The 288,358-nt window shown below is 44.6% G+C and overlaps 1 protein-coding gene across 1 annotated transcript; it reads left to right on the top strand.

The window, feature by feature from the left end:
* Positions 1-89,247: 89,247 nt before the first annotated feature.
* LOC144504805 (potassium channel subfamily K member 2-like) lies at positions 89,248-257,522 on the top strand. The gene is made up of 7 exons (XM_078230550.1): positions 89,248-89,269; positions 90,550-90,860; positions 204,305-204,422; positions 209,626-209,786; positions 231,289-231,475; positions 243,550-243,692; positions 257,208-257,522. The coding sequence occupies exons 2-7, from the start codon at positions 90,672-90,674 to the stop codon at positions 257,520-257,522; spliced, it is 1,113 nt and encodes a 370-aa protein (XP_078086676.1). The 5' UTR covers positions 89,248-89,269; positions 90,550-90,671.
* Positions 257,523-288,358: the final 30,836 nt, after the last annotated feature.

The raw sequence follows: 288,358 nt of genomic DNA, 5'->3' as shown, positions 1-288,358 counted from the left end.
TTTGTTCTTTGTTCTTTGACAGAGTATCTTACCCAGGCCCTCTTGCTGTAACCCTACACATTTACCATAGCTAATCCCCCTAACCTACATATCGTGGGACACTAAGGGGCAACTTAACATGACCAATCCACCTAACCTGTACGTTTTTGGACTGTGGGAGGAAGCTGGAGGATCCGGAGGAAACACACGCAGATGCAGGGAGAACGTGTAAACTCCACATGGACAGTCACCCAAGGCCTGAATTGGACCTGGTTCCCTGGAGCTGTGAGGCAGCAGTGCTAACCACTGTACGACTGTGCCATCCATCTGAAGCCTAATTAGACCCCAACAATTTTTCTATTTTGGCAAGAAAATCAAGAAAACACCCCAAAGGTCCTCTTCTGTGGTAAACAAAAGCTCATTATGCTTTCTGCAAATAAACACTGACATGGCTAAAAGGAGTGATTATCCTGCTTTCCAGCATCTGCTGTTTTTCTTCCAGGCAAACTGACATAATTCCAATATAACTAACTCAGAGAGGTTTGGAAGCATGTTAGAAGTGGAAAGTGCCTAGCAACTACGCAGGGCATTCCCACAATTGTTAAACTAAGCGTGGCTAATCTCAGAAGCAAACTGCATTTTACAATTCCACTCAGAATTCCACAAATTATAGATCGAGCTAAAGCTGACCAAGCACTTTAAAAAAAAGACGCGGTCTCCAAAATGCTGAAAACTCAAGAACAGGCCTGACATTTGAAAACAAACAGTTATACCCCTTTTCACTAGTTGGGATATCTTTACTTGAATCAGAGGAAACAAAAGCATAAATACATGAAAGTCTGAGGTTTAATCCAAACGTAGGACCACAAGGTGCATTTCTGTAGATGGGTTGGGTGGGAGTGTGCAAAGAGGTAGGGGAGGGTATCCTACTCCACAAAATGGTTTACATTAGAATGACACATTCTGGTGAATATTGAGAATTTTATAATTCATAATTAATATATTTTTAATTTAAAAAAGGAAAACAAAGTGCCATTTGAATTTTCAACAGGCACGTGAAAATAGACCATTTAGCCCCCTGGGCCTGTTCCACTTTAAGAACTCAATTGGCCTAGGGGTGGGAAGGCCTGACTCAGCCAGGGGGAAGGGAAAGTTGGGAAAGTTATAGGCTCCCCACCAACCCCCCACCATACGCCTTCCCACCTGAATTACTGCCCCTACCTGGCTCCCAACCCACTCCTAAGGGGAGTGGGTAGAGTATTAAATTCCACCCAGTATTTCTAAACTTTCACCAATTGGAGGATGTCCTGTTTTGTCCTTTACCCTTCATTCAATCTACCAATATCTCTTTGTAACTTGCTGCTCAGCTTATAATGCTGCCTAAATTGGTGTATTGAGCAAATTTGAGTAATGGATTTTAATTTAAAGTTTCTGCAGAAGGAGGGCTAAAACCTATAGTTAAATTCATGCTGGATAAAGGTGTTTGTATATGTAGGGGTCGGTTCCAATTCCAACAGTGGTTCAGTTGTGCTGACAGAGAGGGCTGCAGCATGAAGAGTAAATAATAGCTGAGAGAAGGATACGTTGTTGCTTAGCAACAGGAGGGAACTTTCCAGAGGGAAGGGATTTCCTTTGTTCTTAGTTTAACTGGAAGCCACAGCAGTTGGAGACAGGACATCAGAGATTGAACATCTCTCCACTCTGTTAGGAGAAGCTGGATAGGACAACAAGCTTCGAAGTGGCAGGCTTCCCAACAAACCAGTTAGAGTCCAGATTACCAGTCTTAAAATGACAGAAATTAAAAGAGACCCAATGTATTGTTCAGAGAATTCAAAGAAGAGTAAATAAAGTGTTCTGAGCTAAAGAGACAATTGTAGTAAACAGATTTAAAGTGGAAAACAGACTTTAGAGGTAAATCAAAAGTTTGATGCCATTTCAATAGAGTCTGGGAATCGAGAGATAAAGTAATTGTGAACAGTTTACCCAGCAGTCAAGAAAAACTAATCCTAAAGGGGGAGGTGTAAATCCTGGATATTGGATTTGTTGTTACAAGTGGAGCAGAAGCTTTGTTTTAAAAGAGTCACTTGGAAAACGTGGACTCGGCTGGCTCTTGGAATTCAGACCACTAATGGAAAGCATTATTGTGAAAGAAGATTTTAAAGCATGTTTTTGGGAGTGGAGCTTGGAAACTCTCATGTGACAATTACCTGGTGGGATTCTGAGAAGAGATCCACAGATACTAACTTGGGTTCAAAGTAGAGTGTGCATATTTGATCACAGCCTATCTGTGTGCTTAAAGGGACTTTGGGGTTACTGAGACCATTATAGCATGAGATATATCTGTAATTCAATTTTAATTTGAATGTTAATCTTCAAATCTGTGTGCATTTATTAAGCTAAGGGGGGAACAAAGGAGTATTGCATCATAATCCAATTTTTCATGTTTAATAAATGTTTTCTTCCTGTTGCTAAAGCTAATTAGTGGTCCTGTAACTTTGTTCCTTCACGTTTTCTAAAAAAAAAGTAAAAGTTACACTCTGAGCTAGGATTCCACTCTGGAATCTTCCAGTTCAGTTATAACATCAACTGGGATCATAACCAGACCCTGAGCCTGTGCCTGTCAGCAGTAAGGCCAAAGGAACTATTTTCTTGGAGGTGGACTCCTAGTTCATCACCTTGGTGCTTGACATCTTATTAAGGATGGCAGAGACGCTACCAATGTTATTGACCAGAGGGCCAGCACATCTAAAGCCTCAGCAGCCTCACTCAGAGAGATGGGCACTGCTGAGGCAGGGGGGAAAATGGAGGGTCCCTTGGAGGCATAAATTTGAAGTAAAAATTTGGAAGGGTCAAAATGAAAAGCTGCCTGTATCAGTCCAATTGGGGCCTTAATTATTGAAATTAGCTGCCAGCTTCTTTGTTGCATGTAGATGAACAGCATTCATGGGAAAGCACCCTGGTGGCAGCAATGCTTTGAGAAGCCATCTTGACTTTACTCCCCATTATTTCTGCTCCCTCCCCAACTTTCTGCACCAGGCTCTACATCTGCCACCATGAGGCTGGGAAAATTCTATCCAAATGGTCACATCCTGCCAGACAGATAATCATTTACCCACAATTAACCTCAAGAACCATATTTCCACTATCCCCCACATTTAACATAGAGTCATAGAAACCCTACAGTACAGAAGGAGGCCATTTGGCCCATCGAGTCTGCAACAATGACAATCCCACTCAGGCCTATCCCCATAACCCCTCATTTTCACCCGGCTAATCCCTCTAAATTAAGCATCCTGGGACACTAAGGGGCAATTTAGCATGGCCAATCAACCTAACCTACACACCTTTGGACTGTGGGAGGAAACCGGGGCACCCAGAGGAAACCCACTCAGACACGGGAAGAATGTGCAAACTCCACACATACAGTGATCCAAGCCGGGAATCGAACCCACGTCCCTGGAGCTGTGAGACAGCAGTGCTACCCACTGTGCCACTGCGTTGCCCATTGTGCCACTGTACCACCCATTATTTAAAGACTTTGTTCAAAATGGCTCTCTGCCAACTCAGCCCAGTTTACGGAGGCGTTGCACTCCACAAACCCACCCACCTTTTCACAAAGACTCTGCATTCTCCCCTCATGGTCTCTCCCTCATCAAGTTAGATTGACACCATTATTCCCATCCACCTAGTAACTTGGTACATCTTATTCGCTCTCTTGTTCAAACTAGAGGTCTTGTCTCCTATTGGGAGTTGGCATTCACTCTCTCACTCCCTCTTGGTTAATGTTGGCATTGTCTAACCTCCCTGCACCAAAGCTGCTCACAGCTTCTCCCATCATTCCCTGCAAAGCAGCACACCCTACCTTTCCCTCTCACATCAATTACCACCCATTTCTCCCTTCTCTGTGTTCCATCTCCTCCTCTTGAAACATGTGATCTCTTGTTCCATTCTTCCCTTTACCTTTCTCTTGCACTGTCCATTTCTTCACTCCCCTTGCCGTGCATTCTGACCTCTACCCCATCTGCTTGTACTTGAACTTGATGGACTGCTCCCACAACTCTTTGTATCCTGATTGCCATCGGTGGGAAATCCTCTTGTTGTGAAAAACAAGCTGCAAATTAGGAGAGGTAAGTAGCAAGAGAGTGAAACAAATCAAATGAAGCATGAAATTTGAATGAATGGTGATACTTCTCTGTGGGAAAATAGGACAAAAACCAAAATGGTGGTTGGACCTGAGCTGCGGCTTCACTAGTATTTGGAAGCCGACAAGAGTGCTGAAAGTTCAAAGCATTTTCAGTAACCTGTTATTGGGCAATGTCCCATGTTTGTGATAAGCTTTAAGTTAGAAATCATATTGGGTTGCCACCTACTGGTGTCACAGTGAAACATAACTCGTAATCTGAAACATTAAAGCTGTGACCATTTTAACATAAGAGTCTCCATTATCATGTTGACATAGCATTTACTCAATGGGAATCTTGAACCATGTTCCAATTTTAATGTTACGTTGACACATGATTATTGTCAACCTGTTACGGAAAGCAGCTCGACGTCATCAACAGCTTGCATTTATATTGTGCCTTTAACTTTAAAAGTCACAAATGTCCCTCCTGAAAAGTTTATCTGGTGCTCTAAGTCAATAAAGCAGAACTTCAGAATATCAAAATCACCAAAAAATACAGGGCATTCATCTCAGTGCCGCTACTTCCAACGGAATCACTTCATTATACACTTCTGTCCACACCATGAAGAAAGAAGCTGAAACAAAGTGAACAGATGAATAACCTTTTGTGTCCCATGCTTGTATGATGGCCAGGAAGGGTGTGGAGGATCATCAATAGATCTCCCCGTGAGTTTTGTGGAGTATGAACTACCTTACTGAGCGAGCAGAGGCTGGCCCGATGGGAAGTAAACAGCGGGGGTTAAAACCTATGGCTCCAACCCGGACAGTCATTGTAGATCCCTGGGTAGTGTCTTGTTTGCTGTCAGCCGGGGGTGTGGCTCTTCCTTTGGTTATCAATAAAGGGTTTCTTGGTGATGGAAGGCTGGCCAGATGGAATTATTACATTGGCGACGAGGAGTAAGAACAATTTCTTTCTTTCTCCAGAAAACCTCTGTAAATCGAGAATAAGCAACTGTTCTCCAATAAGGAAAAGCAATTATGCCTCTTTTCGGGAAACCTGAACCCTATGATAGCAACAGGGAAGACATATACAGAGTGAAAGGGTTACTTTTTCCATGCTAACAACATTGAAGGAGATGAAAAACAAAAAGTAATTTTGTTAACAGCATGCAGGGCCCCGACATTCAGCGTGATTAAAAATCTGATCTATTCAGACGCCCTGACTCAAAAACAGTTACAACTAATGAGCCCTCGGTTATACTCCAGAGATATTACTTCATCATAGCTGGGAGAGCCCCTCATGAACTGGTTCCTGAAAATGGGGAGCTACAGTAATCACCGCTGGAGTGAAACACTCTGGCGGGAGGGGAGATGCTAGCGGGTCCGGAGCGTTCAGTCTGGGGCCTGCTAATCATATTTGAATTACATTGAAATCCCCCCTGCATATTTAATGCAGCTCTGTGCCTATTTCCTATCAGCGCAGCAGGAAGGGAGAATCACCCCCCCCTTGCATTTCACATTCTTTAATTTAGAAACCCATTGCCTACGAAAAAGAATAGCTCTGATAACGGTTATAAAAGCAGAAAGGATAATTGTTACAAAAATAATAACATTTCCCATAACATGTAAATTGTATTCTTGTCTGTTCTTATTTCCATATTTATATTTATTTAATATTAAATCACATCCCCGGGTGAATTTTAAGACCTGGCATTTCACTTGCAGAAATTGGATATATTTTCTCTTATTTACTATTGGGACCGAATTTGTAGCCTAGATGTGACTGCAAATGGGGATCAGAATAGTTTCCAGCCTTTCCAAAGGCTGCAGGACTTTCTTGCCAATTACTGTCTCGGATAAAAAGTAGCGAGTGGGAAAAAACAGCAGCTGATGAAACAAAGGTGGGTCTGGGGAAGAGACAGAGAGACACAGCAGTCAAATCCCCTTTACAAGCTGGCAAAGTAGAGGGACTGAATATAAGCTGTTCAACAGGTTAGCTGCACAGTAGGCCTTGTTAGAGGTGAAGGATGGACATATTTAATGCAGAAGAAATTAAGGAAGCAGTATCGGCAAGAATTCTCAACAACAGCATTTATTAGGCAGAAACATGCAAACTGACTGCATTTCACACTGGTGATAAGCATTTTAGGGATTTGGTCAATGCACCGGTATCTGCTGTCAAAAAATCAACCTGGTCCCGAAACCTCACCTGCCAGTTCCGCCTTACAAAATTCTTCTATCGACCAGCCCCTCACTAGCCCTGCAGCTAATCAACTGGAGCAGATCTCTATCCACACAGCATCAATTAAAGAGAGGCCTGTTGCAAGTGCAAGGAATCTTCAGACTCTGCACACTGCAATTGGAAAATCGTGTTCGCAGAGGAATATGACTGAAGAGAAAACAGCCGGAATATTGTAATTATTTTCAGCATTTTCCACACCAGGCTGCTTTTCTGCAAATTGCTGATGGAGTGGTACTGACAAGTGCCAAGAACGCAGCCATTAAAATGGATCAAAGTCACTGGTGCCATCTCGTCACTCTGTCAATTTTTCTGATTTGGCACAATATCCCTTCGGAGGAGGCCGAAACTCAGATATTCAGCAACGCAGAGCATGTTTCAAAACATTAAGAATTTAACACATCATAAAGTTACCAGTTTTGTTCCCCGTTCTTGAAAATTGCAGCAAAATGGTATTCATTACAGACCAAAACGTCCCTGTTTTTGCATAATTAGCTGGAAAACTTTGGTGTGGACTTTAAAAAAAAAATAAATTCTGTTCTAACGTGTGTTTACTGATAAGACACATATGTGAAACAAACAAGGCACTGGTGAGTTTTATATGTGTAATTTATTCATGTAATGGTGCTATTTGCTGCAATCAAACATTTCCCATTTCAATAATTTAAATTATTTAAAACCTTCCGTGAAATAATAGATTTCTGCCAAAGAACAAGTGAATATAATATATCTTGTGTGGTTTCTCTGACTTGCTGTCAGAGTTGACAGCTTGGTTTGTTTTATAAAGATGAAAATGGCAACTGCATATATGCTGATCTCCATAGCAAACATGACTCACTTTTAAATGTTTGAAAGTTTACATTAACTGCGATAACGTAAAGTGTAATGTGCTATCTCTTAATATATATCCACATAGAAATGTTACTGTCCGTTCAAGTAGGAACATTGGAAAATAGGAATTAGGGGAAGAAGGAGACAAATTCAGCCCTTCGAGCCTGCTCCGCCATTCAATCAGATCATGGCTGATCTCTCCCTGGCCTCAAATCCACCTCCCCACCTGTTCCCCATATCCTCTTATCCCTTTTTCTTTTAGAAATATATTTATCTCCTTCTTGAAACCATTCAATGATTCAGACTCCACCGTGCTATGGGGCAGTGAGTTCCATAAATTCACCAACCTCTGTGAGAAGTAGTTCCTCTTCACCTCAGTTTTAAATCTACCGCCTCTCAGCCTATGCCTGTGACCTCTTGTTCTAGATTGCCCCATAAGAGGAAACATTTGGTCCATATTTACTTTATCAATCCCTTTTAAAATGTTATATACTTTGATCAGCTGCCCTCTCATCCTTATAAACTCCAGCGAGTATAAGCCCAAACTGTTTACTCTCTCCTCACACGTCAACCTTTTTATCCCCAGAATCAATCTGGTGAACCTCCTCTGAACTGCTTCCAATGCCACCACATCCTTCCTCAAATAAGGAGACCGAAACTGGACACAGTACTCCAGATGTGGTCTCACCATCACCCTATACAATTGCAACAGCACTTCTCTATTTTTATACTCCAGTCCCTTTGCAAGAAATGCCAATATCCCATTTGCCTTTTTTATTACGTGCTGCATCTGAAAACCGATTCTCTGCGATTCATGAACATAGACACCCAGATCCCTCTGCCTGGACGCATTTTGAATCTGCTTTCCATTCAGGTGATAATTTGCCTTTCTATTTTTTCTGCCAAAATGTATAACCTCACACTTATCCACATTAAACTCCATCTGCCAAATTTTGGCCTATTCTCCTAGCCTATGTATATCCGTTTGTAAAATCTTTATATCCTCTTCACAATCTGCTTTCCCACCTATTTTAGTATCATCCGCAAATTTTGCTATGTTACACTCTGTCCCTGCTTGCTGATCATTTATATAGATTGTAGACAGTTGAGGTCCAAGGACTGACTCCTCTGGGACCCTGCTAGTTACATTTCACCAGCCAGAGAATGACCCATTTATCCCGAACCTCCGCTTTTTGTTAGTCGGCCAATCCTCAATCCAATCTAGTACTCTACACCCAATCCCCCGCGATCTCACCTTCTGGATCAGTCTTTTATGTGGCACCTTGTCAAACGCCTTCTGAAAGTCCAGATATATACCACATCCACATGTTCTCCACAATGTCTTTATGACATTGATAATTTTGTCATCTTGACTTTATCTCTAAGTACATGTAGATTCATACAGTCACAGAGTCATAGACATATCCAGTACAGACAAAGACCCTTCATCCCATTTTGTCTGCACTGGTCAAAGACAAACCACCCAACTATTCTAATCCCATTTTTACCACTTAGTCCATAGCCTTGTATGCCTTGGCTTTTTAAGTGCACATCTAAATACTTCTTAAATGGTATGAGGGTCCCAGCCTCCATCACCCTTTCAGGCAGTGAGTTCCAGACCTCCTGCCTCTTACCTTAAATCTATGATCCCAGTCATTGTTCCCTCCACCAACGAGAAAAGTTGCTTGCTCTCTACCCTATCAACGCCCCTCATAATTTTATACATCTGAATTATGTCCCTCCTCAGTCACCTCTGCTCCAGAGAAAACAACGCCAGTCTATCCAATCTCTCTTCATAACTAACACTCTCCAGCCCAGGCAACATCCTGGTAAATTGCCTCTGCGCCCTTTCCTGTGCTATCACATCCCTCCCATAATGTGGATTCCAGAACTGCACGCAATACTCTAGCTGTGGCCTAACCAATGTTTTATATAGTTCCAGCATAGCCTCCCTGCTCTTACACTCTATGCCTCGTAGGTAAGTATACATTACGCCTTCCTAAACATTTTATCCACTTATCCTACTGATGCACCATCAATCGAGCAAAGACTAGTTTGTATGCAAGAACAAATAGGCTTTTACTAGCCCATGCTGATGAACTAGTCCAGACTGAGGCAGGGGGGTGGGGAGCAGTCGCCATTATACCTGGACCAGAGGGGGGGGAGGAGTCTCGGGTAGGGCTGTCAGGGATGTGTCCAGGCATGTCACATATACAGGTAATAAGCTAACAGTGGTTTACCACACCTACTGCCTTAAGGGATTGGTGTATATGCACACCAAGGTCCCTCTGACCCTTGGTGCTTCCCAGAGTCCTGCCGTTCATCATGTATTCCCTTGTCTTGTTTGTCCTGCCCAAGTGCATCACCTGTCATTTATCCGGATGGAATTCCATTTGTATATTCTGTATCACTCAGAACACATGTATTAATAATGTAATATTTACATTTGTAGTATGGGTAATTTAAAGCTTAATTTAGTTGGGTTTCTTTAATTCCTGGGATATGAATGTTGCTGGCAAGGCCAGTATTTACTACCTATTCCTAATTGCCCTTTAGAAGGTGGTAATAAGCCGCCTTCTTGAATTCCTACAGTCCATGTGGTGTAGCTCTGTGACGGAGGGATTTCAGGATTTTGACAAAAAATTTGAAAGAATAGTGATATAGTACAAGTCGGAATGGTGTATGACTTGGAGGGGAACCTGCAGGTGGTGATGTTCACATGAACTACTATCATTGTACTTCTAGGTCGTAAAGGGTAGATATTTGGAAGGTGCTCTCAAACAAGCCTTGGCGAGTTGATGTAGTGCATCTTATAGATGGTATACACTGTTGCCATTGTGTGCTAGGAGCGAATGTTTAAGGTAGTGAATGAGGTATGAGTTAGGTGGGCTGCTTTGTCGTGGATGATATCAACCTCTTGAGTGTTGTCAGAGCTCTATTCATGCACACAAGTGGAGAGTGTTCCATCGCACTTCTGATTCATTCCTTGTGAATGGTGGACAGGCCTTAGGGAGTGAGGAAGTGATATGTTCGCTTCAGAATTCCCCTCTTTTGACTTCGGACACAATATTCCGGCCTTGCTGTGCTTGGCGCAGACCGTGCCAATCCTGGAAAATTGTGAGCCGGCCAAAAAAATGGGTTTTGCAGCTGGCACCAAATGGTTTGCAATCTTTCCTGTCCTTTTCTGCTGGCACAAACCAGATCTCGCCAAGAAAGGGCATGAGGCTGATCAGTATGAGATTGACTTGATTTCAATCTTATTAACGAGTTTAGCGCGTGATCACTCCCCTCCCAGAATGTTCCCACCTCCCCAGCGGGAAGTCACACGGGCGCAAATCACTACTTGCCCCTTGAAGAGTGGCCCAGGCACCATGGATTTTAAGGGTGAGCGAGGAGGTGAATAGCATTTAGCACTAACCACCAGGGTGCAAAAGGGCAAGTCAGATGCTGCCATGGTGTGGGGTGAGGGGCCTTCAAGGGTGCAGGGGCTTGGGGGGTGCTCGGGCTGGGCCGTAGATCCTTAGGTTGGGGATCGCTGCTGGGCTGGGGTTCATATGGTGAGTATTCTTCTGCCTGCCAAAAGACCCTTGAGGGATTTCATATGAGGCCAAGTTCAAATCTCACTAATGTCACACTAGTTACTCCGTTCTCCATCTGTTTGAGAAATCTGCAATTTATTTTTGACATTCCATCTGAGGCCCCCCTAGCAGTTACAGATACAGGTATGATGGCAATGCTGGGGGTGCTCAGAGGCCATTGAAGCCCCTGGTTGTTGGGGACATGGTTGGGCATTGGCCACCTGGCCAGGTGGCACCCTGGCATTGCCAGGTGGGCACTACTATATGGGCAATGTCAGATGGGCACAGTCAGTGTATTAGTGGCAGTATCAAGGAGGTAAGGCCTGAGTGAGGTAGGGCCTGAGTTGGGTGTGTGACATTAGGGTACCTTTCAGAATATTTTTTTAAAAATCATGTTCTCTGCAGCTATAAGCTGTTTTGGTTTCATTGCTGCCGGGCTGCCTGTGGGAAGTATTTTTATTGCTCCTTCAATGGTTTAAGTGAGGTTATTTAATTTTACTCTGGGATCTTTTATGAACCTGTATTGTTAGGAGGAAGGTCATGTGTTTTTTTCTTCCTAGTGAATGTAACGTTTCATTTTCTGTTTTGGCTGGCTGCAGTTATTAGTTTTAGAGGGGACATCAAGATGAAAAGACATGTTTCTCTCCCTGGTTTTGGAAATTCTGCTGGTTCACTGAAAGCAAGGCTACTTGTCTTCCTGGAATAGAACATCTGCTGTTGGTGGCTTGACCAGACTCTCTCCCTGGTGTTCTGGTAAGCTGTTCTACCTTCATTTGACTTCAAACTGTTCTGGGCGTGTCCAGAAAGCTGCTAGAAGTTACAAGGCTGGGAAGTCAGGATTTTCAATTCTCCAACCTAAGGACTCAATTCCAGTATCACATGAGCATTAGTCTTTGCTGTGTTAAACCTGCGAAAGGGCTTTTGTCAACGGGAAGCTTTTGTTTGATTGGAACATCTTAGATATATTTGATAAGGGTTATACATTGTCATGATTGTTTTGTTTTTGTTTGTAACTGATAAAAGCTATTGCTAATTTTCTTACTATACATGTTAATTATATTCTTAAATAAGCTTTGTTTGACGAAAGCTCCCTAGTGGGTCCTTTGAACCATAACTGAAGTGAAACATATCATGCTTATCCTAGCCAAATTCAAAGTGCAAAACTTATGATTCAGGTGAGCTTCGTGAAACACTTTGGAGTTTCTGACCTTGAATTATAACAGATGGGGCCTGAGTAGGATGGGGCATGAGTGGGAGTCATGAAGCGGGGGTGGGGTGGGGGGGTGCATGATGGGGGCATCTTGGGCATCATAAAGGGAGACCCATTGGGAGGGTCCCAAAGCTGGCGATCCATGTCAGGGAGGGGGTGGGGAAATATGCCGCCGCTGATGAATAGGATTCCGATGTCCATGAGGGGGAGGGGAGGTCTTCCAGTGCACTGTGAAATTGGGGCGCTCTTTTAAAATGGCGCCTGATCGTTTTGTAGCCGGGCTCACCGGCATGTTTAGGCCCCACCCCTCCCAGAACCGGCACGGAACTCACATCTCTCCCAAAAAGTGACAAAGTGTGGGTTGATTGTGGTCTTGTCTGCATCAGACAGACTGACGTGGATCATTCCAATTTTCTCACCCTAATGACACTTATTTCAGACAAATTTGATGGGTGGAATTTTCCTAAAAAATGACTAAGTTCCAGAACCTTATCATCACTAACTTATAATTCTTAGTCCAGATAAGAGGTTATAAATTTGAATATCTATTAATGTATTAAGGTACAGCTGTATTCTGGTGTCTATATATTTTTCAAGGTTTCCCTTGTTATTTTTGCGAGCCATGCTCCAGCTGATTGAGAAAAAAACATTAGCTGGTGCCTTCCTCAGTTGATATTCTATGTGGTATATTAATAAGACCTCACACTGCACTGATCTTTCATATTAGCTGCTCTTTGATGTTTGTGGTTTACAATTAAGAATTAAATTGAAACAGTCTTGCTTAAAACAGAGGGAGGACATTTTCTCTGAGGATGTTTTATATAATTGTACTGTGTAAACATTGAGCTTTAAATTAGCCAGCGAACTTTATTTAATGAAAGATTAAACATCCCACTGAGTTGAAAATTATGAGTGTAGCGGAAGCATTGCTGTCAAAATCTATACACTTTAGTTAATAACAACATTTAATGAAAATGAGCTCTTTTATTCTAGTTAGTTGAGAGTAAATTATTTGTTAAAAAATTACAAGGCTGGTGTTGCAACTAGTTCTATGTGGCAACCGTATTATTTTTGCATGTTTGGAGTATTATTTCTTTGAGATCGCTTATTGTTAAATCAGTCTAACTTTAACTTAAATATTTTAGCTACTGACTTTATCATGTAATCCACATATGGGCTGCCAGAGGCAGTACTTTGTTATTCAAAATGTTACATCTAATTGATGCTAAATCGCTGTCAAAAATAACCACCTGAAAGTACAAAGCCCAGATGCTGGTTCTAAATATACAGCAATGAAATGTTTTCCAAATTCTAAAATTAGAATTAACTTCAGCAGAACTGTTTGTTTTCTTGAGTCTGATCATCTGTTTCAGATTGTTGAAGAACATTCGCCTAAGGTAAGTAAATTATTGTGAAATGCTTAACTTGTGTTAGGTCAAGCCATTCTGCTGCACAGCATCTCACTAAAGCCCTGTTAACATGATGATGAACAATTACTTCCGGGCATCAGGCATTTAATATTACAGGACAGGTTTTGCTCTCAGAAAACTGTGGTCCTAATGGCGTCGTTGTTAATTAAACACAAATAGCACTGCAACTTCAGGTGAGGATCAAATGTACAGTTAAAAGTGAATATTCACAATTTACTATCTGAATTGCACCACTCCTCTGTTAGCTTTAGAAAAATGATCTCTCTATCTGGCTCAACATTGATCTGCATCAAATGTCATGAAGTTACTGTAGTTACACAATCTATATGAAGTCAACTCATTACAGAAAGATACGCATTGTCATTTCAAGTCTAACTACTCTCTTAACAATGTGCTAATTGTTAATTACCACCAACCAACATCTCTGGCACTGAAAATGAACCATAAGTATACAGTTTCATGAACTGTTACAAGTATGCAATTCCTTCGGGTTGTAATAGTTGAAGATTAAACCAACAGTAACATTTTAAATTAAATTTTTTTTTACTTTTCCTTTCTGTCTTTTCTTCTGTCCATCTTAATCCAATTTTTTTCTTTCCCTCTCTTTATTTCTCTTTTTGATTTGACATTGAATTGACTCAATCTATTTTACCCTTTTTCTGAGTGCTTGCTCTGTTAATTTCCAACTCTTTCAATCTGGTTGGTTAAGAAGATACTCAATTGCTTGCACAATTGAGGCAAGGTGGCACAGTGGCTAGCACTGCTGCCTCACAGTGCCAGGAACTCGGGTTCAATACCACCCTTGGGTAACTAACTGTGTGGAGTTTGCACATTCTCCCTGTGTCTGTGTGGGGTGCTCCAGTTTCCTCCCACAATCCAGAGATGTGCGGGTTAGATTGATTGGCCATTCTCAATTGCTGCTTAGTGTCAGGGAGATTAGCAGGGTAAATACGCGTGGCTACGGGATAGGGCCTGGGTGGGATTGTAGTCAGTGGAGACTCAGTGGGCCAAATGGGCTCTTTCTGCACTGTAGGGATTCTATGATTCAATAAATCTCAGGTGACCATTTCTCTCACTGTGATGTTATCCGTTCACATATCCAACAACTTGCCAGACAGAAAATGTAAAACTCTAAGATGCAAGGGCAAGGCTAATTAATGACAGACACCATTAGCTATCCTATGTCAGCAACATCTGAACGATGGCTTTGCTGATTATTAGTATAAACATTGCTTCAACATTCTAACTGCGAGCATTTATTTAAAATGCAGCTCAGCTGTGGTAGATAGGACAATGCCATGCATTAGCTTACAATTTAGGAGTTTTGTGCAGTAATCCAGAGAGGCAAGAGGGTGGGGGGAAGATACTGAACAGAAGATACAAGAGCCAATCAGATATGTGCTTTCAAAAGCAGACAACTTGTCAATTTAGATAAAGGATCTAAAAGGTAGGAAGAGTCTACAATGCATACACTGTTGACCAGGATTGGGTTGATAATTTTGATTATTTCACTGAAAGACTTTCCTGAATCCTTGAGTTGCTTGATATCTTCAGTTTAAAATTTATTTATTAGGGTTACAAGTAGGCTTACATTAACACTGCAATGAAGTTACTGTGAAAATCCCCTAGTCACCACACTCTGCCTGCCTGTTCGGCTACACTGAGGGAGAATTTAGTGCGGCAAATGCACTTAATCTGCACGTCTTTCAGACTGTGGGAGGCAACTGGAGCACCCGGAGGAAACCCATGCAGACATGGGGAGAACGTGCAGACTCCGCACAGACAGTGACCCAAGCCGGGAATCGAGTCCGGCTCCCTGGCGTTGTGAAGCAGCAGTGCTAACCACTGTGCCACTGAAGGACAACATGGAAAAGCTGCAATGTTTGTTTTTGTAATTTTAATTATTTATACATTTTCTAATGGAATTTTTACTGATCCAGGTGAAGGATGGCAAAATTAAGGAAATTGAACATTTTCTTCTATTGCACCTATCTTGTATATCTTTATAATTCTAAGTTCCTCCATCCTTCACATTGCTCTCTATGTTCCTCTTTCCTCCATGTTACCCACCTCCATCCTCTCCTCTTATTCCTCAGTCCCATCACCTCTGTGCTCTCTTGTTCCCATTTGTTTTCTCTTCCCCTTTCTGATCATCTCTGTATATCACCATCTCCTTTCTTCTAGTGTTCTGGAGGCCCAAGCAATGAGAAAGGCCTAATATTTGGGGATAGGCAACTGGGACCTGAGGGAAAAAGTAAACCAAGCAAAGGTTGGATCATAGGGGAGGGTGTAGATGCTCATGAAGCCCCAGAAGAAGAGAAACAATATAATGACTTGCTGTTACCCAGTGTCTTTCACAACATGAAGACATCTTAATGCAAATTACAGCCAATTAAGAACTTTTGATGAGTGGTCAGTATTGTAATGTAGGAGACAGATAATCAGTTGTGCAATGTAATAATGATCTGATAATCAGATATTACATAATGTTGGCTGAGGGATACATATTGTTCAGGATATTGGAGAGAACTTCCTTGCATTACTTTGAATAGTGACATGGGATCTGTTAGGTTCACCTAACTGGGTAGACAGTGCTTCAGGTTTACATGAGATGGTGGGCACAATCTTATGAAAAGAATTCTAAGTGCCGATCACCCCCTGTACCGGTCTACACCTCCACCCCCAGCCGACCATCCCCCCCCTGCAGAGTACCCTTCCTCCCCGAACACCATCCCACCAGAGTACAGAGTTCCCTCTTTCTCTAATCAGCCCCCCTGCGGAGTTTCACTTCCCTCCTGGATTGCCCCCTGCAGACTTCCCCTATTCTCTCCCTCCCCAATCTCCACCCCTGCAGAGTTCCCTTCCCTCCCCAATTACCATCCCTGCAGAGCTCCCCCCTTCTGCCCACTGATTACAACCCCTGCATGATCCTGCCCCGTGCAATTGCCACCCCTGCAGACTTCCATCCCTCCCTGATCACCACCCTGCAGAGTTCCCATGCCCTCCCCATCCATCATAGCTCCACTCCCACAGGCTTTGCCCCCACTCAGGTCCCACCTCCTTGGCACTGTCTTCGGAACAGTTATGGTGCCCAGTGGGCAGTGCCAGTATGCCCATTAAGCACTGCCAGGATGCTAGGTGGGCAGTGCTAGGTGGCTTGAATGGCTGGGGTTTGAGTGGCATTCAATCCCACCGGCGAGGCCAACACGTCTCCCCTTGGTGGAGACCATTGTGGTTCTTGCTGGTGAGAAGATGAACCAGCGAGCAGGTAAGTTCAAGTGAGCCGGGGTGATAGCCTCCGGGACTCACTAATGACATTTAAATCATGTCATTAATATTGAAATTGGCTTTGTGCCCTTCTGGGCACGAAGCTAACTTCGCTGGCAAAACAGGGCCGATATGATCGGGGGAGGCGAGGAAACGGGTACATTTTTTGTTTTTTGCCTTTCACCCGATTGTACAACGTTGCTTCACCGAAAGTCAGGCGGGACGAGGCCTGATTTTGCAAACCCTGTAGTCCTCCCTCGGTACTGCAGTGGATTGTCAGTCTGGATTAAGTGCTCAAGTCTTTAGACCAGAACCTGACAGCAGTAGTTGGAACTGCTTTTTGGGTCTTGAAAACCAGTCATGGGGAACAATAGGGGTGGGTGTTGCGGGGGGGGGGGGGGGGGGAAGGGGGGGGGGGGGTGATGTTGGTGGGTAAAACTCTAAGATCTAGTAGCCAGGATCAGTGATTCCATTAACATTAAAGGATTAATTCTATGTTAAAATTTTGCAAACAATAAATTATAAAAATAATCATCAACATTTAACAATGTTTTCAATATTCCCAGCAAACCACAAAAGACGCAAACTAGTCCTCACAGCTCAATGCAGCGCTCGGTGCTACATTCAGATTGGGAGGAATACCTGTTGGGGACAGGCTGGCGGTGAGCAAACAACATTAAAGGGAGCAGAAGTCTCTTGCTGATTGAAGTCGCATTTTGTGAAAATGGCTCTGCATGAGCACAGTCAGAGGCGGCAGTTGTAGGAAGACAGAAAACAGGTGGTCAAAACCCAATGTAGGGTTTTTAGTTTAACCTGCCATTTGTGCTGTACTGTTCAGTGTGCTCTGTCTTACAGTGGACCAGTGATCCCGCACAGGATGACACAACAACCAACCAGCTCCTACGAAGGGTCATCCAGAATGGAAACGTTGGCTCTATTCTATCTCCAAAGACACCATCACACATGAGAACACCATCCACCAGGTACACGGTACATACTCATGCGACTCAGCCAACATTGTCTACCTGATACGCTACAGGAAAGGATGTCCCAAGGCGTGGTACATCAGCGAGACCATGCAGACACTATGACGACGGATGAACAGACACCACACAACAATCACCAGGCAGGAGTGTTCCCTTCCAGTTGGGGAACACTTCAGCAGTCAAGAGCATTCAGCCTCAGATCTTCGGGTAAGCGTTCTTCAAGGCAGCCTTCAAGACACATGACAACGCAGAATCACCGAGCAGAAACTGATAGCCAAGTTCCACACGCATGAGGACAGCCTCAACCGGGATCTTAGGTTCATGTCACACTATTTGTAACCCCCACCATTTGGCCTGGGCTTGCAAAATCCTATTAACTGTCCTGGCTTGAGACAATTCATACCTCCTCAACCTGTGATTATCCCTCTCTCCACTCGCATTGTCTGTACCTGTAAAGAGTTGATTACCTGAAAAGATTTGCATTCCAACCATTATCTTGCAATTGTGTCTTTGTCTATATATGTCGTGTTTGTGAACCCAACTGTCCACTCACCTGGTGAAGGAGCAGCGCTCCGAAAGCTCGTGATTCTAAATAAACCTGTTGGCCTAAAGTTGTGAGACTTCTTACTGTGTCCAAAGATACTGTCAGACCTGCTGAGATTTTCCAACATTTTCTGTTTCTGACCAGTTTTCCTAGCCCTACTCTTTTGTTGTCATCATAAAGAGACGGAGCAGTCAAGGATTGATGGTTGATATCACTGCTAGGTAGGGGATAGTGAAGGGGTTGGGGGAAGGGGGGAATTTGGTAGGCTTTGTTTAAGCAATGGGGATTTGATGGCAGACCATTTCCCCCATCCACTGCCACCATATAGCTCAAATTTGAGTTGGAACGATGTGTCAAATCCAACCCGTGATCGTCCTGTGGAATTGATGCATCTGCTGTACCAAATCAGTGCAAGAGCGAAAATCCACAAAGATGGTAATTACTATTAAATACACTTGGAACAACCTGCATTCTGTAGCAATATAAGTTGTAACAAGGTCATGTACTTTAATATATAGAGGTACTCTGCCATCAAATTTCCATCTAACTTGCCACATAATACCTGAAGCTATGCCATCTAAATAATTTCAAAATGCTTAGAACAATTACTTGCAAGCTGCAAATGTTTTTCAATCTCATGCGTAAGTCTTCCACTTGGCAGAGTAACTCTATTCTGATTTTGCACACTACAAGACCAGTATAAAATTGAAATCCTGAGGACAAGTAGAATTTTAATTACTTCCCAACATATAACAAGCCTTTTTTATTGTTTATCTTGACTCTTGCAGGTTTTACAATAGGTTGTGTAGCTCCGAAGTTAATTATTTTTCAATTCTATTTTGTTATTACAGCTGAAGGTCTCAGCAACACTGCGATTTCTTGCTAGCCATGTTTTTTTTTACAATTCTGCAGCTGGTTCCAAAAGCCAAGAATTCATGGAGGAACATCAAGTCAAATTTATTGATTAAATACATTCCAATCTCTGCAAGATACCAGCTCTGTTCTATAACACAATTTTATGTTTATGAGCCTGAAATACTTCTCCTCTGAGCTTATGTGTAAGATAAATCCCTTTTCAAAAATTGTATAATCGATCATTATTACTGTTACAGTGTGTTCCTTTATTATCGAGAGTAAGGAGAATAATTTTTCATTCATCTGACTCAAATAACTTCTTTATCCATTTTCATTTGATAATAGCTACTAATCCCTCCCTCATTCACCTGTCTTTTTTTATACAGTCCTTGCGAAATGTAATATTAACTTTTTCCCTCATCAACGATTTCCATTAACCTCTCCTCACAGAATCAGATTGGCCTTCACAATAGAGTTGAAGTGGTAGATTGGTGCTATTGATTGTTCTTTTGCTTTCATTCAATCTTCACTGAACGTCCTTTCCATCTTTTACATTGGGAAGAGTCTTGTTTTGTTACAAATATGAGATTTCTAATGTCTCATGTTTTGGGAATGTGTCTGTAATTTAGAATAAAAATGAAGGGGTCTTGTGACCCGTTCTGAATTCTGCTAGAGAAGCAATAAGGGGGGAGAAGATGAAATATGAGTGTAAGCTAGCTCGTAATATAAAAGAAAATAGGAAGAGTTCTTTTCAATATATAAAAGGTAAGAGAGAGGCAAAAATAGACAAAGGATCACTGGAAATTGAGGGCGAGAGAAGTAATAATGGGAAACAAAGAAATGGCAGAGGAACTGAATAGTTACTTTGCATCAGTCTTCACTGTGGAAGACACCAGTGGGATGCCAGAGCTCCAGGAGAATCAGGGGGCACAGGTGAGTGTAGTGGCTATCACTAAGGAGAAGGTTCTGAGGAAACTGAAAGGTCTGAAGGTGGATAAATGACCTGGACTGGATGGACTACACCCCAGGGTTCTAAAAGAGATAGCTGAGGAAATTGTGGAGGCATTAGTGGTGATTTTTCAGGAATCACTGGAGGCAGGGAAAACCCCAGTGGACTGGAAAGTAGCTAATGTAACACCGCTGTTTAAGAAGTGAGGGAGGTAACAAATGGGAAATTATAGGCCAGTTAGCCTGACTTCGGTCATTGGCAAGATTTTAGAGTCCATTATTGAAGTTGAGATCGTGGAGTACTTGAAAGTGCATGATAAAGTAGGACTGAGTCAGCACGGCTTTGTCAAGGGGAGGTCATATCTGACAAATCTGTTAGAGTTCTTTGAGGAAGTAACAAGGGAGTTAGATAAAGGAGAACCAGGGGATATGATTTATTTAGATTTCCAGGAGGCCTTCGACAAGATGCCACATAGGAGACTGTTAAATAAGTTAAGAGCCCATGGTGTTAAGGGTAAGATCCTGGCATGGATAGGGGATTGGCTGACTGGCAGAAGGCAGAGAATGGGGATTAAGGGGTCCTTTTCAGGATGGCAGCCGGTGACTAGTGGTGTGCCTCAGGGGTCAGTGCTGGGACCACAACTTTTCACAATATACATTAACGATTTGGAAGAAGGAACTGAAGGCACTGTTGCTAAGTTTGCAGATGATACAAAGATATGTAGAGGGACAGGTAGTATTGAGGAAGCAGGGGGGCTGCAGAAGGACTTGAACAATTTAGGAGAATGGACAAAGAAGTGGCAGATGGAATACAATGTGGAAAAGTGAGAGGTTATGCACTTCGGAAGGAGGAATGGAGGCATAGACTATTTTCTAAATGGGAAATGCTTAGGAAATCAGAAGCACAAAGGGACTTGGGAGTCATTGTTCAAGATTCTCTTCAGTTAACGTGCAGGTTCGGTCGGCAGTTGTATCTTTTCCTTTCCTTACCTGGTAACTTTTAAGTTCATAATTGCCATTCACGGTGAGGGTTTTTCTTGTATTCTTGCCCTCTCGACATGAATGCTAACATTGCATTTGCCTTCCTAGGAAGGCAAATGCAATGTTAGCATTCATGTCGAGAGGGCAAGAATACAAGAGCAGGGATGTACTTCTGAGGCTGTATAAGGCTCTGGTCAGACCCCATTTGGAGTATTGTGAGCAATATTGGGCTCCGTACCTACGGAAGGATGTGCTGGCCTTGGAAAGGGTCCAGAGGAGGTTCACAAGAATGATCCCTGGAATGAAGAGCTTGTTGTATGAGGAACAGTTGAGGACTCTGGGTCTGTACTCATTGGAGTTTAGAAGAATGAGGGGGGGGATCTTATTGAAACTTACAGGATACTGCGAGGCCTGGACAGAGTGGACGTGGAGAGGATGTTTCCATTAGTAGGAAAAACTAGAAACAGAGGGCACGACCTCAGACTAAAGGGACGATCCTTTAAAACAGAAATGAGGAAGAATTTCTTCAGCCAGAGAGTGGTGAATCTGTGGAACTATTCGCTGCAGAAGGCTGTGGAGGCCAAGTCATTGAGTATCTTTAAGACAGAGATAGATAGGTTCTTGATTAATAAGGGGATCAGGGGTTATGGGGAAAAGGTAGGTGAATGGGGATGAGAAAAATATCAGCCATGATTGATTAGCGGAGCAGACACGATGGGCTGAGTGGCCTAATTCTGCTCCTAGGTCTTATGGTCTAAGCCTGGATGACATGGCTGCTAAAGAGCAAAGGGAGACCTTGATTTTTTGCTGGTAAAAAGATATAAGGTGTTCATATTTGGAGAAATGCATTAGTGATTTGATTGCTAGTTTCCAAAGTCCCAGGAAGCTGTTGACAATATCAGGTTATAAACTGTCATACTTTAAGCAGTCTATTTACCTGCAAGATAGAATAGATTTTTGAATCTAAAGAATAGCTAATCGACATTTCTATCTGGATACAAAGCCTATGTGATTCATGTTGTCATGGAGAATGTCTTTGAAAGGAGAAAGATACCCCTGGAACTCATCCACTCAGATAGTCTGCCAGGATCTGGGACAGAGGGAGCAGCTAGAGGCTGGGTGTCTCTATCGTTCACTGATGCAGGAATGTGGGTGGGAGCTCACACTTGGATTGAAAATTTGTGAGATTGTAAGATTTGCCGAGCTTGCATTAGACGGAGAATCACCAGGAAAAACCCTCACCGTGAATGGCAATTATGAACTTAAAAGTTACCAGGTAAGGAAAGGAAAAGAACAGAAGTAAACCCAAAGGAGCTGAGTATCACTTTGGACTGGTGCCAGGAGAATTGAATGTCTACTAAGGGACAGTGTAAAGTATACACATGTGAAGTCGGTTTTTGGTTGTGTTAAAAGAGAAAGGGGAAAATTATGTTAAGCAGTTTAAAGTATAAGTTGCTTACAAAATTAGTGTTTAGTAAATTGTGCTTTAAGTCTGGCTGTTAAAGTAAAAGGCTTAAACTGTTATGTCATTTTTTCAGCTATTAAAAAAGTTTGAATTCCTTATTAAAAGTTGTTGTTCTCCACAGGGATCATAACACTATTAGCATGTAACTTAGAAGATCAATGTTCCCAGGTGGAAAAGAAATTCAGCATCCTGATGAATGTTGCCAAGATCAATGTGTCTTGTTATTTATCTCCCAGCTATGTTCTGCAACGGGATACCTGCAGTGTAAGGGCATGACCTTACGACCTCATCCGCCTGTCATTCGGTGAGGCGAGGTGGTAAGATTGCGTGGAAAGCAAAAATTCAAAAACTCACCCAGCTTCATGCTGGTTCCGATCTTACCATCCACGTTTCCTGGGCATGAGCAGCTTCGCACCCAACATTGGTGGGACATCTATTTGCATGTATTTGAATGCATTTCAATATAATTAGTGAGTGGGGCATGCAATTGTCCCCCCCTCACTTATGTTAACCACCTCATCGGTCAGGCGTCACACCAGTGAGAATTACAGCTGCTCTATCTAAGTCATGATGTGGAGATGCTGGCATTGGACTGGGGTGGGCACAGTAAGAAGTCTCACAACACCAGGTTAAAGTCCAGTAGGTCTATTTGGAATCACGAGCTTTCGGAGCGCTGTTTCTTCATCAGGTGAGTGATGATGAAGGAGCAGCACCTGATGAAGGAGCAGCGCTCCGAAAGCTCGTGATTCCAAATAAACGTGTTGGACTTTAACCTGGTGTTGTGAGACGTCTTACGATATAAGTCAGTTTCGAAGTAGCAGTGACGGAGGTAAGCAAGGAGGTGAGTAGCACTGAGCCCCAATCTTTGGACTGCGGGGGGTCTCAGCTGCAGCCATGGTGTGGGATGGGCAGCTTGCATGGGCACAGTGGTTTGGGGGCCCCATGCCTGTCTGGGATCTGTGGTCTAGGGTCACCACTGGCTTGGGACTTGTGTGGGTGCATTCCCCCCTGCCCACTGAAGGAGTTTGTCCTCAATCAAGTCCATACTTATATGAGATTTGTTTTGTCTTTTGCTTTTTCTAACATTAGCACTGACAATCTGTTTTTAAGCATCTTGCTTTCTTACTTTTTGCTGCTGGCTGGTGGGGTCATTAAAGGTTTTCCCAATATTTGCAATCTATATTGTTCTCTGAAGCAGTGGCCAAATATAGTTGTCAGGCCACATACAACAGTAAGCACTTCATCATCTTCAAGTGACTGGATAGCAAACGGAGCCTACAATAACAGGAAGCAGTTGGAACCTATAAAGGACACATTGACTGTCAACCTGATAACTCTGGATATGCACATAATCCATAAAATCCCTACAGTGCAGAAGGAGGCCATTCAGCCCATTGAGTCTGCACTGACTCTTCGAAAGAGTATCCCTCCTACGTCCACACCTCCACGTTATCCCTGCGCATTTACCATGGCTAATCCACTTAGCTTACACATCTTGGGTCACGAAGGGGGGAGTTTTACCATTTTGAGTCTAAGTGCCGGATCTGGGCGTCAAATAGATCCGTGCCCGGAATCCTCTTTGCAGCGCGCCCATACGCGTTTTGCCGGCTCTGGTCCGATCCGCCCTGTGGGCGGGGCTTAGCGCTGGCGGACCGATCGGAGCTCTGAACTGCGCATGCGCAGTTCGAAAAAAATCTGACAGCGCGCCCGGGCGCGAAAAAAAAGCAGAAAGCGGAGAGAGCGGCTCTCTGACGTTCATCCTCTGGTCGGGGGGCAGGGGGGTGTGGGGGTGGGAGGGGAAGGGGTGTGACCGATCATCCCCTGGGGGAGGATGGAGAGGGGGTGTGACATCTCATCCTCTGCGGGGGGGGGGGGGGGGGGGGTGTGTGGAGGGGTGTGTGGAGGGGAGGGGGTGTGACCGATCATCCCCTGGGGGGGAGGAGGAGAGGGGGTGTGATGTATCATCCCCTGGAGTGGGGGGAGGAGAGGGGGTGTGACGTATCATCCCTTGGGGTGGGGGGAGGAGAGGGGGTGTGACATCTCATCCTCTGGTCAGGGGGGATCCGCTGCCTTTGTGTGGCCGATCCCTCCTGGCACCATCACCAGTACACAACCAGCCACAGCCATCTCTCCCGCTCTCTCACACCTGCAGGGAAGAGTAATCTGTGGCTGGTAGTGTCCCAGTGATGGTGTCAGGAGGGATCGGCCGCAGACAGGCAGCAGAACCCCCCCCCCCCCCGAACAGAGGATGATACGTCACACCCCCTCTCCTCACCCCATCAGGGGATGAGATGTCACACCCCCTCTCCTCCCCCCCACAGGGGATGAGACGTCACACCCCTTCCTCTCCCACCCCCCCCCCCCCCACCCCCCCAGGGGATGAGATGTCACACCCCCTCTCCTCCTCCCACCCCCCTCCCGCCCCGACCAGAGGATGACCTGGGTCAGAGAGCCGTTGCAGTCTCTGACCCCGCTCTTCGGAGGCTGCAGCGGCGACTTCAGACTTTTATTTTGCAGGTCGGTAACAGCGCGGACGCGGATCGGGCCAGAAGACGATAAAGTGGGATTTGGCGGTAGAGTTGGGCGCGCGGTTCATTAAGTCGATTTAAATGCATGCAAATGCATTTCGCTGTCTCCCTGAAGGTAAGGGGGGGGGGGGGTGGGGGAGGGATTCCCAAAGGAATGCTCTGGTACTGACCGGGTGCTGTTGCCTATGAAAAAGAAACATTCTTGCTTTTAGAGGGAGGAAAAATTGGAACTACTACCCCGTCACCAAAATACAGATCCAGTCCCAAATAAACAATAAATCAACAAAAGTGAATTGCGAAACAACACTCCATTTCCCCCAATAAATAGCCTTCATAAATGGAGCAAAAAGTCAATATTTTTGTGGATGTGTGTCTGAAGATTGGGTATTACTCCAACGTGTTAGGATGCACAGCAATGGTCTCACTCTGGAGATTCAACACATTAAAATTACCAGGGCAGCAAGAAAGCAACCCAACACATCTCCAAATCACAGACTAGCAGGACTTCTGAACTTGACTAAATTAGAAACATAGTCAGGTAGTGGTGGTTACGTGAACAGGAATCAACATCAAAGGCACACATACTGATGCGCGACAATCAAGCACGAGGTACAAGGCTTCAGCTATTGAAGGCTTTTATTAGCAAACAATGGAACTAACTAACACGAGTACACCAATTCAGACTGGAGGGGTCCCGCCTGAGCAGAGGGTCTTATACCTCTCCCCAGGAGGCGGGGCCCGACAACATCTACCACAGGTAAACACCCTAACCCAACAACATTATAACAACCCCCACAGTGGCAACACCCTAACCCAACTGTAACATTGGAATAACCCCACAGTGGTAACCAACGATGGTTCACCACATTCACCCCTCCTTTAAAAACAAAGGCCGGCGGGGTGCGAAAACAGGTCACATATATACAAAATTCACAAGTCCAGACGGTCTGGAGGACCGCACCGTCGCTGTGATCTCCTCAACACCGGTTGCGACACCGGAGCAGGTGCTTGCGGTGGCGTTCTCTCCAAAACAGCGTCCGGCTGTCCCCTCGGGGACTCCCGGGCCGGTTGACCCTGGTGAGGCGATGGTGCAGGGGATCCTGAAACCTTCTGTGGTGGCGCCGATCTCCGAGTCTCAGGCAAGCTGTACATGGGAGTATAACTGTTATGCACTGGTCCCGGTGCTGACCGCGCCACGTCTGGGGAAGAAATAAGTGATAGGGGATTCGTGACAGGGGTTATGGGAGCGACAGGAGTTGCTACGTCCCCTGCGGGCGCCAGGTCTCGAATCGAGACTGTGTCCTCTCGCCCGTCAGGATATGCCACATAGGCATACTGAGGGTTGGCGTGGAGGAGTTGAACCGGTTCGACCAAGGGGTCGGACTTGCGGGCCCTCACATGTCGCCGCAGAAGGACGGGTCCTGGGTACGTCAACCAGGCTGGTAAGGAGATCCCCGAGGACGACTTCCGAGGGAATGAGAACATCCTCTCGTGGGGAGTAGCATTGGTTGCCGTACACAGGAGGGAGCGAATGGAATGAAGCGCATTTGGAAGGACCTCCTGCCAACGGGAGACTGGAAGGCCCCTGGATTTCAGTGCCAGTAGGACAGCCTTCCAGACTGTAGCATTCTCCCTCTCCACCTGTCCGTTACCCCTAGGGTTGTAGCTCGTGGTTCTACTAGAGGCAATCCCGTATGAGAGCAGGAATTGCCTCAAGTCGTTACTCATGAACGACGAGCCCCTGTCGCTATGTATGTAGCAGGGGTACCCGAACAGGGTAAAAAGATCACTGAACGCCTTAATCACTGTGGCAGTCGACGTGTCCGCACAGGGGACAACAAATGGGAACCGGGAGTATTCATCTATTATATTGAGAAAATAGACATTCCGGTCCGTTGAGGGAAGGGGGCCCTTAAAATCCACACTCAGCCTCTCGAAGGGGCGAGTGGCCTTGACCAATTGTGCCCGGTCCGGTCGATAAAAGTGTGGTTTGCATTCCGCGCAAATCCGACAGCTTCTTGTTACTGACCTGACATCCTCCACCGAGTAGGGCAGGTTGCGGACTTTTACGAAGTGGTAGAGTCGGGTGACTCCAGGATGGCACAGGTCATTGTGGAGGGCCTTCAAGCGGTCCTCCTGCATGATGGCGCATGTTCCGCGCGAGAGGGCATCCGAGAGCTCATTGAGCTTCCCTGGACGATACATAATATCGTAATTATAGGTGGAGAGCTCAATTCTCCACCGCAAGATCTTATCATTCTTGATCTTGCCCCTCTGCGTATTACTGAACATAAACGCCACGGATCGTTGATCCGTGATCAGGGTGAACCGCTTCCCCGCCAGGTAATGGCGCCAGTGTCTGATGGCCTCCACAATGGCCTGAGCCTCCTTCTCCACCGCTGAGTGCCGAATTTCGGGACCTTGAAGGGTGCGGGAAAAAAACGCGACGGGCCTGCCTGCCTGGTTTAGTGTGGCGGCCAGGGCGAAATCCGATGCATCACTTTCCACCTGAAAAGGGATGGATTCATCCACCGCGTGCATCGTGGCTTTCGCAATGTCGCTTTTCAAAGCCTTGAAGGCCAATTGGGCCTCCGGCGTGAGTGGGAAGGTCGTGGACTTGATGAGCGGAGGGGCTTTGTCCGCGTAGTTGGGGACCCACTGCGCATAATACGAAAAGAAGCCGAGGCACCTCCTCAGTGCTTTTGTGCTAGCGGGCAAGGGAAGTTCAGTAAGGGGGCGCATACGGTCTGGATCAGGGCCGATGACCCCGTTTTCCACCACGTATCCAAGGATAGCTAACCTGCGCGTACGGAATACGCACTTCTCCCTGTTATAGGTCAGATTCAGGCGAGATGCAGTGCGCAGAAAGTTTTGGAGATTCGTGTCATGGTCCTGCTGGTCATGGCCGCAGATGGTGACGTTATCCAGGTACGGAAAGGTAGCCCGCAACCCGTTCTGGTCCACCATTCGGTCCATAGCACGCTGGAAGACCGAGACCCCATTGGTGACACCAAATGGAACCCTAAGAAACTGGTATAGACGACCATCCGCCTCAAAAGCCGTGTATTGTCGGTCCTCTGGGCGGATGGGGAGTTGATGGTAGGCGGACTTAAGGTCTATGGTGGAGAACACCCGGTACTGCGCAATCTGATTGACCATATCAGATATACGCGGGAGAGGATACGCATCCAGCTGCGTATAACGGTTAATGGTCTGACTGTAGTCGATGACCATCCGAGGTTTGTTCCCGCTTTTAACCACCACGACCTGCGCTCTCCACGGACTAGCACTGGCCTGTATGATCCCTTCTTTGAGGAGCCGCTGAACCTCAGATCTGATAAAGATCCGGTCTTCAGCGCTGTAACGCCTACTCTTAGTAGCGATGGGCTTGCAGCCTGGTACCAGATTCTTAAATAAAGAAGGTGTGGTGATCTTTAGTGTGGAAAGCTTGCATGCGGGGCGCTTTGGGCAATTTGGAGGCTGCGGCTGATTCCTTACTGCCAGTGAAGGGAGTGGCCCACCGTACTGTAGGATCACACTCTTCATGTGGACCATAAAGTTTAGTCCGAGGAGAATTGGCGCACAAAGGTGCGGTAACACAAGGAGCCTGTATCGCTCGTAAATTGTGCCCTGCACCTCTAGGGTTACCATACAACGTCCTTGGATCGGTACAGACCGGGACCGTGATGCCATGGAAATTGTCTGTTTGGCAGGTAGAACCCGGAGTCCACACCTTTTTGCAGTGTCAGGGTGAATAAAACTCTCGGTGCTCCCACTGTCAAACAGACAATACACAGTACGACCATTTACCTTGATGTTCATCATGGAACTGTCAAGCCTGTGATGCTTTGTCTGGTCCAGAGAGATCGACGCCACCGTTGGCCCCTGGGCGTCACTGCATGCAGCCGAGGTTGATACTGAGGACCCCTGCTGGTCGCTCCTGGTCGTCGTCGACCATGATGGCCGCCCCCATGAATCGCACGTGGGTGAGGGCGCCAAGCGTAGCGACTCCTGGTGGTCTTCCTCCTCCTCCGTCAGCCACGATGGCGCCATCCTGGATTCGCACGTGGTCGGGCCTCGCGGGTACCGCGACGTCGAAGGAGATTGTCTCCGCTCTGGAGGGTCACAGGCTGCACTGCCGTTCTTGGGCTTCGACCTGCAAACTTTAGCATAGTGCCCCTTTTTACCACACTGACTGCAGATCGCCGTTTTTGCAGGACACTGTTGCCGTGGATGCTTGGCTCCGCCGCAAAAATAGCATCGCTGGCCGCCTGGAGCTGCCGCCGTCGTCGGATCGATATGGGAGCGCGAGCCTGTGGGGCGAGGAGGGATTTGTGCTTGCTCCTGCCACGTTGTCTCCACGTGGTCTTCGGGGTACAGAGCCAAGCTTTTCGACGCTGCCTCCAGCATCTCAGCCATCTCCATCGCTTGGGTCAAGTTGAGGTTCCCTTTCTCTAATAGCTTAAGCCGGATGTACGAGGACCCTACCCCTGCTACGAACGCATCTCGGGCGAGGTCGTACATATATTGCTCTGCCGACACATCTTTGCAGTCGCAGCCCCTGGCAAGCTGCAAGAGCTCATTGGCGTAGTCCTCCATGGTTTCGCCCGACTGCCGACGTCGTGTAGCGAGGAGGTAACGAGCGTGGATCTCGTTGGGTGGTCTCGTGTATCGTTTCTTCAAGAGCTCGATGGCCCTCGGGTAAGTGGTGGCCGCACGAATCGCAAGATAGACCGTGTCGCTTACCCTCGCGTGGAGGACCTGGAGTTTGTCGTCGTCCATAGTAGCAGCTGCAGAGGCTGCCAGGTAGTCCTCGAAACACTTCCACCAGTGGTCGAAGGTGTTAGCGGCACCGACCGCACGCGGGTCCAGCGTCAGACGCTCTGGTTTTAGTATTTGTTCCATACTCCCTTTACTGTCGAGAGTTTTATGTTTGCTAATAAAATTGATGCGCGACAATCAAGCACGAGGTACAAGGCTTCAGCTATTGAAGGCTTTTATTAGCAAACAAGGGAACTAACTAACACGAGTACACCAATTCAGACTGGAGGGGTCCCGCCTGAGCAGAGGGTCTTATACCTCTCCCCAGGAGGCGGGGCCCGACCGGGATGTGCCATAACAACATCTACCACAGGTAAACACCCTAACCCAACAACATTATAACAACCCCCACAGTGGCAACACCCTAACCCAACAGTAACATGGAATAACCCCACAGTGGTAACCAACGATGGTTCACCACACATACGCTAAAAATAGGTTCGGGAATTTTACTTGGAAACTGAAAGAAAAAGCGAGGCAAAATTATCTGATGATTTTGGGAAAAGTAATGAATCCCGAGTAGGATTTTTGGGAATAAATGACTGGGTAGCTAGTCGCTGGCCATCACAAATGATTGAGTTTATAGCTAACTGAAATAGTTGAGGGTAAACCAGGGCGCAACAAGAATAATGAATGTCAACACAGAAGCAGGTAGGTCAGCTGCCACGATAGAAAATGACTGGAACTAAATACCGCAGGAAATTAAAACTAACCCTTTCTGAGACAAATTTCTCCTGAGTTTCCTCATTGTAAGGCTGCAGAGTTTGGTGCGACAGGTGCCATTTTGGAACCAGTGTGGTGCCGTCGTGGCCCATGCACACTGAATATCATCTTGGTGAGGCCATTATGAGTGTGCAACAGAAGAATGCAGATTAGGCAGATAATGACGTCCGTCAGTGTGTAACACTGAATGGATGTCAGCGCTGCAATGTTGGACCTGGCCTCTCAAGTAAATGCCCTTTCTTAAACATGCACAGATGAATATGTGAGACCAGTGCTATTTGAAGGGATCATCATCAGCTTGCAGCTTGGATGTTTATTACTTGCTACTCGCTCTGTTTGAGTTAATGGAAGTGCTCAGTTGGTTAAGGAGTTGGTTACAGTTGATGAGGCTTGCAGGTGGTGGTGCTGCACATGGGTACACCACATAATACCAGTCATGGGAGCTATTGTAACAGCCGCCCTTTGGCTACAGCATGGAAAGAAATTGATGCAGAAGCAGTGAAAAAGCTGCTTGCGGATGGAGGCAGAGGAGGTGGAAGAAGGGCTGTCGGCAGGAGGCCTTATCGATTGTGGATCTTCCAGAAGCATTTGTTTTACCTCCATCAAAGCCAGGAGTGATGTGTGCATCATTTACAATTCACAAAGAAGGTGCCCACAGAACTCTCCCGTCTCTTGCAGAAACACTTGCAGTAATAGTGTAAGATGTGAGGTCTTGTAGCGCTGTGGTACCATCCCAACCCTTTGGTTCAAATCCCACTTCAGGTCATGGGAGGTGCTTTCATAACACAGCCAAGCAGCTGATTATCAGTCTGTAAATCCTTCCAGTACAGCCGATGGCAGATGTTAAGGGTGGGAGTGTTTCTTAGTCAGCCGTACTGCAGAAGGCAATAGCAAACCACTGTAGTACGTTGCCAAGCATAATCATGGACAACTCCATTGGAAGTCCATGGTCAGCAATGCCCTCTTAGGTCAGGGTACTTGAGGGAGGAATAGTGCAGGGTGAGGATGGCCCTGAATTTCTTTATACCGGGATTCTTCCAGACTTGAACACATCTGGATTACACATCCTTCAATTTGGTGTCCATTGCTGCATCGGAGAGTTGAAGGTGATTTTTTATGCCGGGGATGGGATTTCATTTTGTTTTCTCTGAACAGAGAAAAGCAGGCAGTTTTACCAGGATAGCCAGCTTCCCTTGGCTGCGTGCATGTGTCTTTGCGGACGTGGTATCTCTATGCTGACATTTATCACAAAGATTAACACTTGCTTAATGTGCAGTTGGTGTGAGACCACACACAGTCCATCATTTCGGTGAGGGTACTCTCTCTTGCCAGCAGGCATGATGCATTCATTCTGCACTAACAATCTGTGTTCCATCAACCTTTCTGGTTAGGAAGTGGTACCAGAGGAGGCACATGATTTACAAGACCTATCCGTTCTATGCCTTGTTCACGACTGCCCTGCACAACGCAACCACACACAGCTAGCACACATATAATTAAAGCTTCACTTTCTTGACTGCTCTGGAGAAGCCCTCCAGCATGCATGGTGGTTTACTGCATCCTCCACAACCTGTCCATCATGATGGCACAGTGTTTGCCACCAGGGATTCGGTGACCTCCACAGGAGGAGGAGGAAGAGAAGCAGGAGGAAGAGGAGGAGAAAAAAAGAGGAGGCAGACAACATATCCAGGTTCTAGATGGGCTGTTGCCCTCCTTTGACTCCAGTTCCTGTGAATACAACCTGAAACTCCCATAGCTTAACAGTCCCACACCTTGACACCCCTCTGTTGGAGCATCTCAGTGTCCCCATGGCCACAATGCTGAAATAAAACCCTCCACAAAGCAACCATCTCACACTAACTTTATCCAACAAGATAACCAATACCCTATACAGAATTCAAGTAATCATTTTTGTGCATTTGCCAACTGCCTGCTTTGTAGGAGTCTTTGTTTTGCTCCAGCGCTCCTATCGAGTCATATCCCAGTGGCTGAAGCATGGCTGATGGAAGCTGCTGACTTTCAGACAGGGGGACAGCAGATGGCCTTGGAGGATGAACAGCTCTGGGCCTTGAGGGCCCGATTTTGGAGTGCACCACCTCGGCACGGGTGGCAGCAAATCTGGGCTGTCTGTCTGATTGGTACTGGTGGAGTGGCAGCAGGAGGAGCACAAATGCTGTTGTACCAAGGTAGAATGGCAGGTTTGTTCCCTATGGAGCCACTGCCTCTTCCCACTGCAGCACAGATTGCTGGATTGCCATGAATTCCTGCGTGGCCCTTTCAACACCAGCATGAGGCCCTGATGGCGGCAGTCTGCGTCCGCGTGACACCAAGCTGAGATCTCATGACCTCAGTCTGAACTTTCGCTGCAGCATTCAGATGTTGGGTGGCTTCTGCTTGAAATGCAATGGAAGCTGAGACATTGGCTATTAGATGTTGCAACATAATCAGGTCCTTAAGTATTCTCATAGATTTGACCACTAATTCCGTGCTGGAAATGATGGGCTCCATGTTCTGCATGGAGCCATGTACCAAGTTGCAGCTGATTTCTCTGCTCCTTGGCAGTGATGGTAGGCTTCCAAATGGATCAATGCAGCAAGCATTTCTGTGCTCCAACATCAACCCTGTCCTCCAGAGAACTGGCTTTCCCCTTGTCTGGTTCCAGCCCACTGGTGTCCAATAAATCACCGTGCGCTGTGATGATTTGACAAAGCTTTGTCAAAGGGTCATCTGGACTCGAAACGTCAGCTCTTTTCTCTCCATACAGATTCTGCCAGATCTGCTGAGATTTTCCAGCATTTTCTCTTTTGGTGGCAGGAAAGTGGAGTTGAGGTCGATATGGGATCAGGCATATCGTATTAAATGGCGAAGCAGGTTCGAGGAGCTAAATTATCTACTCCTGCTCCTATTTCTTATGATCCTTATGAGTGATGATGTTTATTCTTCATAAGTCTTTTCTTCCCCTTGGACCACAACTCTGTTAACTTTAGGATAGTAATGGACAAGGATGAGTGCTGTCCTACGGGCAGGGTGCTAAATTGGGGGAAGGCTGACTATAGCCGGATTAGGCAGGAATTGGTGGATGTTGATTGGGAGAGGATGTTCGAGGGTAAGTCCGCGTCTGGCATGTGGGAGTCTTTTAAGGAACTTTTGATAAGGCTGCAGGATAGGCATGTGCCTGTAAAAAGGAAAGATAGGAAAGGTAGGATTCGAGAGCCGTGGATAACCAGGGAAATTGAGGATCTGATTAAAATGAAAAGGGAGGCGTACATTAAGTCCAGGCAACTGAAAACAGATGGAGCTCTGGAGGAATACAGAGAGAGTAGGAAAGAACTCAAACGGGGAGTTAGAAGGGCAAAAAGAGGTCACGAGATGTTCTTGGCAGGCAGGATTAAGGAGAATCCTAAGGCATTCTATTCATACGTTAGGAACAAAAGAGTTGTCAGGGAGAAAATCGGACCTCTCAGGGACAAAGGAGGGGAATTATGCTTAGAACCCAAGGGAATAGGGGAGATCCTAAATGAATACTTTGCATCGGTATTCACGAAGGAGAGGGGCGTGTTAACCGGGAGTGTCTCGGAGGGAGGTGTTGACCCGTTAGAGGAAATCTCCATTACAAGAGAGGAAGTGTTAGGTTTTTTAGGGAACATTAAAACTGACAAAGCCCCAGGGCCTGATGGCATCTATCCTCGACTGCTCAGGGAGACGAGAGATGAAATTGCTGGGCCTCTGACGGAAATCTTTGTCGCTTCTTTGGACACGGGTGAGGTCCCTGAGGATTGGAGGATAGCGAATGTGGTCCCGTTGTTTAAGAAGGGTAGCAGGTATAACCCAGGAAATTATAGGCCGGTGAGCTTGATGTCCGTGGTAGGGAAGTTGTTGGAGAGGATTCTTAGAGACAGGATGTATGTGCATTTAGAACGGAACAATCTCATTAGTGACAGACAGCATGGTTTTGTAAGAGGGAGGTCGTGCCTTACAAATTTGGTGGAGTTTTTTGAGGAAGTGACAAAAACGGTTGATGAAGGAAGGGCCGTGGATGTCGTCTATATGGATTTCAGTAAGGCATTTGACAAAGTCCCACATGGCAGGTTGGTTAAGAAGGTTAAGGCTCATGGGATACAAGGAGAAGTGGCTAGATGGGTGGAGAACTGGCTTGGCCATAGGAGACAGAGAGTAGTGGTCGAAGGGTCTTTTTCCGGCTGGAGGTCTGTGACCAGTGGTGTTCCGCAGGGCTCTGTACTGGGACCTCTGCTATTTGTGATATATATAAATGATTTGGAAGAAGGTGTAACTGGTGTAATCAGCAAGTTTGTTGATGACACGAAGATGGCTGGAATTGCAGATAGCGAAGAGCATTGTCGGGCAATACAGCAGGATATAGATAGGCTGGAAAATTGGGCGGAGAGGTGGCAGATGGAGTTTAATCCGGATAAATGCGAAGTGATGCATTTTGGAAGAAATAATGTAGGGAGGAGTTATACAATAAATGGCAGAGTCATCAGGAGTATAGAAACACATAGGGACCTAGGTGTGCAAGTCCACAAATCCTTGAAGGTGGCAACACAGGTGGAGAAGGTGGTGAAGAAGGCATATGGTATGCTTGCCTTTATAGGACGGGGTATAGAGTATAAAAGCTGGAGTCTGATGATGCAGCTGTATAGAACGCTGGTTAGGCCACATTTGGAGTACTGCGTCCAGTTCTGGTCGCCGCACTACCAGAAGGCCGTGGAGGCGTTAGAGAGAGTGCAGAGAAGGTTTACCAGGATGTTGCCTGGTATGGAGGGTCTTAGCTATGAGGAGAGATTGGGTAGACTGGGGTTGTTCTCCTTGGAAAGACGGAGAATGAGGGGAGATCTAATAGAGGTGTACAAGATTATGAAGGGTATAGATAGGGTGAACAGTGGGAAGCTTTTTCCCAGGTCGGAGGTGACGATCACGAGGGGTCACGGGCTCAAGCTGAGAGGGGCGAAGTATAACTCAGACATCAGAGGGACGTTTTTTACACAGAGGGTGGTGGGGGCCTGGAATGCGCTGCCAAGTAGGGTGGTGGAGGCAGGCACGCTGACATCGTTTAAGACTTACCTGGATAGTCACATGAGCAGCCTGGGAATGGAGGGATACAAACGATTGGTCTAGTTGGACCAAGGAGCGGCACAGGCTTGGAGGGCCGAAGGGCCTGTTTCCTGTGCTGTACTGTTCTTTGTTCTTTGTTCTTTATCCCCTAACACTTCCTAATCAGACGGCAGCCCTTGGGCATCTGAAAGGAGAGGAGCATAAGGGTAAGGCTGGGGTGAGGGGACAGGTGGGAAAGCCAGGGATCTATACAGCTTACTGAAGACGTGAGAAAGTGATAGGAGCATACCGCCATCTTCAATGGTTTCAGCTCCTTCGCTAGGCACTGTTTCGGTGTGGCTGTGCAAATGCGTGCTAGGAACATCTCCTCCAAGGGGCTAAGGATATGCATCTATGCTTGGCTCACTGCTAGTTAGCTGCTGCTGCCTCCAATTGTGGATCACCTTGTCCTGCAAGAGAAGATGATGTGCGTCAGTGAGTGTGGTGCAATATGTTTGGGTGATGTGTCATCACAGCTATATCACTGGCTGTGTGGACAAGCTGTGCGATGTGAGTGTACAGCTAGCTTGCAGCAGTTTGTGAAGGCAAGGTAAGGCTCTGAATCTGAGGGGTGAGTCTTTATTGGTAGAGATTGCTGGTAGTTGAGTGAAGGAAGATGTAAATTGAGCAATATTTGAATAGTGCAATTGATAGGATATGACATTTAAAGATATATTAATTGACGCCGACCACTTATGTGAAGTCACAAAACCTATTGCAACCCTGCACTCAAGTCATCAAGGCTAAACTGTTGGCAATAACTGTGACAACTAACTGTTCCCACTGCCATCTTGCCATCTGACTGGAGGGCCTCCTGGGCACCTGAGGGACTGGGAGCTATTTCCTCCTGCGCCTCCAGCATTGCATCAGAGCACACTCTCTCACCTGTTGCACCATGTTTCAATGCTTTCTTGCTCTTTAATTCCTCTTTCAAAACTTCCAGTTCCTGCTGCAATCAGAATACATCTCACTTTTTACTGCAAGCTTAAGTGTACAAGCCTTGCATGAACTTGGCCCCCCTGCTGAGGTGTGCTGCCACTCAACAGTGCTTTCGTTGCGAGGCTACATGCCACTATGATAATAACTAGCCGGCAGCACAAAGTTTGCCTTCTACCAACATTGTTTTGAATGGATATTGATCACCCGTGCATCATTTTTCCTGTGGCTAATTTTTCCCCCAAAGGGTTTTCAGTGGAAGAAGTTTGGGTCATCAAAATTCAGTCTTAGAGTGGATTTAAGCCAAAGGCTCAAAACTAATCCAGATACAATATCAATTGGCAATTTCATCTGGAGTAAATGGAATAGTGGTGGAATAGTGTTGGGGATCAGGCATGTTGCTGAGGCAAAGTATCAGCGGAATCTTTACTGTGCATCTGGTTGCACCATACTCAGATTGGAAGTGCTGGACACTGGATGACTGAGTGGAAAGAGTTCCATTCCCCGGAACTGATATCCTTCACCTTGCTGAACATCAAAATCTGATCATCCATGGTAGTCATCGTAATAATAACCTTTATTGGATTTCTGGATGATTATCTTATATTGACAGCCTCTATAGTTAAGCTATTTCACACAAGAGGAAACATTCTATCCGTATCCTTTCTATCAACATTATTCATCATTTTAAAGGTCACCCTTTAGCCTTCTTTTTTCAGTAGAAAAGAAACAGATCCTATCCATCCTTTCCTGATACGTATAGCCACACATTTCTGGTACCATCCTTGGAAATCTTATCTGCACCCTCTCCAGTGCCTCTATGTCCTTTTTATAATATGGTGACCAGAACTGTATGCACCATAGCGTGGTCTAAACAAGGTTCAATTGAGGTCTAGCAAACTTTTCCCACTTATCAATTTTATCTCCCTAGAAATCTAGAGCTTGGTTTACTTTCTTTATCCCCTTCTTAACCTGTGTTGTAACTTTTAGTGATGGATGTATTTGCATTCCGAGATCCCTTTGCCTCGTTATCCCACCTAATCTTTCACCTTCCGAGTAATAAGTGACCTTCCTATTCTTCCTGCCAAAATGTACTATTTCACATTTGTCTGTGTTGGACTTTGTTTTCCAATTATTTTCCCATTCTGCAAGTCAATTAATGTCCTCCTGTAATTTGATATATTCTTCCTCAGTATTGACTAACCCCCACTACATTAAGTTAGTGTTACTGCAAATTTGAAAATTGTGTCTTCGATTCTGAAGTCCAGATCATTAATGTGAATTGTGAAGAACAGTGAGTCCAGCACTGACCCTTGTGGAACATTACTTCCCACCTCCTGTCACTCTGAACAACTATCCTTCATTCCCATTCTCTGTGTTCCATCTTCAAGCCAGCTAGCCGGCCATTTTGTCACTTGTCCCCTGACTCCACATTCTCTAACATTATTCTGTGGTCTATTATGGGGCACTTATTATGGGGCCCTTTGAAAATCTGACTAAATAACCTACCAATGTATTCAGTCATCAGCAGGAAGGTATCATCTGGCTGGTGACATAATGGTGGGTGCACTTAGTCTGTTTTTGAAACCAGCTAAACCTTTTAGTATGTAATTCTTTCACCTTATAACACGTGAACCAGGGAATACTGTATTCAGGCTGTTGGCAAATAATTTTTTATTTATATTGAAGTGAAATAATGCTGACTATCTGTGGAGAGCTTCGTGAGCTGCTTAGTATTTGATGTATTTTCTATTTTATTCCATTAATATTGTATTGACTTACCACACCGGACGAGACTTTGCAACTCGTAATTGCTATCATTCTCTCCGCTGCAGTGTAAAGAATCTCTTCATATGCTGCTTCCTCTTTCCTGTCTCCCTGTTTGGTTGAGTTGTCCAAGTGCACCAATTGCAATTGACTTCAGGTAATTTTATAAATAAGATGAGTGTAATTGCCTCCCTTATTATGAAGGCAAAGAAGGAACTACAAACTGCAGAAGAAAGCTCAGAAAAATTGAAAACAAAATGTAAAAATAAACATTGCAAGACATGGTCTTGTGTGATTTAGGTGAGTGTCAGACTTGGCTCAGTGATAATAGTTTCGTCTCATGGTAAGAAGACAATGGGTGGGATTTTCCGGCTTCCCTGTGGCGTGTTTTCCAGTGGTGGAAGCGGATCACCATTGGCCACCAGTGGGATCTTCCTGTCCCGCCAATATCTACGGCACTTTGTGTGGCTCGCCTATCCTGCCACCAGGGAACCTGCTGGGGATGGGTCTCTTCGGTGGGACTAGATAATCTCACTGGTGGGAAGGGCTGGAAATTCCCATTCATTGAGGCTAACATTAAGGATCTGAGCACAAGGCCCAGGCGAGCACTTCAGTGGGAAGTGCTGCACCTTAGGTGGTGCTATTTTTTCAGTTGAAGCATTGACCCTAGGTCCTCCCTGCCCTATAAGGTGGATGTGAAAGATTCCATGGCGTCCTCTGAAGAAAAGCAGAGGAGATCAATCCCTGCCCTGTTTCAACCCACAGTCCTAATCCAGATTAACTGGTCATCTATCTCATTATCTCACTGTATGTAAATAGCTGCTGCATTTTCTTAAACCACAACATTAACCACAGTTCAAAATATTTCATTGGCTGTGAAGCATTTTTGGGGTTACTGAGTATATAGATTCCTACAATGCAGAAAGAAGTCATTTGGCCCATAGGCCTAATTTTACTGTCCCGCTCGCCACAGGAATTGGAGCGGGTGGGAGGGACGGACCATGGAAAGGTCTGTTGACCTCAGGTGGAATTTTACAGTTTCGGGACGAGCGAGGCCATAAAATCCCGTCCTTTGAGTCTGTACCACTCTCCGACAGAGCATCCCACTCAGGCCCTCTCCACGTAACCCCACACATCCCCCTAACCTATACATCATGGGACACTGAAAGGTAATTTTAAAGTTAAAGCTTATTTATTAGTATCACAAGTAGACTTACATTAACACTGCAATGAAGTTACTGTGAAAATCCCCTAGTTGCCACGCTCCGTCGCCTGTTCGGAGACATTGAGGGAGAATTTAGCATGGCCAACGCACCTAACCGGCGTGTCTTTCAGACTGTGGGCGGAAACTGGAGCACCTGGAGGAAGTCCCCACAGACACGGGGAGAATGTGCAGACTCTACACAGACAGTGACCCAAACTGGGAATTGAACATGTGTCCCTGGCACTGTGAGGCAGCAGTGCTAACCACTGTGCCACCGTGCCACCCACTAGCCACTGATACCACTACCATTATGAAAGGCATATATAAACGCTAAGGGCATTGAGCATGGCACTTATCTTTACATCTGCTCCAGATGAGTGAGCATCCAACCCGGTAATAAATGTATGGGATTTTGCTCATAGACATTTAAGCATGTTAACATATGTGGCCATTAAGGTCTAAGGTGTGAACAGCTAACTAGAAGGTTGTGTACAATGTGAATCAAGTTGATCTGGTGAAATTGATTCCCTGTAATTATACCAATCCTTACATGCCTGATACACCAGAGAGGAACCAATCTGCCCATACAGAAATTTCATAATCTTAGCCAACATCACACACAGAATGATAAGTGGCAAGTAGCATTCGCATCACACAAGTGCCAGGTGATGAAACTTCACCACCTTAGCCAACATTACACACAGAATCATAGAAAGAATCATAGAAACCCTACAGTGCAGAAAGAGGCCATTTAGCCCATCGAGTCTGCATCGACCACAAACCCACCCAGGCCCTACCCCCATATCCCTACATATGTTACCCACTAATCCCTCTAACCTAGGCATCTCAGGACTCTGGGGCAATTTTTAGCATGGCCAATCAACCTAACCTGCACACCTTTGGACTGTGGGAGGAAACCGGAGCATGATAAGTGGCAACCAATATTCGCATCACACAAGTGCCAGGTGATGCTCATATCCCAGCAAGAGAGAATCTAAACATCTCCCCTTGATATCCAAAGGCACTACCATCACAGAAACCCCACCATCAACATTTTTGGGATTACCACCGACTCGAAACTGAACTGGACCGGCCACATAAATACTGCGGCTACAAGAGCAGGTCAGGAGTTAGGAATTCTGCAGCAGGCGACTCACACCCTGACTTCCCAAATCTGTCCATCATCTACAAGACACAATCAGGAGTGTGATGGAATACTCTCCACTTACCTGGATGAATGTGGCTCCAACAACAATCAGGGCATCTAGGACAAAGCAGGGAGCTTGACTGGCATCCGACACTTTGAACATTCAATCCCTCCACCACCAGTGCACAGTTGTGGCAGAGTCCATCATCTACACAATGAGAGACAGCAACTCGCCAAGGCTCCTCTAATTGATCTCCATACCCCGCAACCTCTACCACCTTGAGGGACAAGGGCACCAGATGCATTGGAACACCACCACTTGCAAGTTCCCCCCAATGCATTTTTGTAAAGTAGAAAATTCTGTAAAAAGGCCAGAAAGTTAATCATGGAGTATTTTAATTCATAAAAAAGGGGAAAAAAAATTAAGCTTTGAAATTATGTCATGCCTTATGAATGTACAAATACTTAATACATTCATCTGTAAGTATTATTACTTTTTAATGAATGGTTTAATTACTCTTTTGAAATAGGAGTGTAGTAATTGCAGATTACTGTCCACTTTAATGAATATCCCAGACCATCATTCCAGGCTAAGAATTCCAATTTTTTTCCATACTCGGTTTGTAGAACTCAGTTTGTAGGTTTTAAGCAGCAACTCTCTTATACCTAATCGTAAATAATGATACTGGTTAGTTACATAAGGTTGGTAAGAATCTGAGGGCTGAATTTTGGCCAAAAGGTGATGGGATGAGAGGTGGAAGAGGTGCCAAAATAGTGGGAGGAGGCATCGGGAGGGTATTCTGATGTCTTCCTGCTGGCTTGCCATTATTCCAGCAATGAGGAAGTTGGTGGCAGCCAATTGTTCTATTTAAATGACCAATTGAGAGTCACTTTCCACCTCTGCAGGCATTTTGCAGGCACTCAAAGGCCCACCGCTCTATGATGTGACTATTACTTTGTGGACACCACATGGCCCAGGAAGGGCCTCTTGGTGGCAATTGCTGACCTTGTAGCAATGCCATCATCAGTGCTCCATTACCCATCAGCTACGCCCCCTAATCCCAAGACTTGCCTACTTCATCCAAGATTCCCAAACCTACTTCATCTCTTTGAGGGCACCCATCACTGAGGTGCCCTCTCCCTGAAGCTCCAGTCTCAGCAGCGGTCTCCATTAGTGGTGGCATTGGTGAGGCTGCTAAGGTGTTAGGCCTCTGATTGTGCAGCAGCTTTAGTGGTGGTGGGCTACCATTCTCATTCAGATGAAGGCCCCGACAGTGGCCTCTTAATTGGCAATATACCACCCCCCGGGTTCTGCCACCAGCTGCTGGGATTGGCTCCTACTTCCAGCTCTGGTGATGGGACTTCACCATCAATCACAAAGCAGCCCTTACATTCATTGAATGAGAATATAATTAGGACTAGTGTGCTTGTGAAGTTATAGGGTGGAATCTTCTCCACTTTAAAAAGTTTCAGATATCAGGTGGATTTTCTGGTCAACTCCCACTTGTGTGGGAGGTGCATCCAGCAGCACATCCTGACAGGAGGCAGTCAATTGGTTGGCTGCCTGACCGTTTGTTGTCCAATTAAGGATGGGTATCACGTGGGTGCAGGAGGTCTGATGGGTGGGGCCACAGGACTGGATGGCTGATTTACTTCCAATGGTTTGCAATTCCCAGTACAGAGTATTCACCCTGAGTGCCGGTGACCCGGACACTGCACTTTACATGTCTCTGTAGAGCTCCCTGATAGGGCAGTCTTAACAGGCCTCAACTAGGGACCCTCTTTTAGTGTACAACAGGCCTCAATTAGGTCCAACTCATGGACCTCATTGAAGTCATTACAACCCCAATGGGAGAGATGTGAGGGCATTTCAAGCTGGAAACACTGCTGGGAGGCTGCAGAGAGCAGTTCAAAGTGAAAGCCTAGATGCTTGGGTCATCCACAGGGTTGCTTTAGACCACAATTGGGGTCCACTTCAGCCTTGTAGCATTGATAGCGACAGAGACAGCAGCCCTCTAATGTTCCTCTAACCTCATGCCATGAGGCTGCCTCTGTTGCATAGCTGGGCTCCTGACACAGCGAGGGTTCCATGTACAAAGAACAAAGAAAATTACAGCACAGGAACAGGCCCTTCGGCCCTCCAAGCCTGCACTGACCATGCTGCCTGTTTGAACTAAAACCCCTTACCCTTCCGGGGACCATATCCCTCTATTCCCATCCTATTCACGTATTTGTCAAGATGCCCCTTAAAAATCACTATCATATCTGCTTCCACTGCCACCCCTGGCAGCGAGTTCCAGGCATCCACTACCCTCTGTGTAAAAAACTTGTCTTGTACATCGCCTTTAAATATTGCCCCCCGCACCTTAAAGCTATGCCCCCTAGTAATTGACTCTTCCACCCTGGGAAAAAGCTTCTGACTATCCACTCTGTCCATGACCCTCATAATCTTGTAGACTTCTATCACGTTGCCCCTCAACCCCTGTCGTTCCAGTGAGAACAAACCAAGTTTCTCCAACCTCTCCTCCTAGCTAATGCCCTCCATACCAGGCATCATCCTGGTAAATTTTTTCTGCACCCTCTCCAAAGCCTCTATATCCTTCTGGTAGTGTGGCGACCAGAATTGAACACTATATTCCAAATGCGGCCTCACTAAGGTTCTATAAAGCTGCAACATGACTTGCCAATTTTTAAACTCAGTGCACCTTCTGTGGGATTGCATTGCTGTACGCAATTAAAGGTTATTTGCTGCTTTACATATTGGCTAGCCATTGCAGACAGATGGGCAGCCATTGCCCCAGGGAGCCCGTCTCTGGAAAAATCTCCACCCATAGGGAGTTCAAGAGTGCAAACTTTGAAGAAATGTGAAAATGGGTGAAAAAAAGAGTTTATTATAACACAATTCTGGTTGCAAGGTCTGTAATTGAAAAGTAGGATTTATTAAAAAAAATGTTTCTAATGCTGCAATAGAAATTCTATTCAGCCAAATCAAAAGGATTAATCAGCAAGAGAGGCTGCTGCACTTAAGGAGGGATAGAAAGTGTATTATACACATCCAAACATATAAGAAATGCAGTAAGCAAGAGGACTGAATACATTGTAAACACAAGTAAAACAGGATGGCAAAAGAAAAGCCAAGATAAACAGTGAATTGTCTCAAGTTACAGTAAAGGAATCTTCAGATACGAACACACAGAGCACAGAATGGAGGATAGTTAAAAAGAAATCTGGAACATGTGGGTAGAAAAAAAAAAGTTTTAAATAATTAATTAATCAATCAATATATCTTTATGTAGGAAGAGAGGATGAAGTAGCATAAATCAGACACCATTTTCTAAGAACAACAGAAGAACAGCTAGAGAGTCTGGGGCTTGTTGTGAGATGTGTTCTTTTATGTCAGACACAAGGGCCAAAATTTTACCGTCCCGCCCGCCACGGGAATCTGAGCAAGCGAGGGGCGGACCAGGAAAGGTCCATCAACCTCGGGTGGCCGTAAAATGCCGCCCGATGTGTCGGACTCTGTTCGAAGACAGACTGTGGAGATACTCTGGTATCTGCTTAACATTTTTAATGCTATATGTAAATAGTTTAGACTCGAAAGAGGGTGCAAGATATGACTGATTAATGTCAGTGATATATCGTTATCTACTTCAAACATCAATATATCCCAACCCTTTATTCTATACCTCCCCCCAAATATACTATCTTGCAACATGCAAGGGAGCACTCAGTACTGCAACAGATTCTTCCTCATCACCCTTTAGGATGAACCAATCCAGAACCAGCAGGTCTTCATGGCGATGGCCATCATTAGCTGCAGTGCTTTCTGCATCCTCCGCCTCTGGCCTAACTTCAAGATTATCTGAGAGATTCATAGCTTCCACGTCTGCCCTGGGTCTAGTGGGTGGTGTCTCCATGGAAGAAAATAACTTACAGCTGAGCATATATAAACTTCCTCACCTTCTAAATTTCCACTGCTTCGAATATAAGGCAGCGGGTCATCTGAATGGTAGACATCCGTTGCTTTATCTATTATTCCTACAAGTGTGACAGCCTCACCACTTAACAGGCATGTACGCTGAGTAGGTCGGTAGTATGTACAGGGTAGGTAGGTAGCTCATTGGCAAGATTCCAACTTCTCTCTCTCTCTCTAGAGAGAGAGAAGCAGAGTCTAACACATGCCTGACTGGTCTTAGTGGTACATCATCATCTATGTCATACATTAGCATATCCCATCCATTAACTCTTTATACTCATAGAACATAGAACAGTACAGCACCGAACAGGCCCTTCGGCCCACGATGTTGTGCCGAGCTTTATCTGAAACCAAGATCAAGCTATCCCACTCCCTATCATCCTGGTGTGCTCCATGTGCCTATCCAATAGCCGCTTAAATGTTCCTAAAGTGTCTGACTCCACTATCACTGCAGGCAGTCCATTCCACACCCCAACCACTCTCTGCGTAAAGAACCTACCTCTGATATCCTTCCTGTATCTCCCACCATGAACTCCAAGGCTAATTTTACCTTTTGCTGCAGTGCTGATGGATATTTGATGGAACAGTACTTCTACCATCCCTTATTTGCGCCCCTAATCCTATCGTTAGAAACCCCGCCAATGTTAGGTGAGAGAGTGTTCCAACCTGAAACACTAGTAGTGGATGGTGTATTGTATTTTTTGAATTATTAGTGAGAGACATTTGCAGAAACAGTGAGAATTCAGACCTCTCTTTCTTTAAACATCAATAAAAGTATTAATGAAAGTAGAAGAAAGATAATGAAACACTATAAAGAACAATCTTATACTTCAGAAAATTAACAGTGAGCACTTAGTCCCAATAGATTATAAACCAAAAAACATCAATTTCCTCTGTAATTCTGAACTCTACTGAGACCCAACCATTTCCAAACAACACCTATAAATCTATTGGTCAACCCTTGCCGGTGACGACCACACCACACAGCATAAGTGACCAGGACTTGGGAATGGTTCAACAAAGAAAACAATCTTTTTCACAAGCTGGCTTTTGCCTTCAATAATGTGGGGGGGACTTTCCGGCCACGTTCGCCCCAAGACTGGAAAATCCCGCCTGAGGTCAACGGACCTTTGCATGGTCCTGTCCTGCCTGCTACGATTCCCGTGGTGGGCGGGACAGGAAAATTCCGCCCTTCATCTTTAGCTGAGCTGTTTCCTGAGATGGCTGCCTCTCTCTGTCTTCCTCTCTTGCTGTTGCTTCTTCAGCACCTCATCTGCATCTGTCTACTCCTTCCTAAACACAGCGCTCTGACTCATATACCAATTGCAGAGAAAACCCTATTCCCTTAGTTCCTGTTCAGACATGTATTTTAAAAAATACACGGCAGTTTGATTTTACTTTTGCACAAAACAATAATTCATTTTGATAGCATCCTAACATTTCAAGACACATTTTACAGAATCAGGTTTATGTTAAGGGCAGGTACCAGGCCATTTACCACAGGAAGCTGGAGTGGCTCAGTGGGCAGCTCTCCTACCTCTGAGCCTGAAGATCCTGTGTTCAAGTCCTATTCCAGGGCTTGCCAGCTTTGAAAGAATCCAGCCACTGGAGGAGGAAGGCCAGTATGTGTAGGTGCTGACCCACAGCCTGGATAAATGAGGAGTGTTAGCTGCAAGAAGAACATCTGGTTGCAAAACCAACCACCAAATTTAAAAATGGCGGTCGATATGAGGGTGAGTGGCCAGTATTGTGGTGACCCGACGTAAAGCCGCAACTATTCACAGCGCAGAGGAAATTTGCTGTGATGCTTTGATGCTGCCTAAAGTAAATGAAGGTTACAAAGAAAATCCATTTTGAAAATTTGTGTTTTGCGATTGATTGGACAGTTAAATTAAATCCACCCATGTATACCAATCATGATGTCAGGGCTGCAATCATGCTCCTTACATCCAACATTGTTCGGACATAAATGAGGAAGAATACATCTATAATGTCATCCAATAACCTGCATCTGATTTTATTATGCCCACCCATATTTTGGCAAACATGTCGTCAATTCCAGTAGAAGATTTCACAAGTGGTATCAGTGGCAGGAATTGGCAGAACAGTTTTCTGCAAACTCATGTTATTCTGCATCAGGGAGCACCAGACTTGCCTTCTTAATAGATACCAAACTTTCATTTCAAGTCAACCCACCATGGCACCAATGTTTGACCCATAAGAAAATTAGCTCCTGGCAAATAAAAGTTAAACACTAAAGACCTGACATATGACAGTTCTGTACTCGCCAAGGATTACAACTTAATACCTATATAATGATGAAGTTAAAGTTCATTTATTAAAGTTTATTTATTAGCCACAAGTAAGGCTTACATTGACACTGCAATGAAGTTACTGTGAAAATCCTCTAGTCGCCACTCTTCGGCACATGTTTGGGTACAAAGAACAAAGAATATTACAGCACAGGAACAGGCCCTTCAGCCCTCCAAGACTGCATCGACTATGCTGCCCAACTGAACTAAAACCCCTTACCTTTCTGGGGACTATATCCCTCCATTCCCATACTATTCATGTATTTGTCAAGATGCCCCTTAAAAGTCACTATCGTATCTGCTTCCACTATCTTCCCTGGCAGCGAGTTCCAGGCACCCACCACCCTCTGTGTAAAACATTTGCCTCGTACATCTCCTTTAAACCTTGCCCCTTGCACCTTAAACCTCTGCCCCCTAGTAATTGACTCTTTCACCCTGACTATCCACTCTGTCCATGCCCCTCATAACCTTGTAGACTTCTATCAGGTTTCCCCTCAACCTCCGTCATTCCAGTGAGAACAAACCAAGTTTCTCCAACCTCTCTTCATAGCTAATGCCCTCCATACCAGGCAACATCCTGGTAAATCTTTTCTGTACCCTCTCCAAAGCCTCCACATACTTCTGGTAGTGTGGCGACCAAAACTGAACACTATATTCCAAGTGCGGCCTAACTAAAGTTCTATAAAGCTGCAACATGACTTGCCAATTTTTAAACTCAATGCATGATGAAGGCAAGCATGCCGTATGCCCTCTTGACTCCTTTCTCCACCTGCATTGCCACTTTCAGTGACCTGTGTAAATGTACACCCAGATCCCTCTGCCTATCAATACTGTTAAGGGTTCTGCCATTTACTGTATATTTCCTATCTGTATTAGACCTTCCAAAATACATTACCTCACATTTGTACACTGAAGGAGAATTTAGCACGGTCAATGCACCTAACCAGCATGTCTTTCGGACTGTGGGAGGAAACCAGCGCACTAGAGGAAACCCACGCAGACACGGGGAGAAGGTGCAGACTCCACACAGATAGTGACCCAAGCCGAGAATCGAATCCAGGTCCCTGACACTGTGAGCCAACAGTGCTAACCACTGTGCCACTGGGCTGAAATAATCATATGGAGCGATCTGACAAAAAAAAATTCGAGGTGCTGAACAAGCGTGAAAACAGATGAGTTTCAGATTCATTTGTTTGGTGAGTTAAAAAATGAAAATCTTACGACACTGGCAAAAAAGGGGGTGGAGCCTAATCAGACTGGGAAGCTGGTTGTTGAGCTCAAGGAGCACCATTGCGAAGTGCCCCGATTTCCCAGTACACTGTGTACTCCCTGCCACCTCCTGCCACCCCATCTACTCCCACCATGGACATCAGGAACCCCAACCCCCATCTTTCTGTGCCGGTCCTCCCTGAACCCCCACCCCTTGCTGATCACCACCCCTGCAGTTCCCTTTCCTCCCTGGTCATTAATATTTAGGTAATGTGCAATAACAGTCCATATCCTGAATGTCAATGCAGGTTAGCCAGGAAATTGCCATGATACTTTCATCATATGACCATCCACCACCACTCCATGCCTCATAATTCACAGCCATATATTTAAATGGTGACCAGAAATGATGAAGCCAGTTAAACATGTGTAGGCAGAAGGAGACAATAGATAAAGCAAAGTCAATGCCACTAGAAGATGCACAATGGAGCAAACTAGCGGAATTTTGCAATCCAGTTTTTTGATACAGCCCAATGAAAGTCTCACGAATCAGTGTAACATACTATAGCCCCATAATATTGCAACAAGGAAAGGCTCATTGCTGTCAGAAGCTGAATATAATATAGGAATATAGGAACATAAAAAATGGATTGGCTATTTTGCCACTCAGATCTATTCCACCATTCCATGGCCACTTTGCATTCTAACTCAATCTATTCCTCTTTGGCCAATTCGCTTTGCACCTTTGGTTAACAAAAAACTATCGATCTCCGTTTTAAGTTTAACAATTAATCTCATATCAATCTGCAAAAGAGTGCATAACATCTACCACTCTTTTCATAAAGAAGTGTTTACTAATTTCACTCTTGAAAGTTCTGGCACTAATTTAGACTATGTTCCCTAATTGTAGATTTTCCCATCGGAGCAAATAGTTCCTCTCTATTTACCCCATCTGTTCCCCTTAATAACTTGGAAACTTCAATCAAATCACTCCTTAACCTTCAAAGTTCCAGAGAATATAACCCTTGTTCGTGTCATCTCTTGTTACTATTTAATCCTTACAATGTATGTATCATTCTGGTAAATCTACACTACACTCCTTCCAAATATCCTTCTAAGTGTGGTACCCAGAACTGCTCACAATATGAGCATGATTTCTATCCCCTTGTACCAAATACTTTCTGGAAGTTCATACCAATAACAGCTATTCCCTGTCTAATAATTTAGTTTGCTCTTCAAATAAGTTCAGATACATCAAGTAGAACCTGTCCTTTTCAAATCCATGCTAGTGCCCTCCCATCAGCTGAAAATATTCAAGGTTTTCAGTCACCCTATCCTTAGTTATTGACAGACGGTGCACGAGCTGGTCTAATATTGGCAGGTTTCCCTTTCTCACCTTTCTTTGGTGGAGTGACATGTGCATCTTTTCAACCTAAAGGAGTGATCCCTGAAACAAAAGAACTTTGAAAGATTATAGTTAGGGCATCTACAAAGTTCTCACCTACTTTCTTTAAAACCCTGCGATGGAAACCATGTAGTCCTGAGGAATCGTCACTCTTTAGTTTCATTATTTTCTTTATTATTGTTATTTCGGTGATGTTGATTTGGGTGAACTGTTGACCCAAATTCAATAATAGTTTCTTTGGAATGTCTGATTTGCTGACTTCTTCCTCTATGGTAAATACCGATACAAAGTAATGCTCACAATTCACTTCAGTGGGCAGCATGATGGCACAGTAGTTAGCACTGCTGCCTCACAGTGCCAAGGACCTGAGTTTGATTCCCAGCTTGGGTCACTGTCTGTGTGGAGTTTGCACATTCTCCCTGTGTCTGCGTGGGTTTCCTCCGGGTGCTCTGGTTTCCTCCCATAGCCCGAAAAACGTGCTGGTTAGGTGCATTGGCCGTGCTAAATTTTCCCTCAGTCTACCCAAACAGGCGCCGGAGTGTGGCGACTAGGGGATTTTCACAGTAACTTCATTGCAGTGTTAATGTAAGCCTACTTGTGACACCAATACTTAAACTTTCCTTATGTTCATTGACAATAAACACCATTGTCAGTTTTCAAGGTGGCTGCATTGCTCCAGACAGCCCTTTTTTCCTCATGTAGTTGTGCAAAAAACTTTTGTGTTGATTTTGAAAACCCCTGCCAATTTCTTTTCATGTTCCCTTTCAGTAGCTCTGATTATGTTTTGTCACCTTTGCTGTTCCTGGTATCTTTTCTATTTGCCAGTTTCTGTACTAGTTCTTGCATTTTTGTGTATTTTTTTCTTTTAGTTTCATGTTGTCTCTTAACTCTTTAGTTGTCTTTTTTGACAAGTAGAGTTCTTTGCCTTTTTGGGTATAAAGTGATTCTGTATCACATTAAATCATTTTTTGAACCTTTCCCACTGTTCTCTAATTTTACTCACTTTCCATTTTACTGTGGACAGGCTCTGTTTCATCCCATTGAAGTCAATCCCACCTAAAGCTAGATCTCAGTCTATGTTTCAACATTACATTGATCATATTATGATTCATATTTCACACACCATTAAACTGTTAACTTAACATGAGTCATTCTTAAATCAAATATGAATACGCACCCTTGTTAGCTTTGAGATTTTAGTTGCAGGAATCCCAAACTCATTCAAGAAATTCACTATATTTCTGACATGGGCTTGTCTGCTTATCCCAATCTATGAGCTGGATTTTACCAGATACTATTGCTTATGCCCCCTCACCCCACTCATTAGAAAGAGGCCATTCACCCCACCTTCCCCAAAATGCCCCTACCCGTCCTCATTCCACAATAGGTGTGTTACCAGCAATCCCCATTGCAAATGTAACATCCCAGCCCAGAAGGAAATGAAAATTCCCCCATTAAGACCATATGATTTTGCTACAAGCTTGCCCAATCTCTGCATTCTGAGCAGTTCGTGTGTGGTCAGATACTGCTTATGTAATAAATTGAGGATGACTCGATGAGGCGAAAGAACAAAAGGCTTTATTGCCAATGAACAAATAACTGTATTCACAACAGTCAAACAGAATAGCTATGTGAGTGTACACTACGCCTTCCTGGTTCCAACTGTAGATCCTCCCCAGCTCGGGATACGCATCCTCGCACTCGATTGGCTCAGCTTCTTGCCTCAACACTCCATCGGGTCTGACCCGATCACACTACCACAGCTTACATTACATCGTGCTGATGGTGAAACAGGCTTTCACTCACCACGGTGTCACCAGAAAGCAGAGGGCTGGCAGAGGACAGCCGAAGAAAGGAAGGTACAATCAATAGTCTAACGGCTTCAATAAATAAAGATTGATACGGAAATAAAGATATTTCACACTTCATCTGACAAAGTCCTCCAGTGTTAAAGTCTTCTGTAAAGTTCCTTAATTGAACAAACAATTACAATTTTCCCGGCTTCAAAATGCAGAAATAACTCAGAAATCTCGATGCACAACCATGTTCAGGGGAATTTTCCCGTCTTGCCCGCCACAGGAATCGTAGTGGGTGGCAATGGGAGCAGACCATGCAAAGGTCCATTGACTTCCGGTGGGATTTTCTGGTTTTGGGACGAGCACGGCTGGAAAATCCCACCCGTTAACTTGACCGAACATTATATTCTGCAATAAATCTAAATACCCCATCAGCAAACTATTTTTTTTAACAAACTGTCTACTTTCTCTTCCAGCTATTTTATTTACCTAGTCTCCAAATCTATTTCTCCATGAGATGAGGTTGACCATTAGGTTGGTGCGATGTTCATTTTGGAGCTTTAAAAGTGGAAGGTGACTCAAATCTCAGGGAAGCCATTGTGAAGGGACTAATTTCCAGCAGCCTTTCTTTTTTGCAGTGGCAAAGGGTTCTGGGCTCATATCTGAATTTAGCTCATATGGAAGAGACCTTTGACAGTAAGCTCAATGCCATTCTCTGGAAAGATAGTGACATTTGTATCCTCTGCTTGCAAGCCACTGGTGCAGGACATAGTCTCAGAGGTGCTAGTCATCTGAACATGAGAACATAGGGCAGTATTTTCTGGCCCTTCCTGCTAACGGGATGTTCCGGTCCCACCACTGATGATTCCCACGGCGGGATCCCTGGCAGTAAGACGGACGAGCCACGCAAAATACCATAGACATTGGTGGCACCAGAAGATCCCGTTGGCAGCCAATGGCAAACTGCCCATAATGTCAGCCATGGCACTTTTGCCTCTTAAGTCCCAGGGTGCTGGGTTCAAGCCCCACCACATGGTTTGACTGCAAAGGCAAAAGCTGACACTACAGTATGTTATTGAGGGAGGACTTACGACCTACTGCTGCTTCTATTTCCTGTGTTAAAAAGACTTGCATTTATATCGCACTTTTCAGGATGAATGAAGTACTTTTAAAGTGTAGTCATTGTTATAATGTGATGTAATGTAATGCTGCTCTGTCTAAGGTACCATTTTCAGATTGACCTTAAACTGAGGCCCCATCTGCTTGCTTGAGAGGAATGAAAGATCCCATGGCAGTATTTTGAAGATGAGTAAGGGAATTGTCCCCAGTATCCTGGCCAATTCTTGTCCCTCAATCAACATCACAAAAGTAGATTAGTGATCAATATTATATTGCTGGCAGTGAGAGCTTGCTAAGTGTAAATTGGTTGCTGGGTGTCCTACATTATAGCAATGACAACACTTTAAAAGTACTTCATTGGCTGTAATGAAACATCTATTGGTCATGAAAAGTGCTATATAAATGCAAGTCTTTTTAACACAGGAAATAGAAGCAGCAATAGGCCGTAAGTCCTCTTACCTGGGAGTTGGAGAGTAACAACAGTTAGCTGTTTGGATTTGCATGCAATGTTTGAAGGAAGCACAAAAAAAAAGCGACATTACAGCAAAGTCGTAAATTGATTTGTCGGTAAGTATCTATTGTAAGATTCTGTGTGCAAATCGTTAGATTCATTCATTACTTTACAAAGAACAAAACAAAGAACAAAGAACAGTACAGCACAGGAAACAGGCCCTTCGGCCCTCCAAGCCTGTGCCGCTCCTTGGTCCAACTAGACCAATCGTTTGTATCCCTCCATTTCCAGGCTGTTCATGTGACTATCCAGGTAAGTCTTAAACGATGTCAGTGTGTCTGCCTCCACCACCCTTCTTGGCAGCGCATTCCAGACCCCCACCACCCTCTGTGTAAAAAATATCCCTCTAATATCTGAGTTATACATCGCCCCTCTCACCTTAAGCCCGTGACCCCTCGTGATCGCCACTTCTGATCTGGGGAAAAGCTTCCCACCGTTCACCCTATCTATCCCCTTCATAATCTTGTACACCTCTATTAGATCTCCCCTCATTCTCCGTCTTTCCAGGGAGAACAACCCCAGTTTAACCAATCTCTCCTGATAGCTAAGACCCTCCACACCAGGCAACATCCTGGTAAACCTTCTCTGCACTCTCTCTAACGCCTCCACGTCCTTCTGATAGTGCGGCCACCAGAACTGGACGCAGTACTCCAAATGTGGCCTAACCAGCGTTCTATACAGCTGCATCATCAGACTCCAGTTTTTATACTCTATATCCCGTCCTATAAAGGCAAGTATACCATATGCCTTCTTCACCACCTTCTCCACCTGTGTTGCCACCTTCAGGGATTTGTGGACTTGCACACCTAGGTCCCTCTGTGTTTCTATACTCTTGATGGCTCTGCCATTTATTGTATAACTCCTGCCTACATTATTTCTTCCAAAATGTATCACTTCGCATTTATCCAGATTAAATCCATCTGCCACCTCTCCGCCCAATTTTCCAGCCTATCTATATCCTGCTGTATTGCCCGACAATGCTCATAGCTATCCGCAAGTCCAGCCATCTTTGTGTCATCCGCAAACTTGCTGATAACACCAGTTACACCTTCTTCCAAGTCATTTATATATAGCACAAATAGCAGAGGTCCCAGTACAGAGCCCTGCGGAACACCACTGGTCACAGACCTCCAGCCAGAAAAAGACCCTTCGACCGCTACCCTCTGTCTCCTATGGCCAAGCCAGTTCTGCACCCATCTAGCCACTTCTCCTTGTATCCCATGAGCCTTAACCTTCTTAACCAACCTGCCATGTGGGACTTTGTCAAATGCCTTACTGAAATCCATATAGACGACATCCACGGCCTTTCCTTCGTCAACCGTTTTTGTCACTTCCTCAAAAAACTCCACCAAATTTGTAAGGTACGACCTCCCTCTTACAAAACCATGCTGTCTGTCACTAATGAGATTGTTCCGTTCTAAATGCTCATACATCCTGTCTCTAAGAATCCTCTCCAACAACTTCCCTACCACGGGCGTCACGCTCACCGGCCTATAATTTCTCAGGTTATCCCTGCTACCTTTCTTAAACAACGGGACCACATTCATTATCCTCCAATCCTCAGGGACCTCACCTGTGTCCAAAGAAGCGACAAAGTTTTCCGTCAGAGGCCCAGCAATTTCATCTCTCGTCTCCCTGAGCAGTCTAGGACAGATGCCATCAGGCCCTGGGGCTTTGTCAGTTTTAATGTTCCCTAAAAAACCTAACACTTCCTCCCTTGTAATGGAGATTTTCTCTAACGGGTCAACACCTCCCTCCGAGACACTCCTGATTAACACGTCCCTCTCCTTTGTGAATACCGATGCAAAGTATTCATTTAGGATTTCCCCTATTCCCTTGGGTTCTAAGCATAATTCCCCTCCTTTGTCCCTGAGAGGTCCGATTTTCTGCCTGACAACTCTTTTGTTCCTAACGTATGAATAGAATGCCTTAGGATTCTCCTTAATCCTGCCTGTCAAGAACATCTCATGACCTCTTTTTGCCCTTCTAACTCCCCGTTTGAGTTCTTTCCTACTCTCTCTGTATTCCTCCAGAGCTCCATCTGTTTTCAGTTGCCTGGACTTAACGTACGCCTCCCTTTTCATTTTAATCAGATCCTCAATTTCCCTGGTTATCCACGGCTCTCGAATCCTACCTTTCCTATCTTTCCTTTTTACAGGCACATGCCTATCCTGCAGCCTTATCAATTGTTCGTTATAAGACTCCCGCATGCCAGACGCGGACTTACCCTCGAACATCCTCTCTCAATCAACGTCCACCAATTCCTGCCTAATCCGGCTACAGTTAGCCTTCCCCCACCTTTAAGGAAAGGTGAGTAGATAGCTGGATTATAGAAAATTGTACAAATTTCACATGACCCTTAAGTATCTACCTCATAAATGACGGAACTGATTGGTGAGTAATTCTACTTTCTGATCTCCAGAATAGTCCAAAAGTAAGTTTAAGGTATGTCTCGCTCACTAAATGGTTTTCCATTTTGGATACACCAGTCATCTGCTTGGTTTGATGGTTCCTTAGAGGATTGTAGCAACAGTCAAGTTCATGGCAACAAGGGTGACTCAACTGCACAGGTGAGGAGGAAGAAGAGTGGAAGAGCAATGGTGGTAGAAGATTTGATAGATAAACAGACAGGTGTTTCTGCGGCTATTGACGTGACTCCAGGATGATATATTGCCTTCCTAGTGCCAAGTAACGAATGTTACTAAGTGACTGCAGGACCTTCTTTGGAAAATTGTGAGCAGCCAGAAGTTGTGGTCTATGTTGGTACCAATGACATAGGTAGCATGAGGGATAAGGTACTGAAAGCAGATTTTAGGGAGTTAGGAAAGAGATTGAAAAGCAGAATCTCAAAGACAATAATCTCAAGATTACTCTCAGAACCATGTGCTAGTGAGTATAGAAATAGGAGGCAAAAATAGAAAATGTTGGAAAATTTAGCAGGCCTGACAGCATCTGTGGAGAGAGAATAGAGCCAACGTTTCAAGTCTAGATGACCCTTCATCAGAGCTGGGAGGAAATAGGAATACGAGGATTGAATCAATGAACACATGGCTGAAGAAATGGTTTAAGGGAGGGGGTGGGGGGAGGGGGCTTTCGATTTCTGGGCATTAGGATTGGTTTTGAGGCAGGTGGGACAGCTACAGTGAGGACATTAGCAGGACCAGGACTCTCCTTGCAGGGAGATTTGCTACTGCTGTTGGGGAGAGTTTGAACTAGCTTGTCAGGGGGATGGGAACCCAAGAATGAATTCAGATAGGAGACAAACAAAGCTGCTAATGGGAGGTCGAAATCTAGTAAACAAAGATGGAAGGCAGCAGAAAAAAACGCTTGTACTAAAATAACCTCAAAATAAGAAATACGTGTTACGAAGTTACAATTAAAGACACTCAATCTGAATGCTCACAACATTCACAACAAGGCGAGTGAATTGATAGCACAAATAGAAGTAAACATAATTGCCATTACAGAGATGTGGCTGCAGGGTCACCAAGGCTGGGAACTGAATATTCAAGGTCATTTGATATTTAGGAAGGACAGGCAAAAAGAGATGAGGTAGCATTGATGGGATGGGATAATACATCAGTGAGAGAGGCTCTTAGATCACAAGAACAAGATGTAGAATCCGTTTGGATGTGGAGTTAAAAAACAGCAAGGGGCGGAAAACACTAATAGCAGCAATTTCTAGGTCACCAAACTGTAGTGGTAATGTAGGGCCTAATATACATCAGGAAAGTAAAGATGCATGTAACAAGGGTAATGCAGTAATCGTGGGTGACTTCGATCTATACATAGACTGAATAAGTCTAATGAGCATTTATGTGGAAGTTGAATTCCTGGATTGTCTACGAGATAGTTTTCTAGAGTAGTATTAATAATAGAGAAAAAAAAAGTTTTTGATATACAATTTATTTTCATGTCTTATTGATCTATGGGAAGAGTTTTAACAACACCAGGTTAAAGTCCAACAGGTTTATTTGGTAGCAAATGCCATTAGCTTTCAGAGCGCTGCTCCTTCGTCAGATGGAGTGGAATTTCCACTCCATCTGACGAAGGAGCAGCGCTCCGAAAGCTAATGGCATTTGCTACCAAATAAACCTGTTGGACTTTAACCTGGTGTTGTTAAAACTCTTACTGTATTTACCCCAATCCAATGCCGGCATCTCCACATCATGACTATTATTGATCTATCACAGGGTATGCACTCGTGCCTTCGAGAAAGCTACTGACTCAGTCTGTACGGTTGTTTAAACTTTTCACAATCCTCTATGGCATCATCAGCTTCCCAATCCATCACGGGCTGCTGTGTTTATTGCTGTGGGGATCTTTTTTTTTGCATGATTCACTCAGTATTTCTCTCGCTGGCATTAATTCTGGTTGATTTTTCAATCTAATTCAGCATTAAGTGTGTTTAAAATGTTTGGCTATAGAGATGCTGGGAAGAAATTTCCCTGGCCGAAGAAAATAATCATGTTGATGAGTTGCATTCATGCCCTGCCACGAATCCACCAACAGGGGGGAGAAATTGGGCCACGTATAATTGGATTAACTTTTGTGCATTGCTGCTATCCTGGAAAAATCAGAGCGGTACATTAGGAATTACCGTGCCTGGGAGATGAATTTCCACTGGGTCCCTTCTGTATTATAACAACAGTCGATAGACTCAAATGGTTATGGATAACATAGCAAGCCTGATTGCAAATCAGGCCTTAAAGGATATTTAAAGGGGCATGGTGTAACCAGAGCCCCATGAAAGAAGCAACAGTGCAACACAAGTGAACGATGAAAGAGCAAATTAAATTAAATATCATGAAGAGTGAAGTGGTTCCTTTGAGTTAAAGGGAAAAAAGAACCCACTTACTTCAGAAGGTGAGAAATTAAATGGATTAGATGAAGGAAGGCATGATGATAACAGTAGATTGAAATTTCTAAGGACACTCACCTTTACTTCTTTCTGAAGATTCTTACTCATTTCGTCTTGAAAGGAAAATGAACAATGATGTGCATCAATGGTTCTGAGGATTTGGCCAGTAAGAAACACAATGTAATGAACCGTTACAAAACATTACAGAATCTTTGAACTGCTCTTTAAGTGACAGGTGTTACTGTGAAAATGATAGGAACAACACGATCTTCAGAAATGATTAACATTGGCACAATTATGCATAATTCGGATGTATTTCATTGTCACTGAAACAATTTGTGTTTCAGTGAAAGACTTACATCAAAAAATTAATTTAATTTTCTCTTTTCTCATTTTCAGACGCTGCATATCTTAATATTTACCTGTCACCCAATCCGAAAGAGATATATTGAGCCTATTGTTTTCTCAACCTTTTCACTTTACGGGATGTGGGCATCGCTAGTTGAGTCAGCGTTTATTACTCATTCCTAATTGCCCTCCAATTCAGGGGGCAGTTGAGAGTCAACCACATTGCTGTGAGCCTGGAGTCACTGGTGGAGTTTTTTGAAGAAGTGACCAGAATGGTTGACGAGGGAAGGGCCGTGGATGTCATCTATATGGACTTTAGTAAAGTGTTTGACAAAGTCCCTCATGGTAGGCTGGTGAAAAAGGTTGGATCTCATTGGATAAAGGGGGAGGTGGCTAGATGGGTGGAGAACTGGCTTGGTCACAGAAGACAGAGGGTGGTAGTGGAAGGGTCTTTTTCCGGCTGGAGGCCTGTGACTAGTGGTGTTCCGCAGGGCTCTGTATTGGGACCTCTGCTGTTTGTGATTTATATAAACGGTCTGAAAGAAGGTGTAACTGGGGTGATCAGTAAGTTTGCGGACGACACAAAATTGGCAGGACTTGAGATAGTGAGGAACATTGTCAGAAGCTACAGAAGGATATAGATAGGCTGGAAATTTGGGCAAAGAAATGGCAGATGGAGTTCAATCCTGATAAATGCGAAGTGATGCATTTTGGTAGAAATAATGTAGGGAGGAGCTATACGATAAATGGCAGAACCATAAAGGGTGTAGATACGCAGAGGGACCTGGGTGTGCAAGTCCACAGATCCTTGAAGGTGACGTCATAGGTGGAGAAGGTGGTGAAGAAGGCATATGGCATGCTTGCCTTTATAGGACGGGGCATAGAGTATAAAAGTTGGGGTCTGATGTTGCAGATATATAGAACGTTGGTTCGGCCGCATTTGGAATACTGCGTCCAGTTCTGGTCGCCACACTACCAGAAGGACGTAGAGGCTTTGGAGAGAGTGCAGAGGAGGTTTACCAGGATGTTGCCTGGTATGGAGGGGCTTAGTTATGAGGAGAGATTGGGTAAACTGGGGTTGTTCTCCCTGGAAAGACGGAGGATGAGGGGAGACTTAATAGAGGTATATAAAATGATGAAAGGCATAGATAGGGTGAACGGTGGGAAGCTTTTCCCCAGGTCAGTGGTGACGTTCACGAGGGGTCATAGGTTCAAGGTGAGGGGGGGGGAGGTTTAACACAGATATCAGAAGGACATATTTTACACAGAGGGTGGTGGGGGCCTGGAATGCGCTGCCAGGCAAGGTGATGGAGGCGGACACACTGGGAACGTTTAAGACTTATCTAGATAGCCATATGAACGGAGTGGGAATGGAGGGATACAAAAGAATGGTCTAGTTTGGACCAGGGAGCGGCACGGGCTTGGAGGGCCGAAGAGTCTGTTCCTGTGCTGTACTGTTCTTTGTTCTTTGTTTGTTCTTTGTACTTGTAGGCCAGGCCAGATAAGGATGGCAGATTTCTTTTTCTAAATTACATCAGTGAACCAGATGGGATTTTCAACAATCGACAATGGTTTCCTGATCATCACTAGACTTTTAATTCTAATTTTTTATTGAATTCAAAGTTCACCGTCTGCCGTGGTGGGATTCGAACCCGGGTCCCCAGAGCATTACCCTGGGCCTCTGGATTAGTAGTTCAGTGACAATACCACTACGCCACCACCTCCCCCACCTCCCTAATCTGCTGCTAATAAAAAATGTTATACTTTATGTTTAATAAAATTTTCATTTTGTAATTTTTCTTACAAAGTGTACAAATGTATATTAGTAGGTGAGCATCTCTTTATCCTCGCGTTAAGAAAAATACTGCAATGCGCTTCAAGTATTCACCAAATTCTGCCAGCTAATGTTGAAATGGCATTAAAATTTTTAATATTACTTATGAGCTTACTGTTCTACTAGGTAATGTAACGATTATTTATTAGTCAGAAGTAGGTTTACATTAACACCACAATGAAGTTACTGTGAAAATCCCCTAGTCACCACACCCCGGCATCTGTTCGGGTACACTGAGGCAGAATTTAGCATGGCTAACGCACCTAACCAGCACTTCTTTCAGACTGGAGGAGTCAGGAGGTGAGTTAGTCACCGCAGACTTCTCACCTTCTGATCTGCTGTTGTAACCACATTATTGATGTGGCTGGTCTGGTTAAGGTTTACTCAGTGGTGACCCTCAGGATGTTGATGGTGGGGATTTATCAATGATAACGCTATTGAATGTCAAGGGGAGATTCTCTCTTGTTGGAGATGGTGTTAAAATTCTAGACTAGACCCCCAGATTTGGTCATGACCCAGGATGACCCAACTTTTTGTTTGAAGAAGACAAAATTTGAAATCCCAGTTATATACTAAGAGAATAAAGTCGCACGATTCAAGGTTTCAAAACAAAGAAGAAAATCCACAGAGTCAACAGCTGTCATTACTATCTATCTTATACTCTAAAGTACAGAATTTATATGTGGTAAACATAAATTAACAGGCAAACTGTGGGTGAACACATCACAAACTGCAATTTCAATGGCTGACACAACCAAGCCAGATCCCATAAATATCTTAGCAACCCACTCGGATGTCAGCGATTCATAAAATCCTTCAAAAACACTAGGTGGGATTTTCCAGCCGCGCTTGTCCCGAAACTGGAAAATTCCACCCAAGGTCAATGGACCTTGTCCACCCCTCACCCGCTACGATTCCCGTGGCAGGCGGAACGGGAAAATTCACCCCTCTGTTTTCCTCACAATGGACTGCAGCTTCTCTGATTCCCCTGAAGAGCCACTCCAACTCAGTCTGCCCTCACAACTGCTCACGTCCCAATTACTGAATCTGGATTCCGAGGCTGCACCCCAGTATCTAGTTACTGGCACGATTCTAGTTCTCCAGTTGCTCCGAACATCACTGCTCCTGGACTTTCCTTTGCCCCGACAGCCAGCTTCACTGACCTGTCACAGCCGCTGGGTTTCTCTGCAGCTCCGTAGCTGAATAAATACCATGAACCCCAATTCTTAGCAGCACAGAGCTGCCAATGCCTCACAGGATTTTTAAAAGTCCCTGTCAAGTGGCCTACACAGTAAGAAGTTTAACAACACCAGGTTAAAGTCCAACAGGTTTATTTGGTAGCAAAAGCCACACAAGCTTTCGGAGCTCTAAGTGGCCTACACACAGAAAATCCCCTTGCGTAGCAGCATTGTTTGTGTCAAGGGTTTTCTTATGAGGTAACCAACCAGAAACTCATTAGGATGGAACCCCACCGTGAAGGAAACACCCTCTGGACTCTGACATTAGACTCTGGAACTCATGTGAGCTAATATTCATTTTTTGTGGTCTTTTTACTGTAAAACGCCATTTCTCCATCCCCCCCCACTCCACTTTTACTGTGTGAATATGTGGAATGGGAAATAGCAAACGTTCCCATTTTCCTGGTTTTGAATTGTAAATTAAATTAACCTTTGGAGTTAATCTAAACTCGAGTTTGTTTTGGATTATTAATAAAATTGTATCACAAATTCAAGGGATTGAGAAAACACAACAGTGTCTATTATTTTAAAAACTAATTCAAAACACCTCTTTATGGACAGGTGGTAAGAGGTAATTTGAACTCTCCCTCTCCTGTTTGTAACATTATGGACTATTAGAGTTGATTTGTGAGGCGTTGTGAATAGAATTGAAAACCGTGCAATCATCAGCCAACATCACTACTCCTGACTTTATGATGAAAGGAAGATCATCAATAAGGAACTGTTGGTAGTTGGGCCTAGGGCACTAACCCAAGAAACTCCCACAGCCATGTCCTGAGGCGGAGGTGATCGTCCTATAACAAACACAATCATCTTCTTTGATGCTTGTTATCATCAATGTGCTGGCTACACAAAGAAGGTGCTTTTAAACTAATATGAGTATCTGACCCGGCGAAAAAAAATTAAAGGGGTCATGCACTTGTGCAAATTGTCTGCAAATTATACTGGTCTTCCTTGAAGCTATATCTAATCAAATGTGGCTTTGATGTCATGGGCAATCACTCTCACTTCACCACTGGAATTCAGTTCTTTTGTGCTTGTTCGGACAAAAATTGTAATGAGGTCAAGGGCGATAAGAACATCAGAGATAGGAGCAGGAGTAGACCATTTTGCCCCGAGAGTCTACTCCATCATGCAATATGACTCACTTGTCGATCAAAAGTATGTTAAACTGAGCCTTGAATATATTCAATGACCCAGCCTCCATTGTTCTCCGGGGGAGGGAATTCCAAAGATTAACAGCCCTTTGAGAGAAAAAAAATCCTCATCCTCTCCATTTTAAATAGGAGATTCCTGATTTTTAAACTGTGTCCCTTGGTTCTAGATTCCTAGATGAGGGAAACATCATCACAGCTTCTATCCTGTCAAAGCCCCTCCTAAACCTATGGGGACAAATTTACCAAAGAAAGTCTAAGTGCTGAATAAGCATGAAAATCGGAGTTTCAAACCAGTTTCTTTGAAAAAGTTTCACTGATTCAATTTTTTTTAAGCCCACCCCACACCCCCCCTGATTGCAGCCCCCCCCCCCGCTATCGAACATCCTCCATTCACCCCCTCCCACCACACCCCTTGGCTGATCGTTCTGCCCCCCCCATTTACCCCACCCACTCCCAGTCGATCACCGCCCCTATTCATTCCCTCACTTTGTCGATCGCTACCCAGGCGATCCCCCATTGCAGAATGCGCAGCTCCCCATGCACTGCCTCCCCTTAAGACCCACCCCTCCCCTTAGGCCCCACCCTCCACCCTTCCCTTTAGGCCGCACCCTTTGGCACTGTCCAGTGCCCGGTGGACAGTGCCAGGATGACGAGCTGCTAAGATTGCCACCCATATGTTTCAGTAAGATTACCTCTCCCTTTTCTAAACTCCAATGAATATAGGCCCAACTTGCTCAACCTTTCCTCATAAGACAACTCTTTCATCCCAGGAATCAGTATTCTCTGACCTGCTTCCAGAGCAAGTATATACCTCCTTAAGTACAGAGACCAAACTCTACACAGCACCGCACACAATATAGTCTCACCAATGCCGAGTTCTAACACGACGTCCCTACTTTCAAAATCAATCACCTTTGCAATAAAGGGCAACTTTCCCTTTGCCTCCTAATTACTTACTGTATCTGTATGCTAACTATTTATGATTTGAGTATGGGTACAGCAATTCCTCTGTATCATAACATTTAAATAATATTCTGCTTGTGCATTCTTTCCGCCAAAGTGGCAACTTCATATTTTCCTACATTACGCCCCATTGGCTAAATTCACTTAACCTATCTATATTCCTTTGCAGATTCTTTGGACTGGATCAGGCAGTTCACCCATCCTTGAGCCTATGGACGCCCTTAAATTAATTAGTCAGTTAAGAGCCTCATTCCTCCTCTGCTGCTATTTTAGGTGCTGCAGGGCAAGGTGGAGGCATGCTGGGCAGCCCGGCAGCTTTCATTGCTCAAGTTGCTGCCAGGCTGGAAGGGGTGAATACCTCCTTCCGGGGAGAGGGGACCTACACAGCACACACAAGGTATTATAAATACAATAGGGGTTGTGACGAGTGATATAACTTTAGCAATTTTATTCCATCTTAGAATGTGGGCAACACTATCAAGGCCTGAATTGAATTTTAATTCCACCAGCTACCATGGTGGGATTTGAACCCCTGTGCCCAGAGCTTTAGCCTGGGCCTTTGGATTACTAAACTACTGCCACTACGCCAACAGTTCCCCAGTTGATATGTGCTCTATACATAAATTGTGTTAACATGGCCACCATATAAAGATTTCACTTTGTGTCATGGCCTGTATTTCATAGGTACTGGGCATGGGAATGGCTTGAGGGCAGATGGAAAGGGCTGCAAACTTTCATTCAGAGGCTGTTACTTCATATAAAGGATACAGGATGGCCTCGGGACATCTTTTCCTGCAGCATCTCAGGTAGACAATTTTGACCGAGTCGCAAGAGTATGTACCTGTGGTGGACCTCAGTTGTGCCTTTGTCCTATATGGACCACCGTTGTGTGTGTTTGTCATACCTGGACACATCCCCTTCCAGTTTGGTTCCTCCCCTCAGCACCTAGTATGAAGGTGGCTGTCTCCTCCCCCTTGTTCAGTCCAGGTCGGTTAATTGTTGGGATCTGCTCCTGATTCTGTTGTGAATAAAAGCCTACACTTATATTGGCATATCGGTAGTCTTTCGCCTTATTGATAGCGCATCAATTTTATTCACAACAGTTACTAGTATGGAGCAGTTTCTAAAACCCGACAAGTTAGCATTAGACCCTCAAGAGGTTGGAGCCTCTGATAAATTTGATCATTGGTTGGACTGCTTCGAAGCATTCGTCGACACCGCTACGGCCATCGACACCGACGCTGCTAAACTCCACGTGCTCCGCGCCCGGGTAAGCGAAACTGTCTATGGAATCTTCCGGGACGCTGCTACTTACGCGGACGCTATCGAACTCCTAAAAAGGCAGTTCCGAAAGAGCCCTAACGTGGTTTACGCCAGACACCTCCTATCTACCCGCAAACAGCAGCCAGGAGAATCGTGCGCCCAATTTCTGCGCGCCCTGCGAGTCCTCGCCCGAGCATGCGACTGTAAGGCTGTTACAGCAGCTCAGAACACGGAGGATCTGATCCGCGACGCCTACGTTGCGGGCATTGAGTCTACATACATCCGGCAGCGTCTGCTGGAACAAGATGACCTAGACCTCCGGAAAACGGCCACGATGGCTGAAACGTTAGAAGCAGCCTCCCATAATCTCGGGTCTTACCTTGGATCCCGTTCCACCGACGGCTCCACTGCGACGGCTGCTCCAGCAGGGCCCAAATGTTACTTTTGTGGCCTCCCTAAGCACCCTCGGCGTCACTGCCCGGCAAAGGACGCGATTTGCTCCGGATGCGGTAAGCTAGGCCACTTTGTTAAAGTCTGCAGAGCAAAGCCGCTTCTGAAGACTCGTGGAGCCATGTGTGCTCCGAGGGCGCGGCCATCTTTGATGCAGGCGGCGGCTGCGCGCGAATCGCCATCTTGGATGCGGTCACCGGAAGTGCGGGAATTGCCATCTTGGATGCGGTCACCGGAAGTGCGGGAGTCGCCATCTTTGAGACTGGCATCAAGGCAAGCTGAGCAGGAAGCTTCATCCGTGACGTCATCAGACGGCGACGAAGATGGATTCTTCTTTAATTCAACAGTGGCATCGATTTGCCTGGACCAGTCGCAGCCACATCAACTCTCCAAGTCCATAATGGAGATCAAGGTAAATGGTTATGCAGAAAACTGCCTGTTTGACTGTGGGAGCACGGAAAGTTTTATACACCCTCGCACAGTGCGTCAATATGTCCTTCCCGTGCGACCCTGGAGCCAGACCATCTCCATGGCCTCGAATTCCCACTCGGTGGAGGTCCTCGGGTGCTGCTTGGTGACGCTGACGGTACAGGGCACAGTCTACGAGCGTTTTCGGCTCCTCGTGCTGCCGCGACTCTGCGCAGCTGTACTGCTGGGGTTAGATTTCCTCAGCCATCATAGGAGCGTCATCCTGCAGTACGATGGCCCTTATCCCCCGCTCTCCGTCTGCCAGGCGCCATCACGGCAGCGCCCCTCGCGCACCACCTGCAGTCTCTCGACCCTCAAGATCACCCCCCCCCCCCCCCCGTTATTTGATAACCTCACCCCGGATTGTAGGCCTATAGCCACCAAGAGTAGGCGCTATAGTGCGGATGACCGGGCCTTCATTCGGTCCGAGGTACAACGTTTGCTCCATGCTAATCCCCAATATGCTTATGTAGCGTACCCTGATGGGCGGGAGGACACGGTTTCTGTCCGTGACTTGGCACCCGCGGGTGCCCCGGAGGTCACCACGTCCTTCCGCCCCACGGTCCCTGGTGTCGTCCATTCGGAGACTGCTACGCCTCTTCCTCCCTCAGTCCCTGTCCCCAATGTAGTGTGCCCAGAGCCTGTTGCGGCCCCCCACCCCCCAGCTCCGGTTCCCACTGTTCCCCATACACCACCAGGGCCACTGCTCATTCCTCTCGCCCCTATGTACAGCTCGCTTGAGTCGCCGGAGCCGTCGCCACGCAGTACCCGACGACTGGACGGGACGACGGATCGGTCCGCTTCACACCACCCAGCGCCTTCTCTCGACGCTCACTGTACGGAGCCTGGGCCGACATCGCTCCCTGCTCGGACGACTCTGCGACCTGCACTACGACGATCGCGACGACGGATCAAGCCACCGGTTCGTCTGGACTTGTGATATTGTTTCCGCTTCACCCCCGTGTTGTTTTTTTAAAAGGAAGGGGTGAATGTGGTGGACCTCAGTTGTGCCTTTGTCCTATATGGACCACCGTTGTGTGTGTTTGTCATACCTGGACACATCCCCTTCCAGTTTGGTTCCTCCCCTCAGCACCTAGTATGAAGGTGGCTGTCTCCTCCCCCTTGTTCAGTCCAGGTCGGTTAATTGTTGGGATCTGCTCCTGATTCTGTTGTGAATAAAAGCCTACACTTATATTGGCATATCGGTAGTCTTTCGCCTTATTGATAGCGCATCAGTACCGTGTACCTGGTGGATGGTGTTCTCACATGAGATGATGGCATCCATGTCGATGATCTGGCACGTCTTGCAGAGGTTGGTGTGGCAGGGTTGCATGGTGTTGTGGTCACTGTTCTCCTGAAGGCTGGGTACGTTGGTTGTGTGGTGTCGTGATCACTGTTCTCCTGAAGGCATGGTACATTGGCAAGACCATGCAGACGCTATGACAACGGATGAATGAACACCGCTCGACAATCGCCAGGCAGAAGTGTTCTCTTCCTGTTGGGGAACACTTCAGCAGTCACGGGCATTCAGCCTCTGATCTTCGGGTAAGCATTCTCCAAGGCGGCCTTCACGACACACGACAACAACGCAGAATCGCCGAGCAAAAGCTGATAGCCAAGTTCCGCACACATGAGGACGGCCTCAACTGGAATCTTGGGTTCATGTCACACTATCTGTAACCCCCATGACTTGCTTGGGCTTGCAAAATCTCACTAACTGTCCTGGCTGGAGACAATTCACACCTCTTTAACCTGTGCTTAACCTTCTCTCCACTCATATTGTCTGTACCTTTAAAACTTCATTATCTGTAAAACTCGCAATCTAACCATTATCTTGTAAATTGAGTCTGTGTCTATGTATGCCCTGTTTGTGAACACAACTCTTCACTCATCTGAAGAAGGATCAACACTCCGAAAGCTTGTGCTCCCAAATAAACCTGTTGGACTTTAACCTGGTGTTGTGAGACTTCTTACTCTAAATATAAAACAGTAAGACTTTCAGTAAGTAGTGGCTTTTAAGCCCTTTTCTTGTGTATTCATGGAAGGGAAAAGAAATAAACATGTCTTTCGCCCAGAAACTGCTTTCTTTCAACTCACATGTCCACAATTTGGGAAATAACGCACAGGAAATTGTTTCCACTGAGATGGTAATCAGTCTCCATTATTTCCACAACCACAGGAGATTACAGTTCTGTTTTTGCATTGCATCTCTTCCTTTGAAATATCTCTGTCTGAAGTGGTGTGACATTCTGTTCCCTTTGGACTAGTTGGTCAAGTGTAATCCACATAGGAATTCTAACAAGTGCTTACTTTAGTCTCAGCCAGTTTTTGCTTGTACATCCTTCTATTAAAAAACATCTTACTTAAAAGTTCAACATGTCTGTCAGTAATTCGGGACTATGATCTATTGTCATGACAGGGAGGGAGCTGCAACATCCTCCATTGTCACTTATTGTCATTGTGCGCTGTGCTCAGCACAATCTGACTATCTCGAGAAGGGGCAATGATGCTGCTCCATAGGCGATAGAAGTCAATTCAGGTGATGGCTTTGAGGAGGAGCCGGAGGAAGCTCAGGTTGAGGAGGTGGGTGAATAAGTGAGAAACATTCTGGAAGGCAGGGAGACGCGGGAAACCTTGATTCTCCATTCTTTCAAATAGGCATCCAAGTGAAAGGTATCCAAGGCTTGAAAGTGAGCACAAGGGTGATGCCACTTTACTGAACATTCCTGGTGAGGCCTTCCTGTATCCTTTATATGAAGTGACAGCCTTTGAATGAAAGTTTGCAGCCCTTTCCATCTGCCCTCAAGCCATTCCCATGCCCAGTGCTGAGGAAATACAAACCTAGACACAGACTCAATTTACAAGATAGTGGTTGGAATGCGAGTTTTACAGATAATCAAGTCTTTACAGGTACAGACAATGTGAGTGGAGAGAGGGTTAAGCACAGGTTAAAGAGGTGTGAATTGTCTCCAGCCAGGACAGTTAGTGAGATTTTGCAAGCCCAAGCAAGTCATGGGGTTACAGATAGTGTGACATGAACCCAAGATCCTGGCTAAGGCCGTCCTCATGTATGCGGAACTTGGCTATCAGTTTTTGCTTGGCGATTCTGCGTTGTCGTATGTCGTGAAGGCCACCTTGGAGAACGCTTATCCGAAGATCAGAGGCTGAATGCCCGTGACTGCTGAAGTGTTCCCCAACAGGAAGAGAATACTCCTGCCTGGTGATTGTCAAGCGGTGTTCATAGAACATAGAACATAGAACATTACAGCACAGAACAGGCCCTTCGGCCCACGATGTTGTGCCGACCTTCATCTGAAACCAAGATCAAGCTATCCCACTCCCTACCATCCTGGTGTGCTCCATGTGCCTATCCAATAACCGCTTAAATGTTCCTAAAGTGTCTGACTCCACTATCACTGCAGGCAGTCCATTCCACACCCCAACCACTCTCTGCGTGAAGAACCTACCTCTGATATCCTTCCTATATCTCCCACCATGAACCCTATAGTTATGCCCCCTTGTAATAGCTCCATCCACCCGAGGAAATAGTCTTTGAACGTTCACTCGATCTATTCATTCATCCATTGTCGTAGCGTCTGCATGATCTCGCCTGGGTGGGCTTCCCATGGGGTGGCACGGTGGCACAGTGGTTAGCACTGCTGCCTCACAGTGCAAGGGACCTGGGTTCAATTCCCGGCTTGGGTCACCGTCCGTGTGGAGTTTGCACGTTCTCCCTGTGTCTGTGTGGGTTTCCTCTGGGTGCTCCGGTTTCCTCCCACAGTCCAAAGATGTACAGGTTAGGTGAATTGGCCATGCTCAATTCTCCTTCAGTGTACCCGAACAGGCACCAGAATGTGGCGACTAGGGGATTTTCACAGTAACTTCATTGCAGTGTGAATGTAAGCAACTTGTGACTAATAAATAAATAAACTTTAAAAAAAGGTCCTGTGCGCCCTACCGTGAAGTTATGTCTGGGTCGGGCAGGCGGCATCCCAGAGGAAATCTTGTCCATAGAATTCTATGCTCATACCTCCCCTTCCCCTGCCTCGTGACCCACTTGAGGGGGAGCGTACAATTCTGGCCATGGAATACAACTGTTCAATTTGATTCAGAAAATTATCTATACTGCAGTAATAAGCAACAATGGGTGATGGTAAGGTTATTGAACATTATTTCACAAATTAGGCTTTGCATTTGGCATTCTCCATCCAAGGCAGTCGTGTTTTTCTTTAAATCTTCAGTGAAGAGTGCTGTCAATGACTTGAACTGGTTTTCATCTGCACACAAACTGTATGCAGTAGATACAGAGTATAATTAATTATCTAAATTTAATTAACAAGTGTCTTTGCCTATATAACTTCTATTTTGTGGCACTGATAAATACCACATTACAGTGCTTAATGCCAATTTCAATGTGTCGAAAAACGGTAAGATATGGCAGACATCCATTCTTCTACTGGGTCTTTGGATGCAATATAAAGGAAACTGCTGAGTACAGTACTAATCTCTGTGTAGAGTGATGTGACGTTATATTTAAAATTCATTTTGGCTTGCTTTAATATTGAATCATAACTTGTTTGAATTGAAATTTCTTATGGTCTTCGGTCAGGAGAGACATTTTATGGGTTGCATCTATAAATTAATAGAAGTACCATGGAGAGGATAAGAATGTTTAACAACAATAATTACAAAGACTTGTATTGATGCAATGCATTTAACCTAGTAAAACATCTCACGGAGCTTCACGGAAGGATTATCAAATGAACTTTGACAGTGAGATGAAATTAGGGAAGATGATGAAAAGCTTGGTGAAAGAGGTGGATTTAAATGAAAAATCTTAAAGACAGAAAGAGAGGAAGAGAGATGGAAAGGTTTAGAGAGAGAATTCCAGAGCATAGGGTTATGGCAAATGAAGACTCGGCCATCAATGATGGAGTGAATAAAGTTGGGAATACTCAAGATTCCAAAATCAGAGGAATGCAGAGATCTTGGCAGGCTGCAGTGCTTGGGAGATGGGGCGGTAAGGACATGCAGGGATTTTATTGAGGTGGATCCTGACCCTACCATGAGTATGACCTGTCTTCCTGGAGGTCACTTAGTAAAGACAGACTAGGTTTCCAATGTGATATCTGCCAGTTGCAGGGAGCTTGGTTCTTTAGTCAATGGTTTGAAACCCGTGCCTGGATAACCTCCGGACACTGCATACATCTGCTTAAGAGGTGTTGGAATTCAGAGTTGACTTCTGGGAACATGACTTTCAAATCATGCCTCCAATCTTCCCAATCCCAAAAGCGATTGGAAATCTGGCCCAAGGAGTCTGCTTTTACAAGTGAGTGATGCTGTGGCAGATGCCTCTTGAGACTGGAAGAGTCCACTGTCAGGCTCTCTCTCTCCAATAGGGCCATCAGCTGGTTTCATGCGGTTACATTGTGCACTATCATACTTCTTTTGCCAATGTGTGAAGTGGTCAGTACTTAAGCAGGGAGGTAGGAAATTACCTTGTATCGTGAGTCCAGTTGCCCACTGATATTTATATGTGGCAAAGCCATTGAAAGTCAGACAGTTAAGTTCTTCACCTCTCTTCTCACATCCAGAGATACATGAAGAAGCTGAAACAGAAACTTACATCTGTTTCTGCATGCCATTTTCCTGGAGCAGGTTATCAGCCAGAAGCCAGGGGCTGTAGCTTGAGGGGCTTCACTCCAGTTCAAGTATAGCTGACCAGTAAACTCTCCTGTTCTTACTGCCTGCCAAAAGTGTATTCAAAGGATTTGCAGGTGATGCGCATCAATTGGACACGAGGCTCAAAGCTTCGGTAAAAGAAGGCTTTTATTAACTAACAATGGAACTATCAGAACTTTAACACACTATCCCAGACTGAAGGGGTCCCGTCTGAGCAGGGGGTCTTATACCTCTCCCAGGAGGCGGAGCCCGACTGGGATGTGCCACAACAGTAACAATCACAGGTGTATCAATCCCACCCTAGCCCAACAACAACATTAGTACAATCCCACAGTAACCTATATACATTCCCATAGTGCTGGCCAGCCCTGGCTCAGTACTATCCAGTGGGAACCAACGATGGTTCACCACAGCAGGTTGATAGCCAAACTTTCTGGCTGCCTTATGAAGTTACCTTTTGTGACTATCATGTCCTGGGGTGGGACTTGAACTCCATATGTTTGCATGCCAGTGTAATGTACTCAGCAGAGCAAGGGTCGACATGGGATTAGGGAATAGCACCCCCCATAATATGATTATAGAATCATAGAATTCCTACAGTGCAGAAGAGGCCATTCAGCCAATTGAGTCTGCACCAAGTTTCTGACAGTTTCTTATCCAGGCCCTCTCCCCACGCCTATCCCTGTAACCCCACACATTTCCCATGGCTAATCCATCTAACCTACACATTTTGGGACACTAAGGGACAAGTTATTATGGCCAATCTACCTAACCTGCACATCTTTGGACTGCAGGAGGAAACGGGAGCACTTGGAGGAAGCCCACGCAGACTCAGGGAGAACGTACAAATGCCACACAGACTCCCAAGGCCGGAATTGAATCAGGATCCCTGGCGCTATGAGGCAGCAGTGCTATCCTCTGCACCACCGTGCCACCCACATGATGCATAGAGTCACATGGTAGTAGCAGCCCCATGCACGGCAATATCTGGGATCTGTAAATAGTTCAAGATTAACAGTAAACAGTTCATGTTTAAACATACAACTCTCAAGGTCCCATTGTTGAGACATTTAAAGAATCCATGATACAACGTGGTTGGTCCTGACAATATAAGACAACATGGTGATCAGCAATCATATGAAAGGTGGTATTTTAAATGATTTACCCAGAATAGTATCCCAAGGTATGACACACTAAAAGCAGCTGATGCTGGACCAGAGAGATGTGCACCTAAGACAAAAACTTGAAGAAACAACTGAAGAAGATTTGCTAGGGATCTAGAAATTGAGAAGTCCACCAGAGTGAGTGGAAGCACATTGCAAGACCCCCATGTGATGCACTGTGAAGAATATTGGTCAGTGCATGAGACAGTGAGCAAAACAGGATGCTGCCTGGGATGGAACATTTAAGTTATAAGGAGAGGTTGGATAGGCTTGGGTTGTTTTCCCTGGAGCAGAGAAGCCTGAGAGGCGACCTGATTGAGGTGTTCAAGATTATGAGGGGCATGGACAGGGTGGATAGGGAGCAGCTGTTCCCTTTAGTTGAAGGGTCAGTTACGAGGGGATACAAGTTAAAAGTGAGGGGTGGGAGGTTTAGGAGGGATTTAAGGAAAAACGTTTTTACTCAGAGGGTGGTGACGGTCTAGAATGCAGTGCCTGGGAGTGTGGTGGAGGCGGGATGCCTCACATCCTTTAAAAAGCACTTGGATGAGCACGCCATAACATTCAAGGCTATGGGCCAAGTGCTGGCAAGTGGGGTTAGGTGGGCAAGTCAGGGCCTTTCATGTGTCAGTGTAGATTTGATGGGCCGAAGGGTCTCTTCTGCACCGTGGGATTCTGTGATTCTGTGAAAACTACAAAAATTGTAAGTCCCTGGATAATGCAGAGTCAAGAACCTGGTCAGTAACAAGACAGCGAGCAAAATTACAAGAAGCAAGATGTACTTACACTGTAGACTAGGTGACGGTCTCGGAGCCCAGCAGGCTGCAGTCATGCTGGCTATGCTGCACTTAAAAAAAGTTAAAAAGAGAAGTTAAATAAAAGTTGGCTGGCAGACTCAAAGATAAAGAAGGAAAGCTGAGGGTAAAGAGAAAGGCCTATTTGGAAGAGAGAGAATTATTTTCAGTCAGGCCCTAGGCTTCTTATTAATGAAAAAAGTTTCTGCAGAGTTAACAGCTCATAATTTAAAAAAAAGCAGCCACCTGCTGAAACTTCTAAAGCCATGGGACATTCAAAGAAGAGGAGCTGCAGGGGTAAAAAAAAAGGAAAGAATAACAGGGAAAAGAAATGGTCCTCCTTTGAATGTTCAGAAGGTAAAACAAAAGAAAGACCCTTGATTACCAAATTCATAAATGGATGGGAATCTCACCACAAAGAAAATCAGCAGCTGCAGACAACCTGAGAGATAAAAGTAGTTACTGCACTGACAGTCTTAAAGAGGCAAAGACATTTAAAACAGTAATTACAAAATAAAACAACCAGGAAAGAAAATTAGAAGAGAACCTAAAGAGAGGGCAACTCTCAATAAAGTGTCAAGGACATCAAGAGATGGCAGAGAGAGGGTGACTTCCAATAAAGCACCAAAGGCAACAAGAAACCCCAGAGAGCGGGCAACAAGGATGCCAAAAGACTCCAGATTGAAGGAGGCAGAAGACCCCAGTGTGAGGGAAACATTATTAAAGTAAACCACAAGTTAGTTGCTAACCATATCAGTGCAATGAAGTGAATGAGCTGAAGAGTTTAGTCCAGAAGAAAGAGGTGGCTGAAAGGCTCAAAATTAATTTCTCAAAAATGCTGACACAGTACGCAAACTGCAACAGCAGATGGCAGTGCAGAATTGCCAGATGGCTGTGAATGAAGGAAAGCTATCTGAGGTAACTCAAAAGAAACACAACATGTGAAAATTTAAATGTAACTGTTCTACTGGAAAATGTTCACCTCAGAGCTCAACTGGAAGATTTGAAGCGCAAGATTCGAGCTGAGTCAACGAGACTGCACTGAAACCCAGAATGAACTGGTGAGACGTCAATAAGAAATAAACAGTTGAAAGAAGATTGCCCTTCAAGATCAAATCCATGAGGAATGCATAACCATTCAGCAGCTTGAAGAAGTGAAGGCTGCCTTTAGCAGCAAAATGGAAGAACAAGAACAAAGAACAAAGAACAGTACAGCACAGGAAACAGGCCCTCGGCCCTCCAAGCCTGTGCCGCTCCTTGGTCCAACTAGACCAATCGTTTGTATCCCTCCATTCCCAGACTGCTCATGTGACTATCCAGGTAAGTCTTAAACGATGTCAGCGTGCCTGCCTCCACCACCCTACTTGGCAGCGCATTCCAGGCCCCCACCACCCTCTGTGTAAAAAACGTCCCTCTGATGTCTGAGTTATACTTTGCCCCTCTCAGCTTGAGCCCGTGACCCCTCGTGATCGTCACCTCCGACCTGGGAAAAAGCTTCCCACTGTTCACCCTATCTATACCCTTCATAATCTTGTATACCTCTATTAGATCTCCCCTCATTCTCCGTCTTTCCAAGGAGAACAACCCCAGTCTACCCAATCTCTCCTCATAGCTAAGACCCTCCATACCAGGCAACATCCTGGTAAACCTTCTCTGCACTCTCTCCAATGCCTCCACGTCCTTCTGGTAGTGCGGCGACCAGAACTGGACGCAGTACTCCAAATGTGGCCTAACCAGCGTTCTATACAGCTGCATCATCAGACTCCAGCTTTTATACTCTATACCCCGTCCTATAAAGGCAAGCATACCATATGCCTTCTTCACCACCTTCTCCACCTGTGTTGCCACCTTCAAGGATTTGTGGACTTGCACACCTAGGTCCCTCTGTGTTTCTATACTCCTGATGACTCTGCCATTTATTGTATAACTCCTCCCTACATTATTTCTTCCAAAATGCATCACTTCGCATTTATCCGGATTAAATTCCATCTGCCACCTCTCCGCCCAATTTTCCAGCCTATCTATATCCTGCTGTATTGCCCGACAATGCTCTTCGCTATCCGCAATTCCAGCCATCTTCGTGTCATCCGCAAACTTGCTGATTACACCAGTTACACCTTCTTCCAAATCATTTATATATATCACAAATAGCAGAGGTCCCAGTACAGAGCCCTGCGGAACACCACTGGTCACAGACCTCCAGCCGGAAAAAGACCCTTCGACCACTACCCTCTGTCTCCTATGGCCAAGCCAGTTCTCCACCCATCGAGCCACTTCTCCTTGTATCCCATGAGCCTTAACCTTCTTAACCAACCTGCACAGCAGAGAGGACTCACGGAGACTCTACTGAACCATAGGAAAACTAAGATGAAGGAAGTGAGCTTTGCAAAGAAAAGGAAAACCTGTTGAAAGACCTTCACACACGATAGGGATTCCTTAGGTCAAAATTTATTCCTCTGGAAGAGTTTAAATCATTCTGAACAAATAGAGAAGACACAGCAATGCTCCATATTCCAAGAAGAAGCTCAACGTTACAGGAAACAGACAGAAGACCTGAAGAAACAGCCGAATGAAAACAAGGAGGCACTGGAAGTAAAATCCATTGAACTTGCCCTGTCACCGACAGTGAAAGAACAGACAGAAATGAGAATGTAAAATGTAAATCTGACCCTGAAGCACAAGGAACTAGCAAAAGAAAATGCACTGATTGTCTCAGTCATGCTGAGAACAATTGAGCTGAATCAAAAGATTCTTAAATTTACAAAACCAGCTGGAGAATAAAACAGCAAACAAATGTTTGGCTGCAAATGTGAAACGAGTGGAGATTAAGGTTCAATTTGCAAAATGTGTAAGTCCAACAAGAACATGGCAGGCATCACAGAAAGAAAATTCCAGTTCACTTTCGGAACACATGGAGTGCACCATCCCCTCAGAATGAACGTGACAAACCCACAATGTCCGAAAAAAGCAGGTAAGTGATGAACAAAGAGAAATGCAACTCAAAAGAGCGCAAAAAGTGAATCAAATGGAGGTGGCCAAGTAGCAGAAACATAGAGTTCCACAACCATTCCTCCAAGTGTGACAGACCAAGATATGGAAGATCTGTAAATGGTCTAAGATTAATAAATTGTCCCATTGGTAAGACGCAGCATGGGTTCATGAAGGGCAGGTCATGTTTGACTAATTTGGTGGAATTCTTTGAGAACATTACATGTGCAGTGGACAATGGGGAACTTGTGGATTTGGTGTATCTGGATTTCCAGAAGGCGTTTGACAAGCTGCCGCACCAAACACTGCTACATAAGATAAAGGTGCCCGGTGTTATGGGTAATGTATTAGCATGGATAGAGGATTGGTTAACTAGCTGAAAGCAAAGAGTGGAGGTAAATGGGTGTATTTCTGGTTGGCGATCAGTGACTAGTTGTGTGCCTCAGGGATCAGTGTTGGGACTGCAATTGTTTACGATTTACATAGATGATTTGGAGTTGGGGACCAAGTGTAGTGTGTCAAAATTCGCAGATGACACTAAAATGGGTGGAAGAGCAAAGTGTGCAGAGGACACTGAAAGTCTGCAAACGGATATAGATCGTCTAAGTGGGTGGGCGAGGGTCTGGCAGATGGAGTACAATGTTGGTAAATGTGAGGTCATCCATTTTGGTAGGAATAACAGCAAAATGGACTATTATTTAAATGTAAAAAATTGTAGCTTGCTGCTATGCAGAAATACCTTGTGCAGGAATCTCAAGGAGGTGGTTTGCAAGTGCAGCAGGTAATTAAGAAGGCAAATGGAATTTTGTCCTTCATTGCTAGAGGGATGGAGTTTAAAAACAGTGAGGTTATGTTGCAGCTGTATAACGTGCTGGTGAGGCCACACCTGGAGTACTGTGTATAGTTTTGGTCTCCTTACTTGAGAAAAGATATACTGGCACTGGAGGGGTGCAGAGGAGATTCACTAGGTTGATTCCGGAGTTGAGAGGGTTGGCTTATGAGGAGAGACTGAGTAGACTGGGGCTATACTCATTGGAATTCAGAGGAATGAGGGGAGATCTTATAGAAACATATAAGATTATGAAGGGAATAGATAAGATAGAAGCAGGGAAGTTGTTTCCACTGGCGGGTGAAACTAGAACTAGGGGGCATAGCCTCAAAATAAGGGGAAGCAGATTTAGGACTGAGTTGAGGAGGAACTTCTTCACACAAAGGGTTGTGAATCTGTGGAATTCCCTGCCCAGTGAAGCAGTTGAGGCTACCTCATTGAATGTTTTTAAGGCAAGGATAGATAGATTTTTGAACAGTAAAGGAATTAAGGGTTATGGTGAGCAGGTGGGTAAGTGGAGCTGAGTCCATGAAAAGATCAGCCATGATCTTATTGAATGGCAGGACAGGTTCGATGGGCCAGATGGCCTACTCCTGCTCCTAGTTCTTATGTTCTTATGTTCTAACAATAAATGGTTCATGTGTAAACGTAGCACAGTAGCACAGTGGTTAGCACTGCTGCCTCACAGCGCCAGGGACCCAGGTTCAATTCCAGCCTCGGGTCACTGTCTGTGTGGTACTTGCACATTCTCCCCGTGTCTGTGTGGGTTTCCTCCGGGTGCTCCGGTTTCCTCCCACACCCCAAAGATGTGTGTGTCAGGTTGATTGACACCCCTTAGTGTCAGGAGGATTAGCATGGTAATACATGGGGTTAAGGGGATAAGGCCTGGGTGGGATTGTGTTCGGTGCAGGCTTGATGGGCCAAATGGCCTCCTTCTGCACTGTAGGGATTCTGTGATCATTCTATGATATAAGCCTCAAGATTGCGATGTCTAAAGAACCCATAATACAACACCACAAAACGTCTCCTACCAGCTGAATTCACTGAAAAAGAAAATATTCAGAGGTATGTTTGAGGCTGTGATTCAATGGTAGGTCCCCCCGTCTCACTTTTTCCTGCTTGTATATCACTCAATGTTGACTGACAGAGGAAAATCTGGTCCTTACTCTGAGATAGCCTTTTCCCTAATCTTTGACTATTCTACTTTGTCATTATCATCCCCAATCTCTTATTTTCTAGAAGGACCTTTAATGCTCTCCTGAATCCTGCTTTAACGGACAAACCTACTAAATTATTTCAAAATTGATCTTAACCTTTGCGGTAAAATATTCCATCTAACCTCCATTCTTATTCCTCATGTTGGATTCTGCTGCATTAGCAACACACCCGGACTGCCAACTACTCACAAGACACTATGCCACTCTGCTGAAATTTCTTCTAAGACCCTCTTTTACTGTACAGGGTACGCTTGGTGAGGCAATATTGTTGCTGACCTCCTAAAGGTAACCAAGATAAGTCAAGGCACTCTTTTCAATCTGCATATTTTATCATTCATACAGCCTGTATGTGCACTTCCTCATCATATTCTTTCTGTTAGTGCCTGGGAGTTAAAGAAAGTAGCTCATGCAAAGAGCATCCTTGCAAAGCACTAAATTATTTAAAATCATTTTGCCAGATCACATCCTGTGTCCCATCAGACTCTGTTTGTCTTCAAGCACGCTTCGTTAAAGACACAATACATCTCCATTAATCATCATGGAATGTGTGCCTTCATATGGACAAGTGTGTGGCTTAGAGCCATGTAGTCATGCAGTACAGAAGAGGCCTTTTGGCCCATCAAGTCTGCACCGACTACACTAATTCCACTTTCCAGCACTTGGCCCAAGGCCTTGAATGTTATGACATTTCATCCATATAATTTTTAACGGTTGTGCAGTTTTCTGCTTCTACTACCCTCCCAGGCAATGCATTCCAAACTCCCACTACTCTCTGGGTGAAAAAATCTTTCTTCTAAATCTTCTGCCACTCACCTTAAAATTGTGCTTCCTTCAACTAAGGGAACGGCTATTGCCTATCCACCCTGTCCATACTCTTCATAACCTTATACACCTCAATCAGGTCCCCCCTCAGCTTTCTCTGCTCTTAAGAAAACAGCCCAAGCCTATCCAGCCTTTCACAGCTCAAATGCTCCATCTTAGTCAACAGCCTGGTGAATCACCTCTGTGCCCTCTCCAGTACAATCATATCCTTCCTATAGTGAGGAGACCAGAACTGCACACAGTACTCTAGCTGAGACCTAACCAAACTTTTGTACAGCTCCAACATAACCTCCCTGCTCTTGTTGTTACTCATGTACTAGAACATCCAGATCCCTCTACACCTCAGAATTCTACAGCTGATCTCCATGAAAGTAATACTCTGCTTTTCTTATTCTTCCTGCCAAAGTGAACAACTTTACATTTGCCTACATTATCCTCCATCTGTCAGATTGTTGCCCACTCACTCAACCTATTTATATCCTTCTGCAACCTCCTTATGTCCACTTCACAACTTACTTTCCTACCTACCTTTGTTTCATTAGCTAATATACCTTCATTCCCCTCATCTAAGCCACTGATATAAATTGCAAGACGCTGAGACCCCAGCATGGACCCCTGTGGGACTCCACTTGTCACATCCTGCCAATCAGAAAAAAATACCCATTTATGCTTACTCTCTCTTTTTTGCCAATCAGCCAATATTCTATCCATGCTCATGTGTTATCCACTACACCATGAGCTTTTATTTTCCACAATAACCTTTGATGGAACACCTTTATCAAAAGCCTCTGGAAGCCAAAGTACAGTACACCTACTGATTCCCCTTTATGCACAGCGCATGTTACTCCTTCAAAGAACTCCAACAAATTGGTTAAACATGATTTCCCTTTCACAAAACCACACTGACTCTTCTCGATTACCTTGAATTACTCTAAGTGCCCATTTATAACCACCTCCTTAATGAGCAATTGTGGAACTTTCCCTCACAGAGAGCTAGCTCAGTTAATAATTCTAAACCTGAACTTGATAGATTTTTGCTAGCAGAAGGTATTAAAGGGTATAGAACCAAAATGGGTAAATGGAGTTAGGATACAAATCAGCCACCATTTCACTGAATGGCAGAAAATGTTTGAGAGCTGATGAACCTACCTCTGTTCCTTTAGGTTTGCAATAAGGCTTCCATATATTTAAACGTATTTTGACATGACAAAATATTTTGCAGGATGTAAAGCATAAATGTGTTTAAGCTGTTAAAAATTCCTGTAAGTTTATTATAATCTGCAATGAGGATACAATGGAGCAGGGAGGGATCTGTCATTAATTTCTTGTAGGAATAGAGGGATACAATTATAGTTATAGAGGTCTAAAGTATATATTGAAACTCTCTCATAAATGCTTGTTAAATCTATTTACAAAGTTCTATTCACTATGCTAAAATATGACAATGTGAAACACATTGCATTGTGCATAAGATGAAGAAAAAATAAATCCATTACAGAATGAACTTTAATGTAAAACAGAACAAAAACCTTCATTGAGTCTAGTGCAGAACTAATTCATTGGAAGACCATTTCTGAAAGGAAACTTTGGTGCTGGTCCACTAATAGCCTGAGTGATGGCAGATAAATGAAATACTTCACGGTGTCAAAAGCAATTACTTATTTATTTGTACCTATAAACACCAATTATATGATCATAGAATGGCTACTGCACAGAGGAAGGCCATTTGGCCTGTTGTGTCCATGCTGGCTCCCTGCACAAGCAACTCAATTAGTCCCATTTATCTACCCTTTCCCCACAGCCTTGGAAATCTTTTCTCTTCATGTAACTATCCCATTGCCCTTTGAAAGCCAGGATTGAATCTGCCTCCACCATACGCTTCAGCAGTGCATTCCAGTTCCTCACCACACACTCCGTAAAAGAGATTTTCCTTTGAGCTTTTGTTTCTTTTTGTCATCCAACTTAAAGCTGTGTCCACTGGTTCTCCACCATTCTGCTAATAGAAACAGTTTCTCTCTATATATTCTGTCCCTCACGGCTATGAGGACTTCTAGCAAATCTGCTGCCAACCCTTTCTTCTCTAAGGAGAACAGCCTCAGCTTCTCTAACCTACTCTTCATCCCCAGAACCATTCTCGTGAAACATTTCTGCGTTCTTCCAAATGTCATCATATCCTTCCAAGCGTGTGGTGTCAGGGATTGGGCGCAGTATTCCCATTGAGGCTGGACCAGTGTTTTATAAAGGTTCATTATAATTTCCTTGGTTTTGTACACTATACCTCTATTTATAAAGCACAAGAACTCGTAAACTTTATTCAACACTTTCTTCAGTCTGCACTGCCACCTTCAATGATCTCTGCACATATATCCTGAGGTCCATCCTCTCCTGTACCCCTTTAGAATTGTACATTTTATATTGATTCTCCTTGTTCTCCATACAAAAATATATGTAAGTCTCATCTGCCGAATGTCTGCCCATTCCACTAGTCTATACCCTTTTGAAGTACTTGAAGTACTTAACTTGAAGATTCCTCTTGAAGTTCAGCAATATCCGCCCCACAATTCACAACACTATAAAGTTTTGTTTCATCTGCAAAGTTTGAAATTGTGCCCTTCAAATCCAAGCCTAGGCTATTCAAATAAATCAGGAAAAGGAATGGTCTTAATACCACCTGGGAAATTCCATTGTACACTCTCTCCAATCTGAAAAATACCCGCTCACCAGGACTCTCTGCCTCCTATCATTCAGCCAACTTATGTCCACGCTGCTACTGTCCTTTTATTCCATGAGCTTTAACTTTATTGGCAAAGCCTGTTATGTGGCACTTTATCAAATGTCTTTTGGAAGTCCATATGTAACACTACAATGTCAATACCCTCATCAACACTCTCTTAGGTTAGGTGGGCAGAGGTGCCACCATATTTGATCTGGAAAAGGGACTGGAGAGTACTGCACAGGTAAGTTGTGATACTATGCACATCACTACGAGCATGGCTGCTGCCGAACAATTTTTTAAAAATTCATTCATGGGATGTGGGCGTCACTGTCTGGGCCAGTATTTATTGCCTATCTCTGAGGGCATTAAGAGTCGACCACATTTCTGTGGATCTGGAGTCACATGTAAGCCAGACCAGCTAGGAATGACAGATTTCCTCCCTTAAAGGACATTAGTGAAGCAGTTGGATTTTTACAACAATCGACAATGGTTTCACGGTCATCATTAGACTTTTAATTTCAGATTCTTATTGAATTCAAGTAGCACCATCTGCCATGGTGAAATTTGAACCTAGGCCCCCAGAGCATTATCCTGGGTCTCTGGATTACTAATCCAGTGACAAGACCACTACATCACTGCCTCCCCACTAACTGTGCAAGCTTTGGGTAAAAGAAATCTAAGGGTCCAGATCAGATGCCTTGGAGTGTCCTTAAGAAAATTAAGAGAGAGGTTCACAGGAACCTAATTTTCCAACTGAACACAGGACAGGCAATTAAGGAGAGCAGAAAATCAATACTTGTGCACGAAGGAGAAGCACTGGTACTCTATTGGATTATTATGAGTGATTACACAAATTGAGCACATACCTGCTGGTAATGAGATGCAATATGATTACTAATTTTATGATTCCAAAAGGACTCGATGATACACACAATGACAAGCTGTGTTATTTTGTCCAGGTTAATGGAATCAGAAACACAGAAGTCAGAAACAAATCTTGACGGGTAGTAAATTAGAAATTAATTTGAGGAAACACCATTTCAGTGACTGATTTGTGAATCTGTTGAAAAGGTTCCCAAGGAAGACAATAAAAGCCAATCATATTGATTCATTTAAATACAAATTAGATGGACTTATTTTGGAAAATACTATTTTGGGAAACAATGCATGAATAATCTGAGACACTACTTGAGGAAAATGTAACATGTTTGGGGGCAGCAGATTACTTTGGACCCATTGTTCCCAAAGCTGTCCAGCACTGATGGATTTTTCCTCACCCCACGGCTGGGATTCCCTCAGGCCGATGGGGATTTCACCCATTAGGAGGAAAATGAGGAGGGAGCTCTCACCAGTTCCATGAGGGAGGCCTGGTGGAAGCAAGTAGACTTCAGGCAGTTAAGGGGCCACCGTCGAGCCTTCCCCATGATTGGAAGTCCAACCCACCAAGACCTGCTGACCACTCAGAGGCTGGCAATTTCTCATTACCACCACTACCAGTGTGAGCCGTGGCAGCTGGTGGAAATGCACCCAAGAGCGGTCCAGGATCATTGTAGGACCCCATACCAAAGGTGAATGAAGGTGGGGTGGAGATTGTGGAGTAGGGACTTTGGGAGAGGCAGACAGGGGTTAGATTTCAAAGTCCCCCACTCCTCCTTCCCAATACCAGGTTCTCTCGATCAGGCATAGAGTGCCTGTGTAACACAAACTCTCCGCACCCCATCCCATCACTGACAGAATTAGCTGAATTGTCTTCCATTAATGCAGGCAGTCCCTTTAATCCCTGAGCCACCATTAAATTGCAGTGGATCCAGGGCTAATGGGTGTTCATTGACTCATTGACATCCTGCCCCTGGTGGCTAGGAATAATGCATCAACCCCATCCACCCATCCTCTGACTTAATTTAAGAAGATGTTAAGACGAGAGTGTATATGTTTAGAATGTGCATGATCATGTGTCACACAAAATAACTGAACCCATGTTATATTGGAGTGAATGCAGCAAAGCAGATAGAAGAAATGTTGGGCCAGCAAGTAGAAATTAATGGATGCTTTTTGTTGGCCGATGCAGATAATGGTGCCCCCGGGACCCTTCCGGGGCCTCTTTTGTTTTCCATTCATATAAATGATTTGCACATAGCTTTAAGTGGAGGTTTGATGAGACAAAATTTGTGCTTCTGGAAATCTGTGAGGGAAAGTTCACAAGACATCGACAGGCTAATGGGGCAGAAAGATAGGTCACAGATGCAGTTCAGTCATGATGTTGTGCATTACAGAAAGAAGAGCTGGGAATTACATACAACCTAAACAGCAAGATTATTAACTGTGTGGAGAAATGGAGCCAACCAAGAATGCCAATACATCTATTTTAAAGTTGAAAATGCAAGCAAAAAAGGCCATAAAAGGCGAATGTATATTAACAGTCTCATAGAGGGGACATTGAATATAAAAGCAGGAAAGTGGTGATGAATCTGTATAAGACCTTCCACTGGACATAGTTGGAGTATTGGGCATGCACTTCAGCACATTCAGGTACAGAAACAAAATTGGAGTCATGGTGAGGGTATGGTTAGGGCAGCACGGTGGCACAATGGTTAGCACTGCTGCCTCACAGCACCAGGGACCCGGGTTCAATTCCGGCCTCAAGTGGCTGTCCGTGTGGAGTTTGCACATTCTCCCCATGTCTGTGTGGATTTCCTCCGGGTACTCCGGTTTCTTCCAATAGTCCAAAAGATGTGCGGGTCAGGTTGATTGGCCATGCTAAGTTGCCTCTTAGTGTCAGGGGTAAATACATGGGGTTACAAGGATAGAGTCTGGGTGGGATTGTTGTCAGTGCTGGATTGATGGGCTGAATGGCCTCTTTCTGCACTGCAGGAGTTCTATAATTCTATGAGAGTACAGTGAAGATTCTTAAAATGATACTAAGACAGTTATAGTAATGAAGAAATGCTTAAAGAAGTCACAGTGGTTCACAGCGAAAGATAAAGAAAGAATCTGTTGATGGTTTTGAGAATTCTGAAAAATTTTGCAAATTAATAGGGAAAAAATGTTTCCACTGATTGTCAAATCAGTAACAGTGACATAGATCTACAGTTATTGCAAAAAGGAATAAAGGGGAAAGTTAGAAACTTTAGGGATGCATTATCATTTCTATGATTCCAAAACTGAGGCTGATATTAAAATCCAACCAATTTGATCATCATTGGGAGGAAAAACCTTTTCAAAAATCAGAAAATTACCAAATACCTAATCTTCCAATATCCACCCCATTTCTCAGCTAGCATTATCATAAGAATCATAAGAGGTAGGAGCAGGAGTAGGCAATTTAGCCCGTCGAGCCTGCTCCATCCTTTAATACGATTATGGCTGATCTCATCTCAGCCTCACCTCCACTTTTCTGCCTGTTTATGATAGTCCTTCAAACTCTTACTAATTAAAAAGCTTCCCTAAATTTCCTCAAAGTCCTGGCATCCACCACACTTGGGGTAGTGAATTCCACACACTCACAACCCTTTGAGAGAAGTAAAAATACTCATCATCTTTGTTTTAAATCTGCCACCTCTTACCCTAAAACTATGACCTCTTCTTCTCAATTGCCCAACAAGAGGAAACATTCTCTCCTTGTCTACTTTACCAATTCCTCTTATCATAGAATAGAATCATAGAATCCCTACAGTGCAGAAGGAGGCCATTTGGCTCTTTGAGTCTGCATCCTCATCTTTGGAATCAATCTACTGAACCTCCTCTGAGCCGTCTCCAATGCAACTGCATCCCTCCTCAAGTAAGGGGACCAAAACTGTACACAATATTCTAAGTGCAGTCTCAATAATGCTTTGTACAGTAGAAGCAACATTTCACTACTTTTATATTCTATTCCTTTAGCAATAAATGCCAAGATTCCATTTGCCTTCCTTATTACCAACTGTACCTGCATACTATTTTTCTCTGATTCATGCACAAGGACACCCAGATCCCTCTGCACTGAAGCACTCTGAAGCTTCTCTCCATTTAGATAATAATTTGCCTTTGTATTTTTCCTATCAAAATGGATATTATGAGATAACCTATTCTTATATTAGTTTATTATTGATCTCATCAGATGAGAGATGTTACAACTAACGTCATGCCATATTCCCAACATTTAAGGTACAGCCTTTATTTAATGTTAACTCTTGGAAATTGACTTTTTCCTTAAAATGTGAATAAAATGTTTCAAAGATGGCCACCGAAGCTTAAATGACCTTGATTGTGTATTCAAAAACGAACTCACTGTCTAACAGAGATAAAAGGGCACAGATGAAAAAATGTCCACTACGCATATCTTGAGACCATCAAAGGACATTCTGGATTGAATGGGTCTGTATTGAAACAAATAAAGCAATTGTTTTAACCCCTCAAGATGAATGTCTTCAAACAATAAACCAGGATGCGGCTAATCAACCTAAGACCATCATGACATTTGGAAAATAAACTGAAATTGTGAGGAATCACAAGGTAAGGCAATCTTATTTAACCCTATGTATTCTTTAAGTGCTATCTGCAAAAGGATACAGCAGCAGAAGAAGGGCAGTAACACACATGTCTTAAAGGAGCTAGAAGCTGTACCATCACAAGGTCTCTGAGCTTGGTCATTTTTCAATCCAGCAATTCAGCAAACTGACCACCTGGTAATGAGACTACAAGCGACAAACTTTGTGACCTGCCAAAAGTCTATCCCTTCGAGGGAACATAAGAAATAGGAGCAGGGTTAGGCCATTCAGCCCTGCAAGCCTGCTCTGCCATTCAATAGGATCATAATTGATCGTCTACTTCAACACCATGTTTCTGCACTATCCCCATAATCTTTTGATGTTTTGAATATGTAGAAATCTATTGATTTGAATCTTGAATATATCAACAACTGAGCCTCTACATTCCCCTGGCACTGAGAATTCCAAAGATTCACTACCCTCATTCTTCTCCATTTCAGCCCTATATGGCCTGCCCCTTATTCTCACACTGTGTCCCTTGGCTCAACATGTTCCAGCCAGGAAAAATATCCTTCCTGCACCTAAACTGTTAAGCCTGGTAAGAATTCCCTGGTGAAATCCTGAAATGATTTTGACTTCACGACTTTGGTTGTTGAATTCATCTAAACCACTTTTCAGGAGTGAAGGCATCTTCTTCATCAGACCTGTAACATGTGTTTCCCAGAATAAGGTAATCACGTGAATCATGAACTATTCTTTTTGCTTATAACATGTAAAAGTGCACTATTCTCTTCAACTGTACTTTCCTTGAGTGCATTTGTATGTGTTTGATTGCATATGTGGGTGCGGTAGATTTTGGGATAAGCACATAAAGAAATAATCCTCTTCATGTAAACTCATGAAAAGATTACTACTGGTTATTCAGATCAACCGTACTCTCAGGGTTAGGAGAGTCATAAGTCTTCTCACATCTTCCCATCGAGGTTTACTTGCTATGGACAGTGGGAAGGGAACTGGGATTTCAGCAATCCTCTCTCACCGGGGTGGTACAGTGGAACAGTGGTTAGCACAGCTGCCTCACAGCGCCAGGGACCTGACTTCGATTCCTGGCTTGGGTCACTGTATGTGCGGAGTCTACACGTTCTCCTCATGATCTGCGGACGTTTCCTCCAGGTGATCCGGTTTCCTCCCACAGTCCGAAAGATGTGCTGGTGAGGTGCATTGGCCATGCTAAAATTCTCCCTCAGTGTATCCGAACAGGTGCCGGAGTGTGGTGACGAGGTGATTTTCACAGTAACTTCATTGCAGTGTTAATGTAAGCCTTATTACAGTAATGTAAGCCTTATTACAGTACTTGTTACAGTAATAACTAAACTTAACCCTGTCAGCACAGAATCCTTATCCACCAAGTGCATTTTTTGGTTGATGATAGGTTAACTGTAAAATGCTCCCAAACACAAGAGGGCACAGGTTTAAGGTGAGAGGTGGTAAGTTTACGGGAGATATGGAAGAAAGCTTTTTACACAAAGTGTGGTGGGTGCTTGGAATGCACTGCCAGTGGAGGTGGTAGAAACAGGCACAAAGGCAACATTCAAGGTGTATCTTCATAGACACATGATTGGGGGGCGAACAGAGGGATAGAAACCACATATTGGTGCAGGCTTGATGGGCCAAAGGGCCTGTTCCTGTGCTGGATTGTTCTTTGTTCTTTGATCAACACTTTCTCTGAAACTCTTATTTTCAGAAACCAGCTACCTGTAAACTTTACAGATCTCTGGAGTTCTTTTCCCACTCATAGTTCTCTGTAATTAGTTTGTAAAACATGTTTAAACCACTGTTGAGACGGAAATATCAAGTTTTGAGAAATTAGGAGTGTGGAAGTTTATTTCTCTTTATTTTCTGTTCCTGATCAACCACAGCTATTGACTGTTTATGACCCTGACAGATTCTTTGAGCAAATGCTCCATGTTGCATGCAATGGATCCTAATTGAGCAGAACAGTGACCACCCAGAGACACAACGTCCAGATGTAACTTCTCCTCATGTATAGTGGTGAGGCACAAAGGGATTCTAAAAATAAGTTGCATGTTTATTTTTCAGAACTGGATTCCGTGTGAAGTTATCAATTAGAATCATGGAATCCCTACAGTGCAGAAGGAGGCCATTTGGCCCATCGAGCCTACACCGACAACAATCCCACCCAGGCCCTATCCCCATAACCCCACATATTTACCCTCCTAGTCCCCCTTACACTAAGGGACAATCTTCCATGGTCAATCAACCTCATCTGCTGTGGGAGGAAACTTGGAGAATCCGGAGGAAACCCACGCAGACATGGGGAGAATGTGCAAACTCCAGACAGACAGTGACCCGAGCTGGAATTGAACGCGGTCCCTAATGCTGTGAGGCAGCAGTGCTAACTACTGTGCCACTGTGCTGCCCATAACCACTGTGCCACCCATTTTGCTTAAATTCTTAGTGAACCCTTCTCATGATAATTTGGAAACTGCTGTTGATTATTCAATTGCCTTCATTTTATCGAGAGATTTGTGCTTGCACTTCACACCACACATTTAGGACAAGTTAATATTTAGAGCTATCCCCAATTAACATCAATGCTCTAATGGTCAGTTACACATATACCTTGAAAGTGTTGGGTGAACACCAACACGCGAATGAAAGATACAGGACAGCGGCATGGTGGCACAGTGGTTAGCACTGCTGCCTCACAGCGCCAGGGACGCGGGTTCAATTCCTGGCTTGGGTCACTATCTGTGCGGAGTCTGCACGTTCTCCCCATGTCTGTGTGGGTTTCCTCCGGGTGCTCCGGTTTCTCTCCACAGCCTGAAAGGTGTGCTGGTTGGGTGCATTAGTGATGCTAAGTTCTCCCTTGGTGTACCCTGTACCCGAACAGGTGCCGGAGTGTGGCAACTAGGGGATTTTCATAGTAACTTCATTGCAGTGTTAACGTAAGCCTACTTGTGACAATAATAAACAATACAAACGTGTTGGTAGGTGTATTATGAAAGATGAATAAGAATTAAAATAATGCTGACTGTTGTTTTAGCAATAGGTTTCTATCTGCTGGAAAACCTAACACTAATCACGTTTATTCAACGTGGCTAATTGTTTTCTTCCCGTGTGTATCCCATTCCAATAATAATCAGTGTTGCATAATTTACTTTTGGAATAATCGCGCTGTGGAAAGCAGGGGCGGTCTTTTGGATATGGGAGAATGACTTTCATGGCTGTGGATCATTTAAATGAAGCGAGGTGTGAGTGTGTTGTGAGTGTGTGTGTGTGTGAGTCCTTCAGAGAGAGAGAGAGGGAGCCTCATACGTTTGGTTTAGGATGAACACACATGAGCCATGTGGCAACAGCATCCACTCCTAAATGCCTGACTCTCCTGCTGAATGTGAACAAAAAAGGATTGCTGATCTCAAAATAAAATAGGGTGAATTATTCGCACAAGAAGTAAGTACCGACCGCCTCTGTGGGAATCACTTCAATTTGTTAAATGCATTTTAAAAGCGTCCGTTGCTATTGTCTTACTGGAATTAATGCTGAGCTAGGTATTGTAGAGACGCATATTTCATTAGGCTACACTTAGGTCGGCTTTAACCGAAAATCTATTATCTAGATGTGAAATAATTATTTCAGAATAGACAGCGTGTTGTATAGGATAATGTAAATTAAGACTATGTAGTCGAGATTCGGAGAATAAAGCTCAATGTAATTTATTCCGAATTCCTGATAAAGATGCATATTTGCATTAATCTCTCACCAAACGTACAGCACCGTGCATTTTGCCAATTGCAATGCTTAATAACCATTTAGTGGGCGCGTTAAAACATTTTAATTCAAATACATCTTTTTTTTAACCCTAGGACAGGAACTTGTAAAATCTTGCGCGAACCCGATGTTGTGAATACCAGCAAATAAAAATTAGGCTTATTTTAAAACCACTCTTAAAAAAATTGTTGAGACAAAGTGCTTCATTGCTGAGGATGTAGTGATTCCATTCATATAGCTCGCAGTCCTGAGCTGCTCAGTGTGTTCCCAGCTAATTTACTGACTGTCAAATGATTGTGGTGCCCGTCCTTTGATTGCATTGCAAATATTTTGTACATATTTAAAAACTTATCAACCCCCCCACCCCTTCCCACACGTAGATTGATTTTATTGTCTGGTTAACAGTGAGCCAGTAAACCATTTTTTTTTCAAAATATGTGGTTGACAGTGAAAAGAATGGCATGCATCCCTTTATGTGCTTGTTATTTTCTTTACCCAGTGGCAGCTCCTGACCTATTAGACCCCAAAGCAGCAACTCAGAATGCGAAACCCAGGCTGTCCTTCTCTACAAAACCCACCGTATTAACTCCAGCAGATGACAGCGACCTGAGCCCAACTGTGATGAAATGGAAGACCGCCTCGGCTAATTTCCTGGTGGTGGTGCTTTACTTGATTGTCGGCGCCACTGTCTTTCAAGCCCTCGAACAGCCTGCCGAAAGCTCCCAGAAGACTGCGATCACCATCCAGAAACTGGAGTTTCTGGAAAAGCACATGTGTGTCAGTTCCTTGGAACTAGAACTGTTGATTCAGGTAAAACCAAATGAGGTGCTTGCTTACACGCTGACTCTGAGTGAATGATTTGTTTGACAGGTTATGTAATGCGACCTCTCTGCATAAAACGTGCAATGATTGTTGTCTCCTATTGTGCACTTTGTTTCATGCCATTGCAGCCACGACTTGCATTTATATAGCGCCATTCAGAGAATGAGCTGCTCCAAGGCACTTGATTGGAGTGTTGTCAACCCAAATATGCCACGGAGCCATAGAAGGTGATGCTAGGACAGGTGACTTGGTCCCAGAAAAAGGTTCTAAGGAGCATCTTTAAAGAAGTGGATGGCATGCTGGCATAGTGGTTAGCACTGCTGCCTCACAGCACTAGGGACCCGGGTTCGATTCCCAGCTTGGGTCACTGTGCGGAGTTTGCACATTCTCCCCGTGTCTGCGTGGGTTTCCTTCAGTTTCCTCCCATGGTCTGAAAAACATGCTGGTTAGGTGCATTGGCCATGATAAATTCTCCCTCAGTGTACCCGAACAGGCGCCGGTGTGTGGCGACGGGGGATTTTCACAGTAACTTCATTGCAGTGTTAATGTAAGCCTACTTGTGACACTAATAAATAAACTTAAGCAAGTGGTTAAGGTATTGAGTTGGAGAGGAGTGGTGAGATAAAGCGACAGGGAGGCACAGGGAGGTAATTCTATGATCTTAGTTGCAGACAGCAACGGGCATGGCTGCTGATGGTGCAGGGGGCACGCGCGTGAGATCAGAATTGGAGGAGCAGAGAATTCTTGGAGTGTTGTAGAGCATGAGGAAAATACAGGGGAAGAAGCAAAGGCAATACAGAGATCTGAAAACGTGGCTTTAACATCACTTGGCTGTTGAAGCTGAGTGAACCCCAGGGTGATGATTGAAAGGAACATAATATGAGTCAGGATCCAGGCAAGAAGAATGGAAGATGGCCAGAAGAGCATTGCAATAGTCAAGTTTTGAGGTAATGAAGGCAGGGACAAGGCTTTTAACAGCAGATGAGCTGAGGCAGCCATGGAGAGAGGGGATGTTGCAGAGATGGAAGTGGGTGGTCTTTGTCATATGTAATCAGAAGCACGTATTTGGTTCAAATAGATTGTGAAAAGTCTGGTTCAGGCAGTGAGCAGCGAGAGGGACAGACTTGATAGCTAAGTAACAGCATGTGGTGGGGACTGACAGTGGGTTTATGTCAAATACTCTCTGATAGCACATATAGTTCGGTAAACTGTGACAAAATGGCATTGTCTATTGTCTCCCTCTGGTTGCAAGTTGCATTGAAATGATTATGCCAAAATAATTACAAAGTAGTTTTGTAATGCCATGAAAGATGCAGTATAACTTTGAGTTGGAGCACAATCGAGCTTCAGATAGAGGTGCTGGGAGGCTCTACTTCTCCAGCATTCTTACACTGTTTAGGTTTAACACTACATGTTAAGTAGTGCGAAACCAGGTTAAAGAAAAGTGTTTAGAGAGTCCCATTGATCTTCTGGTCACTTTCTAATCATGGTTGGATTTAATTTAACTGCATAGATGTCCACGGTGTGTTCTCTAAACTCCTGTGGTGAGCAGGGCATGCATACTAATTAGCAACCAGAAATGCACTGCCCACCACATAGGATGGACTGATCCATAAAGCACCATTCAGAACTACTTAAACCAATGAATAAAATGTTCAATTAAGACCCTAGACCAGTTGCATGGCTCTTTTCTGATATTTGTCCTCCCCAACACATTTGACACATTAAACGTGATCAACAACTCCCAACAGGCTAGCCTCTGCTGCAGAGTTTTTACAAGTTAGATGTTAGATGCGGTCCAGGGACTCAGGAACTTTGCTTCGGGTCCCACCATCCCACAGCCTTAATTCTGGAATTGCACCTTTCCGTAGTTTTTCTCTCATCTCCCCTCATGCTCTCTCCAAGCTCATTTTATTTCTGAGAGCCACCACCTACTCCATCATAACTATTTCCAACAAACAGCTAAACAAAGTTCCCCCGTTCCCTACTCCCAAGTTTGTTCACATTGTTAATTGTTCCCTCATATCAGGTATTGTCCAACTCTCCCCCTTTTAAATCCAACTCTTCCCCCTTTCAAATCTAATTCTCCCCCCTTTCAAATCCACCTCTCCCCCTTTCAAATCCAACTGTCCCCCTTGCAAATCTGACTCTCCACCTTTCAAATCCAACTCTTCCCCCTTTCAAATCTAATTCTCCCCCCTTTCAAATCCATCTCTTCCCCCTTTCAAATCCAACTCTTCCCCCTTTCAAATCCAACCCTCCCCCTTTCAAATCCAACTCTCTCCCCCTTCAAAATAAGTCAATTTCACATGGAGAAGGAAATCATCTGTATACTATAGAAACTCTTTGTGAAAACTATGAAGCAAAGACCAAAAAAAATGCATCTTGCCAAAGGTTTGCGGTCTGCATCTGAGGGCAGGATTTTCTAGCCCTGCTGACTGCTAGGATTGTCCATTAATGCCAAAAGGCAATGGAGTTTTGGCTGAGTTGCCGAATCTCCCAGGGAGTGTCGTGGCACGACGGGACTGTCCCCCTTGCAAATCTGACTCTCCCCCTTTCAAATTCAACTTGCCCCCTCTCAAATCTAACTCTCCCCCTTTGAAATCCAACTATCACTCTTTCAAATCTAACTCTCCCCCTTTGAAATCCAACTCTCCCCCTTTCATATCCAACACTCCCCCTTTCAAATCCAACTCTCCCCCTTTCAAATCCAACTCCCCCGCTTTCAAACCAAACACTCTCCCCTTTCAACCCAACTCTCTCCCTTTCAAATCCGACTCTCCCTCTTTCAAAGCCAACTCTCCCCCCTTTAAGATCCAACTTTCCCCTTTTCAAATCCAACTCTCCCCCTTTCAAATTCAACGCTCTCCATTTCAAATCCAACTCTCCCCCTTTCAAATTCAATGCTCTCCCTTTCAAATCCAACTCCCCCCCTTTCTAATCCAAGTCTACCCCTTTCAAAACCAACTCTGCCCCTTTCAAATCCAACTCTGCCCCTTTAAAATCCAACTCTCTCTCCCACTTTCAAATCCAACTCTCCCCCCTTTCAAACTCAACTTTCCCCCCTTTCAAATCCAGCTCTCCCCCTTTCAAATCCATCTCCCCCCTTTCAAATCCAACTCTCCCCCTTTCAAACCCAACTCTCCCCCTTTCCAATCCAACTCTCTCCCTTTCAAATCCAATGCTCCCCCCTTTCAAACCCAATTCTCCTGCTTTCAAATCCAACTCTCCCCCTTTCAAATTCAACGCTCTCCCTTTCTGATCCAACTTTACCCCTTTCAAATCCAGCTCTCCCCCTTTCAAATCCAATTCTCCCCCTTTCAAATCCAATTCCCCCTCTTTCAAATCCAACGCTCCCCCCTTTAAGATCCAACTTTCCCCTTTTCAAATCCAACTCTCCGCCTTTTAAATTCAACGCTCTCCCTTTCAAATCCAACTTCCCTCCTTTCCAATCCAACTCTCCCCCTTTCAAATCCAACTCCCCCTTTCCAATCCAACTCTCCCCCTTTCAACTCCAATTCTACCCCTTTCAAATCCAACTTTCCCTCTTTCAAATCCAGATGCCTCACTTTCAACTCCAACTCTCCTCTTTCAATCCCAACACCCCGACCTTTAAAATCCAACTCTCCCTCTTTCAAATCCAACTCTCCCCCTTTCAAACCCGAATCTCCCCCATTGAAATCCAACTCTCCCCCCTTTCAAATCGAACTCTCACCCCCCTTTCAAATACTACTCTCTGCCTTTCAAGTCCAACCCTCCCCATTCAAATCCAACTCCCCCCCTTTCAAATCCAACACACCCCCTTTCAAATCCAACTCACCCCCTTTCAAATCCAACTCTCCCCCTTTCAAATCCATCTCTCGCCCCTTTCAAATTCAACTCTCCCCGTTTCAAATGCAACTCTCCCCAATTCAAATACAACTCTCCCCGTTTCAAACCCACCCATCCCCCTTTAAATCCAACTCTCCCCACCTTTCAAATCCAACTTACCCCCTTTCAAATCCAACTCTCCCTCTTTCAAATCCAACTCTCCACCTTTCAAATTCAACTCTCCCAGTTTCAAATCCAACTCTTCCCCCTTTCAAATCCAACTCTTCCCCCTTTCAGATCCAACTCTCCCCACTTTCAAATCCAACTCTCCCCCTTTCAAACCCGAATCTCCCCCATTGAAATCCAACTCTCCCCCCTTTCAAATCGAACTCTCACCCCCCTTTCAAATACTACTCTCTGCCTTTCAAGTCCAACTCTCCCCCATTCAAATCCAACTCCCCCCCTTTCAAATCCAACACACCCCCTTTCAAATCCAACTCACCCCCTTTCAAATCCAACTCTCCCCCTTTCAAATCCATCTCTCGCCCCTTTCAAATTCAACTCTCCCCGTTTCAAATGCAACTCTCCCCAATTCAAATACAACTCTCCCCGTTTCAAACCCACCCATCCCCCTTTAAATCCAACTCTCCCCACCTTTCAAATCCAACTTACCCCCTTTCAAATCCAACTCTCCCTCTTTCAAATCCAACTCTCCACCTTTCAAATTCAACTCTCCCAGTTTCAAATCCAACTCTTCCCCCTTTCAAATCCAACTCTCCCCACTTTCAAATCCAACTTTTCCCCTTTCAAATCCAACTGTCCCCCTTGCAAATCTGACTCTCCACCTTTCAAATCCAACTCTTCCCCCTTTCAAATCTAATTCTCCCCCCTTTCAAATCCACCTCTTCCCCCTTTCAAATCCAACTCTTCTCCCTTTCAAATCCAACCCTCCCCCTTTCAAATCCAACTCTCTCCCCCTTCAAAATAAGTCAATTTCACATGGAGAAGGAAATCATCTGTATACTATAGAAACTCTTTGTGAAAACTATGAAGCAAAGACAAAAAAAATGCATCTTGCCAAAGGTTTGCAGTCTGCATCTGAGGGCAGGATTTTCTAGCCCTGCTGACTGCTAGGATTGTCCAGTAATGCCAAAAGGCAATGGAGTTTTGGCTGAGTTGCCGAATCTCCCAGGGAGTGTCGTGGCACGACGGGACTGTCCCCCTTGCAAATCTGACTCTCCCCCTTTCAAATCCAACTTGCCCCCTCTCAAATCTAACTCTCCCCCTTTGAAATCCAACTATCCCTCTTTCAAATCTAACTCTCCCCCTTTCAAATCCAACTTGCCCCCTCTCAAATCCAACTCTCCCCCTTTGAAATCCAATTCTCCCGCTTTCAAATCCAACTCTCTTCCTTTCAAATCCAACTCCCCCGCTTTCAAACCAAACACTCTCCCTTTTCAACCCAACTCTCTCCCTTTCAAATCCGACTCTCCCCCCTTTAAGATCCAACTTTCCCCTTTTCAATTCCAACTCTCCCCCCTTTAAGATCCAACTTTCCCTTTTTCAAATCCAACTCTCCCCCTTTCAAATTCAACGCTCTCCCTTTCAAATCCAACTCCCCCCCTTTCTAATCCAAGTCTACCCCTTTCAAACTCAACTTTCCCCCTTTCAAATCCATCTCCCCCCTTTCAAATCCATCTCCCCCCTTTCAAATCCAACTCTCCCCCTTTCAAACCCAACTCTCCCCCTTTCAAATCCAACTCTCTCCCTTTCAAATCCAATGCTCCCCCCCTTTCAAACCCAATTCTCCCCCTTTCAAATTCAACGCTCTCTCTTTCTAATCCAACTCTACCCCTTTCAAATCCAGCTCTCCCCCTTTCAAATCCAATTCTCCCCCTTTCAAATCCAATTCCCCCTCTTTCAAATCCAACGCTCCCCCCTTTAAGATCCAACTTTCCCCTTTTCAAATCCAACTCTCCGCCTTTTAAATTCAACGCTCTCCCTTTCAAATCCAATCTCCCCCTTTCAACTCCAATGCTTCCCCCTTTCAAACCCAACTCTCCCCCTTTCAAACCCAACTTTCCCCTTTTCAAATCCAACTCTCTCCCTTTCCAATACAACTCTACCTGTTTCAAATCCAACTTTCCCTCTTTCAAATCTAGATGCCCCACTTTCAAAACAAACTCTCCCCCTTTCAAATCGCACCCTCCCCCTTTCAAACCAACTCTCCCCCTTTCAGATCCAACTCTCCCCTTTTCAAATACACCTCTCCCCCTTTCGAGCCCAACTCTCCCCCTTTCGAACCCAACTCTCCACCTTTGAAATCCAACTTTCCCCCTTTCAAACCAACTTTCCACCTTTCAAGTCCAACTCTCCCACTTTCAAATCCAACTCTCATCCTTTCAAATCTAGATGCTCCACTTTCAAATCCAACTCTCCCACTTTCAAATCCAACTCTCCTTTCAAATCCAACTCTCCCCCTTTCAAATCCAACTCTCCCCCTTTCAAATCCAACTCTCCCCCTTTCAAATCCAACTCTCCCCCTTTCAAATCCAACTCTCCCCCTTTCAAATCCAACTCTCCCCCTTTCAAATCCAACTCTCCCCCCTTTCAAATCCAACTCTCCCACTTTCAAATCCAAATCTCCCTCTTTCAAATCCAAATCTCCCGTTTTCAAATCCAACTATCCCCTTTTTAAAGCCAAGTCTCCCCCTTTCAGATTGAACTCTCTCCCCATTTCAAATCCAACTCTCCCCCTTTCAAACTCAACTCTCCCCCTTTCAAATCCAACTCTCCCACTTTCAAATCCAACTCCCCTCCTTTCAAATCCAACTCTTCCCCTTTCAAATCCAACTCTCCCCCTTTCAAACCCAAATCTCCCCCCATTGAAATCCAACTAACCCCCTTTGAAATCCAACTCTCCCCCTTTCAAATCCAACTCTCCCCCTTTCAAATCCAACTCTCCCCCTTTCAAACCCAAATCTCCCCCCATTGAAATCAAACTCTCCCCCCTTTCAAATCCAACTCTCCCCCCTTTCAAATCCAACTCTCACCCCTATTCAAATGCAACTCTCAGCCTTTCAAATTCAACTCTCTCCCTTTCAAACCCAAATCTCCCCCCATTGAAATCCAACTCCCCCCTTTCAAATCCAACTCACCCCCTTTGAAATCCAACTCTCCCCCTTTCAAATCCAACTCTCCCACTTTCAAATCCAACTCTTCCCCCTTTCAAATCTAATTCTCCCCCCTTTCAATTCCACCTCTTCCCCTTTCAAATCCAACTCTTCCCCCTTTCAGATCCAACTCTCTCCCCCTTCAAAATAAGTCATTTTCACATGGAGAAGGAAATCATCCATATACTATAGAAACTCTTTGTGAAAACTATGAAGCAAAGACAAAAAAAAAATGCATCTTGCCAAAGGTTTGCGGTCTGCATCTGAGGGCAGGATTTTCTAGCCCTGCTGAATGCTAGGATTGTCCAGTAATGCCAAAAGTCAATGGAGTTTTGGCTGGGTTGCCGAATCTCCCTGGGTGTGTCATGGCACGACGGGACTGGAAGTTCCTAGCCAAAAATGCCAGAAAGTTAGAATCATAGAATCCGACAGTGCAGAAGGAGGCCATTCAGCCCATCGAGTCAGCACTGACCACAATCTCAACCAGGTCCTATTCCCTTAAGCCAATGCATTTAAGTGAGCAAGTCCCCTTGACGCTAAGGGGGAATTTAGCATGGCCAATCCGTCTAACCCACACATCTTTGGACTGTGGGAGGAAATCGGAGCACCGGAAGGAAATCCATGCAGACTCTCCATCCTTTCATATCCAACTTTCCCCCTTTCAAACCCAACCCTCCTCATTTCAAATCCAACTCTCCACCTTTCAAACACAACTCCCCCTCTTTCAAATCAACTCTTCCCCTTTCAAACACAACCCTCCCCCCTTTCAAATCCACCTCTCCCCCTTTCAATCCACCTCTCCCCCTTCTAAAATCCAACTCTCCCCCTTTCAAATCCAATTCTCCCCCTTTCAAACTAAACTCTCCCCCTTTCATTCCAACTCTCCCCCTTTCAAACCTAACTCTCCCCCTTTCAAATCCAACTCTCCCCCTTTCAAATCCAACTCCTCCCCGCTTTCAAATTCAACTCTCCCCCTTTCGAATTCAAATCTCCTCCTTTCAAATCCAACTCCCCCCCCCTTTCAAATCCAACTCACCCCCTCTCAAATCCAAATGTCCCCCTTTCAAATCCAACTATCCGTCTTTCAAATCCAACTCTCCCCCTTTGAAATCCAACTCTCCCCCTTTCATATCCAACACTTCCCCTTTCAAATCCAACTCTCCCCCTTTCAAACCCAAATCTCCCCCCATTGAAACCCAACTCTCCCCCCTTTCAAATCCAACTCTCACCCCCATTCAAATACAACTCTCTGCCTTTCAAATCCAACTCTCCCCGTTTCAAATCCAACTCTCTCCTTTTCAAACCCAAATCTCCCCCCATTGAAATCCAACTCTCCCCCCTTTCAAATCCAACTCGCCCCCTCTCAAATCCAAGTCTCCCCCTTTCAAATCCAACTCGCCCCCTCTCAAATCCAAATCTCCCCCTTTCAAATCCAACTATCCCTCTTTTAAATCCAACTCTCCCCCTTTGAAATCCAACTCTCCCCCTTTCATATCCAACACTTCCCCTTTGAAATCCAACTCTCCCCCTTTCAAATCCTACTCTCCCCGTTCCAAATGCAACTCTCCCCTTTTCAAATGCAACTCTCCCCCTTTCAAATCCAACTCTCTCCCTTTCAAACCCAAATCTCCCCCCATTGAAATCCAACTCTCCCCCTTTCAAATCCAACTCTCCCCCTTTCAAATCTAATTCTCCCCCCTTTCAATTCCCCCTCTTCACCTTTCAAATCCAACTCACCCCCTCTCAAATCCAAATGTCCCCCTTTCAAATCCAACTATCCCTCTTTCAAATCCAACTCTCCCCCTTTGAAATCCAACTCTCCCCCTTTCATATCCAACACTTCCCCTTTCAAATCCAACTCTCCCCCTTTCAAACCCAAATCTCCCCCCATTGAAACCCAACTCTCCCCCCTTTCAAATCCAACTCTCACCCCCATTCAAATACAACTCTCTGCCTTTCAAATCCAACTCTCCCCGTTTCAAATCCAACTCTCTCCTTTTCAAACCCAAATCTCCCCCCATTGAAATCCAACTCTCCCCCCTTTCAAATCCAACTCGCCCCCTCTCAAATCCAAGTCTCCCCCTTTCAAATCCAACTCGCCCCCTCTCAAATCCAAATCTCTCCCTTTCAAATCCAACTATCCCTCTTTTAAATCCAACTCTCCCCCTTTGAAATCCAACTCTCCCCCTTTCATATCCAACACTTCCCCTTTGAAATCCAACTCTCCCCCTTTCAAATCCTACTCTCCCCGTTCCAAATGCAACTCTCCCCTTTTCAAATGCAACTCTCCCCCTTTCAAATCCAACTCTCTCCCTTTCAAACCCAAATCTCCCCCCATTGAAATCCAACTCTCCCCCTTTCAAATCCAACTCTCCCCCTTTCAAATCTAATTCTCCCCCCTTTCAATTCCCCCTCTTCACCTTTCAAATCCAACTCTTCCCCCTTTCAAATCCAACCCTCCCCCTTTCAAATCCAACTCTCTCCCCCTTCAAAACAAGTCATTTTCACATGGAGAAGGAAATCATCCGTATACTATAGAAACTCTTTGTGAAAACTATGAAGAAAAGACAAAAAAAAATGCATCCTGCCAAAGGTTTGCGGTCTGCATCTGAGGGCAGGTTTTTCTAGCCCTGCTGACTGCTAGGATTGTCCATTAATGCCAAAAGTCAATGGAGTTTTGGCTGGGTTGCTGAATCTCCCAGGGAGTGTCATGGCACGACGGGACTGGAAGTTCCTAGCCAAATATGCCAGAAGTTAGAATCATAGAATCCGACAGTGCAGAAGGAGGCCATTCAGCCCATCACGTCAGCACTGACCACAATCTCAACCAGGTCCTATTCCCTTAAGCCAATGCATTTAACTGAGCGAGTCCCCTTGACGTTAAGGGGGAATTTAGCATGGCCAATCCGTCTAACCCGCACATCTTTGGACTGTGGGAGGAAATCGGAGCACCGGAAGGAAATCCATGCAGACTCTCTATCCTTTCATATCCAACTTTCCCCCTTTCAAACCCAACCTTCCTCCTTTGAAATCCAACTCTCCTCCTTTCAAATGCAACTCCCCCTCTTTCAAATCAACTCTCCCCCTTTCAAACACAACCCTCCCGCCTTTCAAATCCAACTTTCCCCCCTTTCAAACCCAACTCTCCCCCTTTCAAATCCACTTCTCCCCCTTTCAATCCACCTCTCCCCCTTCTAAAATCCAACTCTCCCCCTTTCAAATCCAATTCTCCCCCTTTCAAATTAAACTCTCCCCCTTTCATTCCAACTCTCCCCCTTTCAAACCTAACACTCCCCCTTTCAAATCCAACTCTCCCCCTTTCAAATCCAACTCTCCCCCTTTCAAATCCAACTCCCCCCGCTTTCAAATCCAACTCTCACCCTTTCGAATTCAAATCTCCTTTCAAATCCAACTCTCCCCCATTGAAATCCAACACTCCCCCCTTTCAAATCGAACTTTTCCGCTTTCAAATCCAACTGTCCCCCTTGCAAATCTGACTCCCCCCTTTCAAAACCAACTCTCCTCCTTCCAAATCCAAATCTCCTACTTTCAAATCCAACACTTCCCCTTTCAAATCCAACTCTCCCCCTTTGAAATACAACACTCCCCCTTTCAAAACCAACTCTCCCCCTTTTAACTCCAACTCTCCCCCTTTGAAATACAACACTCCCCCTTTCAAATCCAACTCTCCCCCTTTCAAATCAACTCTTCCCCTTTCAAACCCAACCCTCCCCCCTTTCAAATCCAACTCTCCCCCTTTCAAATCCAATTCTCCCCCTTTCAAATTAAACTCTCCCCCTTTCATTCCATCTCTCCCCCTTTCAAATCCAACTCTCCCCCTTTCAAAACCAACTCTCCCACCTTTCAAATCCAACTCTCCACCTTTCAAATCTAACTATCCCTCTTTCAAATCCAACTCTCCTCCCTTCAAATCCAACTCTCCTCCTTCCAAATTCAAATCTCCTACTTTCAAATCCAACTCTCCACCTTTCAAATCTAACTATCCCTCTTTCAAATCGAACTCTCCCCCTTTCAAATCCAACTCTCCCCCATTCAAATCAAACTCTCTCCCCTTTCAAATCCAACTCTCCCCCATTCAAATCAAACTCTCTCCCCTTTCAAATCCAACTCTCCCCCTCTCAAATCCAACTTTCCCCCTTTCAAAACCAACTCTGCCCCTTTCAAGTCCAACTTTCCCCCTTTGAAATCCAACTCTCCCCCTTTCATATCCAACACTCCCCCTTTCAAATCCAAATCTCCCCCTTTCAAATCCAACTCTCCCCCGCTTTCAAATCCAACTCTCCCCCTTTGATACACAACACTCCATCTTTCAAATCCAACTCTGTTCCTTTCAAATCCAACTCCCCCCCCGCTTTCAAATCCAACTCTCACCCTTTCAACTCCAACTCTCTCCTTTTCAATCCCAAATCTCCCCCATTGAAATCCAACTCTCCCCCCTTTCAAATCCAACTTTTCCCCTTTCAAATCGAACTGTCCCCCTTGCAAATCTGACTCCCCCCTTTCAAATCCAACTCTCTCCTTTTCAATCCCAAATCTCCCCCATTGAAATCCAACTCTCCCCCCTTTCAAATCCAACTTTTCCCCTTTCAAATCCAACTGTCCCCCTTGCAAATCTGACTCTCCCCCTTTCAAATCCAACTCACCCCCTCTCAAATCCAACTCTCCCCCTTTCAAATCCAACTATCCCTCTTTCAAATCCAACTCTCCACCTTTGAAATTCAACTATCCCCCTTTCATATCCAACACTCCCCCTTTCAAATCGAGTCTCCCCCTTTGAAATCCAACTCTCCCCCTTTCGAACCCAACTCTCCACCTTTCAAATCCAACTTTCCCCCTTTCAAATCCAACTCTCCCCCTTTTGAACCCAACTCTCCCCCTTTCAAATCCAACTCTCCTCCCTTCAAATCCAACTCTCCCCCTTTCAAATTAAACTCTCCCCCTTTCATTCCAACTCTCCCCCTTTCAAACCTAACACTCCCCCTTTCAAATCCAACTCTCCCCCTTTCAAATCCAACTCTCCCCCTTTCAAATCCAACTCCCCCCGCTTTCAAATCCAACTCTCACCCTTTCGAATTCAAATCTCCTTTCAAATCCAACTCTCCCCCATTGAAATCCAACACTCCCCCCTTTCAAATCGAACTTTTCCGCTTTCAAATCCAACTGTCCCCCTTGCAAATCTGACTCCCCCCTTTCAAAACCAACTCTCCTCCTTCCAAATCCAAATCTCCTACTTTCAAATCCAACACTTCCCCTTTCAAATCCAACTCTCCCCCTTTGAAATACAACACTCCCCCTTTCAAAACCAACTCTCCCCCTTTTAACTCCAACTCTCCCCCTTTGAAATACAACACTCCCCCTTTCAAATCCAACTCTCCCCCTTTCAAATCAACTCTTCCCCTTTCAAACCCAACCCTCCCCCCTTTCAAATCCAACTCTCCCCCTTTCAAATCCAATTCTCCCCCTTTCAAATTAAACTCTCCCCCTTTCATTCCACCTCTCCCCCTTTCAAATCCAACTCTCCCCCTTTCAAAACCAACTCTCCCCCTTTCAAATCCAACTCACCCCCGCTTTCAAATCCAACTCTCCGCCTTTCGAATTCAAATCTCCTCCTTTCAAATCTAACTCACCCTTTCAAATCCAACTCTCTCCCTTTCAAACCCAAATCTCCCCATTGAAATCCAACTCTCCCCCCTTTCAAATCCAACTCTCCACCTTTCAAATCTAACTATCCCTCTTTCAAATCCAACTCTCCTCCCTTCAAATCCAACTCTCCTCCTTCCAAATTCAAATCTCCTACTTTCAAATCCAACTCTCCACCTTTCAAATCTAACTATCCCTCTTTCAAATCGAACTCTCCCCCTTTCAAATCCAACTCTCCCCCATTCAAATCAAACTCTCTCCCCTTTCAAATCCAACTCTCCCCCTCTCAAATCCAACTTTCCCCCTTTCAAAACCAACTCTGCCCCTTTCAAGTCCAACTTTCCCCCTTTGAAATCCAACTCTCCCCCTTTCATATCCAACACTCCCCCTTTCAAATCCAAATCTCCCCCTTTCAAATCCAACTCTCCCCCGCTTTCAAATCCAACTCTCCCCCTTTGATACACAACACTCCATCTTTCAAATCCAACTCTGTTCCTTTCAAATCCAACTCCCCCCCCGCTTTCAAATCCAACTCTCACCCTTTCAACTCCAACTCTCTCCTTTTCAATCCCAAATCTCCCCCATTGAAATCCAACTCTCCCCCCTTTCAAATCCAACTTTTCCCCTTTCAAATCGAACTGTCCCCCTTGCAAATCTGACTCCCCCCTTTCAAATCCAACTCTCTCCTTTTCAATCCCAAATCTCCCCCATTGAAATCCAACTCTCCCCCCTTTCAAATCCAACTTTTCCCCTTTCAAATCCAACTGTCCCCCTTGCAAATCTGACTCTCCCCCTTTCAAATCCAACTCACCCCCTCTCAAATCCAACTCTCCCCCTTTCAAATCCAACTATCCCTCTTTCAAATCCAACTCTCCACCTTTGAAATTCAACTATCCCCCTTTCATATCCAACACTCCCCCTTTCAAATCGAGTCTCCCCCTTTGAAATCCAACTCTCCCCCTTTCGAACCCAACTCTCCACCTTTCAAATCCAACTTTCCCCCTTTCAAATCCAACTCTCCCCCTTTTGAACCCAACTCTCCCCCTTTCAAATCCAACTCTCCTCCCTTCAAATCCAACTCTCCCCCTTTCAAATCCAACTCTCCCCCTTTTGAACCCAACTCTCCCACCTTCAAATCCAACTCTCCCCCTTTCAAATCCAATTCTCACTCTTTCAAATCCAACTCTCCACCTTTCAAATCCGACTCTCCCCCTTTACAAGTCCAGATGCCCCATTTTCAAATCCAACTCTGCCTCGTTCAAATCTAAATGCCACACTTTCAAATCCAACTCCCCCTTTTCAGATCCAACTCTCTCCCGTTTCAAATCCAACTCTCCTCCTTTCAAATCCAGCTGCCCCCCTTTCAAATCCAACTCTTCCCCGTTCAAATCGAACTCTCCCCTTTTGAAATACAACACTCCACCTTTCAATTCCAACTCTCCACCTTTCAAATGCAACACACCCCCTTTCAAATCCATCTCTCCCCCTTTCAAATCCAACTCTCTCCCCTTTCAAATCCACCTCTCCCCCTCTCAAATCCTACTTTCCCTCTTTCAACTCCAACTCTCCCCCTTTGAAATCCAACTCTCCCCCTTTCATATCCAACACTCCCCCTTTCAAATCCAACTTTTCCCCTTTCAAATCCAACTCGCCCCCTCTCAAATCCAAATCTCGCCCTTTCAAATCCAACTCTTCCCCATTTGAAATCCAACTCTCCCCCTTTCATATCCAACACTCCCCCTTTCAAATCAAAAGCTCCCCCTTTCAAATCCAACTCTCCCCCTTTCGAACCCAACTCTCCACCTTTCAAATCCAACTCTCCCCCTTTCAAATCCAATGCTCCCCCTTTCAAATACAAACCTTTCCCTTTCAAATCCAACTCTCCCCCTTTCAACTACAAACCATTCCCTTTCAAATCCAACTCTCCCCCTTTTGAACCCAACTCTCCACCTTTCAAATCCAACTCTCCCCCTTTACAAGTCCAGATGCCCAATTTTCAAATCCAACCCTGCCTCGTTCAAATCTAAATGCCACACTTTCAGATCCAACTCCCCCTTTTCAGATCCAACTCTCTCCCGTTTCAAATCCAACTCTCTCCCCTTTCAAATCCAACTCTCTCCCCTTTCAAATCCAACTCTACCCCCATTCAAATCCAACTCTCCCCCTTTCAAATCCAACTCTCCCCCCTTTCAAATCGGACTCTCCCCCCTTTCAAATCGGACTTTCCCCCCATTCAAATCCAACTCTCCCCTCTTTAAAATCAGTCATTTTCACATGCAGAAGGAATTCATCCGTAAACTATAAAAATTCTTTGCGGAATTTGTGAAGCAAAGACAAAAAAAATGAAATCTTGCGAAAGATTTGCGGTCTGCATCTGAAGGCAGGATTGTCTAGCCCTGCCGTCTGCAAGGATTGTCCAGTAATGCCAAAAGTCAACGGATATTTGTCTGGGCTGCGGAATCTCCCAGGGACTGTCGCAGCACGACGGGATTGGAAGTTCCTGGCCTGAGTCGCCAGAAAGTTAGAATCATAGAATCCTGCAGTGCAGAAGGAGGCCATTCAGCCCATCGACTCTGCACTGACCACAATCCCACACAGGCCCTATCCCCTTAACCCCACGCATTTACCCTAGTTAGTCTCCCTGACACTAGGGGGAAATTTAGCATGGCCAATCTACCTAACCCGCATATCTTTGGACTGTGGGCAGAAAACGGAACACGTGGCGGAAACCCGTACGGACTCCCTCCTTTCAACTCCAACTCTCCCCCCCTTTCAAATCCAGCTCTCCTCCTTTCAAACCTAACTCTCCCCCTTTCAAATCCAACTCTCCCCCTTTCAAATCCAACTCTACCCTTTCAAATTCAACTCTCCCCCTTTCAAATCCAACTCTCCCCCTCTCAAATCCGACTCTCCCCCTTTCAAATCCAGCTCTCCCCCCTTTCAAATTCAACTCTCCCCCTTTCAAATCCAACTCTCCCCCTCTCAAATCCGACTCTCCCCCTTTCAAATCCAACTCTCCCCCCTTTCAAATCCAACTCTACCCCTTTTGAAATCCAACTCCCCCACTTTCAAATCCAACTCTCCCCCCTTTCAGATCCAACTCTCTCCCCTTTCAGATCCAGCTGTCAGCTTTCAAATCCAACTCTTCCCCCTTTCAAATCTAACTCTCCCCCGTTTCAATCCGACTCTCCCCCCTTTCAAATCCAAGCCTCCCCCTTTCAAATCTAACGCTCCCACTTTCAAATTCAACTCTCCCCCTTACAAACCCAACTCTCCCCCTTTCAAACCCAACTCTACCCTCTTTCAAATCCATCTCTCCCCTCTCAAATCCAACTCACCCCCTTTCAATCCCAAGTCTCCCCCTTTAAAATCCAACTCCCCCCTTCCAAATCCAACTTTCCCCCTTTCAAATCCAACTCTCCCCCTTTAAAATTTAACTCTCCTTTCAAATCCAACTCTCCCCCTTTCAAATCCAACTTTCCCCCTTCCAAATCCAACTTTCCCTCTATCAAATCCAACTCTCCCCCTTTCAAATACAACCCTCCCCCTTTCAAATGCAACTCTCCCCCCTTTCAAATCCAATTCTCACCCTTTCAAATCCAACTCTCCCCTTTTCAAAGCCATGTCTCTCCCTTTCAGATTGAACTCTCCCCGCATTTCAAATCCAACACTTCCCCTTTCAAATCCAACTCTCCCCTTTCAAATCCAACTCTCCCGCTTTCAAATCCAACTCTCCCCCTATCAATTCCAACTTTCCCCTTTCAAATCCAACTCTCCCCCTATCAATTCCAACTCTCCCCTTTAAAATCCAACTCTCCCCTTTCAAATCCAACTCTCACCCTTTCAAATCTAGATGCCCCACTTTCAAATCCAACTCACCCCTTTCAATTCCCGCTCTCCCCCTTTCATATTTAACTCTCCTTTCAAATCCAATGCTCCCCGTTTCAAACCCAACTCTCCCCCTTTCAAATCCAACTCTCCCCCCTTTCAAATCCAACTCCCCACCTATCAAATCCAACTCTCCCCATTTCAAATCCAGCTGTCCCTCCTTTGGAATCCAACTCTCTCCCTTCCAAATCCAAATCTCCCCCTTTCAACTCCAACTCTCACCCTTTCAAATCCAACTCTCCCCCTTTCAAATCCAACTCTCCCCCTTTCAAATCCAACTCTCATGCTTTCAAATCCCAACTCTCCCCTTTCAAATCCAGACGCCCCACTTTCAAATCCAACTCTCCCTCTTTCAAATCTAGATGCCCCACTTTCAAATCCAACTCTCCTCCTTTTAATTCCCACTCTCCCCCTTTCAAATTTAGTTCTCCCCCCTTTCAAATCCAACTTTCCCCCTTTCAAATGCAACTTTCCCTCTATCAGGTCCAACTCTCCCCCCCTTTCAAATCCAATTCTCACTCTTTCAAATCCAACTCTCCACCTTTCAAATCCCACTCCCCCACTTACAAGTCCAGATGCCCCATTTTCAAATCCAACTCTCCCTCGTTCAAATCCAACTCCCCCCTTTCAGATCCAACTCTCACCCGTTTCAAATCCAACTCTCCCCCCTTTCAAATCCAACTCCCCCCTTCCAGATCCAACTCTCCCCCATTTCAAATCCAACTCTCCCCCCTTTCAAATCCAACTCTTCCCCTTTCAGATCCAACTCTCCCCCGTTTCAAATCCAACTCTCCCCCCTTTCAAATCCAACTCCCCCCTTTCAGATCCAACTCTCCCCCATTTCAAATCCAACTCTCCCCCCTTTCAAATCCAACTCTTCCCCTTTCAGATCCAACTCTCCCCCTTTCAAATCCAACTCTCTCCCCTTTCAAATCCAACTCTCCCCCTTTCAAATCCAACTCTCTCCCCTTTCAAATCCAACTCTCCCCCTTTCAAATCCAACTCTCTCCCCTTTCAAATCCAACTCTCCCCCTTTCAAATCCAACTCTCCCCCCTTTCAAATCCGACTTCCCCCCCCCATTCAAATCCAACTCTCCCCTCTTTAAAATAAGTCATTTTCACATGCAGAAGGAATTCATCCGTAAACTATAAAAATTCTTTGCAAAATTTGTGAAGCAAAGACAAAAAAAATGAAATCTTGCGAAAGATTTGCGGTCTGCATCTGAGGGCAGGATTGTCTAGCCCTGCCGTCTGCAAGGATTGTCCAGTAATGCCAAAAGTCAATGGATATTTGTCTGGGCTGCGGAATCTCCCAGGGACTGTCGCGGCACGACGGGATTGGAAGTTCCTGGCCTGAGTTGCCAGAAAGTTAGAATCATAGAATCCTGCAGTGCAGAAGGAGGCCATTCAGCCCATCGACTCTGCACTGACCACAATCCCACACAGGCCCTATCCCCTTAACCCCACGCATTTACCCTAGTTAGTCTCCCTGACACTAGGGGGAAATTTAACATGGCCAATCCACCTAACCCGCATATCTTTGGACTGTGGGCAGAAACCGGAGCATGCGGCGGAAACCCGTACAGATTCCCTCCTTTCAAATCCAACTCTCCATCTTTGAAATGCAACTCTCCTCCCTTTCAAATCCGACTCTCCCCCTTTCAAATCCAGCTCCCCCCCTTTCAGATCCAGCTGCTCCCTTTCAAATGCAACTCTTCCCCTTTTGAAATCCAACTCCCCCACTTTCAAATCCAACTCTCCCCCATTTCAGATCCAACTCTCTCCCCTTTCAGATCCAACTCTCCCCCCTTTCAGATCCAACTCTCTCCCCTTTCAGATCCAGCTGTCAGCTTTCAAATCCAACTCTTCCCCCTTTCAAATCAAACTCTCCTCCTTTCAAATCCAACTCTCTCCCCTTTCAAGTCCAACTCTCCCCCGTTTCAATCCGACTCTCCCCCCTTTCAAATCCAAGCCTCCCCCTTTCAAACACAACTCTCCCCCTTTCAAATCCAAGCCTCCCCCTTTCAAATCCATCTCTCCCCCCTTTCAAGTTCAACTCTCCCCCTTTCAAATCTAACACTCCCCCTTCCAAATCCAACTCTCCCCCCGTTTCAATTCCAACCCTCCTCCCTTTCAAACCCAACTCTCCCCCTTTCAAATCCAACTCTCCCCCGTTTCAAATCCAACTCTCCTCTCTTCAAATCCAATTCTCCCCCTTTCAAATCCAACTCTCCCTCTTTCTAATCCAAATCTCCCGCTTTCAAATCCAACTCACCCCTTTTTTAAAGCCAAGTCTCCCCCTTTCACAGATTGAACTCTCCCCACGTTTAAAATCCAACGCTCCCCCTTTCAAATTCAACTCTCCCCCTTACAAACCCAACTCTCCCCCTTTCAAACCCAACTCTACCCTCTTTCAAATCCATCTCTCCCCTCTCAAATCCAACTCACCCCCCTTTCAATCCCAAGTCTCCCCCTTTAAAATCCAACTCGCCCCTTCTAAATCCAACTTTCCCCCTTTCAAATCCAGCTCTCCTCCTTTCAAATCCAACTCTCCCACTTTCAAATCCAACTCTCTCCCCTTCCAAATCCAACTTTCCCCCTTTCAAATCCAGCTCTCCTCCTTTCAAATCCAAATCTCCCCCTTTCAAATCCAACTCTCCCCCTTTCAAATCCAGATGCCCCCCTTTCAAATCCAACTCTCCTCCTTTGAAATCCAACTCACCCCCTTTCAAATGCAATTCTCCCCCTTTCAAATAAAACTCTCCCCCTTTCAAATCAACTCTCCCCATTTCAAACCCAACTCTCCCCACCTTTCAAATCCAACTCCCCCCTTCCAAATCCAACTTTCCCCCTTTCAAATCCAACTCTCCCCTCTTTAAAATCAGTCATTTTCACATGCAGAAGGAATTCATCCGTAAACTATAAAAATTCTTTGCAAAATATGTGAAGCAAAGGCAAAAAAAATGCAATCTTGCGAAAGGTTTGCGGTCTGCATCTGAGGGCAGGATTTTCTAGCCCTGCCATCTGCAAGGATTGTCCAGTAATGCCAAAAGTCAATGGATATTTGTCTGGGCTGCGGAATCTCCCAGGGACTGTCGCGGCACGACGGGATTGGAAGATCCTGGTCTGAGTTGCCAGAAAGTTAGAATCATAGAATCCTGCAGTGCAGAAGGAGGCCATTCAGCCCATCGACTCTGCACTGATCACAATCCCACACAGGTGCTATCCCCTTAACCACATGCATTTACCCTAGTTAGTCTCCCTGACACTAGGGGGAAATTTAGCATGGCCAATCCACTTAACCCGCATATCTTTGGACTGTGGGCAGAAACCGGAGCACGCGGCGGAAACCTGTATAGACTCCCTACTTTCAACTCCAACTCTCCCCCCTTTCAAATCCAGCTCTCCTCCTTTCAAACCCAACTCTCACCCTTTCAATTCTAACTCTCCCCCTTCCAAATCCAACCCTCACCCCGTTTCAATTCCACCTCTCCTCCCTTTCAAACCCAACTCTCCCCCTTTCAAATCCAACTCTCCCCCTTCCAAATTCAACTCTCCCCCTTACAAACCCAACTCTCCCCCTTTCAAACCCAACTCTCCCTTCTTTCAAATCCAACTCTCCCCTCTCAAATCCAACTCACCCCCCTTTCAATCCCAAATCTCCCCCTTTCAAATCCAACTCTCCCCCTTTCAAATCCAACTCGCCTCCCTTTCAATCCCAACTCTCCCCCTTTCAATTCCAACTCTCCCCCTTGCAAATCCAACCCCCCCTTTCAGATACAACTCTCCCCCTTTCAGATCCATTTCTCCCCCCTTCAAACCTAACTCTCCCCCATTCAAATTCTCTTCCCCCACCTTTCAAATCCAACCCTCGCCCCGTTTCAAACCCAGCTTTCCCCCATTCCCATCCAGCTCTCCCCACTTCCAAATCCAATTCTTCCTCTGCTTTCAATCCAAAATCAAAAATTCCTTCTAAAAAAAGAAATATTTTGATTTGTCCATCTTTTCAAACGATTATTCCAGGCTCTGTCCTCTACAATGTTGCTAAATCTGCTGCCATCTCCAAATCTGCCCCCAGTATGCTTGTAACTCCCATGTCCCCATGTAAACAGATGTCCAGCCATGCAACAGCAGTTAAATGCCTTTGGATGGATTTGTGATTTTGATAATGTGTGTGGGGGGAATTTTACCATTTTGAGTCTAAGTGCCGGATCTGGGCGTCAAATAGATCCACGCCTGGAATCCTCTTTGCAGCGCGCCCATACCCGTTTTGCCGGCTCCGACCCGATCCGTACTGTGTGCGGGGCTTAGCGCTGGCAGACCGATCGGAGCTCTGAACTACGCATGCGATTCAGATAGCCCTTCTGCTATCATGACACTATCTTCTCCGGAAATCTGGGACACTAGCCATCTGGACCAGGTGCCCTAAGTACAGCCAGCTTTTCCAGTACCACTGCCTCTCAATTTTCACCTTGTCCGTTGTTTCGACTATCTTCGCTCCTATTGATATTTTGTCAAATTCCTCTTTCACAATAAACACTGGTACAAAGCACTCATTAACTATTCTAGCCTTGCCCTGCATCCTTAAGCACAGATCACCTTTTGTTGTGCCCTCTCCTTACCCTTTGCTCTAACATTTATCCCAGTCGATATTTGGGTAAGTCTCCCAGTATAACCACTCTATAGTTCTTGCACATCTATATGATTTTCCTGCAGATTTTCTCCTCTTGCCTCTCTCACTCTTTGGAGGCCTATAGAATACCCTCACCAAGCTCAGTTCATCCATCTATTCTGCGTTCGCTAACCACCATTGGCTCCCCGTCTGGCTCTGCCTTAATTTTAAAAAAAATTCTCACTATTTGTTTATCAAATCCCTTCGTAGCTGTAATGACTTCAATCAGGCTATTGAGGTTGGCATATTGGAATATTAACTCCCTGATTAAGGAGTCAATTGATGGGCCAACCAGGGAGTTTTTTCCTTGTATTTAACTAGGAGTGTCAGTTCCTCTGGCACTCCTGAAGGTAGATAGTTGATTGATAGCACTCTGTGTACTGCTGTTGGAATTGTAAATAAAGAGATTTTGGTGAAGGGACTTCTGCCTGTGAAGACTTATTACAGTTGCCTTGCCTCATTTGTTTGTAACCTCCTGCAGTCCTACAACATGCTGCAGGGTCTCTGTCACTCCTCTAATTCTAAGCTGTTGCAACTCTGACTTCAATTGCCTCACCCATTGTTGGACATGCCTTTCTGCTTCCTGGTCCTGGAATTCATCCTTTCAGCCTCTTTGCCTGTCTTTTCTCCTTTTTAGATAACCCCTCACATTTTGAACAAGCTTTTGGTCACCTGTCCCACTATTGCCTTATGGCAATCTGTCAAATTTTACGTGGTAATTCTCCTTTGCACATTTTACTGTGTTTAAAGATGGTGCTTAAATGCAGGTTGTTGTTGATGGCTTGTCATTTGAGGCAGCTAATTGGGCATGTTTTCTGACTGTGCAACTGACAGCTGAGAAGAAAATCTTGCTGGTACTGAACTGTTTCTGGCTGCTTTCAAAACAGCCGTGCCGCAGTAATGGAAGATAGACCTGCCTTTGAGGCTGGAGGGGGGATTGTAAGTATGAAGGAAGACAGGAAAGATCAGGAGCTCTTCACAGAAAAGGAGGGCACTGTGCAGGAAGCCATGCACAGAGTGGATCTTCAGGGAATATTTCCACATTAGCTTTTCAGAGGATTGGGCACTTTCACCGCAAAGGCGGTAGTCACTGATCATTGTCACTTGCTGCAGCCACAGCCCGTGGTTATCAAGGTCACCGTGGCTCTCAACATTTACGCCATCCCTTCGGGCTTCAGCAGGTGACGCCACTGACATATCTCCCAGTTTGCATTCCAGTTTGCAAACTGGGAGATGTGTCAGTGGCATCACCTGCTGTATATGACGGGTCACCAAAGTTCTCCACGCTGGGTGGAATAACTGCATCTCATGCTCCATGGACAGAGAAAAGTGAAACCTAATTAATTTGTGGATTTAATATTTGTTATTCATTTAATGCAACAAATCACAATTTTTGTTGTGACATCTGTCAATATTTGAACCATATACCCTGCCATTAACCTTAAAGAAATTCATACTTAAATTTAATAAGGTGGCACACTGATATTTTTGCTGTTACATCATTTTCGTTTTTTAATGAGTCTTGAGAGTCGCTAAATTTCTGCAGAATTGACCATAATTTGATACGTGATGAGTATAGAACCTAGTCTCAATGCAGTCAGTAATGGGTGAGTCAATGAATCATCAGGGTACTGATAATTTATATCACTCTTTTCACATCCGGCTGTTCACATTCCAGCTGTTCAAATGTTTGATAGTCAACAAAACCCATGAAACAAATTCCCAGTGTGGATCCTTTACATATTGCAGGTGATTAAGCATTGCCTCTGTATATATCATGTGTGTCTGGGAACGATAAAGCTAGTTGTCATCAACAGTGGGAAACAGAATTACTTTTGGATTACTCTTTTGGTTCATCAAGACGATTAAACACTAAATTTTTCAAAAGTAAAAGTTTTGAAGTTAAGAAATGTATATTTTGCAAACCCTTCTCCTTTTCTTGCATGAACAATGTATATTGATCTAATAATTGAAAGTGTTGGGCTGAATGTTGCTCATCCCCCTACCCCACTGACTTTAGAAAAGGCTGCCTTGCAGCATTGCTGTGGTGTGGGTGGTCTAAACCAGCTGAGGACTGGGCTTCTGTCCATTAGTGGAAGGGAGTCCCACCATTGAAAGTTGCTGGCCAATCTAACTGGCACGCCTTATAGACTGTTCGGTCAGAAATGATCCTGTCCTTGAACGTGACATCCATACTCACTGCGAAAGAACCTCTTCTCAGAACTCTTAACGGGTCCCATGGTAGTTCATGTTGCCATCATGGAAGCTCACTCTTGTGCTCTATTCTCACACAGACATGTTAAAGCTCAGTGCCATGAGAGTGGTGTTGGCTCCATGGGAGATACATCTCATGGCCTCTTGTAGGACAATGCCATGCTTCCTTACCCATCACCCACTCTAACAGTGCTTGTGTTGCAAATTGTTGGATCAGTCTGCATTCTGTAGGATCAAGGCCCAGAGCTGCTTGAAGTCACTCATGGCCATTTGAAGCATCCTAAGTGGAAGTTGAAGAGCCTTTCACCTTCAGAGCTTTAGCCATCAGGGTTATATATAATAAGAACACTAGATTTTGAGGCACTGGTCTCACTTAGATTTGGAGATGAACTGAGGCCTCAAGATAGGGCTCACTAGGCGGATTGGTCAGAGATTGGTATTGTAGAGAGTAGGTAAGTAATTTGGCTGCAGTGGCCTAAATTATTTTTTGTGTCCTCAACTTCTCTGGGATCCACAAAGGTAAGCTGACAACCACTTCTTGGTGAATCTGTTTGGATTCTGCCAGCTCTCACCAAGAGGTAGGAGCCTATTGGCCTCAGGTCACAGTCTGTGTGGAGTTTGCACATTCTCCCCATCTCTGCGTGGGCATCCTCCAGGTGCTCCAGATTCCTCCCACAGTTCAAAGGTGTGTGGGTAATGATGATTGGCCATGCTAAATTGCTCATTAGTCATGATGTGGGGATGCCGGCATTGGACTAGGATAGGCACAGTAAGAAGTCTCACAACACCAGGTTAAAGTCCAACAGGTTTATTTGGTAGCACGAGCTTTCGGAGCGTTGCTCCTTCATCAGGTGAATGAAGAGTTGGGTTCACAAACAGGGCATACCACCATCCACTAGGTACATGGTACATACTCTTGCAACTCGGCAAAGTTGTCTGCCTGATACGCTGCAGGAAAGGATGTCCTGAGGCAGGGTACATTGGCGAGACCATGCAGATGCTACGACAACAGATGAATGGACACCGCTCGACAATCACCAGGCAGGAGTGTTCCCTTCCTGTCGGGGAACACTTCAGCAGTCAAGGGCATTCAGCCTCTGATCTTCGGGTAAGCATTCTCCAAGGTGGCCTTCACGACACATGACAATGCAGAATCGCTGAGCAGAAACTGATAGCCAAGTTCCGCATGAGGATGGCCTCAAACACGATCTTGGATTCATGTCACACTACCTGTAACCCCCACGACTTGCCTGGGCTTGCAAAATCTCACTAACTGTCTTGGCTTGAGACAATTCACACCTCTTTAACCTGTGCTTAACCCTCTCTCCACTCGCATTGTCTGTACCTGTAAAGACTTGATTACCTGTTAAGGCTCGCATTTCAACCATTATCTTGTAATTGAATCTGTCAAAAATGCCCTGTTTGTGAACCCAACTCTTCACTCATCTGGTGAAGGAGCAACGCTCTGAAAGCTTGTGCTACCAAATAAATCTGTTGGACTTTAACCTGGTGTTGTGAGACTTCTTATTATTGTTCATTAGTGCCAGGGGATTTTCAAATTGGTTGTCTACATGAGCAAGTAACACTTGTTATAAAGTTTATTTATTAGTGACATAACTAGGCTTACATTGACACTGCAATGAAGCTACTGTGAAAATCCCCTAGTCGTCACACTCCTGCACCTGTTCAGGTACACGGAGGGAGAATTTAGCATGGCCAATGCACCTAACCAGCACGTCTTTCGACTGTGTGAGGAAACCGGAGCACCTGGAGGAAACCCATGCAGCCACAGGGAGAATGTGCAGACTCCAGACAGACAGTGACCCAAACCGGGAATCGAACCCGGCTCCCTGGCACTGTGATTTTGATTTGATTTGATTTATTATTGTCGCATGTGTTAGAATACAGTGAAAAGTATTGTTTCTTAAACTGGTGAACTGGTAGTCAATGCAGTTATGCTGATGGACCTGAATCAGTGCCAGAAGTCACTGTTACTGCAATTAGTGAGTTTGTTGCGTTTAGGAATCACTGGCATTAGTGCAGATCTGCATGATGCTGATGATTGCTGACTGGCAAGAATTTATATTGCTCCATGCTAGAAGGTAGTGCTGGCACCAGTTGATCTGTGTAAACATAGAACAGTGGACACCTATGAACTTTCAGGGTCCTTTTTAATTATTTTTCAAGTGAGGCTGAGGCTAACCAGGTTAATTTTTGGAGTTTATATCCTAAAATCTCCATTAGCATTGGGAGCATTTAGGTGAAATACTCTGGCATTCTCTGTAGCCTGCGTAATTCAGGCCAAAAGTAGATTTAGTTTAGATTTAGTGGTTTAGTTATTTGATGACAACCCTTTATTTGTTCATGGGATGTGGGCATCACTGTGCTTATTGCTCATCCCTAAATTGCCTTGAGACTTAAACCACTCCGTGTGGCGTAGTTAAACAAACAGTACTGTTAGGAAGGTAGTACCAGGATTTTTACCCAGTGACAGTGAAGCAGCAGCAATTATATTTCCAAGTCAGGATTGTGACAATACTGTACCTATAAGAAATGTGTTTTAGTCATGTTTCTGCACAGGATGTTTCTAGCAGTCCCTTCCATTTTATTGGAGCCATTGTGTCTACCGGCATTCTGTATTGTTGCAGCAGCTCAATTGTTTCTAATGGCTAGAATGTTGGTTTTAATCTGAACTAATGCTGGTCTGCTGTTTTCCCCTGGGGTTTTGCAGAGTGGGACTTGATTGGCAGGTGTGGTCATGTGACGGGAAGCTGGGCTTACAGAGAATATTCAAGTTTGGAGACTGCTTTTGAGTCAAGGGACAGCTGTGTCTTTCTTTTTCCCTTTCAGAAGTTGGAGGAGATTTTTTTCTTGGAGATTCCACTATACGAGAGTGGCCCTTTCTCTGAGAGTTGCTGCTTTGGAAGTGCAGAGAGAGAAGTGTCCCTTTCTGTCTCTGGGGTCTGGAGGCTAGGTTTGCTTTTCTGAGATTTGGTAGTTTTGAGAATATATCCTTCTCTGAAAACTGCTGTTGGGATCTCTGTCTGGAAATGTCAAAAAGCTGAAAATCTAGCTTTACGTGAGCATACTTGTTTTTGTGCTGACTAATTCTGAAGAAGGGGGTATGTCTGTGGAGCATTGCTTTAAATTGGAACAACAGAGATAGCTAGCTGTTAAGGATTATATTTAGCCATGTCTAAGTATTTTAATTGGTAAAATTTATGCTAATTCTTTTAGTTACATTCCAACTGTGTTCTTAAAATAAAGTTTGTTTTGATAAAAACTTCCAGTGGATCACTTGAATCATACCTGGAGTGAAACACCTTGGGCATGATTGTCACGTTGGCTGATTTGCGGGATTCGCACACGTGTCGGCACCCTGCTAGCGTCTCCCAGTGCCGGATTTCCGGTGGTGTTGGATTCGCACCGGAAATCAGCGGGGAGACACAAAGATAATTTAAATGGTCATTTTAATACAATTTCAATATCATTAGCAGACCTGGGACTGAAGTCTCTGGGCCTGCTAGCATCTCCTCCCCCTCCCCTCCCCCTCAGCTATAGTGGTTCAGCGATGTTTAAAGTACTCCCCACTAACGGGGAACTAGCGGCCTGACCCGACTGGAGTGAAGGGGGGCAATTGGGGCCGCCCAGAAGGTCAGGCAGCAGCGGGGGTGGTGTCCTCTGGGCATTGGCACCATGATGTGGAGATGCCGGCGTTGGACTGGGGTAAACACAGTAAGAAGTCTCACAACACCAGGTTAAAGTCCAACAGGTTTATTTGGTAGCACAAGCCACTAGCTTTCAGAGTGCTGCTCCTTCATCAGATTATATGGCCAGTTCAGTTTCTGGCCGATGGTAAGCCCTTAGGATATTGATAGTGGGGTTTCAGCTATGATAGTGACATTGAATGTCAAGGGGAGATGATTAGATCCTCTCTTGTTGGAGATGATTGTTGCCTGGTACGTGTGTGGCGTGAATGTTACTTGCCACCTAGCAGCCCAAGCCTGAATATTTTCCAGGTCTTGCTGTATAGAGGCACAGACTGCTTCAGTATCTGAGGAGTTGTGAATGGCGCTGAACATTATCTGCAAACATCCCCACGGCTGATCTTATGAAGGACAGGAGGTCAGTGTTGAAACAGCTGGAGATGGCTGGGCTGACTAACCTGTGGAACTTCTGAAGCAATGACCTGGGACTGAGATAATTGATGTCTAACAATCACATACATCTTCCTTTATTCTAGGTATGACTCTGGAGAGTTTTCCCCCTGATTCCCATTGACTTCAGTTTTGCCAGGACTCCTTAATGCCACACTTGGTAAAATGCTGCCTTGATGTTAAGGGGCAGTCATTCACCTCACCTCTTGCTTTCCGTTCTTTTGTCCATGTTTGAACCAAAACTGTAATGAGGTTGGGAGCTGTTGGCTTTGGCAGAACCCAAATCGAGGGTCAGTGTGCATGTTATTGCTGAGTAAGTGCCTCGTGATAGCATTGTTGACAACTCCTTCCATCATTTTGCTGATGATTGACAGTATACTGATGGAGCAGCAATTGGCCAGGTCGGATCTGTCCTGCTTTTTATGGACAGGACATACCTGGGCAATTTTCCACATCTTGGTAGATGCCAATGTTGCAGCTGTACTGGAACAGCTTGGTTAGGGGCACGGCCAGTTCAGGAGCACAAGTCCTCAGTATTATTGTTGCAATGTTGTCAGAGCCTATAGCTTTTCAGTACTTTATTCAGGAGTGAATCAAATTAGCTGAAGACCGGCATCTGTGATACTAGGGACCTCAGGAGGAGGCTGAAATGGATCATCCACTCGGCACTTCTGGCTAATAAATGCTTCAGTCTTTCCTTTTGCACTGATGTGCTGGGCTCCCCTTTCACTGAGGATGGGGATATTTCTGAAGCCTCCTCCTCCAGTTGTTTAATTGCCCACCATAATTCATGATTGGATGTGACAGACTGCAGAGCTTGGATCTGATCCGTTGGTCGTGCAGTTGCTTAGCTCTGCCTATTACATGCTTTTTGGCACTCAAGTATTCCTGTGTTGTAGCTTCACCAGATTGACACTTTATTGTTATGCCTGGTGTCGCTCCTGGCACGCCCTCCTGCACTCTTCATTGAACCAGGGCTGATCCCCCAGCTTGATGGCAATGGTATAGTTGGGAATATGGCGGACCATGAGGTTACAGACTGTGGTTAAGTACAATTCTGCTGCTGCTGATGGCCCACAACACTTTGTGAATGCCCGGTTTTGAAATGCTAGATTTGTTCACAATCTATTCCATTTAGAATAGAGCTAGTGCCACTGGGATCCTCAAAAGATGGGACTTCATCTTCACAAGGTCTGTGCCATGGTCACCACTACCAATACTGTCATAGAGAGATGCATCTGCAACAAGTAGAATGGTGAGGATGAGGTCAAGTAGGTTTTTTCCTTTGTGCTTCCCTCACCACTTGCTGAATACTCAGTTGAGCAGCTATGTTCTTTACACTACGCCATCACATCCCCTGACCAGGGCATCAGTTATGCAGCGAAGATTGTGTCTATCTGGCTGCTGGACCTTGCTAAATTGTTGAAATTAAGGTGATAAATGATCTGAAATGTGTGCTTTCTTTTATTCGTTCAGGGATATGGGTGTTGCTGGCTGAGCCAACATTTATGTCCATCCCCAATTGCCCTTGCACTAAATGGTTTGCTAGGCAATTTCAGTGGGTTTTTAAGAGTCAACCAGGTTGCTGTGGTCTGGAGTCACATGTAGGCCAGACTAGGTTTCCTTCCTTAAAGAACATTAGTGAGCCAGATGGGTTTTTAATGACAATGATTTCATGGTCATCATTAGGTTCTTAATTCCAGATTTTCATTGAATTCAAACTTCACCACTGCCATGGTGGGATTCAAACCCGGCTCCCCAGAGCATTACCCTGGGTCTCTGGATTACCAGTCCATTGACAATATCACTACACCATCCCCTCCCCTAAACATCTATAACATTCTGTAACGTCTATAAAAATAGCCCCACGAATGATCTATATTTATGTAAGTCAGGGGTACTGGGTGTAGGATCTATGTCCTATGTTACGAAGGGGAAGGTGATCTCCTCTCTGAGAACTAACACTCAACCACTCAAAACCCTTCATTGTCTGTTAAAGTGTGTGTGAGAAGGGGTATTATCGGCAGTTCAGCAAGTTAAATCAAAATAACTACCCTGAGACTCTCTCTGTAAAAGACAACAAGTAACACTTTATTTATCTAACTAACAGTGAACAAGTTAACTAAACTATTAACAAACTGATCAAAACTCTTATTTTAATGGAATGCTGTGTAGATGAATCTAATTCCCACTTATTAACAAAAAAAAAGAATTTTTAGTCACGCATAAATGCAATCAGGTGTTACCTTCCGGAATCATCTTTCTTCTTTATCTTCTGTCTTCACTATCTTCTGTTGGTAACTTTACGATTGAGATGAGGCTTTCTTTTAAGACATAAATGTGGCTGTTACGCTGTTCGAGACATGTCTGTTTTTCTCTCTCTTGAGCTGTGATCTGTGGTAGTTGCTGGCAGGTGGTCTTCTGGCTCTCTGGAGCAGGGAGCTGTGGCTTTTATAGCCCTGATGACATACCAAAAATCCCCTCAATAGGATTGGTTTACATATTATCAAAACATCAAATTCAAATCTGGTAGGCTGCTGCCAATCAAATGCCTTGTTTAAACTGATTGGTCAAAATTCAAAAACAACCTGTTGGCTTGGCAGCAGTTACTGCCTAGGCTCGCGATACAATGTTTCAGTCTGTGTACAGCATGCACCTGCTTCACTTCAGTACAGAAAAAAACAACTGTTTCTAACAGAACCATGAAATTTTACAACTCTTAGCATTTTTTAATTTTTTATACTTTTACAAACACTAACTTCACAACACCTATAACAGCTATCCCCTCATCAGTCATCATAGTTCCTATCTCAGCATACCATGCTCCCTCAACAACAATATCATGTGAGACTTCCATGATTTTGGAATTTGCTCTGCTGTCTGGTGCAAGTGGGAATGTAGTGAAAGATGGTGTCAAAATAAGTTTTTGGCAATAGCTATTCATCTACTGGATACTGGAAAGAAAATGGTTGGTGCACTCAGACTGTGTGAACGCACTTAGCTACCCAGCTGCTGCATTGTCACTGAGTGCCCAATTGCGCTGCTGGGAACAATTGTTGTGTGTGATGTTTTAGCATGTGTGCTGGTCTATGGACGTGTTAATGTAATCTCCACACTTACTAAAATTTCCCTTCCAAAACAAATCAACTATTATTTCCTCTTACGGAATGATTTGCTCAATGTGTGGGCTTGCCCACCTGTTTTCTGCTGTGCCCTTCTGTTGTTTGTTCGTTTTGCCTTTAAACATAAAAGCAGTAGAAATTGCAAACATTACAAACCAAAGATTAAAAAGTCATAAAACTGGGGATCCAAGGAGGTCTGCTAATATCTCAAGACTCACAACTGGCTAAAGTTTGAAATCAGGACCTTTAAGTGGAAGCTTGCCAAGTGCCTTAGATATATTTGAAAAAAAAATGTATGGGATATGAGAAAAGATAGTAAGAAGTCTAACAACACCAGGTTAAAGTCCAACAGGTTTATTTGGTAGCAAAAGACACTAGCTTTTGGAGCGCTGCTCCTTCGTCAGGTAAGTGGGAGTTCTGTTCACAAACAGGGCATATAAAGACACAAACTCAATTTACAAAATACATATGAGGAAAGAGCAGGGGAGTGCACAGTGGCACAGTGGTTAGCACTTTTGCCTCACAATGCCAGGGATCCGGGTTCAATTCCGGCCTTGGGTGACTCTCTGTCTGTGTGGAGTTTGCACGTTCACCTGGGGCTGTGTGTGTTTCCTCCGGGTGCTCCGGTTTCCTCCCACAGTTAGGTAGATTGGCCATGCTAAATTATCTCTTACTGTCCCAAAATGTGTAGGTTAGGGGGATTAGTGGGGTAAATATGTGGGGTTATGGGGATGGATCGGGGTAAGGTGGAAAGTCTGTGCAGATTTGATGGGCTGTATATCCGCCTTCTGCACTGTAAGGATTCTATGAATCTATGCGTGTGATTTATTGGTTAGCTCTTTCAAAGAGCTGGCACATGCCTGGTGAGCCAAATGGCCTCCTTCTGTGCTGCAAAATTCTGTGATCAGATAGAACTACCCAAAACATAGGAGAGAGCAAAACAAGAAAGAAATGTTGCTTATAAAATATAGCAACCAATACAAAGGTGCAGTTAATATGCTTGAAAGACCAAGAAATGTTGGGCAATGATCAAATGTTAGAGATAGATGGCAAATATGAATTATAAAAAGGAAGGAAACAAAGTGGATGGGAGTAAAAGAATGAGGGGGGAGCTGAAATTCAGATCAGATGGTTACAAACTGCTCTTTACGAAAGCATTACACTCTTCCTGAAGTTCAGTTTGGGTTTCTTTGAAGCCCCATTGGCAGCAAAGCTGGGGGGATGGGAGGAATGCCAGAAAACATTTACAGATTTGATTTGATTTATTACTGCCACATGTACTGGTATGCAGTGAAAAGTATTGTTTTTTGCGCTATACAGACAAAGCATACTGTTCATACAGTACATAGGGGAGAAGGAAAGGAGAGGGTGCAGAATATAGTGTTAAACTCATAGCTAGGGTGTAGAGAGAGATAGTTTAATATAAGGTATAAGAATCTTAGAATGTAACAGCCACAGAAATACTCCAATTGGTTCCACACATCTGCATGGATGATTTTTTCTACATATAGTTTAATACTATTTTGCTGAATTCTACCCATGCAAAAACTCTAAGGAGAGCGATGTAACAAAAAATATTCTCGGTAGCGAATGAGCGTGAAAACAGGGGATTTTCAGAACTGTTTCCTTGGTGAGGCCACAAATGAAATATTATGGCACTTAATGCAAAAAATAATGCACAATCTGATTCCCACCAGTAAAGGGAGTGGACAGAGTCTATTCTCGCCGGAAAGCCGGCTGCTCACAGTGGAGGACATTATAACGTGTGTGCTATGCAACAGAACAGAAAGAGATCTGTCAGTACCCACCCCACTCCTCCCATCCCCCCAGATATCACCTGCCACCTTAACCCCCCCCTCACGATCGCTGGCCTCCCCTGCCGAACACCCTCCTCCCACCTCCACCCCCCCCCGCCCCCCCCCCCCCCCCCCCCCCCCCACCCCCGCCGGTTGCAGAGTGTGCAGCTCTTCTCCCGGTTGATCCCTGATTGCAGGGTACGCAGCTCCCTCTGCCCATAGGCACTGCCCAGTGCCCGATGGGCAGTGCCAGACCACTGCCAGGGTCCCAGGCTGGCAGTGCCAGGGCACTGCCCCCCACCCTGACCACCTGGGGGCCTCAATGGCCTCCGTTCCTACCGGTGAGGCTATCACATCAAGTTCTCATTGATGGGGACCATATGTGATCCTCACAGGTGAGGACCTGCACCGGCAAGGCTGTTAAGGCAGGTGAACCTGGATAATTGCGTCCTGCGCTCAGTAATTATGTTTAAATTGAAATTTAAATATTGATATCAGGCTCATGCCCTTCCCGGGTGTGAGGCTGATCACGCCCGAAATCCAGTGCCGGTAAGATGATGAGAGGCCAGAAACCGGGTGATGTGGCCATCATGGTTGAATAGCTGCCAGCACTGTCGGTTGAAGCTGTGAGGCTTGCAACAGTGCTGAGTGCATCAATGTGAGGCACAACATTGAGCTTTTGGCTTCAGCACTGTTTTCAAGAGATTGTTGGTGAGTCTGCAGATAATTGAACAGCGGATGAGGCTTGTGGCTATGTCATATGGATATGTCATTTGAAGATTGAACTTACTCACCTTGACAACTTGTGTGAGACCATTAAACTTCTTCCTACATAGCATCCATGTTCTTGGAACTACACTCCTGGCATTGACCCCTGCCATTACTTGCTCCCACTGCCTCCCGAGCATACATCTGGAGAACCTCCCTCCCCCTCCTTAACCACCTCTTCCACCACAAAATTGAAAAAAACTTAGTGCTCACTCTTTCACATATTGAGCCATTGCATAGCCCTGAATGCTTTCTGTAAAACCTCCCACCAGTTCTTGCAGCTGCAATGTACTTTCCCTTTGTGCAGTCTGTCTTCAAGTAGCATTAGCCACTTTGTGATATCGGGACTCCTGCCGATGAGCAATGTCTGCTGCAGAGACTGTGTTGGCCGCATGCAGCATCATGTATAGCAACAGACAGCACAGATCAATGCGCTGTCTGCAACCCAATGAATAGGCAATGGATCAATCACGTGCCAAGACCTTCATGTCTTTTTTGGAGGGTTTACCAATTTCTCCGCTGTCACTTCTTGAGAAGTGAAATAATGACCATGTTATCAGCAGCCTTATCTTATGATTACCACAAACAAAAAAAACACATGTTCAGAAATTGTATATCACAGTCTGGAGGTTGGAGTTAACTTTGGGGTTGCAAAAGCATAATGGAGTGAGTTTTGAGTTCTGTTGCCTGAGTGACACTTGCCCTCGTCATTGAATTAAAGAAGCTTAGCACTCCTATTGAGACTGTAACACTCCATTGATAACATGCACCGTATTCACTTCAGTCCAAGAAGGATAAAGGCTTTGTGCAACTTCAGTTAAAATTATAATTGAATTCTGGTTGTCAGGCTAAACAAAGGGCTTTCCAGATAGAATTGTTATTGCTGCAGCTAAAATCCAACAAGAAGATCAGTTTAACATCTGGTCATTTCACTGACAGTTAGCCATTTAAAATGAACGTGTTCCCAATGTTGTTCTGATCAGTAAACCTTAGTCAATATGATACTCATATTTGTGTATGGGACTCAATACTGGAAAGTTTCTATTTACAATGTGAGCCATGAAAAATGTATTACAGTGAGCACAGTGCAGACAAAGAATAGCACAGTAACAGGAAAATACATTGAAAATTGTCAGACGAAAATGACAATTGTACAATGAAGTTTTAAAAAAATTTACAGTGTAAAATCCTTTCTTGTGGCTCTTCAGAATGGATCCCAAAATGCTACAAGATATCTTTTGTTATCTTTATTCTGTTATGTGACTCAGATGTAAGAGTTCTTAATGTTGCTTAACAATTCCAATAAAAGCTTTAAGTCTGTTAGATGGAGGCAGTTTGAGGGTATTTCCTCAAGCACCATTCACTATTGTTCGACGGTTCTGCATTTACTTTCCAAATAAGAATGGACTAGAGTTTTGGATATATTATTTGATCGTAAAGTCTACCTAATTACTCCTTGTGTAATATGCTGATCTTTTCATAAGCCAACAGCTGCTTCATTGGATGTTGACCAGTTAAATTGGTAAAACTTATTTCTACAAGGAGGACATTTTCTCTCTAAACTATGCCTTGATTGACACTGTTTGTAGACAATAGTTCATAGATAGTGTAAAGCAACAAATATCACAGTAGCATGCCATTTGTATGGTTACATATTATGGCCGGAATTCTTGCAAAATAATTCTAAGTATTAAATTTGTGGGAAAACTGGAGTAATTCACGCTGTTTTTTTCAGTGGGAGTTCACACTAGAATCTCACACTCTGTGCAATGCAGAGGCCATCAGGGGTGAATATCATTAGATTTCAGGGGGCGGGGCATATCCCCACCCGGGAGGCTGAAACCAGCAGCCCTCTGCGCATGCGCAGTGGCATTGAAACTATCAGCCTCTCGTTTGCATGCCAGCTCAATCGCTGGCCAGAGCGGGACCCCTGCAGATCTGACCCCCCAACCTCCCCCCCCCACGGTTTGATCGCGGCCCTCCTGACCATTCCCGGGCCAGCCTCAACCCACCCTCCCGTCCCGACTGCCCTGACCTTCAACGCCCGCCCCCCCCGCAGTGCAGACACCCCCACAGGCAGACCCCCCATGCCCCAGCAGACCCCCACCCTCCCAGCCTACCCCGATCGTTGGTCTCTCCCCTGCCCCCATCGATCCCAAAGGCAGAGTGGCAGCGGGACCCCACCAGCCCGACTGATCGCCTCCTAGGCCCCGCTCCATCAGACCCCACCCCAATAGGCCCCGCCCCTGCACTACCTGATGCCCTATTTAAATGCTGACCCCACCTCCCAGCTGATTTCTAGTGTGGCGCAGACACCACCGGTAACCTGGCCCTGGGAGGCAAGGGATGAGATTGCAGAGCCTTTGGCTTTGATCTTTGGGTCTTCACTGTCCACGGGGATGGTGCCAGAGGACTGGAGAGTGGTGAATGTTGGTCCTCTGTTTAAGAAAGGGAATAGAAATGACCCTGGTAATTATAGACCGGTTAGTCTTACTTCGGTGGTTGGTAAATTGATGGAAAAGGTCCTTAGGGATGGGATTTACGACCATTTAGAAAGATGCGGATTAATCCGGGATAGTCAGCACGGATTCGTGAAGGGCAAGTCGTGCCTCACAAATTTGATTGAATTTTTTGAGGAGGTAACTAAGTGTGTTGATGAAGGTAGGGCAGTTGATGTCATATACATGGATTTTAGTAAGGCGTTTGATAAGGTCCCCCATGGTCGGCTTATGATGAAAGTAAGGAGGTGTGGGATAGAGGGAAAGTTGGCCGATTGGATAGGTAACTGGCTGTCTGATCGAAGACAGAGGGTGGTGGTCGATGGAAAATTTTCGGATTGGAGGCAGGTTGCTAGCGGAGTGCCATAGGGATCAGTGCTTGGTCCTCTGCTCTTTGTGATTTTTATTAATGACTTAGAGGAGGGGGCTGAAGGGTGGATCAGTAAATTTGCTGATGACACCAAGATTGGTGGAGTAGTGGATGAGGTGGAGGGCTGTTGTAGGCTGCAAAGAGACATGGATAGGATGCAAAGCTGGGCTGAAAAATGGCAAATGGAGTTTAACCCTGATAAATGTGAGGTGATTCATTTTGGTAGGACTAATTTAAATGTGGATTACAGGGTCAAAGGTAGGGTTCTGAAGACTGTGGAGGAACAGAGAGATCTTGGGGTCCATATCCACAGATCTCTAAAGGTTGCCACTCAAGTGGATAGAGCTGTGAAGAAGGCCTATAGTGTGTTAGCTTTTATTAACAGGGGGTTGGAGTTTAAGAGCCGTGGGGTTATGCTGCAACTGTACAGGACCTTGGTGAGACCACATTTGGAATATTGTGTGCAGTTCTGGTCACCTCACTATAAGAAGGATGTGGAAGCGCTGGAAAGAGTGCAGAGGAGATTTACCAGGATGCTGCCTGGTTTGGAGGGTAGGTCTTATGAGGAAAGGTTGAGGGAGCTAGGGCTGTTCTCTCTGGAGCGGAGGAGGCTGAGGGGAGACTTAATAGAGGTTTATAAAATGATGAAGGGGATAGATAGAGTGAACGTTCAAAGACTATTTCCTCGGGTGGATGGAGCTATTACAAGGGGGCATAACTATAGGGTTCATGGTGGGAGATATAGGAAGGATATCAGAGGTAGGTTCTTTACGCAGAGAGTGGTTGGGGTGTGGAATGGACTGCCTGCAGTGATAGTGGAGTCAGACACTTTAGGAACATTTAAGCGGTTATTGGATAGGCACATGGAGCACACCAGGATGATAGGGAGTGGGATAGCTTGATCTTGGTTTCAGATAAAGCTCGGCACAACATCGTGGGCCGAAGGGCCTGTTCTGTGCTGTACTATTCTATGTTCTATGTTCTAAAAGCTCGCGTGAACCCCATGAATCGGCCATTGTGCGATTCTCTACGGAGATGGGAGAATTGCGGCCTATGTTTTTTGTATTTTTATGTGTGCATGGGGAGTTTGTCCAATTCCCTTTCTCAAAGGATCATACAATAGACGCAATAATGTCGCCGAATTTGGTATAAGTTTACTGTAATGATTCACTAGACCCAAAAAGGATCTGAGCTCAGATGTTCTGAGGGGTGGCATATTTTTATGGCTGTTACCTTCTCTTGATAGGAAATAACCCATGCCTTTCTACCCCGTGACCCAACTACTGTAAAGAGTTTAGAAGCATTTCACATTTATATGCCTTTGCCCAGCCTCCATAGTTTTCCAAATATTGGATCACCTCATCTTGGCTGTCTGTCTGTTTGAAGATGAAGTAAGTTATATTCAGATGACACACTATTCTCTGAGTTACTTGCAGCCTATGAAGTCGAAATAGACCCATGTGTGTATTGATAGTAAAGAATTACTTCAGCTTATCATCTAACTCAAGTTGTGGACATGCAATATGTCAGATCTAACTTTGAAAAAATCTGGGCCCCTGGTAGCATTATGAACAGATCCTCCACATTTGGCAAAGTATCAGGTGGATTACATTTCAGTGTTTGATTTACAGTTTCCTTTTACCACATATTTTTACATTACCATCTGATTTTGGTACTACCATTGTGGGAGTAGCCCAATTACTCTGTTCTACTTTGGAGCTAACGTTCTCAGTCTCCAAGTCATTTCAGTTCTTTCTCCACCTTCTCCATTAGAGCATAGGGAACTAGATGCGGCTGCAATGAACTGGCCTTGCATTCTGCTGAGCATGTACATTAACCTTGCACCCTTGAATTAGTTTGCCAGTTCCACTAAACATCTTAAGATATGTGTCGATGACGTGAATTTTGGTTCAACACAAGAAACTCACTCTAACTTAAGCATGGCTACCCAGTTTCTTCCTGGCAAGACTGGTTTTCATCTTTTACCATAATTGACGGCACGGTGGCACAGTGGTTAGCACTGCTGCCTTACAGCTGCAGGGACCCGGGTTTGATTCCCAGCTTGGGTCACTGGCCGCAATTTTACTGGCTCGCCTGCCACGGGAATCAGAGCAGGCGAGGGGCGGAGCATGGGAAGGTCCGTCGATCTCGGGTGAGATTTTACAGTTTCGGGATGAACGAGGGTGTAAAATCCTGCCCAGTGCCTGTGCAGAGTCTGCACGCTCTCCTTGTGCAACCAACTTCCAGTTACGGTAATTTTTTCTCCTCCACAACTGCATAATACTATTCACAACTTTTTCAGCTAGTATTGACTGAACTTTTCACAATGGAATGAATTCAGGAACCATGTTAACTAGTGCCCCAGAGTACCATTTGATGCTACTTGGACCATCATGTCCTGTGAATTTCCACAAGACCATCTTGTTCTTCTAATCATATGGAATTCAAGCAACCTCTCATTGACCTGCTTCTGTTTGACAACCACACACTGATTTTACCATTTTGAGTCTAAGTGCCAAATCTGGGCGTCAAATGGATTCGAGCCTGGAATCCTCTTGCCAGCGCGCCGATACGTGTTTTGCCGGCTCTGGTCCGATTCGCGCTGTGGGCGGGGATTTGCGCTGGCGGACTGATCGGAGCTCTGAACTGCGCATGCGCAGTTCGAAAAAAATCTGACAGAGCGCGCCCGGGCTTGAAGAAAAAGCAGAAAGCGGAGAGAGTGGCTCTCTGACGGTCATCCTCTGGTAAGGTGGGGGGGGGGGAGATCCAGTTCATCTTCTGGTCGGAGGGGGGGTGGTCCGCTGCCAGTCTGCGGCCGATCGGTGGGGAGGGAGGGGGCAGGGGCGGGTCCACAGCCACTCTGTGGGCGACCCCTCCTCCCCAGCGGAGGAACGAATCCCTCCTGCCGGAGTGGACGTGCACCAATGCCATCCCACAAAACCTTCAGGATGAAGCGATTCCTCGCTAAGAAGATGAAGCAGAACCGGCCGATTCCACAGTGGATCCGCATGAAAACCGACTACAAGATCAGTACAAGTCCAAGAGGAGACACTGGAGAAGGACCAAGCTGGGCCTGTAAAGGGATACACCATCACTGGGACACTACCAGCCACAGCCATTTCTCCCGCTCTCTCGCACCTGCAGGGAAGAGTAATCTGTGGTTGGTAGTGTACCAGTGATGGTGTATCCCTTTACAGGCCCAGCTTGGTCCTTCTCCAGTGTCTCCTCTTGGACTTGTACTGATCTTGTAGTCGGTTTTCATGCGGATCCACTGTGGAATCGGCCGGTTCTGCTTCATCTTCTTAGCGAGGAATCGCTTCATCCTGAAGGTTTTGTGGGATGGCATGGCTGCACGTCCACTCCGGCAGGAGGGATTCATTCCTCCAGTGGGGAGGAGGGATCGCCCGCAGAGTGGCGGCGGACCCCCTTGCCCCCTCCCTCCCCACCGATCGGCCGCAGGCTGGCAGCGGACCCCCCCCCCTCCCCACCCCGACCAGAGGATGATCTGGGTCCCGCCCCTCCCCCCCTCATCCCACCCCCAACCCACCCCTGTTCCCTCTCCCCCCCTCCCGCCCCCCCAACCAGAGGATGACCTGGGTCAGAGAGCCTTTGGAGGCTCTGACCCCGCTCTTCGGAAGCTGCAGCGACGACTTCAGACTTTTATTTACGAGGTCGTTAAAAGCGCGGATCTGGATCGGGCCAGAAGACGGTAAAGTGGGATTTGGCGGTAGGGTTGGGCGCATGGTTCATTAAGTCGATTTAAATGCATGCTAATACATTTAAATCGTCGGGCCGCCCGATTTGGGCGTGGGCCGGACTCGCGCCCGGATCAGATGTCGGTAAAGCCGCGATCTGCTTGGAATCGGGTGCAGATCGCGGTATCGGCCCGATGCCCAACATTACCATGATTTCGGGTGCGAAGGTTTGGTAAAATCAGGCCCTGTGACTGCTGTTTCTTCCAGCTATCATTCTCTCAGTTTACTGCGACTTGCCTTAGCAAGCTGACCCTTTCTGCAGCTTGACAAGTGGATAGTTCTGTGTCCCATGTTGGCATCAATAAGAGGACATTGTTGTATTATTGTTACTTCTAACTGCCATCAATGGGGTCTTCTGCTGACTCACCCACAGCTTATTTACTTCAGTGGACACCTGAAGGCTGTTAACTCTAACTTCTCTCAAGTCAGATATTGTCATGTCCATGGGCAATGTTTGGCCAGCTATTTCATAAGTTCGCTTAGACAATGTCATCAACCTACTGCAAATGTAATCACTTTTTAAACTGCAAACAAATCTGTCCCACAACTGTCTCACTTGACATTTTCCAAAATTACATTGAATGGACCATTTATTTCAAGGCCATGTTCCCAATGGCATTATTGGCAACAGATCCCTTGTTCTGAAATTATGGGAATATTCTCCGGGAACGTTCACGCCAGCCAGATTCTCCTGTCCCACTACTGCGAACGGAGATTTGGCTGAGTGCCAAATTCTCCGTCCTCTCTGGCAGAGACTGTCGGGCGTGAACAGCCGGATAATTCCGACCGATATCTTTCTGCATTCTCCAATGGTTTGGGGTTGTAGTACGCCTCAAACTTAATCAAAATGTTATACAGCAGCATGTCATTTGACAAGAAAGTTTTTTGAGTGTTTCATACACTTCTGGGCCTGCTCTATTCAAAAATATCACCCTTTTCCTCCCCCACAAAGCCTAGTTGACAGCTGCATTAATAGAAGTTTTGAGGATATTGTTAGCAGTAAAACACATCTGTAGGTGCTCTACATGTGACCCAAATGATTCAGTTATGACAGTACTCCCCCAGTCGCCAATAATTCTTATAGGCACACCCATCTTCTAAGGTCAGTCCACCCACATGGACAACATATTTTTCTCTTGACTGGATTTTTAAGCCTTTGACAAAGAAACAAAGAACACTCTCAAGTTCCTCAGTCGATGAGTTGGAATCTTCCCTGACCCAACATTTTTCAACTAGGGAATCTGTAAGTCTATGAGAGAATAGGGCCAACATTTCGAGTCTGGATGACCCTTCATCAGAGCTCTGCCGAAGAGTCATCCAGATTCGAAATGTTGGCTCTACTCTCCACTGATGCTGAGATTTTCCAGCGTTTTCTGTTTTTGTTTCAGATTCCAGCATTCGCAGTATTTTGCTTTTATCTGTTCAGTCCATGCCTGTCGTCAGATTTACGAACTAAATCACTCGTGGGGACAACATGGCCACCAGTGTGATTTTGCCTTATATACATATGCAGTCACAAGAGGGGGGTGTGTCAGGGCGAGGTCAAGGTGAAAAATGAAATAAAAGTAACCAACATCATTCTAAAAAATGACATATATCGCATTGGCCTGCATGCTTGCATCAGAAAAGTCTTTTATGAGGAAACTGTAATTTTGATAATCGATTATTTTTTTCATAAGTGAAAGAGTGTCAGTAAGTCATCATTGATAATGCAACATTCTATTCCATGGATGATTCTCTGTTATCTTATTGAACAGATTTTGAAATTGAACTGTTAACTGAACGTTCATTGGAGTGAGTGATCATGTCACAAAGCAATGGTATCATCTCTCATACTGACTAGATAAAAAAGCCATCTTTTGTTAGGGGGAATTGAGTCGAATTATTTCTGACTGCTGTTGTTGAAGACAAAGCACTCCTTTATATGGTCCAATAATGGTTATTTATGTTCTTCATTGGGGTAGTTAATCAGGTATCTGTTATTGATGATGCTTTACTGTTCAACTGACAGCGCACTGCTGCATGTTTCTTATTTATTAAATTTAAATTTATTAAAATGTCTTGGTTTATGGAACCATGTTGTACTGTAATGATTAAAATAGCAATTTAAAGAAAAACTGCCAACAATGATTATATAGATTATAAAATATAATTAAAGGTTTTCCTGATCTTAATTGTTCCTGTAAAATGTTGGAACGAGTTTTATACTCCATGTTGCCGTTTTAATGCCTTGTTACTCAATTTCCTTTTACGTCTGGTGCCACATTCAATTTGTATATTATCATAGGTGTCCTGTACTGGTTATATAAGTGCACTTGTTTTGTAGAACTGTCCAATTGGAGAAACAGTGCTCAACATGAAGGTTGTTTAAAGCAACGTTGTAGAGAAAAGTGTGAAATTGCATAGAGCATTGGTACCAAAGTTGTGTTAGGGCCTTCGAATTAAATCATAGAAGTGGCAGGCACTATAAGAAATGCTACAGCAAAAGGTAGCCATTTTATAGTACAATAGGATTGGAAGTGAAAGATTGGAAATCAGGAGAGTAATAACAGAAGAGTTAGAACAATCAGCAGAGTAGGAGCAATATAAATAATTTTAAGCAGTGTTAAAATCAAAAATAAAGAGAAAATCAGAGCAAAGAGAGAGCTGCTGGAGAGGAACCCGACGAGACGTTGTAGATGAAACTGAAGAGAGAATGTTTTGATGGAAATCATAGAATCCCTAGAATGCAGAAGGAGGACATCCGGCCCATTGATTCTGCACCGACTCTCGTCACAGCAGCTTAAAGTAAAGTAAAAAGTTTATTTATTATGTCACAAGTAGATTTACGTCAGCACCGCAACAAAGCCACTGTGAAAATCCCCTAGTCGCTACACTCCGGCGCCTGTTTTGGGTACACTGAGGGAGAATCTAGCATGCCCAATGCATCTATCCAGCACCTCTTTCGGACTGTGGGAGGAAACCGGAGCACCCAGAGGAAACCCACGCAGACATGGGGAGAATGTGCAGACTCCACACAGACAGTGACCCAGGCCCACACCCCTAGCCTTATCTCCATAACCTTGTGCATTTACCCGACTAATCCACCCAACCTGCACATCTTTGGACTGCGGGAGGAAACTGGAGCAACCGGAGGAAACCCACGCAGACACGGGGAGAATGTGCAAACTCCACACAGGCAGTCACCCAATGCTGGAATTGAACCCGTGTCCCTGGCGTTGTGAAGCAGCAGTGTTAACCACTGTGCCACCGTGTCACCTATGGGTAAGGATTTAGATTTGTTTTCTGCATTTTGATTTGCAATACCCAATAATTCGACACAAATCATCAGAATTACAAAGATGTAGGTGGTGCTTTTACTGCCATGAACCAGTGGGAATCAGGGAGTTAAAACTTGCCCCTCCAAGCCACTCACCATCTTGACTTGGAAATATATTGCCGTTCCTTTGCAGTCGCTGGATCAAAATCCTGGAATTCCCTCCTTAACAGCAACATGGGTGTACCTACACCACAGGGACTGCAGCTGTTCAAGATGGCAGCCAAGCACCACCTTCTGAAGGGCAATGAGGGATGGGGAATAAATGCTGGCCTAGCCAGTGATGCCCACATCCGGTAAATGAATTTTTAAAAAAACTAACAGTTCCAGATTTTTAACTTGCTGGGCAGCAAGGTTAAGTGTCCAAAGCTAATTGGGTGCCTTTTAAAATCTGCATGTTGGCTCTCAATGACTTAATGAGGATACGGATGCAATGTTAATTCACTGGCTTGAATAGCAAAGGCAGTGAACTTCCTGCGCCCAGGCCAATGTGCTGTGAAAGTGGATCGCAGTCAGAAGACACTCGGAAAGGTATTTTCTCGTTACTTTCCTTTTGGTATGGGATGTTAGACCTCCCCACCTACAGACATCTTTGTTAAAGTCAGAACTGTTCACAAGATAATAGATGATGATTCCTCATCAGGTTATGAAGAGAAATACAACTGTATCTACAGGAAGGAGCTGATAATAGCAGAGAGTAGAACCAGCAAAACAGCACTCTGTGGATTACTAGCAGTGCTACAGAATGTGGGCAGAGCCGAGACATCATCGGAAAAGAAAAATCAGATTTATCTGGTCGGCAATAAATCATGGGATTGTAATAGATGTGGTAAATTGGACAGGGGAAAGGAAGTGTTCAATGTACAGCCAAACGTGTACACAGTGCAAAAGAATCAAAGAAGCATTTGCTCAAGAGAGCAAGGTTAAACATTCTTGTCGGACAGGCACAGAATAAGAAAAGTGGAAAAGCAGTCTGAGAATGATTTCTTTTGTAACGGATGTGATTCAAACAGAATTTGATGTTGAAATAGCAACCAACCTCCAGCTGAATGATAGAGCTCCTTGTATTAAACAACTCAATGTAATTTCATGTGCAGGCAGTTTGCAAGAAGCAAAGTACAAAAATTGAGCAGATAAAATGCAAAGTTGGTGGTATATTTTATTTGATTTATTCTTGTCACATGTATTGGGATAGAGTGAAAAGTATTGTTTCTTGTGCGCTATACAGACAAAGCATGCCATTCACAGAGAACTTAGGGGAGAAGGAAGGGAGGATGTCTAAAATGTAGTGTTACAATCATAGTTAGGGTATAGAGAAAGATTAACGTAATATAAGGTAAGTCCATTCAAGAGTCTGGTGGCAGCAGGGAAGGTTGGTAGGTGATCTCAGACTTTTGTATCATTTTCCCGATGGAAGATGGTGGAAGAGAGAGCGTCCGGGGTGCGTGGGGTCCTTGATTATGCTGGCTGCTTTTCCGAGGCCGCCGGAAGTGTAAACAGAGTCAATGGATGGGAAGCTGGGTTGCCTGATGGACTGAGCTACGTTCACCACCCTTTGTAATTTCTTGCAGTCTTGGTCAGAGCAGGAGCCATACCAAGCTGTGATACATCCAGAAAGGTCAAGTACAACATCAAGTCATTGGAAAAACATAAACTGGCATATGTGAGACAAATAAGACCAGTACCGAAATCTAGAATTTAGAATTCTGAAACAGTGACTACAATAAATGATGGCTTTGGAGACGCCAGCACTTAGAATTGGTTGAAACATTTGGTGGCTCCTAACAATAAATATCTAAAATTAGCAAAAATGTTGCATATTTCAAGATTTTGGAAGCATCGTAGTAAGTAATTGATCAAAGCCTTAAGTGTAATCAGTTATACATTCTTGAAGGAATTTGCCAGTCCTAGTTGGTGATGAAATGGACACAAGTCCTGCACCACTGGTCTTGTCTTGCATGCCACTTTTGGACAAGAGAAAATTGGATTTGGGTACTTCAGATGCACAAGCTGCTCCATGTTGAGCTGTCAGGTTGGAGCTTTGTCTTTGGTATTGCAACAACTCAGGCAGCCCGACTGGAAAGGAATGGTATTTATTGTTAAACACACAATCAAGCCAGTACTCTCTGCTGTGCATGCACAAGTCCCAACCGGGACAAGACCCTTCCTGGTGTCTGTCTTATAAAGGCCTCAGGTGATGAGTTCTACCTAGGTAGGCCATTATCTGTTACCAAGGGAACTGGTATTCAAAGAGCCCCACAGGGAGATCAATTAGAGATTCCCCATGGAACTCAGTTATCACAGATACTTTGCAGGTCACATGTGTTTAGCTGAAAGAAATGGCAACACACCCGAGATCTATAAAATAATGAGGGGCATAGATAAGGTAGGTAGTCAATATCTTTTCCCAAAGGTAGGGGAGTCTAAAACGAGAGGGCATAGGTTTAAGGTGGGAGGGGAGAGATACAAAATGGTCCAGAGGGGCAGTTTTTTCACTCAGAGGGCGATGAGTGTCTGGAACGAGCTGCCTGAGGCAGTAGTAGAGGCGGGTACAATTTTGTCTTTTAAAAAGCATTTAGACAGTTACATGGGTAAGATGTGTATAGAGGGATATGGGCCAAACGTGGGCAATTGGGATTAGCTTAGTGGTAAAAACTGGGTGGCACAGACAAGTTGGGCCGAAGGGCTAGTTTCCATGCTGTAAACCTCTCAGACTCTATGACTAGATATTAGTTGAGCAGCCCAACAATGCAAAGACAGTGCACTAAAAGAAGTGGCGGAGAGACAAAACTGGGAGTCATCAGCTTAAATCTGGAAGCTGGCCCTTTGTCTATGAATGATGTTGCATTAAGACAGCATATAGACGAGGAATAAAAATGGGCCAAGGATAGAAGCATAGAAACTAGAAGCTGGAGTAGGCCATTCAGCCCTTCGAGCTTGCTCCACCATTCATTTTGAACCTGGCTGAAGATGGAATTCAATATCCTGATCCCCCCTTCCTCCCATATCCCTTGATCCCTGTAGTCCCTAGAGCTACATCTAATTTCATAGCGAAAGATAGTTTGGAGGAATTCAAACATGGTGTTCCAGGAAAGTTGGGAACAGAATTGGGAGGCAACAACACTTTCAAGGTCTTAAGAAAGGAAAAGGAGTAGGGTGATGGGACGGCAATTTGCAAGGACAGTGGGATCAAGGATTGGATTTTGAGAAGGTGACAACGGAAGATTTAAAGGAGGGTGAGACAACACCTGAAGAGACCGATCAGTTGGCAAACATGGGGGACCAGAAGTGAAAATTGAGTGATTGTCATTTAGTGGCAATAGGATTGAGGGAACAGGAGGTTTGTTTAGTGGACCAGATGAGCTCAGAGAAGGCAGAGAAAAGATGGGAGAGGAACTAGAGACAAGAAGTGAGTTCAGGGCTAGGGCAGGAGGGAACTTCAGAGGATGTTTGCCCAGGTGGGCCACAGGATGTGGCAGAGACAGCTAATCAGATGTTGTTGATCTCCAGGACAAGGAAGTCCATGCGCCCCTTGCACTTATTGTTGGAGGTAAATTTATAGGAAATGGGAAGAGGAGTTTCAGAAGAAAGAGTTTAAGAAGATGGTTTGGAATAGAGCAAAGAAGATAGGGTTATCTAGGCATTCCTGGAAGATCCTGAAATTATTAGAAATTTTCGCAGTCATGAGTAGAGCTACAAGAGTGCTCCTGCGATAGATTGACTAATTGTTTTCCTATTGTGTTTCCAACAGTGGAACTTGGTTAGAAATATCTTTCAGCTATATATGTAAAGGGTACATTATGAGATTTAATGCTTGTAGAATGCTAGCAATATAAGAAAGAAATATTTTACTTCCAAGAGAAATGTGTTACAGAATACTAGGGTTATTTCACTTAATTGTAAATATATTGGTGGTGCCACTTTTCTGATATGTTGACATATACTCTCCTTCAAGATGAACACACCTTCAAAGTAAAGTAAAGTTTATTTACCGTCACAAGTAGGCTTACATTAACACTGCAATGAAGTTACTGTGAAAATCCCTCGTCGCCACACTCCGGCGCCTGTTCGGGTACACTGAGGGAGAATTTAGCATGGCCAATGCACCTAACCAGTACGTCTTTCAGACTGTGGGAGGAAACTGGAGCACCCGGAGGAAACCCATGCAGACAACGTGCAGACTCCACACAGACAGTGATCCAAGCTGGGAATCAAACCTGGGTCCCTTGCGTTGTGAGGCAGCAGTGCTAACCACTATGCCACCGTGCCGCCCGTCATTAGTCATTAACTATTATTTATTTACTATTGTCTTTCATTAAAATAGAAATCTTTGCTATTGTCTGTTCTTGGAAAATAAATTTAATTTGAGAGGATATTTATGTATAATATTAATACAATTATTTCATGTAATTACAAACAATATGCATTGCCTGATGCCTATTTTACATTGAGACAAAAATCGCATGTTGAAATTATTTCTGTTTTTCAATTAAATTTCATTCAGTTATGATGATATATCCTGGTTAGTCATCTGTTATAATACTATAAAAGCAAAATGCTGCAAATGCTGGAGACAGGAGCATCTGTGGCGAGAAAAGGTGTTACTGTTTCGGGTCCATAATGACTCTTATTCAGTGCAATAATGTTGTCTTTGATGGAACCAAACAAGGCACTGATTGAGTGCTAATGAAGAATCACCAATTTCCAAAATGATACTGGTCATTGTACTTAATACAAGGGTGATGCTGAAAACCCCCATTACGTTTCGAGCAAGGAGACAAATTAATTCTGGTAATTACGTTACCTTACTGCTATTCTCTTTGGTTTGTTCATTCATTTCCGATACCTCCACAAAGTAACAAAAGTTTCCACCCAAAGAAACACAAGGGATGCCTCTTTGTTTCTGAGTTGGAGAACTACCTCAAATATTTTAATTAAATGTTAACTTATTTGCAACACCAGCTGTTCCTTCAAGCCTGTCCCACACTCCCTGAGAGCTGGAGCATCATGAGAACACTCTTCCAACCCCTCCAATCATATCTAAGCAGAGAGAAAAACCGGGAGAAATCTTGTGCCAATAAGGGGGAATGGGAAAATTTCTCTCTGTTCCGCTTGACGTAAAAAATTCCAGGAAATGTACACCCAGCGTGAAGCTTGTTTGTAACCTCAGGCAGTTAATTCTGGTCGGTACCTAGTTTCTTGGTAACAACATGATTCCTTCATCCTGCTTCAGACCTCTGTTTCATCACTGTTCAAACAATGCTGCCAGGATTTTGGCTGGCTCCTTGTCCAGAAGAGATATCCACTCAGACATAGCCCCTGACTCCTGTCTGCTTACAAAGTGAGCCATTGCACCACCTGACTGTGCAGACTATTGCTTGCTTCTGCAGCTCAGACCCTCAGAAGGAGCTCTGCAGTAGATACTTGGCCATGTCTCTAAATGTGTCCTGATGTGCTGCATCGATTTGCAGTCCCAGAGGGGTGAGTCTTTTCCACACTTGGGCAGCAAGAAGTGGAGGAGAATACAGAGTGGCAGAAATAAAAGTTGGATAGCAATGCTGACCATTACACCACCCCAGTACGAGCTGCCAGATCTGTCAGAGAACATCTCCTAAAAGAGTGCTTCACATGAACCGCCCTAATACACCAAAAAAGTGTTATTATAACCCCTGTCACTCTGCAGTTTAGCCTTATGTTACTCTCAGTAGATTACAAATATCTACAAGAACCCACTTCATAACTGGATAGCAGTCAACTTGCAGAATTAAGAATCAGACTTATGCTTATCCATAATTCTTGTCTTGTGTCCTTGTTTACCTATTTTAATGTTCCTAAGTGGAAGGTTGCAAGATTTCTGTTCAGGATACTTCTAAAGTCTTTGCCCACCTCTGTGCCTTGAATGACTGGCTGCAGACTGCAGCAACTTGTTGAAGTTTAAAATTTAATTATTAGCGTCACAAGTAGGCTTACATTAACATTGCAACAAATTTACTGTGAAAATCCCCTAGTCACCACACTCCGACGTCTGTTCAGGTACACTGAGGGAGAATTTAGTACGGCCAATGCACTTAACCAGCACGTCTTTCGGATGGAAGGAACTGGAGGAAACTCACACAGACACGGGGAGAACATGCAAATTTTGCACAAACAGTGATCCAAGCCAGGAATCGAACTTGGGTCCCTGGCACAGTGAGGCAACAATGCTAACCACTGTGCCACCGTGCCGCCTGTTGTGGGAGGGTTTGTCAGGGCTAACTGATGGAGTGGCACCAGGAAGGGTACTGATGGAAAGGAAGGCAGGGGATCAGGAATGCTGTCAGCCTGACAGAGGACAAGTTGGTCCAGCCCCAAACACATCTTTCTAAGCAAGGTACCAGATCACAAGCTTCACATTTATCTTGCGACAGCCTGTTCAAAGAGAGACTCAATTAAAACATGGATATCACAACAGCTATTCTGAATGTCGAATAAAGGATCTGTACGAGTATGACAAGTTAGCATTTCTTTCACGTTACCGCCGCTACTTTTTACATTTTTAACACCCATGGATCTGTACTTGTATAACAGTTTACCATTTCGTTCACGTTACCATCAGCACTTTTTATTTATAACATCCATATTTAATAAATCAGACTCTGAATGCCAAAGGCACTTGTCAGTACATGGTCAGAAACAAAAAGGAAAGATGAAAGGCAGCATTGCCTTGGGACACCTTTCATCATTTTGAGAAGCCTTGCACTGTATTCTCAGATGTTCATGGGTGGATTGACCCTTATTGCCTGGTAGGAACAAAGCAAAGAAGGCAGTCAAAATTGGCAGGTGACTCACTTGCTCAGATCCCAATCATTTTCAGACATTCGGAAATGGTAACTTGCAAAGATTTTTTTTCAGGTGGTTGAACTACCTGCTCGGAGCAGATGGGAGTCACATTTATGCAAATCTGTGCCTTGTTGAGTCAATAGGACTCCAATGCAATTTTGCTTGAGCCCACTATAGCTTTTCCGCTCGTCAGAAGCAGATCTATGACTGCTCTGAAAGGGGGCTGTCCTGGTAAACTTTCCTTCACTGGGCTAGAGGTTGCAGGACTTTGCCTCCTGATTCCACAAGAAGTGCTTAGGTTTTTCCCATTCAGAGTGCTCTCCTCTTACCCGTCCACACAACATATCCCCAAACCCCCTTCCTGCCATTTACTGGGAAGCCGAGAGACACCAAATCTTCGCTTGCCGGAAGCCATTATCCAATGGCTGGAAATAGTGTTGTTTGGGGTCTAGATGGGGTTTCCTTTTGGGTTTACTGCTACCGTAAGAACGTTACTGTAGCAAGTCCTCAGAGGCAGAAGTACCTTCACCAAAATCCCTTTATTTACAAGTCTGACAACAGCACACAGAGTTAGCAGTCTACACTAGAAGTGCCAGAGAAACTAAAACTCCTGGTTAAGTACAAAGCAAGAGGCTCCCTGATTGGACCATCAAATTTGGCCCTTAATCAGGGATATCTTACAATACCAACCAAATAAACAAACTCAAATTAACTTAGGGACAAATTAAAAGGGGCAGCTCCCCAAAAGGAGGGGGAACAGCCCGAACAAAAAAACAAAGTCGAAAGGAAACTTAAAACATTAAATCATAATGTGATTTTCGGGGTTTATAATACACCCCAGCCCCTGCGGTGCCCAGCGGGTGCGGAAGGCGTCAACTGCTCCCGTGGACACCGCATGCTCCCTCTCCAGGGACACCTGGCCGTGAATATAGCCGCGGTAGAGGGGCAGACAGTCAGGATGGATGACCCCGTCGATCGCCCACTGCCTGGACCTGTTGATGCCTTGCCTCGCCAGGCCCAGGAGCAGGTTCATGAGGAGGTCGCCATGCCCTTAATCAGGGAGTTCATATTCTAACAGGCCAACCCCTCAATTGCCTGATTAAAGTTATTAGTTATCATGGCTGATTATTTGTGAAGATCATTCCTGTTTTCTGGTTGCACTTCTGCTTCCCACCAGATTTCAGTTATGTAATTATGTGTGGCCTGAAAAGGGCCTGAAGGGAGCAGAGCCTTTAGTGACCCCATAGCGGGGTGACGCTCTCTTTGGAGGGGGAGGTGCTGGTACTGGCAATGGGGGGGTGGGTGGGCTGCTGCTGCCGATTGGAGTGGGGGGGATGCCTGATATCGACGATTGGGGGGCGGTGGGGGGAAGGGTGGTGTCTTGGCTGGCGATAAAACAGGGAGGCCGTTAGTCTGAGATTGGTGCTCCCTTTAAAAATGGCACCCGATCTCCGAGGAGCGGCCATATCGGCATCTTTACGCCCCGCACATCTCATTCATGGCACAAATCACCACAGACTCCAAAAAATGGCAAAGTGTGTGTGGATTGTGATCTGGATCCCGCCGGCCCACCCTGCGGTAATTACACAGCGTTTCCCACCGGAGACCACATTCAGAAATGTTTGGGGAGAATTACACCCAGTATGTCCAAGGATCCATTGGTTCCCTAACCAGTGATATTAAGATTAGTTCGTTCTTTCTGATAATTCCCCGGGTTTGCCTCAGTTCGATAAGATCGGGCGGCATGGTGGCACAGTGGTTAGCACCTGCTGCGTCACAGCGCCAGGGACACGGGTTCGATTCCCGGCTTGGGTCACTGTCTGTGTGGACTTTGCACATTATCCCCGTATCTGTGTGGGTTTCCTCCCAGTACTTCGGTTTCCTCCTGCAGTCCTAAGATGTGCAGTGTTAACGTAAGCCTACTTGCTAAATTGCCCCTTAGTGTCAGGAGACTAACTACGGTAAATGCATGGGGTTATGTGGATAGGGCCTGGGTGTGATTGTGGTCAGTGCAACTCGATAGGCCGAATGGCCTCCTTGTGCACTATAGATTCTATGATTCTATCTCCAATGTGGAACTCTTTCCATTACATTGCCTTCTTTCTGTTGGTCTTGCACCCGCACTCTCTCCCTGGGCTGTAACACTTCGAAATCTCATGCTTGAAATTTAAAATTACGAGCTTGACCGTCTCTTGGTGTTTCCGAGTTTTCTCGTGAAAGTTGTGATGTTTGTTGTGGAGCTGGGAGTTTCGTTCGTGGACATCTTCTCATCAATAGTTTTGATGGCGTTAACCCGTTTTTCAGCAGTGGGATTCTTCCGTTAAGGAGGACTAATTTACTTGCTGAGACTTTCTGGTCCTGCCAAGGTGCGGGCATTGTTGTGAGTGGGAAGGGAAAGTGTGGAGAGCCTTTGACTTTTAACAGCTCTCCAAATATCCCTCTTCTACTCATGACAATGCCTGCTATTGTTGGGGCTGCAAATAATGGCCAATATCCTTGTTACATTTTCATCAATTTCTTGATTGTTTCAATTTCCCTTTCGGGTTCTCCATTCACTTAAGGATATTTAGGCAATTTGTCACATATATAAAATCATATTCCTGCACAAAGTTATGAAATAGTTCATTAGCGCACTGAGAACCATTGATTTGCCAGTGTTACTTTCTCTCTCTCCTATGAGCTACTTGAATTTGAGATCAGCAGAAATTTTTAAGGTATTGTGGCACTCTGCTCCCCCGACTGGCACTCTTCCAGCTTGTCCAAGGTTTTCCCACCTCACCAGGAGTATCTCATGATGAGCCATGCACTTTTTCCTGATGTCCTGGACTTTGCTTCACTGTGCTTTCTCTTATTATCCCACATATTAAATGGCTCAATTCAATTTTTTCCAAGGAACTTCACAGGAGCAGCCACTCTGTTATGCTTCCTGAGCTCTGTTGTGCTATTTGCATTGGCTTTGTGAGTGTTAAATCTTTCCCTATTGGCAAAAGACCTGGGTGCAATTGTGTATTAATTTATCTTTGAGGATCAAATAGTCACAATTCTCCACGAGTCTATACAGATCATTCATGAACGAATCCATGGATTTGCTTGGCATTTGCCTCCTTATTAAATTTTGTTCACTCAATGATCAAATGTTTTTGTACACTGAAGTATAAATCAAATGTCTTGTAGACTTCATCATTTGAGCTTGAAGCCTCGTCGATGCTCTTTTTTGCAGTAACATTGTCTGCTACGGTCTCTACTGCATAGAGTAAAGTACTGACCTGTTTCTTCTGCTCTTTCTTTTGCAAACCTGAAACTGCTCAGTATCTCAGTGTCACTTACTCCAATTATCCCAGTTTTGAGTCTGTTGCAAGCCTTCCATGCTTTAGAACAGTGGGGGTGACAATATAGACTCCATGCCTACCCTAAGCTCTGGATCCATTGCTGCTTAAGAAGTTTGGCTTAGAGACTGTGAACCGGATCACCACCATCTGGACTTTGCTTCTGTGACACCCTCTAAACTTTGCTTCTAAGCGAGTCCGCACTTTTTTACTTTACTTTTCCAAGGATTCGGAGGCCTCTCAGGTTTGTAGTTTTCAGTTTGAAGTTTTCTTGGGTATTTTATACTCTGTCTGCTGCCACCATGTTTTGTCCTGAGTTTGGAGTTTAAAGGGGGTTTCTTTAGGGTTTGCCTGTTGTGCTAGGAATGCTGCAATAGATCGTTATTTATGAAAGGTGTAATGACTTCAATGAGGCCGTGAGCTTGGCCACTTGGAGTATGAGCTCCTTGATTGGGCAGGCAATTATGACATTCATCAGGGAGAAGTCATTACAAAACCATTCTTGTTTATTTACAGATCTCTGTACATCTCAGTACTCTACATGAGGTCATACTCCTGCTTCCTACCAGATCTCAGTTGCTTAATCATGTGACACTGCATCAGAGTTACATCAGTATAAAGTGCTCCTTATGTTAACCCTTTACTCCACAGGAACTGGCCAGCAGCATTAGAATTGCCATGGCCTCCTGCTACCTCTGCTGGATAAATTAATAATGGGTTAGATGGGTTAATTTTGGCCTGCTTGACGCTTGGTTAAAAGACAGACAATGAGAAAAAATACATTGGGCAGGTTTTTGAAAGGGGTGAGATGTAGCCAGGAACATGGGTGTGACATTGAATTACAGAATGCGCTGACGTAGTTCAAATGTTGGCTTCAATTGCTCCCTATAGAGAGGTGGAGGGCAGGGGCAGTCGGGGTTGCAGTGTTGGTCGGGGAATCATGCAGTAGGGGTTAAATCAAAAGGATGAATATTGTACTCTGGGACATGGGGTGGGTGGAGGTTGCAGAACCGGAATGTCGGACGGACAAGGAAAGATTTAAAGATGAGGACCAGGATTTTAAAATCAACATGGTGGCTTACATAGGGAATCGTGAGTGCTGCTGAGGACAGATGAGCAGGGGTGACATAGATGAAGTTGGAGCTTGTGAGAGTGAAGGACAGCAGATCAGAAAGCGGTCATGTCTTCAGTTTGATGTACATGCATGATTTCCTTGAAATGTTACCCTAATATTCTGAACATTTCCAACAGCTTTGAGCTTTTCTGATCAGTGACGGCAAAGAGGAAAAAAAATATCAGCTAAAGAGAATTCCTGCTGCGATCATTGATCATCGGCTGAGAGATGTGTTGTGGGGGCAGCAGGAGCAGAAAGAATAATCAGAGCAGAATTACAGATAACAAGACAGAAAATAGAAGGCAACCAAAATAGAAAGATGAAATGAAATACAAGGAAAAGAATATAAAAAAGGGAAGCAATTTATGAAATCAGAAAAATAAGGTTGATTAAAGAGCAAGGTAATTTTCCCGAATGGGTCATTTAGTTAAGGCAGTAGGTGGCAGGACCATAAATAGCAGCAAGTCCCAGATTTGATTCTTGGCCCACAGTTAGTCATATAATTCCAAAATATCCTGAATTCCTTGGGCTTGATTTTCATCTCCCTTTCTGTGAATCGGTCATGAAATGCTGAACCTTTTGGGCCGTATGCTCTGGGCTGCGCAGTCGGATTTGAAGAATACTCCAAACATGCACTGGGGAATCCCCCTCGGAGCTTTCGAGGTAAACCTTTGCATGACAATTGTCCAGAAACGCTAACTTCCCATGGGCAATGGCACTGCATTGGGAACCATCTGATAAAACAATTTAAATTGCTAACTTTGAATGGTTCAATCAGGGTTTTACTAATCATAACTCAGGAAAAGTTAGAAGAAATAAAATCATTTTTAATTTCTGCGGAACAAATTTAAATACCCAGAGCTATTCCCATATGGAATTAACCCCCCCATCCCCATTCCCCCACCTCCCCCAACCGGCACGCCCAACTCTCATACCCAACAGGACTCTTCGACCCGGCTAAACTCCCCATTCTGACCTGCCCGGACCCCATCCCTAAACAGACCTGACCTGACCTCTAACTACCCATTCTCCCTGGCCCAACAACCTGAAACCCAATAGGACCCCCAGGTCGCCCACTCCTTGACCTCTGACACTTCTGATCACCCAAATCCCTTCTCCTTGGCCTCTCAATTTCACTGTGCCCTTTAAACTTAACTGCTTTATGGCAGTGCAGTAAAAGAGGGGATGTGGCCTCCATGAATCTGACATAGCTGTACTACCCTGGGGCCTGCAGGAACTCTTTCAATACAGGCTCCAAGGAGCTCTGACCGTTATTATTAGATGTTGTATTGTAATGTAGATGTGTTTCAGTTGGCCCTTATGTTGACTGACAAAGTTGTTGTCATCCATTACAATACTTTTCCAATTGTCAGTAGTGCATAATACATTAGAAATGTAAAATAAATCCTTTTAGCCTCTTCAAACTGTGTGTTCTGCTGTGATTTAATTTGATTGATCATTGTGGCTGTTAAAAATCCTGCTTTTGAAAGTTGAAAAACATTTCTACGCCTGTTACCTTCCATTGAATGACAGGCAATCTGCTTTGAAATGGGAATGGGTCATGATTCTGTTCTGTCAGTTTCAGACAATACAGCTTGAAGATTTGATGACAACTGTAGCCATTATGAATGCTTGGCTGGGCTTCAAAAGCTTTTAATGGCCTAACTCAACAGCTAGCCTATCAATCCCAGAATGCTTGAAACTTTTAAGAGGCTGTAATAACAGAATATACCTTCCATGTGGTTTCTTGTATGTTTACAAACCCAACTGGGTACTTAAGTTATTGCATTTTTTTTTGCATTGGAGTAGATTTTATTTTAAATATCAATGACATTAGTTTGAAATAAAGGTTTTGTTCACTTGTTAGTGATTTAATTGTTTTCCTAATTATGTTAAAATAATTCCCATTGCTATTGATTGGCTCCTGATGATTGTTCATAGTGCATACTGGGTGAATGGAGGATATATGTGGACATTCAGGGGTGTTCTGGAAATTTCAATGGGAATGGATAAACATATTCTAGGCTGACATTAAAGGACACTTAAGGAGTATCGCTCTTTTCCATGAAATCTTAAATTGAGGCCTTGTCTTCCCTCTCAGACGGGCACTTACGGCACTATTCCTGGCCAACATTTATCCCTCATCAACTTCCCGAAACAAAATTATCCGGTCATTTATCTAATTTCTGTTGCTGGGAGCTTGCTATGTACAATTGGCTGCTGTATTTCCCAAATTCCAACATTGACAGCATAACAAAAGTGCTTAGTTGGCTGTGAAGTGCTTTGTAACTTTCTGAGCTGATAAAGGTGCTACATAAATGCAATTTGTTTCCTTTGATGTCTTCAGGAGAGGGGAGAAAATTTATAACGCGAAATACATGAAAAAATGAAATAAAGCGATAGATATGCAAAATAATCATTGCAAAAAAAAATGTGAAATAAGCTAAAAATGCAATGGAATGTGGTTCATGTGGAGGGGGACGGGGGGGGGGGGACGGGGGGGAGATGGCACGGTGGCACAGTGGTTAGCATTGCTGCACCAGGGACCCGGGTTCGATTCCTGGCTTGGGTCACTGTCTGTGTGGAGTCCGCACGTTCTCCCCATGTCATGGTGAGTTTCCTCCGGGTGCTCTGATTTCTCCCACAGTCTGAAAGGCATGCTGGTTAGGTGCATTGGCCATGCTAAATTCTTCCTTAGTTTACCCGAACAGGCACCGGAGTGTGACAACTAGGGGATTTTCACAGTAATGTCGTTGAAGTGATAATGTAAGACTACTTGTGACACTAATAAATAAAATAATAATTCCCCATAAGACTTGGTTTAAATATGAAACTCTATAATTTCTCTGTTGGATATCGGAATATTTTAGTCAGACTCTTGACATTTTGCGTAGGTAGACCAAAGCACTTCAAGATTATTGGTTGGCAAAACCTCTTGGATGTTGTATTTAGCTTTGCATTTAAATACCATAAAAAATACTGCATTTTATCTTGATTGTAAATATTGCAAAAAAAAACTTTGCTTTTATATTACAACTGCAAGGAGTTTTGCAGTAACTATAATATACTCACAGTGTTTCTCTTTTGTAGCAGCTTAGGGTAGCCCAGAGAAGCCAGGAAAAATGGAAACTGTACATGTTAAACAATGCTAACAGAAGGATAAATAACATGGAAATTGTCCATTTTGGCAGGAAAAATTAAAAGGAAACGTATTATCTAAATGGTGAGAGATTGCAGAGCTCTGAGGTCAGAGGGTGTCCTAGTGCATGTATTGCAAAAGGCTAGTATGCACGTACAGCAAGTCATTAGAAAAGCTAATAGAATATTATCTTTTATTGTGAGGGGAATTCAATACCAAAGTAGGGAGGTTAAGTCACAGTTATTCTGGGAAATGGTGGGACCATGGATGTAACAATGCCAGAAGATTTCTAAGTGTGGTCACTGACAGGAAACACAATGTGATTCCCACTGGGTGGGTTGGTGCGATCCCGATCTCAATCCACTCACACTTAGGGCGGGATCTTCCAGCCACCCTTGCCCTAAGTGTGGAAAATCCCACCCGAGGTCAATGTACCTTTCACATGGTGTGTATCCCACTTGCTACGATTCCCGTGGCAGGCAGGATGGGAAAATTCAGACATCAAACTTAAGAACATAAGAAATAGGAGCAGGAGTAGGCCATCTAGCCCCTCGAGCCTGCCCCGCCATTCAATAAGATCATGGCTGATCTGAAGTGAATCAGGTCCACTTACCCGCCTGCTCCCCATAACCCTTAATTCCCTTACCGATCAGGAATCCATCTATCCGTGACTTAAACATATTCAACGAGGTAGCCTCCACCACTTCAGTGGGCAGAGAATTCCAGAGATTCATCACCCTCTGAGAGAAGAAGTTCCTCCTCAACTCTGTCCTAAACTGACCCCCCTTTATTTTGAGGCTGTGCCCTCTAGTTCTGGTTTCCTTTCTAAGTGGAAAGAATCTCTCCACCTCTACCCTATCCAGCCCCTTCATTATCTTATATGCCTCTATAAGATCACCCCTCAGCCTTCTAAACTCCAACGAGTACAAACCTAATCTGCTCAATCTCTCCTCATAATCTGCACCCCTCATCTCCGGTATCAACCTGGTGAACCTTCTCTGCACTTCCTCCAAGGCCAATATATCCTTTTGCAAGTAAGGGGACCAATACTGCACACAGTATTCCAGCTGCGGCCTCACCAATGCCTTGTACAGAAGTAGCAAGACTTCTCTGCTTTTATATTCTATCCCCCTCATGATAAATGCCAACATCCCATTTGCCTTCTTGATCACCTGTTGTACTTGCAGACTGAGTTTTTGCAACTCATGCACAAGGACCTCCAGGTCCCTTTGCACAGTAGCATGTTGTAATTTTTTTCCATTTAAATAATAATCCAATTTTCTATTATTTCTTCCAAAGTGAATAACCTCGCATTTGCCAACGTTATACTCCATCTGCCAGATCCTCGTCCACTCACTCAGCCTATTCAAATCTCTCTGCAGACCTTCCGCTTCCTCCACGCAATTCACTTTCCCACTTATCTTTGTGTTGTCAGCAAACTTTGTTACCCTACACTCAGTCCCCTCCAGATCATCTATGTAAATAGTAAACAGTTGAGGCCCCAGCACCAATCCCTGCGGCACGCCACTAGTCACCATCTGCCAACAGAAAAGCACCCATTTATTCCAACTCTCTGCTTCCTGTTGGATAGCCAATCCCCAATCCACGCTAACACCCTACCCCCAACTCCGTGTGACCCAATCTTCTGCAGCAAACCTTTGTGAGGCATCTTATCGAATACCTTTTGGAAATCCAAAAACACCACATCTACCGGTTCCCCTCCGTCAACCGCACTAGTCACATCTTCATAAAAATCCAGTAAGTTCGTCAAACACGACTTTCCTCTCATGAATCCATGCTGTGTCTGCTTGATCGAACCATTCTTATCCAGATGGCCTGCTATTTCTTCTTTAATGATGGATTCCAGCATTTTCCCAACTACAGACGTTAAGCTAACCGGCCTGTAGTTACCCGCCTTTTGTCTATTTCTTTTTTTAAACAGCTGGCACTACCCCAGAGTCCGGTGAATTTTGATAAATAACCACTAACGCATCCGCTATTATCTCTGACATTTCTTTCAGCACCCTGGGATGCATTCCATCCGGGCCCGGGGACTTGTCCACCTTCAGTCCCTTTCCTTGGAGCTTTGGGTAATTTGCACAACGAATGAGATGACCTAGAGACACTGGCAAGGATGACTCCTCAGACTATTCTTTAGGGGAAAGGTTCAGTAGAGATGCGTGGGGGAAGCTTTTTACACAGAGGGTGGTGAGGACCTGGAATGCACTGCCAAGTGAGGTGGTTGAGGCATATACGTTAGCGACATTTAAGACTTATCTGGATAGGCACATGAACAGGCGGGGTATAGAGGGATACAGGCGGTTGGTTTAGATAGGACAACGTGATCAGCGCAGGCTTGGTGGGCTGAAGGGCTTGTTCCTGTGCTATACTATTCTTTGTTGTTTGTTCTTATACCTCCTTACGTCTTGCCGGCAAAGATCCCCCTCCACAATCACTGGCACCAATCCTGCTCCCCCTTGCCCCTTCCCCGCCACCCCACAATAGCTGGAACCAGTGGCCTATTAATGATATGTAAAACATTGGCAAAATAAGGTCGGCAAAATTGCAAAAGACAAGAAACTGGACGCGAACCCGATTTTTCGCATCTTGCCATATCTTACCAGCTTGCCACGCTGGTCAATCGGCATGGTGAGCTGGTATGATCACGTCCAGGGATAAAGGCTAATAGAAATATTTAAAGGTTTGGTTGGCTTCACATGGTAGTTAAGAAGGTAAAGACAAAGTGGAACTCTATAACTGATGGGGTTGTGCATGAAATCTGGAAGATCTCATGGTGAAAACTTGATGGTGGTGGACCGAGCACTAATGTAGGGCACTGAGCACAGGGATCTGGATGTGGGCAACAAGAGTTTTGGGTCAACTCCATTTGAAGGAAGCTTGAAGAGGGAAGGCTATCCAGAGGGAGAGCGGAATGGTCCAATTTGGATGTGACAAAACTGTGCATGAGGGTTTCAGCAGCCAAGATGAGGCCGGTGTTGAAGTAGGAGACATTAGAGAGGTGGATTTTGTGAAGAAATAAATGTAGGGTTGGGAGCACAGTTTAAGTCAAATGGAATGCTGAGGTTGTAAACAGTTTGGTTTAGGCTGAGGCAGCGGCGAAAGGGCATTAGTCTCCAAACTGGTGGTGAGGTAACGTTTCAATGAGAGAGATAATTGAGGTTCTACAGGAGTTAGGCAGAATGCAAAAGCTTATTTCCATATTGTGAGGTAAAAATCTGTCTTGGTCCATTTTCATGCCTGAACTCTGCTGAGGAATCAGATGCGCTGGAAGCCAGACCCCAAGGGATTGATAGAAATTGTTTCTCAGGTCTCACAAGGTAATGTGGGTGACTGTTTAGCATGGGTTGCACAGCTATTGACAACTTGCCTGATGGGAAATGTTAATTTTGAGCTGGCTTCTTTTTATTTCATCCATTGGACATGGGTGTCTCTGGCTGGCCAGCATTTATTGCCCATCCCTAGTTGCCCTTGAAACTGAGTGGCTTGCTAGGCCATTTCAGAGGACAGTTAAAAGTCAACCACATTGCTGTGGCTCTGGAGTCACATGTAGGCCAGACCAGGTGAGGACGGCAAATTTCCTTCCTACAGGACATTAGGGAACCAGATGGGTTTTCCTGTCAATTAAAAATGGTTCCATGGTCATCTGTAGTTTCTTAATTCCAGATTTCTTTTTAATTGAATTCAAATTCCACCACCTGCCATGGATTCGAACCCGGGTTCCCAGAACATTAGCTGAGTTCCTAGATTAATAGTCTAGCGATAATACCACTAGGCCATTGGCACACCATCAGTGGCCCTCAGGAAGTCCCAGCAAGGGGCTGGAGCGGGCTATAAGGTGGAAGGAGGATCCTGAGATCTGTACAGTTGGGAGAGCCTCCCAGCTCATCCTAACTCCACAAGAAAGTGTGTTTACTAAGAAGAAAAAGTATTTATTTTTGGCAGTGGTGGAGGATGCTGAAGAGCTCTGAATGAGGCAAACAGGATAGAATCATACAGTGCAGAAGGAGGCCATTTGGCCCATCAAGTCTACACTGACCACAATCCCACCCAGGACCTATGCCCATAACCCCATGCATTTACCCTAGCTAGTCCCCCTGACACCAAAGGGGAATTTAGCATGGCCAATCCATCTAACTCACACATCTTTTTGGATTGTGGGAGGAAACCGGAGCACCCGGAGGAAACCCATGCAGACACGGGGAGAATGTACAAACTCCACACAGACAGTGACCCGAGGCTGGGAATCAAACCCAGATCCCTGACACTGTGAGGCAACAGTGCTAACCACTGTGCCACCGTGCCGACGATGCTGCCCTGCTCATCCAGAAACAATCATTTAAGGAGTCCTTTAACAGGTCTTCCCATATTCAAGGAGTTGACGTATTCAACACCTGTTTTAACTACTGCCTTGGATGATTAAAATGTAGGCCCCAAGGATTTAGCGGTGGGATCAACGCATGCATAGTTAATGCATACACCTCCCCATCATTAAATTGGTATGTTTTATGCCAGATAAGTGGGTGCAACACACATTCTCAAGCGCTCGCAACGTGTGACATGTCTGTTTAATTTCATGCCTATGAAATTACAATGAGATATGGCTTTTGATCCATTAATGCCAGCCAGTTCTATTTTTGAGAATGTGCTACAGTACTGTTTACCATGTTCAGAGCACACCTCCACAAAACCTCTCTTTCTGCCAGCTTTTATTTTGGCACATGTTGTGATCTGACTGTCACAAAGCACAATTTAGCAAGGGGCAAAGCATTTGAATTAATAAAAAGAATTACACAAAACATAGGCACTGAAACATGGCATACTCCATTGCTATGGACAGCTATTATTTTTTGAAGAGTTAAAGGGAAAGTTGGCTAACTATATGGGATCGTGCGTTCGGAGAAGGAGGAGGAGTTCTCAAATTACAGATTTCCCAGATGTACTGTATTATAGAATACCTACAATGCAGGAGAAGGCCATTCAGCCCATCATGTCTGTGCTGAAAATTACCCAGGCTTACCACATAGCACCAAGGATTTACCTCACTAATCCTCCTAACCTACACATCTTTGGACACTAAGGGGCAACTTTAGCATGGCCAATCCACCTAACCTGCACATCTTTGGACTGTGGGAGGAAACCGGAGCACCGGCAGGAAACCAACGCAGACACAGGAGAACGTGCAAACTCCACATAGACAAGGCTGGAATTGAACCCAGGTCACTGGCGCTGTGAGACAGCAGTGCTAACCACTGTGCCACCGCGCCGCCACTGTAGATATTACTGCAGGATGTTTATCAAATTGTTCTCTAATACCCATTCAACAGCCAGCCTGGTCAATAGGTCAGTAACTTGTCAGGACAGGGGGCTCCGTGTCACTGCGCTGCAGCCAAGGAGAAGAGTCGGGGTGGAGGTCATACTGGGGAAGAGGTCTCGGGGACTGGAGATTGTAATCATGGGGCAGATGGTGGTTGAGGGGTAGATGGTGTTAGGGAGTGAGAGATTATGGTCAGGACATGGAGGGTTTGTGCTGAGGGGGCTGAGAGCGTTGAGGTGGCGGTGGGGGGGCGGGGGGGGAGGAAGGCAACTATGGGGAGTTGGTGATCATAGAGCTGGAAACAGGTAACCTGGATGAAATACTCCTGTTGCTCCTAACCCACAAGCAGTGGTATAAAGGACACCTTATGGATCCATGCTTCTCACTTACTGCTACTGGCTGATATCAGTTAAAAATAAATGTCTTATTTTAAGATCGAGCCTCCTTAAATGCCATTGCAGACCAACCCAGCTCCTGAGAGTTGGCTGACTGCCGCCACACCCATCCCACCTTTTGCTAAATCCAGAAGTGGGTGAGGGCCAAGTTCGCTACTTTAAAATTTTAACTTCTTACCGGACCTAAACGCACCAGTTCAGCAGGATAAAATTGTCCCCATTATCTCTGATGAACACTAATACAATGGCCGCGATTCTCCCAAAGGTGCTGAATTGGTGGGAAAACTGTTCTAGATCCCGACTGTTTTATCAGTGCAACTTCACACCCGAATCTCTGCATTGTGTGCACTGCAGAGGCCCCAGTCGTGAATCTCATTAAAAACCCAGGGAGGCGGAGCCTATTCACGCTGGAGTCTGACAGTTCTGGAACTCTGCGCATGTGCAGTGGCTCCAATCTGTCAGTCTCCCCGTTTGCTGGCCAGCTCGATTGCTGGCCAGCCCAGGACCCCCGCAGTGCTGCCCCTCCAGCACCCCCTCCCCATGGCCCAATTCCAGCCCCCACAACAAGTCCTGGGCCAGCCCTGACCCTCACCCCAGAGCGCCCCAATGTACAGCACACCCCCCAGTAGTGGCGATGCCCCACCCCCTCATCCCAGCAGACCTCCCCCCCGCCCCCCCCTCCCCCCCGGGGTCAGGACCCCCCCGGGGAGGCAGGCCCCCCCCTGGCAGACCGCCACCCCCCAGGCCACCACATTCGCCGCCCTCCCTCCATCTCAGACCGAGCCCCATGCAGAGTGGCAGTGGGACCCCCCACTCCCACTGATCGCCCCGAGGCCCTGCCCACAATAGGCCCCACCCCCTTGGCACTGTCCAATGCCCGGTAGGCAGTGCCAAGGTGCCCCCTGGGCATGGGCACTTTACCCCTTGGACAGTGCCAGGGGGCACAGGCTGGTGCTGCCAGGGTGCCCATGTCCAGCGGGCACCGCCCCCCCCCCGCCGCCCAACCCTCTGTGGGGCCCCGATTGACCCCCCTTCATTCCGGCGGGGTCTCCTGCTAGGTCCCCAAACGTGGGTAGCTAATCTAAACCCCGTCATAATGAAGTGCTCCTGGCGAGGTGGGAGATTCAGTCGGGACTGGAACGTTCCCGATAATTAGAATTAAAATACATTTAAAACGTATTAAAAAAAGATTCAAATGACCTGCCTGCCTTCCTGCCGGTTTCCAGTGTCGTCTGGCCTGCGACTGTTCTCCAACTCTGGGAGATGCGCATGCGTTCCCGGTGCATCCGTAAATCCTGGAACAAGGCCAGCGGCGTGCACCTCCCACTGCGACCCGACAGAAAAGTTGTGGGTCGCGATGGGAGAATCGCGGCCGGTGTTTCTAGGTGGGAGAGAGGGGGTAATGTGAAGTTGGGAGGGGGTGATGAGGAGGGGTTGTGGGGGTGATGGAAAGGGGGTAATGGGAAGTTGGAAGGGGGTGATGGGAAGGGGGTAATGGAAGGTAGTCAGGAAGGGTGGGGTGGGGGAGGGAGTAGCAGTACGAGGCTTGGCAGGCAGATCCCTGAACTTGGTTTTTGGAGGCAAAGTGATCACTTCAGGCTCCTTCCGATCCACAAAATATGAAACATTTTCAAAGTATTTGGGACTATTTTGAATGAATTCTATAGTCCACCTAAGTACTGCTGGAGGCTGATTGTAACCTCCAAGTACTTTGTCAGAGACAGCGAGGGCAAAGGAATTGAACAGGCTGTGTCACATAAATGCAGGAGCATCCTTTCAACACTTTGTCATGATTACTGTACCAGTGAAGATTGGGCGAGGGTCTGTCCGCTGCTAAGTTGGTTAGTCTTCTATTTCCAGGGCCAATTATGCTATATTTAGACCACATTGTACTTCTGTTTTAGAAAAGTTCTCCAATTCTCCAATTCTGTTTTTCAAAAGTTCTCCAATTTCCCCATGCCGACACTATAGTTAAGGAAGCCCGCCAAAGCCTCTACTTTCTCAGAAGACTAAGGAAATTTGGCATGTCAGCGACAATTCTCACCAACCTTTACAGATGCACCATAGAAAACATTCTTTCAGGTTGTATCACAGCTTGGTATGGCTCCTGCTCTGCCCAAGACCGCAAGAAACTACAAAAGGTCCTGAATGTAGCCCAATCTATCACGCAAACCAGCCTCCCATCCATTGACTCTGTTTACCCTTCCCGGTGCCTCGGCAAAGCAGCCAGCATAATTAAGGACCCCACGCACCCTGGACATTCTCTCTTCCACCTTCTTCCTTCGGGAAAAAGATACAAAAATCTGAGGTTGCGTACCAACTGACTCAAGAACAGCTTCTTCCCTGCTGCTGTCAGACTTTTGAATGGACTTACCTTGCATTAAGTTGATCTTTCTCTAGACCCTAACTATGACTGTAACACTACATTCTGCAGTCTCTTGTTTCCTTCTCTATGAATGGAAGTTTTGTCTGTATAGCGCGCAAGAAACAATACTTTTCTCTGTATGTTAATACATGTGACAATAATAAATCAAATCAAATCAAAATCAATTGATCAAGAAATGGAAGATTCTCATTGAGAAGACTAATAGATATGAAAGGTCTTGTTCTATGGTGAAAGGTTTTTGAGCAAATTCTAGATTATTATCTCCTTTCTTTCCTAAAATTGACATATTCTACACTCCCCCATCATGCTGCCATTAGCTTTTTCACCTGCATAGGCATCATCACTCTTTTGCCTTCCCCAAGCATTGTTTTTAGAAAAAAAGATCATCTTAATTAAACTGGGTTATGTATTTCATTCATTTGCTGGCAGTAACTTTTCAGAATCTGGCTGGGGGATTTTTTATGCCTTTTGGCTTTCAATTATTAGATTTTCTCTGTTTGTATTTATTTAATTTATTAACACACATGCATGCAATGGATTAGCCTCCTGGTGTTTTTCCTCACCATAATAAAACTTAATTAAGCAAAATAAATGTATGCAAGTCAAATTCTGTTGAATGTCTTGGAGCCATTTTCTACTTTGCCATCTAGGCACCTGGATATAATGGATTGGTGATCCTCTTGAGACGGCCTGCTTTTGGAGAGCTATTTTTAACTAGCATTGCCTTGTTCATGCTCTGTGTATTTGTGCTTGAAAACTGGAAATCAGCATGGGATACTGATGCGCCAATGCAAATAGCCTCTTAAAGTCTTTGCTAGAATTTGTGCTCTGATATGGGAGTGACGACGGAAGTGGGTGAGCGAGAAAATTCACCTCACCGGCCGTCGTTCCAATTTGCTGGCACCATCATGTCCCACTCGCCATTTTTCCACAGGCGAGATGGAGGGCGGAGGACTACCTGCCTACAAGTGGTTGGCGGCCCCAACGCAGCATCAGAAACCACGCCTTTGCCTGGCAGTGAACAGGGCGGGTGGGTGGTAGGGGTGCTAGTGGGAAGGTGTCTGCACTTCAGGGAGGCTTTGAGGCCCACGCTGTCAATCTGCCATCACCTGTGGCACCCATCCACAATGGTAGCCGGGCAGCAGTGGGTACTTTTCAAGACAACTTTTTTTTTTAAAGTTGCAGAGAGGACGTTTCTGATGGAGGCACCCTTTCTCTGTTGCCTGCAATGACAGGGCGCAGTTCCATCAGTGCTGGAGTTCCTTCAGTACTAGAGTTCCTTTCGGCCCTGTGGTTTTGAGAACCCCCAATTGTTGCTCTGTATTGGATGGTGAGCATGCCCTCTGGCTATAATTGGCCAATTCTGGGAAAATCACCTCACAGGTGACTGCGCCTGACACTGTTTGGAATCAGGATCTCCATCCGATTGCAGCATAGAATCATAGAAACTCTACAGTGCAGAAAGAGGCCATTTGGCCCATCGAGTCTGCACCGACCACAATCCCACCCAGGCCCTGCCGCCATATCCCTACATATTTACCCACTAATCCCTCTAACCTACGCATCTCAGGACACTAAGGGGCAATTTTAGCACGGCCAATCAACCTAACCCGCACATCTTTGGACTGTGGGAGGGAACCGGAGCACCCGGAGGAAACCCACGCAGACACAGGGAGAATGTGCAAACTCCACACAGACAGTGACCCAAGCCGGGAATCGAACCCAAGTCCCTGGAGCTGTGAGACAGCAGTGCTAACCACTGTGCTACTGTGCCGCCCACTGTTTCCTTGTCATTATTAACTATGGGGACCTTGCAATTGTGGCAACCAGCATCGGTGATTTGGCTTAATGTTTACTTCGATGACTGTGGTCCAAATTGTGTGTGTGTGTGATGTTGGGGTGGCGGGTCACATCTTTTCCTGTTTGAGATGTTTGATTTATCTGACCCTTTGTAAACCATGATGTAAATTGAGTATTCTGGAACAGGTTGTGTGACTTGTAAGAATTGTTTATTTTGTGCTCTCCATTTACAGCTTAACTGTGAAAGAAGATAAGTCTTTGGTCTATAAGCATCTTTTTTATGTGATTATCCCTGACATTATGCCTCAGTAATGTAGGGGCTGATCTTCACTTTTGCTGTTTGGTTGTTGTCTGGTGAGCAGCTTGCCAGTTCGCCGCAGACTCTGCCTGATTTCTCAGGGCAGGTTTCAGTTATGTGAAAATCGGGCTTGCTCCACATCTGCAAGTTTTTAGATGGAATGAAAACCAGGCGGGCTCTGTAAACAGCATCTAGTCCATCTTGTGAGATTACCAGCCCCCACCCCCCGCCAGTGATAGAGAAGAAAATCTACTCCAGTGAGCTGAAAGACAGCATCCTGTCAAAATTGTCTGAAAATAAAACATACTGCTTCTCATTACATTAATACTGAGTCACAGTTTCAACCTCAATGATATTTATTGGGTGGAATTTTCCTGTCCTGTCCGCCACGGGAATCGGAGTGGGCAGGACACGGACCACGCAAAGGTCCTTTGACCACGGGCAGGACTTTTCGGTCTCGAGACGACCTTGTTTCGAAAATCCCACCCATTGGACAGGGTTTTACAGCCTCGCTCATCCCAAAACTGTAAAATCTTGCTCGAGATCAACGGACCTTTGCATGGTCAATATCCCGCTTGCCATGGGAAATCGTAGCGGGCGGGGCAGGAAAATTCCAGCCAGGGTGTCCTTCTCTTTGTCCCCGGTTTCCTCCTTTTTGTCAACAAATTTCAGTCACCTTTTTTAAAAGCTTACAAGAGATGCATGTAGGATAGCCCTAACCATAAAGAAAGAATGACTTGCATTTATATAGCACCATTCAGGAGATTGGAGATCTCAAAGTGCTTTATGGCCAATGAAGTAATTTTGAAGTATAGTCATTGTTGTAAGGTGAGAAATATAGCAGTCAATCTGTACAGAGAAGACTTCCACACGGGGTAATAAGTCCCCAGTTCTTCTTTGAATAGTGCCATGGGATCCTTACTTCCACCTTAGAGAGCAGACTGGGCCCTGATTTAATGCCTCAATTGAAAGTAGACACCTCCAAAAGTGCAGCATATCCTAAGTACTGCATTGACGTGTCAGTCTTGATCTTTTTGCTCAGATCCTGGGGTGAAATTTACTAAAACTGATACTGGTCCTGCACGCTGGCTAGAGATCTGGCAAGAGCCTCATGCTGCCTCCGCCGGGGAGGGCCTGCCAGATTGAGTATCAAATGGCCATTGTTGGCCCTTCCCTGGAATCAAGGGCCCCGGTGGCGGAAATACAGTTGTGAACCAATCTGAAGCTGTTGGCTCTTCATGGCAGGCAATGCCACTGGGGAAGCAGTGGAAGCTGTTAGCGAAGAATTGAAATTACAGGTGAATGAGGGTATAGGCGGCATGGTGGCACAGTGGTTAACACTGCTGCCTCACAGCGCCAGAGACCCGGGTTCGATTCGTGGCTTGGGTCACTGATAGTGTGGAGTTTGCACATTCTCCCTGTGTCTGCATGGGTTTCCTCTGGGTGCTCCGATTTCCTCTCGCAGTCCAAAAATGTGCGGGTTAAGTAGATTGACCATGCTAAATTGCCCCTTTGTGTCAGGGGGACGAGCTCAGGTAAATGCATGGGGTTGTGTGGATAGGCCCTGGGTGGGATTGTGGTCGGTGTAGACTTAATGGGCCGAATGGCCTCCTTCTGCACTGTAGAATTCTATGACTCTATGAGGTGGGTTGTGAGCTGAGTGCAGTGGGGAAAGGGTATCAGATGCAAGCACAGGAAGTGGCTCTCAGCAGCATCCCCCTTTCCTGTTCTGGGCCTCTTACTCATGTTGTGTCCCTCAGTTATGCATTGAGTGCCTGAAAACAAGGGAAGCCCACCTCTGCTCCTAGGAGCTCAGAACCAATCATTCAAGGCTTGAATTTTGAGCTCGGCATGCGGCAACCACCTCACCTTCCAGTGACAGCAGGGTGACACATCAAGTGGACATTAATTGCTCATTTAAGGACTCCCAATTAGCAGTGGAGAATAAAGGCTGGCTACGAGACTTCCCACCCACACTTAGGGTGGAATTTTACCACCTAAGGTTCGTACAATCCCGCCCGAAGCCAACAGAGAATGCCATTCTCCGAACCTCACCCGCCCCCGGAATCAGTAAATTCGGTAAAATTCCGGCTTTACCTTACCGGCAGGTAAACAGCGGAGGCTCCATCTGGTACTCCTGCAAATGTGCACCCCACACCAACTCATCTCCAAACTCCCTTCCGCATCTGGAGTGTGGCTTGAAGCTGGAACCTTTTGACACAAAAACAGGAGACTTGCTAACCAGGGCTAACGTGAAGGCTTCATAGATAGATAGATACTAGACTACCCTTCCAAATATAAATTTTAGTTCATTTGCAAAGTGAGAAAGCTTGTATTTTTGAGTTTGTGCTTGATCCTGTATATTATGACAGGATCAGAAAGGTATGCCAAGACCATTTTGCCACTTACACTGAGATATGGGGCGGTATTTTCCGACCCTTCCAGTTAATGGGATTTTCTGGTCCTGCCGAGGACATCTCCCTGGTGCCCAACCCCTCCCCCCACTGATGGGATAGACAAGCCATGCAAAACCCTGTGCACTGGAAGATCCCACTGGCAGATATTGGTGCCTCCCCCCCACCCCACCCAGTAAACACACCGTGGGGGTATGGAAAATCCTGCCCATAATAGCCCACAGATTTTAAGAGCTACTTTCTCCCATGATGCAATACCCCATTTACATTAACAGCATTACCTTACCCCAACTATTCATCATTCATTGAGTTAGCAACATGTTCTTTTATAAAATATATCACAGCTGAAGTTGATGTTTACACATGCACACTTTCCAGTAGAATTAATTAATATTAATGCGTGGAAATCCTTCAATAGCCGAATGATAGCAGTGCCCTATTACTGTCACAATTGGAAACAGTTAGCTTAACACAGAGAGATTGTTTAGTCAACTCACATCAGGTTTAAAACATAATAATGAAGGAGGTGTATACTTTCAAAATTAGCTACAATAATTTTCCCATTTTCTCACTCAGTTTATGTTTCAATTATATTTGATTATTTTTATTTGTATATTTGGTAATAAGTTCTTTGTTTTAATGATGAATCTACTAATGGATAAGCTTGTATCTTTTTTCAGGCACCCCCTCTCCAGGTACCATGCCCAAAGAGGGTGTTGGTGACCCTGGATCTCCCTGTCAATGTTGCTCTGGGGGTGTGGATCATCTTCGGTCATGCTACATTCAGCTATTTTGCGAAGCTCTTTGTCTACCTCGATCTCTCTTCCTATCAGACTTTCTGAATCACGATTTCTTATTAACTGCCCAAGAAATTCCAACTGTCTCGTCCTGATTTCGGTCAGCAGATTTCTTTAGGATTTGGATTTTACCAGCACCTCTTCGTTGGTAGTATAACTTGTCCGAGATTTCTTCATGATTTGCTCATAAACCACAACTCTTCCACTTCAATTCTTTCCTCCATTGCTTGGCTGATGATCCAATACTTGTTTCCTTTTGTCAAAGTCAGTGTGATGTAGCATTCCAGGATTCTCAGCCTTATTTACATGATTTGATCGTAATCTTTTAAATATTTTAGAATCATAGAATAGAATTCTACAGTGCAGAAGGAAGCCATGTGGCCCATCGAGCCTGCACCGACAATAATCCCACCCAGGCCCTATCCCCGTAACCTCATGTGTTTACCGTACTAGTCCCCCTGACACTAAGGGGCAATTTAACATGACCAATCAACCTAACCTAAGCACATCTTTGGACTGTGGGAGGAAACCAGAGCACCCGGTGGAAACCCACGCAGACACGAGGAGAATGCGCAAACTCCACACAGACACCCAAGGTTGGAATTGAACCCGGGTCCCTGGTGCTGTGAGGCAGCAGTGATAACCACTGTGCCACCGTGTCGCCCTTTTGAAATGCATCTTCGGCTACTCCAATGCTTCATCTTATTTTCTGGTTGTACTTTCCTTCTGATATCAAACATACTTGCTAAGTAACACAATTTGTCTACCTGTGTGACCTTTTCACTCTTTGCTATGATCTTACATTCTGGTACGATTTTCTTTTTGGACCCTATTAGATATTCTTACAATTTAGGTAGTCAGTAATATATCAGAACTCGAGGTTTTCCTTGTGTATATGGAGCTTGAAAGAAAATTTTTAAAAAGCTTATGAAAGGAAAAAGCAACGATAGAAACTGAGCTGGTGCATAACTCTCTGGAGACATAAACACTGTGTGTTGAAGGGAAAAGTACTTTTGACAGAGATGATTGCTGCTTGAAATAAGTCTTAACTCAGGTGACATTGCTTTCGGACAACAAAGAGAATTGGCTCGGTATTCTGACATTTAAATTGGTGCTATCTTAGGGAGAGGTAATTGTTGCAGGCAGTTATGTTGGATTTATAAAATGGAAAGCTGCAAAGGAATCTTTTACCAAACTCAGCACTGTGGGAGGGATGTCAGGAATGAATTTATTTAAATCAACAGGAACATTTCAAAGGTGTGAGGAAGCTTCTGTGTTCATCATTTTGTATTTTTATTCAAAGGCAAATTGTACTGACACGGTGGCGGCACGGTGGCACAGTGGTTGGCACTGCTGCCTCACAGCGCCAGGGGCCTGGGTTCAATTCTGGCCTTGGGTCACTGTGTAGAGTTTGCACATTCTCTCTGTGGCTGCATGGGTTTCTTCCGGGTGCTCCGGTTTTTTCCCACATGGATGTGCAGGTTAGGTTGATTGGCCGTGCTAAATTGAACCGAGTGCCAGGGGATTAACTGGGTAAATATGCGGGGCGATGGGAATAGGGCTTGGGTGGGATTGTGGTCGGTGCAGACTCAATGGGCCGAATGGCCTCCTTCCGCACTGTAGGGATTCTATGAATGAATTAAGTGAGTTTCATTGTACCTACTGGCCTGGATTATTAAGCAGCTTAGAGGTTCATATCTGTCCTTAGACTAGGTGTTTTTGTGGTCATTTCTTTTGAAAAGATTAGAGAGGCTTTTGGAGACATATGCGAAAGACAGAAGTATCTGGTTCAGCTATTTCAGGTACGAATGCTGCACCATCTGAGGTACCCTATTGCATAGTTAGATACTGAGCAGTATGGGCACATCATGAAGCATAAGTTGCTCAGACCACTTGTGGCTGCAGAGGTTACCCAAGGAAAAATCTTAATTTTATAATGGTGCTATTCAAAGGCATCATGCGCAAGTGATTATACGTACGATTTCAACTGATTTTCATTGACTCAATCTGACCCGCTCTGCGGGAGATAGCATTTGCCAATCTGATTAATCTGATCCAGTTCCTCACATTATAAAATCAAATTCTCATTCCTGAAATGGGTAAAGGATTTACGTTCTATTGAACTGAATGTAACTTAACAATGTCTTAATGTCACTTACCTAAAATTCCTACAAGATTTAAATTTTCAGAAATCAAGAGACGGAGGCAGGGGGGCGGGGAGGGTGTGTGAAGCGGATGGTGTGGGAGGTGGGGGTGTTGGTGGTGGCTGTGACTATATATGTTTAGACAGAAAGCCCAGATAGTTTTACCCTGGTGACATTGTGATGATGTGGAGATGCCGGCGTTGGACTGGGGTGAACACGGTAAGAAGTCTCACAACACCAGGTTAAAGTCCAACGGGTTTATTTGGTAGCAAATTGGTATTTGCTACCAAATAAACCTGTTGCACTTTAACCTGGTGTTGTGAGACTTCTTACCGACATTGTGATGGTCAGAGATGTAAACACAAACACGTCTAACTGGAAATCCGAGAGAAAAGCAGAAAATGCTGGAAATGTTCAGCAGATCTGGTGGCATTTGTGAAGAGAGAAATTATCTGGCTGGGACTTTGGTAGTGGCACTGTCAATAGACTGGAAGGTTTGGGGCCACCCTGTCTCAGCTCTTTTAGAGAACGCCAACTGTATTTATGTCCATAACACGCTGCTCTCAGGGTTCCCGTCCCTTTAAGTGATGAGCTTCCGTCCCCTCAGAACTGCTGGCCAATTGAATTTCCCAATGGTGATACCAGGAGTGGTGGATACTGTTGTGTGACTGCACCCATCCCATAGCAGCACCATGTATGCCACTCTGGGCCAGAGTAGGTGGGTTTGGATCACCAGGGCCAATGGCAGGTGGGGGTTGGTGGGGCCTCTGTGGATTGTTGAGGGCAGGGAGCAGTGTTGCTGGGGCTAGCCTTTGCTGTTGGCCTGACTTAATTGAGAGGTCTTAATTGGCCATTTCCAGAGGCTAACTGAAAGGGTGGCATGGTGGCATAGCGTTTAGAACTGCTGCCTTACAGCGCCAGGGATCACGGTTCAATTCCGGCCTTGAGTGACTGTCTGTGTGGAGTTTGCCTGTTCTCCCTGTGTCTGCGTGGGTTTCCTCCGGGTGCTCTGGTTTCCTCCCACAGTCCAAAGATGTGCAGGTTAAATGGATTGGCCATACTAAATTGCCCCTTAGTTTCCGGTTAGATGGATTAGTCACGATAAATCTGAGGGGTTATGGGGATAGGGTGGGTATGAGGGTAGGATACTCTGTTAGAGGGTCAGTGCAGAATCGATGGGCAAAATGGCTTCCTTCTGCACTGTAGGAATTCTACGATTCTATTGGATTACCTTCAGGAATTGTTCTCTTATTTTCATTTACAGGATCTGGGTATCATTTATTTATTCATTCATTTATTGCCCATCCCTAATTGCTCTTGAGAAGATGGTGGTGAGCTAGTTTCTTGAACCGCTGCAGTCCATGTGGTGTAGGTACACCCAAAGTGTTGTTAGTTAGGGCATTAAGGAGCCGTAGCAAAACTGGAGTCAATGAGAATGAGGGGGAAAACTCTCCACTGGTTAAGCCATACCTAGCAGAAAGGAAGATAATTGCGATTGTCAGAGATCAAGCATCTCGGTTCCGGGACATTGCTTCAGGAGTTCCTCAGGTTAGTGCCCTCAGCTCAACCATCTTCAGCTGTATCAGCAATGGCCTCCTCTTCATCTTAAGGTCGGACCCAGTAACAGTAAAGGAACAATGATATATTTACAAGTCAGGTTGATGAGTAACTTGGAGGGGATCTTCCAGCTGATGATGTTCCCAGATGTCTGCTGCTCTTGTCCTTCCGGATAATGGCAGTTGTGGGCTGCATAAGAAGTCTTGGTGAGCTTCTGCAGTGCATCTTGTAGATGGTGCAAACTCCTGCCACTGTTAGTTGGTGGTGAAGGGAGTAAATGTTTGTGGATGGGGTGTCAATCAAGTGAGCTAATTTGTCCTGGATGTTGTCAAGCTCCTTGAGTGTTATCGGAACTGGCCACATTCAGGTAAGTGGAGAGTATTCCTGAATTGCGCCTTGTCGATTGCGGACAGGCTTTGTAGAATTCCCAGCCTTTGACCTGCTCTTGTAGCCACAGTATTTATATGGCTAGTCCAGTTCACTTTTTCATCAATGGTAAACCCCCAGGATATTGATAGTGGGGTTTCAGCTACAGTAGTGGCATTGAATGTCAAGGGGAGATAGTTAGATTCTCTCTTGTTGGAGATGATCATTGCCTGGTACTTATGTGGTGTGAATGTTACTTGCCACTTAACAGCACAAGCCTGCATATTTTCCAGGTCTTGCTGCATATGGACAAGTACTGCTTTAGTAACTGAGGAGTCATGGATGGTGCTGAACATTGTGCCATCATCTGAAAACATCCCCACATCCGACTTTATGATGGAGGGAAGGCCTTTGCTAAAACAGCTCAAGATGGTTGGGCTGAGGACACTATCCTGAGGAACTCCTGAAGCAATGTCCTGGGACTGAGATAATTGATCTCTAACAATCACAACTATCTTCACTTTATGCTACGTATGACTCTGGAGAGATTTCCCCCTGATTCCCATTGACTCCAGTTTTGCTAGGACTCCTTAATGCCACACTTGGTAAAATGCTGCCTTAATGTCAAGGGCACTCATTCTCACCTCGCCTCTCAAGTTCAACTCTCTTGTCTTTGTTTGAAGCAAAGCCGTGAAGAGGTCTTGGCAGAATCCAAACTGAGGGCCAATGAGCGGATGTTTTCTGAGTAAATGCTACTTGATAGCATAGTTAATGACACCTTCCATTACTTTGCTGATGATGGAGAGTAGACTGATGGGGCGGTAATTGGCTGGGTTGGATTTGTTCTGCTTCTTGTGTACAGGTCATATCTGGGCAATTTTCTACATTGCCGGGTAGATGCCAGTGTTGTAGCTGTAATGGAACAACTTGCCTAGAGTCACAGCTAGTTTTTGAGCACAAGTCTTCAGTCCAGTTGCTGGAATAGTGTCGGAGCCCACCACCTTTGCAGTTCCCAGTGCCTTCAGCCAATTCTTGCCATCACGTGGAATGAATTGAATTGGCTGAAGGCTGACATCTGTGATGCTGGGGACCTCCAGAGCAAAACTGCTGATACACATAACCGACACCAATTTATTTCCTGTACGGGCTGTGGAGCAATCTCTCATTAAAAGATTCATGTTTGCGGGAAGAAGTTAATTAACAAACTTGGCCCATTTGAAAAAATATTCAAAGCACTTTCAACCCCTGAGACACTGATCAGAGCAGATTACATCAGTAAAATTCATGAATTACCATAAGATCACATGCCTTTTCTGTGGAAACAATTTCAGCTTGCAGTGCCTATTTATAAACCATGCTATATCTGAGCAGTCATTAATTTAAATGTCTGAGCTAGTTATTTTGGCCAAAGGTTGAAAACAGGTGCTAAATGAATGCAGTGTTAACACTAACCTGCTTGGAAGTTGGGATTCAGCACGCAGCTTTGGTTCCAGTTATTGATTTCTATCATTTGAACTTGCCTGGAGGTGTTAAACCACATTCTGCAGGTTTCGCACACAACCGCTGATTAGACACAGTTCTAGTGGAGCAGTATACACAAGCTCCTGGCATCCACTTCCGTTGAAGGTGTGGAGTGCTCTGGCTGGTACATCGAATGAAGTACTGGAGGCCTTGTTGGGGAACGTCCAGAGGAGGAGTGCATGCATCTGCAGGAAGAAAGGACACCATCTCTTCCTGTTATCTCTCTCTTCAGCAACTGGGATGGCACTGCCTCACCTCATTTCCTCCTCCCATACATTATCCAAACTAAAGGGATCCTTAGCACGATGTCCATAATCAAGGACGCCCTTTTATCTTGTGACCACTAAGGTCCTGTATACAGGAACTGCTCTTTTTAGGTGACAATCTCACAGAATTTCCAGGATAAATATAACCTTTTTGTCGATAAAGTCTTGACAATGCGTCCCAGATAATCTCCCACTGTGTTCTCCTCACAGCTTCAGCAGCACTGAAAATGAAACGGTGCGTATCCCTTTAAGTAGCCGTTGATCAGGATTAGGTTAGGGTTGTTTTCGCTGGTGTTCAGACGCATGAGGGGGGATCTCATAGAGACTTATAAAATTCTAACAGGTCTAGACAGGATAGATGCAGGGAGGATGTTCCCGATGGTGGGGGAGTCCAGAACCAGGAGTCAGTCTGAGGATACAGGGTAGACCATTTAGGACAAAGATGAGGAGACATTTCTTCACCCAAAGGGTGGTGAGCCTGTGCGATTCATTACCACTGGAAGTAGTTGATGCCAAAGCATTGAATGTATTCAAGAGGCGGCTCGATATAGCAGTTGGGGCGAATGGGATCAAAGGTTATTGGGAGAAAGCAGGATTAGGCTATTGAGTTGGAGATCAGCCATGATCGTGATAAATGGCGGAGCAGGCTCGAGGAGCCAAATGACCTCCTCTTGCTCCTATCTTCTATGTTTCTATGAAATCAGTATTAACACCATGGCCAGAATTTACCGACCCACCTGCCATGGAAATCGGAGTGGGCGTGGGGTGGAGCATGGGAAGGTGTGTTGACCTTGGGCGGGATTTTGCGGTTTCAGGATGAGCGAGGCCATAAAATCCTGCTCCATGTTTAGTCCCAAACAGCTGGTCGCTGTTAGGAGACACAGTTAGTTGCATTGCTAGCCACCAAAATCTACGTAATCTCTTTACAGGGTGTCGGTAGGCATTTTAAGTAGAAGTGACCAGTTTTATCAGCCAGTCGTATGTTCCTGGTGCTGGCTTCAATTCTTTTACCAAGATGGCACCTTGCGCTAAAGGCAAGCTACACTGGCATTCCAGCTCAAGTACCCTGTCTTGACCACCTTGGAAAATCATCAGCATCTGAATGCATTGCTGTAAGTCTCGCACTTTGTGCTTTCCGTCTGATATCAATACACAATGCATTGCCCATTCCTATGTGAAAGAGCTACCGGTTTTGTAAATAGCAAGGTGATTTATGTTTGATATCTGCCCTGACCTGAGATTTATTATCTTTCTTGGTTGTATATGTTAAATATGTAGAGGTAATTTTGCAGATTTTACAAGGGCATGGACTACGTTTCTTCCAGATATTACAGAATTATTAAGAGGGTACTGTCAACATCAAACAAATCAATCTGTTTATAAATTAATCAAACCTGTCCACTCTCTCATTGTAAAAGTGCTGGGCTCCAGTGACTGGCGACTAAGGACTTATAACACCAATAGTTCATTCAGGACTCTGAGCATCTCTCACACTTCTGCTCTGCTGTGCGCTGGGAATAATTCCCGTGCTTCTGTCACATGACCCTTTAAGCAGCCGCGCCATCATGTCACCACTCAAGTCTACATCTTCCCTGTTGAAGTTGGGATACAGTAAGAAGTCGAACAGCACCAGGTTAAAGTCCAACAGGTTTATTTGGTAGTAAAAGCCACTAGCTTTCGGAACAGGCTGTCCCTTCAGGGACAGCCTGTTCCGAAAGCTAGTGGCTTTTGCTACCAAATAAACCTGTTGGACTTTAACCCAGTGTTGTAAGACTTGTTACTGTGTTTACCCCAGTCCAACGCCGGCATCTCCACATCATAAGTTGGGACAACCAGTGATTCTGAGATGTAACAGTGTACATGAACAGTATCTGTGTGCAAATTATTTCTTCAACATACAAATTGAACAGGATAACAGTACATAACTATTTGTATATGGTGAAACACGGATCAAACTGTTGCAGCTGGTGTATAGCTCATCATGTCTCTTTCTCCAACACCCCCCCCCCCCGTCTCCATTTTGTGGTTTAATAGAAGAAAGATGAAGGCCAATTGTAGACTAGCTCGTTATGTAGTCCTAGAATCTCGGGTGTGATCTTACCGCCCGTTCACGCCACGTTCCCGCTGCAGTGGAGATGGAGAATTTGACAACAAGCCAAATCTCCGTTTACTGCAACGGGATGGGAAAATCTTGCTGGTGTGAATGGTCAGAAAATTCCAGTCCTTGTGTTTGGTTTGGTCATACAGCCCGAGTGTGTGACTGTGCTAGTTGGCTGTAGATGTTCACGGGCTGGTGTCCTCAAATTGGATGACCTGGGGCTTTCATTTGGTGTACTCAGTAGGTGCAGGGCTTGCTGTGTAGGCCTCTGGAGGAGCCTCAATTTCCATTGGAGTAGGGGGCCTGTATTGTAGGCTGGATAGCTGGGATACTGTGTTGATTGCTGGTGCTGGTTCCAATACCTCTAGTAGGTGATGCCACTTTTATATGTAGTGAGTACCGTCCAAGGCTACCATGTAACTGTTTGGCTGTGGGGCATGACTGTATACCACCACCAAATTGTCATGGCCGCGTGCGGTCTGGATCCTGCCTGTGTGACCAGGTGCTTGAAGACCAAGTCTATAGGTATTGTAATCATAGTACATTTTCTCTCTTAATTGGCGTCCCATGAGGACAGCACCCACATTGGGTTCAAGTTTGGACTGCTGGAGAATCGTGATTGTCGGAATTGTGGTCCTGGTGTGCCTGGAGATAGTCGCTGTGCTGACAAGGGCACACCCTGTCTTTAAGGTGTAAGCTTGTACCTTCTTTGATTGTAATGACTTCAACGAGACCCATGAAGTTGGCCTCTTGGAGTATGAGCTGCCTGATTGAGGTCATAATTGCCGGCCCAAACAGGGCATCTCACCTGTACATAAATATGGGAATATCCACTGGCCCTCTTGATTCTGACTTTGTACCTGAAGCACTCTGGGAGTGGAATAGAGTTTGCAAATAAAGGGAATCTAGTGAAGGGACATCAGCCTCTGAGGAATTATTTCACTGATTTGTCCAATCATTCGGTACCACAATAGATGTGCCACTCCTTTTCAAACATGGCCCAGTTGTCCGCAATGTTCTTGTTGAACACAAGCAGGACATGGGGGCAAAGTCCTTGTGCCATACTGCCAACTCCTGGCACCATGGAGAAGTGCTGGGTTCCAATGACTGATGACCAAGGGCTTGTAATGACAATCGTTTATTCAGTACTCTGAGGGGCCCTTGCAGCCTTCTACTCTCACACTTCCGTCACATGACCCTTTAAGTAGCCGTGTCATCACATGACCAATCAGTCTATATTCACCATATCCCTCAAATCATTCTTTCTCCGGACATGCAATAAATTATTAGCTTCAATTTCTTATTTGAAACTTACTCCTTAACGTTATTATACTTTATGTTGCATCACTCTGCGAGCAAGAGAGATTGGAATAAATATTAATAATTCATGTACTTGTTTAGCCGTTGTTAATTACTGAAATAATGTTAAAATTAATCATGATCATTAATGTAATTAAATAGAATTTTAAAAAGAAAATCAGGCTCACATTTCACCTATCTCTGGAAATACTGACCAGTACCGTTAATCATTAAATATTATGTAGGTAGCAGATTCTGCTAATTACAAGTACATGGCTGAAAGCAATGTGTCTTTTTTTTACCTAGTTAATGGAAAATTTAAACATGCTTAACAATGGTTGCCACAAAACAGGAAAAATCTGGAGTGCTTTTTATATTTTTAAACATAAATCAGAGCGAATCAGACTTTCCTGTTGAAACATTATTGGAAGTACCGCCTGTTATGAACATAATCAAGTTTCACAGTGAAAGTTGAGCTGAAACAATCACTGCAGTTTCTACAACCGATCTGTCTAATTCTGTTTGTCACCCTTAGATTATGGCTTTCCATAACTTCTAATTTAATTCCTTTCCCCTGGCTTGTGTTGCGTTTTCATCCTTTTTCATAATGCCCCATTGTTCAGCTCAAACGGTCGAGGTTGTTGCTCTGTAATTGGATGCTAAAATGTGAGCGCGTTAGAGCAGCTCGAAGAAGACTGAACCATCAATTTATGGTTCCCCATGGAGAATATTATCCAACCCCAGCAGAACTGGAGTAATGCTTCTTTGCCACTTATGGGCCGGAATTTTACCCGCATTCTCCGTTGGCCTTGGGCAAGATCTTACGAGCCTCGGGCGGGCAAGGCAGTAAAATTCTGGCAATGGAGTTAAGCAAAAAAGGTTTTCCAACGTCGTAGTTGGCCTCCTGATAGTTTTACATGGTAAAGGAAGATCCCGGGAGCTGGGAGAATCTGGCGTCGAACGGGCTAAGCATATTTAAAAGCTACTTTAAATTTGCTCATCAGCCTTGCGCCCATTCTGGGTGAGATGTGGTTTGCGCCAATAGCAGGAGACCGGGATGATTGAAAACCATTTGGCACCAAGTGCAAAACCCATTTTTAGGCTCTATTTTCCAGGATTGGTGCACCAATAATCAGATATCACGGCCACTAACTCTGGAGTGGTTAAAATGCTATTGGGCCTCGTGTGCCCATTTATTTATGAATTCTGCTCACAGTTCCAGGGAAGGGAAGAGTGGATAATTAATTAAATTCAAGAGAAAAAGGCCTGTGGTGCAAAAGTGGTGAAGCTGTCACTGAAATAGTGTTAATTGCACATTAATTCGATTTAATTGTACACATGTAGTGAGCATTAAATGGGATTTACATGTGCCCCAAGAGAAAATAACAGACTGAGGGCCTGATTTTACCAAAACTTCGTGCCCGTTTTCGGGTGCGAAATCGTGGTAAAGTTGGGCGTCGGGTCTATACCGCGATCTGCACCAGATTGGGAGCAGATCGTGGCTTTACCGACACCCGATTTGGGGCGCGGGTCCGGCCCATGCCTGAATCGGGCGGCCCGACGATTTAAATACATTTGCATGCATTTAAATCGACTTAATGAACCGCGCGCCCAACTCTACCGCCAAATCCCACTTTATCGTCTCCTGGCCCGATCCGCGTCCGCGCTGTTACCAACCTGCAAAATAAAAGTCTGAAGTCGCCGCTGCAGCCTCCGAAGAGTGGGGTCAGAGACTGCAACGGCTCTCTGACCCAGGTCATCCTCTGGTTGGGGTGGGAGGGGGGTGGGAGTGGAGGGGCTGTGACGTCTCATCTCCTGGGGGGGGTGGGAGGAGAGGGAGTGTGACCGATCTTCCCCTTGGGGTGGGGGGGGGGGGGGGGTGATGTCTCAAAGAACAAAGAACAGTACAGCACAGGAAACAGGCCCTTCGGCCCTCCAAGCCTGTGCCGCTCATTGGTCCAACTAGACCATTTGTTTGTATCCCTCCATTCCCAGACTGCTCATGTGACTATCCAGGTAAGTCTTAAACGATGCCAGCGTGTCTGCCTCCATCACCCTACTTGGCAGCGCATTCCAGGCCCCCACCACTCTCTGTGCAAAAAACGTCCCTCTGATATCTGATACCTGACCCCTCTCACCTTGAGCCCGTGACCCCTCGTGATCGTCACTTCTGATCTGGGAAAAAGCTTCCCACCGTTCACCCTATCTTTCCCCTTCATAATCTTGTACACCTCTATTAGATCTCCCCTCATTCTCCGTCTTTCCAGGGAGAACAACCCCAGTTTACCCAATCTCTCCTCATAGCTAAGACCCTCCATACCAACATCCTGGTAAAGCTTCTCTGCACTCTCTCTAACGCCTCCACGTCCTTCTGGTAGTGTGGCGACCAGAACTGGACGCAGTATTCCAGATGTGGCCTAACCAGCATTCTATACAGCTGCATCATCAGACTCCAGCTTTTATACTCTATACCCCGTCCAATAAAGGCAAGCATACCATATGCCTTCTTCACCACCTTCTCCACCTGTGTTGCCACCTTCAAGAATTTGTGGACTTGCACACCTAGGTCCCTCTGTGTCTCATCCCCTGGGGGCCGGGGGGGGAGGAGAGGGAGTGTGACGTCTCATCCCCTGGGGGGGGAGGGGAGGGGGTGTGACGTCTCATCCCCTGGGGGGGGAGGGGAGGGGGTGTGACATCTCATCCTCTGGTCGGGGGGGTTCCCCTGCGTGTCTGCGGCCGATCCCTCCTGGCACCATCACTGGTTCACTACCAGCCACAGATTACTCTTCCCTGCAGGTGTGAGAGAGCGGGAGAGATGGCTGTAGCTGGTAGTGAACTAGTGATGGTGCCAGGAGGGATCGGCCGCAGACATGCAGTGGAACCCCCCTGACCAGAGGATGAGACGTCACACCCCTCCCCTCCCACCCCCCAGGGGATGAGACGTCACACCCCCTCTCTCCCCCGCCACGGGATGATCGGTCACACCCCCTCCCCTCCCACCCCCCCCCCCCCCCCCCCCCCCCCCCCCCCCCCCCCCCCCACTCCCCGACCAGAGGATGAACGTCAGAGAGCCGCTCTCTCTGCTTATTTTTTCGTGCCCGGGCGCGCTGTCAGATGAGCTTCGATCGGTCCGTCAGCGCTAAGCCCTGCCCACAGCGCGGATTGGGCTGGAGCCAGAAAAACGTATATGGGCGCGCTGCAAAGAAGATTCCAGGCTCGGATCTATTTGACGCCCAGATCCGGCACTTAGACTCAAAATGGTAAAATTCCCCCCTGAGTCTGCACCAGTTGAGTGAAGGTTTGTTACCTGTATCTCTGCAAATTATGCTCATAAAAAATTGTAAGAAGATTGGTTCCTGTTCTAACCTTCACCACTTGGTTTTCTGGAATACAATATGGTAGCAGAGAATGATTGCTTCAAATTGAAGGTTGGAAATTAAGAGAGAAAATTCAGAGAGAAAACTAAAACCATAGTGGCCATTGAAGAAAATAGCAAAGCTGGGATACTGCCACCCTCCCCCACCACATCCCCCCAACACCCCGCCCCGACCCCTGGCTGTTTTTGGTGACACAGACAACTTGCCATTGGCCACTGATGGGATCTTCTGATCCTTTTCCAGAGCCTTTAGTTTTGTCTTTTTGTTATCTTTGTAACATCTAGTCTTGATTACTGGTGTATTCTTTGGTTTTATCTCTGTACATACCTTCCTGCTATTCTGTGACCCTCATTTCCCAGATTACGATTATGGCCTCCTGCCTTGAATCTACCCCGTGATCTGCTACATCTACCCAGGCTTGATCCTTCACCCCCTACCCCTGTCCCTTGTCTAGTTTAAAGCCCTCTGTACTTCCCTAGTTATGTGATTCACCAGAGCCTTTGTCCCAGCACAGTTCAGGTGCGGACCCTACTTTCCCCAATACTGCTGCCAGTTCCCCACAAACCTGAACCCACTTCTCCCTCACCAGTCTTTGAGCAACGCAATCGTCTCTCTTATCTTTGTCCAGTGCCAATTTGCTCGTGGCTCAGGTAATAATAGAGACTATTTCCTATGAGTTTCTGCTTAATTTGGTCTTGCTCCTCATACTGACTATGCAGAACCTCTTTCCTTGTCCTGCCTATTTTGTTGGCACCTACATGGGCCACAACAACTTGATTCTCTCCCTCCCACTGAAAGTTCCTCTGAGCAGATGTCCCAAACCCTGGTACTGCACAGACAAGATGTGGAGATGCCGGCGTTGGACTGGGGTAAACACAGTAAGAAGTTTAACAACACCAGGTTAAAGTCCAACAGGTTTATTTGGTAGCAAAAGCCACACAAGCTTTCAGAGCTCCAAGCCCCTTCTTCAGGTGAATGGGAATTCTGTTCACAAACAGGGCATATAAAGACACAGACTCACCTTATATGAATAATGGTTGGAATGTGAATACTTACAGCTAATCAAGTCTTTAAGATACAAACAACGTGAGTGGAGAGAGCATCAAGACAGGCTAAAAAGATGTGTATTGTCTCCAGACAAGACAGCGAGTGAAATTCTGCAGGTCCAGGCAAGCTGTGGGGGTTACAAATAGTGTGACATGAACCCAGTATCCCGGTTGAGGCCGTCCTCGTGTGTGCGGAACTTGGCTATCAGTTCACTTGAACGTCTTCCTGCACTATCATGCCGTGCTCTTCCACCTTGCAAACCTCACTTTCATCCACACTGCTGCCTCACAGTGCCAGGGACCCGGCTTCAATTCCGGCCTCGGGTGACTGTGTGGAGTTAGCACATTCTCCCCTTGTCTGCGTGGGTTTCCTCCGGGTGTTCCAGTTTCCTCCCACATTCCAAAGATGTGCGGGTTAGGTTGATTGGCCATGCTAAATTGCCCTTAGTGTCAGGGGGATTAGTAGGGTAAATACATGGGGTTATGGGGATAGGGCCTGGGTGGGATTGTTGTCGCTGCAGACTCGATGGGCCAAATGGCCTTCTGCACTGTAGGGATTATATGATTCTCTGATTCTATTTCTATGATTCTATTTATCTGATTCTATGATCCTCCGGTTCCTCACCACTGAACAAATTAGGCACCCTATTCTAAGAGGCATGACAGCCTTCTGGAACAAAATGTCCAGGTATTTCTCCCCCTCCCTTATTTTGTGCTGTGTCTGCTGTTTGGCTTCCAGATCAATAATCCTGATATGAAAAATCTCTAGCGGTTTTTGTGCCGATGTGTTTGTCATGAATCGCCTTGTTCTCCGAAAGTCCCCACATTCCACAGCTACAACATAACATCTGTCTTGCCATTGTTAAATATGCTGTTTAGTTAATTTAATTTAATTTAATTATTCTCTTAATTAACTTAGAATAATTCCAACGCATACCACACCTCATTCTCCCGTGCACCGAATTCCCACGTAAACCTCATTCACTACTCACTCAGGCACGGTTTCCTGTCTCCTCTTCCTGTGCGCCACTTACTGATCATACAGTTTGAAAAGCCTGTCTCTTTTCTAGACTTTCTGACAAGTCATTAGCTAGTTTGGCTCTCTGCTGCAGTGATTAATTCCACTTGAATCAACTGGTTCTCAGCCTTTTGGTTTCAGATTCCAGCATCTGCAATAATTTGCTTTTAGTCAATATTTTATGAATTGGATGTCTGTCAGCTGGATAATGACAAAAGTTTAGACCTGCTATTAGAGTTCTTGATTAAAATCTGCCAGAGAGATAATCTGTTAAATGTCAATGAGACATCATCTGAATTTCCTACATTTTGGATGATCATTCCATAGAAGGATATGTCATGGACTGTAACAGATTATACAAAAGATTGATGACGTTCAATTTGGGAAAATCCTAGGATTTATACTAGCTTTTAAATGACTGTATTATGCTAAGGTGTCTTGGATGGGAAGGTTACTCATGTTCTAACTGGGGTTTGGTTCTCAAAGAGGGAGACCCTATTGGATCAGATGTCTCAGCTTTAAAAAATATTCCTATTGAAACAGCCTTCATGAATGAAATAAGACATTCCTCTGTGACACAAAGGTGGGAGGATTCAATGTCTGATTTCGAAATAGGACATGGGCATGAATACAATAAACGGATTTAAGACAAGTAGAATGAAAATGAAAGTACATTTGGCTGCTACAGCAAAAGACAAAATCGAAACAGCAGTAAGAGGCAAATTAATCCCAGAAATGATCAAGAAACAGTAAAAGATTCTTCAGATGTGATAGTATCATTATGTAGTGAATTAGTCAAAGAGAAGGGGCAGGTCATTTGTGGCTTGGTTTCCACTTTGATTAGGATTTGTATTTCTGTTTGGATTGTCCCGGATTGAGAAGGTTTCTCATTACTTATGAGTGACTTGGGTCTAACCTGGGTATGTTTCTTCAGAAACTACTTTATTTACACTATAGTATATGCTAAACGTGTAGATAAGTACATTGCTCTCATATACAGACTGTTCTGTCATCTCTTCTGAGTCTCTTGCTCGTGACTGCTGATAGCACTGTTACGTGATGATACATGTCACTATATCATTACCATAACAATGAGCCCATCATTCTACAACAGCGTCCACAAAACAACACAATATGAAGAGAATTCAGAGGCAGAGGATGAAAATAGTGATGAATCCTACCAAATTACACTGCTCGCAAGTAGTTTTAGTCCTGTAATGAATGTGTTGGGCGCAGGCTCCTTTAATTGTGCTGTACTAGATAGTGCTTGTCCTTCAACAGTATGCACAACAGGTTGCTTAAAATGTCATCTTGATTCACTAAGTAGTGAAGGTTGGATGCAGGTTTCAGGAATATGAAAGTACTACTCGCTTTAGGTTTGGCACTGACAACACATTGAAGCCACCAAAAAGAATTGTAATCGCGTACACAATAGCAGGAGTAAGCCATTTTATAAGTGTTGATGTAATCTCTGATTAAGTACTGCTGCTGTAGTGCAAACTTCCTATTAAAAAAGGCAAAACTGAAATTTGACATGGAGCATGATGTCAGGGATGGAACAGCGGCACAGTGGTTAGCACTGCTGCCTCACAGCGCCAGGGATCTGGTTTCAATTCTGGCCTTGGATCACTTTCTGTGTGGAGTTTGCACACTCACCCCGTGTCTGCGTGGGTTTCCTCCAGGTGATTCAGTTTCCTCCCACAGTCCAAAGATGTGCAGGTTAGATGGATTGCCCCTTCATGCGTAGATTAGTGAATTAGCAGGGTAAAATGCGTGGGGTTATGAGGATAGGACGCGGGGTGGGCCTGGTTAAGATGCCAATGCAGAGTCGATGGGCCAAATGGCCTCCTTCTGCACTGTAGTGATTCTATGGTGATAAGGCAATTATTTTTGGAAAGCCAGTTGATCTGTTGTTCACCTGGGTCGGACATTGCTGTATAACCTTAACAAAACCTAATGTTTCAAATCAGCTTGCAAAACAATTATTAGATAATTTACTCATCCTATTAGTCAGAGGTTAAAAATCCAATGAAAAGATGCAGTTGTCTACGCGGGCATGTTGCACAGGAGATTGCTGGGAAAATCAGAGTGAGGGGTTTGGTGTAAAAATGTAACACACTTATCCATCATGCCCTCCTGAGGTCCTGGATCCTTGGACCCACTATTATCGGGTTTGCGGAGGCCCCATTGCTGCTGTTCACTTCCTTGACCGCTTCCATCTATGCTTGCTTGGCTGAAGAAGTTGTTCTCTTCCTCCCCTGGGGGGAGGGGGGGGGGGGGGGGGGGGGAGAGAAAAAAACGCAGAGAGAGGAACTCACAAAAACATACCCTGAGAACCATGCATCAATCCTTATAAAGTGCTTAACCCAAAAGCAATGATTGGAGCATGTTCTGAAGTCATTCTACCCTTTGATGAAGATTATATCAATCGGGGCTAACAGAATAGGCAAGTGAGAAGTGTGATATTAATGGCCAGGACTTTAAGGCCTTGCCACGACAATTCTCCCTCTGGTGGATGAAACGGGCTATTTGAATCTCCATTCAGTTTGGCAGGAGGAGCTGTAAACCCCTGGCCTGGCTTTTGCTACCAAATAAACCTGTTGGACTTTAACCTGGTGTTGTTAAACTTCTTACTGTGTTTACCCCAGTCCAATGCCGGCATCTCCACATCATGACTATAAGAAGCATCAAAGGGCGTTGCCATGTCCTACTCTAAGCCTGCCATTGGCATGTAACTTTAACACGGTAGTTGCTCTGGGCCTATAGGTAGCAGACAAAGATGGAAATATTTTCATGTCACAGTTTATACACCTGGTAACTATATTTAGCATTTCTGTGATAAAACACAGTAAGGTTAAAAGGGTTATTATAGACAAAATCATGACGACAGCGATAAGGGGTGGAATCTTGCGCTCTTCTCCAGTTTGATGGTGGGGCGTCATTTAATCAGGTGGGTGGGTAGCAGATGGGGACCCAGCCACCTTCACTTTTCCACCCCGACTAACTCCATGGTATGAAGGCCCATGGACACCCTTTCCCCCTCACCATCAATTGAGGCTCTTAAGAGGCTGGAGCGTTCAAACAAAATGTTCTTGAAAATGATTTAAAAATGTAATGTTGGAAATACAAATAAAAACAGAGCATTATGGAAATATACAGCACAGTAGGTTAGTCATTATCTGTAAATAGAAAAGATAATGTTTTAACAAAGTGTTTCTGCTGATGAAGGCACCAGATGCGAACCGTGTTCATAGAATCCCTACAGTGCAGAAGGAGACCATTCGGCCCCTCGAGCCTGCACCAACAACAATCCCACCCAGGTCCTAACGCCATAACCCCATGTATTTACCCTGAAAATCCTCCTGACACTAAGGAGCAATTTAGCATGGCCAATGCACCTAACCCGCACATCTTGGGAGTGTGGGAGGAAACTGGAGCACCCAAAGCAAACCCACGCAGACAAGGGGAGAATGTGCAAACTCCACACAGTGACCTGAGGCCAGAATTGAACCTGAGTCCCTGGCGCTGTGAGGCAGCAGTGCTAGCCACAGTGCCACCACATAGCACAAGTTGTTCTCATCCTACTCTGAAGCGTGAAATGCAGCTGGGCGCGTGGGTGAAGTTGGCTGGTTGGGTGAATGGCCTTCCAGACCATTGGAACTTGCTGATAAAGCAATGATAGCAATTTTCTGACAGGAGAGGTTTGTCGGGCAACCTCGGAGCCCGTCCATTTCTACAGCTCTTTGGAGTAACTGATCAAAGCCTCCCCAGTTTGTCAGTTTCACAAAGGAAGTTTCTCCTGTTGTGCTCTGATGTACCACTAACTGCTAGGTTGGAGACACAACCTGAGACCTCTCCCCTGTTGTGAAAGAGGAAAAATCCCTTTTAATTGCGTCCTTCATGAGTTCAATAGCCTTCCCACCTCAGCCATGAGGGTTCCTGACTTCCCCACTAACCCACCTCGAGGAAAGACTGATAATAATGTGAATATGCTGGCAAACTGCAATCTTTTCCCATTTTCTGGCCCATCCCATTTGCAAACCTGCCTCCAAAGACCTAAAAAGAGCAACAGGTAGTATTGAAGAAGCAGGGGGGCTGCAGAAGGACTTGGACAGGTTAGGAGTGTGGGCCAAGAAGTGACAGATGGAATACAATGTGGAAAAGTGTGAGGTTATGCACTTTGGAAGGAGGAATGGAGGCATAGACTATTTTCTAAATGGGAAAATGCTTAGGAAATCAGAAACACAAAAGGAGTTGGGAGCCATTGTTCAAGCTTCTCTTAAGGTTAACATGCAGGTTCAGTCAGCAGGTAGGAAGGCAAATGCAATGTTAGCATTCATGTTGAGAGGGATAGAATACAAGATCAGGGATGTACTTCTGAGGCTGTATAAGGCTCTGGTCAGACCCCATTTGGAGTATTGTGAGCAGTTTTGCGCCCTATATCTAAGGAAGGATGTGCTGGCCTTGGATAGGGTCCAGAGGAGGTTCACAAGAATGATCCCTGGAATGAAGAGCTTGTCATATGAGGAACGGTTCAGGTCTCTGGGTCTGTACAAGTTGGAGTTTGGAAGAATGAGGGGGGATTTTATTGAAACTTACAGGATACTGCGAGGCCTGGAGAGAGTGAACGTGGAAAGGATGTTTCCACTCGTAGGAAAAACTAGAACCAGAGGGCAACCTCAGGCGAAAGGGACGATCCTTTAAAACAGAGATGAGGAAGAATTTCTTCAGCCAGAGAGTGGTGAATCTGTGGAACTCTTTGCCGCAGAAGCTGTGGAGGCCAGGTCATTGAGTGTCTTTAAGACAGAGAGAGATAGGTTCTTGATTGCTAAGGGGGTCAGGGGTTATGGGAAAGAGGCAGGAGAATGGGGATGAGAAAAACATCAGCCACGATTGAATGGTGGAGCAGGCTCGATGGGCCGAGTGGCCTAACTCTGCTCCTATGTCTTATGGTCATTTGGTCTTATGGTCTAAAAAATCTCTCCCCCCAACTACTGTATTACGACTTTTAAACATGCTTTATGTACAACTTTCAAAAAAACTTAATGTTGAGATGCCGGTGTTGGACTGGGATGGGCACAGTAAGAAGTATCACAACACCAGGTCAAAGTCCAACAGCTTATTTGGAATCACGAGCTTTCAGAGCGCTGCTCTTTCCTTAGGTGAGGCTCACCTGAAGAAGGAGCAGCACTCCGAAAACTCGTGATTCCAAATAAACCTGTTGGAAAAAAAATTAAAGTTTAAGTTTATTTATTAGTGTCACAAGTAGGCTTACATTAACACTGCAGTGAAGTTATTGTGAAAATCCTTTACCAGCATCTCAAATTAACATTACAGTGATGAGGTGGAGGTGTTGGTGTTGGACTAGGGTGGGCACAGTAAGAAGTCTCACAACACCAGATTAAAGTCCAACAGGTTTATTTGGAATCAAGAGTTTTTGGAGCGCTGCTCCTTCATCAGGCGACGAAGCAGCGCTCCAAAACCTCGTGATTCCAAATAAACCTGTTGGACTTTAACCTGATGTTGTGAGACTTCTTACCAAGATTACAGCGGCCATGACTGGGATGACATCTGCTGAAATGTTGCAAGTTGAGCAATTTCCAGGAGGTGTTGGGGAGATTTCAGTTCACAGCAGGACGCATCATTTTGTTTTCGTTATGAGTACTGCATGTGAGCCTTTGCTGCATAATCTGGATTGGAAAGTAATTTAGTTTCTCTGCAGTGGGGGATGAAAGAAACTTCATTTATCCTGATCATGAAGGAGAAACTGGAATATTGCTTTTCTCATTTCCCCATTTTGTGACAATCCAATTCTTGTTCCTACCATTCAACCCGTGTTAGCTTTTCAGATACTTTAGGAACTATTTGATTCTGATTCCATTAATCCTCACTGGTCCCTGCTCTGAAGACGAGCCGTACGGACTTTTCTGTTTCTCTCTCCGTAGATGCTGCCAGACCTGCTGGGTTTTTTCAGCATTTTCTGTTTTGTACCACTAATTCATAATTCCTTTTCATCATCAGCTTTTGTTACAGGTGGAAATCATGTCAGTAGATTCAGACTTGTAGAATCATAGAAACCCTACAACACAGAAGGAAGCCATTCGGCCCTTCGAGTCTGCACCGACAACAATCCCATCAAGGCCTTATCCCCGTAACCCCACATATGTACCCAGCTAATCTCTCTAGCCTACGCATCCCAGGACACTAAGGGGCAACTTAGCATGGCCATTGCACCTAACCTGCACACCTTTGGACTGGAAGTAGTCTCACAAGACCAGGTTAAAGTCCAACAGGTTTATTTGGTGGCATGAGCTTTCGGAACGTTGCCCCTTCATCAGGTGAGTCTGATGAAGGGGCAGCACTCCAAAAGCCCGTGCTGCCAAATAAACCTGTTGGACTTTAATCTGGTGCTGTGAGACTACCCCAGCCCAATGCCGGCAACTCCACATCATCTTTGGACTGTGAGAGGAAACCGGAGCACCCGGATGAAACCCACGCAGATACGGGATAAACGTGAAGATTCCACACAGACAGTGACCCAAGCCGGGAATCAAATCCAGGTCCCTGGAGCTGTGAGGCAGCAGTGCTAACCACTGTGCCACCGTGCCGCCATCTCCTTCGTGATCTAGTTTTTTTGGGGGCAGATGTCACAGTCCCGTTGCTCGAAGAACTTTCTTTATTTTATTGACATTTTTTTGTAGTAGTTTCTGAGTCCAGCTCAGAATTTCTGAAGTGTAGCATTCTAAATTTCCTTCAGCAGCAATAACATTTTTAGCTTTAACAGTAACAGACAACTTGTTCTCTTCTTTCTGATTCATGAAGTCTTGGAAATCCACCATGCAGGATTGACACCGCTTAACACATCTGACTTCACAACTTGATTGAGCAGCGCTTTTAACAGTTTAATGCATTTTTCCCAGAGGTGGGCAGCTCTCGAATCCTTGGCATGAAAAAAAATCATTGCTATCTAATAAATCATCCATCCCATATTCAAGGGAAAGAGAGTAAAAATACATTTCCTCACCTTGTTAGCTGCTTTGGATTGGCTGAGGTCAGCCAGGTTTTCCTGTTTGAGAAACATTTCCAAAATAGATTTCAAGGGACCTCCACTAATTATTACATCTTGCTACTGAACAGCAGAGACCGAGCTACCCGTGACTTCATGTCTTATTAGCTGCGGCTCGTTTGCAGCAAATCAGTGCTGATATTTCTTGTGGAACTCTTTTCATTTTTTTGTTACCACTAAAATAGCAATAAAACGTCCACTAACAGGTCTTGCAGTGGTTTTGTGAGTACTTTAACAACATCCTCAGCTGCAAAGTGTGCAAAGTGGGAAACACAAGGCCACATTGAAACTCAGCTGCCGTTTTTATCCATCATAAATCAGTGCCTTTTTTTCCATCATGACTTTGGCACAGTTAGAAGAGAAACCAGTAATGTTCTCCTGTAGAATACGATGGCTTGCAAACATCAAAACTTACTGCAATAAACAGATTTTGGACATTTTCTATATGACATATTTCCATGGCTCTGAGATCTGTTTTGAAGACTTTAAGAATCTATGAGTCGAGTGAAAATACCTGATGATAATGCAGATATCCTTGCTCTCATCCATTATTCAAGTGCTCAGGCCTGGTTTAGCAAGCTATGGTTGATTCCAAATGTGGTTAGTAAAGAGCTATGATAATAATGCTGCCTCATGCTTTCCCATATGAAAATTCCCTGGCATTGTTTGATTTGGGATGAATCAGCTTTCGGAGTTTTATGAAATGCAAACCCAGCTGATAATCCATATGGCTTGGCGAAAAATATAATTCAGCATTTGTAATGTTCTGGCCTAAAGCCTGCTAACCTGGCCTAAAGAAGCCTAGCTAAACAACTATCGATTGTTGTGCTTTGCAGCTTGACTTACATGCATTTTCCAGATGTTTTTTGAGATTGTATAATCCTGAATTCTCAAACGCAATGTTCTCAGAACAGGCAACAACTATTTACATTTATCTAATGTTCCAAGGAGTCCTACACAACAAAATATGCTGCCGATCGAGATGATCGAAAGTTTGCTCAATGAGGACTGTCTTAAATGTGGAAAGTGAATGGTGGAGCGATTAAAATTGGGAGAATGATTGTTTCTTAGCCAATGTGTTGGGAGAGCACAACTTCAGAGTAATTCCTCTGAAGCTGCAAAACCATGATATATTTATACAGTGAAATATCACATAAGCGATATAGTGTTTTAAATTCCAACATTGCCTATTTTAGATTCACATTAAACAATTTACAGAGACTGCAAGCAGGGTGTATGTTGCTCCAAGAATGATCTGTCTTCCTAATCTCTTGTTGTTACCAGTTTGGACTTGCACTGCCAGCTTGGGGTGGAACAGAGGTCACTAGGCATACTGGCTAGCTGTTCATCCACGTAAACAGTCTTTGTTTATATCAACATGTTCTTTTCCCCTGATTCTGGAATTCTACTTCTAACATGTTTACGTAGATTCCCTAGTCCCTTATGATGAGACATTGAACCTTTACAGAGATCCCTTAATAACCCATGCTCGCGATTTGCCCTTAGAAATTGTTGTAATTAACCATATTCATTATTTCCCTCTAACAGGCACCAAAGCTTTGGATGACCTCGAATTTACGGAGGATAGAATGTGGGAGAGCAGCCCAGGAGTGTGCTGCAGTAGTTAAATCTAGAGGTAACAAAGACAAAGGGATGCGTAGATTAGAGGGATTAGCGGGTAAAATGTGTGGGGATATGGGGGTAGGGCCTGGGTGGGATTGTGATCGGTGCAGACTCGATGGGCCGAGTGGCCTCTTTCTGTACTGTAGGATTTCTGTGAACATGGATGAAGGTTTCAGCAGAAGATAGAATCATAGAGTCCCTACAGTGCAGAAGGAGGCCATTCAGCCCATCGAGTCTGCATCAACCACAATCCCACCCAGGCCCAGTTCCTGTAACCCCACATATTTACCCTGCTCATCCCCCTGACACTAAGGGGCAATTTATCATGGCTAATCAACCTAACCCCGCATATCTTTGGACTGTGGGAGGAAACCGGAGCACCCTGAGGAAACCCATGCAGACACGGAGAGAATGTGCAAACCCCACACAGACAGTCACCCAAGGCCCGAATTGAACCCGGGTCCCTGGCGCTGTGAGGCAACAGTGCTAACCACTGTGACACCGTGCCACCCTGACGACCTGAGAAATGGGTGCAGTCAGGTAATGGAATGGAGGTGGAAATAGAAGGTTTTGGTGATGGTGAAAATATGTGGTTGGAATGTAGTTAGGGTTTGGAGCAGAAATCAGAAACACTGAGCGGGATTTTCCACGCAACCAGCTGCGTGATCCCTGACAGGAGCAGAAGAGGTGGCCCACCATTGGCTGGTGGCGGGATCTTCTGCTCCTGCCATTATAAACAGGATTTCCTGTCAGCACCATCTGCAGGACTGGAAAGTCTTACTGCCGTGAGCGGTTGGAAAATTCCAGCCACTGGCTTTAGTCTTTCAGATATTTCATTGGAAAGAATTTCTGCTCATCCAGTGGTAGATGTCCGATAAGCGGTACAATACTTTAGCAACAGTGGAGAGGTGGTGATGAGGTGGAACTGGGTGTTGTCAATATCTATGCAAAAACTAATGTCGTGCTTTCAAATGATGAAGCTCAGGTACAGCACGTAAATGAGAAATAGGAGGAGGCCTTGGTTAGATTCTTGGTGGCCACTACAGGTAACAGTGCATGAGCAAGAAGCCAAGCCATTTCAAATGATACTCTGCTGATTATAATTTAAGTAAAAATGGAACCAGGTGAGAGCAGTCTCGCACAGCTGCATGCCAGTGGAGAGGTGTTGGAGGAGGATTTTGTGGTCAATCTTAATTGTCAAAGGCTCCACATGAGTGAAGAAGGATGAGGCGAGAAAGCTTTATCTTAATCACTCTCACCTAGGATGTCGTTTGATTTTGATCAGAGCTGTTTTGGTACTTTTGGTAGGGCAGAAACATGATTGGAGGAATTCAAGCAAGGAGTTAAACATAGAAACATAGAAAAACTACAGCACAAAAACAGGCCCTTCGGCCCCACAAGTTGTGCTGAACATATCCCTACCTTCTAGACCTACCTATAACCCTCCATCCTATTAAGCTCCATGTACTCATCCAGGAGTCTCTTAAAAGACCCTATTGAGTTTGCCTCCACCACCACTGACGGCAGCCGATTCCACTCACCCACCACCCTCTGGGTGAAAAACTTTCCCCGAACATTTCCCCTGTACCTACCCCCCAGCACCTTAAACCTGTGTCCTCTCGTAGCAACCATTTCCACCCTGGGAAAAAGCCTCTGAGAGTCCACCCGATCTCAACATCTTATACACCTCTATTAGGTCTCCTCTCATCCTACGTCTCTCCAAGGAAAAAAGACCAAGCTCCCTCAGCCTATCCTCATAAGGCATGCCACTCAATCCAGGCAACATCCTTGTAAATCTCCTCTGCACCCTTTCAATCTTTTCCACATCCTTCCTGTAATGAGGCGACCAGAACTGAGCACACTACTCCAAGTGGGGTCTATATAGCTGCATCATTATCCCCGGACTCCTAAACTCAATCCCTCGATTGATAAAGGCCAGCACACCATATGCCTTCTTAACCACCTCCTCCACCTGCGGGGTGGATTTTAGAGTCCTATGGACCCGTTCTGGGAAAGATGGGCATGGATTTGGGCAGTGACAACATGTTCAAACACTTGGAAAGGAAAGGGACAATTTTATTTTATTCCTTCATGTCGATGGGTAGGCTAGGCCAGTATTTGTTTCCCATCTCCAATTGCCCTCGCAAAGGTGGTGGTGCGCTGCATTATTGAACCGCTGCAGTCCATGTAATGTAGGTATACCCACAGTGCTGTTAGGGAGGGAGTTCCAGAATTTTGAGTCTGTGACGGTGAAGGAACGCCAACATATTTCCAAGTCAGGATGTTGTGTGGCTTCGAGAGGAACTTCCAGGTGGTGGTGATCTCCTGTATTTGCTGCCCTTGTCCTTCGAGGTTTGCAAGATGCTGCCTGAGGAAGCTTGGTGAGTTCTGGTAGTGCATCTTGTAGATGGTACAGACTGCTGCCACTTTGTGTTGGTGATTGAAGGAGTGAATGTTTGTGAATGGGGTGCCAATCAAGTGGGTTGCTTTATCCTGGATAGTGCCAAGCTTTTTGAGGGTTGTTGGAGCCGCACTCATCCAGGCAAACGGAGAGCATTCTATCACACTCCTGCATTGTGCTCACTGCTTCATTCCTGTGTAGAAACTGCTGCAGGTTTCTTGTATTTGCACTTTGATTTTTCTTCTCTAACATGACTAATAAGAAGCTTCACGCAAATATATTTTTTATTGTTAAATTTGCTGATGACACAAAGATATAAGAAAGTAAATTGTGAGGAGGGCATAAAGAGTCTATAAAGGGATTTGGATAGGTTAAGTGAGTGGGCAGAAAATTTGCAGGTGGAGTATGATGTGGAAAAATGTGAACCCGTCAACTTTGGCAGCAAGAATAGAAAAACAGTTATTTAAGTAGAGAAAGATTGCAAAAATCTGCTGTATAGAGGGATCTTCGAGGTGCCCTGGCACATGAATCACAAAAAATTACTGTGCAGGTAGAGCAAGTGATTAGGAAGGCAAATAGAATGTTGTTGTTTATTGCTAAGGGAATGGAATATAAATGTCGGGAAGATTTGCGGCAGTTGTTGGTGAGACCACATCTGGGGTACTGTACAGTTTTGGTCTCCTCACTTGAGAAAGGATATAACGGTATGTGAAGCAATTCAGAGAAGTTTCACTTGACTCATTCCTGAGATAAGGGGATTAAATTATGAGGAAAGGTTCAACAAGTTGGCCTTGCATCCATTGAAATTTGGAAGAATGAGAGGTGATTTTATTGAAACATATAAGATCCTGAGGGGACTTGACAGGGTGGATGCTGAGAGGATGTTTCCCCTTCTGAGAGAGACTAGATCTGGGGTACAGAGCTTAAAAGTAAGGGGTCTCCCATTTAAGATGCAGATAGAAACATAGAAAAACTACAGCACAAACATGCCCTTCGGCCCACAAGTTGCGCCGAACACATCCCTACCTTCTAGACCTACCTATAACCCTCCATCCTATTAAGCTCCATGTACTCATCCAGGAGTCTCTTAAAAGACCCTATTGAGTTCGCCTCCACCACCACTGATGGCAGCCGATTCCACTCGCCCACCACCCTCTGTGTGAAAAACTTACCCCTAACATCTCCCCTGTACCTACCCCCCAGCACCTTAAATCTGTATCCTCTCGTAGCAGCCATTTCCACCCTGGGAAAAAGCCTCTCGTAGCAGCCATTTCCACCCGATCTATGCCTCTCAACATCTTATACACCTCTATTAGGTCTCCTCTCATCCTTTGTCTCTCCAAGGAGAAAAGACCGAGCTCCCTCAGCCTATCCTCATAAGGCATGCCACTCAATCCAGGCAACATCCTTGTAAATCTCCTCTGCACCCTTTCAATCTTTTCCACATCCTTCCTATAGTGAGGTGACCAGAACTGAGCACAGTACTCCAAGTGGGGTCTGACGAGGGTCTTATATTGCTACATCATTATCCCCGGACTCCTAAACTCAATCCCTCGATTGATAAAGGCCAGCACACCATACGCCTTCTTAACCACCTCCTCCACCTGCGGGGCCGATTTCAGAGTCCTATGGACCCGGACCCCAAGGTCCTTCTGATCCTCTACCATACTAAGAGTCTTTCCCTTTATATTATATTGAGGATAATTTTTTTTCTCTCAAGTGTGTCCTTATTCTGTGGAGTTCTCTTCCTTGTAGAGCAGTCGAGGCAGGGCCATTGAATATTTTTAAGGCTGAGTTAGATAGATTCTTGATGGATATGAACGGGGATGGTGCCAGAGGACTGGAGAGTGGCGAATGTTGGTCCTCTGTTTAAGAAAGGGAATAGAAATGACCCTGGTAATTCTAGACCGGTTAGTCTTACTTCCATGGTTGGTAAATTGATGGAAAAGGTCCTTAGGGATGGGATTTACAACCATTTAGAAAGATGCGGATTAATCCGGGATAGTCAGCACGGATTCGTGAAGGGCAAGTCGTGCCTCACAAATTTGATTGAATTTTTTGAGGAGGTAACTAAGTGTGTTGATGAAGGTAGGGTAGTTGATGTCATATACATGGATTTTAGTAAGGCGATTGATAAGGTCCCCCATGGTCGGCTTATGATGAAAGTAAGGAGGTGTGGGATAGAGGGTAAGTTGGCCGATTGGATAGGTAACTGGCTGTCTGATCGAAGACAGAGGGTGGTGGTGGATGGAAAATTTTCGGACTGGAGACAGGTTGCTAGCAGAGTGCCACAGGGATCAGTGCTTGGTCCTCTGCTCTTTGTGATTTTTATTAATGACTTAGAGGAGGGGGCTGAAGGGTGGATCAGTAAATTTGCTGATGACACCAAGATTGGTGGAGTAGTGGATGAGGTGAAGGGCTGTTGTAGGCTGCAAAGAAACATAGATAGGATGCAAAGCTGGGCTGAAAAATGGCAAATGGAGTTTAACCCTGATAAATGTGAGGTGATTCATTTTGGTAGGACTAATTTAAATGTGGATTACAGGGTCAAAGGTAGGGTTCTGAAGACTGTGGAGGAACAGAGAGATCTTGGGGTCTATATCCACAGATCTCTAAAGGTTGCCACTCAAGTGGATAGAGCAGTGAAGAAGGCCTATAATGTGTTAGCTTTTATTAACAGGGGGTTGGAGTTTAAGAGCCGTGGGGTTATGCTGCAACTGTACAGGACCTTGGTGAGACCACATTTGGGATATTGTGTGCAGTTCTGGTCACCTCACTATAAGAAGGATGTGGAAGCGCTGGAAAGAGTGCAGAGGAGATTTACCAGGATGCTGCCTGGTTTGGAGGGTAGGTCTTATGAGGAAAGGTTGAGGGAGCTAGGGCTGTTCTCTCTGGAGCGGAGGAGGCTGAGGGGAGACTTAATAGAGGTTTATAAAATGATGAAGGGGATAGATAGAGTGAACGTTCAAAAACTATTTCCTCGGGTGGATGGAGCTATTACAAGGGGGCATAACTGTAGGGTTCATGGTGGGAGATATAGGAAGGATATCAGAGGTAGGTTCTTTACGCAGAGAGTGGTTGGGGTGTGGAATGGACTGCCTGCAGTGATAGTGGAGTCAGACACTTTAGGAACATTTGAGCGGTTATTGGATAGGCACATGGAGCACATCAGGATGATAGGGAGTGGGATAGCTTGATCTTGGTTTCAGATAAAGCTCGGCACAACATCGTGGGCCGAAGGGCCTGTTCTGTGCTGTACTGTTCTATGTTCTATGCTCTATGACATGGGATTCAAAGACTATAGGGGTAAACAGGAAAGTGGAGTTGAGGCCACAAAGTGGAGTGTGCTTGAGGGGCCAAATGGCCTACCCCTGCTAATTTGTATGTCAATTAGTCACTTCAGTGGAAAACAAGTACCGAGATTCAAGATTTCTATCGCAAGATCATATGTGAGGCTTAATTTTACTGAAAAATAAATTTGCAAGATTTGACACAGATGCAGGTGAAAATTCCTGGTCTGGCTTCATGGCTAAGTCATCATACTTTGTGTATATCCACACAGTGGTGAGCTGCTTGTGACTACCCAGGAAATGTTTGCAGCTTGTCACGTTTATAGAACTTAGACCTGATGCTCAAAATGTCTTCTTCCTCTCCAGGGAGATTTCAGATGGGTGGTACCAATGCTCCTCCTGCTACCCACTCAATGCTCGAGAACACTTAAGGCTTTTCTTATTGACATGTTTTGGTTATATTTTGTAATTATAGCTGCGAGTTGTTGAAATTTGGAAAATGACGTGGCATTGACGTCGAATACAGGGAAGTGTGAGGTTAAAAACAGCAACTCATACTCATGTAATGTTTTCAATGGAGAAAATGTTCCAAAGCACTGCACAGAGATGAAATGAGACAACAAAATGAATACATAAATTACTGTCTTAAACTCTTCCACCTTTCTCTTCCCCTTTAAGACTCTCCTTAAAATCCAACATTTTGTGGAGCTTTAGATCATCCATGCTAATATGGAATGACCTTCGAAGGGTCATCCAGACTCAAAACGTTGGCTCTACTCTCCAGAGATGCTGCCAGGCCTGCTGACATTTTCCAGCATTTTCTGTTTTTGTTTGACTTAATTTAGGAATCTGCCTTTAACAGCTAGTACATGGTTTTCTTGAGTTGCATAGAACTTGCCAACAGGGTGAGATCACAGTGGGGAACCTTTGTGACTGACAGGCTGGGGAAAGCCTTTGAGGAATGACTGGCCTGTCACTGTGTAAGGCTTGTTTTTGCAGCGTTTGTTCTGAGAGCCTGGCTTCACTATTTGGAAGCTGATTTCTAAATTTTTGAAGTCATTTCACACACGTTGAACTTCACTCACAATCTCAGCTTCCCTGTTGTCTGCCTTCACTGCAGAATGGGAGCAAGTAATAGCATGGATTTCTGATGAAGGGGAACAGGAGCAGACACAGCAGCACCAACAGGGGTAACAGCTGCAGCAGAAGTAGCAACAGTGGCAGCAGCAAGTGCCTTCTCCGCAGCCATCTGTTAGTCCACAGAAACATAGAATTGTTACAGTGCAGAAGGAGGCCATTTGGCCCGTCATGTTTGGATGGCTCTCCAAACGAGCATCATGACTTAGTGCCATCCCGCTGCCCTTCCCCCATACCCTTGCACATTATTTCTATTCAAGTAATCATCTAATGCCCTCTTGAATGCCTCAGTTAAACCTGCCTCCACCACTCATTCCCAACCTAAACTGCTCGTTGTGTGAAAATAAATCTCACTGGATAAGGGATTGGACACAGGACACAGCAACTCACCAAGGCTCCTCCAACCGCACTTTCTAAACTCATCACATCTAGAAGGACAAGAGCAGTAGATGTATGGGAACACCACCACCTGCAAACTCCCCTCCAAGCCACACACCATCATGACTTGAAATTATATCGCCATTCCTTCACTGCCGCTGACCAAACTTCTGGTACCTCTGGCCTAACATCACTGTGGGTTTACCTACACCAGATGGGCTGCAGCGGTTCAAGAAGGCAGTTCAGCACAACTTTTCCAAGAGCAATTAGGGATGGGCAAACAAATGCTGGCCTAGCCAATGATGCCCACTTCCCGTGAAATAATTTAAAGAAGAACCTCTGCTGAAAGGAAATGATTCCCCCAACGCATGCAGGCAGAGAGAGGGTCAGCTTTCAGGAAATGGCAGAGTAACAGTATCTCAGGAGGCTCAGGCTTCCACAGCAGCTCACTGCTGATATTTGTGGCTCCTGGAACAAAACCGTCTTCCAAGAGGGCCAACTAGGTAGGTGGGCCAATAGCCAATAAGGGTGGCACAGTGGTTAGCACTCCTGCCTCACAGTGCCAAACCCGGGTTTGATTCCCGGCTTGGGTCACTGTCTGTGCGGAGTCTGCACGTTCTCCCCGTCTGCATGGGTTTCCTCCACATGCTCCGGTTTCCTCAGCATGTGGGACATGCTCCCACAGTCCGAAAGACGTGCTGGTTAGGTGCATAGGCCATGCTAATTTCTCCCTCTGAGTACCCGAACAAGTGCCGGATTGTGGCGACTCGGGGATTTTCACAGTAACTTCATTGCAGTGTTAATGTAAGCCCGCTTATTAAATAAACTTACTTAGCCAGCAAGATCACCGCAGTCTTGAATTTCTTTGCCCCCTGCCTCCTTCGAGGCAACTGCTACTATCATCTCCAGGATCTCTCAATCTGCTGCCCATAAGTGCATCTCTCAGATCCACAATGTCTTGTTTGCTAAGGTTTCCACTTGTGTCCTCCTTATCAGGGGTACGTCAGGTCAAACACACAGAGGGCTGTCAGCTGGATTCCTGCACTCACAGGGAGTTATTGTATGCACGCTTGTGACAATCAAGGCACTCTTTGGTAAACAACTCCACTCTGGACCTTATGACTGATGAAGGTTATTAATGAAGAGACTGAGGATGGTTGTGTTGAGGTCTTTCCCTTGATAAACACTTGCAGCCAATATCCTGTGGCTTTGATGACTATCCTTTGACAACCCTAGATGCCTTCCTCTACAATAGGTCTGGCTCCAGCGACTGGAGGGTTTCCTTTTAACTCCATTGAGTTCACAGTTTCCAGTGCACATTTTTTTGCTGTTATTATGCCACCAAAATATCTTATGGAAACAATCATATTGTGCTGAAGGTAACTATTATTTTTATTATTATTATTATGCTGTCAAAGTGTCATATTGCGGCATCCCTATCTAACTCACTGCTGTACTAAATAACACTTAAAGACAGAAGCACTCAGCCAGCTATGTCTCTGTGTGAATTCCCACTTGTATGCGATGTTTCTGTGAGTATCACATTTTTGAAATGCAAATGTCTTCGAGTGTTACTTTTCTTTGTGTGAATTTCCTACAAGTGGGTGCTGTGTTTATCGGCAGTTAGCCAAATATTCTCAAAGTAGTATTTCTAAATGAATGCACTTTATCAGCACTGTTCCATGCTGAGCGATTATTTATTATACTCAGGAAGCCATTTGGTCTTCATGCCTGTGATAAATTTAGGGTCCTTTTCAGAGCTAATTTTATAAAGTCCCATTTTCCTGCTTTCATCCTATATCCTTCTACAGTTTTCTACTTTGGGTAATTATCCAGAACCTTTTTGAATGTTCTAATTGATTTTGCACTGATTACACTTATGACAAAGGATCCCACAATTATGATAATAAGGATTCTTCTAATCTCCCCCAGGATAACAAAGAAAGAACTTGATGTAATGAAGCATATTTCTGGATGTTAACAGCATCAACATCAGCTTGTATTTTTATGACGCTTTTACCATTACCATCTAAGACATCCCAAGGTGCTGGATGTCCCAAGATGCTTTACAGCCAAGAAGATGTGCTTTTGTAGTGTAATCATACTTATCACAGATCATAGAATCCCGAAAGTGCAGAAGGAGGCCATTTGGCCCATCAAGTCTGCACCGACCCACCTTTTTATTTTAGCCACGCCCTATTTACTATTTATATAGACGATCTGGAGGAGGGGACTGAGTGTAGGGTAACAAAGTTTGCAGACGACACAAAGATAAGTGGAAAAGTGAATCGTGTGGAGGGCGTAGAAGGTCTGCAGAGAGATTTGGACAGGCTGAGTGAGTGGGCGAGGATCTGGCAGATGGAGTATAACGTTAACAAATGCAAGGTTATTCACTTTGGAAGAAATAATAGTAAATTGGATTATTGTCTAAATGGAAAGAAATTACAACATGCTGCTGTGCAGAGGGACCTGGGGGTCCTTGTGCATGAGACGCAAAAACCCTGTCTGCAGGTGCAACAGGTGATCAAAAAGGCAAATGGGATGTTGGCCTATATCGCAAGGGAGATAGAATATAAAAGCAGAGATGTCTTGCTGCATCTGTACAGGGCATTGGTGAGGCCGCAGCTGGAATACTGTGTGCAGTATTGGTCCCCTTATTTGCGGAAGGATATATTGGCCTTGGAGGGAGTGCAGAGAAGGTTCACCAGGTTGATACCAGAGATGAGGGGTGTTGATTATGAGGAGAGACTGAGCAGATTGGGTTTGTACTCGGAATTTAGAAGGCTGAGGGGGGATCTTATAGAGACCTATAAGATAATGAAGGGGCTGGATAGGGTAGAGGTGGAGAGATTCTTTCCACTTAGAAAGGAAACTAGAACTAGAGGGCACAGCCTCAAAATAAAGGGGGGTCAGTTTAGGACAGAGTTGAGGAGGAACTTCTTCTCTCAGAGGGTGGTGAATCTCTGGAATTCTCTGCCCACTGAAGTGGTGGAGGCTACCTCGTTGAATATGTTTAAATCACGGATAGATGGATTCCTGATCGGTAAGGGAATTAGGGGTTATAGGGATCAGGCGGGTCAGTGGAACTGATCCACTTCAGATCAGCCATGATCTTATTGAATGGCGGGGCAGGCTCGAGGGGCTAGATGACCTACTCCTGCTCCTATTTCTTATGTTCTTATCCCCGTAACCCCACAAATTTACCCCACTAAACCCCTAACCTACACAGCTTTGGACACTAAGGCGCAATGTAGTATGGCCAATGCACCTAATCTGCACATCTTTAGACTGTGGGAGGAAACCGGAGCACCCAGAGGAAACCCACGCAGACACAGGGAGAACGTGCAAACTCCACACAGTCACCCAAGCTGAGAATAATGTGGGGAAATGCAGCAGCAAGTTTTCCACAGCTAAGCCCTATAAATATGAAATGAGAGAAAGACCAGTCTTCAAATAGAGCCACAACATGTTTTAGATCCACACCTGGGGCTGGGCAGGACCTTGGCTTAACATCTCATCTAAAAGACTGTACTTCTGATAATGTAGCGCTCCCTCAACACTGTACTGGGGTGTGGGCTTAGATTGTGTGCTGAAGTCTCAGCAATGCAACGTGAACCCAAGACCCAATATATGGGACTGGCTAGACGGACTAGAAAGTCGTTTCCTCTCTGTCATTACTGGTGAGAGTGCCATCACTAAGCAGATATATATATAAACTGATAATCTAGACCGTAGCTTCCTCAACTTATCTAATGGAGATAACATTACGTATTCTCTATTATTTTGAACACCAGTATCAAATCCCCCTTTGGCATTTATACTGAATATCATAAATGGGTTGAAGTGACATTCTTGGATCAACGAACATATATTTCCTTTCAAATCAGTTCCTGTGACTGTGTTCAAAATCTTGAATTCAAATACAGTCATAGGAACTGATTTTAAAGGAAATATATGTTCGATGATCCAAAAATGTCACTTTAACCCATTTATGATATTCAGTATAAATGCCAAAATCTTGAATTCAAATGCAAACTGAAATAAATTCAAGAGCTAGAAATTGGTTTGCCAACGTTACCTCAGGCAGAACAATGCTGGCCGGCTGCCATTTCCCAGTCTGGTGATGTGTTACTTGCTGCTTCCTGTGTAGCTGACACAGTTGTCGCTGCCATTAGTAGGCATGTGAAGGTGTATACCATGGATTCTCTGGAAGAGCTTGAATTGAGATATCCTGCAGTCACACGGCTAACATGGTTGATGCGATGCCAGGGTTGGAAAGTTGGACTATGTAGGCCCAGTCCAGAAATTCACCCAAGAAAGATGAGGTGGGTACCTGAAAGATTGGACCTGAAACTATGCTAATTAAAGGGCCGCTTCTGTAGGATGCATTCTGTAAGAGTACCTGACCCAGCTATGGAGGCAGAAGTTGCAGTGCCTTCTGGTCTGTAACATGATCAGGAAATGGAAGAGAGGAGGCTGATAAAGGAGATTTAGTGAGGAGAGCAGGAGGAACAGAGGAGGTGAAGAAGAGGCGTCTGTGTCCTGTGTAACAAAGAACAAGAACAAAGAACAATACAGCACAGGAACAGGCCCTTCGGCCCTCCAAGCCCGCGCCGCTCCCCGGTCCAGGATTGAATCCTGAATCCAGGATCCCCGCCCAATTTTCCAGCCTATCTACATCCTAATATCCTATCCACCGAGCTGTCCCTCACAGCTACGATGCTTTGTTCATCACAACCTATTAACTCACCCCCACCCCCCCCATTCCAGACCATGTGATCTCCAGGGAGAGGCGAAAACCCAGAGTGAAAACCCCAGGGCCAATATGGGGGGAAAAAAATCTGGGAAATTCCTCTCCGACCCCCTGTGGCGATCGAAACGAGTCCAGGAGATCACACTGGCCCTGATCAGAAAATGCTTCCCAACCCTATTCATTTCCACTTCTGCTTTACGAACACCATCTGAATTCCCTGCCCCCGAGACAGGTTCCCAACTATCCGCAGTCTCGCTCTGTACTGGCACCAGCAAGATGATCATAGAATGAAGCCTTGAAACGAGAAACAAAGAACAATTAGCCCGCGCCGCTCCCTGGTCCAAACTAGACCACTCTTTTGTATCCCTCCATTCCCACTCCGTTCATATAGCTGTCTAGATAAGTCTTAAACGTTCCCAGTGTGTCCGCCTCCACCACCTTGCCCGGCAACACATTCCAGGTCCCCACGACTCTCTGTGTAAAATATGTCCTTCTGATATCTGTGTTAAACCTCCCCCACATTGCCATTGTAAGTGGACAGACAACAAGCAAATGAATTGAGGTGTTCTGCTTCAACTTCAACAACTTTCCCGACCTCAAAATGGAGCCACCATTCACCATTACCACACCTAATTCTCATTCCCCGTTATAATCTTTCCTTTGAACAAAATCCTCACAAAATGAGGGGTGGCATGGTGGCACAGTGGTTAGCACTGCTGCCTCACAGCGCCAGGGACCCAGGTTCAATTCTGGCCTTGGGTCACTGTCTGTGCGGAGTCTGCACGTTCTCCCCGTGTCTGCGTGGGTTTCCTCCGGGTGCTCCGGTTTCCCCCCACAGTCCAAAGATGTGCGGGTTAGGTACATTGGCCATGCCAAATTAATCCGAGTGTCAGGGGGACTAGCAGGGTAAATCTGAGGGGTTACAGGAATAGGGCCTGGGTGGGATTGTGGTCGGTGCGGGCTCGATTGGCTGAATGGCCTCCTTCTGCACTGTAGGGATTCTATGATTCGATGAAAATATCTTTACAGAAAGACACATCAAATTATACAAATAATAATGAATGATTCACCCTTGTGCATTAGTGCCTATCTTGCTGATGCCCTTGATTGTCAGAGTCCTGATGCCATGGAGTATTGTTGAGTGAATAATAGGGGAGAGGTGTATTGTGCAGAGTGAGAAGTTGGTTGTGTGATGGGTATCAGATGTAATGTGAGAATACTGTCTTTCACCTTGACCACTGATGTAAAGCCACTGCCCTTTTTGGCATTGCTGCCACACCCCGTGAGCCAGAGTGTGGACATTAACCTCCCTGGCAATGTGTTCCCATTTCCTTTTCGCTGCCTGAGGGTTTTCTGCTTGCCTGCCAAAGAAAACACTGCAGTTCCTGCATTCTCTCAAGTTACTTTTTCATCAGTTTTCATGCTAGATCTACATCCATGCAGCCAGGTGGCACGGTGGCGCAGTGGTTAGCACTGCTGCCTCGCAGTGTCAGGGACCCGTGTTCGATTCCCGGCTTGTAGAGTTTGCATATTCTCCCCGTGTCTACGTGGGGTTTCCTCTGGGTGCTCCCGTTTCCTCCCACAGTCCAAAGATGTGCAGGTTAGGTGAATTGGCCATGCTAAATCCTCCCTCAGTGTACCCGAACAGGCCCTGAAGTGTGGTGACTAGGGGATTTTCTTTGTAACTTCATTGCAGTGTTAATGTAAGACTACTTGTGACACTAATAAATAAACTTTAAAAACCTTCCCTTTACTGAACCTTTAAGTGGAGCAGACAGGCGTTCTGCAAACAACACTGCTGGGGTTTGCGGCATGGAGATCAGAGAAACCGCGTCACAATCATTCAGAGGTGGTGCGTATGCCAAGTCTGGGTGCTGCCACCTTCGAAATGAATGGGCACATCACACCCAAAAATCAAGACAATCCAATTTTGAACCCTGGATGTTGAAAGTAGAAATATTAATTGGAAGAAGAGAACGAAATTGAAGTGAGGGAATTTTGAGCCCTCACTCCCCCTCTGCGGGAATGGCGGCATGGGTTCAAAATCCAAAAAGCGCAATTCAAGCTGGTGAGTTTCCAAGTTCCGATCTTCCAGTCCCCTCGGCGGTGGAGTGACGTGAAACATGCCACAGGTCAGCAGAAAGCTCATTTTAATACATTAGCATGTTATTAGTGAGCGCTCTCTCTGGGGCTTCCCCCCCTCACCGGATATTCAGCAAGCGTCAGCGTGATGTCACGTGTGGTTTACAACAGGTTAACCCAGATGTGAACCTGTCTTGGGGGGTCTCCCCAGGGGTGTAAAGATGGATATAACCTCTAGGGGAGAGGAGCATGGCTTGGTAATACCCCCTGTGAGTGCCCCTTTGGCACACATTGACCAATGCCAACCTGGCAATACCATCCTGGCAGTGCTGACTAGTGCCAGAGGGCTGGCCCCAGTGGGAACCTAATGGGGGAGGGGGCGTTTCATTCAGATTTCATTGTGGGCCATGTTGGGGGGCTGCGATAATCGGGAGGAAGGGGATGATGATCGGGGAAAGCGGGGAGAGAAGTGCGATTCCGATCGGAGGTGGGGAGGGAAGCCCCTGAGAGCTCTGTGGTGGGCTGGGGTGAGGTTTATTCCTATTATGATCGAGGTGCCCTTTAACCATGGTGCCCTGATCTCAGTGCAGCCAGGTTTTGCTGCCGTGTTTAGGCCCAATGATGGCGTGAAACACTTTTGATTTTTTTAGGCAGAGTGTCATAAGATTTGAAGAGAAAACCGATGTGTTTCTCTGGAGAGAAACACGCACGTTTTCTCGCCGGAAACAATACTGCCATTATTTGGTAAGATTTTGCCCAATAAATTGGGAAAACAAAGTAAACATGCCATTGAGTTTGCATTACAATCAAAAATATACCATCAGATTGTTGTGTACAACCTTTGGTTATAGCTTTTTAACTTTTTTTGAAAATTATGATGGTTGTTATTATGTTGTAGGTTTCAGTTGGTGTGACTAAATTAAAAATGTGATTAAAATGTCAAGACATATGTTTGATTTGATTTAATATAATTTATTATTGTCACATGTATTAACCATCATACAATTTATTAAATCCTACCAACCAATCTGCGTATTGTTCAGAAGGGAAAGGCCAGATTCCTGGCATGGACTATCCTGGGAATGTTTCCCAGTGAGAGGAAAGTGTTGGGAAGCTGATCTGATCTGGTTCCCTTCTATTTTTGGGCCTGCCTGCCGCAATACACGTGAAAAGTATTGTTTCTTGCGCGCTATGCAGACAACGCATACCGTTCATAGGGAAGGAAATGAGAGAGTGCTACAGTCATAGCTAGGGTGTAGAGAAAGATCAACTTAATGCAAGGTAAGTCCATTCAAAAGTCTGACAGCAGCAGGGAAGGAGCTGTCCTTGCGTCGGTTGGTACGTGACCTCAGACTTTTGTATCTTTTTCCCAATGGAAGAAGGTGGAAGAGAGAATGTCCGGGATGTGTGGGGTCCTTGATTATGCTGGCTGCTTTGCCGAGGCAGCAGGAAGTGTAGACAGAATCAATGGTGGGAGGCTGGTTTGCGTGATGGATTGGGCTACATTCACGACCTTTTGTAGTTCCTTGCGGTCTTGGGCAGAGCAGGAACCATACCAAGCTGTGATACAACCAGAAAGAATGCTTTCTATGGTGCATCTGTAGAAGTTGGTGAGATTCGTAGCTGACATGCCAAATTTCCTTAGTCTTCTGAGAAAGTAAAGGCTATGTGTTAAAGATAAAGAATTTGCAGGCCATTCAGAACTTAGGAAGAATTCTGTGAAGCGCTCTACATGAGAAGATTTTGTTTGATGAAAGTTTTCCCTCTTCTGCAAGGAAACTTGCATCAATCGGCATGGGAAATTTCACCTGCAGTGTTAAACATTACCATGACAATCAACCTTTATGACATTGGTTAATTTCAAGCAGTCTCAGGGACCAGTGTAATATCAGGGTGTCATCACAGCATGTATTTAGGTCAGTTTGAAATGAATGTCAGGTAGCAATGGAACCATCATACAATTTAATAAATCCTACCGACCAATCTGCGTATTGTTCAGAAGGGAAAGGCCAGGTTCCTGGCATGGACTATCCTGGGAATGTTTCCCAGTGGGAGGAAAGTGTTGGGAAGCTGACCTGATGTGGTTCCCTTCTATTTTTGGGCCTGCCTGCCGCAATGGCAGAAATTCAGCCCCGACAGTCGGAATTAGAGTACTTTGGGATATCGGGCTTTTATCCTATCCATGGCATCAAAGACTGCACCATGCCTGAGCAACACAAGTCCCGGGACCGCAGGAACTTCATTGATCAAAATGCTGTTTCTGGGGCCTTGCTACAATATAGGTTAAAAAAACGGGACACGCCATTGGAATTTGGTGCATTCTATGTAAGCTGGTAATGTAGTGGGAACTGGAGTTGGTGGATGTACAGTAACAAGAAAAAGTGTCATTAGACAAGGAACCAAAAGAGAAAATGCTGGAAAATCTCAGCAGGTCAGGCAGCATCTGTAAGGAGAGAAAAGAGCTGACATTTTGAGTCCAGATGCCCCTTTAAGAACATAAGAACATAAGAAATAGGAGCAGGAGTAGGCCATCTAGCCCTTCGAGCCTGCCCCGCCATTCAATAAGATCATGACTGATCTGAAGTGGATCAGTTCCACTTACCCGCCTGATCCCTATAACCCCCAATTCCCTTACCGATCAGGAATCCATCTATCCGTGATTTAAACATATTCAACGAGGTAGCCTCCACCACTTCAGTGGGCAGAGAATTCCAGAGATTTACCACCCTCTGAGAGAAGAAGTTCCTCCTCAACTCTGTCCTAAACTTGTCAAAGCTTTGACAAAAGCTTTGAGATTTTCCAGCATTTTCTCTTTTGGTTTCAGATTCCAGCATCCGTAGTAATTTGCTTTCATCAGACAAGGAATTGGATGAAGATAAGGGACACCACAAGAAGGGTGGGTGGCAATGTGTAACAGCTATAGGGAGCAATGAGACGTTGATAGAACAATGCTCTCGGTAACTTCCCATTATGTAAAATGTAACAAAAAACAGTTCAATATTCACAGTCTTGGAGGAAAGAGAAAAGGACTAGGATTTAACATTCCATTGAGAAGCTAAACGCTATGAGAGGATTGGCACCACATTGCAGCTTGGTTTAGTCAAGTTGTGTGAAGATGATTTTTTTTCATGGTATGTAATTAATAGTTAAAGATCCTGCTCAGAGAAAGCCTCAAAACCAGCCATCTTTTGTTCTCCTGGCCCGTATTAAGGAGATTTAAATGATTAAAGGTTAAAGGTGTGTATTGTAACGTTAAAATTGGATGAGATTTTTAAACGTGAATACCTAAAGAAAATAGTTCTGTGCACATTTCCATCGTTCAAATCTTAACAGTTTCCCAAGCATATCTTCTTCTAATCAATGAAATTTCCATCTGAAATTCATACGTTTGTATACAAAGCAGCCTGTTTGATTAGTACCACAAAATTCACTCTATCCACCACTAATGCACAGTAGCAGCGGTGTTTACCAGCTATGAGATACACTGCAAGAACTCAGCAAGCCTCCTTAAGGCAGCACCTTCCAAAACCACGACCGCTACCATGTAGAAGGGTAAGAGCAGCAGACACATGGGGACACCCCCACCTGCAAGTTTCTCTCCAAGTCACTCACTGTCCTGACTTGGAAATATGTTGCTTTTCCTTCAATGTTCGGGTCAAAATCTTGGAACTCACTCCCTAACAGCACTGTGGGTGTATTTTCACCTTGGGGACTGCAGCGTTTCAAGGCTGCAACTCACCACCACATTTTCAGGGGCCACTAGGGATGGGCAATGAATGCTAATGCAGCCAGCGAGCCTACATCCTATCAATGAATTTAAAAAAATAATTTGAACAATTTGACTCTGTGGATAATGTAATGTATAAGTTGGAACTCTTTTTGTGGAAGATGGGAAAGCAAGGCAAAACTGCCCTTATAAATACCTAGCTTTATAGCATCTGTGAGAATTTAACCTCTGAGGTGAAAGCTCAAGTACAAACAGAATTTAAATAAAGATGAAAATAAATGATCACCTTAGTAAGATGGATATAAATGCATTATTTGTTAAAGGTGTGGAGAGCATTGTAAGCTTTTCATATGCCCCTGAAATAGAAATTGACTTCTTGCAATGTCTTTTTTCTGTGGTTCTGCATGCATGAAGGTGGCATATAACAATGCAGAAGAACCATCGTGTTGCTTGTCTTAGGATGCGCTTATCTTATGTTTGATATCAGCATGAATTGGCTTTGAACTGACTTGTATAGTGTAGCTGCTGTATTAAGGATTGACCTGACAGTCCAGCCAAGTGATGTATGACTCCAGTGTCAGCTTTGGCTTTCACTCTGCACCTGGATTACTTTTTCAATAAACCTCGAAATAACTACAGTTCTAGTGTGAATGCATCCTTAGAAAGTACTGAGGTCCAGACTGAAAGCTCTGTCATCCCTAGTCACCAGTCTCAGAGGTTTGGGCATCTCAGTGCTAGCTGTGTGTAACCGTGCATTGGAGCCGACAGCTTTTCACATATTAAAGCAGTTTAAGAGCACCTGTAACCACAGCAACATGACTTTCTACATCTCAGACATCCATCCATCCTATTGACTCCAAATAAAATTGCTAAATTAATCCTTGGTAAAAGACGGATGTGCATTTCTGTGGCCTGACTCTACCATGAAGTAAAAATTGAAAATAAATCTACCCAACTTTTTCACTACGGACCCGTAACAGCCGCCCAAGAGGGAGAAGACTTTAATCCCATCTGTCAGACTAAGTCCCAGATATCACTCAATGCCTAGGCATTGCAGGCAACCATGTGAGAGAGAGAAAACAGCCTTCAAAATAAACCATTTATAATACAATCAATAAAAAATGTTCTTCAAAGAAAATGGCGGCGTTATTATTCAGTCATCCAATTACGTCAGTTAAGTAATGTGTTATTCTGTATGTCTTGCTGTTGTATGATCAATGATTTTGGAAGCTTACTGATGTATACTTTTCAAACTGACAGCATCTGATGGAAGCTGTAAATGCAGGTGTTAATCCTGCGGGGAATTCTACCAATCAAACCAGCCACTGGGACTTGGGCAGTTCCTTCTTCTTTGCTGGCACCATTATAACTACCATAGGTAAGGAGTTTATGATAAATCTTGCATCCATCATTCATGATTTTTAAAAATTAATTCGTGGGACATGGGTGTCGCTGGCTGGCCAGCATTTATTGCCCATCCCTAGTTGCCCGAGGGCAGTTGAGAGTCAACCACATTGCTGTGGCTCTGGAGTCACATGTAGTCCAGACCAGGTAAGGATGGCAGATTTCCTTCCCGAACAGACATTAGTGAACCAGATGGCTTTTTCCTGACAATTGACAATGGTTTCATGGTCATCAGTAGATTCTTAATTCCAGATACTATTTTCTTTTTATTGAATTGAAATTCCATCATCTGCCGTGGTGGGATTCGAATCCAGGTCCCCAGAGCATTATCTGAATTAATAATCTGGATTAGTAGTCCAGTGATAATACCACTAGGCCATCACCTCCCCATGTTTATGTTCACCTCATTAGTTTGAAGAGTGTGCATCACGAGACTCCTACGATTAGTACGTTGTAGCCTTAGCAAAATCCAGAAACTTAACGGCAATTGGTTCAAATTGTAATGTGCTCCTTTTGACAAATGCCCCTGTTGTCTTTTCAATACAAAAGCGGAATTTGACACTATTGACAATGCAATATAAGTGGTTAACTTTTTAAATTGGTGGTAGTATGTAGAATTAGACTATAGTACAATATATTGGATATATCTTGTATTATAGGCTACATTTTAGGCCTTTTGTTTCCTATTGCACAAATTCTCTGATCCTTTCAGATAATGTGAAAACTATATAGTTTAAGAAGTTTTTCATAGTATTGTTTTTGTACCATAGTTCATCTCCTAACCTATCACATATTTAAACATAATTCTAACTTTGGATAATATTATAAATTGAGATATATTGGATCAGTTGGCCGTAACACATCTCTTCTGATTTTAACTTCCATTGAAGTCAATGGGCGGGATTTCATGGCCTTGCTCCTCCCGAAACCGTAAAATCCCGCCTGAGGTCAACGGACCTTTCCATGGTCTGCCCCTCGTCCGCTCCGATTCCCGTGGCAGGTGGGCCGGTAAAATTCCAGCCAATATGCCACTTAATATCAGTGGTGAGGACAGGCAAGGTGACATTTCAGGAAAAGACACACTATCAGAATTGGAGGGTATCACAGATGAACAGCATTTAAAAAGGAACAGAATGAGTGGTAGGCGAACACAAACACAGGAAATTAAACAGCATGAACCTGTACGGTTCTTGTGTGGAAAATAAGAGAAGGAATTAATTTGCAGGAGTTGTTGCTGTTTAATTTGAAATTTTCCTGTAATTCCTAATTTTTGCCACTGGATGGGACTGGAGCAAAACACTTGTTGCAGCATGATAGATAACCTGGTAAAGGTGAGTGAATATTACTTTGTCCCTGGCTTTGCTATACACCCAACCCACTAAATTAACTTATGAACTCCACACTTACTGTATTTTATTGATTGGCAGAGCTGAGTCATGGCCTTGCACATATACAACCCAAATCACCCCTGTGTTCACAGCTTGACCCTGATTACTCTGAAAACCCTGTCACATTTTCCTCATGACTGTCTCAAATCTGATCCTCAAGAACATCAGCGTACCTCTGCAGCGGCATTTGCCACACTTCAGCTCTCCCCGGTGACTGCTCCATATTTCTCCCTGTAGCCCTGCCAGCACTGGACATTGCATTAATGCCTCTGTGTAAATCTCCATGCACTTTACTTAATACATCGTCCACTATTCGGCCTGACAATCTTCCTGAACCCTGACCTGATTGCTCAAAAGCCAGCTAAACATTGTGACCGGCCAAATTTCCTCTCAATGTTGTCCTCCAACACTTTTAATAGCTTTGCTGCATGTTCTGGTTCTGGGGCCAACTCTCCTCCTAACCACTGTCTGTCAACTACAGCATAGCTTCCCTGATGGGATTGTTGATCTTCAGCCTAATGACCGTGGTCTGATGGTCTGTGGCACAGTGGTTAGCATTGCTGCCCTCACAGCACCAGGGACACGGGTTCAATTCTTAGCTTGGGTCACTGTCTGTGCAGAGTCTACACGGTCCCTCCGTATCTGCATGGGTTTCCTCCGGGTGCTCTGGTTTCCCCCCACAGTCCGAAAGATGTGCTGGTTAGGTTCATTGGCCATGTTAAATTCTCCCTCAGTGTACCTGAACCCGAACGTCGGAGTGTGGCAACGAGGGGATTTTCACAGTAACTACATTGCAGTGTTAATGTAAGCCTACTTGTGACACTAATAAATAAAACTTTAAAAACTGCATCAGCCCTTAAATGGCCCACCAAGTAACATTTTTCAGATAGTACCATTGCAATATTTGTCTAGATGCTTTCTACCTCACAGTCTAATGTTTTGTGGGTGCAAAATCTCATTCACCAGTGTTTATTTGAAAGAAAGCCTTCAACTCAGTATCCTTCCTCCCTTCTTCCATCTCTCTTCTTCTCACCCCATCTTATTCACTCTTCCACCCTTTACACCCCCACTTTCACCTCATCCTTTTTACCTTCCTCCCTCCTTTGACTCAATTATTCTTTCTAGCCTCCGATCGTTCATGGCTGAAAAACTCAGTCAGTAATGACTGCTAATCCTAGCTGGACAAAACTAAAATAAAGAGAATGGGATCCACAAAACTGTGTGATAGTGTGCACGAGAGAGAGAATGTGGTGTGGCTAATGCTCTGGGGACATGGGTTCAAATCCCACCATGGCAGCTGGGGGAATTTAAATTCAATTAATAAAGCCTGGAATTGAAAGCTAGTTTCAGTGAAGGTGACCATGAAATTATCATTGATTGTTGTAAAAACATATCTGGTTCAATAATGTCCTTTATTGAAGGAAATCTGCCATCCTTACCCGGTCTGGCCTATATGTAATTCCAGATTCACAGCAATGTGGTTGACTCTTAACTGCCTTCTCAAATAGCCTAGCAAGCTATTCAGTTCAGGGGCAATTAGAGATGGGTAATAAATGTTGGTCTTGCCAAGACATCCCATGAAAGAATAAAAGAAAATAGATAAATGCATCATGTAGTATGTGCAAAGTCATGCAGGCTATAATTCCTGATTTCATATAATCATAGGCTGGAATTTTACCACCTTGCCCCAGAACTGGGGCAGGCAAGGCTCGTAGGACAACATTCTCCATTGGCCTTGGGTGGGATCTTACGACCCTCGGACGGGTGAGGCAGTAAAATTCCAGCTACAGAATCCTTACAGTGCAGAAGGAGGCCTTTTGGCCCATTGAGCCTGCACCGGGAACAATCCCTATCCCCGTAACCCCACATATTTACCCTGCTAATCCCCCTATCACTATGGGGCAATTTTGTATGGCCAATCATCCTAACCCGCACATCTTTGGACTGTGGAAGAAACTCATGCAGACACGGGGAAAAAGTGCAAACTCCACACAGTCACCTGAGGCAGGAAATGAACTCAGGTCCCTGGTGCTGTGAGGCAGCAATGCTAACCACTGTGCCACCGTACTTAATTCCTCATTCATGCTAAATGAACTATTTTCAGCTGGGCCAGTGATAGTAACAATATAATAAGTTCATGCTATAAAGATAAATCATTTAGGGAACAGTTTTCTGGTCATCATCTAATATCCCCAGTTGGAAAGTGTGTTTACATGGGTCTCAGTGAAGACAATAATTGGGCTTTGCTGAGATGCCATCCAGTGATGAATATCCTGTTGACACTCTGTTTAGGCTCATGTGAAGAATTTCACATGGAAGAGCAATTAGAAGTCTCCTGGTATATGTATCATTTCATGCTAAAAAGAGGGCAGGAGAAGTGAAAAATAGCAACAAACAAAAACAGCAAAAGAAAGAAGTTGAATGAGAAAAATCCATCATTGAGAATTCAACATAGTTGACTGATAAATGACGTATAATCACACTATTGTTTTCAACCTGTGAATGTGGGATTGGGGTAATATACGAGAATGGATTGAGAATTGGTTAATGGACAGAAAACAGAGCCGGAATAAATGGGTCATTCTCAGGTTGGCAGGTTGTGACTAGTGGGGTACAAGGATCAGTGGTTGGGGCCAAGCTGTCAATGATTTAGTTGTGGCGACCAAATGTCATATTCCCAAGTTTTCTGACAACACAAAACCAGACAGGAATGCGAGTTATGAGCAGGAATGCAAAGAGGCTTCAAGGGATTTAAGACAGGCTAAGAGAGAAGGCAAGAACATGGCGGATTGAATATAATGGGAAAAATGTAAAGTTATCCACTTTGGCCGGAAAAATAGAAATGCAGAGTATTTCTTAAAGAGTAAGCGATTGGGAAGTGTTGATGTCCAAAGGGTTCTGGGTGTCCTTGTTCATGAGTCACTGAAAGCGAACATGCAGGTACAATCACAAACAATTAGGAAGGCAAATGGTATGTTGGCCTTTATTGCAAGAGAATTTGAGTATAGGAGTAAAGATGTTTTGCTGCAATTGTATAAGACGCACTTGGAGTATTGTGTACAGTTTTGTCACGTTACTTAAGGAGGGGTTGACTTGACATTGAGGGAGTGCAGTGAAGGTTCACCAAAAAACCTTGGGATGATGGAATTGTCCTATGAGGAGAGATTGAGGAAACTGGGCCTATATTCTCTAGAGTTTAGAAGAATGAGAGATGATCTCATTGAAACATATAAAATTCGTACAGGGCTCAATATAGGAAAGTTGTTTCCCTTAGCTGGGCGAGTTGTGAACTAGGACAACGTCTCAGAATAAGAGACAGTCTATCTAGGACTGAGATGAGAAGGAATGAGGGTGGTGAATTTTTGGAAATCTCTACCCGGGCTGTGGATGCTCAGTCATTGAGTATGTTCAAGACAAAGAACAATAGATTTATAGATATTAAATATATATAAGGGGATATGGGGATAGGAGGGAGGTGGTGTTGAGGTAGCAAGTCAGGCATAGTCTAGTTGAATGGTGAAGAAGACTTGGGGTTGAATGGCCTACAGCTCTTAGTTTCTGTGTTCCTGCGTTTGCTCCTGTAACAATCATGTTTCGAAGAAACAAAATATTCATTTGTTGAAATATAAATTGTGTTTCTCCTATGTAAGTATTTTGCATATTTTCTTGTTTGTCTTCTGAGGTACAATTTGCTGCACTTCAATCCTTAAATCCATTCTAAGACTTATTGCAACTGTAAGAAGCTTTGAAAACTTACGTCTAATTCAGTTTGCTCTTATTTTTTCCTAGGTTTTGGAAAAATTTCTCCAACGACTGTGGGTGGAAAAGTATTCTGCATTATCTATGCCTTGTTAGGAATTCCACTCTTTGGCTTTTTACTTGCTGGTGTTGGTGACCAGCTGGGAACCATATTTGGAAAAGGAATCTCTAAAGTGGAAGATGTATTCCTTGTAAGTTGCATAAATATATTTCATAATAAATCAATGCAAAACTGTGACTTAAAATGTTAGAATATCTATTTAAAATGTTAGAATCCTAACATTTAAGAGCTAAATTGTCCAGGTGATATTTAAAACCCATGTAGGTTTAATATCTGTAATAAAGAACACAGGGACAGGTCCTTCGGCCCTCCAAGTCTGCATGCGGCCGGACGGAACTAAAACCCCCTACCCTTCTGGGGACCATATCCGTCTATTCCCATCCTATTCATGTATTTGTCAAGGCGCCTCTTAAAAGTCACTATTATATCTGCTTCCACTACCTCCTCCGGCAGCAAGTTCCAGGCACCAACCACCATCTGTGTAAAAAAACTTGCCTCATACATCTCCTTTAAACCTTGTCCCTCGCACCTTAAACCAATGCGCCCTAGTAATTGACTCTTCCACCATGGGAACAAGCTTCTGACTATCCACTCTGTTCATGCCCCTCATAATCTTGTAGACTTCTATCAGATTGCCTCTCAACCTCCATCATTCCAGTGAGAACAAACCAAGTTCTCCAACCTCTCCTCATAGCTAATGCCCTCCGTACCAGGCAACATCCTGGTAAATCTTCTCTGTACCCTCTCCAAAGCCTCCACATCCTTCTGGTAGTGTGGCGACCAGAATTGAACACTATATTTCAAGTGCGGCCTAACTAAGGTTCTATAAAGTGCAACATGACTTGCAAATTTTTAAAAACAGTGCCCCGGCCGATGAAGGCAAACATGTCATATGCCTCCCTGTACACCCAGATCCCCCTGCCTATCAATGCTCTTAAGGGTTCTGCCATTTACTGTATATTTCCCATCTGTATGAGACCTCACAAAATGCATTACCTCACATTTGTTCAGATTAAACTTCATCTGCCGTCTCTCCGCCCAAGTCTCCAACCGATCTATATCCTGCTGTATTCCCTGACGGTCCTCATCACTATCCACAATTCCACCAACCTTTGTGATGCCTGCAAACTTACTAATCAAACCAGTTACATTTTGCTCCAGATCATTTATATATATTACAAACAGCAAAGGTCCCAGCACTGATCCCTGAGAAACGCCACTAGTCACTGCCCTCCATTCAGAAACACACCCTTCCACTGCTACCCTCTGTCTTCTATGACTCATGATGTGGAGATGCCGGCGTTGGACTGGGGTAAACACAGTAAGAAGTTTAACAACACCAGGTTAAAACTTTAACCTGGTGTTGTTAAACTTCTTTCTATGACTCAGCCAATGTTGCAGAATAATACTTTATTAAAATAACGACAATCTGAATTTCATTGACTTTTTAACAATGCTATTAAAATAGACATGGGCATTTTAAGATTGCAATGCTCTTTAACACTGAAATATGGTAGAAGTATGAATGGTTAAAAAACATCTTCAGAATTTTATTTGTATAATTGTACATTTTGCTTGCATATTGTATACAGAAGTATGTGTTTTATGCACACCATCAGATGAATTAACAAATTAATTAGAAGTGAAATAAAAAAGAGAATAAATTCTACAGTGAGAAAGGTGAAAGTGTTCTTTGGGATCACTACAGGAACATGTAGAAATCTGTTACAATAGTGTTCAGAATGGCAAAGACAAATTTGGAAATAAACCATATATGCAGATGTGAAAACAAAGTGTATAAAATTATTTCAGCATCTTAAGGAAGAAGGCAGTCAAAAAAGAGGTGAGAACCATTAAACATGCTAACAGGGCTGCAACAGAAGATGGACAATATTCCAAATGACTAATCCTTCTAATGCATACAAGACATGAGCAAACTTGCCCTCCCTGAGTAGAGACAACCCAAATATAATTAATGGCTTCAATACAAATGAGATGGGAGTGCTGGATAGGCTAAAGGGGCCCAGCAATCATATTTGAAAGATAGATGGCATTTATCTCAGAGTACTCTGGGAGATGAGTTTTGTGGCGCATGGTCAGCTATTGATGAATGCATGTTATGCTTCCTTAAGTAATCTAGTCCATCTTCCCAGTTGCTGTCCCAATGCCAAGGACCCAGCATCGGCTAAGTGTTACTGAGAGGCTTATACTATCAAGGTATCTCTTGACTTTGTCAGCATGGATTTGAGGCCACTACACATCTGCTTGTGGAGCCTGTCTGCCTCTGGCTGTTTTTGAGCTGCTGTGAAAGTATGGCCACTTGGAAAGACTGAAACACCACTTATTGGCAGGCTAGCGTCCACTTCATTGTTCCTGGCTACCCAGATCTCATTGCAATAATGCGGTGATATTACTGCCCAAGGCCTGTATAGCAACTGTCACTGCTGTCAAAAGAATCTCTGTTGTGATGGGTTTGCGCTGCTGAAGGCTCTGAAACTTTTCCTAATTGCAAAGCTGAACTTATACTTTCCAAGTGTTTCCTGACAACCCTACATCTGTAGCCAGAAGACTGCTACATTTTTTTGCCATGTACTGGAAGATATGGCCAGTTCGTCCCAAAGCTAACAATGATTGGTCAGACCCTAAAACCATTTTTTATTTAAAAGCTAAATGTCAATACTATGGATGTTTGGCATCAACAACTGGTGGAGGATATGATGTAACATTCTCGACACGTGGTTCCTGCTTCTGTGGATTGGTGACCACTTTGGTTCTATGAAAGCCCAGCGTACTTCCTTCAAGCTGCTTCATCTGTATCCCACCGTGTGGAGGGTTCTGTGCTGATGCTTCTCTGAGTCAAATCCATCCCTAGCCCAGGGAGGTGCTGATCATGTGATCTTGAGAAGACCCCAATGTAGCTACTGGTCACACAGCTAAGGAGTTCATAAAATGCTACTGCTGTTGTTAAACATGATTCGAATGTCGAATTCTTGTATGGCACATTGGTTATCAGAGGTTTGGAGACAAAGTATGACGGAACTTGCAAAAGGAAGGAATGTAATACAAACTCACAGCTGCAGCCATGGATCCTGCTTTATATCCCCAGCTCCTGTTTTAAAGTCTCCATATTTGAGGAAGGGTTTTCCAGTCCCTGTTTTCGTCGAGTGGGGTCGGTGTCGGGAGCAGAAAATCCCCCAAGATATGCAAGTAGCGTTTCACACTATCGTAAAAGTGATTGTCCACCCCCCCCCCCCCCCCCCCCCCCGCCCCCCCCAACCCCCCAGACCACCTTTCTTGTAACGGGAGTCCTGACATTCAACATCAGGAACACCATTTCAACAAATTTACACCTAATTATCAGGCCTCTACACCTCACAATTCAACCCCTAATTACATTATCCATTCATTTTGGTGTGAAGGTGTGCCAACGTGAATCATGACTGGTCTCCCATGGCATGCACGTGCCGGGCAGACCCACTGGAGGAGCTCAGGTGAGTACATCACTCAAGGGGAGAGAGGGTCATGCCCGGGCAGCACCCTGGCACTACCCCTTGATGCTGTCGTGGGGCAGTGCAGAAGGGGATGTTGTGTAGGTGAGGGGAGAGGGTGTGTTGGGAAGGGGTGTTGTGTCTGGGGAGGGGGAAGGGAGGACTGGGGAAGTCTTTAAAAATGGTGTCCCAATCTTCAAGAAATGAAATTGCTGGTGGGGTGGGCTCTGTCATGGGACCCAACCCTTGAAGTTTTTTTTCCAATTACCCTAACAATACGGCGGAGGAAGTTGCCATTTGCTTTTCCCACTTGCTGCGACAATCTGCATTAAAAATGGGAAATTCCTCCCTGGAACCGTGAGGCACAATCCTCGGGTAGGTCAGTATTCACTATTGCAGCAAGACTGTCTCTAGTTGTATTTCTCTGCAATCTGTTATTGGCGGCTTTTCTCTGAGCATGGAGAAGCAGGGTGAGAGGGCACATGGATTTGCCAAGATTAGTGGGATTCCAGGTGGCACAGGGAGCCATTGACTGTGGTTCTGCGGGGACCTGATTTCAATAGGGGAGATACAGGAGTCACAAGGACTGCCATTCCATCAAAACAATAGGATGAAATAGTCAAGGTGAATGTGCCTGTTTGGACTCTGCCTGTCCCATTTATGAAGGTGTATTTTGTGAGAATTTTGAGAAGAGAAAGGCAACATGTAGATGGTGTTAATAAATTTTGCTTGGAAGCCTTGGCTTCGTTGTGCAGAAAGAAGTGAGAGTAGTCATGGCAAGTGCACATGCAGTGGTGTTTCTTTGATGGTGATGACTGTATACAGAGAAGGGGAAGAGGTGTATGCACAGCAGAAATTGGTTTTGCTCACACAAGAAAGAAGGAGATTGAGATTGAGCACTGTAGCATGACTGGTGTCGGCATTATGGAAGACTAGGCCGGGGTTTTCCAATCCTGTTGTGACAGAACTCACCAAGGGAGATTTGGTGGCCAACCAAACGTCCATTGACTTTTGGCAGGACTGGGTAATCCTGGTGGTGGGCGGGGCTGGTAAATCCAAACCCTAGAAGCCACAAACTGGCACAGACAGGACTGCCAGTTACTTCTGGCACATGGTGCCTCATGCTGGGCAGGCTGTTCGTGTGGGTATGCCATGGATAGAGCACAAGTGTTCAGCTGCATGAAGAACCCTCCAATCACAGCTACTTAAAGGGACCAGCTTCCAACTTGCAGGTGAGCTGCTGTTGACTTACTGCTGCAATAAGTAGCAGTACTGTGATTTGTTTCCGGAGGTCTTATGGTGAACTGATGCATCCATTAAGGGAAGGATAAGCCTGGACCACCCAAGTCTATGAGAGGAATGGGGGTGTTCTTGCAATGCCCCCGGGTCTGCAACAAAACTGAGAAATGGAGCAGAAGCCACAGAGAGGAAGAGCTCTGCAAAAACCCCCACCGTGGGTTTATACTGAACACTTCCTGAGTCTCCATCTCACTCTTGTGCAATACCTGAGGCCATAAGACCACAAGACATAGGAGCAGAATTAGGCCACTCGGCCCATCGAGTCTGCTCTGCCATTCAATCATGGCTGATATTTTTCTCATCCCCATTCTCCTGTCTTTTCCCCATAACTCCTAATTCCCTTATTAATTAAGAACCCATCCATCTCTGTCTTATAGACACTCAATGACCTGGCCTCCACAGCCTCTTGCGGCAAAGAGTTCCACAGATTCACCGCTCTCTGGCTGAAGAAATTCCTCCTCATCTCTGTTTTAAAGGATCGTCCCTTTAGCCTGAGGTTGTGCCCTCTGGTTCTAGTTTTCCTACTAGTGGAAACATCCTCTCCACATCCACTTTATCCAGGCCTCGCAGTATCCTGTAAGTTTCTATAAGATCCCCCCTCATCCTTCTAAACTCTAACGAGTACAGACCCAGAGTCCTCAACCATTCCTCATATGACAAGCTCTTCATTCCAGGGATCTGTTAGAGTTCTTTGAAGAGGTGACAAGGAAGTTAGATAAAGGAGAACCAGTGGATGTGATTTATTTGGATTTCCAAAAGGCCTTTGACAAGAGGCCGCATAGGAGACTGTTAAATAAGTTAAGAGTCCATGGTGTTAAGACTAAGATCCTGGTATGCATAGAGGATTGGCTGACTGGCAGAAGGCAGAGAGTGGGGATAAAGGGGTCTTTTTCAGGATGGCAGCCAGTGACTAGTGGTGTGCCTCAGGGGCCGGTCCCTTTCCAAGGCCAGTCCATCCTTCCTTAGATACGGGACCCAAAACGGCTCACGATACTCCAAATGGAGCCGTATACAGCGTCAGAAGTACATCCCTGTTCTTGTATTCTAGCCCTCATGACATGAATGCTAACATTGCATTTACCTTCCTAACTGCTGACTGAACCTACACGTTAACTTTAAGAAAATCTTGAACAAGGACTCCCAAGTCCCTTTGTGTTTTTGATTTCCTCAGCATTTCCCATTTAGAAAATAGTCTATGCCTCCATTCCTCCTCCCAAAGTGCAAAGCTTCACACTTTTTCACATTGTATTCCATCTGCCACTTCTTTGCCCACTCTCTTAACCTGTCCAAGTCCTTCTGCAGCCCCCTGCTTCCTCAATACTACCTGTCCCTCTACATATTTTTGTATCATCTGCAAACTTAGCCACAGTGCCTTCAGTTCCTTCTTCCAAATCGTTAATGTATATTGTGAAAAGTTGTGGCCCCAGCACTGACCCCTGAGGCACACCACTAGTCACTGGCTGCCATCCTGAAAAAGACCCCTTTATCCCCACTCTCTGCCTTCTGCCAGTCAGCCAATCCTCTATGCATACCAGGATCTTACCCTTAACACCATGGACTCTTAACTTATTTAACAGTCTCCTATGCGGCCTTTTGTCAAAGGCCTTTTGGAAATCCAAATAAATCACATCCACTGGTTCTCCTTTATTTAACTTCCTTGTCACCTCTTCAAAGAACTCTAACAGATTTGTCAGACAAATCCCCTTGACAAAGCGTGCTGACTCAGTCCTCAGTCCAAGTACTCTGCAATCTCAGCTTTAATAATGGACTCTAAAATCTTGCCAATGACCGAAGTCAGGCTAACCGGCCTATAATTTCCTGTCTGCTGCCTCCCTCCCTTCTTAAACAGAGATGTTACATTAGCTACTTTCTAGTCCCCTGGGACCCTCCCTGCCTCCAGTGATTGCTGAAAGATCACCACCGATGCCTCCACAATTTCCTCAGCTATCTCTTTTAGAACCCTGGGGTGTAGTCCATCCAGTCCAGGAGGCAATTTGTTAACAAGGAGGCTGCCACTGAACTGCCCACCATCGCTGGATTTGGAACCTCACACTAGGGTGAGGATGGCATTGCCAGTGGTCATAAAGGCAACAATCACATGCAACTTCAACATGGCCAGATCATTCCATCGTATAATTTATCCAACGCATCCCAGTATGCCATCCATCACAGCATCCGGGAGGTGACAGGAGCCATTTCTGTGAAAAGAGACAATTACATTGCAGTCTCTCTGAGCATGGAGAAGCAGGATGAGAGGGCACATGGATTTGCCGAGATTAGTGGGATTCCAGATGGCGCAGGGCATCATTGACTGTGGTTCTGCAGGGACCCGATTTCAATAGGAGAGATACAGGAGTCACAAGGACTGCCATTCCATCAGTATGCAGTTGTGTCTGACCACAGAATAGAACCAGAGAATCCCTACAGTGCAGAAAGGGGCCATTCGGCCCATCAAGTCTGCACCGACCCTCCGAAAGAGCATCCCACCCAGGCTGTCACCTCCGTCCTATCCCCGTAAGCATTTACCATGGCCAATCCACCTAACTTGCATATCTTTGGACTGGGGGAGGAAACCGGAGCACCTGGAGGAAACCCACGCAGACACGGGGATAATGTGCAAACTCCACACCGACAGTCACCCGAGGTTGGAATGGAACCTGGGTCCCTGACGTGTGAAGCAGCCGTGCTAACCACTGTGCCACCATGCCGCCGACCACGCACGGATTAAATCAATGGTCAATGCCCATTATCCTCTCAGCAGCTAAGGTGCCTTCACCCTGAGGTAGTCAACCATTCCTGCCACCTTTGCGCATTCAAGACAAATCAGAGGGTGGCTACTTGGATATAGGTGAAAATCCCCCTATTCCTGCTACCACTGGACTAAGTGAGGACATCAGATGTAGAAACATAATGGAGCAGCCCATCAATGTGCAAAAGCAATGCTTCTAGTGCCTGGGCTGTTTGGGCAGGAGTAGACCCCCCCCCCCCACCCCCCCCGCAGTATACACCAGAGCATGTTTCCAAGTTTGTGGTGGTTTGCTGTATCCTCCTCAACATCACCATTATGAAGCTGCAACCATTACTGGCAGGAATCCAGCGGCCACCTCAGGCGGACATGGAGGAGGAGACAGGGAGTTTACATCTGGGCCCCTTTTCACTCCAGACACACTGTCTGAGGGCGGCTGCTCAGATTCCACTTCCCATAAGAGAACTTCACTTTACCAGGATGGACTAACGATTCTCTACGTTTCGTTCTATCTGGAACGCTTCAACAGTGTCCCCTTGGCTAAAATTGGCAATAAAATCCATCAACAATAATCTTATCATAACATCTTTATCCCAAAACACATCGACTTACGCAACAGAAATGAATTATTCATGCTTGTGCATTGCCTGTTTTGTGAGTGCTTTTGCCTGTGCCAGTGCTCCTGCTTAGGGATACATCAGTGGCTGCAGAATGGATGTGGGAAGGCTGCTGACATTCACTGGGGAGGCTGCAAATGGCTTTGCACGATGCGCTTGAGCAGCTCCTGCCCTCGAGGGCCCGGCTATGGACTGCACGACCTCGGCAAGGCTGGCAGCCGTCTGGGCTGGCAGGCTGAGCAGCAACAGCCAGAGCACTGTTGGAGTGCAGTGACGGGAGTACTGTCATCCTGAGAGAGGACAGCAAACTTGTGTTTCACGCTGCCACTGCAACTTCCCCTGGGGCAGCAATGTCAGCAGTCTTTTGGAGCACAGATTGCTTGGCCATCAGGAGAGCTTGCGAGCTGCTTTTAGCTCCTCTGATCTGCAGCCACGGCAGCAGCAGTCTGTGCCTGCAAGCGCAGGCATGGATCTCATGACCACAGTCTGAACTTCCACTGCAGCACTGAGACACAGGATGACTGCTGCTTGTGCTGCAATGGAAGCGGAGGTAGGAATCCACAGACATTGCATCACACTGGGTCTGCAACTGCAGTCATGGTGTAAGCTTTAGAGTCTTGAGGTAAAAAACCCTTCGAATTAAAAACAACTCTTAGGCCGGAATTTTGTCATCCCGCCCGCCACGGGAATCGGAGCAGGTGAGGGGTGGACCATGGAAAGGTCCATTGACCTCGGGCGGGATTTTCCGGTTTCGGGGCGAGCGAGGCCGGATCATCCCACTCTTAAGGTCCGAATTCTTAGGGGGCGATTCTCCCATTCTGATCCACTAATCTTTTGGTGGGTCGGGTTGGGAGACGCGTGCGTGTGCCAATTCGTGGGAGTCGCGCATGCGTTCCCGACACATGGGTGCCTCCCATCGCCAGAAAGCAGGCACAGTCGGGATCACACGGGAAACTGGTGGGAAGACCAGGTAAGTCATTGTAATCTATTTTTAATGTTACTTAAATGTGATTATCAGGTCCGGAAACCCCGGCAGTACAATTTTACTCTGGCGGGGTTTAGAGTAGCTCCCTACTTTTGGGGAACTAGCGGGAGACCCCGCAGCAGTGAAGGGGGGGCAATCGGGGGGCCCCCAGTGGATCGGGTGGCATGGGGGTGGTGCCCCCGGGCATGAGCACCCTGGCAGTGCCAGCCTGTGCCCCCTGGCACTGCCCAAGGGGCAAAGTGCCCATGCCCAGGGGGCACCTTGGCACTGCCCATTGGGCATGGGACAGTGCCAAGGGGTGGGGCCTATTGTGGGTGGGGCTTAGGGGCAGTCGGTGGGGGTGGGGAGTCCCACTGCCACTCTGCATTGGGATCATTTGGGGCTGGAGGGAGGCCAGCAATCGGGGCAGGCTAGGGGGGTGGTCTGCCAGGGGGGTCTGCCTCCCGTGGAGGGGGTGTCTGCCAGGTTGGGGGGATCGTCACTAATTAAGAGGGGCGGGTGCTGGAGATCGGGCACTCTGGGACGGGGGGAGGGGGAGTCGGGACTGGCCTGGGAATTGCTGTGGGGACCGCGATCGGGCCGTGGCGGTGGGGGACTGGAGGGGCAGCACTGCGGGGGTCCCAGGCTGGCCAGCGATCAAACTGACCTGCCAACAGGAGTCTGACAGATCGGGCGGGGCCACTGCACGTGCGCAGAGTTCCGGAACTGTCAGAGACTGGTGTGAATAGGACCCGTCTTCCGAGCTTTGAATGATATTCACAATTGTGACCTCTGCATTGCACAGAGTGTGTGAGATTCGAGTCTGAATTCCCACTGAAAAAACAATCGTGATTTACACCATTTTCTTGTCAATTCAGCACTTAGAATTTTTTGGGGAGAATCGCTCCCTTAATTTTGCATACTCGGGTCCTCAGTACCAAAGGTTCGGATAACTAGTATTTATGTATCAAGTAGAATTTACTAAGCAAGATTTTACATATACTTGACAAGAAGCAATGAAGAAAACATAGAAGTTTCTAATCTCTCATGATCCCAGGAGCTTTTGGTGTTGTCAGCACAGCCGATATGTCTCTCTGTCTCTTTGTCTTTGAAATTATGTCGAACTGTGTCCAGAAGAGTCATATCACAGAAGCCATGGAATCATGGTGTCAACTTTTATCCCTCAGTCTCTCATTCTTCCTTCCTTTTTCAGAGATAGTCCAAATTCACCTCTTCTATTGGCTATAAAATACAAATGATCTTGTGTCACTTCACCTCTGTAACTAGAACCATATAGACAGTGTTCTCCTGGGCCCCTCAGTTTACTTGCCGCCATAAACATAAGGACATTTCTTCCAGGTACAGGGAAGCCATAAAGAAGGTCAAGTCCTCTTGTCAATATATTTTAACCCAATCCCCATACTAAAGCTATTAAGATCAACAGTAAAAACTACTTCCCATCATAATATCAGAACATAGAGGTTTCCTTCTCGTACAGATCAATTCAAGCACTACATGGTTTGTTTAAACATAGCGTCATTTCCATTCGGACTACTTTTAGCCCTTCCTTCAAACTGATTTAAAAAGCACCCAGTTGTATTGTGGCCAATAAGACATCATACAGTTGCTTCAGCTCAAGACTCAGAGGAATTTTGTCGTAACACAATTCTGTTTCTTCGGAAGTGATTCCTTCCAATTACCTTGACTGTTAATCGTCCAACAGAAATTCAAACTGAAACCTTTAAAAATGGGTAAGGAATAAATCTCAAATATGTTACAGATTTGAAAATATTAATACAATTATCAAAATCTTCCAGTGGGTTTGGCTACCTTGTTGTACAGAATAGGCTCCAGCTTTTGCACAATGCCCTGTGCCATGTTAGTGCCGAACTCCACACTCTCCCTAACAATGAGAAGACATTGTCTAGCAGACCTGTTAATGCGCTCAGCAAAGGGCCCATGGTGCCAGTATCTGCAGCTTACGCATCATGCTAGACAACAGGATAAAGTGTGCTGGGAGTTGAGAAGGGACACACGGCAAGCAAATTCCATTATCCCCAGTGTTCTTAGCAATGCTCTGTGTCATGTCTGTTTCCCACCTTTTCTGCTCTCCTCCCATCTTTTGTGTTCCACTTTGTCCTACAAGACAGAAAGGGAAGAATGTCAATGACCATATTTGGATAAAGTGCCTACCTTAGTTGAATAGCTGGAGGCATGTGGAAGCAGTGGAAGGGAATGTGAGGCTGTCAGTATTGGTAGGTATTTGAGGGTGAGGTGAAATATCTGGATTTTAGTTTAAAGTCCTGGGCCAGTGTGAGTGATTGGGGTGGGATGCTGGAAAGAGAGGTTGGTGTTGTGGTGTAGAAGATGCAAATCACTGACCTGATCACCTAGTGTGAGATCATTAAACCTCTTACATAACTGCTGCCAGGTCCTTGGATTCGGACACTGGAAATTGACCTCCTTTCCGCTGCTCCTAATCTGTTCTGAGGGTGTCCTTGAAGTCCTACTGCCCTCCTCCTCCTGTGGAATCATGGTGTCTCTCCTTCTGTCCACTTCCTTCACCAAGGCCTCCAGTGCTATCCCTGTAATACCAGAGCCTTTTCTCCACTCTAGTATTTTATTTTCCTTGTACATAATTGCAACAATAATATTCATCAACAGCCTCCTGTAATTTAGTGCAATTTCCCTTTAAGAGGGACAGACTGCCTTTAACATCAGAAGACTAGCTTCACCATGGACTATCAGCACATGAGCTGGTTAGCCCTAATGTCAACAGCAGATAATTGAGATGGCAGCAGCAAATCTACATGCTCCCCACTTTCATCTCAACTGTGTGAAGCAACCTCTAGCCCCATATATATCTTTTTCTCTAATATTGGTAATCTTCATTTTCATTATAGCAATAATCAAGTTGTTTTTCATTCTTTCATGGGATGTGGGCATCATCAGCTGGACCAGCATTTGTTACCCATCCCTAATTGCCCTTGAGAAGGTGATGGTGAGCCATCTTCTCGAATTGCTGTAGTCCATATGCTGCAGGGACAGGATTTTGATCCAGTGACAGTGAAGGAATGTTGATATAGTTCCAAGTCAGGATGGTATATGGCTTGGAGGGGAAGTATTAAGTGGTGGTGTTGCCCTGCATCTACTGCCCTTGCCCTTCTAGTTGGTAGAGGTCAGGGCTATGGAATTTGCTGTCAAAGGAGGCTTGGTGAAATGCTGCAATGCATCCTGATGGTAAATTGGTTAATAATTAAAAATCAACAATGGTGTGAACTTGGGGTGTTGCAATGATGTTGGTTACAGAACCGTCTCTTGAAGAGTTCTTCTGTATGTTAACAGCAAGTCTTTGTTAACTACTTGAAACTATGGCCAGCCATTCATGCCAGCGAGATTCTCTGGTCCTGTGGCAGTAAACGGAGATTTGACTGAGCGCCAAATCCTCCATCCTCACTTGCAGAGAGTTCTGGCCTATATGTATGTATACTGTAAAGAGTACAGGCAAGGAGCTATCTACACATCTAAGTCTTAACATGTCTCTGTTCAACACCACACTGACCCTAGGTCTGGGTCATCTATCCTCTTACATCAATGTGTGAACAGGACTGTACTCAGTCCCACATTAACCCTGTGCCAGACCTTTATACTACATGGGGTAATCAGCTTTATAGTTTTAACTAAGACAATCTTGTTTAGTGAGGAAATTTAAGTTTAAAAAAGACAGCAAAATTTTATGCCTTGAAAAAACAACACTATATGCAGATTTATAAGTAAAACAGTTACAACTTACCTTTCAGGAGGCAGCCTCCAGTGGTCTCTTTAAGAACATTAACTTGACCGAAAAATACCTGAGCATACTGCAGTCAATCACAAATTAATTTTGTAAAGTGGGCCTGAAACAGTTAGACTCCCTTTTTGCATATACAAAGGAGATTGTGCTTATTCAGATGTGGGCACTGGACACCTATGTAGCAGCATTTATCAATATGGAATGATACATTTCTGGCACCTATACATGCCTCCTGCTACTTTAGGCCTGTAAATTAGGTGTGCAGTCAATGACTTTCTAGGTCATAGTCTCTCTCTCTCTGTTTTTCTCTCTCTGAAATGTTTTTGTTTCCTTATGTTGCTATTTTTCTCTCTCTCTCATCTCTGACTCTGTCACTCTTTCGCTCTCTCTTCTTTCCCTCTTTCCTCTCCTTTCATTTTTTTCCTTTTTCTTCTTCCCTGTCAGAGATGAGATGGTGGGTGGTGTTGTGTTTCCTTCTATTCTCCAACACAAACTCACCAATCACTGAGGTATGTGTGAGTTCTTTGATTTGAAGATTACGATAGTATATACGATGTTTCTTCAAAGCTCTTATTAATTCCTCTTGCTTGGTCAAGTAGTACATTCCAAGTCTGTACCGTGTGATGTGATATCATATCCTGTCTGATGACGGTGAAGACAGTAAGAAGTTTAACAACACCAGGTTAAAGTCCAACAGGTTTATTTGGTAGCAAAAGCCACACAAGCTTTCGGAGCCCCAAGCCTTCAGGTGCACCCCAGCAGTGCTATGTTCAGATCTCACCATTAAATATGTTCTGTTTGCCACAGGATGTGTTACACCATTGGCTTGTTCCCTGTGTCGACATCAGTTTCTGCATAATGTCACTCCATTTGTTGTTATTACTTCATATAATCCTGGCTCTCAACAAGCTTTAATTTTTTTCAGTGGAAACCAGGTCTTTGGATGTCTCTTGCTACTGTTGGCGTTCATGTTGCCCAAGCCTCACCAGATCTTCCACTTTTATACCCGGTGAATCGATTTGCAGATCCAGTGAAACATCTGCATTCTTTGTTGGATTCAGCCTCTGTTCAAGATGTCTGAGTAACTTTACAGATAATATTGTCCTGCTCCATTTTGTCCAGTTTGAATTTTAAATTATTTTGGATATCAATGCTGCATTTTCTCAGAGAGTCTATTGACAGAATTGCATCCTCCTTTAGGTGCAAGACAGCATCACCTTTAAAACTATCACTTGTATTGAACCGGTCTGGGTATTTAGATTTTAAGTTCAGGCCTGATTCAATGGAGTTGTTCTTGTTGATCCCATGAATAGAAACAGGTCTCTGCATGCTGGTAGACTTATTCTAGCTGGATCTTGTGTATCAGCAAGATAAAAGATCTGTGAGGACCACGCTGATTGACTGTAGCTGCATTTTGGTGTTGTACCAATGCTACGAATTGTTGATCTATTAAATGCAGTTAACTTAGCTGTACTTGGTTGAACCATTGCCTCCCAATGCAGGAGGTACATACCCTTCAGTCTCCTTAGTGAAAGGATATTGGTGCTTATCCGGGTATTGATTTTGGCTCCCAGTGTAGGCTTTCCAATCTTGCTAGGCACAGTATTAATGGTTGCAAATGCTTCCAGTTAATGCACTTATGGACCTGATAATGTTTACAATGCGGAACACTTGTTCACTCTCCTTTATAAGAATTTGGCCATCATTTTATTTCATTCTGTCCATTTTGTCGGTGACTTTGTGTATCCATTCTCTTCTATCTATGCCTAGCACATTGTCTGTTGCTGACATTGTATTGCACATGTTTTCTACTTGGTTGTGGTTTGCCCGTGACTTCTTGTCACACCTCCAATACACCGAATTTGTAACTTTGACATGCCCAATGCCCTTTAATAGCACAAACCGTACAGTGATCCTGGTACTCTGGGCAGATTCTTGATGTTGAAAGAAGCCTACATCTTCCACATGACACCTTGGCAACTATGCCAATGGTTGAAGCCGCACCTAGTGCTTTCATACTGTGGCAGCCTGCAAGGGTAGCTTTACCTTTACACTTGCTTTTCAGTAAAGCTTCAATGTCAAGGTATTTTAATTTTTTTCCAGGAGATCTTTTAGAAAAGCTTCAATGGGTGTCAACGCTGTTACCACCTCTGCAATTCTTTCAGATAACTCCGTTTCAGAAAAGTTTCAGTCTGTCTTTGACTCTACAATGACTGACAAATTGGCTGATTGACTCTTTTGCTTGCTGACTATGCCATAGATCCCACCGTTGTTCCCTTATATTGATTTTTGCACATGGTTGGTCTTTTAAGCGTGGTCCATATTTTCTTAGGGTCTCTATGATCATCTTCAGATAAGCCTGAAGTATTCAGTCTATGAAGTTCCTCATTTTTGACAGTTACTTCAATTTTGGCCATGTGTTTATCTGTTTCTGATAGTCAAATCAATGCAGCATAGTTCTATTTGTTTGAAAGGTTTGAATTTGGAAAGAATATTCATTGCCATCAAATATGTACACGAGAAATTTTACCAACATTTTGCAGATGTTCTTGGGATTCTCCATGGTTTTCTTGGTGGGAAGAGGCTTTCCTACTTTCCTCCATAGCAAGGTTTCAATGTTCTCTGGTTACCTGAAGTACTTCTTTTTGTCATGCCCTGTTTCTCAGCTATCGTCTCACCCACCCACATGCTTCCCTCTATCTCCTCACTCCCACCACATCCTGAATTTCTGTACCTTCCCACTATCCATTCTCCTTCCCACCAAACCTTCAATCCCATCACTGTTCCATCTTGCCTCCATTGGACTACCCATTCCATCCTTGTATTCTCCCTTTCCCCTTGCACTGCTGTTACTCACCAGATCTTTAATCCTTTGTCCACTCCCCTGACCCCACTTGTCCAAAACAACGACAGATGGCAAATGGCTGCATGGAGACTCTTCAACCCTCAGCTGTTCCTTACTCCTCAAATTCCTCCCTATTCATTTTCTTAAGAGGATTTGTTTGCTTTCAATATTCAACTTGCGGGGAAAACAATCAAGAGTGAGAAATGAAACCGCGTCTCTGTGTTTTATTTTCTCTCTACCTCCTTCCGCCCACCGCACCCTCATCTCATAGGTGGTGAAAAATATTCAATTTCGAACCAAAGTATGCGTAAAATCGGTAGAGAGCTGGCTTTTGGTGACATTCCATGCAGACACAAACCAAATTTAGCTTTGAGTTGCATAAATACCACATGCCAGTGGTGGGCACCAGTTGGACAGCTTTCTTGTTGGGCAGAGTGGGCAATTCACTAGCCCTCTCTGCTGAGCTGGTCAGGTCTGAACTGAGGCAGGGTGGTTTGGAGGAAGGGATCACAATTTTTTGGTGGCCCTGGAGGAGTGTTCCTGTTCCTGGGAATGTTCCTGTTCTTCTTTCCTGTTTCTGACCTGGATGACTAAAAGTTGCTGATTGTGTGTACGGTGGAATTCTGCTGTGGTTCGTGTGTTTTAGACCCACCATAAAATTTGAAGGTTTTTAACCAAAAAAAAATGACCATGAGTTGAAATTCTCCCTTCTGTCTCATGGGTGGAACCCATTAGCACGTACCATTTTCAGCAAAATATAGGTAGAAATAATCATTTTTAAAATTCATTCGTGGGACATGGGCTGACCAGCATTTATTGTCCATCCTTAGTTGCCCAAGGGCAGTTGAGAGCCAACCACATTGCTGTGAATCTGGAGTCACATGTAGGCCAGACCGGGTAAGGAAGGCAGATTTCCTTTCCTGAAGAACATTAGTGAACTTCAGAAGTTAGTTAGTTCAGAAGTTAGCTTCAGAATGTAACTGGTGATTTTTGTTTGAGGCAGAGAAATAATCTATGGAGAAAAATAATCTTTATTTTCTCTCTTAGTCACTCTTCTCTTGTTTCAATTTCTTTTTCTCTCTATTTATTTATTAGTGCCACAAGTAAGCTTGCATTAAAACTGCAATGAAGTTACTGTGAAAATCCCTTAGTCACCACACTGGTCAGGTACACTGAGGGAGAATTTAGTATGGCCAATGCATCTAAACAGCACGTCTTTCAGACTGTAGGAGGAAACCGGAACACCTGGAAGAAATCCACACTGACACAGGGAGAACATGCAGACTCCGCGCAGACAGTGAGCCAAGTCGGGAATCGAACCCAGGTCCTTGGTGCTGTAAGGAAGCAGTGCTAACCACTGTGCCACCATGCTGCCCTCTTTCCCTCACTTTTTAAAGGCTGTTGAACATAAAACAAAAGATACAACGGATGTTTAATCAGAACATTGTCATTTCCTCTCTCACACACACATCTCTGTAAAAAGCAACATTATATGAATTTTACCTCAAGAAAGCTGACATTTAACTTCCAGCTTTTCTTCAGGTAATTTTAAAAAAAAACCTCTGAGCAGAAATTGTCAAAGTGAAAGTAACATTATTTCTCAGTGTTGCTGACTGAACAGCACTGAAAGGCCTTGGGCAATTGGGTACACTGCATATGCTCAGACTGCACGAGTCCTAATCTTGTCTCACAACCCTGGGCAAAAATGTCAAGACCAAGCTTTTGACACAAATCCACGCCTTTCAGTAAATAGGTTAGGAGGTAAAAGTACAATGTTATAGATAAATTCAGGTACATTGCTGTGAAATATTTAGTTACTAAAATACTAATAGTGTATGGAAAAGAAATTGGAAATAATCTTTCAGAAATCAGTGGCTGGATTGTGCAACCTTCTATACCCAAGTGTACGGTCAGGGTGAAAAGTTTACATTGGTGCTTTCCATTGTAAATCTGGGCATGAGGTTGTATAATGGAACATTTTTGGACAAAATATATAGCAAACACATGGCAACAAGAAGGCAAGTGCCGCAGACAAGAAATGTACACGAATGTAAGATTTGTAATGTAGCTTACTTTTCCTTTGCTTTTTTCTGTCCTAATCCCTTCTCAAAGCTTTCTTCATCCACCTCAAGTGCACCCCATCAAACTGCTCATTTCCACCACAGTCTTCATGCAAGAAAATTTGAGAGGAAACAGAATCCCAGGACTGTTTCCAAACAACGTTCAAAATTCAAAGTTGAAGGTTTGAAGGTACTCATGTATTCTTCTTTACATGCAAAACATGATGATTATGTTTTATTTCTTCAGTAATTTAAGCTCAAAAGGATCAACAAGGCTTTAATTATGTTTAAAAGTTGAATCTATGGTAAATCAAGTTAATTATTTAGAGATCGTCAGCATAATATTGCAAGCAAATATCAATTTTAAAAGCAGTTTCATTGAAATAAAACATTTAAATCTCCTCTGTCTGATCATTTAATGGCTCCATGGATCCCTGCTTGCATCACTATAGGGCAGGATTTTCCAGCCGCGTGTGGCCCAAGCCCGGAAATCTCCACGCGAGGGCTACGGAACTTTAAATAGCCCGCTGAATTTTCTATCCCGTCTGCTACGATTCCCGCGGCGAGTGGGATGGGAAATTTCCAAATCTTTCTGCATTCTCGCACCAACTTTTTCTCCCTTATGGTGGAAAGTTTCGGTGATCCATTTGGTGACCAGAGGTGGTAACCCATTGAGAGATTACATTCAAAAGACAAGGGTGGAATTTAAGCATCAGCTCCGACAGTCGGAATCTAGTGATCAACTGATTGAGCCAATAAGCCATCTATACTTAAATATTTAATTCCGCTTTCATTCCTGCCTTTTCATTTTCCTTTTCTCCCACACTTGATTCAAGTCATATGCTTTTCAAATCATAAATTATTTATATTTGATTTGATTTGGAGCAGCTAGTCAGCAAAAATTCCACTGAGATTCAAGCACACCATAGTTTACAAGGTGGGCCAGAAGACTTCACATCCATCGAATGACTTCCCAAAGTCAAGTGCCGAACTGCTTTTCCTCTGGTTCCTCCAGCATAGCTTGTTGAATTGTTGGATCCATGTTTTACTAGATTTTTGGGCAGAATTTTCCCGTCCCGCCCACCACGGGAATCATAGCAGGCAGGACATGGAGCAGGCAAAGGTCCGTTGACCTTGGGTGGGATTTTCCGACCTTGGGGGTGAGCACGGCCAGAAAATCCCACCCTTAGGTTTTCTTTAAGCTTCAACCTGAAAAGCAGTTACGTTTTGGAGATCATTTTTGGGACGAGGTGACGATTATGGGAAAGTAGCGTATTTTGTTTTTCTATTTATTTGCTCATGAGATGTGGGCATCACTGCAACATCAGCATTCATTGCCCTTGAGGAGGTGGGGGTGAGCTGCCTTCAGTCCATGTGGTGCAGGAACATCCGCAGTGCTGTTAGGAAGGGAGTTCCAGGATCCTGACCCAGTGGCAGTGAAGAAAAGGCGATATATTTTCTAGTTAAGATGGCGCAGGCGGTGATGTTCCCTCCTGTCTGCTGCCCTTGTACTTCTTGATGATAGAATTTGGGGGTCTGGAACATGCTTTTGAAGGAGCTTTAGAAAGTTGCTGCAGTGTATCTTGCAATTCATAGGGACATTAAAAAAACACAATTGTTTGTCTCTGTACAGTCGTATAACATGCCCTTTTTCTGTCTCATTGCACTGATTCCCAATCATGTGGATGATTGATATTGCATGAAGGTATAATGATGAAATCCTGTCTAGCCTGTCACCACCATGGAAATGTTGAAATAAATGGTTATATCGAAAGTGTGCTCATTCTCCAGCACCTTTTAGCTAACACTATAAATTAAATGCCATGAAACTTTGTAGAAATAGAACTATAAAAGTGGGCATTTATATTTTCTAAGTGCATTTGTGCAGTTCTTGGGATCTATGTAGGTAATCAGGTAGCAGATTATATATCATAGAATCCCTACAATGCAGAAGAGGCCATTCAGCCCATCGGGTCTGCACTAACTCTCTGACAGAGTATTTTACCTAGGCCTCCTATCCCTGTAACCTCACACATTTACCATGGCTAATCCATCTAACCTACACATCCTGTGTAGGGGCAATTTAGTGTGGCTAATCTGCCTAACCTTTGGACTGTGGGACGAAACCAGAGCACCCAGAGGAAACCCATGCAGACACAGAGAGAACTCCACACCGACAGTTATAGAATCATAGAATCCCTACAGTGCAGAAGGAGGCCATTCGACCCATCGAGTCTGCACCGACCACAATCCCACCCAGGCCCTACCCCCACATATTTACCCGCTAATCCCTCTAACCTACGCATCTCAGGACTCTAAGGGGCAATTTTTAACCTGGCCAATCAACCTAACCTGCACATCTTTGGACTGTGGGAGGAAACCGGAGCACCCGGAGGAAACCCACGCAGACACGAGGAGAATGTGCAAACTCCACACAGAGTTACCCAAGGCAGGAATCGAACCTGGGTCCCTGGAGCTGTGAGGCAGCAGTGGTAACCACTGTACCGCATAGTATATAGGCGAGGGAGCACTAAGTGATGACCCCAATAGAATTTGTTCATTGGGCTTCCCACACGATGAATCCCCGAACCGCTGCGATGAATACGAGTGGCTATCAGTTGTGGCCCTTGACTCAGCATTAATTACTCACTTAAAAGACTCAATTGATGGTGGGGAGGGAAAGCTGCTCATAATTTATCACATATGTGGGAAGGTGTCAGGGTCCCCATCCTCCATCCAATTAAATGCCCTCCCTGCCTCCAATGTGTCTCAGAGAAGGGCATTAAATTCCACCCACAGACACTGAAATTTTCATGGGGAAATGCAAGTGACAGGGGTCTTGCCCAACAGCTGGAGAGCTGGCGAGAGCCCCAAATAAAACCTGCCAAATTAAGTACCAGTTAAGCACAAAACTGGGCAATGGATTCCACAGGATTGGGGGCAGAAATCCTGTCATCCAAGAGCTGCTGGCAAATTTTGGCCGTTGAGTCAGAACCCTCTTCAGAGATTTGAACACCCAATCTAGTTTGAAACTTCAGTGTTGAAGCTAGTATCCAAGGCCATGTTTCCCCTCTCAGTTAGAAATAAATGATCCTATGGCACTGTTCGATGAAGAACAGGGCAAGTTCGCCTGTTGTTCTTGTCAATATTTTCCAGCAAGGAACATGAGTTTAAAAAAATTCTAGTCTTATTACACATGTCATTTTGGGATCTTGCTGAGTGCAAATTGGCCGCTGTGTTTCCCTTCATTATGAACAATGACTACACTTCAAATGTATTTCATAGGCTAGAAAGCATTTTGGGTCATGAAAAAATGTGGTATAAATGCAAGTTTTTTTTAATATCCTGTCTAGCATCTTGTTGATCAGTTGAGTATGAGACTTCCAATAGGGCATCTCTGGCAATGAATTCCATGGCCTCGTGTTTGCTGAATGGTGTGATGAATTGATCTTGTACTGCTGTTAAAATCAATTGCTGCAATTTCTGAACAAGGAAAATGGAACACCAGGCCAAAAAAGTGCTCGCAGACATACCAATGCTCCACTGGAGGCATTATTGAAACTGAGTCACTTCAGGCTTGGGTGATCCCAAAGAGAAGTGATCCTAAAATACCTTGGTGGATAAGGGGTTTCTGGAGAAGCATGGACACCGCCATCTTCTTGCCTCAGAGCTTCCGTAGCACGGCACTAGCAGAATGCGGAATTTTCCATTCATAATCTGTTGTTCCATGGTCCTGAGTTGAAAATGTTCAAAAAAGGTTCAGCAGGGCAGAAAACAAAGGACACGTTTTAGAATCTGTCCCCCTCCCTCTCTTTTGCAGGAATGGAAGATCAGTCAAACCAAAATTCGTGTCATCTCCACTTTTATATTCATATTGTTCGGATGTCTGTTGTTTGTGGCTATTCCTGCCATCATCTTTAAACATATAGAAGGCTGGACAGCGTTGGAGTCTATCTATTTTGTAGTGATCACCTTGACAACGATTGGGTTTGGTGACTTTGTAGCAGGTAAGATTTGCCTCTACTTGTCCATATAAAAGAAAATAATTCCTTTAACTATAATGTGATATTCTAAATGCATGAAAATGTCATGATTTCATTTTTGTTTCAAAAAAGGTGAAAATTTACACCTGTTCTTTTTTCAGTTGCATGTTAAAATTTAGTATTACCGTAGATTTATAAATATTAAATACTAGTTTTAATTCATTTAACTGCAGTTTCAAATAGCTGTGGCGCAGCACGGTGGCACAGTGGTTAGCACTGCTGCCTCACAGCGCCAGGGACCCGGGTTCGATTCCTGGCTTGTGTCACCGTCTGTGCGGAGTCTGCACGTTCTCCCCATTTCTGCGTGGGTTTCCTCCGGGTGCTCCTGTTTCCTCCCACAGTTCGAAAGACGTGCTGGTTAGATGCATTGGCCATGCCAAATTCTCCCTTAGTGTACCCGAACAGGCATCGGGGTGTGGCGACTAGGGGATTTTCACAATAACTTCATTGCAGTGTTGATATAAGCCTACTTGTGACACTAATAAATAAATTTTAGCTCCATAAATAATATCTACCTTCATGAAGCACATAATTTTCCCTCTATTTGGATGGCTACTGCATGAGTAGCCTTTTTTTGTCACTGGAGTTACAACAGTAAAAAATAATTTATAAAGTTGACCGTTGATGCAGTTGAAAAAAGTGGAAATGGGGAGTGGAAGTGGCTGTCTAAACCAATGCATGCTACAAAGATTGGGCTGGAAATTTCAGTACAAGCTCCAAGCTGATATTTGGTTGATAAAGTAGCAATAATTTTATAAATATATCCTAAGGCTGTGAGTTACTAAGAGATATAAATAAAAACAAAAAATGATTAAAATACTCAGCTGACCTGACAATATCTATAAAGAGGAAACCACAATTCATGTTTCAAATTGGTGACCATTTGTCAGAGTTGAGTTCTGGCGAACAATCTATTAATCAATTAATTCTCTTGTTTTCACCCCATCTGTTTCTGAACATGGGCCATCTTTCTCATTCTCTGTCTCAATACAATTGCATGGAAATCCAGTGCTGCCGCAGTATTGCAGACTGGACATGCATCTGGCATTAAAGTTTAAAGTTTATTTATTAGTGTCACAAGTAGGCTTACATTAACACTGCAATGAAGTTATTGTGAAAATCCCCTAGTCGCCACACTCTTGCACCTGTTTGGGTACACTGAGGGAGAATTTAACATGGCCAATGCACCTAACCAGCACGTCTTTCAGACTTGTGGGAGGAAACTGGAACGCTCAGAGGAAACCCATGCAGTCACGAGGTGAATGTGCAGACTCCGCACAGGCAGTGACCGGAGCCAGGAAGCGAACCCGGGTCCCTGGCACTGTGAGACAGCAGTGCGTGCCACCCTATAGATGCTGAAGCCAACCACATTGGCCTTAAGTCTGGGTCAGGAACCTAGAAGTGGCCATGGTGGGACTTTGGGCACGATATTCCTGGAGGCAACAAATTAAGAAATAAGCTCTGAGCACTCGATCCAATTAAGGATGGTGGGCAGATTAGAGAACTGGCAGGATGTAAGGGAAAGCCAATGTTGTCCGGCCAGTAGCCCCATTGGGAAAGGGCAGCTTTGCAAGGGTAGCAGGCAAGCATGAGGTTGCCTCAACATGGAGGTGCCCTTGATTGCCTACAGAGAAGTCAGCAAATAAAGAGGGCCAAAGCCAGTAGCACATCAGAGTGGAAGAGAAACCCTCCTCAGGAACAATGGTGATAAAGTTGCAGCCTTTGATTCCTGCAACTCCATCATGGGGCATGGAGTCCTTGTTTCCAATAGCCACCCAGCCACACACTGGCAGGCTGTTATATATTTTAAAAGGGTTGCCGGTTGCTGTAAAAGCTGATCACATGATTTGATGGATGATGTCATTAGGGTATATGCTCAGGATGCTGTTTTACTTTCAGTTTTGTATTCTGTGCAGAGCAAAGAACAGCTCTTCAATACAACCTGCTGTGTGTTTGTTTGAATCTAATTGTGCAAACCAAGTCTTTTCTTTCTGTTAAAACCCACGACCCACAATATAATTAGGACATTACAGAAAAAGAATTGGCGGTGAGTCGGGATTTTGATTCAAACAAAAACATAGAAACATAGAAGATAGGAGCAGGAGGAAGCCATTTGGCTCTTCGAGCCTGCTTCACCATTCATCATGATCATGGCTGATCGTTCAACTCAATAGCCTAATCCTACTTTTTCCCTGTAACCTTTGATCCCATTCGCCTCAAGTGCTATGTCTAGCTGCCTCTTGAATACATTCAATGTTTTGGCATCAACTACTTCCTGTACTAATGAATTCCACAGGCTCACCACTCTTTGGGTGAAGAAATGTCTGCTCATCACCATCCTAAATGGTCTACCCCGAACCCTCAAACTGTCACCCCTGGTTCTGGACACTCCCACTATCGGGAATATCCTCCCTGCATCTACCTGTTAGAATTCTATAAGTCTCTATGAGATCACCCCTCATTCGTCTGAACCTCAACGAAAACAATCCTAACCTAGTCAATCTCTCCTCATACAGCAGTCCCACCATCCCCGGAATCAGCCTGGTAAACCTTCGCTGCACTCCCTCGAGAGCAAGAACATCCTTCCTCAGAAAAGGAGACCAAAACTGCACACAGTATTCTAGGTGTGGCCTCACCGAGGCCTTGTATAATTGCAACAACACATCCCTGCTCCTGTACTCGAAACCTCTCGCAATGAAGGCCAACATGCCATTTGCCTTCTTTACCGCCTGCTGCACCTGCATGCTTACCTTCAGTGACTGGTGCACAAGGACACCCAGGTCCCGCTGCACATTCCCCTCTCCCAATTTACAGCCATTCAGGTAGTAATCTGTCTTCTTGTTTTTGCTTCCAAAGTGAATAACCTCACATTTGTCCAAATTATACTGCATTTACCATTGATTTGCCTACTCACCCAACCTGTCTAGATCATGCTGAAGGATCTCTGCATCCTCATCACAGTTCACCCTCCCACCCAACTTGGTCTTGTCTGCAAACTTTGAGATGTTACATTTTGTTCCCTCTTCCAAACATTAATATATATTGTGAATAGAACATAGAACATAGAACAGTACAGCACAGAACAGGCCCTTCGGCCCACGATGTTGTGCCGACCTTCATCTGAAACCAAGATCAAGCTATCCCACTCCCTACCATCCTGGTGTGCTCCATGTGCCTATCCAATAACCGCTTAAATGTTCCTAAAGTGTCTGACTCCACTATCACTGCAGGCAGTCCATTCCACACCCCAACCACTCTCTGCGTGAAGAACCTACCTCTGATATCCTTAGCTGGGGTCCCAGCACCAATCCCTGTGGCATCCCACTAGTTACTGCCTGCCTATTTGAAAAGGACCATCGAGAACATTGAGGAAAGATCCTAAGAGATAAAAATTGTGGGTCCTCACACTTCGAATATTAGAGGGCTGGAGAACAGGATTAAAATACCAGGGAGACCAAGTAAGAAAAAGTTCTTCGTGTGGTTTTAAAAGAGGGTTTTTTTTCCGATCAGAAAAGGATGAGATTCCAGGCAGCATCTAACATATTTGAAAAGAGTGGATGCTTTACTGGACAGTTGGAGTCTTTTGGAAAAAAAAACATAGGGTGGGATTTTATGGCCTCACTCCCCCCAAAACCGTAAAATTCCACCCAAGGTCACCAGACCTTTCCATGGTCCGCCCCTCACTTGCTCCGATTCTCATGGCCGGCGGGGGTGGTAAAATTCCAGCCATAAAGTCAACAGTCTCCCAATTAAAAAGAGGTGTACTGGGAAGACAGTATAAAAAATATATACTGAGCAGTGTCGAGTTGCTGGTGCCTGCAAGAGAAATGACCTGTCAAAAGTGTCCTTTCCATGAAGAAAATGAATCATGGGGTTCCTATGCAGAATGTTTTCAGTGCTTTGAACAAGCAAATAAAATTGCGTACGAGATGCTCCATCCTTGATTCATCCAGGAAAGCCCAGATCCATAACGTATGATGACTTGACAAAGATCCTTGAAGAGCATTACTCTCCAAAGCCACTGATCACTGCAGATTGGTTCAGGTTCCACCGAAGGAATCAAGTGGAAGGCAAAAGCTTTGTTCAGTTCGTGGCAACCTTAAAAAGGCTGGCACAACATGGTGAGTTTGGTGAGTCATGAGAAGGTTCTCTTCAAGATTGTCTAGTTTGTGGTCTCCAAAATGAGGCTATTCAAAGAGGATTGCTTACTGAACATGCTTTGACTGTGACAGCAGTTGAAATCGCAGCGTCGTTGGAACTGACTGCTAAAGAGGCTTCACAATTTGGTGCAGGAATCAAGACCCACAAATTGGGAAGTGCCCATAAGAAGCTAAAACAGAAACAAGCATGTCACGGATGTGCCAAAAGGGGCCATTCAGTGAGTGACCTGCTGAAGCAAGGATAGTCAGTGCAAGAATTGTGACAAAATGGGTCACATTGCAAAAGCTTGTTGGGCTAGATCAGCTTCCCCTGAGAAGAATATTCAAAAGAAGAATCTGGGAACTATGAAGAAGAATAAGTTGAATTCTACAAAAATAATTTACAATATGGAAAAATAGAATTACGTCTTTGAAGACGGGCATGTCCAACTGAATATCTAAACTTTATTTATTAGTCACAGGTAGACTTACAATAACACTACACTGAAATTACTGTGAAAATGCCCTAGTCACCACACTCCGGCGCCTGTTTGGGTACACTGAGGGAGAATTTAGCATGGCCAATACTCCTAACTTGCACATCTTTGGACTGTGGGAGGAAACCGCAGCACCCGGAGGAAACCCACGCAGTCACGGGGCGAATGTGCAAACTCCACACAGACAGTGACCCAAGGCGGGCATAAAATCCAGGTCTCTGGCACTGTGAGCCAGCAGTGCTGACCACTGTGCCATTGTGCCGCCCCTTATCAGGGCGGATCACATAGACTCTGGGTGATTCCAAAGTTAAGTGGACAACCTATTAAGATGGAGGTTGACACTGGTGCTGCTGAATCTTGAATTCTTGAGACTACATACCAAGCTGAAGCACCTCCCTTTACACCTGGCCTATTTTAAGGACATACACAAAAGAGATTGTGCCATTAAAAGTTTACATAATGGTCACCGTAGAGTTGAGTGGACCAACAGCAGAGTTGCCCCTCCATGTGGACTGTGGTAATTTTCCAGCTCTATTTGGGAGATCATGGTTGAAAAAGCTAAAGCTTAACTGGAATGCTGTCAACAGATTGGTTGATGGAACTGGCGACTGAGGTAATCAATCCTGGCGGTATTATTTAACTTCATTTATAAAACACATGGGCTGTGATTTACTGGCTGCGTTGAGTCTGGTGCAGATCGCGGTAATCTGGGAAAATCGCATGCAGGCCCAACGATGGGTTTTGCGCCTGGCGCCAAACGGTTTGCAATCTTCCCGGTCCCTTTCTACTGGTGTAAACCGGATCTCGCCCAGAAAAGGCGCGAGGCTGCTTAGCATGAGATTGACTTCCTGCACTGTAGGGATTCTATGACTTGATTTCAATTGCTTTAACGAGTTTGGCATGCAATCATCCCCCCCTCTTGGAATGTTCCCACCTCCCCAGCGGGAAGTCACTCGGGCACAAATCCGTTGACGTGTGGTCCAGGTGCCATGGATTGTAAGGGTGAGCGAGGAGGTGAGTACCGCTTAGCACTAACCTCCAAGGTGCAAAAGGGCAAGTCAGCTGCTGCCATGGTGTGAGGTGGGGTGGGGTGCAGGGGCTATGGGAGGGCTTGGGGGGCTGGATGTCCGCAGGTCAGGGCTCCCCGCTGGGTTGGGGCTCGTGTGGCAAGTATTCTCACTGGTTGCTGAGAGGCCCTTGAGGGACTGCCAATGATGCCAGTTGCAAAGCTCACTAATTTTGCCCTGGTTACCCTGCTCTCCATCTGCTTGAAAGGCTCTATGGGTTATTTTTGACTTTCCATCCCAAGCCTCACCAACAGTTACAAAAACCAGGTCTGGCAGCCATTGCTTCAATCAAGGGAGCTTGTCAGATATTAACACAGCGCCTCACACTGCATAAACCCCCTGAGGTGCTTCCTACAATGAGCACTGTAATATCTAATCACATGGAAGTTAGGAGGGTTCTTCTGTATGAACTGCCTGCCATTCCTGGAGACTAGCTTGCACCAGGAATCATACTGCAAGTGTTCCCCAATGAGGACCTTCTCACAGGCGCCCTCATTACCTACATGAGGACCGCAGAGCTCAGCCCAATCTGCCACATGCTGCTGCCAATGGCCAGGGGTCAAATTCTGGGTGGGAGGGACTTCCACGACTGAAATGTGGAAGGAGCTGGCTGTATGTCTTTCAGAGAGAGAAGACGGGACAGATATCCTGAGGGTGAGGGAGAGGGCTAACATCCGACTCACTGTCTGGTTACAAGTCACAGTTCATGCACTGACTGCCCAGATGTATTGAGTATGATAGCATGACAGCTTCTCCCTGGGGCACATGGATATGCCTAGGGTCTTCGAGGACCACCCCAGGCTGCCGGGATGGCCCGTAGGGGACAAGGGCTACCCGCTGAGGTCATGCCTGATGACACCAGTGCAGAGGTCTGAGACCAAGGCGGAGACCCACTACAATGAGGCCCACACTGCCCACCCGATCTGTCACTAAGTGGTGCATCGGCATGCTCAAGATGAGGTTCTGCTGCCAAGATTGCTCTGGCGGTGCTCTGCAGTACAGCCCCCGGAGGTTGTCCCACATCGTGGTCTGTTGTGCCCTCCACATCCTTGTGCAGCAGTGGAGCAATGTTTTGGAGGAGGAGGACCATGCATATTCCTCTGGGGAGGAGGCAGACCAGGAGGGAGTGGAGGGAGAGCCAGAGGAGGACCCGGAGGATAGACAGGTGGCAGCAAGGGTCCAGCATACCAGGCAGTCCAGGGAGGCCCCGATTGCCGCCAGATGCTCATATTAAGAGGTTTGGTGTCCAGCAGCTCCAGCTAACAGCCCCCACCTCTGGAAGGGAACCTGCAACCCGCACATCCCCCTTACAAGAACCGTGTCCACCCATCCAATACCCTTGTCTACCCTTCCAGAACCCTTGTCCACACCCCCCAGAATAGCATTTCCCCTTCTGCCCCTCCACGGGTCATATTGCCATTGCGCCAGGGTGATGGGCCTGGGTTTGCTGTGTCAGCGAGTGACTTGCCAAGGTGGGTGGGTGATGACCATTCACTGTGATGCTGCTCTGGTGCTGCCTAAGCCTGACTCCTGCCTGTCTTCTGACTGCACACAGACGTCTGGGCTCATGTCTGAGTGAGATCAGGGGCAACACCATTTGGCCCAATGTTCCGGGAGGAGGGGAGGCGGCGGGCGGAGGGGGTGGGGGGGGGGGGGGGGGGGGGGTGAAGGGGGTGGGGGAAGGGGGGTGGTGCAAGGCCTAAGATTCAGTGAGTGACAAGGCTCTCATTCCAGGATGTCTGTCACTATGGGTCTCCATAGTTCTCACTGTTGGAATTACTTGGGGGGCCAGCAGGAGATTCTGTGTACAGATGAGGCGATACACTCCCTGTGGGAAATGAGTCAAACATGGAGTTGTGGCTTTGAGGTGTAATATTATTTAATGCTGATTATTTACAATACCAATTACCCTATCCCTAACTACTGTGTCTGCCTTCACCCACACGGTGCTCCTAAATTTTCTTAATCTTGCATGACCTAGAGCTACATATAGGTGACTCCCAGGATGCACATCAGAGGTGGGGGTGGCTTGCTGTTTCCGCACCTTGGCGGGCATCCTCTGGAGGGCCGGGACCTGGAGGGTCCCAGTCACTCGCTGACACAGCCAAGTCCATCACCCTGGCACTATGACCCGTGGAGGGGGGAAGGGGAAACGCTATTCTGGGGGGGTGTGGACAAGGGTTCTGGGTGTTAAGGATGTAGTTCCTGTTCAACCCACTGCTCTTGATATGCACCAGTGTTCGGAAGGGGGGGATTCAGAAGGGGAGACAGCTGGTGTCTCCTCGGTGGAAGGCCCTGGGATGGCCTCCAGCGCATCCTCTTCCCTCGGGATGCTCCTGAGCCCCTGGGCCACTCCATGGAATGGTGGGGCATCTGGAGTGAGCTCCATTAGTCTTTGCGTCATGTGGCGCTGTCAGACCTGGAGGTCGAAATTGTCTGCACCATGGTGTGAGAGCTCTGAACAATGGACCTCTGCAACTGGACCTAGCTGTGGAGCCTCTCTGCAATTGCTTTCGTTGACTAGGCCATGCTCTCCAAGCCTGAAGCCATGGCCCTCAGAGGCTCGGCCATGCCTTGGACCCTGCTACTCATGGTTACAAATTCCTGCCCCAGGCTTTCCACTGTGGTCACTGCCCTTGCAGGTTTGGCCTGGGTGCCATGCAAAGCTGGCACCATCTCTTGCGCCTGAAGGCTGCGGTACTCCTCCAAATGGCCTTGCAGAAGCCAGAATGCTGCTGTCACACCCTCCTGCAGTTCCTGGCTCTGCCTCTTCATCTCCAGCAACTTTGAGAGAACTTTTCCAGTGGTTTGACATGTGGCTAGAGACCAGCTGTTTCCTGGGATCCAGCGCACCCCTGCCTACTCAATCCCTTGGATGTTCTCACAACTACCTGAGCAGCCACAACATCCCAGGGCACATTTCCTTCCCTGCATCTGGACGTCTACCCACTTGGGGGTACAGGGTGACCCGCTTCTCTTCCACTGAAGCCTTCTGAGATCTGCCTCATGAAGCATGGAGCTGCTCTCTGCATTGCCATCCTCCTGGCTTGACTGGCTGTGAGTGCAAAGGGAGCATTTAAATGAACTCCCCCTTGTTAGCAGCGCATGGCTGTGAGTCAGTCCAAGTGAGCCCTGGGGACTCCATACTGGCGTGTTTCACATGGGGGTCCCTTCAGTGCACTCCAAAGATGTATGGGATTAGTTGATTGGCCATGCTAAATTGACCCAAGTCAGGGGATTAGCAGAGTAAATGTGTGGCGTTACGGGAATAGGGCCTGGGTGGAATTGTGGTTGGTACGAACTCAATGGGCCGAATGGCTTCCTTTTGTACTGTAGGGATTCTATGATTCTAGGATGCAATGTGATTCATGCCAGATTGCACCTGCTTTCCCGCCCGAAATGATACTTGGGAAAATTCTGCCCATGGTTTAGGAATTGAAGAAGTTTACTCATTTTTTTCTTCAGGATGAGAAAGGCCTCAGGCATAGCCCGGCAAAGTGTCTGTAGACTTCACTTCCTTCCACTGATGGATTGGGATGGGCATCCTTGTAGGCAGAGATTGCCCATTTCAAAAGGGTAATCGTCATATTCCTGCAGTTTAGGACAATGTCCAAATCTCATAAAGGATATATTAGAATCATAGAATCCCTACAGTGCAAAAGGAGGCCATTTGGCCCATCGAATTTGCACCAACAACAATCCTATCCAGGTCCTTTCCGCTAACCCCACGTTTTTATGCTACTAATCCCCCTGACACTAAGGGAGAATTTAGCATGGCCAGTCCACCTAAGCTGCACACTTTTGGAGTATGGGAGGAAACCAGAGCACCCGGGGGAAACCCATGCAGACACAGGGAAAATGTGTAAACTCAAACCCTGGTCCCTGGCGCTGTGAGGCAGCAGTGCTAACCACTGTGCCACCGTGCCACCATTAATAGATGGGAATTCTGTTTCACCACACACCTGCTGGAAGAGTGGAAGCTGGAAGATATGGCATGGTTTCCCATTGGCCTCTCCAGCAGGAAACATTCCCCATCCCTGCTCCCACCACTGGACTTAGTCCCAAATGGGAGAATTCCACCCTCGGAATCGGGACCTAACTGCCATTTTTAAAGGATTCATGCGTCATCTCAACTCAGTGAAAATGGAGACCTATAAGCCTAAATGACCTCGACTTGGTATTTGAGGGAACAATAGTTATTAATGATACCAATTTGGGGGTGCAGTAAATTGTGTTGGACTTGGAAAAGAAGAGGACAAAGATAGGGTGGATGGAAAGGGGAAGACACAGTTCAATATAGCAAAGGTTTACGGAATACATTTTAGAAATTAGAATAGAGAAAGCAAATACACTTCAAATGATAAAATCTTTAATTTGGTTGGGGCAAAGAGAGACTTTGCTGTGAAGATTTGGGAGTCACTAAACATGGTTGCACAAGAAAATAAGTCCGTGAGAAAGATGAACTGAATTCTTGTTTGTTTTAATGCCTAGAGGTGGAAGATACAAAAGCAAAGTCGAAGAACTTGGTTCAGCAGCTGGGGCCATGGTGTGTAATTTTAAACAGCCCCTTTATAGGAAGGATATAAAACAATGGCAAGGGCTCATTTTAGATTCACCAGAATGTGTCCTGGTTTGAGGGTGTTGTTTCTGAAGCGAGAAATGAGAAGTTTGACATTCTTTTTCACAAGAGCTGAAAAAGTTGGTGAGCGACTTGGTAGAGATTATCGAGTAAATAGGGAAGGTTTAATAAAATGAGCATTGAGAGGACACAAACTTAAGATCATCACAAGAAGAATTCAAAGCAAGTTTAAAAAATCATTTTTCATGAAAAGCAGCAGCAGGGCATAGACATGACCAATGGCCTGTTTTGTGTTAACGTGTGTGATTCTATGATATGGAGCAGGCTGTTCTGGAAGGTAAGGTATGTGTATAGCTGAGTTCATTGGGAATTTTCATCGCTCTGTTGCTAACTCTCAGTTGAATTCTGATGTGACTGACTTTGCAAAACATCACTGAAATCATTTTCTACAGCTGGAATTAGTTTTTTTTATTGACTATTTTAGAGTATATTATAAAGATCAACTGATCCACAATTGTTTTGGACCCGACATTAAGACCAGTTCAGCACCCCTCCCATTCTTATCTTCAAATCTCTCCATGTCCTAGCCCCACCCTATCTCCACAATATCCTAGTTTCACTTCCTGTCTTCACATCTTTGATCCTGTTGTTTTTTCTTTTATGCATCTCCTCAGAATGATGACAGAGCCATGAGTTGTTTAGGCCTTGCTTTTGGAAGCCTGCCTAACTCCCCTGCTCCCCCCCTCCACCCTGACTCTTCTCTTACCTCTCCATAATTTTTTTTTCTCAAAACCCATCTCTTTCGTTAAACTTTCAGTCATTTCCCATAACTCATCCAACATAGCCCACCAGTTGTTCATTTATATATTTGAAATATTTCCCTCGCCTATCCAACCTACTTTAGAATATGTACTACATTGAAAGTACTGTGTAAAACCCCTTCATTTTTTCCCCCATTCTTCTGAATGAAGTTTGAATAGATCTTTTCCTCACAAATTTAGAATCAATTATTCCACAGTGAAATTCCAAAAAAGATCAACAACTTCAGTGGTGTGATATCTTTATTGATACGATCTCTCTAAATCTCTCCAAAACAGGCTATTAATTTGGGCAGCGCGGTGGCACAGTAGTTAGCACTGCTGCCTCACAGCGCCAGGGACCTGGGTTTGATTCCAGCCTTGGGTCACTGTCTGTGTGGAGGCTGCACGCTTTCCCCATGTCTGTGTGGGTTTCCTCAGGTTCTCCGGTTTCCTCCCACAGTCCGAAAGATGTGCTAGTTAGGTGCATTGGCTATGCTAAATTCACCCTCAGTGTACCCGAACAGGCGCCGGAATGTGGCAACTAGGGGATTTTCACAGTAACTTCATTATAGCGTTAATGTAAGCCTACTTGTGACACTAATAAATAAATACACTTTAAAAAAAACTTTAAAATTTGGTGTCAGTTGTTAACCAAGCACATTAGGCACAGGACTTTTCCAATCCTATTTCATTCATGGCTCTAGTCCATTTTTGTAAACCTTTTGCAGTTGTTACAATTTCCCTCATGCCAGTGCTCAGAGTGCCAGCTGAACTTTCTGGGTTGCATTGACCTTAATAAGCCAATGTTGAAAGACTCATATTAACATTGCTTTATGCCAGAGGGCATAACTTTCACTTTAATAAAATGCTGGCTTCTGTCCTATTATCAGATCAACAACTGCTGGCTATAGTTTATCTGAAATTGACTGATTTACTATTCTTTTAATGATGTTTAGGAGAGAGTCCTGATAAAGAATATTTAGACTGGTACAAACCTGCTGTATGGTTCTGGATCCTAGTAGGACTTGCTTACTTTGCTGCAGTTCTGAGTATGATTGGAGATTGGCTTCGTGTCATATCAAGGAAAACAAAAGAAGAGGTATGTTGCTCTTAACTATTTACATCTATTTCTTTAATACAACCTTGGTTTTTTGTCAGAAATAAAAACTTCACTTACTTTCGAGCCTCGTCCATTGACCATCCCTCTACTTTGGTGTCCCTTCCTAGTCACCTGATTTTTTCCCCCATACAAGTCCTGCTTTAAAAGCAACGTTTAGTACTCTATATATTTTGTTCCATGAGTTCGATCTTGTTTTTCAGTGAAATTGATCTTTTAAAAAATCTTAGCCCACATTTGTAAAGCATCTGAACACATTTTGCATGTGGCACTTTTGTAGTTTACACATTATCACCTATGGTGCTTGTGGCCTGGGATTATGTTGTTCAATTATGTTCCTACATTACAGTGGCTACACTTCAAAAGTACTTAATTGACGGTAAAGTGCTTTGGGATGTCCTGAGGTCATAAAAGATGATTTATAAATGCAAGTTTAAAAAAAAAATTGGTTCTTTTATCACAAGGGCAGCGTAGAAAACAATGATAGAGCATAGAAATTGTAAATGGATAAAGGAGTAAGTCAATTGCCTTTTTTTCCACGTGTGGGTGAGTCCAGAGCAAGGTGACAAAGATAAGTTAGCTACTAACAGATCAAATTAAAATAAAGGCATTTTAGTTTTACCCAGAGGATGGTGAGAATGTGGAATTTCCTGACATATTCAGTGGCTGAAAGACTTAAGCTGAGGTTTGATGCACCACTGAGGGAGAGGATAATAGAGAGATGAAAGGCAGGATGAGAAGAGACACTTATAACTGGAAGAGGCTCATGTGGAGAACAATCATTGGCATGGAGTAGTTGGACCGAATGGTCTGTTTTTTTTAATATCTATTCTTGTGATTTAATTCTTGTGATGTGAGCGTCACTGGTAAAACCAGAAATTATTGACTATCTCTAATTGTACTTGAGCAGATGATGATGAGCCACCTTCTTGAACTGCTGCGTCTGTGTGGTGTAGGTACGCCCACATTGCTGTTGGGGAAGGTGTTCCAATATTTTGACCCAGCAACAATGAAGGAATTGTGAATTTTTTCCAAGTCAGGATAGTGTGTGGCTTGGCACTGAACTTGTAAGTGGTGGTGTTCCCATGCATCTGCTCCTTTATGCTGTAGATTGTAGATGTTGAATGTTAGATAGATACTGTCAAAGGAAGTTGTGAGTTGCTGCGGTGCATCCTGTACATGGCACAAGCTGCAGCCAAAGCACGCTGGTGTAGAGGGAGTGAATGTTTAAAGTTATAGATGGGATATGAATCAAGCAGGCTGCTTTGTCCGGGATGACATCGAACTTCTTGAGTGTTTATGGAGCTCATCTAAGCAGGTGAGAATAGTCCGTCATACGCCTGTCTTGTAGATGGTGGCCAAGGTTGGGGACTCAAGATACGAGTTACTGGTGAAAGGATTCCTAACAATCAGACCTGCTCTTTTGGTTACAGTATTTATATGGCTGGTCCACTTGAGTTACTGGTTAATGGTAACATGCAAGATGTTGTTGGTGCTGGATTCAGTGATGACTGTACCATTGAATCCAAGGGGAGATTGTTAGATTCTTAAGTGATAAAAATGTTACATGCCACTTTCAGTCTAAGCCTGAATGTTGACTGGGACTTGGTGCTTGTGGATATAGACTGTTTCATGCTCTGAGGTGTTGCAAATCACATTGAACATTGTGCATTCCCACTTCTGTAGTCAGTTGGGGTTGGAGAGCTGCTTCGGTTGGTAGTCGGGAGAGTACTGGGGTAGCTTGATGGTCAGTGGTGATTGTTAGGGGGGGAGGGTGTAGTTGGGGGATGTCAAAGGGGTGCCAAGGTTTGGGGTGTCGGCGGGGTTGGGGGTTGTCAGTGTTTGAGGTTTCAGGGGGGTGGTTGGGGAAGGTAGTTGGGGGAGGGGGTGGTGGATGGTAGGGGACCAGAGAAGTGGTTGGGGGTGTAGCTGGGCGAGGGGTCTAATCGGGAAGGGTGGGGAATCTGTACTGTAGTTTCCCAGTTGTCGGGGTTGGTTTTAATTCTTCTTAACTTTTCCCGGGTAACTGTTCAGCTAAAAGAATTGGAACCATTCATACGCTGGAATTTTATCGCCTCGCCCGCCTGAGGCTCGTTAGGTCCCGCTTGAGGCCAACTGAGAATGCCGATCTACGAGCCTCGCCCACCCCAATTCCGATAAAATTCCGGCCATGATCTCCAATTTAAATGGGAGTACCGGAAGATTCCAGGTGCAAGATAATTGCCCATCAGAAGCAACGAACAACAAAGAACAAAGAACAATATAGCACAGGAACAGGCCCTTCGGCCCTCCAGGCCAGCGCCGCTCCCTGGTCCAAACTAGACCATTCTTTTGTATCCCTCCATTCCCACTCCGTTCATATGGCTGTCTAGATAAGTCTTAAATGTTCCCAGTGTGTCCGCCTCCACCACCTTGCCTGGCAGCACATTCCAGGCCCCCACCACCCTCTGTGTAAAATATGTCCGTCTGATATCTGTGTTAAACCTCCCCCCCTTCACCTTGAACCTATGACCCCTCGTGAACGTCACCACCGACCTGGGGAGAAGCTTATACTTCACAGGTTTTGTCATATAATTCTTACACGGGGACATCTGGGGGGTTCCCCTGTGCAACTTCTGGGGTAAGACCCCCTCCAACACCCCCTGCCCCTCCACCACGCCCCCGACCCATCCCCTGTACTGGGAAACAGGGATTCTGGGCTAACAATGGGTTGAAGTAGAACAGACCAGCCGTTGAGAGGAATTTTGTACACTTTCTGGATAATTTATCTCAGTAGGAATGTAACTCATGACAAGCATTCCCATTCCCATTCTCTCTCCATCAGGCATTTCTCACTGTTATTGCTAGGCTGGGGATTGAGGCAGTTAACATCCTGACTGTTCCAGGAGCGTAAGGGAGTGAAAGGACTGATGCATTTAAAATGTATATAGCACCTCAGATGCTTCACAAATAATGAAATTATTTTGAGGCGTAACATTGTTTTCATAGGTGAACAAGGCAGCTAAAGTGCCATAGTGCCATAAAGTGGCACAGTGGTTAGCACTGCTGCCTCACAGCGCCAGGGACGCGGGTTCAATTCCCAGGTTGGGTCACTGTCTGTATGGAACTTGTACATTCTCCCCCGGACTGCATGGGTTTCCTCTGGGTGCTCCGGTTTCCTCCTATAGTCCAAAAATGTGCGGGTTAGGTGGATTAGCCATACTAAATTGTGCCTTAATGTCAGGGGACTAGCTAGGATAAATGCATGGGGTTATGGGGATAGGGCCTAGGATTGTGGTGGGCGAAGACTCGATGGGCCAAATGGCCACCTTCTGCACTGTAGGATTTTATGAATCTAAGTGCATATAACAAGATTTACAAATTGTTAATGTGATAAAGTACAAAGAATGGTTCAGAGAATAATCTTAGATACAAGAATGGTCTGCTCTTCAAGTAAAAAGTAAAGTTCATTTATTAGTCACAAGTAGGCTTACATTAACACTGCTATTAAGTTACTGTGAAATTCCCCTAGTCGCCACACTCCGGCGCCTGTTTGGGTCAATGCTCCTAACCTGCACATCTTTGGACTGTGGGAGGAAACCAGAGCACTCGGAGGAAACCCACGCAGACATGGGGAAAACGCGCAAACTCCACACAGACAGTGACCCAAGCCGGGAATCAAACCCAGGTCCTTGGCGCTGTGAGGCAGCAGTGCTAACCACTGTGCCACCTGATGCACTATCAATCGAGCCGAGACTAGTTGAGAGCAAGACAAACAGGCTTTTATTGGCAAGAACTTGGAGCCATCCCTGTCGGTGATCGGGTCTGAACTGAGAGCAAGGGGGGAGGAGCCACCGCCTTTATACCCAGACCAGGGGGAGGAGACTTGGGCGGAACCGACAGGGATGTGCCACATATACAGGTAACAGATAACAGATAACAGTGCTTTACCACATTCACCCCCTGTTTAAAAAAAAAGAGTCCGTCGGGGGTGAGGCGGAGTGAACAATATTTACAATATTTACAGATTGAGTCTATCCGGAGGCCTGCTCTTCCGCTGCGATCTCCGTAGTACCGGTTCCAACGTGGTTTCAGGTCGTGGTGTTGTTGCGGGTGCCGGAACGTAGCTGTCATCCGTGTTTTCATCCGCCCCTCGGGTGCGTGGTGCCGACTCCTGGGGCTCAGGCGAGCTGTACACGGGGGAGAGAGGAGTGCATAGTGATTCTGACACGGAATGGACAAAGTCGGGGGCCACCCCTGTAGTGCTACAGAATATGAACATTTAGGTGGAAATATTTCACCTGAAACTTTACTTCCAATAGTGCAGCACAACATTTCATCTATATTATTTGTCCTCCTTCCAGAGTGAGTCTTGAACCTACAACTTTCTAACTTGAAAGCAATAACTAAGGCAAGCTGGAACTGAGGTGGGCTGATTAATGCCCTGATTCTTATAGACAGAAATGTGTTTGATTTCGGTGCACGCTCTGGCCTCTTAGGATTGGAACCATTTTCATGGGCTGCATACATATTCCTGATCAATGAGATGGGCCTTGCCCAGCTACAGTTGAATGTACTCTGCTTCTTCAAAGCTGTACAATTTAAATGACTCCCTGCCAACTTCAGTACAGGCTTCTGTTGTCAATTTAAAATATTCTTTCACTTCATCAACCCTGCTGGCCTCAGCTACAGAAATTTGAATGTGGGAAAATCGTCACTCACATCACGGCATATTAATACGTTCTACTTCTTTCAATACGGCTGACCGGAAAATGAAAGAACAGCATTCAGCAACACAAATAGGGATATCAGGAATCGAGTCACTCTTAAGTCGACCAATTCACCAAATTGCTCACTTTTGGTGATCGTTGTGGTTGGTTAACTTTGTGTTTTTTACACTGTAGCAAAGCCATGTGCTTTTCTCCATTGGGTTCCAGCAGAATCATTGGCCAGGAGTTTAGGATGGTGCAGTTTTCTGTCCTGTCTAAGTCAGTAGAGAACACGTCCAAGCCTATGTTGACTGCCCCAGAATGATTTGACATTCCGAGGAGCGTCAGCTTGGCTGGAACCGGGACTTCCAACCCCTCACTTGGGAAGGAGACCCGCTTTAGAGAGCTGCAGTGCCGGAAGCGGTAATGGCCATTGCTGGGACTGTAAACAATCCCCACAGTCTAAGACCTGGGCCAGGATTTTCCATCCTTGTTTTCAGCGGTGGGTGAGTGGGTGGAGGTGGAGAATCCAACGGCAGCCCCTAAACGGCCTTTACGCCAGCAGGGTGACCTTTCCAATTCCTCCCCTCCCCCCACCAATGACTTAATGGGGATCTCACTATGAAAGGCCTGGAAACCCATTACCGTACATTTACATCTAATTAACGGACTTCTCTGCTCTATCACCCCCCCACATTGTAAACCACCTCCCTCCATGCTGGTGTAACGTCACATTGGGAGGATTTACAGCAGGTCCTGACAAATGGAGAACTGGCAAGGAGAACCCACCGGGATCCCACAGGTAAGTACATTCCCCAAGGGAGAGAGGGTCATGTCTGAGAACTGCCTTGTCACTGCCCCTGGCGCTACCCCCGGTACTGCCCCCTTGGGGGCTCTGTCAGTGAGCAGTGCCGGGTAGCACTGCTGGGGAAGAGGGGGCTTCTGTTGGGGAGGTCCATGGGCATTATTCCACATGTCCATGGGGAGGAGGGGGATCCTCATGCCCATGGCGGGGGTTTCCAGGTGTCCATGGAGGGATAAAGGGGGGGAGGGTTCCCCATGTCCGTGGAGGGTGGGAAAGGTGGTTCCATCTGTCCAAGGGAGTACTTTTTAGGTCACACCGTCTCTTGAAAGCTGAGGTTGCTGGCATGGCACACTCATTCAGAGCCCACCCATCAATGTGACATCGTGGGATCCACGTCCTGAATATTTTTTGACTAAAGTGTCAAAAAATATGGTGGGGAAAACCAGCAGTGGAGCTGGAATCATGGCCTGAGATGACACTTAGGCCCCGATTCTCCCGATTTGGGACTCTGTCCAGAGCGGGAAAACAGGAGTGTTTCCCGTTCGCATTGGTATCGTCTGTCAGGTGGGATTCACCCACCTGAAAAATGCTTATGAGGCAATTTCGAGGAACCTGCCAGCCAGCCCCGCTGTTCCGAGATCAGGGTGTCATTTTTAAAGAGTGCCCCAATCTCCACGCTCAGAGACAGGACCCCCTCCCCCAGGGGAGCACCACCAACCCCTCACCAAAAAGGAGCATCCTCCCCCAAACCCACAAATAACAGGTAATCCACCCCATTATACCACGCAGGAGGGTGACCTGACCCAACCCCGACACCCCCAAGTTCCCCACTCAGCCATCCTGCCCCCACAGACCTCCACTGAGCCTCCCCTTTACCCTCAGACTCCCACTCAGGCCCTCCTTCAGGCCATGTGCCTTGGGAATGCCAGTCATGCACTGTCCCCTGGCACCCTGGCCCGGTGTCTTGGGCCCTGAAGAGGGGTCAAGGAGGCAGATCCAGTGGCCAATTGCCTCTCTGCCACTGCCAAGCTGCAGAGGAGAGTCCTCAAGGGTCCTGGGGTTAGGTGGATTCATGCTGAAGTCAGGGGGTTGACTTCACCACACTCCCCCAGGATGGGGGTCTCATGGATGGATTTCGCCTTCTAGCCCTGGCAGACCTGAAAATCATCCCTGCCATGGTGATTTCAGGTGATCAACATCTGCATTCCTGCCTGTCAGCCATGCAAATTTCAAAGTGGCCAGTTCACTTTAATCTCCATGTCCCCCTGTCACTTGGCAGGATTTTAAATAACGGCAGCACTCCATTCTACAGCAGGGATTTTCCTTCCTCTCTGTAAGAAGCCGCAGGTATGAGCAGACCCCTTTGAAGTCCTCTGACAAGAGAGGTGTCAATTTCACCTGGAAGGGTGGAAGGAGGGTGTGAGGGGGAGTTTCCTAACCAAATTACTTAGCACTTTACTACTTAGCGCTCTTGGTATGTAGCAGTTTCACTATTAACACTCTTAGTACTTATCACTCGTACTACTTACTACTTAGCAATTTACTAGTTGGTACTTTTATTGCTTACTACTGAGCTCTACTACATTGGAAAAGGATAAGACAAATATGGCTTAAATTTCCTACATCTTACTTATAAATAACAAAGGTTGGTAAATGCAAAGTGATACACTTTGGTTTATATTTACTACTTGGAAAAGGCACTGGTGAAATTGGAATTCTTGTGAGTCAGGAGATATTGGCAGCATGGATACACAATATGCACCAGGGATATACACCAGGGAGTAATGGGGAATGGTTGTTTTTCAGACTGAAGGGAGGTATACAGTCATGTATCCCAGGGGTATGTGTGCTCTTTTTTAATATATGTTGATGACCTAGACTTGGATATATGTACAGGACATAATTTCCAAGTTTGCAGATAACATAAAACTCGGAAGTGTAGTATACAATAAGGAGACCAGTAATAGATTTCAGGAGAACATGGATGTCAGGTTAGATTGGCACACACGATAGATGCAATTTAAAGTCTCTCGTGGCCTCTCCCTTTTCCTACTAGTGGCTTTGGCTTATGTCCCCCATTGTTTTGTCAAAATGTCATTGCAGTGCTAATGATATCATCAGATGTGGCATCTGATGTAATGTAGGCTGTCGTCTCCTGGGGACAGGATTGCCATTCTGTGTCAAAACAAGATTGAAACCTGAGGTGGGAAACGTTAATGACCATCACCAAGATTGGCTTTGTAGTAGCACTAAGAGGATTAAGTCCTGAAGGACATCTCTGCCATACTGGAGTTGCTGCAGGTGGTGAGAGAACCAACAGTGAGGGAATACCCGATCTCCCTGTGACAGATGCAGCTGTCCCTGACAATATGGATAGTAGTAAGCACACAGTCCTCATCGGGACAAAATTGCATTTTCATACTCAGGGCACCCTGCATCATATCACCTGAGTAAGGAATCATAGGATAAGAACAGATTTAGCAGCTCAATATAGTGTATCCATGAGGCATCATGGGCTATCAGCAGCAACTAAATTGTACACCACCAACATCTGTAACTTTATAGCCCAGTATAATCCTCACCCAAGCACCACCAAAAACCAGATGAGCACAACATTAAAAAAAAATACTGCGGATGCTGGAAAGCTGAAATAAAAACGGAAAATGCTGCATAAACTCAGCAGAGTCACAGGTGGACAGAGGGGTGAAGAAGGCATTCGGCATGCTTGGTTTCATTGGTCAGAACATTGAATACAGGAGTTGGGACATCTTGTTGAAGTTGTACAAGACATTGGTAAGGCCACACTTGGAATACTGTGTATAGTCCTGGTCACCCTATTATGGAAAGGATATTATTAAACTAGAAAGAGTGCAGAAGAGATTTATTAGGATGCTACCGGGACTTGATAGTTTGAGTTCTAAGGAGAGGCTGGATAGACTGGGACTTTTTTCTCTGGAGCATAGAAGGCTGAGGGGTGATCTTATAGAGGTCTATAAAATAATGAGGGGCATAGATAAGGTAGATCGTCAATATCTTTTCCCAAAGGCAGAGGAGTCTAAAACTAGAGGCATAGGTTTAAGGTGAGAGGGGAGAGATACAAAAGGGTCCTGAGAGGCAATTTTTTTCACACAGAGTGTGGTGAGTGTTTGGAATGAGCTGACAGAGGTAGTAGTAGAGGTGGGTATAACTTTGTCTTTTGAAAATCATTTAGACAGTTACATGGGTAAGATGGGTATAGGGGATATGGGCCAAATGCAGGAAATTGGGACTAGCTTAGAGGTTTAAAAAAAGGCGGTATGGGCAATTTGGGCCAAAGGGCCTGTTTCCATGCTTAAATCTCTATAACTCTGGCAGCATCTATGGAGAGAGAAACAGAGTTGACATTTTGAGCCTGTGTTTCTCTTCCTCAGAGCTGAAGAGGGTGAAATGTGATGGATTATATAGTTGGAGGGGGGGGGGTGGAGAAGGTGGTGCAGAATAGATGGTCAGAGCTAAGGAGAGATTGACAAAGATGTCTTGGACACAAGACAAAGGGAGTGTCAATGGTAGTATTAAGGACTAAATAAAGTGCTGATCGTGGCATAAAGGTAAATAGTAAGATGCTGCAAGACCTGCTGAGTTTATCCAACATTTTCTGCTCTTTTTAAGCTAGATGACCATCCTGTTTCAATGAAGATTTCAGAAGAGCATGCCAGGTGGAGTGCCTGGCATACCCATAAATTAGGTGCCAACCCGGTGAAGCTGTTGCACAGGACTATTTGCATGCTAAAAAGATAAAGAGGTGTGTTATGGATAGGACTAAGCAATCTCGCACTAACAGATCAGAATACAGCTTTGCAGTCCTGCCCCATACAGTGATGAATAGGGGTGGATAATTAAGCAACAAATTGGGGGGAGGAAGCTCCATCATCGTCCCCATCTCCAAACATTGCAGAGCCCAGTGTTTCCCAGGAACATTCAAGCGACACCGAAGAGTTAAAATTTGCCAGGTGTAGACCTCAAGCTAGCAAGTGTATTTTGGCCTCACCCTTAACCTTCAATCTAAAGCTCACTCCAAACTAAAATAGACTCCATGGTTTTAACTGGTAGAAATTCACAGGGTTTCAGAGTTCAGGCTTTCATTTCCAAGTTCCAGCTTTAGGTAATGTCACCCTGTCTCTAGCCCTTTTCAGCACTTCCACAAAACAACACCCATTGCTTTCTGAGAAGACCAGCCTTTTTTAATTGCAATTACTTCTTCAGATACATTGTATACAATGGGTTGTATTTTCCTCTCAGCAGCAATGAATACCTTGCGCCATTTACCTTGTGAGACATTCTGTGGCCTTGTCAGTGGAGGTTGCAACCATTTGGCATTTGCTTCATGGCACACCCTCTACATGGAGTTTGCGATGTTTATGAACAGGGATCATGTGAAAGAGCGCCAGGTCTTCCCCAGCTACCAACAAGCATATTGAACCTTTTAAGAAAGACCTGTGTTTTTTAAAGAAATAAGTAAAGACATTGACCAAAGATGGCTGATACTGCAGTGACCACTTTCTGGAAAACTCCGATGTAGACTTTACTGACAGACCTTCCTGGGAGGACATGGAATTTCACACTGAGGAAATGTCAAGCCCCACTTCAAACAGAGACAGTCTTGAAAGAAAGGTATGGAAAGTGCAAAAGGCTGGACTAATCTCCTGGTTTCATCAGGACAATGGAGACTGTTGACTACATCTCACCAGATAGCCAAAAACACCCGTCTCCTGTTGATTTACATCTCAGAATGTGAAACAAGTTCTGAGATGAATGCTAGACATGATTATTTTGCTTCCATGGAATACACAAGGATAATGGGTTACAAACCCAGAGAGGATCTGGCAGATGGAATATAACGTTGGCAAATGTGAGGTTATCCACTTTGGAAGAAATAATAGTAAATTGGAATATTATTTAAATGGAGAAAAATTACATCATGCTACTGTGCAGAGGGACCTGGGGGTCCTTGTGCACGAATCGCAAAAACTCAGTCTGCAGGTGCAGCAGGTGATCAAGAAGGCGAATGGAATGTTGGCCTTTATCGCGAGGGGGATGGAATATAAAAGCAGGGAGGTCTTGCTGCAACTATACAAGGCACTGGTGAGGCCGCAACTGGAGTACTGTGTGCAGTTTTGGTCCCCATATTTGCGAAAGGATATATTGGCCTTGGAGGGAGTGCAGAGAAGGTTCACCAGGTTGATACCGGAGATGAGGGGTGTAGCTTATGATGAGAGATTGAACAGATTGGGTCTGTACTCGTTGGAGTTTAGATGGCTGAGGGGTGATCTTATAGAGACATATAAGATAATGAAGGGGCTGGATAGGGTAGAGGTAGAGAGATTCTTTCCACTTAGAAGGGAAACCAGAACTAGAGGGCACAGCCTTAAAATAAGTGGGGGCCGGTTCAAAACAGAGTTGAGGAGGAACTTCTTCTCTCAGAGGGTAGTGAATCTCTGGAATTCTCTGCCCATTGAAGTGGTGGAGGCTACCTCGTTGAACATGTTTAAATCACGGGTAGATAGATTTCTGATCGATAAGGGAATTAAGGGATATGGGGAGCAGGCGGGTAAGTGGAACTGATTCACTTCAGATCAGCCATGATCTTATTGAATGGCGGGGCAGGCTCGAGGGGCTAGATGGCCTACTCCTGCTCCTATTTCTTATTTCTTATGTTTTTAAACTGGCTGTCAACCAATGAATAGCAGAAGCAGAAGAACAATGAAGCAAGAAGGATCTCTCGATCTGCTCGTTTGCTGGAGGCAAGTTGTATTGTAGGCACAGGCAGAGAGGAAGAGGACAGCTTCTTCAGTTAATACTGCAAAGAGAACCAAATCATCGCCTCCCCTTGGGATAAACCAATAAGCGTTCCCAATGGACTGCAAATCTGCCAAACTCAATAAAAACTCCTAAAATCTTATTTTAATGTTTATCTTTTTTAAAACATCCACCCTTAATGCTAAGGGAACGATACTTCGGAATTATAAAATTACTTTTATCGGGGGGCTGTTCAGCATTAATTATCACTTATGGCTATCAAAATCTCATTTACTCGTCAATATATCAGTCAATATTTTCAACATTTTTCTTATTTTTTGATGGAATCTGGGCATCGCTGACAAGGCCAGCATTTATTGACCATCCCTAACTGCCCCTGAACTGAGTAGCTTGCTAGACAACTTCAGAGGGCAGATAGGAGTCAACCACATTGCTTTGAGCCTGGAGTCACATGTAGGCCAGACCAGATAAGGATGGCAGATTTCCTTCTCTAAAAGGCTTTAATGAACCAGATGGGTTTTTATGACAACGATGATAGTCTCATAATCACTATTACTGAGGCGAGCTTTCAATTCCATCACCTGGCATGATGAGAACCTGTGTCTCCTCTGTGATAGCCTGGGCCTCTAGATTACGAGTTCACAACATTACCACTTTCAGAGCAGAACTATTGGATACGTAGTACACATCCATAGATTTTTGCCATTAACTGTGTGTGTGCAGACATAGAATTTGCTGTCAGATTCACCGTGATAAATTCACTGTTGTTAATAAGACAAAATTCATGCTATTACCTTGATGGCATATATTATACATGATGCAGTATGACATTTAAAAGTGGCTTGTAATCAGTCCAACAGCTAATTCTACAAAGTGGTACAGTAATTGCGTCTCATACCTTGTTCTGTTTGCTTTGGGTTTCATTATTTTCTTACTCTATTCAGTGCATCTCTGCAATTTTCTTTAGTCATGCAATTTTGACATTGTACCTGATTTTACTACATTAGACCTCAGCTATGCGGAGGTTTTGCTGATTTGTTTTTCTGTTGCTTAGCAGAAATAAGAATGAGTTAGGGATCTTTTTGTTCAGTGAACCATTAGTCTCTTTGAATGTTATACTAAACGTTAGCTGGAGCTTGCTTCAGCATAGCAGCTCCTAATTGGCAATTTCAATTATTTATTGCAGCATCCTGGCTGGCATATAAACTGGAATTCTGAAGTCTGACTTTGTTTGAATCCAGTATATAATTCTTTTTCATATACTGAGATCAAGAAATGCTGTGCGTAAATTGCTTACACAGCTTCCTAAAATTCAAAAATCACGGGGAAAAATGTTCATTAAATGCTAGTTGGATTTTCGGAGCAGTCTGACAAAGTGTTTGTTTCTGTAATTAAAATGAATTCCACAATCAGTACTTTTGGGCATTTCCACAGTAAATCATACGAACAAAAGCAATTACACCCATCGCACTTGTGCCTGTGGAAGCTCCTTAACGTTGCATTATTTGATCTGTTACCCATGTTCATCCAAATGCTTCCTTTAACAAATTCTTATCTAATACCTATTATATAGAATCCTTACAGTGCAGAAAGAGACCATTCAGCCCATTGAATCTGCACCAACTCTGACAGAGTGTCTAGGGGCAGCACAGTGGCACAGTCATTAGCACTGCTGCCTCACAGTGCCAGGGACGCGGGTTCGATTCCCATCTTGAGTCACTGTCTTGGCAGTGTCTGCACATTCTCCCTGAGTGTGCGTGGGTTTCCTCTGGATACTCCAGTTTCCTCCCACAGTCCGAAAGAAGCTGGTTAGGTGCTAAATTCTCCTTCAGTGTACCCAAACAGGTGCCAGAGTGTGGCGACTAGAGGATTTTCACAGTAACTTCATTACAGTATTAATGTAAGTCTACTTGTGTTATTAATAAATAAACATTAAACTCTTACCCAGGCCCTCTCCCTTACCCTATTCCCGTAATGCCATACATTCACCATGGCTAATCCATCTAACCTACACATCATGGGACACTAAGCAGCAATTTAGCATGGCTATCCACCTAACCTGCACATCTTTGGAATATGATATATCTTTTACCCTAATAGTCACTCATGGCTCAGCTTTCCATGCTTCCTTCCAATGTCCTTTCCTATAGATAAATAAATTGGAAATTGAAAGACATTTATTGACGTATATTTTGTTATTATATTTAGGTCGGAGAGATGAGAGCTCATGCTGCTGAATGGACGGCCAATGTCACGGCAGATTTAAAAGAGACTCGTAGAAGGTTGAGTGTGGAAATTTATGACAAGTTCCAAAGAGCTGCGTCCATCAAAAGGAAATTGTCCTCAGAACTAGGAGGGCAGCAAATGCAAGAGTTAACTCCGGGCAAAAGAACATTGTCAGTTAATCTGGCTGATGAAAAAGATACTCTGCCAACATTGTCAAAAAATGGTAGTCTCTATCTTAATGGCTTAAGTTCTCAGTATGCCAGTGGAGAGATCTCAGTAATTGAAGCCATCAAGTAGCAAGCATGAACAGAGATTAAATTAATTCATAGTATTCAAAGCCAAAAAAAAACCCAAACTTTTTTTGAAGAACAAAAGACAATATCCCTCAGAGAAGCCATCGCTGGATAAAATCGTCATTAAATTCACAAGGTCGCAAGATCATGCTGCTGTGAGAACATGTAGTTTGGAGTTCATTCACTTCAATTTATATTTGATCTGATTTCAATATTGATCTGTAACTTTGCTTTATACCTACAGAAATTCTAATCAGTGCCTTAGCTCTTGGCAAACGCAGAACCTAACATTTATACCCTTTGCATGTCTGAATGGGTATTTTGGTTTAATGTAAATTTCTACCCATGGCTTGGTTATGGATTGTAGCGGTGATACCTGAAGGTGCCAGACTGAAGTTGAACACAAAGAACATCAAAACAATGCTTATAACCCTAGTTTGGGTACACTGCAGTTACAAGAATTGGAAAAAAACATTCTTTGTTAAGAAGGACAAATATAATGTTCTTTCAGAAGGATATCTTGCAAGCCAAGAAGTTTACTGAAAAATTCAGAACAAGGTATGGGATTTGCAGGACTCATGTTAAAACGGCTTAAGTGTGAGCATTGTTGAGAAAAGTTACATTTGAAAAGCATTTGAAACACATTGTCACGCTATATTTCAGCATTTTAACTAGAAAATGTATGCTATAATATCATTTTTTTCCTTAATTACCATTCGCAATGAAATCAAAATCCATCAACAGTTTGGCATATATAATATGCCACTATACCCCATTAAATCATACCTGCTTGTATCTTGGTTATTTTCTACCCTAAGGTCTGATTTCCACAGGCCATATATTATATATATGGCAAAGATAACTGTTAGTGACAGGTGCAAAAAGGTTTCTGAGAATTCCTTTCCCAAACACGGCACAGGATAATACTTTTAATTGAGGCTATTCCCATTACTATGTGTACAAATTGAATAAGCAAGTCATTGAATGTCTATTTTATTATTGAATGCGCCACGATTTTCACCAATTCTCCATTTCCCCCTTGGAAAGAGGGGAATGTTTTCTCTGTACCCTTTCTGTTCTTTATTAAAAGGTTCATGACTTCGTTACACATAGAATACAGAGGAAAATTTTCCCAAATAGTTTCAAGTTCAGCAAAATGTTGATGCTATTTTATGAGGGAGAGGGAAAGGAATTTCATTGTCTAGGAGGTGATGATACAGAAAGGTTTTCTGGTCATAATTTTAACTCCCAAGAAGAGGTGGCTTTGGGTTGGATGAGTAGCAAAGATTTTTGAAACTTCAACTCTGTCTCTAATCCACAAACATCTGTTTTTAATGGGGATGGGCCAGGGAGCAGGTGATCCATTCACTCTCAGGAGCTGTGTCAGTGAGTAATATCTTTTAACATTGCTACGTGGCTGCATTTTAACATACGTTTAGTATTTTTATCCATTGAGAAACCCAGGAGGTAAAAGAAGGTGCAGAGGTCCAAATCCATGGGTCCTCCTACCTTTGCCGCACTGCTTGAGGGCTTGAGGAAGTATGCCTGGAGGTATACTTCCTCCAGGCTCTAAAAGCTAACCTGTTCCCTTCCACATAATAGACCAACCCTCATCCATCCCCATCATCTCCAACATCATCACCCAGAATCTCCCCTAAAGCCACCATGATCTTTGATATTGCTCCTGCAAGCTCCAATCTTTTCCTGACAATTTTGCTGCGATTTTCCTGATCCCCACAAGCTCCAACAACCCCAACCCCAAAGTTAGCCCACCCCCCACTAACTACAATCTCTTCCCTCCCCTGTCCAACCATGATCTTTTGCTCCTGGCCGCAATCCTTCTTAACCATGTTCTCTCCCCGGCCCCAATAAACTTCCACTTGACCACAAACTCACACCATCCCCCTGACCCACCTCAACCACAAAGCACACCCCATATATCTTTTACATATATCCTGCTGTTAATTTCCAGGACATCCTGGAAAGCTGTACCTCTCTGTTTCCTGTCCTGCCTTCCTCATCTATATCGCCTGACTGTCTGCCTATGAACGTCAAAACCTAGAGCTCTCTTCCCTGTTTTAGTATAATTAAATTATTTAACTTCAAAAATGTTGCAATGTAATGTACAGTGGTAAGAAAGTTGGAACAGGATTAGGTCATTAAGCCTGTTGGCTGTTTAGCCATTCTATCAGATCATGGCTAATCTATAACTTTCTATTTACCTTATCCACATTTATAGAATCATAGAATCCATACAGTGCTGAAGGAGACCATTTGGCCCATCAAGCCTGTACCGACAAAAAACCACCCAGGCCCTATCCTGGTAACCCCATGAATCTACCCTGCTAATCCCCCTGACTCTAAGGGGCAATTTAGCATGGCCAAACAATCTAACCCGCGCACCTTTGGAGTGTGGGAGGAAACCAAAGCACCTGGAGGAAACTCACACAGACACGGGGAGGATGTGCAAACTCCACACAGTCACCTGAGGCCGGAATTGAATCCAGGTCTCTGGTGCGGTGAGGTAGCAGTGCTAACCACTGTGCCACCGTGCCGACCTTGATATTCTTAATTAATAAAAACCTAACAATTTCAGTCTTAGAAATTTCAGTTGACCCAGCATCCTATTAAGTTTTTGCTTCAGTTCACTTACTGAATTCACCCACAGAACAGCAACACATCATTATTATATAGCACCTCTAATGTCCCAACGTACGTCACAGAAGCAATACAAAATAAGATACGACACCAAGTCATATAAGGAAATCTTCAGTCAGGTGGCCAATAGTTCACTCAAGGAGCTATGTTTACAGATAGGCAACTGAAAGCACCAACTGTGGAGAAATTATAATTGGAAATGCACAAAAGTCCACAATTAGAGGAATGCAGATACTTTGAAGGATTGTGGGGCAGGAAGAGATCACAAAGAGAGGGCAGGGCATTGAGGGATTTGAAAACAAGGATAAGAATTTTAAAATCGAGGCATTGCTTGACTTGGAGCCGATGTTGATCAGTGAACACCGGGGTGAAAGAGAAATCGGACTTGCTACGAGTTAAGCCATGAGCAGCAGAGGTTTGGATCACCGCAAGTTTATGGCGGGTAGAATGTGAAAAACCACCCAGGAGTGCATTGGACTAATCGAGTCTAGACGTAACAAAGGCGAGGACTTGGCAGAGGAGCTGAGATGGGGTAAAGTCCTGTGATGCTACAGAGGAAGATATAAGAAATCTTAGTGATGGCAAGAATATGAAGTTGAAAGCTCATCTTGGGATGAAATGTAACACCAAGATTGCAAACACACTGGCCTATGCTCAGACAGTTGCCGGGGAGAGCGGTGGAGCTGATAGCAGGGAATGGAGTTTGAAATTTGGACCAAAAATGAAGAGCAATTATTCATTGACAAGGCTCTTAACTGGTTTAGCCCATTAACCGCACTTCTGCCCTCACCCCTTACCCTCCCTTCCAGAACCATAATAGGGTCTCCCTTGTCTTCATTTTCCACCCCACCAGCCTCCGCATTCAAAGGATCATCCTCTGTCATTTCCATCAACTCCAGCCACCACTAAATCCATCTTCCCCTCACTCCACCTGTCAACATTCCACAGGAAATGCTCCATGGTTCACTCCCCATCATGTCCAAGTTCCCATTTTCTTCCCACAGCATCTTCCCTAGCAATCGCAGAAGGTGTAATACTTGCCCCTTTACCTCCTCCCTCCTCACTATTCAAGGCCCCAAACAGTCCCTTCAGATGAAGCAGTGTTTCACTTTTCCTTCAATTTGGTCAATTATATTCGCTACTCCCAATGCGCTCTCATCCATGTTGGCAAGGCTAAACACCGACTGGCTGACCGCTTTGCAGAACACCTTCGTTCAGTCTGCAAGCATGACCCCAACCTTCCTGTTGCTTGTCATTTTAACTCAGCATCTTGCTGTCATGCCCACATGTCTGTCCTTGGCCTGCTGCAATGCTCCAGTGAAGCCCAGCGCAAATTGGAGGAGCAGCATCTCATCTTCTGGTTGGACATGTAGCAGCCCTCAGGACTTAATGTTGAGTTTGGCATCTTTAGATTGTGACCTTTCTCCTCCATCTTAAACTTCCTCTCTTTAAGTATCCCATGCGTATATTACTTCAATGCAACAACCCCACCCAGAACCAGGTCATTTATCTTTTGTTCTTAAAATTGCTACATTTTGTTGCAATCTCTCACAGCTACACTTTAATATCTAACACATTGTCCCTCAATCGAGTTCTGATGAAATGCCAAAAGGACGCTAAATGTTTACTCTGCTTTCTCTGCTTAAGGGTGATGCCAGCATCCTCTGTTCTTGTTGCAAATTCCAGCATCCTGCAGTATTATGCTTATTTTAGCGATTGTTCATCGATTAGCTGACAAAGAATAAGCAATTGGCCTCTTATAGACCAAAGGATGATTGCTTCAGTAATAGAATACAGAGTACTCTTTGGGTTCATTCCTGCTACAACCACATTTGTCAGTGTGAAGCATGCTTTTAATTTCTACAGGTGCCAAAGTTAGAGTGTAAATGCCAACTTGAATCTGGAGTTAGGGTCCAACCTAGCACTAAGGTAATTTAACTGAGACGCACTAGAGAAGGGAGCCATAAATACAATTAAATAAAGAAAGATTGGCACTTTACAACCCTAGGACATCCCAAAGCACTTTATAGCCAATGAAGTAATTTTTGAAAGCGTAGTCACTGTTGCAATGCAGAAAATGTGACAGCCTCAATTTTCAGACAGCGAGCTGTCACAAACATCAATGTGATAATGGCTAGATAGTCTATTTTAGTGATGCTGATTGAGGGATAAATATTAGTCAGGACAGCAGGGATAACTCACCTGCTCTTATGCAAAATCATGCCATGGGATGTTTTATATCCTAAGACAATAGGTCATGTGAAAGACAGCATTCCCTCAGTACTGCACTGTAGGGCCAGTCTAAGTCATGTCTCTGGAGAGGTAAATGAATCAGCAACCTTCTGACTCAGAAGCAGGAGTAATACCAACTGAGCCACACCACAATTTTAAGCTACAATAACTAGCAAGTTGTTCGACAAAACATGATCTAGCTCTAACTTTTCCGTCTGTTTCTACTTTAACATTTGTCTCCTGGATGAGGATTCTTTAAATCAACCAACTTGTGATGTTACTTTTTTTGTGGCCATTTACAAACCTTAATATTCAGATCCTGAACCACAATGCAGTAGAATTCCCTCTTGAGTCCATCTGAAAGTAAGAAGATGGAAGCTTTCATTTATTCCTTGTCGGCTTTTGAGATCACAAATAAAATAATTTTTATAAACCTGAATTTAATTCTAAATGTTGTGAGTTTACAGCACAATGTTAATGTATATATGACATGAGGGAGCTTGTTTCCAGTTAATTCTCAGTCACTTGCATGATGCTGGATAAAGTGGCAAATGCAATTAGGATCATAGTTCATCAGCTCACAACTGAAGGAAGTGTAATGGAAATCGAGGCAACTTTTCAATATTTATCAAATATGCTCTTATACTGATTTTGCAATATATATGTCAAGATAAATCCTTCATACTTACAAATTAAGAAAAACAAATAATAGATTCCTGAGGTCTAAAAATGTAGTAGCACTAGATTAGAAACTTATGTATTTATGTCTTTTAATTAACATTCATTTAATACATTAGCCTAGTTTTTGCAAATACCTGCAGGATGTGCGAAGTTCGAATGTTGTATTTTGATATCATTGAATGATTCTAGTTAATATTTCATAATGGAAATTGCGATTCAGAAACGGAGGTTTTGTTTTTCCGAGATGATGCCGAACCCAGGTTCCTGTAAACTAAAAACAAAATAAAACTGGGATCAAAGTGTATAATTTAATAAAGTAATTTTACAGAGTCTTCTGCTTCTCAGTCTCAGCTACCCAAAATGCAACAAGAAACAGGGGCGGCACGGTGGCAGAGTGGTCAGCACTGCTGCCTCACATTGCCAGGGACCAGGCTTTGATTCCCGGCTTGGGTCACTGTCTGTGTGAAGTTTGCACGTTCTCCCTGTGTCTGTGTGGGTTTCCTCCGGGTGCTCTGGTTTCCTCCCACAGTCCGAAGATGCGCAGGTTAGGTGAATTGGCCATGTCAAAGTCTCCCTCAGTGTACCCAAACAGGCACTGGAGTGTGGCGACCAGGGGATTTTCACAGTAACTTCATTGCAGTGTGAATGTAAGCCTACTTGTGACTAATAAATTAACTTTTAAAAAAAGAAAATTAAACCACGTGTCAGGAGTAATTGCTTCACTTTTGCCTTGAATGCAAATTTGAAAAGTAAATTGGCAAGGTGACTCAACTTTACTTCTGAGATTAGTTACACAGTGACAGTGCTGGGTAGGTAAGTCACATTGCTCATTGCTCTGATGTTTGGTATTAGCCATACTGTTGACAAAGTTGGGAATTCACGCTATCAACGTAGCTGTGCATATCCATAACTCCCAGCGCAACAACAGCTTGCATTTATGTAGCAGCTTTAAAGGAGAAGATGCAGAGGCGCCATCAAAAAAGAAATGGTAGCTGAGCCAAAGGGGGAGATATTAGCTGGGTAACCAAGGAAACACTCTGAAAGTTGAATCCACCAGCTAAACTAATTATTATTTTGTTCAGCCCTGGCTTAGACAATTGCCTTCTGTGAGCAGAGTATCTATCAGAGTGTTCTATCACCTCCTTGGTATAAGGAAGAGAAGACACTGTGATTCATGGCCTCATCAGTGAGAAGCACAATCATTAGCTTGAGATGACATTTAGAGAAAACCATTACAAATTTCGAAGTGTATTTGATAATTGCTTCAATATTGCTATTCCAGAACATTCCAGTCATCAATTGGCAACCCTCTAACCAAACAAAACTTTCAAAAACTTGCAAAATGTCTTTCAAATGGTTCTGGAAATGTGCTGTGATAGAGAACAAATGGTTTGAATATGTTTGCAGTCAAGGATCTTTATAGTATAAGATGATTAGGCACTATGTTGCTTACGTTAAAGAGCGTATTGTTGGTCAACATTTCTTATCTTGGAATTGAATATGATTTTGTGATATAAACTTCAACGATGTTAATTCATATTACAATGAACTTAAATGAGTTTGTATGTAATGCTATCAAAATTGACCTCAAGTGACTTGTGCTGTAATTGTAAGGGTACAAAATACAATAGCTACAAAACAGGCTTCCATCTTAAAATTTAACTAACTATACGCATGAAATAAAATATTAAATAAATATTCTGAAAATTAAACATTTTATTCTTTCATAAAAGGCGCATTCAATTTTTATTCTTGAGTCAAGAGTTCCGCTATCTTTTTATTAGATGCTGAATTTAATCAAAATGCAGTGACAATGTAGTACATTGCCGACTATTATCATCAGTTAGTGGAAGTTACTGTTCTCCTGAAATTAATTAAGGAATCGATACACTACTGAGTGTATTCTATAGGCCACCGACTAGTGAGAAAGATATAAAGGAAGACATTTGCAAGGGAATTTAAGAGAGGTGCAAAACTATAGAGCAGTTATAATGGTAGATTTTAATTAATCTAATAGACTTGGAATGTGTGTCCCTCATCCCCCCCTTGCCATTGCCTCTCATTCCCTGATGCCATGCTATGGCACTTTCATGCCCATTGACACACTAACCATATACCATATAGAACCAATTAACCTTTCTGTAATTAAACATTGTAAAGTTGGCCGCAGAGATCAGATCAGAGAGCAAGATCAATCAAACAATCTTTTCTCTGGAGTGTAGCTATTTCAACAAGGGTTGGCTGAAAGCCCAGACATTCATTACTCTTGTTGAAGCAGCTGCATCCCAGGGAAAAGGTTGTTTGATTGATTGCTCTTGCTACCTGTGGTCAATTTTATGTTTATTTACACAAAGTTAAGTAGTTTCATGGGCTTATGGTTTCTGTTATTGTACATTAAGGGCGGGATTTTCCAGCCGTGCTTGTCCCAAAGCCGGAGAATCCCATCCAAGATCAACAGACCTTTGCATAGTCAATGTCCCACCCACAACAATTCCCGTAGTGGGTAGGACAGGAAAATTCTGCCCTAAAGGTCTGGATGATTGACATTTTTATTGCCCTGTAGTAAAATTACTTTTTTTTCCATCGTGGAAAGTATTGAATGAATGACTTTTTAAAGCTTGTTTACACATCCTACTGTTACTGTAGGATTAGTTGGCTCTATACAGTGCATAGTAGGTCAATGGGCATGGAAGTTCTGTAGTTTGGCATACGGGGCATGGGGTCCATGAGACATGGGTGGAGGCCAATAGCTTAGTATTGGGACATGTGGATTAGATGGTGCGATCCCAAGCTGAATCTGCCCCCGGTAATGGAGAGCACACCTTTGTGGGCCCTTTCTCCTGAGGTAGGCAGGTCGAGCTGGGAATTTACCTGATTCACACAATTCACCTCAGTGATGAAACTCCAGGCCACAATAACAGAGTGGGTGATAAAGGGAAGGTGATTGATGTGGTATATGTGGGCTTTCAAAAGACATTTGATGAAGTGCCACATAACAGGCTGTCAGCAAAGTCAGAAGCAGTGGAATAAAAGGTACTTTAGCAGTAAGGATGCAAAGTTGACTGGGTGACAGGAAACAGAGAGTAGTGGTAAACAGTTGTTTTCCCAGACTGGAGGAAGGTGTACACTAGAGTTTCCTAGGGGTTGGTAACAATACCACTAATTTTCTTAATCTATATTAGTGACCTAAACTTGGGTATTCAGGGCATAATCTCTTAATATGCTGGTGTCAGCAAATTTGAAGGTATGTAGCTCAAACTGCGAGGAGGATGGTGAGAGATTTTGAGAAGAAGTAGATCGGTGGAATAGGCAGACACGTGGCAGAGAAAATTTAACGCAGAGAAGTGTGAAGTGATACATTTGGTAGGAAGATAAAGGAGAGGCAATACAAAATAAAGGGTGCAGTTCTAAGTGGGATGCAGGAGCCGAGGAACACAAATGTGCACAAATCGTTGAAGGAGGCAGGTCAATTTGAGAAAGTGTTTAATAAAGCACACCAGGCCCCAAGCTTTATACATAGCGGCATCGAGCAAAACAACATTTTCTTCATTTTAATTTAATTTAATTATAATTTTATTTAGCTTCGTTGTAAAACATGCAATGTGTATGCTTTTTTCTTCTGTTTGCATATTGTTTCTTTATCAACAGGAACAAAACAGGTGACAACCACTTCCTGATTCATTTTCCAGGGCAATGCCTTGACTAATCAAAGTAAACCTGTCTGGCTTGAATTTAAATAAAGCTTGACAGCTAATTGTCATTTATCAGTTAAACAGTGGATTCTCCATAGCAACACCTCTACCAACTAATCGGCACTCTCTTCTCATGCAGTATAAATTGTTGTTTGCTTTACAATTTGTTATTTTTGTGAATTGACTTGACAATTCAATAGGATTGTCCTATGGAGTGGCAACCAGCAGTAGATTGACACTCCGTAGTGGACTTATCTGTGCTTAAAATGTAAATTACCTGTCTCACCCGACGTTCCTTACTCAGGCCAGGTGAGGCTGAAGAAGTGAAGCGTGTCCACAGCTCCAGAGGCAAGGTACAAAAGGGAGTGAAGGAGAACAAGTTTTTAAAGTTAAAGTTTATTTATTAGTCACAGATAGTGGCAATTGTCCAGAAGGGTTAACTTTTCCTGGACAATTGCATTGGGCTGCGAACCATCTGACAAAGACATTTAAATTGCCAGCTTTGGATGGTTCTGCCAGTTTCACACTCATAATTACTCTGAAAGAGTTAGAAGGTTAAAAAAAAGCATTACTCACTCCACGGTAGTGACCCACCTGCACTACCACAACCCCCTTTAACACTACAATGAAGTTACTGTGAAAATCCCCTAGTTGCCACAGCCTGGCGCCTGCTCAGGTCAATGCATCTAACCAGCCTATCTTTCAGAATGTGGGAGGAAACCCTCGCAGGCACTGGGAGAATGTGCAAACTCCACACAGTGACCCAAGCCAGGAATCGAGCCCAGGTTCCTGGCGCTGTGAGGCAGCAGCGCTAACCACTGTGCTACCATGCTGCCAACCCCAAGCTCCCCCCCCGCCCCCCCTCCCCTTTTACACCACTAGCTGCCATAAAGCTGGTGAGTTTAAAGATCCGATCAAAAGATAAGTTTCTAAGGTAAGTGAATGGGAGGTGGGGATTTTGACAATGGCAGGGGTGTGTTTGGACATCGGGACAGGTGATTTAGACATGGGGAGGGAACTGGATATTGGTAGGGAAGTGGATTTGAATACCGGGGGGGTGATGGACATGGGGAGTGGGCATTGGACTTGGAGGGGGTTTGTAAATCGGGGGGGGGGGGGCGTGGTGTTCGGACACAGGGTGCATGTGGGGTTTAGGCGTTGAGGAGGTGGGGAGAGTCAAATATCGGGGGTGGAGAGAGTGGGAATTCGGGGGGCGGGGGATTGTGGTAGTGCAGGTGGGTCACTACCGTGGAGTGAGTAGTGCTTTTTTTAACCTTCTAACTCTTTCAGAGTAATGATGAGTGTGAAACTGGCAGAACCATCCAAAGCTGGCAATTTAAATGCCTTTGTCAGATGGTTCGCAGCCCAATGCAATTGTCCAGGAAAAGTTAACCTTTCTGGACAATTGCCACGTAAACTTTTACATGGGAACTTCCAAAAGCACATCTTTGGTGTAATCTCAAAATCTGATGCTGGGGAGCCAGGAAGTTATGACCCTCAGAGTGTTTTGCTTTACATTGCTTTTGAGCTATTTTTTAGATGTCCAAATTACTTTAGTGAACACTTGAGCGACATAAAGCATGAAGATCCCCAACCTCTGCTAAGCCAGCTGATTACAAAAAATAAGAGCTTAACAATTTGGACTTGACATGCTCAGACTGGGGAGGAAACAATTGCTGAGGGTCCCTGTTTTTAATTGCTGTCCACCAACCTCTGCTGGAAATGCACGTGTGTTAAAATTAGGATAAGGATAAGGTCAGAGATAAGTTCACATGTGATGCTGCAAATCATCACTAGTACACATGTGGTTAATGACTACATGGATCATGACCGTACAAGTCTTCCTCAACAAAGAGTCAATGCTCTCAGCAGACGAGGGAAGGAGAAAATGTCTGAAAAAGACATGGTGCAAAACCATTTTCCAATTCCAATGGGTGGCACAGTGGTTAGCACTGCTGTCTCACAGCACCAGGGACCCCGGTCCGATTCCAGCCTTGAGTGACTATGTGGAGTTTGCACCTTCTCCCCATGTCCGCGTGGGTTTCCTCCTGATGCTCCGGTTTCCTCTCACACTCCAAAGATGTGCAGATGAGGTGGATTGGCCGTGCTAAACTGCCCCTTGGTGTCCGAAGATGTGGATGTTGAGGGATTAGTGGGATGAATGTGTGGGATTACGGGGATAGGAGAGGGGCTGGGCCTGGGTAAGATGTTTGGTCGGAGTGTCGGTGCAGACTCGATGGGCCAAATGGTCTCATTCTGTACTATATGGATTCTAATTAAAGCTGCTGGAGCTGGAATTGCTCAGGAGACAGAAAATTGCTCCACACGCCTACAACAATGAACATAGCCTTCTCTACATATTTGTTATGTACCAATAAATAATCTAATGTATAGATACAAATATTATAAGAAAATGTTTGCTTGTTATTTTGCACCTTATTCTTCCTGACTATTCAACAGTGTTGCATATATGTAGTTGTGCACACTTTTGATAAAATTTTTAATTTGTAATGGTACTTGTTTCTGATTTCTTTGAAATCTACTCAGTGAGAAATCCAGAAGAGATTTTATATTATTAGGCAAATATATAAGACCGGGAGACTTTAATTCCCAAGAGTACATTTTACAGCTAAATTTACAGCTTCTATCTTTACAGTCCTAAAGGGGATTTGCAAAAACAAATAATTCAAGACACCAATCCCTTTACCGAGCCACAAAAATCAATCACAGAATGTGGCTTCACGGGAATGCATACTGTTATTATTCTGTCATTATCTTCTGTTCAGATTTTTAAAATATATTTTCTCCAATTTTGTGAAAGCGGAAAATCAAGTCGATTTTCATCCTGCCACTCAGCGGTGGACTAGCCCTCTATTGTAGAAAGTGTCTAGTTTATATTACCATTGATTTCAATGGAAGTTAGAGTTGGATAGTTTCCTTAATGGGCACCCATTTTAGAGTGCTAGACTAATGGGGGGAAAGTTGAAAAGGTACCCAATGACTCCTTGGTATGCTTCATCTGATGCTTTTTGCCCTCACCCAAATGAAAGAGGATATCCAACATCTGTGCTGTTTCTCTGAAATTACAGAGCCTCAAGACCCACAGCAGAGCACACATCATATTCTCCAGTATCATGATGCAGTTGCTGCTCTGCCAGCCATCTTAGTCTGTTCTTGCTACTGGATGAACTGTAATAGCCAAGGGAGAACAGCTTGGCTCAAACGCTAACCTTGTTTCTCTTATCGCACCTGCGAAGGCAAACATCACACCTTCATCAGCCTGTGATTTGTAAAGATACCAGATCATTATGAATAAAGAAGTTAGAACTGTAGAAAAGTTACAGCACAGAAGGAGGCCATTTGGCCCATCTTGTGCATGCCAGCCTGAGGACACCCAGGTGCCCTTTCTAATCCCATCGTCCTGCATCCAGCCTATAGCCTTGTAGCTTACAGCACGTAAGGTGCAGATCCAGGTACCCTTTTTAAAAGAGTTTAGGGTCTCTGCCTCCACCACCAACTCGGACAGTGAATTCCAGATACCCAGCACCCTTTGCATTAAAAAAGTTCTTTCCCATGTCTCCTCTACACTTATTACCACTTATCTTGAATTTATGTACCCTGGCTCTAGATTTCTCTACCAAGGGAAACAATTTTGTCTTGCCCACTCTAATTTTTTTTCCTCATAATTTCCTCTATCAAATTATCCCTCAGCCTTCTTTGTTCCAGGGAAAATAACCCCAACCTATCCAATCTCTCCTCATAACTACACTTTTCTAGCCCTGGCAAAATTCTTGTAAATTTCCTCTGCGTTCTCTCCAGAGCAATGACGTCCTTCCTGTAATATAGTGACCAGAACTGCAGACACTATTCCACTTGTGGCTCCCATTAGCTTCGGCAGCCAGGGAATGATGGCCATTCATGTGTGGAAGCAGCGGATTCAAAGTAAAGTTAAAATGTATTTATTAGTCACATGTAGGCTTACATTAACACTGCAATGAAGTTACTGTGAAAATCCCCTAGACGCCACACTCCGGCACCTGTTCGGGTACACTGAGGGAGAATTTAGCATGGCCAATCCACCTAACTCACACATCTTTGGACAGTGGGAGGAAACCGGAGCACCTGGAGGAAACCCATGCAGACACAGAGAGAACGTGTAAACTCCACACAGACAGTAACCCAAACCGGGTCCCTGATGCTGGTGAGGCAGCAGTGCTAACCACTGTGCCACCATGCCACCAAAGTCCACTGGACAAAGTCCAGCTGCCCTGGACGATTGAGCAGCTTTATTTAGAGTTGGCCTACTTGCCCTGTGCAGAGGATGTCCAATAATTGAAGAGCAAAAGAAAAGCCTCACTTCAGCCCCTTACATTTCCTGACAAGTATTACTTCACATCCTGGAATGTCCGAACCCTCACGGACAATTCCAGAAATGCTTCACGTCCTTAAAAGATGGGACTCATCAACTATGAGTAGACCCATAAGAATGTTGATTTTGAAGCACTGAGTGAAACATAGTTTACAGGAACTACTTCACCCTGTGACTGAGACAATTGATGAATCCGAATGTTGATTTGAAAGTTTCAAGCCTGCATGCATCCCAATAAATCCAGGGTTTACTATGTTCATCAGCGACTTAGGCTTCACACAATGTCCTACAAGTTAAAGAAAAGGGGGAGATTTTTAGATGAATCTGGCTGACTGTTGACAAATGTACCAGAAAGTGATAAGATATTTACTTTAGGAGACTTTAGTGCACAAGTTGCAAAAGACTTTGATTCATGGCCATCTGTACTTGGGTGTCACGGTATTGAAGCTATGAATTCAAATGGACACCTGTTATTAGAGCTCTGCAGCAATCACAACTTAGTCATCACCAACACGCTGTTTCCTATGAAGGACAGTTGGAAAGTGACATGGCAACGCCCCCGTTCCACACACTGGCATCAAATTAATGTCATTATTGTCTGATGTTGGAATGTGAAGGATGTCCAGATCTCCAGATATATATGGAACTGATCATGCTTTGTGTTGCCTGTGTCCCATTTCATTCCAGTGGAAAAGAAAGCACAAACATAAAGCCAGGGAAGGGTGCCAGATTTCTTTTCCTAAAGGACATTAGTGAACCAGATGGGTTTTTACAACTGTCGATGATAGTTTTATAATCACCATTACTGAGACTAGCTTTCAATCCCAGATTTATTAACACATTTCAAATTCCACATTGGCATTTAAACCCATGCCCCCAGAGCACTAGTCTGGGTTTCAGGATTAACTTGTCCAGCGGTGTTATCACTACTATGCCAGTTCTCCCTTTTTTTAAAAATCGGTTGTCCACCAAAACTCTTCCACATCGTGATATCTTTTCACTGTGAAAGGAAAAGAAAGATCACCTACAATGGATCTGACTCATTCCCAATACTTTGATGGAGTAACAATATAACAACACTGTTTGGCACCTTTTTCTCCTGCTTTCCATTTTAAAGATTTCAGAAAAGATGTTTTACTATTCAGATCAGATGGAGGATGATTGAGAGCACAGTGCACTCCTGTTTGCTGATGGTGCCGCTTTTGTGGTACATTCAGCTGGAGACCTGTATTCAATTCAAAATGCCCTCACAACAGCTGCAGAGGAATTTGGGGCCTCCAAAAGGCAGCGACAAGAACTTAAGGTGGTCAGCCCAAAGCAGCATTACAAATAAACGACACTCAACTAAAAAATAAGATAATTTGTGCTATCTAAAGTCAACAATCTCAAATGAAATGGAAGACATTAGCTCATATTGATAGTGTTGCTACAGCACTTGGAAGGTTTAAGAACATAAGAACATAAGAAATAGAAGCAGGAGTAGGCCATCTAGCCCCTCAAGCCTGCTCCGCCATTCAATAAGATCATGGCTGATCTGATAGTGGGTTCAGTTCCACTTACCCGCCTGCTCCCCATAACCCTTAATGGTTAAAAATCTATCTATCTGTGACTTAAACACATTTAACGAGGTAGCCTCTTCTGCTTCATTGGGCAGAGAATTCCAAAGATTCACTACCCTCTGGGAGAAGAAGTTCCTCCTCAACTCTGTTCTAAATTGACTCCCCCTTATTTTGAGGCTATGCCCCCTATGTTCTTGTTTCCATTTTAAGTGGAAATAACCTCGCTGCTTCTACCCTGTCTAGCCCCTTCATTATCTTATATGTCTCTATAAGATCTCCCCTCAACCTTCTAAACTCCAGTGAGTACAGGCCCAGTCTACTCAATCTCTCCTCATAAGCTAACCCCCTCATCTCCGGAATCAACCTGGTGAACCTTCTCTGTACCCCCTCCAAAGCTAATATGTCCTTTCTTAAATAAGGGGACCAAAATTGTACACAGTACTCTAGGTGTGGCCTCACCAGTACCCTGTACAGTTAGAACATAGAAAAGCTACAGCACTAACAGGCCCTTCGGCCCACAAGTTGCACCGGACATGTCCCTACCTACTAGGCTTACCTATAACCCTCTATCTTACTAACTTCCATGAACTTATCCAAAAGTCTCTTAAAAGACCCTATCGAATCCGCCTCCACCACCACTACCGGCAGCCGATTCCACGCACCCACCACCCTCTGAGTGAAAAACTTACCCCTAACATCTCCTCTATACCTACTCCCCAGCACCCTAAACCTGTGACCTCTTGTGGCAACCATTTCAGCCCTGGGTAAAAGCCTCTGAAAATCCACTCTATCAATACCTCTCAACATCTTATACACCTCTATCAGGTCACCTCTCATCCTTCGCTTCTCCAAGGAGAAAAGACCTAGCTCTCTCAACCTATCCTCATAAGGCATGCCACCTAATTGAGGCAACATCCTTGTAAATCTCCTCTGCACCCTTTCTATGGCTTCCACATCCTTTCTGTAATGAGGTGACCAGAACTGGGCACAGTACTCCAGGTGGGGTCTGACCAAGGTCCTATACAGCTGCAGCATTATCTCCCGATTTCTAAACTCAATTCCTCTATTGATGAAGGCCAGTATTCCATACGCCTTCTTAACCACAGCCTCTACCTGCGACGCTGCTTTGAGCGTCCTATGAACCCGGACCCCAAGATCCTTCTGATCTTCCACACTGCCAAGCGTCTTACCCTTAATATTATATTCTTTCATCCTATTCGACCTGCCAAAATGAACCACCACACACTTATCTGGGTTGAAGCCCATCTGCCACTTCTCCGCCCAGTCTCGTTGCAACTGCTGACATCCCTCTACACTATCCACAACACCACCAACCTTTGTGTCATCAGCAAACTTGCCAAACCATCCTTCCACTTCCTCATCCAGGTCATTTACAAAAATCACAAAGAGCAAGGGTCCCAGAACAGATCCCTGGGGCACTCCACTGGTGACCGACCATACTGTCTCCAACCCAGAAATGCTGCAACTTTTGAACTCAAAGTGTCATGGTGCTGCTCAAGCGACTTCAGCTACAAAGGCTAGCGCACATCATTAGAATGGATGGTGATTACCTACCAAATGGTGTACTGCATGGAGAGCTTGATGATGCCAGTAGAAACATTGGGTGGCCAAAGCTAAGATTCAAGGATTCATGCAAGTGAGACATCATTTCATGCCAAGTTGACTTCAACAACTGAGAACAGTCTGTAGATGAGCAAAGCGCTTGGCGCTGAAGTCTTCAAACTGCAGCATAAAAATTTGAAGAACCACGTGCCACAGAGAAGTATTATTGCGGGAAGGAGCACGCAGCAGCAGCTACTGTATCAGTGAATGATGACTCACAGTGCCCCCAACTGTAACCAATGATGCCCTAAAACCTAAAATGTAGTCCCACCTGAAGACTCAAAACTACGCCCCGACATACATAACAGCACTTAGCACAGCACATGCACAGCACAGCTCAGGACAGTTGCTGTGTGGGCCCAGACTGCAGCCAACTCAAAATCTGATCTCAGGACCTTGTCTAATCACTCTCTGTAAGATGAAGGTACTTGCCACAAGCAGCTCCCCTAACAGTTGAATCAAATTTTCGGCCCCCTGCTTCACAAGTAAGTTCTGAGGGAGGTAAGACAGCAAATAAGGGGAGCTTAGGGCAGGTGGTGCTTGAAGAGTTGGGTAGATGGGTTGCTAGGATGTTTGTGCTCTCTCTGACACCTCAACTTTATACCTCTGCATGTTTCCGATGACGTGTCTGGGTGTGTTCATTGCCTTCCTGAATGAACCTTCTCCATTTTGGTTTGTTTCAAAGCAAGGTCTCCCATGAATCATTGGGATGTTTGACCTCTTCAGGAATATGTTAAGGACATCCCTAAAGCTTTCCTGCTGTCTTCCCGGGAATCTGAGTTCCGAGTGGAGCATTTGCTTCAGGTGTCTGGTGTCAGGCACACAAATGAAATAATACTTAAGCTGTAACTAAGTCTCACATAATTTCAACAAAAAAATCTTTATTTTTGTATTCAATTCATTTAGGCTTAAAATGGTTGTTATTTTGATGTTGTTTGTGGGAGTTTACTGTGTGACTGCTGCATTTCCTACATTTTAACAGTTGATACTCTTCAAAAGTGCTTCAGTGGACTTTGGAACATGTTGTGCTTGTCAAAGGTGCTATTGATGCTAATCTTTCCTCTTTTCTTTTTAACCCAGAATCCCAATAGTTTTTGTTATGATATTTTCTACCCTTGCTCTAATCTTTGGAACTTTATATATCAGCATCCTCGGATCTTTCTGTTGAAGATCCAAATATACATTTTATGTTTCCTTTCAAGATTTTATTCTAACAGGTATTACATTGCATTTCTCCACTTTGAAAGGTAATCTGCTACCTGTCTTTGCTCTGCCTTCTGATTTGGTACCAGCGTCAAGCTTCAATTTCGTTCCTCTTTTGCTAACCACCAGAACATTTATGCAGTTAGAAAACAAAAAAACATTGGAGCTCAACTCCTCAGCACACATCACTGCCCACATCCCACAATCCAAAAAGTATCAATTTGACACCCACTCTTCACTTGTTCTCCATCAATACAGTTAAATTCCTATTAAAAACTCACACTTACAATTTTTTGACAAGTCTCTTATCAAACACCCTATGAAAATGTGTATCCAAAACTGACCATATCCCTCTATTGCCAAATACATCAATAGGATGGGAATAGAGAGATATTGTCCCCGGAAGGGTAGGGGGTTTTCATTCAGATGGGCAGCATGGTCGGTGCAAACTTGGAGGGCCGAAAGGCCTGTTCTTGTGCTGCAATTTTCTTTGTTCTTTAGACATCATTGTTTTTGTTCACTCTGTAATTGCCCCAAAATATTCAATTAACTTATTCAGTCTTGCCAACCCATGTGGATTTTTCTTGATTAACCCATATCTTTTTTAGTGTTCACTCATTTGATCCTGTATTCTGATCTCTACAAATGCTCACATTATTGGTCACCAGATGCTGCCTCTGGTTGCCCCTGTACACAAATGAGTTGACCTTGTCATGAAGCCCCAGGAGATCTACATGACATTTGTTAGATGTCTTCTATGTGTTATCCTGAGGTGACCTTAATTAATTCCACCAACTTTGCTTGAAGATTCCACCTGACTGTGTGAGACCCATGTTACAGTAGCTGGCACCATTGGCTCAAGTCTCCTGCAATACAAAAATAACTTCTGTTAATAGGCTTAGCAGCCTGTTAATCAATTTTAACTGCAGCGCATTATAGAACATAGAACATAGAAAGCCACAGCACAAACAGGCCCTTCGGCCCACAAGTTGCGCCGATCACATCCCCACCTCTAGGCCTATCTATAGCCCTCAATCCCATTAAATCCCATGTACTCATCCAGAAGTCTCTTAAAAGACCCCAACGAGTTTGCCTCCACCACCACCGACGTCAGCCGATTCCACTCACCCACCACCCTCTGAGTGAAAAACTTACCCCTGACATCTCCTCTGTACCTACCCCCCAGCACCTTAAACCTGTGTCCTCTCGTAGCAACCATTTCAGCCCTTGGAAATAGCCTCTGAGAGTCCACCCTATCCAGACCTCTCAACATCTTGTAAACCTCTATCAGGTCACCTCTCATCCTTCGTCTCTCCAGGGAGAAGAGACCAAGCTCCCTCAACCTATCCTCATAAGGCATGCCCCCCAATCCAGGCAACATCCTTGTAAATCTCCTCTGCACCCTTTCAATGGCTTCAACATCTTTCCTGTAATGAGGCGACCAGAACTGCGCGCAGTACTCCAAGTGGGGTCTAACCAGGGTCCTATAAAGCTGCAGCATTATCTCCCGACTCCTAAACTCAATCCCTCGATTAATGAAGGCCAGTACGCCGTACGCCTTCTTGACCGCATCCTCCACCTGCGAGGCCGATTTAAGAGTCCTATGGACCCGGACCCCAAGGTCCTTCTGATCCTCTACACTGCTAAGAATGGTACCCTTCATATTATACTGCTGCTTCATCCCATTGGATCTGCCAAAATGGATCACCACACACTTATCCGGGTTGAAGTCCATCTGCCACTTCTCCGCCCAGTCTTGCATTCTATCTATGTCTCGCTGCAACTTCTGACATCCCTCCAAACTATCCACAACACCACCTACCTTGGTGTCGTCAGCAAACTTACCAACCCATCCCTCCACTTCCTCATCCAGGTCATTTATACAACGGGTTAGTTTAGACAAAGGTTCCAGGTGCAGGAATGGGAAAGGTAAAGCTATTGGAAGGCCAGAGCATTGAATCTGCTATAGCTTAAAACCCGAGATTGTATAGAATACTCACTCAGAAAATCCAACGGGAAATTAAATATGAAAAGATGTTGAAGCCATTGAAAGGGTGCAGAGGAGATTTACAAGGATGTTGCCTGGATTGGGGGGCATGCCTTATGAGGATAGGTTGAGGGAGCTTGGTCTCTTCTCCCTGGAGAGACGAAGGATGAGAGGTGACCTGATAGAGGTTTACAAGATGTTGAGGGGTCTGGATAGGGTGGACTCTCAGAGGCTATTTCCAAGGGCTGAAATGGTTGCTACGAGAGGACACAGGTTTAAGGTGCTGGGGGGTAGGTACAGGGGGGATGTCAGGGGTAAGTTTTTCACTCAGAGGGTGGTGGGTGAGTGGAATCGGCTGACGTCGGTGGTGGTGGAGGCAAACTCGTTGGGGTCTTTTAAGAGACTTCTGGATGAGTACATGGGATTTAATGGGATTGAGGGCTATAGATAGGCCTAGAGGTGGGGATGTGATCGGCGCAACTTGTGGGCCGAAGGGCCTGTTTGTGCTGTGACTTTCTATGTTCTATGTTCTAAAAGCAATGTTCGAGCCAATGGTCTACAAGATGCACAGGAGGAAGAAGAGAGCAGAAAAATGCTAGAAAATCTCAGCAGGTCTGACAGCAACTGTGGAGAGAGAGTAGAGCCAACATTTTGAGTCTAGATGAACCTTCGTCAGAGCTCTGACCATGGGTCATCTAGACTCAAAACGTTGGCTCTATTCTCTCCACAGATGCTGTCAGACCTGCTGAGATTTTTCTGTTTTTGTTTCAGATTCCAGCATCTGCAGTATTTTGCATTTATCTTAGGAAGAAGAAAGCATTGGCGTAGCTTTTTTAAAATTTTGTGCTCCAGAGAGGGGGACATGCCCACTAACAAATGTATATTGCAAATCTGGATGTGTGCTTCACATAATCTTTTATTAATGATGAGCAAATGTACTCAGCCCAACTGTGTATTGCCAAGTGCTCAAATCTCCAAAGATATCTTTCCATTGAGGTTGGCTGCTCCTAGTTTCCAAGTGTTCTTTAAAAATCTTTCACACTATAAATATTATCAAAATCTCTAGGTTTTAAGATAATATGCTCCAATTTTCTGCTAACTGTTTGTTATAAGGACATTGATAAATCTTTGATTTTAGTTTTTCCAGCACAGGGTTTTGCACATCTGGATAATAAATTGTTACAAATATGAATTTTGTTAGATTTTTATGTTTTGGGATTGTTTCTGTACTTTAGAGTAAAATGGAGAAATGAGGGGGTCATGCGACCTGTTCTGAATTCTGCCTGACAACAAGCCTGGGTTTGGTGTTAAAGGTTAAAGTGGACTAAGTTGTCGAATTGCATGGGAAGAAGATGTGAGGATGACAGGGGCAGCTGTGATAGTGATGGATAGACTTTTAGTCTCCAAGTCACAGGGAAGTGTTAGAAATGTCAGGATTTTTAAAAGAGTTATATTTCTAACTAACTATTTACATCCAGGATAGAATGGAGTTAAGGTGTATTTAAGATAGCTAGTCAACATTTCTACCTGGATACAAGGCCTATGTGGTTCACATTGTCATGGTCTTTGAGAGAAGAATAAACAATAGAAAGCAATTGTAGTATTGGCTTCGAGGCTTTGCTAAGTTAATAACCCTGAAACTCAGGTCAGTCTGCAAGAATCTTAGAGAGCGAGAGAGAGAGAAAAAAAGGAAGAAGTTAGTCCTTTTCCTTTAAGCAGAGAAAATGTTGGCTGTGAAAAGACAAGAAAGGGAGCAAACTTGTGGGAGCTAAGAATCACTTTGGGTTGCTTCCTGGAGAATGAAGTATCCATTTAAGACATAGCGTACAGTACAACCATAATATGGAGGGGAATTTTTGGGTGTGTGAACAGTGTAATGGCAAAGTTCTTTTCTATAGTTTAAAATATAAATTGTCTACAAAATAGTGTTCAGTCAATGTTGCTTTAAATTAGTTTGTTATGGTAAAAGATAAAAAATTTGAAAGCTTGTTAAGGGATTTTCTTTTACAGTCTTCAAATATCTTTTTTATGGTTATTGGTTCCATGGGGATTGTAACATTATTAGGATTTCAGGTACACAGCTGAGCTTCTCAACATGCGTGGCCAATCTACAAATCCCCATGTCAGGAATACTAACAGTGAAATTATACCCCAGATTGATTTTTTAAATCAAATTTTCCTTCTCATTTAGTCAGTGAAGTTTACTATCAACATTAGTTAATTATCATACTGCATGATCATCTCGTTAGAATATAACATCTTTTTATCCCATATCCATTTTGTTGCCAGAATTGTATTTTTGTCCTTTTGGAATAATTGCCACTAATGTCTTTATGTGCTCCATCCACAGAATTTGCCAAAATTCCTATTACTTTCACCATCTCATGGAATGATTTCTCACTTTATTTCTTGCCAATCTCTGTCTTACTCTGCACAAACCTTGCCTTATCCAAAACTCAAGTGTCCACATAAAGTTTATTTGATCCATGCGCATAACAAGCTGCACTGCTTTTGTTTTGCAGCTTGATCTTGCCACTTGGACTTCAAATAACTCATTCTACATTTTTGTGTTGTGTTGCCTATGGAGCCTCAACTGGAGAGAAAAGTGAATATTGGGCCTTTTGCTTCCCTGCCAATCCCCACAGTTAGGTTTTAGAGAGGGTCAGAGTGGGCTATGATAATGGAGGAATCACTGTTGCTCCTCTTGGCTTCACAGAAAGGTGTTCTATTTAACAAAAAAATGAAATGAACACTTTTCATTGACAGCCATGCGGCTGTCAAAAAATCCTGATCTGATTAAGTCCAATGACAAACAGCTAATCAATAACCAAATTTGTAAATGGGTTCTCAATGGGCATTCAATATCTCATTGACATCTGCAGCAAGGTGACACAGTGGTTAGCACTGCTGTCTCACAGTGCCAGGGACTTGGGTTCAATTCCGTTCTCGGGTAACTGTGTGGAGTTTGCACATTCTCCTTGTGTTTCCTCTGGGTGCTCCGGTTTCCTCCCACATTCCAAGGATGTGTGGGTTAGGTGGATTGGTGCTAAATTGCCCCTTATTGTCAGGGAGATGAGCAGAGTAAATGCGTGGGTTACAGGCATAGAGCCTGGGTGGGATTCTTGTCAGTGCAGGCTCAATGAACCAAATGGCCTCTTTCTGCACTATAGGGATTCTATGATTCTATGACATATTGAAGGGGTTTAATGCCGGTTTTATGTATCTACCTGAGCTGTATGATTTTAGCATGGGGCTCACTGCCTAGGCTGATTGGGCAGACCATCCCATACTTTAACATCCCAAAACAGGCACAACCCATATTAATGGTAATTTTAATATTATATTAATTACATTTATTTGGTAAGTCCCTAAACTGTCCTCTTCCCTTTCCATTCTGTGAAGGCTATAATTCTCAAATACATTAAAACTCCTAAATTAACTTCAGATCAAGTTTTTTATTCCTGTATTCTAGTCCGCATTTTTGGATTTACCAGGAAGCTGTTCACTAACTTGGGTAGAGTACGGAATAAAATCTTAATGATGATAGAAAGTTGAATGAGAAAGAACAGTCATATAAAATAAGTTCTTATTGTACCATTGAGAAACTCTCAATCACAGCACAAATAGAAAGATGATTACTGAAGCACGGTAGTGATAACTTGTGGATTATGTGATTAAATATTGGTCTACTTTACTGTAAAGCTCCAAGGATGGCTGATTATTTTTGATCGTACATGTCAATTTCAAAAATATCTTATTTTGGGACAAATACTGGTTTTATTATCAGAGATTGCAGTTTAACTTTTTCAATCTGTGCCCAGCAGACTCTCAAATGCCATTATTTTTCAATACATTAAACTATATCACAACTCTGTGACATTTACAACCCCCAGATCTCACAGTGGCTTCATAGAGAGAGAGATTGCCTTGGGATAATGTTAAAACTAGTTCCAATATTTAACATTGTTTCTTTATCACAAAGCCTCACGGCAGAGGCAAGGCCCTTACAGAGCCACACCAAGTTTTAAATCTTCCTTTGCAGTTCTCTGCCCAAGGGGCCACAATTTCCACCACAGGTAGGGCAAGGAGGCACCCCAGCCAGAACTGGGATTGAACCCTATGCTGTTAGCTCCAATCTGATTAGTTCTAGCCATCTAGCCAACTGAGCCAACTAGTCCCCCAAGAAGTCTGAGTTGTTGTGGCAACATATACTTTCACAGGCATGTTGCCGTCTGGAGCTATGAATACCGATGGATGGTAAAGGCTCCAGTTTCCTTTGCATCGCAGAGCAGGAATCTCTCTTGCTCTTACCACCTAGCCATTGGTGTGTGTGTGTGTTGTGAGGATTTGCAAATTGATACTTAATCTGTTATTGGTGTCAACACACCTTCCTTGGCAATGATGCCAATCTTAGGCTTCCAATGAATATCAGTTCAACTCTGATAAGTGTGAGGTAATGTATTTAGGGAGGTCAAACAGTAAAAGGGGATACACAATAAATAGGAATGTGCTGAGAGGGGCAAACAAAGTGAGAGATCTTGGTGTGCAAGTGCACAGGTCCCTAAAGGTAGCAGTGCAGGTGAATAAGGTTGTAAAGAAGGCCTATGGAATGCTCTCTTTCATTGGCAGAGGAATAGAATACAAATGCAGGGATATAATGATGTAACTGTATAAGACACTGCTGAGACCACAACTGGAGTATTGGGCACAGTTCTGGTCACCACATTACAGGAAGGATGTATTTGCTCTTGAGAGAGAGAGTGCAGAGACGATGTACTAGAATGTTGCCAGGGCTGGAGAATTGTAGCTATGAGGAGAGGTTGGAGTTGTTTTGCTTGGAACAGAGAAGGCTCAGGGGTACAAAATTGTGAGGGGGTAGGGGGAAGAGTAGACAAGAGGAACCTCTGTTTCCCTTGGCAAAGAGTTCAAAAACCAGGGGTCAGAGATTCAAGCTAAGTAGCAGAAGGATTATAGAGGGGACATGAAAAAAAAACATTTTTACACAGAGAGCGGTGGGTGTCTGGAATTCGCAGAGACCCTAAGCTGGTTTAAAAAGTACCTGGACCTGCACCTTAAGTGCTGTAAATTGCACGACTATGGGCCATGTGCAGGAAGATGCGATTAGAAGGGGCTCCTGGTTGTCTTTGGGCCAGCATGAACAAGGTGGGCTGAATGGCTACCTTCTATGCTATATCATTTCTATTGTTGTATGGTTCTAAGCAGGAGCTTCTCTGAAATTTCCTCTTATTTCTCAATTGGTTGTGCTCAATTAACAGGCACATCAGATCAAATCAGAAATTGAGTACAACCAATGCTAATTGGTATATTTGTAAATTAAGGGAGTTTTTACAAAATCATTCATGGTGTGTCGGTATTGCTGGCTGGGACCAAACCTATCGCCTATCCCTAATTGCCCTTGAACTGAATCGATTGCTGGGCTATTTCAGAGTTAAGCACATTGCTGTGGATCTGGAGTCACCTATAAACAAGACCAAGTAAGGGTGGCAGACATTTTCTCAAAAGGGCATTATTGGACCTAATGAGTTTTACAAAGATTGACCATGGCTTTACATGGTCATCTTTAGACTTTGAATTCCAGATTTCTATCAAATTCAAATGTCACTATCTGCCATGTTGGGATTCAAATCTGGGTCTTGAGATTGTTAGTCCAGTGACAATACTACCATTATACCACCACCGCCCCCTAATGATATAAGAACCTTTAGAGGAGCACTGACCATTGTGGATAAATTATTAGACAAGGAAATAAGAGCAGGATGAGGAAGTGGGGAGGGACAGTAACATTGATACAAGGTTGAAGGCGAGAGATTGGAAAGAGGGCAGGACAATACTTTTTACACAGAGCGATGTAAGGTTATGGAATTCACTCCCACCCAGATTTAGTCAGGCATTATGATGCTGAATTTGTTCAGAACTCCTGCTGCAGCACAGCTTTGCTGGAGGTATAGCAGAAAGCCAAAGAAAATTCAGGACCTGTGCTAATATTAAGGGTTGGATTGAATGGATGTATAATGGAAAAGGGGGTGAAGGAATAGAGGAACAAGATAGGCAAATATGATTAGAACTACTTGCTTACATGGATACTAAATACTTGCATAGGTGGATTAGGCCCTATGGTCAGTTTCATATGATAAGGCCATAAGACGTAGAAGCAGAAGTAGGCCATTAAACCCATTGAGTTTGCTTCGCCATTCAATATGATCATGACTGACTTGATATCCTCAACTCCAATTTCCCACCTTATCCCTGGAACCATTTGTTTCCTTACTGATTAAAAATCTGTCTATCTCAGCCTTGAACATACTTAATGACAGTCTCTATAGCCCTCTGCGGTAAAGAAGTCTGCAGATTCACTACCTCTGAGAGGAGAAATTTCTCCTCATCTTTGTCTTAAATAGGTAACCCCTTATTCTGAGATAATGCCCTCTTATCCTAGACTCTCCCACAAGGGGAAATGACCACTCATCATCTGCCCTGTCAAGCCCCCTGTGAATCCTATATATCTCACTAAGATCACCTCTCATTCTTCTGAACTCCAATGAGCATAGGCCCAATCTACTTAACCTCTCCTCATAAGAAAATCCCTCCACACCTGGGATTAACCTAGTGAACCTTCTCTGGACTGTCTCCAATGCCAGTATACGTTTCCTTAAATAAGGGGATCAAAACTGTTTACTGTATTCCAAGTGTGATCTAACTGGTGCCTCATATAGTTTTTAACAAGATTTCCCTATTTTTATATTCCATTCCCTTTGAAATAAAGGCCAAAATTCCACTTGCCTTCCTAATTACCTGCTCAACTTACATGTTAATTTTTTGTGATTTATGCACGAGGACCCCCAAATCTCTCTCTGCTTCAGCTTTCTGAAGTCTTACCCCATTTAAATAATATTCAGCTCCTTTATTTTTCCTACCAAAGGGCATAACTTCACATTTTCCTACATTATATTCCATCTGCCATGTTTTGGCCCACTCACCTAACGCTGTCTATATATCCTTCTGTAGACTCTTTGTGGCATCTCACCAGTTGCCTTTCTCCCTATTTTTGTGCCATCTGCAAATTTGGCAACAGTACATTCACTTGCCTTGTCCAGTTCATTAATATATATTGTAAATAATTGTGGTCCCAGCACTGATCCTTGTGACACTCTACTAATTATAGGTTGCCATCCTGAAAATGCCCCTTGTATTCCAACTCTCTGTCTTCTGTCAGTTAGTCAATCCTTTATCCATGCTGATACATTGGCCCCAACACCATGAGTTCTTATCTTATCAAGTAACCCTTTTGTGCGGTACCTTATCAAATGCTTTTTTAAAAAACTTAAGTATATTACATCTACCAGTTCACTTTATCTATCCTGCTTGTTACCACTTCAGAGAATTCTAAGGATTCTTAGAAAATTCTAACAGAATTAGACACGGTAGATTCAGAAATAATGTTTCTGATTAACTAGGGGTCATAGTTTGAGGATAAGGGGTAAAATCTTTTACGATTGAGAAATTTCTTCACCCAGAGAGTGGTGAATCTGTGGATTCAGAAAGTGGTTGAGGCCAAACCATTGTGTGATTTCAAGAAGGTATTAGATATAGCTCTTGGGACTGATGGGATCAAGAGATGGGGGAGGGGAAGCTGGGATCAGGATATTGAATTTGATGATCAGCCATGATCAAAATGAATGGCACAGCAGACTCGGAGGGCCGAATGGCCTACTCCTGCGTCTATTTTCTATGTTTTTATAGAAACTTGTATTAAAAAATTGTTAGGCATGTTTTCCCCGACATGAAGCCATGCTGGCTCTGTTTGATTATATTTTGTATTTCTAAATGCTCTGCTAACTGGCCTATAGTTAGGTCATTTTTGTCTTCCTCCCTTTTTGAATAATGGTGTCAAATTGGCAGTTTTCCAATCCTCTGCAATTTTTTTCAGAATTTAAGGATTCTTGGAAGATTACTACCAGTGCATCTATTATTTCTGTAGCTACTTTCTTTAATAGCCTGCGATGCAGGTTCAGGAGACGTATCGGTCTTAGCCCCATTAGTTTCCTTAATACTTTTTCTCTAGTGATATTTATTGTATTTATTTCATCCTCCCTTCTGTCCCTTGAATATTTAGTATTTTTGGAATGTTATTAGTGTCTTCAACTGCAAAGACTGATGCAAATACTTGTTTAACTCCTCTGCTATTTCCTGGTTCCCCATTATTATTTCCTCAGTCTCATTCTCTAAGGGGAAGCTCTTGCTGTCCATTTTTATATTATTTCCTAGTTTACCCTCATAGCTTATCTTCTCCCTCTTTATTGTCTTTTTTGTAACCTATTGTTGGTTTTAAGATTGTAAGAGTGAGGGCTGTGATGGTGGGGAAAGGAAGAAGTGCATTCTTACACCATCTGCTCATTGTAAATCAGAAAAGAACGCATGCGATGAAGTGGAGATTGGATGTGAAAAGAAAGCTCGTTATGCGAATACCATTATCTTTGCTAGTTCCAGCATCTCCACTGACCATGATCTCAACGATGACCATTCCAAAAAGATTGGCACCATCTCCTCCTATCAAGTTCAGGATGCGCAGTTGAGTCTGTCCCCTTCTGGTTCGCATCTGTTCCATTTGATTACATGTTACTTGTTCCTACAAGAGAGAGGGAAGTGTTCCAATGAGTGTGTTGCATATTGCTTGGCTGATAGGCTATCCAAAAATCTTGTAACCCATGCTCACCCATGTTGTGCAATTATTCTGTTGCTCCCTGATTGAATTCAGCACATCGCGGACTCTTAGAAATTGCTCCAGTCACAATGACCTCTCCTCTAAGTGGTGCTGGCTGGCTGTTCAGGCGTGCAGTCAAGCAACAGCAGTCTCAGTCTGTGCTGGCTAGAATTTGCAATTTTGTAAAACAGCAGGTAGCATGAATTTTGCATGCAGTCACTTCAATCTCTATACCTTATGCACTTAAATTTTTAACACATTTGTTTTGATGTAACACATTAGTTCCACATTCATATGGAAATCATGCGAAACATAAGTCTGAAAACGACTATAACTGTGCTTGTCACGAGTTCCATTCGACAGGTTAATGTTTCCATTGAAATAGAGAGAGTAATGTGATCTGTTATACATTCACTGTGCAGACAGTAATTATAAGGCATATATTTTCTTTCTTTTTAAAATTGCTTCTTTACATAGGTTAATTAAAACTTGTTATTATATCTCACATACTAACCGTCAGTCTCTGTTTAACTTTTTGGATCTAATTCCAGCACTATTGCTGATGAATTCATAACAAAGTATGACCTGATTTTATTCCTTAAAACTCTGACATAGAGACATTCCCCATTCTACTTTGAAATGCACCGTTACATTCACGGTGACCACTCTATTAGATATTTTATATTATAAATGCTTAAATATTTGTTAACATACAGTGGCTCGATTCAATTAAAAAAAAGAGATTTTAGCTCTGCAGCATCCAGCGAAGCAAACTCAAATATAAATGTGAATAAATCTCTTCATAGAATGTACGACATGGAGACAGGCCTTTCGGCCCAAACTGGGCCATACCGACCAAAAAGTCCATCTAAGCTAACCTCATTTGATAGAATCATACAATGTACGGCACGGAGGCAGGCCCTTGTCTGACTTTAACTCAATTGTTCTCCAATAATTCCCTTTAACAGACATTGGGTGGGATTTTCCGGCTTGCCCCAAAACTGGAAAATCCTGCCCAAGGTCAACGGATCTTTGTATGATCTGGCTGCTGCCAGATGATTCTTGTGACAGGCGAGCTGTGAAAATTCCCCCCATTAGCTTCCAAAATTATACATATATACAACTTTTAAGGAAGAAAATTTTAAAAATCAGCCAAGTCCGTTTCTAATATTGATTTCCCTTGAGACAACCAGGTTTGTACTGCACTCATTAAAACCAGAGCTTGGGACTACCAGCCACCTGAAAGATACCTTTTAGAAAATTCCTCCCAGTCTCAGACCAGGGTGAAGATAGGAGGCTGGGTAAGAGCAAAGTGAGACAATTGATGCATCTCCATTTCCCCTCAGCTGTTCCGTCCAACCTGGCCACCTGTCTCCCTCACTGTAATAATTCCTGTTCACCAGTTCGGTAAATAATAACTGCAATGTTTATTTGCATATAACTATAATGTAGAGGCTTGTAGCTTCACAGCTGCCAGTCAGCTTTTGAGAAGGTTCAGAAACAGAAACTCGAGCTCACCCTGCTCCTCGACTGGTTCTCTGGGTCATCTGGTCCTTATTCTGCAGATAGATCTTTAAAGGGATAATCACCACATCCCTCCCTCTCCAAATCCTTTTATACAAATGTCAATACTCAATTTACACAAACCAAGATAATTAAACATTTAGTACATGAATTAAGTCAATTATTAAATAAGTCTTCCAGGGGGTTGCCAAATCCTTGTGGAGTGGTGTAACTCCTCTGTCTGGGGCGCTTGCACCAGTTAGGAAAATAATAACTGCAATGTTTATTTAGATATGACTATAATACAGAAGCTTGCAGCCTCATGGCTGCCAGTCAGCTTCTGAGAAGGTTCTGAAACAGAAACCTGAGCTCACCAGTGCGATTCCCCCACCCTGCTCCCCGACCCTTACTCTGCAGATGGATCCTTAAAGGGACAATCATCACACACATGGCAGCCTTTCTCTCAACCTTAGGTTTACGTATCTGAAGGCCAGTATCAGTAGCTCAATCTTGGATTTTCTCTTAATTTGCTGGCTGTTTCTGCTGTGCCAGTTCCATTGAAATGAAGGAGGAGGTCCAATACTTGGGTTGCCTCGATTTTCACTATTGAA

Source organism: Mustelus asterias, chromosome 15, assembly GCF_964213995.1.
Source record: "Mustelus asterias chromosome 15, sMusAst1.hap1.1, whole genome shotgun sequence".
NCBI lineage: Eukaryota > Metazoa > Chordata > Chondrichthyes > Carcharhiniformes > Triakidae > Mustelus > Mustelus asterias.
The sequence above is the reverse complement of the archived record's forward strand: the minus strand, read 5'-3'. Positions and strand labels throughout refer to the sequence as shown.

Coding starts and splice junctions, on each gene's coding strand:
- LOC144504805 (XM_078230550.1), top strand. CDS start 90,672: ATGAAATGGAAGACCGCCTCGGCTAATTTCCTGGTGGTGGTGCTTTAC. Junction 204,423..209,625: donor CACCATTATAACTACCATAG/GTAAGGAGTTTA, acceptor ATTTTTTCCTAG/GTTTTGGAAAAATTTCTCCA. Junction 231,476..243,549: donor GTTTGGTGACTTTGTAGCAG/GTAAGATTTGCC, acceptor AATGATGTTTAG/GAGAGAGTCCTGATAAAGAA.